This window comes from Python bivittatus, unplaced genomic scaffold (assembly GCF_059951505.1).
Source record: "Python bivittatus isolate LINGU-HERP-01145 unplaced genomic scaffold, Pbiv_v1 ctg000080_np1212, whole genome shotgun sequence".
Lineage (NCBI taxonomy): Eukaryota > Metazoa > Chordata > Lepidosauria > Squamata > Pythonidae > Python > Python bivittatus.
The window spans coordinates 87,107,117-87,315,623 of NW_028277035.1; the positions used below are offsets into that span (position 1 = coordinate 87,107,117).

Consider the following 208,507-nt stretch of genomic DNA (forward strand, 5'->3'; position numbering starts at 1 on the left):
TTTCATTTATTACATAGTTTAATACTTGAAAATTACACTTTATTAGTGTCACCAAAAGAGTTGCAAAAGTCCAAGGATTTGTCAGCACCCAAAGTCTTTGTAATTAGTATCATGCAGAGGCAACCTTCTTTTATGAAACAACTGGGTAAAATGGCATTTTGTTTCTGTAAGTAAAGAGACGAAATACTTTTTCTTTTTACTGGTAATATGATGTTTTTTTCAGGTTACCCCCGTCTCTAAGAGAATTGTTCCTATTCAGGCATCCACAGGGCAGGTCAAAACAGTCAAGATGGTGGCATGACTGCAGTCAAAGCCTCATCTTTTTTATGATGTGTTGTGCACATCAGATGCAGGTTAAAAAAAGGAGCAGGACTTCAATCTTGCGCTCCTGACTTTTTTGACCCCCACCAGATACTCCTCTTATAGTTGTGTTCAGTTCTCTAAGATGGGCATACATGAGATTTCAGGCATTTGTGGGGAAATGATGTAAAAAGGTTGTCTTTTCCCTCTGCTCATTTTTCAAAACATCATACAATGAAGCCATTTCAACCTCACAACATACATGCCCTCCTCTAATCTTAATCTCCCACCCAATTCAACTCTTCTTCTGCCTTCTTTCATCCCATCTTCTCCCTTCACTAAGCCGAATGTTTTAAGTTCAGATGTTGTGCTAAAACACGGGTTGCTTAATTTACTGAATAAGCCACAACTGGCTGGGTTTCCATATCATGACAGCCTTCCCCAACTGTGACACTCTCTTGACATGTGGACGTCACCTCCCAGAATTCTCAGCAGTGGTCATGCTGGCTGGGGAATTATGCGAGTTGAAGTCCACGGATCTGGAAAGCATCTGGGTTGGGGAAGCTGCAGTAAGTTATACACCATTGTTGACAAACCACACTTGGCTGGGTTCATACAATATACTAGGTCAGAACTCAAAAATTCATTAGGGCTCGGTATGTTGTATGAACCGGGCCAGAATATCTCAGCTGCTCTCAACCAATCTTACAAATGAGTTATAAAGTAGCCATTTGTCAAAGTTTTCTCTTTGAAGGACTTTTCCAGCCATAGTCCTCTCTAGATAAGAACCTGAGGAAGGACCAGCAAATGGGATTTCACAGATCCTCCTTACAGTTACTGCCTGCTCAACAGGTGGAGAAGAAATAATCTTCTGGTTCCTTTAAGAGGGGTTTGCCAAGCCTTCAGATGAGTGGGACTGCAACTCCCCTCATTGCTGCCCAGAGTGGCTGGGGCTAATGGGAATTTTAATCCTCTGCTCCTAAGACCTTCAAACTGGAGAAGGCCACTTTAGATCCTCTACACAGCTCACTTGCAATTAAATCATTTGTGTGTCTGGAAGCAAACATGTCTTTCGGGGGGTTCTTAACATTTCTTTTCTTTTAATGTACAAACTCTACAGTGCTTCCTATGCAAGGAAAACTCAGGTCTGTAGAAAACATTCCTTTATTTTGCATCACTTGGTCTCACCTCCAAACTCAATCAGCACTTAAGTTCCTGGGTTGGTTGGTTGGTTTGTTTGTTTTAATGAGAAATGAGCATTCACAAGAATAGCTCTGGGATGCTTTTGGGTTACAGCCATTATATGTGAGAGATGTGAATTATGGAGTCCTTGGGGGGTTCTCTGAGCTTGGCTGTTTTCTTGCAAAAGTTTTGTTACCCGGCTAGGTAACATCTTCAGTGCTAGAATGGGATGGGGTTTGCTCTCCATTTATATACTGTGGGGTTTGCTCTCTGTTTATATATAGTGGCCTGCCCTGCCAGTGTTGGTGGGGGTGGGGGGTTTGTTCTGTTTTATTTTTTTCCCTCTGGTAGTTCCTTGATTAGGGTATTGTTTACTGCTTGTATGTCTGGTGGTAATCTTGGTGTTAATCTCTGCTTATCTGGATGATGATTGCTGGTGAGGAGATGTTCTGGCCTTGTGTGAATTAAAGGTGTGAATCAAATCAGAATTTCCAGCAGCAGCAGCATCAAAGACAGTTCAAGATGAGAGGTTAAATTCCAGTGTGATCCCTGTTCAAGTCTGACTTCTCTAACCAGCTTATACCAGGAAACAGATCAGAATGTCCTTTGCCAGAGTTGAACTCAGAGGAAATGTTTAGCAGCAGGAAAGATTTCCAAGATCAACCAGGTTCCCCAGATTTGGGGTATTTTTCTTTTCAAGCAAACTCAATTGATCCTCTACCCCAGGAATGCCAACTAGAGAAAAATGCCAAATGAGAGATGGGGAGAGCGACTTAGACTTGAGTCAGGCAGAAGGAAGATGGGGCTTTTTTGCACAGGTGTATCACCTGCCCCTCCACTCCAACGTACCTTTCTCCACAAAGCTCCTGAGGGCAACCGAGTCCTGTTTTACAGGCCAGAGATACAGATGGCTTTCCTGTTGCTCCCAGTGATGAGTCTTGACCTACAACCAGCCACAATGTTTAAAGAAGAGCGCCATCTGCTGGCTTGGCTTTTCGTGAGCTATCAAGCAGGCCTACAGATCTGGGAATTGTTGAACAGCTCGCAGGCCAGAGGCTCCCCGTTACACAGAAGTTACCTTAAGGAAGTGTCCTGCTTCACACGGACAAAGGAATGGTATAAACTGACTGTGATTACGTTAATTGAAGTGTAACACATCTGCAGGGCACCAGATTAGAAGTTTCTTTTTTAAACAAGTAACGTCCAAACCAGTCCTTGATTGTCCTGGGTTTCTACAGTGACCCCACTGTTGTAAGCTAGTTTCACATTTTAATGCTACCAGACCACTGCCTTTAAAGGAAAGGAAATGATTGCTCATAAGTAGAGTCTCCTTTGAGTTGTGCTTGACTTCACATCATTCTCTTGGCAACAACAGAGAAGCAGTTTGCTACTATCCCCTTCCAGTTTTTCAACACCGAGCCTCACTGCTGTTGTGGTGATCTCCCTTCCATTCAAGGACTAGCCAGGTCTGAGATCCACCAAGGTGTGGGGGAGCATTTTTATTAGGGAAACCATTGTGAGAGTAAATTTATCTTCCACTGTAGAGTTTTTCAAAGCCCTTTGTTCTGTTAGTTGTTCAGTTAAAGCAATTTCCCACACTTTTAAGTACCACTGATGGGTTGAAAGATTTTAGATTTCCAATATTTTGCAAAAAAGAAAAGAAACCTGGCAGCTAGTAGCATTTGTTAATGCTGTAGTATGCATTGAGACGAGGTTGGCCTAAGATGTTTTGGATCCCAAGGAGGGGATTCTAAAGCCTCACCTCCAGTTAGTTAACACAGAAGTACAATTTACAGCAAACCTTTGGTGAGCTGTTCTAGTAAAGTAATGGCGCTTACAGACCACTTGAAATTTACAATAGTTTGAGAGTAAGGACTACAATGTAGCAGGGGCATCTATGGAGATGGGGGTTGGTCAAAACAAAACAAAACAGAAGTCAAGATGGAGGCTGTGACTGTGCAATTGGATTCCATCTCTTTTTTACGTGCATCACACATGTAATGCATGTAAAAAGAAGTGGGGCTCCCAACATGCAGTTCTGGCTGCCATGTTGACTTTTTTTGACTTCCACTGACATCCCTTGTTGAACTGTTATCATGGAAGACTCCTATATTTTTAAAAAGGCCAATTTGGAAGCATTCTCTGAACGTATCTAGGTTTATACATTACTTTGAGCCACATTGTGGTTTGGTGGAGTTTCAATCACTGTTTTGTAGCCAATTCAATAAACCATGGTTTACTGTCAGGGTTCCCTAACATGCCTGGGAGCACCACTATCCTTATGGACACATCCCTTGGCCTCCTTACTTCTTATTTTAATTCTTTAGAAGTGGGGCACTAGTACAAAGCAGAGCAAAGCACCCACTTCCAAATCAGCCTTTGCATGAATGCCTCCAGACCAAAACAGGCCCAACAAGCTTTCTCAGAAAAGAAAAATAACAGGAGGCTGCAGCCCATTGTTGAGTTTGGAAACGTGCCCAACTCTCTAGAAGAAGGCCAAAGGTAACTAGACCAGATGCGCAGCATACAAGGCTTCCCTGTGCATCGCTCCCATCCTTTCCAGTGGAACATTCAAGGCAGGTCACATTCGTCTTTCTTGTTAGCGTCGTTCCATCATTCAGGCACTTCCGAGTCTTCGTGACCTGAAGGACGTCATTTCTCCAGGATTGTCTCTCAGCAACAGCTTCTTTGCTTGGGCTTGTGTCATCAGTGGTAGTAACTAGCCACCTTGGTCTGCTTTTTAAATCCATGATGCTTTTTCCAAGCCTCAGGGCTTTCTCCAGTGACTCAACCCTTCACGTTATCTGTCCAAAACATTAAGCAGTTGTTATTAGTGGGTAGTGAATTATTTGTTCATAATGCAGCCCAAGGTATTTTCAACAACTTCTCAAGCATCACAGGTCAAAGGCGTTAATTTTTCTTTGTTCAGCATTTCTGATGGTCCAGCTTTCATGACCATATGTTACATCTCAGTGGGATCATCAGCCTTTCTGTAGCCATTGATGTTTTTCCTAACATTTTAATTCAGTTTCTCTTGCTTCCAGTCCAGTAATACTCATGATGTTTTCTGCATATCAGTTAAGCAAATAAGGTGACAGTGGAAAACCATGCTACCCTCTTTTCTCCTTTTCCATAATCCATTTGTTGCTTCCTGGTCATCATGCATATTCTTCACAAGGCTGATCAGATGGCCTCATATGCCGCAGTTTGTCATGGTTGGCAATGTGAAAAGCCTTAGGATAATAATTAAACCAACATGACCTCTGAGAACCCCAGTATGCCCATTGACATCTCCTTTGATGCCCACCAAGCTTCCTGACCCACCTGCCTTTTCCAAAAAGCATTGGAACCAATGGGCAGGTGACAAGCAAAGGCTACAGATCAACATGGAAGTCATCCTGCATTGTCTTTATTTCCAAACAGTCTCAAGTACACAATGGGCCTTATACGCCTGCTTAGAAAATTAAAAAAAATATATGTTGGCTGAAGCCCAGTGCTTTTTTTGAAGAATGCCCGTTTGCCCAGAAAAGGACAAAAGCAAGCAGAGATAATATTTCTATGGGTTAGGGCTATATCCCGCCTTCCTTCCAGGTGTTCAAAGCAACTCATTAAAGCTCCCTCCTTTGATTTTATGGGAGAACCCAAGGGGGGTAGGGATGGCAATGAGCCTTCTGGGAAATCAAGGCTTTGCAACTGGTTATATTCCCTGTGGCAACCTTTTTGGGAGGGATGGCATGTTCTCAATATTCCAAATGTGCCCACTAAGCCCCCAAAGTTGGGGTCTCCTCTAGCTGAATCACTCTGAGACCGGAGACATAGGGATGGCACAATAAGAGCCAGGCAGGAAATTGCCCCATCCTGAAGGACATTTTGATCAACAGGAAGCCACAGGGCCTAGAGGTAAACCTTCCTGCACCCGACAGGCGGTCATAACTTGTTTCAGACAGTGCTGGAACCAGTGAATCGCAAAACCAGTACAACCTGCCCTGCAAGATATTGGCAGGGTCACCCACGGCAAAAACACTGTTTGGCATCACAAGGACAAACATTTTGGAGGAGGAGGTGGCATCCATCAGTTACAAGGAGGATCGTCTTACAGAGCTACCAGTACATCAAATCCCTTTAAAAGAGCATTTTCACTCACATAACTAATATTTAAAGTGGCAGAGGATTACATACGCCAAACAACTTTGCCATCTCCGTAGCTGTTCGGCAATTATCCGTGCCAGCTCATTAGAAACTCCATGTTCTATATCATGGAGTATATATCAGCAGCTAGAAGCTGGAGACAAACAGGAGGAAGACAATTACTGCCAAGCCTTGTGCCACCTACAATTAACAGCTTGGGTGCCTCTGGAAACGGTGCCCTGGGTGATGTGAACTCTGGTTGGGGATTGGCAGTGTAGCACCTACCAGATATTTTGAATTACAGTTCCCACGAACTAACCATTTTTCATGATAGTTGGCTGATAGGAGGTGTAGTTCAAAAAATCAGGAGGACCCCAAGTTGTCTATCCTTCACTCTGGCCAGACTAAGCAAGGCAATTCATAGATTCTAGCCTTTCCATATAGGTGGGTGAAGAATCCCATGTGATGGTGTTATATGACAAAGGAAACAAGTCATTGCTCCCCATATTGGAAGTGGATAAGTGGGTGTGTTTGCACAACACACTAAAACTCTCTTAGCACAAATTCGGTTTAGGATGTGTTCAGGAGTGTCCACAGGTCTGGTCAAAGAAGATGGTGTCCACAACAGTGTGATCAAAACGCTGCCTGTTTTTTATGTGCATCACATAAAACAGGCAGAGCTTTGATTATACCAATGTTTCTCAACCTTAGCAACTTTAAGATGTGTGGACTTCAATTCCCAGAATTCCCCAGCCAGCATGGCTGGCTGGGGAATTCTGGGAGTTGAAGTCCATACATCTTAAAGTTGTTATGGTTGAGCAACACTGGATTACATTGTCACAACCACCTTCTTGACATTTTTGACCATACCTTATGGACATTCCTGGATATGATCTACCACATCTATATGTAAGAGAATGAACCTAAGTACCATGAGAGAAGACATGCCAATCAGATTTGTTGGTTGTCCTCCATGTCGGCCAGTATCCCAACCGACTTTGCACTAGCTGGGTACTGACACTTCCCTCCACATTTTTTTTTTTTTTAATGATTTGGAACTTTCCTCCAACTCTCTGGGGACCTTTAATTCTCATCCTTGGAAAATGAGAAGAAGGAAGTCGCAAAAAGAATAATGCTGGAGCAGCTCCAGTTTGAGGCCACTCATGTTTCCCATCTCTCTTTGTGGAAATTGGAAGAGATGTGAACTCTCCTCTTGTCCTGATCAGGACGACGTGCAGATCAGGACACCCAATGACCAAGGTAAGAAAGCCTATAAAAAACCATGGATAAAGATGACAGTTCAAGTGCTCCCCAAAAATAATGTTTAATCCATTGCCCAATTTGTCATGCTAGAGTTAACCCCATTATGGTGTAACGCAGCATGGCAACTGGCCAGAGAGAGTCATGTCTCTCACGCACGTGTGAAATCACTCTCTCTCTGGAAGAATTTCAAAGACAAATATCACAGCCTGGTTATAACAAGGATGGGAAGAAAAGAGTTTGGTTGAAAATACTTTTCACAGCTTCTCTTTCAAAATGTTGCACATCTTCAGACCTTTTTTTTTTAATTCAAAGGAATAGCGAGTAGAAATAGGGGAGTGAAAATGGGAATCTGCCATATAGAATTGCCTTAAACTAAAATGTACAAATATCCAGTGTAGAATCAACCCTTGTGGATTGCAGGTAACATGATTTTCTGCCCACAGATGCTGCTTCCAAATACCCTGAACCCTAATCTTCAGCTAAATGGAGCACCCAGAAGACAGTCTCGGAAAGCATATAGTGCTGAAATAGCCAGGGCATGCATAACGATGAGATAAGAGAATGCATTTGTGTAGTCTCAAGAATAGAAAGGCATGGGAATCATCTTGCATTTAACCTCAGGAGGCATATAATCTGGTAAAGCTGCATAGGACCAAACATGCTTTGAAAATTATTCAAAAGAGAGAGTATGGAGTGCACTCGCGTGAGAGTCCAAGAGCTCTTTAAAGCAGCTGTGTCTTTTTTTAAGGCTTCCTCTCAAGTCTGAGCAAAAACATAGCTGTTTGAAAGAGCCCTTGGTTTAAAGAGACACTGTACTCACACACCAAACCATCCTTTTCAAAGCATGCATAGCCCTATACTAAAGCAAATATAATTTCTAGGATTTTAGACCATAAAAAGTGTGACATGGGGAAAAAATTCTCCAAAGCACGGAGGACAAGCAGCATTTCCAGAGGCCTTGGGGCTGACATGGAGTACAACACACAACTTACTCTCCACTAAAAAGCAGTTGTGCATAACCTCAAGGCATGCATGTGTAGATGTACCTTGAGAAAACCATTGTCCTGGCACATTTTTAGTAGCATATACGCTGTTTAGCAAAATAAAAATGCTTGCTAGATTTTGCTACCCAAGGTTTTGCTACCCAAGCCTCCTGCAGCTTAACACTCTGAGTAGCTCTGTGTAAGGCTAAGTGGTGGCTAACTTTCATTAAGCAGGTATCCTAAACAAAGCACTGTATTTCTCCTGCCTCTCCCCACTTTTTTTTTTTTTTTTTTTGAGAGGGCAGGAACACATTTTACAGATAAAAGCTTTTGTCTGGAAGCAGTTTGAAGCCCATAACTTCTGTGTACATGCATGACTGAAGACTGAAACGACTTTGACTTGTACACACAATGAATATAGAGTATCTGAGTATATGATCTCTAGTAAAACTGGAATGGAAGAAAATCTCTACTGATCCGATGACTTGAAAAGGATGACATTCCAAGCTAATCGTTTCAAGTGCCAAAGTGTACATTTTACAAACTTCTCCCCAGTTGAAGTGAAGTAATCTTTTACTGCTGCCACAGATAAATGGATAAGGGATGAAGCATTTGGAGAAAGCTAGTTCCCTGGTCTGCAGGGGACAGAGATTCAAATCCTACTTTGAAAATGAACTTCTTGGCTGCCACGTGGAAGTGGTTCTCCAGGTCATGACTCGATGGAGCTGCTCTGCTGAAACTAAGCAGATCCAGATCTGGATGGAAATTTCTGGCAGTTCCTTGAAGTCCTTCTTGACTCTCAAAGACGAACACTAGGATATAAACACTGCAAATTACATGCATTTTGCAAAAGAATGTTGTCCATTTACACTCTTCACAAGACACACGCTGCTTTAAGATGGGGTTAATCCACTCTTCCACTATTGTAGAATGAGATGGAAACCTCCCAAAACAGCCCTTCTCTAGAAATATCCATTGTAGTACTGTTACAAAATAGCTGTGAATGGAGCAAAAATGGTGGAGGGATGTCTCCCCCTCATACCCAATCTGTCCACGAGACTCTGATCCCAAACTGGTCATTGAAGATTTGATTATTGACCCTGTCAAAACAAATAACATCCAACCAACCATCTCAGGGCAGTTTTGGATTATGCTAATCACCTGCCCCTTTTTACCAGATAAATTATTTAGCCAGGAGTAGTGGGAAAGTGGAGAAACCATATCAGGTGATTCCAGGGCCTGGGTAACTAGATGTTTTACAATAAATTACTTGCAGCAGGGAAATCAGATGCTCTGAGGAGCATAGAAGTGTCTGTGGTTAATGCTTTAGAAGAAATGATAGATCTAGCCTATAAGCATTGAAATAATGAGCTGAGCAGGATTTCAGTCACGGCCCAAAAGTTCTCTGGGCTTAAAGACATTTTACAAACCTGTTATTTATTTTATGAATGCAAAATCTATTCCCAGCTGTACATCATGATAACAAACTTGGCAGAAGCCCAGCAACAATATTCTTTGGCTTGAATGTTTATGTCTTTTGACGTCTCCATTCACATTTTCATCCAAGAAATTTAGATTTCATCTCCATGCATTTTCTCAAAACTTTTCACCTCTCAAGATGAAAAAGCACTACTCAGTGGTTCAATCTACACAAATACAAAGCCAGCAAGTTTAACTTGAAAAGGAAACTGACTGTTATCATATTTTCACTGGTGCAGTCTGTGATATCTGGTGGGTTGCCTCACATCCCACATAAGTCTTGGTCCTGTTGACACAGGCCCAAAACAGAGAGGCCTAGATTCGTTTCTTACTGACTGTCTTAAGTTGTTTAGGGATTTCTCTCTCACCTTTTTTTCTGGGGGGCGGGGAGACCAATATTTTTTAAAGGAATTAATTGTGCTGCCTTTCAGAAGATAAAAGATGGTTTTCAGTAGTGATCTCAGGACATTTCTTTAGTGGCATTTGCTAAGCTGTTATTAAGCAGAATGCATTTAACTGCTTGACAGCTGTAAAGTTTAGATATCAAAAGAATGTTTCCTTCAAAGTTTTTCAGTAGCTAAATGCTAAAACTAATTAATTACTTAAAAATGTTGCAACTTCAGTAGACAAGGAGGGATTAGCATTCAGTTGTGGTCAGGAAAAAGCCAAGTTTCCTTCCTGCAACTCAGCTTTCATATAAAATGTAATTTGGATCACAGCCTTGAAGTTTTATCATCTCTTGTTACACAATGCCAGAGAGAACAATCATAGCCCTTACATTTAATTACCTATGAAATACAAGGAACCGACTTAGCCCAACATCAAACATTGCCAGATTCACGTCATTCAATACAGGGGCTGGGCCCTTGCAAGGAGCTCTTCCTCACCTTGCTGCTAGGTGAGCTCAACCCATCTCCAGAAATAGCAATGCGCAGGCTGCGGCGATCGCTCAACACCGACCCCACCGAGACTATAGGAAAGCCACTTGGCTCTTGACCTTGTAAAATTCATGTTGGAGAGCCAATTTGGTGTAAAGCAGTGTTGTCCAAACTTGGCCACTTTAAGATGAGTGGACTTCAACTCCCACAATTCCCCAGCCAGCCATGCTGGCTGGGGAATTCTGGGAGTTAAAGTCCACTCATCTTAAACTGGCCAAGTTTGGACAACACTGGTGTAAAGGCTAAGGTGCTGCATTAGAAACCAGCAGACTGCAAATCAGGCATGAAAGCTGCTTGGGTGGTTTTGGGCCAGTCCTCTCACCCAAAAGGTGGTTATTGTGGGGCATATAGGAAGCAGAAGCACTACGTACACCGCCTTGGCTTGTACAAAAGAAAGGTGGAATGTAAATCTAATAATAAATAAAACGATTGGCCGGCTACTATATTGCATCCCACCTTAAACAGATTTCATACCACAATTAACAAAATTTGATTCAGAAGCAGGTTGGGCAGGGGGAAATCCCATATAAATTCAGTACCCTTTGCAACGGGTATGAAACCATGACAATGAATTGAAGAACCATTTTGCTGGAGTGAAGGCCCCCAGTCTATTTCCAGGTGGACCAAACTAACTAACAAGGTGCCTGCAGAAAGACCAAGACCGAATCATCTCCTGCTCTCAGCGGCAGCCAACGATCTAAGTCGCCTTTTTAATGCTATTCAAGTAGGCAGTGTGCCAACCTTTCTAGTCGGTCGGTCTTCAGACTCCACCAAAAGTCCTCTTTACAATGGAGTCTGCTGACCTCTTCAGTGTGGTACGTTTGTTGCACTTCTTTGAAAGGTTGACATCATTTATGACTGTTCAGACATAAGCTGACTTGAGAGGGCTTTGCTATAAAACAGGGCTAAAGTAAGAAAGTGCATTTGCGTAATTACGGATGTAAAAATGATTGGGAAAAATACATGAACGCTGGTGCAGTGGAGAAGGTGTTGGACTATTAAGTAGGATGACCCTGGATCTAGAAGCTCCTGAGAGATTTTGAGCCACTCTTTCAACCCAGCCTAACAGGGTTGTTCTTGTGAGGAAAAATAGGTGGCGGGACTGCCATCTACACCACCTTGAGTTCCTAAACAAAAAGTGGGATATAAATGTAATCCTTAAAAAATAATAATAAAAAGGACCTTGAAAAGCTCCAAAAACAACATTTGGCGAATGGGCTTCAAACATGGCAACTTCAGTTCAATATACACAGACGTGAAGCCACGCATGCGGACACAAAAAATACAAACATCCTCTGGATATTAATAGGAGTTGAGCTAACAGTGACTCATCAGAAAAATTATTTGCCAATCAGCTGCTGTAAAAAAAAAAAAAGAGGCACAAGTTCATGCTTGGAATTAAGGAACTTAAACTTGAACTACCAAAATAGTACTGTAATACCTAAACCTCAAATATGTATTTTCCTGGGGTGGCACACCTACCCTGCCCACACCCACTCCAAAGCACCTTTCTGGCTTCAGGTATGAAGTGGTGTTGCACCCTGCCCAGAACAAATCTTAGGTGAGAACACACTTGGCAGGACTGTGCACAACACTGCCTCTTCCGAAGGATATTACAGAGCTTGGAAATATCCGGATGATTAAGTTGGAGCAGCTCCCTAACAAGGAAAGACTATAGCAATCCGGGCCCTTGAATAGGAATGAGGGTAGGCAGAGGTACATCATGCCCAGCATAAAGTATGAAGAGTAATTCCCCCCCCATCTCATATTTGCACTTGAGATCAATCACAGAATTGAAATATAACATTTGATGAAGTATACAGTGAGTCAATTGTGGTAATGGCAGCCAGCGTGACTGTTTTAAAAGGGACTGAAAAGGCTCATGGAAGAGCAGGTAAGCAGAGGCTATTAATACCAATGGTGGTTGACAGCTCTTAATCACAAGCTGCATGCCTTAATTCCTGGTTGCCGGGAAGTTACCCAGGATGGGGCTATTGTCCTTCAGGCCAGGCTCGTGAACTTCCCAGACATCTAATTGGCTACCGTGTGATGTGGCAGATTGGACTAGATGGGCCGGTGGCCTAACCCAGTCAGGTTCTCATGTCCTTATACCAGACACAGCATGTGTGTGTGCTAATTCAGTATATTCTTCTTTTATGCCAGCACCATATTGGGAATTTTTTTAAAAGAATACAAAAACAGCAAAGGGCTGTCAGAAAGGTAAGAATTCTGCCTCACTGTTCCTTCCTGCTGCCGGAGAGGCCAGAAAAGATACTTGTATTTTGGTTGGCCATACTTACTATTTCTAAGCCCATACCGAAGGCCGTAAAATGTATTCAGAACATACTCATCCATTTCAATTGCCAGCTGGGCAAAAAGTTCAGCGAAAGAACCAGAAAGGTTTTTCTTTTCCAGATAAAGAAAAGCAGACTGACTTGTCTTTGCATGTTCCTACAAAACTATCTGGTCAATGAATTACAGAAAGATCATCAAAGACTCTGATGAGTTTAGTTCTTGCTCTTCCAAAGTGCCTCCTCTAGAAAGCCTCAAGTTCCATCCGACTTGTTTTCCTTTATACAATTTTCCCCTTGTCATAATCTCTCTCCAATTCTTGCATCCCTCATTATCACAGATGCTTGAAAAAATCTCCTGTGTAAACCCTTTTGTTTGGGCACATACTTCACAACGAATCCGTGGACCAAGAACTTTTCTTGCCCCTGTTGCACATCTAGGTTAAAAGAGATATGGCTCATAAAACTCTGTTGAAAGAGTCCCTGCCTCACATCAAGTTCACCCACCTGGTATGTGTTGGCCTTGAACACCATCAACACAAACCAAGATGATCAATAAGGACTACAGGAGTAGCAGCCCTACATGTGTGTCATGGTGCTTCTATAACTACTTCTACTTCATTGCTCTCCTCTTGCCTTGACATGCTGAACTGCTAGAGCCCACCTTCTGGATCATCCTCCCAAATCCCGGCCCACCTTCCAAAAGAGGCCCCTTTAGAAAGAAGCCCCAGTTACCATGTCTATTATAACCCAACCAGGCCACTCCCTGAAATCAAAGGGAAAGTCCCATCTGCTTCAACAAGTGAACTGCAACACAAAAAAGCGTAACAGTATGAAAATGAAGATTTATTTGCTTTGGGTTTCCAGGAACAACTCTTTAACGGTTGGACTTGGCCACACGTTCCAGCTCATCCTTCTTCTTGATGGCATAGGAGTTGGAGGAACCCTAGGAACAAGGAGTTACAGTTTAAGCAACCACGCATCCCGCCTGAAGTTGTCACTGAAACATCTATTTTAGTCTCTCCTTCTTTCCCACCCTCCAAACAACTCAGATAAATGAGAGATCCTGCAACAGCTAAAAAAGCCAGTCAGATATCACTATACCAGAAACCTTTATTGTACAATTATCTGATTACATGTCAGACTGTCACCACAGCTATGTTAACATTGTTTGATAGCCATTTAAGAGCTACTTAAAAGCTTAAAAACAATGTGGCTATGTTCCCAGGCGTGGGGGTTGGAAGGTTAGGAGGGCCTGTGAGATGGGTGCTACTATACCACTGGCCATATTTTTTTGGTTACTGATTTGTTTTTGTTTTGCTACTGTTCTTAGTTTATTTCTATTGAGTTTTTAATTCCGTTAGCCGCCCAGGTCACTTTACACGATGGGTGGCTATATACATCGATGAAATCAATCAATAAAATAAATAAATTTCACAAGGCCAGAGTTCTATTGACCACCTCTACTTTTTGTTTACTGCTAATGCCTGCAGGCTACTTGCAATGATAGCTATTTTTGCCAAACAATAAACAGACAGGACTAGAATGAAGGCAGGAAAGATTTGTGCTGCACCTTAAAGCTAATGTTTAATCCAACAAAGATCAGCAACTTTAGGGGCATCATCTCATACAACTGACACAGGCAACCACAAAAACATTAGTATCTTTTTAAATAGCTGAAACCTCACTAATAATTTTGGTGTTCTTGTTTGAAATCCCACGAGATTGTTATTCTTGCTTTAAAACTCACAATGCTTGAGGATACTAAAAAGATTCCAGAAAATTATTTCTCTTTAAGGGTCCCTAAATGCCATTTTGCCACCTCTGTATTACTGGAAAAGCTTTCATAGGCCCAAACCCAAGTAAACAAATGTATCTAATGGAATTTATAGGACTGCTGTGGAGGTCCAATTTAGCGCCACTGCACTGGGCTCCTGCTGGTTCTCCAGAGGACTAGTTAATTCGTTGAACTGGCTCAGATGGGCCAATGACAAAACCTCTTAAGACTGATATCTTTGATTCCTAGGTCTGTGGTCCCTTAAACCCAAGAGCCATTTTCTCTACAGCTCAGCTCAGCTCTCCATTCATTTATTCTTACCTTTGCTGCATTTATCAGCTCATCTGCTAGGCACTCAGCTATGGTTTTTATGTTTCGGAAGGCAGCTTCACGTGCCCCAGTGCAAAGCAACCAGATAGCCTACATGAAGACATAGGAGATATGTTCACAAAAGACTCAAGTGGGTCTACATCAACCTACCCCTCTTGACAAAAACTCCTACCTGATTGACACGACGCAGTGGTGACACATCAACAGCCTGCCTCCTCACTGTGCCAGCTCGACCAATACGCGTGGAGTCCTCACGAGGGCCACTGTTGATGATGGCATTCACCAGGACTTGTAGGGGATTCTGGAACAAAGACCAAGCAGGTTTAATCTATGCCCAAGCCAAGTCTGGGAAAGGATTAAAGAGCCAAAGTTACCCAGAAAATAGCTCAAAATACTTAAATACTTTACAGCCAGTTTCCAGAAGCATGTTCCGCACAAATGATTAGCACCTAAACAATCTGCATATCTAAATTTTAATTTTTACATTTAATTTTTTTTTAACTGAAGTAAGATTTTAATAGGTTATGGGTTCATAAAAAATAACCATAGTTCAAAAATGTAATCATGAATGTAACTAAGTTTATTCTACTATACTTGCTAATACTGAAATCTCTCTAAAACTGCAAGGGCAAAGAATTTGAGGTGATAGAGAAGATTTATGCATGTGAGATTCTCCAACTGTATCTTTAGTTGTAATTGTTCTATAGTTGTATACAAAATTCACTATTCAGGGCAGAGGCATTTGGTGGTAGACTATGTCTGAAACACCACGAACCCTGCTTGTTCTGAAAGACCTACTTTCAGGAAAGTACCAGATCACCTTTGGAACAGTTGGATTAGCAACTTCTGGAAGAAAATGAAACATTCTTGCCCCTGGAACAGACAGTTCAGCACATTCCTAGTTTTCTCCTAAATTACTATAATCTCTTCCTCTGTCATCCATGCCACTAATGAAAAATTCTCCCCACTTCACCCAACCAGAGACTTGCCAATGAATTGTGATTCCCTACATTCCTTTTCTGTTTTGCATTGTTCCAAAGAAAGAGAAAATCCATCTTGCCAATATCAGTTCTTCCCATTTTCTACCATGGATACTCTAGCTCTGTTCTCTAATATTATAGTTTCCTCCTTCTTGTATTAAAACAGACACACAAATGGAACGTTTAGTTGCCAGAATAAAACTCAGAAGAACAGCCTGGGTTACTGTGAGTTACAAATGTTATTATTTCACCAATAAAAGAAACAGCATGAATAGCTATTGTTGAATAGGTTGATTCCTGATACTGGAGAGATTTAGTTGCCCCTGGAAATCAAACTTGACTTGAGGGAATAAATATTTACCCTGAAAATAACCAAACAGAAACAACTACACCATCCCACTGTCTTCACTCATTCACCCAGACCCTGCTGCACAAATACAGCCCTCAACCCAGAAAAACTGTGCACCTGTTATAAAATACTTCTATAACAATTACTTTGCAGCAACTGCTCTGAAGAAAGCAAAGGGAATCAAAGTAACTTTCCTACAACACATCCTATTTGGAACACTATATCAAGAGCTGGCTGAGTCTGATGATAATTTGTGAACATCATGGAAATGGAACTGTCATGGCCAAAATAAACCTACAGTTGGTAGCTTTCCTAAAGCCTATTTCTTTAGCCCTGAACAAGTGCAGAAAAATAACCTTATTTCTGATGCTGTTTAATATTCCTGGAGATCAATAATGATGTTTTTTCTAATAAGGTTTTTCCAATCTCCTCTGCAAGGCTTACATAACTCTGATTTTGAAGGCATTTAAACATCCTGCTAACACTGCATGCCATCATGCACTGATTTCCTTCTTAAACACTGAAGGCAAAACAGAGAGTCATCTAGCATGTATATTATAGATATTGCCTTCAATTTCTACTCTGCACAAGCTGATTTTATAAAACGGTTGCCAAATGGGTGGTTTCAATTTTTCTGCAGCAAATATCCAGCAATTGGTAGTCTTGTTGGATGAGGCAGTGGAAGATTTTTGGACAAGTTTTGGATTTCTTCTTTTTCAGAATCTGGTATTCTACTCTTCTGTTAGGGTTATTATAAATGGAATTACCTCTTGAAAAGGTATTTTGAGGAACTTGCCAAAGATATCCTTTATCTCCTCTTGTTTTTACCCCTGGCCTGCTTTATTTGAAAAATGGATGACCTTTTGGATTATCAGTGGCTGAAGTGAAAAACAAACTGCTATGTCACTGATAATTACATATTTTCTACATCAATATTGGAAGTTTTATGTACTTCCTATAATCTCAACTGTTTGTAAAGTAAAGTAAGGTGGAATAGTTGGGGTTTTAACTGTTGCTTGAATTAAGTATCTGCAAGTAGTTATTCCACTTTGTGGACAATACTCAATTTTAAACTTCAACTAACAAATAGATAATTAAAAATCCCACTGACCTGACAGCGAAAGGTAAATGTTACTTCAAAGTTGATATTTTTTTTAAGGTAGCCCTATGCCAATACCTTTAAATTATTTCAGTAAAGTTGAATACTTCTATTAAAGGCTACAAGATAAATTTGGTAGATGCCTCACATTTCTATCAGTATTGGAATATGTTCTGACTTTTAACTCGGTAATACTTGTTATGGCTAATTAAAGAATATTGCTAAGGTTATTATTTCTTTGTAAGAACTCTGGACTATAGATTTGAACTATCCCGCATCAATGGTTATTGTTGTTTATGATCTTAAGAAAAGACTAATCTTTTTCCCATTTACTGGCACTCAAGCAATCTTTTAAAAAGCATTAACAACTCCATTATGTTGGAAGTATAAAATGATCAGGGACACTTACTCATATGATATGGACATGCCCCACAACTAAGCCATTTTAGTTTAATATTCATGTTTATTTAATAAACATGAATATTAAACTAAAATGGCTCAATTGTGGGGGATGTCCACTTTTGATTTTGTGATAAAGATCAATACAGTTTAAAGTTATGAATCTATTTTTGAACAATGTATCAGAACTTTGGCACTTATGACTATATGGCAGCAAATAAACTACTCTTTAATTCTGGAAAGAGTGTGATGTCAGATTTAAAGCCTTGGATCACTGAAGGGCTTGCTTCCTGTTTATGAACTAGCTCTCTATTGATGTAATGGAAAGACTGATCAATATCAATCCATATGGTCAAGATTTAATAATAAAAATGGTGGCCGACATTCTCCTTCCTTGAGCCGACGAACCACTGAAACTGTGCAATGTTTTCATGAACTGCTGAAAACCACTGAAAATAGGCTGTATATTAAAAATGCCCAGCTTCAGTGGTTCATGAAAATATTGTGTGGCTTCAGCGGTTCATTGGCTCGAGAAAGGAGAACGCCATCTGCCATTTTTAGTACTAGGCAGCCCGTTCGTAAGCATGAGTTCCGGCTTACCTACAGACTCGAGTTAAATACAGACTGTTACCTAACTCAGACTTAGGAACGGAATTTGTTCTTAACCCGAGGACTGTCTGTTCTACAGATATTTCTTTCTAGTAGGTATAACTTCATCTCTCCTTCTCCTGGCCCCCTCCAAGTAATCCCTCATTTCCAAGAGCTATCCTGCTCCATGCCTTAGCATATTCTTTTCTCCCCATGCTTACCTCTCCTGTGAGTAGATGGATGATCTCAAAAGCATGCTTAATGATGCGCACTGTCATGAGCTTCTTGCCATTGTTGCGCCCGTGCATCATCATGGAGTTGGTGAGGCGCTCCACAATGGGGCACTGGGCTTTACGGAAGCGCTTAGCAGCATAGCGCCCAGCACTGTGAGGCAAATACTTAGCATATTTCTCCTTCACAGCAATGTAATCCTACAAAAATACAAGTAAAGAGCCATGCATTAGGAGGCAGAAATATCAGGATGAAACTCTCTTCCAGCCTCAAAGCTAGTCAGAAGGCAACATGAGACTGTAGCCCTGGCTTCAAAACTTCACTCTGCAACTTCTCTTCGCATACCTGCAGGGAGATATCACTGATTTGAACATCATCTGTGCTCCACTTTCCAAACAGCTTGATATCAGGAGTCTCTGCCACAGCAGGGGCTGTCTCCCAGTCAGTCATTCTAGAGACAAAATAAAAAGTGATTAGGTCCTGAATGGGCCTAACTCCCTCCTTCGATAGTTTGCTTCCTCCCTCCTAATATTGACTTTCAGGGAAGACAATTTCAACCAAACCTCTACCCATGCTATGCACGGAAAAAAATTAGTCCAATTATCTTTTTGTGAGATAGAGGAAGTATTAAGTTTGTGAAAAAAACTTAACTGCACAGCTCCAGTTTGTAATCAATACTAATGATGTAAACAAGCTAGCACAAAGAAAGTTACAGTGTCCATTTATCCAAATGGCCCATGATTCCTACGTACATGAAAAACATGGTGCACTATATGCTCATTCATTTAACAGAGTTAGGTATCAGGCTACAAGACCCATTATGCCCACAATTCCAGAAGAATAATTGTAGTTGTAAGCTTTATTTACAAATATATGACTATTATGCTCCCTCTTTCCAAGTTCAGGCTTATCAGACAACCCAAATCTTGGTAATGATGTGCATTGTAAAAGAGCACACATTCTACAAAATGTTGATGCTGTCGTTGACCCTGCTTACATAAGTTAGCTGGAGAGACAGGTGGGGATGACTGTAACAGAAGACAGAACTGTGGAGAAAAAGCTGGGGGAAGAACGGGAAATGGCATATAAGGGGACAGAAGGGATGGGTGATAGGAAAAATGCCGCCACACCAATAAGGAAAACGAAGGAAGAGCAATGCAGCAATGCAAGCAACAAGTCAAGCTGAAAATGAAATCTAGGTGGAAAAATGCCAGGAAGTACAACTTCCTTTTGCTCCCAAAAGTCTTTCTTTCTCTCTCGAACGGCTATACTCAGAGCACCTGACTTAAAACAGTTCCTTTCTTCCTCCCGAAAGCTCATTTTAGAAATTAGGAGGCGCCAAGGATCACAAAGAAAGCTTCACTGGTCAAGTGGGGATTTGAAGCCCGGCCTCCCCATTCCTCTCCTACTCTATGCTGGGTCGGGACTACAACTCCCATAATGTCAGTCAGCATGACCACGCTTGAACCATGAAAGTGATGCAAGTCCCAGCATACTGGAAGGGCGCAGGGTTATAGAAGGCTGGCCGGCCCACAAAACCCGTCTCAGAAGATTTTGAGCTTTATTTAGTTAGATATTATACTATTATTGTGTTTATTGTATTATGTTATGCCACCGGGTCCAAGATTTCTCCGCTTTGCCGGATCACGTGCTCTTAAGGGCTCCCCGGCCTCACTTCTCAACCGACCTTGCCCACCCACCCCCGGGCCTTTCTCTCAGAGTCTCTCCTTACTCCCACCCTCGGACCAAGCAGGATGCCGCCGCCGCCGCCACCCTCTTAGCCTCGCCGAGATAAAAGCTCACATGAAGACGCTCCGCTCCCCTCCCCGCGTCCCGCTCGCTGGCTCAGGCAGAAAAGGGCTGCACGCGGGGTTACCCGGAGACTTATCCACGGGCTACCGAATTCCGGCGCATTTGCGCATGCGCCGATCCTCACCCCGTGGCTCCATTCGGGACCGAATAAGTCGTCGCATGATTTGTACGATCCTCGGCGCATGCGGAGTTGGGCTTTTTCAATGCCGAATGGCGACCGACGGGGAGGGGTTTGGGGACGAAAGTGGGCTTGTTGACGTCTTCATTATTATCGAAGCGGTTTGCTTTTTTTTCGCGTTCAGTCTTTTTTCCCCGTAATGAATTTTATTTCTGTATTTGAACTGCTCAGTAGGTCGGGCTACCCGATCTGGGCTGCAAAACTACGGACGCCCACGAGATGGGAGCAAAGAGATGCAGAGAGTGCTAACGCTGGGCTGCCGTCTCGCCCGGATTTTTGCAGCCCGAAGCTGGGGGCCCTGATGCCCCCGTGACTCCTTCTTCTCTAAACATTGGCAAGGGAGAGCTTGCATATTGAAAGTTTGTCTTTTGCGCAGGCGCGTTTGGATCAGCTTCCGTCGCTGTGTGGAGCACAATCTGTATCATTAAAGTGAAGGGAAGCTGCCTTCGCTTTCCCCTGACTGGTTTGTTTGTTCGTTCATTCATTCATTCATTCATTCATTCATTCATTCATTCATTCATTCAATTTGTAGGGCAACTCATCTCACTATAAGCAACTCTTGGTGGTGAACAATCATAAAACAAATTAAAACTAGTTACCACCACGTTACAAAAATTAAAATACAACAACTGAGGAGGATGTTATAATCCATGATTGTTAACACAGCCAGGAGATGGGATCCTTGACACACTTGGGGCCCCAGGCCTGGGCACATAACCAGGTCTTTAGAGCCTTATGAAAGGCCAGCAGGGTCGGGGCCATCCTGATCTCCAGAGGGAGGATGTTCCATAGGGTGGGTGCTATGGCAGAAAAGGCACACTTCCTGGGCCCTGCCAGCTGCCATTCCCTGGCTGACAGGACCTGAAGCATGCCCATTCTGCCAGACTGGATTGGACCGGTAGAAACAACTGGGAGAAGTCAGTTCCTCAGGTAATCCAGTCCCAAGCCATGCAGGGCTTTAAAGGTGGCAACCGGCACCCTGAATTGCACCCAGAAGCATACTGGCAACCAGTACAGCTCACGGAGTAGTGGTGTTACATGTGCTGAGTAACTGACACCATTTACTACCCATGCAGTTGCATTCTGCACCAGTTGAAGTTTCCGAATGCTCTTCAAGGGCAGCCCCACGTAGAGTGCATTGTGGTAATCCAGTGAGGAGGTCACAAGGACATGAGTGACAGCGAGAGGAGTTGGAGGACTTTTCCAGAGAAAAGAACTTGAAGGACACTGAAAAGAAGCTTTTCATAAAAGCTCCCTTTTATGGGAGGGAGAATCTCCCCTCCAAGTGGCACTTATAACATCTGCTCTAGTCCCTTCTTCACAAAAATTAATGCTGCAGGAACTATCTGATACAGGGAGTCCCAAAGTCTTAATCAGTTTTAAGCTTTAAAGGCTTAAAATTGTATACAGGTTGTCCCAAAAGTCTTAGTGCAATCTTAGGCTTTAAAAATGTCCTCTAGTGAGCTCTTTCTCACACAGTTCTCCCAATGAACCCTGGCAACACTAAGTCACTAAGAACAACCATATAATTTCTTTCAGTAACTTAAACTTTCAGTAACTTAAACTCTGCAATGGCAGAGGCATTATGGAAACAATCATAGCTATCTATTGGAAGTTATGTAAAACCCCCACATATAGAGGCATGACATAATTTAGCATCCGTATTTCTCTGCTCTGAGAGTTTTAAGGGAAGGTGCATTGTATATACCATTCTGATAGCTTCTATATCTCCTTCTCTGCAACTGCTGAGTGCCAGAACCTAAATAGCTCCTAAGAGCTAATGCATTGTATATAATCATCTGAAGGGTAAAAGTCCATGAGTTCAATTTCTGGTAGGGGGTTTGAATCCCATAGAATAACATTTAGCTACTTACACTACCTTAATTTCTACATCACATTCTACATTAAGTAGCCACGTTCCCTTCAAGTTCTTGAGACTTCAAATATCATGAAAGTCAGAGACTTAAATTATCCTAAAATAGGAACCTAAAGCTGAGAAGCTTAGGGATCCGACTACTAGGCTAGTGTATTTTGAATTTGCTATTCCATTTTATAATCACAGCCAGTCAAATATTTCCCCTTCCCCAACTAGAAAGAAATGATCTTTGACTACTATAAGGTGTCCCAGCAATTTATTTTAGCACTAATTAATTTGCCATGCTTCCTAGGTACAGACCAACTGGAAAACCTCGTTCGTGCTGATGCGTGGATGCATGCGGCGCTGCCGCAGCCGTTTAATACTACCATCCACATCATAGCCTGTCTGCTTGCTGTGAATACAGTCACGCAAGTACTTCTGGGTGGCTTTTAGATGTTGGATATTACTGTCTGTATCTTCTATGCAGCGATCTAACTGTGCAGTGGACTGGGTAAAAGAAGCAAGAGTAGGGAAGAAAAAGTAAGCAAGTGTTTGCACGCCTGAGAGGACATTTTTACAAATCAGTTTTGTATCCACAGAGTAAACTTGGATCATAATGAAGTGTACAGTTAATTCAGTTTAGCATTTTATGGCACAAACATTGCAAGTCTCACTGACCCAAGCAGAACATTCTAAGCACATCTGCCAAAAGCGGCCTTTAAGCTGCAGTCTTGTATATATTTACATGGAGTAAGTGTTGTTGAAAATCAGACTTCAATCTGAGTATGCATGCATAAGTTCTGTTGTAAAACTCATGTTCTGATCACTGAGAAATTCTGCTGTATATAGGTAGTCCTCGCTTAACAACCACTATAGGGACCAGAAAATTTGTTGTTGAGTAGGGCGGTTGTTAAGCGAGTCGTGCCCAATTTTACAACCTTTTTTGCAGTAGTTATTACTGCAGTAGTTATTACTGCAGTAGTAATCACCACAGCCATTAAGCGAATCATGCAGTTCCCTGTTGACTTTGCTTGGGGGAAGCCGGCTGGGAAGGTCGCAAATGGCAATCATGTGACCCTGGGATGCTGCAACTGTCGTAAGTGTGAGCTGGTTGCCAAGTGCACAGCTTAAAGTTGCCAAGGTTGAGAAACACTGACTTAATGTGTTGGAGCAAGGCTTGGCAACTTCTTTGGCTCTGGCTGTTTTGGGAGGGGCATGGTGGTGACATAGTAATGTTACTAGTGGGGATGGGGTTGACATTTTCAACTCTTTGGGAGAATGTAAGGACTGTTCACTTACAAAAGGAACATAAAGCCTCCCAGAGGCTTAAATCTTATTTTATAGAAGAAGAAATTTTTTTTAAAATGTGTTACTAAAATTGCTGCTGCTGAATTTCAGCAATTCAACCTTGAGGAATTTCTGGGGACTGCAAAAATGGGGCTGAGAGGCTATATATGATTGGCCCACCATGGCCTACAGCACCATTGCCAGTCACAAGAGATGACAATGGGCTAAATGCACCAGGTTGTAGTTTCAGTATAAGACGGTTTTTAGCCTTCTAACTTCTCAAGCACAATTTGACAGAACATTACAGTAATACCTCGGTTCACAAACGCTTCTGTTCATGAACAATTCGGTTCACGAACAGCAGCGTTTGCAAAATTTTGCTTCCATTCGTGAACTCTGCATCGGGTGATGAGCACGACCCGCGGCCATCTTCCCTGCTCTGACACGTGGTCGTGGCTTCCTCTAGGCGAGATCGCAGTTGCAGACAGACACTTGCTGTGAAGCTTTTTGGTGTCACATCAAGCAAGGTTAGTGTTCTCTCTCTTCATACTGTACTGTACTGTACTTTGTTTCATATTTTTGTGGTTAAAAAAAAATACATATGGTTCAGAATGGATTAACCTTATTTACATTGAAGCTTATGGGAAAATTCGATTCGGTTCGCGACCAATTCGGTTCGTGACCAGAATCGTGGAACGAATTAAGTTCGTGAACCAAGATACCACTGTATTTGGTCCCTCTTGGCAGCCAAATAATGTTCTTTCAAATTATACTTACACCAGTAGTCTATACTGTGCCAAGATCCTGATAATCTCATCCTACATAAAGACACTGCTATCCCCTTACCTGATTGAGCTCTGAAGCTTCAGGCAGTTGCGTTCCCACGTGTCTCTGATACACCCTCACCATTGGCCGTGTCAGCTTTTCCCGTGTCTCCAGGTACTTCATATTTTCAGGGCCCTGTAGATATGAATTCGAATCAAAGGTGGATTCTGATGGAGAGGAAAGCAACCCTTTTCCAATCAAACTCCAGCTAATCAGAGTTGGAATGGGCTGAGGGAGAGAATTTCAGCACGGGTAGCTCCCAGTCCTTAATTGCTCACCAGTGTCATTCCACGAGTGACACACATCTCATGTTGGAAACGTTGGCAGCGGTGCAAAGTACTGCGTGTTCCTCCCATGGTTATGTCTAATTTTTCCTGTCAGAGGGAGAGAGAGAGAGAGAATAAAAAAATCTTTGAACTAGGCTGATCAGCCATGCTAAATTTCCAAATGCAATTTGACTTCTTAAGCCCTATATCCTGGGATCAGGAGGATCCTTAGTATGCATCACGCATCTAGATACAAGGTTTGAGAAGAACAGGATAGGATAAAAAGGTCCTTTGTTAAGAGTCTAGATCACTATTTTTCAAACTTGGCAACATGCTGGGTGGGGAATTCTGGGAGTTAAAGTCCATACATCTTACAGCTGCCAAGTTTGAAAAACACTGGTCTAGATCAAAAACAATATTTTGTAGGAATGTATTTGTTACAGCGTATCACCAGAACCAAAATATAAGTCCCCATTAGTATTAATGGAAATCTTCCATTAAAAAAAAATGCATAGGAAAGAGAGATTCTGATGGGTTCAATTCATACAACACTAAACTCTAAATATGAATTAACAAACCACTTTTTCTGCATTCATTTAACATGTTATGCCTGAGCAAATATGGCTTAATATGATCTGGTTCATACATCATGGAAAACAATGGCTGGGTCCCCACAACAACTAAACCACAGATTAAAAAAGTAAAGCCAACATTGTTATGGAAGTGCTTTGCCATTGCCTTCTCCAGGAATGTTTTTTCAACTTCCCAGTCTAGTCTTCCGTCCTGGCAATGCCAGAAGGTCCCTTCTAAGTACTGACTAGGGCCAACTCTGCTTAGCTTCTGGGATCAGCCTGGGTGCTGCCACTTGAGACTGTAAATCACCAACTATCCAATCCTTAGTCTGTTTAACACATTTTGTGAACTGGGCAGTGGGGTAGGCAAAGGTTAATCTGACTGGTTGGATTTCTTTCCACCCATCAGCAAATTATTCTTAAAATTATGCTGGATTCTTTGGCAGCAAGATCCAGAAAATTACAGGGGGGAGCATGTCCTTGATTCTGTTCTAGAGAAAGACAAAAAACTAATGACTTTCTGATCTGTAAGCAACAGAACAGGGTATGACAAAAGCAGTATGTTGTTTTGTGTGTATGTAGCCTGGCTTTACATTGGACCACTTCAATTTTGTAATCATTTAGTTTTATTAAATGTTTATTTGTCTCAGAATTGGCTTTCTTTCTTCTTTTTGAACAGATCAGTGAATTGATTGACTGACTGACTGACTGACTGACTGACTGTCTTCACATATGCTACAGCAAACCTATTAAGGCATTACAACTCCCATTACCTTATAATCGAGAGTCTCCTCTCTCTTGCCTTGCAAGCTATTCTCAATGACGTTGTGCACAGTATTACGGGTGTCCTGTGTCTCATTGATAGTCTTTTGTAACTGATGCATCATATCCTTGGAGAGAACAGTAAGTCGCCGGGCATCTTCTAGAACTCCTGCACACTCTGAAGAATAGCAGTAACGAAAGGGAGAGGAAATATGAGCTCTTCTCATATCTGATTTGTTTGTTGAACATGGCTTATGACACAAGCCAGCTTTCATTTGTTTTCTTTATCAGTGGAACAGGCAATGACAGGCCACTCATGAAATAATCTACTCCTGTTTAATTGAAGTTTCTCCTATGTCACTTCAGTGTTTTTACCTCTGAATCATAAAATTGGACTAAATGTTATGTGCTGGGCTAAGTCTCTGGATTGACCCCTTTACCATTTGCAAGTTCTTAAATCTACCTGCAGTTCTTTCTCAGGCCAAAGAACTCTAGAATCTTGAATATGCCAACAACTGTTGGGCCAACTAGATCAATCCAATTAAGGATGAGTGCATCCTTAATGTAATATTAATTACATTAATGTACATTGTAGTACATATGTGGAAAGTTGCTTTGAGAAGAGAATGTCAATAAAAAAGCAAGTATATGCCTTCTCACTGTATCTCATTTTGATTTTATCTTTAAAAAAATCTTTATCTTTAGCATTGAAGATGTTACCTAGTTGGGTAATGAAACATCTGCAAGAAAACAATCCAGCTCAGAGAACTCCCAGGACTCCACAGACTGTCTTTGCCTCTCACTTTGTCCCTCTTTCTTCTTGTCTTTGTGAATTTGGGGAGATGCAAATACCAATGCAGGTTTAAAAGTGGAGAAGGAGAGACGGCAATGCTGGGGTTTCTTCCTCATAGCATGATCCACTTATGAGAACATATGCTCTAGCCTGCTGTCTGATATGTGAGGGGAGGCACTTATCTGAAAACATACTTTGCTGACTTTGAGGGACGTTCGTCTTTTCACGTCTGAACAGACACCAAGCTCCATAACTGCAGAGCATGACTGGAGAAATAAGATTTACCCCAACTTTCTTTAATGAGTTTTAATGTCAAGAATTAAGGGTTAGAGCATGAGCAAGAACTGAGATAGAAACCCTTCAGCCCTTCTTTATTAATTAGTTCATTAATCTCGCTAATCTCCTTGAAACTTTTGAATTTCTTTTTCTCAGGCTGTAGGCACAATCAGCTCAGCAAACCTTTCCATCTGTTGATTGTTTTTGTCTAGAGATACTGCTCTTTGAGCCTCTGCACAATCTGTCATGGTCCCTTTGCTTGTATGAGATGCTGTAGCAACTACAGCATTTGAGGATTCTGATGACTTCTTATGGAGGTCTTAAGAGGATCTGCCTGAGTTGCCTTCAGAACTCCTGAAAAATTCTAGAAAAAAGCAAGCCAAAAGCCTCTAAATTTCCCCATTTTATGAAGGGATAGGCAGACATGTTTGTCTGCAATGTGTATCCAAACGCCACTGTAGAAGCCTTTTCTTCAATAGATAACAGCTTCAGACTCATCTGTACAGTTTGTTTCTTACAGGTGAAATGCCACTGATAGGTAGGGGAAGATAAGTGATTGCTAATATATGAAATACACTTAATCTTTTTCTTCTTTTTTCATTATTAATTGATAACCAGAATGTCATATCAAACCAGTAAGCATCTCCTTCGGTACATCCCCCAAAAGTTATAGTAACTTTTGCTCTTTCTCTTACCTGGTGTGAATGGTCCCACTGGGTCTGGAATCGGTGTTTCATTTCGCTGCACCCAGGGGGATGAGGGCCGGTCCAGGCCAAGCCAGGAATCCCGCCCAGCCCCTAAGAGAACCATGCGCAGAGGCTGTGGCATCAGGTCGAGCACACGGCCACGTTCACCACACAGGGTATTCAGGGTTTGCCTACAAGTACCTAGTTTCTGCAAAAAATTGGGCACTGATAAGGAAGAAACCAAAGAGGAAACAGCCCCTTTCATTCAGCCTGCTAGGCTTATATCTAAACCATTCCACTTTGCTGCAGCACCAAAAGCTAAGAAGAGAAGCCCTGTCTCTGACTTAGCTGACGCCAGCAATGACTTGGCTTCTCTCCCCAGTAAACTGCCTTCTGCAGTGACAATTTCACTTGTCCAACAGAGACCCAGCTCCTCAGCCCTTACCAAACAGCAAACAGAGCATCTTAAAATTCACACTTTCCACAATTGCTGATCAAGAAGATGATATGATCATATTATTCCAATTGACTCAGTATCATCACATTGGTAATAGTCACTTCCACAGGCTCTTACGTGATAAGCCAGGGATAAGAGAGCCTGCAGTTCCAAAGAAGTTAAATTGCATTTACCTTACAGATACCAGGTACAACTAAGAGTTGTGGTTTAGTAGCAGCCTTGGAAGGCCACAGATTCCACATGCTTGCTGTAAGCCAAGCAAGGAACAGTCACATTGCTTTGGGGTTCTGTACAGCCAGTGTTGTCCAAACTTGGCCACTTTAAGATGAGTGGACTTCAACTCCCAGAATTCCCCAGCCAGTCCGCTCAAAGTGGCCAAGTTTGGACAACACTGTGTACAGCCCTAAGTACTTTGCTGAGTACGACCTTAACTGCACTGTTCCACCAGCTGTGATTCTCAGTTCCATGCAAATCATCAGCAAGTTGATCAGAATTTCATCTCAAGATATGGTTTTCATTCTCTCAGGTACTGAGGATTGCAGATTTTGAAAAAGCAATTTCCGTAGTCTTCCCTTAATACATGCAAATCTAGGACAAATCTAAATCCTTCCTATATTTTCTGCTTTGATTTTTTTCATCTGATAGCCAGTTGGTATCCACTGAGATATGGATGATGGGATCTTGCCATCCCTGTTCATCTGCTTAATTCCTTACCTTAAGATGATCTCCTGACATTGCCATCAGGCCCTCTAGTTTGACTTTCAGTTTCCTAAATTCCTCCTTCTCCCATTTCATGAGTGCATCTACTTTGTCAGGTATCTACGTGCCAGAAAGTAAATATTTATTTGTTTGTTTATCAAATTTATATAGCCGCCCATCTTCCAAATGTGGCTCTGGGTGGCATACAATAAAACCAACAATTTAAGACTGTGTTATAATCATTAAAACAATTAGACATAAATATAAACAAGATAGCGGGAGAATGCATCAGAATCTTTGTGATACAGTTTGTGGGCTCCCTATTATCAAGCGATCCCCAGGTCTGCTGAAAAAAACACATGTAGCCACTGAGCGTAACCCTCCTGAGCAGGAATGGTTATACACTAAAGTGAATTGTGTGTGTGTTGGGATACAGAAATAGAAGATTAGAACAAAAATCTTCTTAAAGTAGTGGAAATGGGCAACCCACTGTGATCACTATTTCAATATTAAGAGGGTCATTATTATTTTCCTTTTCACTATCTCCATATATGTATATTATACTTCTACAATGTTTTATTTATGGAAGTAGATACCTATGATAATGGAGAAAGCTGGAAAGGCATACCAAGTGTTTACAGTTATGAAATGTATGATCAGACAGATTCATATGAAGGCAAGGTTATTCAATTACATAGTAGGTTCAGGACAGATAAAAGAAAGCCCATTTTCATTCAGTAAATATTCACCATTGCCACAGGATCTCATGATAATGATGGCAAATTCAGAAGGGTATAAAAATTAATTAAGGAAATCCATGGAAATTGGTTCTTGTCACAGCAGTAGCTCAGATGATTAAATGGAACATCTGTGTTCAGCATAATGGCCATAACAGATATGGGGAACAGACAGGATAGGAAGCCAATGGCCAATTCATCAGAACAAGTTAGTTCATTATTTAGATGTGCCATGCCAAGAACATAATACTTTTGCACATATGCTCTTTAAAAAATAGCAAAATAATTTTCTTGTACTAATACTGAATACTGGAGTGCTTACCATCCTCCTAGGTAACATCAACTCAGTTCATTTTTCTGAGCCATGAGTAGTTTAATCATGGCTTGCCCAACAAATGGACTGGGTTCATACAATGCATTAGGTCATGACCCCAGTTTACAACTCACAATGGCTGAACTCATACACTGAGCTAAGATAGAGTCAAGCAAGCAATATTATAAGATATTATTGTGATATGTGAACACAGTCCGATGATTCCGATCCCCTTATAAAAGAAGACCAGAGTTTGAAAAACTGGTATATGTAGATGGATTAAGAAAAATAAGTCATGTGTCTCTGGTACTCACTAACATATGATTTCACTCAGCATACAGGCAAGTCAGTGGTGTCGATTAGCAAGGAAGGAAAGGGATTTGAAATGAATGCAGGTCTCACCTTTTCTGATTCTGCCCGGTGCTCCCGGATGGCTTGGCTCTGCTTGTTAGTCATGAGGCCCTGGCGGATTTTATCCAACATGGTGTCAAGTTGCTGCCGCATGCGCAATAGCCCCTTGAACTGTTCATTGATTTCAATTAGAGCCTGGCGCATGCGGCTTACTACCAGGCGTGTCGCCCTGAAGTACTGGGCTACAAATTCATTGGTCTTGGTGTTGCTATAGTCCCGGGAGCAAGGCAAGGCTAACTTGCAAACCCAAGGGGGAGGCTTCATTTTGCTCTTCCATAGGGTCACCCCTGGCCCCTCTGGGGGTTTTTTCATCACCTCTCCAGTAGGCAAGACATCTAACTTGAATTTCCAAGTGTCAAGCTTCAGCTTGTGCTCATATGGTGTTTCTTCAGGCTGGCCAGGGACTTGGGCAGGATACCAAAGTTCAAGGGCCTCCTTGCCACATCGCTTTGTCAGTGTAGAGGCTTCCTGTATTGTTGTACGTGTGTCCTTGTGCCATTTCTCAGCACCAACCTGACCTGTCAGCAGATGAGTAGGAGGTCCCATGGCTGCAGTTGAATTCCTGGGGCTGCCAGGGGAGAGGAGTAAATATTACACTTCAGCAGGAAAAGATTCCACCAAATGTATGAAGTGGACAGATGAGGCATTCAGGTTTGGAGGTCCAAGTTCAGCAGGTCATGGAAGGGAATTGTGATCAGTGGCATAGTGATCTGAAATGGGAGAGAAGGAAAGAAGAATACTTTGGTATGCTGAAACTAACTGATCTTCTCACCTGATAAAATATAGGGTCTTCTAGGGCAAGTCATGAAGCTGTGCCCTCAGCACCAAACTCTTGTTCAGTCTCCAGTATTACTTGGAATCAAAAGTTTAATAATTCTAAAAATTGGGATATCCTCACCTCCATCCATATTTCAGTATTTGCAGATGTTCCCTTGGAACTGATTTGTGGTTGTGGCTTGGATAATGTGGCAATATTGACATTTCAGAGAAGTTACCAATTTTTTGGTATCAGAATCTGAGCTAAATAAAATTATTTGGGAGGGGGCAGTAAGTGAGTGGATGGGATTAGAACGATCAACTTTTCAAATGTAGGAGTTCAGATTTTTAAATGTCACAGTCAGCAAGGGAATGATTCAAATTCTAATCTTGGCAGGGCAGCCAACAGCCGAAGTTCTTCAAATTCTGTGGTTTCCTATCATGTGCTCAATTCTACTCGTTTCATCTTTGTGGCTTCATGATTAGAGCTACAGTGATGCTATTTTTAAGAAATTCTTCATAACTAAGTTGGATGCAAACGTACATAAATTCAGTGGTAAGCTTGCTATAGACATGCATCTTCTGGAAGGATGACCTGAATGTAATATTTTTCTTCTTGACCACTGAGCAAGCAAATAAAGAAAGCAAATTAGAGTTGGGCAGAGTGAGACTCCAATAAATTCCAAACAGTGTGGACAGCAAAGCTTCTCAGTGATTTGCAAGGTGAATGTAATGTTTGTCCTCTTGCTTGAAAAGAACCCAAACTATACCTGCTGGAAGTGAAAGTTTGTGTCCTTATTGGAGAAAGTAAAAGGCTTAGGGAGTAAGTTTCTATACTGCAATATGCCAGGGAAGGTGAGAATTTCTTAGTAGAACAGGTGGCACTCCTTAGCAGGGGGAAAAGAGTGAGTGCCAGAAAACAAGTGAAAAGGAAAACAAGTGAAGCATGTGACCCAGAAGAGTAAGAAGATCAGGAGGTATTCAGGTCCAGTGGAGCTCAGCAACTGAGTTAGACTATTACAATGCGCCCTACACGGGGCTACCCTTGAAGAGTATCCGGAAGCTACAGCTGGTTCAAAATGTGGCCACACGGACAATCTTGGGTGCCCCAAGGATGGCACATATAACACCTTACTGTGGGGGCTGCATTGGATACCAGTTTGCTTCCGGGTCCAATTCAGGGTGTTGGTTATCACCTTTAAAGCCCTCCATGGCATGGGTCCAGATTACCTGAGGGACCGTCTCACCCCTATCACATCAACCCGTCCCACCCAGTCAGGCAGAGAGGGCAAGTTGCAGACCCTGTCAACAAGAGAATGTCAGCTGGCAGGACCCAGGAAGAGAGCCTTCTCTGCTGTTGCCCCCACCCTCTGGAATATTCTCCCCCCAGAGGTGTGGCAGGCCCCCACCCACCCAGCTTTCTGGAAAGGACTAAAGACCTGGCTCTGCCAGCTTGTGTGGGGTGATAAGAGCTCTAATCAATCCTGGGGGTGGCTGGCACTCTGATGACGCTCCCTGAGCTACTCGCCAATTCCATCAATTCTTGGAATGTATCTATTATTTATTTAAGACTGCTTTTATTTAATTGATTTTATCTTCTCTGTAAACCACCCAGAGTCGCTTTTTAATGAGATGGGTGGTGACAAATTTGATAAATAAATAAATAAATCTGATATCAAGCTGTTGCTGTAGATAATTCTCAGTCCCCTAAGCAAATTTCACCAATCCCAGCCTCCCAGAACAGGGTGGAAGATACCTGGGCCCCCACGGGTCAAAAAAAAGAACCATTTTCAGGAAAGAGAGACACATGGTGGCAATAGGTGATTTCCTGCTAAGAGGAACCAAAGCTGCAATATGCAAACTTGGTATGAAGTTGTGGAAAGTATAGTGTGTTACCTTCCTGGTGCCCATATCCAGGATGAGCCAGATAGGCTGCCAAGACTCTTCAAACTCATCAATAAGTATTTCTTCCATACAACTGATGTGGGGATGAATGACACTGTCAAAAGAGACTCTGAATGGATTTCCAGAGACTACAAGGCCCAGGGCAGGAAGATGAAGGAACTGGGAGTGCAAATTAAATTTTTGTCAGTCCTTCTAGTTCTCACACTGTAAGAAGAGAGAATGGGATTTGGTGAGTGTGCCACTGAAAAGAGTTTGAGTTCTTTGATCATGAACTGTATTAACTAGGTCTCATAGGGACCAAGTCCATCTTCAGCAGGCACCTCTCATTAGGAGAGCATTAAACTGGAGCAAAAAGGGGAGTGTGACAAAAACTCAGAACTGAATATTCCCCATTAAGGACTGGGGACAACAACTCAGGAGACAAAGGGAGAAACACAAACGTGGAGAGTGGACTTAGAAATTAGCAAAAAGCAACAACAACAAAGCTAGTAGGTGATACTATTAACAATCTCAGATGTTCCTGCACCATTGGCCAAAATTTGGGAAACAAACAGGGAGAATTTCAAATCACAGGAGGACAAATACAGTGTTGTAGGCTGAAACTTAGGATGGCACACATGATTGGAACCCAGCCCTGGAAGGTGCAAATTATTCCAAAGGAACTGGCCAAACAGAAAGGAAGGGTGTTGTGTTGTACATAAAGGAAGCATACACTTGCACTGAAATTCACAACACTGAGCATGGAATTCTTTGAGAGTGTTTGGGTAAGAATAAAAGGAAAGAAACAAGAGTGTCATGTGAGTTTATTATAAACTGCCTGGGCAAGCAGAAGATATGGATGAAGCCTTGCGTGTCCATGGGAATGAGCGTCAATATCTGCAAATTAGTGGGTCCAATGTTGTTCTAACACTTTTGTATGTGGGTGTGATGTTGCCATACATACAAAAGGGGCAAGGCTTTGATTGCAGTGTCATACCCACCATCTTGCAGAATTTGACCTCCCTCTCTCCATGGATGTTATTGAATGAGACCTTTCTGTGCCAGATGACCAAACTTTAAGCACACAAAATTAGTAATGGGATGCATCCACAACACTGACATCTTCTGGAAATCTAAAGTTAAAGGTAAGAAAATTCCTGTCTTTGTTGACAATTTCATTTTTCAGAAGGTAAAAGAAGGAAGAAGGGATTCTGCTATCTTAAAGGTTTACCAACAGGAATGAACTGGTTGAAAAAGTGAAGGTGTCTGGAACCTTGGGAGAAAATGATTGTGTTATCTTTGAGTTCATGATGTCAAGCTGACTCCTTGTATACTTAATTGCAGAAGAGTAGATTTTGGTGTACTCAGATGGTCAGTCAGATCCAGTAGCTAAAATCCTGAAGGAGAAAAGTGTCCAGGAAGGATGGAAACTTCTGCAAAATGAGATCCTGAATCGAATCACAATGAACAAATGAACAATTCCTCCAAGAAGGAAAAATGGAAGACATTCAAAAAGACCAGTGTAGATACACACAGAGCTTTTTAAAACCCTGAAAAGAAAAAGGGACATATATATAGGAAATCCCCTTCATGGATCACTGCCTTGTCGTGGCGAAGGGGCTTGCGTAACTCAGTGAAGCCATGAGCTATACCGTGCAGGGCCACCCAAGACGGACAGGTCATGACAGAGAGTTCTGACAAAATGTGGTCCACTGGAGAAGGAAATGGCACCCCACTCCAGTATCCTTGCCAAGAAAACCCCATGGACAATGTTAAAAGGCTAAAAGATATGACGCCGGAAGATGAGCCCCTCAGGTCGGAAGGTGTCCAATATGCTACTGGGGAAGAGCGGAGGGCAATTCCAAGTAGCTCCAGAAAGAGTGAAGCGGCTGGGCCAAAGCCGAAAGGACGTTCAGCTGTGGATGTATCTGGAAGCAAAAAGAAGGTCCGATGCTGTAAAGAACAATATTGTATAGGTACCTGGAATGTAAGATCTATGAACCAAGGCAAGCTGGATGTGGTCAAACATGAGATGACAAGATTGAACATCGACATCTTGGGGATCAGCGAACTGAAATGGACGGGAATGGGTGAATTTAATTCGAGTGACCATTATATCTACTACTGTGGGCAAGAAACCCTTAGAAGAAATGGAGTTGCACTCATAGTCAATAAGAGAGTGGGAAAGGCAGTAATGGGGTACAACCTCAAAAACGACAGAATGATCTCAGTGCGTATCCAAGGCAAACCATTCAACATCACAGTCATCCAAGTCTATGCCCCAACCACTGATGCTGAAGAAGCTGAAGTTGACCGCTTCTATGAAGACCTACAACACCTTCTAGAATTAGCACCAAAAAAAGATGTCCTTTTCATCATAGGGGATTGGAATGCTAAAGTAGGAAGTCAAGGAGTAATCGGAATAACAGGCAAGTTTGGCCTTGGAGTACAAAATGAAGCAGGGCAAAGGCTAATAGAGTTCTGTCAAGAGAACAAGCTAGTCATAGCAAACACTCTTTTCCAACAACACAAGAGACGACTCTACACATGGACATCACCAGATGGTCAATACCGAAACCAGATTGATTATATACTTTGCAGCCAAAGATGGAGAAGCTCTATACGGACAGCAAAAACAAGACCAGGAGCTGACTGTGGCTCAGATCGTGAGCTTCTTACTGCAAAATTTAGGCTTAAATTGAAGAATGTAGGGAAAACCACTAGACCACTCAGGTATGACTTAGATCATATTCCTTGTGAGTTCACAGTGAAGGTGATGAATAGATTTAGAGGATTAGATTTGGTAGACAGAGTGCCTGAAGAACTATGGACGGAGGTCCGTAACATTGTACAGGAGGCAGCAACTAAAACCATCCCAAAGAAAAAGAAATGCAAGAAAGCAAAATGGCTTTCTGATGAGGCTTTACAAATAGCTGTGGAAAGAAGGAATGCGAAAAGCAAGGATGAAAGGGAAAGATATAAGCAACTGAATGCAGATTTCCAGAGAATAGCAAGGAGAGATAAGAAGGCCTTCTTAAATGAACAATGCAAAGAAATTGAGGAAAACAATAGAATGGGGAAGACTAGAGATCTCTACAAGAAAATTGGAGATATGAAAGGAACGTTTAGTGCAAAGATGGGCATGATAAAGGACAAAAAAGGCAGGGACCTAACAGAAGCAGAAGAGATTAAGAAGAGGTGGCAAGAATACACAGAAGAACTATACAAGAAAGATCTTAAAGTCCCTGATGTCCACGCTGGTGTGATCACTGACCTTGAGCCAGACATCCTAGAGAGTGAAGTCAAGTGGGCCTTAGGAAGCATTGCTAACAACAAAGCTAGTGGAGATGACAGTATTCCAGCTGAGTTATTTAAAATACTAAAAGATGATGGTGTTAAAGTGCTGCACTCAATATGCCAGCAAGTTTGGAAAACGCAACAGTGGCCACGGGATTGGAAAAGGTCAGTTTATGTTCCAATTCCAAAGAAGGGCAACGCCAAAGAATGCTCAAACTATCGCACAATTGCACTCATTTCACATGCTAGCAAGGTTATGCTCAAAATCCTACAAGCTAGGCTTCAGCAATACATGAACCGAGAACTACCAGATGTACAAGCTGGGTTTCGAAGAGGCAGAGGAACTAGAGATCAAATCGCCAACATTCGCTGGATCATGGAGAAAGCACGAGAGTTCCAGAAAAATATCTACTTCTGCTTCATTGACTATGCAAAAGCCTTTGATTGTGTGGATCACAACAAACTGTGGCAAATTCTTAAAGAGATGGGAGTACCAGACCACCTTACCTGTCTCCTGAGAAATCTGTATGCGGGCCAAGAAGCAACAGTTAGAACCGGTCATGGAACAACCGATTGGTTCAAAATAGGGAAAGGTGTACGACAAGGCTGTATACTGTCACCCTGCTTATTTAACCTATATGCAGAGTACATCATGAGAAATGCCAGGCTGGAAGAATCACAAGCCGGAATCAAGATTGCAGGGAGAATCATCAACAACCTCAGATATGCGGACGATACCACCCTAATGGCAGAAAGTGAAGAAGAACTAAAGAGCCTCTTGATGAGGGTGAAAGAGGAGAGTGCAAAAGCTGGCTTGAAACTCAACATTAAAAAAACTAAGATCATGGCATCTGGACCCATCAATTCCTGGCAAATAGAAGGGGTAGAAATGGAAGCAGTAACAGACTTCATTTATTTGGGCTCCAGGATCACCGCAGACGGAGACTGCAGCCATGAAATTACAAGACGCTTGCTCCTTGGGAGGAAAGCTATGGCAAGCCTAGATAGCATATTAAAAAGCAGAGACGTCACCTTGCCGACAAAGATCCGCATAGTCAAAGCTATGGTTTTTCCAGTAGTAATGTATGGCTGTGAGAGCTGGACCATAAAAAAGGCCGAGCGCCGAAGAATTGATGCCTTTGAACTGTGGTGCTGGAGAAGACTCTTGAGAGTCCCCTGGACTGCTAGGAGGTCAAACCAGTCAATCTTAAAGGAAATCAACCCTGATTGCTCATTGGAAGGATCGATAATGAAGCTCAAGCTCAGATATTTTGGTCACCTAATGCGAAGAGAGATCTCTTTGGAGAAGACCCTGATGCTGGGAAAGATTGAAGGCAAAAGGAGAAGAGGACGGCAGAGGATGAGATGGTTAGATAGCATCACTGAAGCAATGAGCATGAAACTGAGCAAACTCAGGGAGGCAGTGAAGGACAGGAAGGCCTGGCGCAATATGGTTCATGGGGTCACGAAGAGTCGGACACGACTTAACGACTAAACAACAACAACAATATAGGAAATGGGGAAAAAAGACATATAAACCAAAGAAGACAGCCACCGAAAATGTAGGGATTGTGTTAGAAAGGCTAAAGTACAGAATGGGCCGAGGCTTATGAGAAATATCAAACAACAACGTTTTTTTTTCCAGGTATATCAGAAGGATCAACAAGATGGAGGAGACCTACCTTGGCAGTAGTAAATGTGACAGGAAACTGGGTGTTCTAAACAGATCATGGGCTGAACACGAGCCAACGCTGTGATGCAGATGCTTAAAAGGTAAATGTTATTTGGGAATGAATTAAGAAGAGCACAGAATCCAGATTGTGGGTAGTAATTGTCCCACTTTTACTCAGTCAGGTCCCACTTGGAATACAGTGTTGAGTTCTGAGCATCGCGGTTTAAAAGTTATAGTTTTAGAACTAATGAAGAGAAGTCGTTACGACAGCCTTCACCAACTTCTGGGAATGTTGGGTTGATATAGCTTTACTCTGCCAGTTCCGGAAGCTGCAATCCCGAGCACTGTCTGAATGTCAAATTAGGCCTCAGGAGATCTGAGTTCATTGCCTTACTTGGCCTGGAAGTTATTGGATGACCTTAGACCAGTGTTGTCCAAACTTGGCCACTTTAAGATAAGTGGACTTCAACTCCCAGAATTCCCCAGCTGGGGAACTGAAGTCCACTCATCTTAAAGTGGCCAAGTTTGGACAACACTGCCTTAGACTATTCTCGGTGTTGTAATTTAGCTTCCCTACCTTTCAGGGAAGTTGTGAAAATAAAATGAAGAGGACAGGACCTGGAAGCAATGCTTTTCTTATGCTCCCCCCTTTGACCCTTTAGAACAGTATTTCTCAACCTTGGCAACTTTAAGATGTATGGACTTCAACTCCCAGAACCCCCCAGCCAGCATGGCTGGCTAAGGAATTTTGGGAGTTGAAGTCCACGCATCTTAAAGTTGCCAAGGCTTTAGAATATGCTCCCCCCAACAAAGATCTGGATAGCCCCCACTTTGGTCCCCTTTCAGAGAATGGTGAAAACAGCCTTTTCAGACGAGCCTTTGGATACCGTTATCTACCCTTTGTTTCCTATCAGATCAGCAGAGGGCTATTTTAAATTTTACTGATTTTTTTTTACAGCTTCTGTAGTTTTCATGAAATGATTTATAAACTGCCTAGAGATGTGTAATTGTGGTGGTATGGAGTAAATAAACAATATTCCATGATCTGTAACATTTATTTTAGACTTCCTGGGCAAACAAGTATAATTAGTGCTGCAGGAGCTGGTCTTGTACTGGGAAAGCCTCAATGGGAGGGAAAAATGCCATAATCGGGCAGGGTTAATTGACATAGTTCCAAGTCCCTCAAGCTTTCTGTCCCTCCAACATACACAATGCAATAACTGGAAAAATCAGATGCATTAGCCTGTAGTCCCACCACCTCTGGCTGCATTCACACAACTCACTAAACTTGGGTTAACAAAAGACCGTGGCTGTGCTGACAAAACAGGCCATTCCCCAAAGCGCTCAACCCCATGATGGTTTAATGCAATGGCCCGATTTATGCAACACACTAAGACAATGGCTGGGATTCCCACAGCCCGCTGCACGGCCAAAGCAAGGCAGGGGAGCTCCTACCGGGAGGCATCCGATGAAATGGTCCTCCTGCGCCATATTTACCTGCGTGCAAAAAAGCTGAGATCCCTGGGGCCGCATTAAGGGCGAGGCCTCCGCTCCAGCCTTCAGGAGGGTGTGCGAGGCACGTGCTTGGCCTCACAATCACCTTGTGAATACTTCCTCCCAACAGGCTCTCTCTGGCTCAGACCAAGCTGTCTGTCTTGCATCAGAGGTGCTGGTTGCCGTGGCAACAGGCGCTCGCCTCACAATGCCGCCGCCTTCCCCAGTTCTGGCTGGCGTAGCAACGCAGCCGAGGAACCTGTTTGGGAACTGCACCCAGCCTGATCGGGGTTGCGCCGCGTGGAGCTCCCCTTGATTTTTGTTTCCTGCCCTTTAAACTGCGTGGGAAAGGGAAGCAGACTCAAGCCCAAACCAAGGGGACTGCTTTTACGGGCTCCCCAAGGATCTCTCGGCTTTCCCCCAAAGGAAGTTTGCACAACAAGTCCGGGTCACCGGTTAAGACACCCAAGGCAGCCACATAAATGGGTAGATCCACGTAAAGGCCAAGAAGCAGCACAGGAAGGGGGAAAAAGTGGTTGCTAAGGTCCTTAATAATTGGTGGCTTGTCTGGTGTCTTCCTTGGCCACGCTTGCTTGTTTCCCAGGCTCTCCTGAGATCTCACGGAAGTTGGACAGGATGGTCTCCCACACACGATCTGTTAAGTCTGGGGTATCAACCGGGCTCAATCCCTTGGTCTTCACCGGTGGAAGAACCCGGATGGTGATGTCCCCTTGGAGGAGAGAAAATAAAGAAACCTATTGTGGCATGGGTAATAAGAGTCCAGATGCATGCAATGCCTCATCCAGATGACCAGAGTTAAGCTTGCAGGGTCCCAGCTGGTTCGGGGAAGGCATAATCATCCCTAAGTTGCACAAGTTGAGTTGTGTATGAGCAACATAAAACCAGAGCTATGACATCCCATCACTTGACTTTGTAGCTAATGAGTCTAAACCAGTGTTTCTCAACCTCGGCAGCTTGAAGATGTGTGGACTTCAATTCCCAGAATTCTCCAGCCAGCCTTGCTGGCTGGGGAATTCTGGGAGTTGAAGTCCACACATCTTCAAGCTGCCGAGGTTGAGAAACACTGGTCTAAACTTAGTATGCACTAGTTTGCATGAACTATAGACCTTCTCTGCCATTCAGAAGTTCTCCACTCATGCTACATTCAGAGAGATTCTGGCTTTCAAGCCAAAGTGGGCCACCCGTGACCCTGCATGTGCCTCAGCCTATTTGGGGGCCCTTTAGAGCTCCCATGATTATACTGCTAAGATGTGACAACAGACTAACAGCCGCACCACTTCTTTGTTTTTTAAAAGAAATCCTCCAATAAGGAACAAAATAACCCACCCTAAGAGCAGGCTGAACATCTTGGCCCTGTCCTCTCCAGGGAGGTTAAATCAAGTGGACTTCCCAGTCCAAATTTGTTATCTGCCCCTAGGGGCCTGCAGTGCAGTGTCATGAAGGGCTGACCTACAATATTTCAGTCCCTGCCCCTTACACTTCCAGGTCCTCAGGACCTCCACATGAGAGGTGAGATGTTGCTACCTCTATAGGAAGAAGCCCCAGACAAGCATTGACCTAGCTATTCCCGGCGCAAGAGAATACCAGATGTGAATTTGTTAGTCTTCATGTTGAAAAATGGTTCGTAAGAGGACATCACCACAGGAATGATTGGCACCTGCATGGAAAGAAGAACAATCACTGCCCAGAAGGGAGGTATTGCTACCACGGCATTGTGAAAGTGGAGTCATGAAGCCAACCTCTCCACCCGGGTGTCAGCAGGTAACAAGTACATATGGCGGCCATTGCACATAACAAACGAGGAATTTCAATCAAACCATCACAGCCACCATCTTGACTGGTTTGACCATACCCTGTGGACACCCCATCTCCTTAGCAGTTGCTTTTAGGTAGTTCTTTGCAACAACTGCCTAAAGGAAAACGGAAGAGAAATAGCATATGTGGCCACATCCATGTAGTGATATGCTATTGCTGCAATCTCTGATAAGCTTAAAATCAGATCTGAGGAATGGGGAAGGCCTTGCTGAGAGGAAGACCCCCCAGGATCTTTTCACACAAATCAAGGCTTGCTGCTGTTTGGTTCTGTTTGTAAAAGGCATGTAAAAACAACCCTGGTGGGAAAGTTTGTTGTCCCCAAAAGATTCCTCTGTCTTTGCTTCCTTGCAAATGAGGGGTTAACTTAAACATCAGCAGTAGAGTTTAAGAACCACATTTTAAGAAACACTGATCTGTTCCACTGTCCCCATCCCTGCTCATTGCTTTGGTATGGTTCCTCAAACATTTATTATTCTGTCTTCAGTTGGTTTTTGGGTGTGTTCTCTCCCCCCCTTCCATAAAATTCACCCCACTTAAAGTTTATACTCATGCACACTTTTAATAGCAACATATTAAGCTGAAAGGAAGTGATTCAATCTAGCGTTGTGGTGGCATTTTGTGGGAAGAAGACAAAACAGCTCTCCTCAACCCTGAATTTATAGTATTTAATAAGAAAATATTTTTCTAATATGAGATACAAAGGTTTTTGTTTTTTACATTGCTGGCTTTGGGTGGTAGTTCAGTTGCCAATAATAATTATTACTGTATGCAAATAATGATTATGATTATGCATTTCTTAGTTTGCCGCCTTGATGGTCCCGGTTTCTACAACAGAATGACTCACAGAAATAGCACTGCTCTAGGATCTGCATTCCTATCAGAGCTAAATGAAGAAATACGAAGTGTGGAAATGGCAGAACCTTACCTGGGCCTTCACTGCCAGATGGAAAGCCTCTCTTTGCAAGGGCTCCATGGTGGATTCACCAGTTCTGTGGCCTTCAGAGAATGCCCATATTCGCAGCTAAATCAGACAGGAAAGAACATGTTTAATCATGAATACATTAGACCAGTGTTTCTCAACCTTGGCCACTTGAAAATGTGTTGAAGTCCACACATCTTAAAAGTTGCTGAGATTGAGAAACGTTATCCTAAGATGTATGTAGGTTTCATTTAAGAGTATGGCTGAAAAAATCCAGATGACCTCTAAATGGTAGCATTGGAAAACAGAAAACAAATTCTTTGCCGCCATCCAGAAGTTCCCTGAATTTTCTCTGAACATTTGAGAACCCCGTCATGGAATGGAATGTAGGGTCTCAGATCTCTTCTGTCCTCCGCATTTGGAATAAGCATGAAACATAAGTAATAAGGCTGCCTCCAAATTTGTTGCAACACCTGAGTAAAGGATTACACAGTATGTTCCCTTTCACATTGCCACCGTTCCATTTCCTAAATGTTCAGAAACAGTTTCAAGCTGAGTTGTAGTTGTCTGTTACCACTGCACTTGAAACTCAAGGCAGGATGTGCAAAAACTAGGATTCTAACCCTAACCCCAAATCCATCTTCTTAATCGTGCTAAAAAATGGGTGCTTTGTAAAAAAAATCAAAGCCTTTGCAATGAGAGCAGGCTGCAATGCCATCACAGTGCTACTCCTCTGCTAAGTCTTTAAAAAGATAAATAAAATGCTAATGGGCAACAAAGTAGGCTCACCCCTATAGAGAGGGAAGAGAGCCTATGAGTCAAGAGTTCCCAGATGAAAAAATGGCCTGTCCCAAAGCAGAAGTGGAGTAGAAAGGGAAATAAATGACCCTGTGGGATCACATGGGTCTTCAACCAGTCCAGGAACGATCCAAAAGCTATACATAGAGTTACCCAATATGTAGTGTGCCATATCTGGTGGGCATCCTCTTGGGGAAGGGTATCTTTGGGCTGTTAGAAGAACCAATCCTTTTCCCAGGAAAGCCCTAGGCCAATGTTGTCCGAACTTGGCCACTTTAAGATGAGTGGACTTCAACTCCCAGAATTCCCCAGCCAGCATGGCTGGCTGGGGAATTCTGGGAGTTGAAGTCCACTCACCTTAAAGTGGCCAAGTTTGGACAACACTGCCCTAGGCAGTGTTTTCTAATTGTGTTTCAGTTCTTAATGTTGGTGAATTATGACAACAATTGTGTTTTAGTTCTTAATGTTGGTGGATTATGACAACAATTAGCACATTGTTTGTTCTGTGCCTTCAAGTCAGTCTTGACTCCTAGCAGCTACATGAACAAGTCCCTGCAGTTTTCTTCGGAGCATTTTGAGAAGTGGTTTGTTTTTATCTTCTTCCTAGGGCTGAGAGAGAGAAAGAGAGACTGGCCCCAAGTCACTCAGCTGGTTTTGTGCCTAAGGCAGGATTAGAACTCAGTCTCCCAGTTTCTGGCCTGGTGTCTTTAACCTTTACACCCATGTTTCTTAAAGTGTGGTCTGAGGACCCCTGGGGGTCTCCTAAAACCCTCTCAAAGGTCCTCAAAATAAAAATTACAAAAATTGCAGTATGAAAATCCAACCATTGTGAGAAGCAATAGCAGCAGCAAATGAATCAATTTTAATTTTTAATACAGTAAATATCGATAAATATAACCCATACAAACAAAAGGGGGTCCTCCATAATTTTTAAAAATAGGAAGGGGTCCTGAGAGAAAAAAAATTAAGAAACACTGCACTACACCAAACTGGCTATTGCCAGCTCAGTTACTATTGAGTTAATTACTCATCTGCATAAAAATCAGGTCAAGATTGTATATTAAGGCAGGAATACAGAAAGTCCAATGGAGCAGTGGTTTCTTCCCCTACTCACATGGTCCTGGAGCATGGTGTCTCCTGCTGCTGACATTATCTCAACAGCTTCTGCTTCCTTTTTATGATCAATGAAAATGAAACCACACAGCCACAAGAAAACACCAACGGTCAACATGTACAGGACCTCTTTCTGGACGAAGAGGGTACATCGCTCAGGCAAGATTTGAAAAATCCCTGGGGTTTTTCAGAAGAAGGAGAGGGTCAGAAGAAGAAGGTCAAATCCAAGGTTAACTGTAGCTTCTTTCCACCTTCCAGTCCCCCATTGTGGAATGTAGCCATGGCAGGATTTGCACCAGCTGGAGTGAACAGACCTAGATTCACATCCCTGGTGAGGTCAAAGGATTGGTACAAAGCTACATGAACATCCCTGAGCAACTTTTCCCAAGCTGTGTCTGCCAGAAGTGTTGGCCTACAAATGACTGTGCTGGTTGAAGTTGAAAGTTGTTAGCCAAAAAAAAAAAAAAAAAAAGGAGAGGAAAATTATTAAAAATAAATAAATTTTAATTTGTGGACCAACGTATTTTGGACTGAACTATATATGTTTCAGTTTGTATTACGAGAAACAGTGCATTTTGCCTCCTCTTAAAAAAAAAATTGTTTTGGCTATTCCATATTAATGAGGATTGAGGGTTGTAACCAATGGTTGTGGAAGATGACAGGATGAGGAAGGCTGACTTCAGGTTCCTCAACCTTGACAACTTGAAGATGTGTGGACTTCAACTCCACACATCTTAAAGCTGTCAAGGTTGGGAAAAACTGCTTAAGGAAAAGGGGACTTTCCTGCACGTGCTGGCTGTGAGCTTCTGGAAGGAAAGCTATTAGGACAAAGACCTTGCTTCTCTCAGTGCCATGTTGACTATTCTGTGGTTAGGAAGCCCTACGTGGGTTACGGCCTGACTATCTAAGGGATCAGTTCTCCCATTAGGAGGCCGTCTGGTGGTTAGGAACTGCAGCAGAGCAGAAGCCCTTAGAAGGTGTCCTCCTTCCCCTGACAAAGCCCATCTTTCTCCACAGAACAAGTCCTTCAGCTTTGTTGCTTCCAGCTATGGAAAACACACTTTTGGAGGCTGCATTTGGCCTCTACCTTGTGTTTCATAGTTCTACATCAGTTTGTAGCCTCTCCAGCTGCTCACGCTTCCTGATCTAGAAAAGGATCAGGAGAGGATAACCTCCTGCAGTCCTGCCTTCAACTGAAGCATGAAAAACCCAGAGGCTGCAAATCACTGCAGAGAACAGGGCACAAGGAAAGATAGACAAAATACTCATACCCATCATCTAATATTAACTGGAAGAATTTTTGAAGCCATTTTGTTTTCTATCAGGTTGACTAAAAATGGCCAGCTGTACAAGTGAGTAAGCATATTTCAGGCAAATTCAATCATATGCTCTTTCCAAGTGCTTCATATTGTGTGACTAAACATAGTGAATCTCCATATCATGAAGGGTTTTTTTTAAAGATGACTTTTATGTATTCTAGTGTTTGGTCATAAGGACTGTTGTATGCAGTAATCTGCACGTTCATTTTGATTGACTTAACATTCTGAAAACTTTAAAGGAAAAAATGACAAATGTTTCAAATATTTAGTATGCATGGAGTGTATTCATACATTGTCTAAGGGGAAATTCAACTAGACTCATCACTACTGTCTACAATCTTGCTATTGCTACTGTTTTGTTTGTCTGCTTTTAATTTATTTAAGTTGCATACCACCTTTCTACCCTGGCTAGCACTCAGTGTGCTTAACAAAATGTAAACAATAAAAACAAAATATGAAGAGTTAAAAACACAAAGTAAAAAGGATCAATAAAATTAAATGATCCAATGGACACTTTTCGTGTGTGGGACCACCTTTCTTTATGGGACCACCTTTCTTCAAGATAATCTTACATAGGTAGAGATGGAGATGAGTTATTCCTATTTCAAGACACCTTTTCAGGGCCCTTCCAACTCAGTACACTCCAAAAGATCAACAAACTCACCAAGCAAGTCCACAGAGCACTGAAGGTTAGAGATGATGACGTATGGCCCTTTCAGATTTAGGCTTGTAGCTCCCTGCACATTGATCTTAATGCCATAAAGGTGTTTCAAAGGTAGCATGATGAAACGCAGAACGCTGAAACAAAGAATGAGAGCAGATGTACTTTAGAAACATTAAGGAGTTGAGGAAGTTGCTAGTGCTGGTTCAAATAAGAGCTGTCCAAAATTGCACTCTTCCATAAAACATGTGTGGTGCTCTTCAGCCAGTGACAATTGTGTCAGGTTAGCTTAGCATATAAGATAGTTAGGAGGATAAAAGGTGATGGATATCTAACCATCACATTCATATTTGGCCTTTTCTCAGGAACTCAAGGCATGCATGTTGAGATCATCTTCATAACAATCCTGTGAAGGAGTCTAGGCTAAGAGACAAGTGAGATCATCCAGATGACTGTTTTATATTGCACCACCAGAATGTCCTATTTACCCAATTATATCACTATTGTCTGACACTGTTTTGATGTCCTTTCCTCTTACATTTTTATGCTACAGAAAATGTGCTCAATTCCAGGCATCATTCCAACTTTCTTCCTGGTGGGCAGTTCTTCTGTGATGCTCATCTCCAAGGAATCCATTAACTCCAATGTTCAAATGTACTTCTCTCCCTTCAGAGCTTATTTGATCCATTGGCTAGCATCCCAAAAATTGTGTTGTGCTTAGAGTAGAAACATTAATAGAGTGTGATAGAATGTGGTGAGTAGAGGAAGCAAACCACTAGCAAGTTCTATTCTTGTCTTTCTGAGGAGTTTTGTTTTTTCCTCAGCTGCAGGACCGGCACACCTTCAGATGCAATGGGGAAGAGCCTTGTGGAAGGTAAACCAGGGCAATCATGGACTGATCAGCTAATCAGCACATATTCCAGCATTCCTTGTCACAGGAGTGGATGGAACAGAGTGGCATGGATCCCAGAGACATTCAGGACATTAGCAATATTTGAATAATGAGATTAGCTCCATCCCTCTCAACTTTCCGCAAGTCCCTCAAGACCTGGTTATGTGATCAGGCCCGGGGGTCCCAGGGGACGTGGGAGATTTTGCGATGGCTCCCTTATTCACATGATCTCCTCTTGTTTTGTGTGCTCTTATCATTTTCTACTTGCAATTGTTTTTTATGTATTTATTCTTTTTAATTGTTGTACGCCACCCAGAGTCACTTTTATGTGAGATGGGTGGGTATATAAATATGATAAATAAATAAATAAATAATGATAAGCTCAGTGACTGACCCAGAATCCCCTTGAGGGGTGACCAGATTAAAGCTGTCCCTGGTCCCAGGCAAACACCATACTGTATCAGTTTGGGCTTGTTTTTCCCTGGAACTCTGAGCTCCACTAATTGGAGGAGCTGGGTGCAAACTAGCTCCCATGAGTGCTAGTGAATGAGTGCAATTCATTCTATGATCCATATCCCATTATGGATGATGTATGTGGTTTGCTGCATACACCATCAAGTGCTATCTCCTCTCCACATTTTGTTTCTTTGATCAAGCTCAAGTCACCAGCACAACATTCTGGAATTACAAGGAGCAACCAGAGTAACGAAAGCATGGCTGGACACCATCATGTAAACACTGCAGGCTCTGTAAGCTATCACGAAGGTACAGAGGCCAGCACATGTTAGTGCCCCCCTGTATTCAGAGTAGCAATAGTCCCAGAATGTCTATTTTTCATTTTGGATCAAGTATGTAGATGAACTCAGGCACTTCTGGATAAAAAAATCTTTTTTCATGCAAGCGTCCTGCCAAATTACAGAAAGATTCAATCTTCCAACTGCTGTGATCTTTTCATATTTTCAAAAGGGGAAAAACACCTTTTGTAGCAGGAACAATAGACTATAAGGAGGTATTCCTGCAAGAGTAAACAGTGGGCAGTGGGCAGCACCTTGTCTTTTCCTTCCAAGACCTCCTTTCTTTGGTCTCTCTCTTCCTCTTCCTACAGGTAGCTGCCAGGAAGGAGATGGACTGCTATTGGTGGGAGACGGAATTGCTTTCTATCAGGGAGCTTCAGGTTTTAAGCTGAGGGACACCATTTGCCCTAGAACTTCAGGGTTGCTTCTTGCTGATCCAGAGACATCCACGATCTCTGCAATGGTTTTTCTGCTTATCCACCTGATTCAGATTTGTAGTTCTTGTACACAGTACTCACGGATGTCTGTTTTTCTCCTTGTTCTCTTAAGGTGGCATAGTGGTGACGGTATTGAACTAGGACCCTCATTCATGGAAACTCACTGGATTACCTCATTCAATTTCAGTCACTCAATTTCAGCCTAACTTACCCGACAGGATCATTTCTTTGGAGATAAGTGGGACCTACAAGTGCACCATCTTGAGCTTCTGGAGGAAAGGTGGGCTGCAAATCTAACAAGTTAACTAAGCTAAACAAGTAAGCAAATACAGGTAGTCCTCGACTTACGAATATTCATTTAGTGACTGTTCAAAGTTATAACGGCACTGAAAAAAGTGACTTATGAGTAGTCCTTGCACTTAAGACTATCCGTCACAGTGTTCCTGTGGTCATGTGATCAACATTCGGGCACTTCGCAACTGACATGTTTTTATGAAGGTTGCAGTGTCCCAGGGTCACGTGATTGCCATTTGTAACCTTCCCAGCCAGCTTCCGACAAGCAAAATCAATGGGGAACCACATGATTCACTTAATGACCACATGATTCATTTAACGACTGTGTGATTTACTTAATAATCACAATAATTTGCTTAACAACCACCGCAAAAAATGTCATGAAATTGGGTGCGGTCATGTGATGCCTCTCTTAACAACCGCAACCCGTAATAATGAATTTTCTGGTCCCTATTGTGGACATAAGTCAAGGACTACCTGTAAATAACTCTCTACTCTTCTCCCTACAATTCTGCTTTCCTGCTGCCATTTCTCCTGACTCTTCTGTTCCATTTGGGCATTTGGAAAAGGACTTCACTCTCTCTGTTGCTCTGTTTAATACCTGATAGTCACTGAAAGTGTGTGTGTGTGTGTGTGTAATGCCATAGTAATATCTACTTACCTCATATTTGCCACATTCCTTCCACGGAAAGCTATGACAGGAAGCAGAAAAAAGGACCACCCAAGTAACCAGGCTTTTAAAAAGCAAATCCTGAAGTAGTATCTGAAGATGTTGCTATAATGATAAAGGAGCAGCACCGCTAAGAAGAAGAGGAAAAAGTTGACTAGGCCAAGCGACTGAGCCATGCTCTTTCCTGGAGCAGAACACTACAGACACACCAGCATCACGCATAGCTCAGCAGTGCTTTGATGGTGTTTAGGGTGTAGGGTGGCTGGGCGTGGAATTCAGCGTACATTAACAAAAAAAACTTGTTCAAGCAAGTGTATCACAGCAAGGGAGAAGATTAATGGGCTTTAACAAACATGTGAAGCTGGGCGTGGGAGCCAGGAATGTGCAGAGGTGTATACTTGCAACATTACATTTGTGATCGAGATAAATGAAACAGCTCACTTTAAGTTGACTGATGAAGGCCACTGACCTCAAAAAGATCATATATATTTAACAGAAAATACCCCAAGTTGTCACCAGATGAGAAAGAAAATAATTATTCAGGCCTGCTCTTGAACTATCCACAGCAGATGTACCATTAGCAAATGAAGGTTTGGGGTGGGGGAAGAGAAGGAGGTATCACCTGTTAAGGTCTACACAAATGTGTATAAGAAGCTATACACGTGGCTGCATCTGGAATATCATGTGTGTTTGGGTTATTGCATCTCACTGTATGTGTAACCCAATCCCCATATCACAAGTACTGAGGGACAACCTGCTTTTCATAACTCCGCCATTTGATGCTCCAAAGGAAGGGGCATGTTCAGCCCCTTCCTGTTGGTGACTCCACAACTGTGAAATTCCTTGCCTTGTGAGATACGTTCAGCCCTCAATCCAAGACGGTTCCATTTAGATGCATACTTTCTCTGTGTGATCTGTCTGGGGCTATTAACCTTCATGTTCTACTTGTGGGTTTCTCAGAGACATCTAGCTGGCTACAATGGTTAGAGGTGGAACTGAATACAGAGGAGCTAGGAAACCAGAGCCTCACATAAGAGTCTTCTAACATCAAGAGTCCCACCTCCACCAAGATCAAACTTGCTAATTGCATCACATGCCTTCCACCAGTTTTATTGAGATAGTAGTCAACTGGCTTGAGGAATGTATTCACATATATTTGACACCAGGTTTGCTTACATATGGTACCCATGTTCTTTCACATTCCACAATGTGTTTTTTTCTTCATTTACTCCAAACCCAGCAAAGGGTCTTTGTTGGCACCCTGTATGCCATTTTACCAGGGAATAAGGGATTGGGTGTAAGTTTTATATTATAGAACAGTGTTTCTCAACCTTGGCAACTTTAAGATGCGTGGATTTCAACTCCCAGAATTCCCCAGCCAGCAAATTCTGGGAGTTGAAGTCCACGCATCTTAAAGTTGCCAAGGTTGAGAAACACTATTGTAGAAGGAGAACCATGTTAGTCCATGGTAGCCAAAAATCAGAAGGAGACTAGTAATAACTTTTCAGATGAAATAATTTAATGAAAAGGCATAAACTTTCTGGTGTTTTAGTAGTCTCTGTGATTCTTCTGTGCGTTATAAAATATGGCAATCTTAAAATATTTTAGGAAGCTAATTAAAAACAACAGGTAATTGTTCATGGATTTAAGCATTAATGGGATTACATCGAAATTAATGAGAAGTAAAATACAAGCCATCTTATTTTCTTGCTTTTTGATCCTACCAAATTTTAAAGTGAGAAAAGGATGTTCCTGTCCTTTTATTTATTGATGTTAGCATTTTTTTTGCTTCCTGGAAATTACTTCCAAAATTCTTCCTCTTTTGTTTTTGTTTTTAAATCTTCACACTTTAGAAATGCTATAAAAATGTTCAATAATTATAATTATTTCACTAAATACAAAAAAAGACAATTTTACACTTGATACAAAGAGTCCTGACAATTATAATTTAAAAGGCTGCCATCTGTGTGTGTGTGTGTGTGTGTGTGTGTGTGTGTGTGGGTTGTATATGCATGAATGTATAGATAATTAAAATATTGGCTCCTTGAAATTCCCACTTCTGATTATGATGACAAAGAAAACTTGGGAGCCTTTTTCCATGGAAGACAAGGCACATGAGATTGCTTGCTAACTATACGCTAGAGCAGAGTTCCTCAACCTTGGCAACTTTAAGATGGGTGGACTTCAATTCCCAGAATTCCCCAGCCAGCATGGCTGGCTGGGGAATTCTGGGAGTTGAAGTCCACCCTTCTTAAAGTTGCCAAGGTTGAGGAACCCTGCACTAGAGGGAGCTGGGCCTCAATCTCTAGCCTCAGCAGTCGCCAGCCCAAAATTGTCCCATTTTTCTCAGTCTTGCTGAATAAGATGTTGTGTTCTCTGTCCTCCGAGAGCATCTTCGTCTGGTTTCCCTTCTATAAATGCGCCATATTCTGCAGCACCAAAATGAAGATCGGGGAGGACAAAACAAGAAGGCCAGAAGTGAGAGGACTTAAAAGATCAAAGCGGCAAGATACTGGTATGAGATGTGTCTGTCTTAGAAACTTAAAGCAGTTTTGCATCAGTTGAACTGGCAGCACTTCTCACAAAGGATCCGGGTCTTAGTTTGGTGAGAGCGCTTAGAATTCTCCCAAACAGGGAATTGCTGAACTACAGTAACAGGCTTCCCTTACTAGAGTACTCTCCATGCTAGCAGGGGCTGCTGGGAGTTGTAGTTTAGCACCCTCTGGAAGGCAACAGGTTTCCAATCTTTGCTCTTCAGGCTTCCTAAATCTTTGCAAGGGATTGAGGATTTGGCCTGAATGACACACAACAGAATGGAATTTGGAGGAGGTAGACACAAGGATGTCCATGCAGGTCAAAAAAGTCAAGTTGTGGCCACCACTCAAATGAAACCCTGCTCCTTTTTTAGTCGTGTTACAATGCACATAGCAAAGGATGGAGCTTCCATCCTGCAATCACAGCCACCATCGTAACTTTTTTGACCCTTTCTGCAGACACCTTCTTCTGAGTAGAAGAGTGGGCTGGGCTACTTCAGAATGTACTAGAAGATGCTATCAAATTCAGGCTTCCCCCCACAGTGGGGCAGGAGCTCACATGTCCGAGAAAAAAATTCCTTACCCAGTTTTTCCTCAGATCTTTTCCAGTTGCACAGAGTTTGCCATATAGGGGAGCCTCAAAAAATGTGATTCCTTGATACGAATTCTGGAGGGGGACAGTCCATTGCACCATGTCGTGACTTAACTATGTCATTCCTTCTCATCTTGCTAGATGTGTAGGCAAGGTTAGCTAGAAAGAGAGGAATGACCATTAAATCCGTTCGCCCTGGAGTATGGATACTTTAGATGTCACAGAGTTGGCATCGTCAGGCCACTCTAACACCCCCCCAACCCACAAAGGCTTACCAGCATCCTTGCTACTGTAGCTGCCAAGTTCGTCCTCCTCCTCCTCCAGCAAAGCTGGTACCCCTGGAGGTCCTGGTCCTGGTGGGAAGACTGAGAGTTTGACACTGTCTCTCACAACGATGCAGAGGGCAGGAAGACGGAAAGGGCTGAGACCCCTTGTGCTGTGCAGCCCTGGGGCAACCTGCTTCACTTCGATGCACGCCCCCTTCCAGGCCGTTTCTCCTTTCCAACTTCATCCTGCATGGCCAGTGAAACCAGGGCAGGGGAACAGAGAATAAGGAGAACAATCCCCTTCAGTTGATAGGGAAGGAGAAGGAAAAAAGAAAACCAGAGAGAGTTTGGGAGGGCAGCTAAAAGGAAGTGAAGGAGGATCTTAGGCAGGAATGGAGAGCATAGGCTGGAAGGGAAGAAATTAGTTGATGAGAGAAGAAGCCTGGGCTGTGTTTGGGGCAGGAGGCGGGAAGGCTGGATGGGAAAAACCCTGGGATGGGAAGGGGAGGGCCCAAGGCAGCTCCAAAGCAGGGATGGGAAGAGGGGAGGGCGAGGAAGGGAAGGCAGGCAAGGGGGGGAGAGGGCTGGGAGACGAAAAAGAGGCGGAGAAGACAGAGGTGGGCAGAGGAAGGGCAGGCTTGTGGGGGTCGGGGGCAAGCAATGGGGAGGGGGCCGGCCCCACTGTGGCCTTCTCGCCGCCACCATGGGTGCGCCGGTGGCGGTTCAGGTGGGAGCTGCGGCTGAAGCATTTGCTGCAGAGGCTGCACTGGTAGGGCTTCTCCCCAGTATGGGTGCGGTGGTGGATGGTCAGCTCTGAGCGCTGGATGAAGGCCTTGCCACACTCCCCACAAGCGTAGGGCTTCTCCCCCAGGTGGGTGCGCTGGTGAGTCAGTAAGTTGGAACTGACGCTGAAGCACTTGCCGCAGGTGTCGCAGCGGTATGGCTTCTCCCCGGTGTGCATGCGCTGATGGATGGTTAAATCCGACTTCTGGATGAAGCCCTTGCCACAGTCCCCGCAGGAGAAAGGTTTCTCCCCAGTGTGGATGCGCTGGTGCTTCATCAGGGCGGAGCGCTGGGCAAAAGCCTTCCCGCAGCACTCACACTTGTAGGGCTTCTCTACCGCAGGCCCCAGGGGCTGAGCTGGAAGTTTGCTCAGGCTCTTCCCACAGTCCAAGCAGTGGCTGCTGCGTGTGAGGCGCCCTTTGCCACCGTACAGCTGGTATTTCAGGGTCTGCTTGGCCCCACTGCTGAGGAGGAACCCTTTAACATGTTCAGGGCAGTGATGGGCAGCAGCGGCTGCCGCCTGGGCTTGATGAACTCGCTGGTGCCGGTCAAGATGGGAACTCACGGAGAAGCCCCGACCGCACTGAGCACAGGTATATGGGCGTTCCCCCGTGTGCACACGTTGGTGGCGCTCCAGGTCAGAACGCTGGATGAACCGCTTCCCACAGTCACTGCAAGGGAATGGGCGCTCCCCCGTGTGAATGCGCTGGTGCTGCGCCAGGTTGGAGCTGCGGCTGAACCGCTTCCCACAGGCGCTGCACGGGTAAGGGCGCTCCCCTGAATGGATCTTACGGTGCTTAGAGAGACCAGAGCGTTGTCCAAAACATTTCCCACAATCTGGACAGTTGTGAGTAGCTGGGACTAGCAGGGTCGCAGACGGCCGCTCCTGGTGGCCATGCTGGTGGGTGCGCCTGTGCCGGTCAAGGTGGGAGCTGACGGAGAAGCGCTTCCCACAGTCTTGGCAGACGTAAGGCCGCTCCCCTGTGTGCACACGCTGATGACGCTCCAGGTCAGATTTCTGGGTGAAAGCCTTGCCACAGGCTGTGCAGGGAAAGGGGCGTTCGCCTGTGTGCACACGCTGGTGCTGAACCAGGTTGGAACTGCGGTTGAACCGCTTGCCACAAGCCACACATAGATAGGGCTTCTCCCCAGTGTGGATCTTTTGATGTTTAGCCAGGATCGAGTGTTGCCGGAAGCAACGTCCACACTCAGCGCATTGGTGCGGCCTCTCTGGTGTGGGGATACTGTGGCCTCGACCACTACCATTCACGCTTTTCTTCCCACACTCCACACACACCCCAGGCTCTTCCAGATGCCTTTGGCTGTTGGAATTCTTCCCTTCCTGCTGATGCCTGAAAGAGTCTTGAGGAGGCGTTTGGTCCTCTGGGCCCTGTTGGCACTGACTGCTGCTGGCACCCCCCTCACCTGGGCTGGTACATCTCCTTGATGGCGGTGCCCCCTTCTCCAAGCTGTCTTCTGGCTGCACTTCTTCTTCATTCTCCTCAGCAGCTGAAATAGAAACAGAAAGATGAGAGGCAGCAGGACCAACTGAGTCCCAAATGATTATTCCAAAGCGTTCTCACACTGGTGTTCTCCAGGGCTTTGGGACCGGTCCTCCTATCAGCTCCAGTCCAGGGATACAAGAGCACGGCTGCAAAAATTCAGATGACCACTAGGCACAAGCAAAGATAATTTTCTGGGTCTCTTTGCTACAATCTAATGCAGTGTTTCTCAACCTTAGCAACTTAGCAATTCTGGGAGTTGAAGTTCCCATGTTTGAGAAACACTGCTGTAGATTAATAAGGAGCACATCTGATATTTCTTTTTAAAGAAAAAGAAGAGTTTTCAAACTTCACAGACATAAAACTAATTTTGAACATACAAAGTTTAACAAAATCTAAGAAACGAAAGGGCATTTAACAAGATTTCCAATAATGTACTGGAGAGGAGCTTATTTGCAAATCATTTTAATATGCATTATTTGTATACCTCACATAATTCAGTTTTTCTTAATATAGAACATTTTGTATTGTAGCTTGATTCCTTAGATCAATCAGAAAATATACTAGCCACCTCATCTTCTTCAGGATTTCTCTCAAAAATAGAAAAATGCTTGGAACACCATTATTTTTATTCCAAGAATTGCTGCCCTAACTCCCACCATCACACTCCACGTGTCTCATGGACACTGCTGGAAATATCTGTTCCCCTTGGTGTAATTGTTTATTTAGCAATAATCCATCCTCCACAAAATTAAAAGTTCAGAGTGAGGTAGTTCTATCAGTTCATACCTGGAACCATTAAATTGTCCAATTACATAATGGGTCCAAGAAAAGGGCAGGCAGTAGATGTGCTGGGGCCTTAACAAAGGTACGGGAAGTCCTCGACTTACAAACACAATTGGGCCTGGAACATCCATCACTAAGCGATGCAGTCATTAAGTGAGTTGCGCCTGATTTTACTATCTTTTTTTGCCACAATTGTTAAGTGAATCCTGCTTCCCGCATTGACTTTGCTTGTTGGAAACTGGCTGGGAAGGTCACAAATAGTGATCACGTGACCCTGGGATGCTGGAACTGACATAAATACGTGCCAGTTGCCAAGTGCCTGAATTTTGATCATGTGACTGCAGGGGCACTGCAATGGTCGTAAGTGCAAGGACTGGTTGTAAGTCAATTTTTTCAGCGCCATCATAACCTTGAATGGTCATTAAACAAATGGTCCTAAGTTGAAGACTATCTGTACTCAACAATCCAAACAATAGGGACAGCTGCAAGTAGCTTCTTACAAGGATGTGCACTAGGAACAAGCTATATGACTCACTTCATCCTCAGAGATTTGACTTCCAAAATCCCTGGGGAAGGAGCTGAACCCCAAAGAGATTCACATCACGGTAGCAAATCCGACATGCAATGTAACAACTGTGCCTCTCCTTGCAACCTGTGGCTTTCTAAGGGACGTTGGGCAGCAGTTCCAATCAGACAAGAAGTCCAACTGTCAACGGTGATGGGAACTGGAACCCAAGAACATCTGGGGGATAATGGATTGCCCACTCCTTCTCAAAAGCCAAGAACAGGTATAACATAGATGCATTACTTAGGTCCTTAGTATTTAGATAACTTAGATAACTGCATAGCTTCTAAGAACTGGATCTTGGATATTATAATTTCTTGGATCTAAGAACTGACTGTAGGAAATCCCTGATAAATATAGATAGTGACGGAGTAGACCCAGCCAGCACAAACAGAAAAGGCAGTGGCCTTCGCGGGCTTGAAGGCTTTCATCAAAATGATGAAAGTAGTATTGTGCCCTCACTTAAACAAGAGGAGCAGATGTTGCACAGACCTGCTCCTTTCCTCATCTGTCCCCCTTTGACCCTCTCTGTAGATGCTTCCGAAAAGGCATCCCCTGTTATTTTGCACAGTGTCATCCTCTTCATTCTCAGTGTCCTCACAGTTCCTGCAATGAGACCAGCCTACCTTCATCTTTGGGACTCTTGGGCACCTTCTTCCTTGCTTTGCGCTTCCCTTCCTGGCTCTGCTCTTTAACCAGCTCCCGCAGCATCTTCTCCACTTGGCTTCTGCCGGCCGTCTGCAGGATGAGGCCCAGCTGGCGACGGAGGTCAGAATTCAGCCCACTTTCGCTTGAGCTGGCTGCTGTAGACTCTTGCATCTGGGCCTGTTGTGCTTGGCTCTGTTCAGACTCCATGTCTGCACCACAGAAACACAATGGAAACAGAGAGTTCCTATGTAGCCTTGCCAATGATCTAGGTAGGAAAAAAATGCTTTAATGCCTTAATGGCTGCTTCATGTACAAAATCAGCCAGAAAGGTTTTTCACAGCATGGATATTATCTAGCTGTATACTACTAAAGCTCTCGTGTCTGTAACCTTCAACTGGGCAAAATGGTGCATCATAGGGCAACAATTTTTGAACTAAGGTACCTCAAATGGGCTAACTTACAGAATGTGTCCAAAATCTAGGACCCATGACTCCTGTGGGATTGAAATTTGGAAAATTTGTGGCTGCTTCAGCACTGCTGTGCTGCTGCAGTTAGCCCAGGTCACATGATCATCACGGGCGTATCCCCAACCTCTTTCCTGCCTCCCTCTGTCCTCTGTGCCCAATCGGCTGGCAGCAAAGCCTGATGGGCGAGCAGCAATTGGCTGCTTTGGAAATGAGGCAGAAATTTGAAACCTCTTAACAGCAGTGGGCATTGGGAAGGATGAGGGAGTGACTTGGATGCCTGTTGGCGAAGTAGGGCTGGTTGGGGTGCGCTGGTGGTCAATGGGTGAGCCCCCTTCCTCCCTCAAGGGAGGGGGCCCTTGAGAACATGCTGGATGGGGAGCAGGGCTGCAGTTTTCCTCACAGTCGCAGCTCCCTTTGTTCCACTTCCCCCAAGCAAAGTGGCAGGCAGTTCCGTGGGTTAGCCGAGGAGGAGGAGGTGGCTTCACCAGGGCCCTCCTGAGGGTTATGAGGGGAGGGCAAATGGCGCAACCCTATATTATATGTGGAAAAGAAGGAAGGAAGGAGGGAGGGGGAGGGTGGGTGATGTGGTGGACTGCAGCAGAGAGCAAGGCTATCAGGAAGGAGGGGTGCATTCCAGGAGGGGGGAGGAGGCAAGAGGCAACACAGTCCGCAGGGGGAGCGTGAGAAGAGAAGGAGGTTCAGGATAGCCACTCCCTAGAATCTCACAGGGTAAATCCACTAGTTGCTGTAGTATAGGTTTAGTTTGGCAAGATTCTGTCTATAAGGTGTAAGCAAATAAAGGAACTGTATTCAACTGGACTGTTTCTTCCTTGTTCTTGGGCTCAGCTGGAGAGAGGGAGGGAGGGAGGGAGGGAGGGAGGAAGATTTCTGACGCTCCCTGCCAGCTTCCCACAAGCAAAGTCAATGGGGCAGCAAATCATTAGTCGCTCACACTCCCACTGCTTTTTTGCCCTTGGTCATTCTCCTTCTCTGTTTAGGTAAAGAAATGTCTCTGAAACGATGACCCAACGGGTCACAGGTCATCTAGTTAGCATTGTTATTCTGGGCTTATGCTTTGGATATTAAGCTGCCTTATAAAGACACAGCTACAAAGGCTGGCTAAAAAGTTGGCAAACCTTATTCCCAAGTGTCACCCAAATGCAAGACCAGTAGGACATGGGGGGGGCACCCATCCACCTGCCCATCAAACGAGCACAGCCTCTTCCCACCTGACGTTCTCCAGATCTGTCAGACAACTCCAAAAATTCCTGCTATGGGTTGTGGGTGGATGAGAATTTTGGGTCTCAAGTTCAGAAAAGCTGTGCTGGCGTAACTGCTGCTGCGATCCACTAGCCTGGTGTTATTACTTTATTTAAGAGAATAAATAAACTACTATATACTACTTGCGTCTGTACACTGCCTTTCCTTCTACTGTAGATACAGTGTCCATGTGGCTGAGAACAGTAAAAATAAAATATAAAAAAGCAGCAACACCATAAATTACTACAAAGAAAAGCAGATGCAACAAGCTGTAGTATCCTAACAGCAATGCAGGCAGAGGTTTGCAGGTGATAGCTGTCCAGGGCATTCCAAAAAATATGACTGGAAAAGGAGTCCCTTTTCCATGGATAAAATCCAGAAATGGCCTTGACATGGGATAGTAACCTCAGGATCAAATCCAGCCTGCTCCAGCTGTTTCAGGCATGCCCTGGATAAATCCTAGGAGAAAGAGGAATCCAGGTTCCAGGGAGTTTGAGCATTTATTCAGAGACGGGGAGAGTCGTCCTCCGCCCTGCAGACTTACCACACCCCAGCCCTCTTCTTCTGTGGGACTCAGCAAAGGCAGTTATCCGAGGCCAACTGATTGCAATTTCCTCTGCTGCAGATGGGAGAAATGGAGGTTGTAGGTCAGAAGATGGCAAGGCACGCCACTTGTTGCATTGATCTCAAGGAACTCAAAAGGGTCAAACACGGGGGACTCCCTTCATTTTATGCCTACAATAATACATCTGTGATATTGGTTAGAGAGGAAGAGGGACTGGCCAGCGAGCCCCACGATCAAGTGGGAATTTTGAACCTCAGTGTCCCTGATTCTGGTCCAATGCCCTAATGATACCCTGCGTTAGTTCCATAACCATAAAGATACCACTTCAGAGCTATGTCAGTCCATAGGCTTTGCATGCAAGCAATCATGAGTTCAAGTCCTGGCAGCTCTAGTTAAAAGGAGTGGGTAACAAAAGACAGGAAGAACTTCCGAGATGCTCCAAAGTTATTGCAATGCAGAGTAAACAATATTAGGTTTAGATCAGAGGTAGGCAACCTTCAGCCCCAGGCAGAGGTATCCACAAGGGGTGTCATATATCAATCTATCAATTGATAGATCAGTGTTTCTCAACCTTGGCCACTTTAAAAAGAAATATCAGACGTGCTCCTTATTAGCCTAGAGCAGTGTTTCTCAACGTAGAATTCTGGGAGTTGAAGTGCACACATCTTAAAGTTCCCAAGGTTGAGAAACACTGTGATAGATGATGAAGATGAATTTTTAACATATGCTGTGTGAAGAGATAAATATCATCTACCAGATAGAACCCAGTAGCAATACTTACAGCTACAACATTTGTTAACAACATTATTTGGACCAGCAGCATTTTCAGCTTCTGAGAGACCTGAGATATTAGAACAACTTGTTAAATCCTTTAAAACTAAAAAACCTACTATTAGCTTTTATATATATTTGTTATCAATACATCAATTTGACATCCAGATATTAAGAGATGAGTGGAATACAGAATTAGAGGTTTCTATATTACCTAGACAACGAGAGAGTGTCTTAACTTCTATAGCAAGAGTGTCAATGGACCTTAAACTACAACTTATACAATAAAAAATACTATTTAGAATTTATTGGACTCCATTACGTTTGTATAGAAAAGGATGGTCTAAGACAGCATTTTGTTGGAGATGTAAAGGATAATGCTTCTTTAAATATATGTTTTTACAATGCTTACTAAGTTTTAGGAGAAAGTAGTGGACCATAAACATGACTGTGTGACAAAAGCTACAATTTTCAGAGGATAATTTTCTTTTGAATTACATACCTAGTACAGTACATGGAACTTGACAAGTGGACAATGTAAATGGATTCTCTGTGCCCTTACTATGGCCAAAAGACTGATATTGCGGCATTGGGAAGATAACATCTTCAGTGTTAGAATTAGCACTACCTAGTTACCTAGTTACCTAGTTACCTAGCCGGGTAATGAAACATTTGCAAGAAAACAACCAAACTCAGAGAACCGCAAGGACTCCACAGTTCAACCCTGAGCTACACATATTTGCTTCTATTGATATTGGAAAGAAACACACGCCCCCCTTTACTCAGTGGATTGAAGACCTGATCGCACTTGCCACCTATGAGCGGATTGCCTGTAGACGTAGACTTTGTATGGACAAGTATAATGAAATATGGGAGTCATTTATACAAAATACAGTAAAAAGCATGATAGTTATATAATTTTATTAGATAGTTATAGATATATGTATACCTGTATTCTATTTGCATTAGATAAATATATATAGAATTGTTATTGTTTATTGTTGTAACAACATATACTTTATACTTTCTTTTTTTATTGTTTTTCTGTTGCATTTTTTCACTTACTTTTAAGCATTTGTTATATAATTGTTTTTTTTATAATGTATGTATCTGTGTCTTTTGTTCCTTTTTGTTTTTCTCTTTTTTTAAATGATTGTAAAATAAAGGATAAATAAATAAATAAATAAATAAATAAATAAATAAAAACAAGGAGTGTCACATAAGTTGAGATGCAACCACCAGCTTGACTTTTGTGACACCCCTGGCCCCAGCAACATATCTAGCTGTCAGGTTTCCCTTTTGCAGTCCTCAGAGTCTCTTCCAACCATGATTGCTGCCATTTTGGTGGGAAACAGGCATATCATAATTTAACAAAAACCAAGGAAACTCTCCCCCTCATAAACCAACTCTCACCCATTGTTCAGCATGGCCACACTGCATCCCTCAATCAACCCCCCCCCCCCAATGTTAAGCACGGCTTATCAACAGGTAGTCCCCGGGTTAAGAATGCCCGGGTTACAGATGACCCGTAAGAGCGGAGCCTATTGTAGCAAAATTTGAGTTAAATACACAATGGTTTGAGTTCATTACACAATACTTACATACAAACTTGACTTAAGGACAGGCCTTGGGAACAGAACTTGTTCTTAAGCTGGGGATTATCTGTATTTCCTTTAGATAAGGAAAGAGCCTGACCATTTCCAAAATTCATCTCTTGGGGGAAATTGCAACACTGGATTAATATAGCTTTAAGTTTAGGAGAGATGACGTAGCAACATCCTGGTGGATGAGAAAATGCTTACCCAGCGAGATCACATTCTCATAGTTTTCCTGCATGATGTTGATGGCCAGGTGCTTCTGCAAATATCGCCCCACCTGAAATGACAACATCCTGCATGCTGAGCCAGGTGACAGAATGGAGAGAACACAGCTGAAGACTGGGAGCTTCAAGGTTTGGGCTGCAGGGGTCACGGGGGCAGGAATTTGCTCCTGGGTAACAGGGCCTCCAAGTATAAATGGACTTTCTCCTCCAGAGGGGAATAAGGGCAAAAATAAAGCCCTGGGGGACATTACTAGAAAGTTGGCAAACCTAGTCTTATTCTTGCAGATAGCAATCTGTAATTGGGTTCACTATACAGCATGAGACCATATTTTCCTGAATCTTCATTTACTGAATCAATTACGGTGGCTGTGTTTACACAGCACACTGAGGTGCAACTAGACAAAACACATTATGAATGTGTTCACACACCTCCCAACACATGGTTAATTGAACCATGCTTTACTGAACTAATCCTGTTGCCTAGGTTCACACAACACACTGAACCATAAAGCAGCTGGCCACATTTTAGCTTTGTATGTGGGCCCAATCCAGCCTATGGCTTAGTATGTCATGTAAATTCAGCTGTACATGCCATGCAACGTGCTCGGCCTTTCTTCTTTCCTTCCCACCTCCCATGCTCATCACATACTCCCTTGACCTACCAGGGAAAGCAAAAAACCTCCCCATCTAACAGTCTTCCCACCCCTCAGATTTAAACTCACTGATGTCACTTATAACAAATCAGAGCTGTATCAAATTATCCATCTGCACCATACCCTTGTTTTTTGCACTTAGAACAGCCTTTTGCAACCTAGCCAGCCTATAGATGTATTGGGGCTGCAGGTTCTTGAATTCCCAGCCAGTATTCTGGAATTCTGGAATGGCACGGAGGCTGGACATTCTGGAAGACGTAGCTCCAACACGCCTATAAAACTGGGGAAGGTTCACTTAGCACCATGTTTCTCAACCTTGGCAACTTGAAGATTCCCCATGGCTGGCTGGGGAATTCTGGGAGCTGAAGTCCACACATTTTCAAGCTTCCATGGTTGAGAAACACTGACTTAGCATCTCTATTTGGTCTGTACAGAGTTTATGGCAATGTCCTTCACTCTCATGGCTTTAACTTCTGATATTGCCCCTCAAAAAAAGTGTAAAAGCAGCTTTATGCAGGATTTTCTTCATTTTTCTAGCTGTATGCATAAACTTGGTGGAAAAAAAGAAAATACAGCTCCATCTTGCCATTCTATAATAGAGAGAGAGAGAGAGAAAGAGGGAAGGGAAGGGAAGGGAAGGGAAGGGAAGGGAAGGAAAGGAAAGGAAAGGAAAGGAAAGGAAAGGAAAGGAAAGGAAAGGAAAGGAAAGGAAAGGAAAGGAAAGGAAAGGAAAGGAAAGGAAAGGAAAGGAAAGGGGGAAGGCAGGTTAGCTAGCCAGCCAGCCAGCCAGCTGCTGATCAAGGGCTATGCTGGCTGGGCTGTGGGGAGGTGTCTCTGGAAGATACCAGCGAGGGAAAGGCTGATGGGCAGAGGAACTGGTGGAAGAAGGCTTAGCTATAGCAGTAAGTGAACCTCTGCTGTAGGTCCCGAGAAAACTGCCCATGTAGGAGAAACGGAGAAACCCAGGGACTGTGAAGGCCAACCCCTGCATCTTAAGGACCCTGGCAAGGGCTTTTAGGCCAATGAAAGGAAGCATTTCTTCCTGCAGGGTATAATCAACTTACGGAATTCACACCAAGTGGCGACAGCAGTGGCCGCTAATGTAGAATGGAAGATGTGGAGTTATCAATGGCTCACGGTCAGGACCGCCCTGTAGAACTTCCATATCCAGAGGCAAGCTACCTCTGAAATCAGTTGCAGGGGACATCCAGCAGAAAAAACCAGGCTGCTTTGAAGAGCTGCTCGTGCATTTCCAGACAGGGCATGGCTGGCCGCTGGGGGAGGCAAGGATGTGCAGAGGAGTGGCCAGATCTTGCTCGGAGCCCTCCAGGATCCTGCCCTTTCAAATTAAGCTCCACCGCTGAGTTCAATGGGCCTCGCTCTCAAGGAAGTCCGCCGGCTCCCAGCTTCGGCTCCGTCCTCTGGCTGCTCCTTTCGGTTCTCCCCTCCCCCGCCCCCCGGAGAGAAGCGGGCTTTTCTTGCTAATTCTCCAGCCTTCTCCTTCTAATCTCTGGAGTTTCCAGCTGTTCGCGGGTCGATGACCGCAGACCCGGAGTTGCCGCCGCCGCCTCCGGCGCTGGGGTTTGCAGCCGTTTCCAAGCCCCGCGGCCCCGCTTGCGAGGGGGCGCCGGTGGACCCGAGGGGGAGCAGCTCCGGCTGTGCTCTTCTGGGGAGGTGGGGCGCCCTAATCACTAGGGTCTCAGCCGCCACCTCCCGACCCAGGAAGCTCAACCCCGGATACAGCCGGCGAAAAAAGAGGTGGGTGGGAAGACCGCAGCCCCCAAGACTGAAAAGCGGCAAGCCGGAGCCCTCTGCTGGCTCCCTAGATATCTTGGCCACGGGCTTCCGAAAAAAATCCCTGCCACGCGCGTCTGGTTTGCCCGGTGTACCACCCCGGGCAGCAGCATACTCCCGCCCCCCTCCCGCCCCTTTCTGGCAGCCTCTTGCTTTAGGGTCTGGGTGCAAATGCCCCCTGTTTAACCCTGATAGGATGAGGAATGGTGGAGAAGAGGGGGACATGGTGAAGATGATCCAGAACTCGAAGAACAAAGTAGCTTCAAACAACAAAAGGATGTGTGTGCCGTTAGAAGATGACACAAAGGTGCTTTCAGTTGCTCCAGAAGGCAAATCCAGAGACAGCGGGTAAGATTTGGGCCAAAATATCAGGAGAAACACCTCTCAGGGTTGTTGTAGTTGCATTAAAGCCTGTGGTGCTCATACAGAGCAGAGGGCTGGACTAGATGTCCTTGAACACAATAGTCCTTTGAGGATTAATAATACTAGATATAATCTTAGAGATGGAGTCTTAGTACATGCTGAACCAGAGTCAACATAGTGACATGGCTACCAGAAAAGAAGACACAATTGTAGGCACACTTAGGGGAATTAATATTAGTTGTCGTTGATGTAATTTTGTGTTAGCAAGACCCTACTTCAAGTATGATACTGTGATGGTATGTGGGAATGACCTTGGGAGACAGGAGGAAGACCCACAGCCAGGGCAACCGTCTGATAAGAGGTAGCTCAGTCCGCAGAGGGGGGAAAAGCACGGGAACTGTTTCAGAAGGGACCCTCCCTAGTTTTCCAGAGACTAAAAAGAGGGGAAAGGAGAAATATTTTCAGTGTTGCAAGATTCTGTTTATTGTCAGCTTACAAATAAAGATACTGCTAATGCTCCTGGTTGTGCTTCTTGTCTGGTCTACCTCGAAGGGCTAAAAGATACCTTGATCTGGGCTCCCCATCTTAAGAAGGATTCAGAGAAACAGAAGTCTTGAGACTTCTTAGTCTTGAGAAGCAGGAATCTCCGGGGGGGGGGGTGTCAAATAAACTTTAAAAAATTAGAAAATCAAGATGGCAGCTGCAATCAAAGCCCTGCCTTCTCTACAGACATCACAGCCACCATCTTGACATTTTTGACACACAGACCCCTCCAGTGAGAAGATGAATCTAGGGATTGGGGTGACACAGAAGAAGGTCCAACTCTGCTTTCTGTCATTCCCAAATATAAGAAGTAGAATAATGACCTACATTTCAGGAAGAGCAGTTTGATGGTGGAACCCATTGCCTCCTGGGGAAGTGGTTTCCATTTGCTGGACCCACACACAAACAACTGTTGGTTGGGTATGCTTCAATTCACATCCCTTTCTTGAGATGCTAGGAGTTGTAGTTCAGCCATATTTTGAAGGCCACAGGTTCCCCAGTGATTGATTGATTGATCACTGATGATCGATCAATGGATGTCTACATTATCCCATCAGAACAATAATAATTTCAGGGCAGGTAAATATTTGTGTATTTTCTGGTCTGCAACTCTTTGTGCTTCCCTTCCCCAACCAACAGTTTGTCATTCAACCAAGAAGTGAAGCAGGCAATTATCATCAGACGTTTTATGATTCTCCTGGCACTGTATGCAGATTCCCTGAGGAGGATCTTAGCAGGTCATACCCATCCTTGCAGAATGATAACCTTCTTGTGTTTCATATAATTGAGTAACCAATTTGTTAATGGGAAACTACACAAGAACCATTTTGTCTGTGAATGCCTGCATCTGTGTGTGGCACATCACTGGGCAGGATAAAAAGTCAATGTATGACAATGTAAGGGGAATTTAAATGTTTTATCAGAGCTTTATAACTATAATGATAGGACTGGGTTGACATGCTGAACCATAATGTAATTTGCTTGGTTCTAGCTTAGCCTGCTATGTGAACCTTGTCACTGTGGTTTGTAAATCATCATTATTTATTTAAATGTTTAAATAAATCATGATTTATTTAAATTCTCTTAAATGTTGTATGCACCCAGCTTATTGTGGCTTATTCCACAAACCATGACTGAAGAAGCTGGGATTTAGTGCCATGTGCAAACCCAGTCAGGAAGATTTTGTAGCCAGGGCCTTAGCTACAAAATAAGGCAATGTTTATATTTCCAAAGAAACTCTGGGAGGAACAAAACTTGCACTAGGCATAAAAACAAGATTTGTTGATTGAAACATTTTTATTCCCCTAGTCTATTTGATTCACAACACACACAGATTCCTGATCATTTCAGACACGGCTGTATTGAAGAGGCCCCATCTTATGGACAATAAACCACCAACTCCTTGCTAAATAATCATGGAGCAATGGACTCACTGACCACGGCCTGCAGTTGGCACACAATTTCTACACATGAGCTACGTCCTACATAAAGGCGATGGCTCTAATTTCTAGCACCTTTTGAAAGGTTCATCCATCCTGAAAACAGTGGACACCTGTTGAGATCCTGGGAGAGGCAATCAAAATAACTGTGTGAGTTTTCTACTTCCGTTCCCACCACAAATTGCCATTAGATATTGCTATTCCCCACTTCACTGTGCAGGGAGAGGAAAGAAGGGGATTCCCCCACCCTTGAACCTGGTTAATTTAGAATCGATTGAGGAGAACCTTTTGCTTGCTAGCCAACCTCAACGCTTCCTCCTACAATTGCCTTAATACTAAATTAGTACCAGGAATAGATGGGTCATAAAATATATAAATGGATCTTTCAGATCAAAATGGGATTGTGTGATTCACCCAGCAAGATGGAATGGAACAGAACAGCAAACAACCTTTGTTCAAGGTGATCAAGTATACAGAGCTGACTCTTCTTTGGAAACCAGATATATCACATTTAAATTCCCTCTATGCTGGATTGCCCCTTAAAATGAAGAGATGGACAATTTGAACAGGATCCCAGACTTTTGAACTAATCCTTCTAGTGCAGTCTTCCCTAAAGCAGGACCCTGCAAATGACTTGGAATACAGATCCCATCACCCATCAGCCTGCATGATCCAACAAAACTGGAGAATGATAGATTGGGGAAGGCCCTTACAGCTGTTCCTTTAACACCACTATGGTTTGCAGTGATTAGCCAGCATTCTGTGCTCCAGATGTTTTCCTGTGTCTGATCTCAGATCATTAAACCTCTATTAAAGGGTCAGGAGGAACAAATCAGCTTAAACTTTTTCTGACTGATCACAGTTAGGTTTCCTCATTTGGGCATCAGAACATTCCCTTACTTATGGTGCAGTCTCAGCAAATCTAGAAATGGAGTCCGAGGGCTTGACTGGAGTTTCTGTTGCATTCACAGCAAATTTGCACTCTAGAAAACATGATCAACTTGGCATGTCCAGATATTGCGCAGGGCTGTATGGCAGATGAGAAGGGAGGCATGAAGTGGTGGGGAAGGAAAGGGAATGAGGACAGAGATTCCCTAAGAGGGGGAACAAAGTTGGGACATGCATAATCTGTAGGCAAGGGGCATGTGCAAAGAAGGCAGACAAGCATCTCTTTCATGCAGGACTGTATGTGAGAGCAGGCTTTGCCTCTGGTGGTTGGGCTCTCCTGCCTTCTTTGAGCTGAACAGCATCAGATCAAAACTGTTCAGTCCCAATAGACCTTTCCTGCTTTTTTCTCCCTGCTCTTTTGGTTGCTGTTCCCAGACCTGAGGCACTGAGCAGCGAAGCATCAGCCAGGCATCACCAACAGTCCTGATGGAGAACTGGTGTGGTTGCTCCAGTGGGCCTGTGGACTGTGATCATGCAAACTATCCACATCCATTGAAGGGCTGGTCCCTTGATCCTAACACCGTTCCATTCTACGTCTTCTCTATCTAATCGACTCACCCATGATGACCTCCCTTACTGTCCAGTCCAAGGTCCATTGTCAAAGGAATAAATAAGTCCCCACAGGGCATGAGCAGGTTCGATCTCTAACAGATTCATCAAGGGATATTAATCACTGGACTTAGGAAGACTCTGAAGGATGACTGCTAGTGATAGTAAAAAATACTGTGTAAGGTGGGCCCGCGATTTGGTTCATTATAAGGCAGCTTTGTTTAATTTATAACCTTCTCTATTTTGATCCACTTTTCGGAATATTGGCTCAGAAGGAAGCTGGACTCATTCTATCAAGTGGTAAACCTGAAATATACTATTTTGGGCTGCAGAAAGATGAGATCATATTTGAATATGCCCTCATGGGAATGGAGGGAGGAGGCAGGATAGAATCTCTGCACACAGAAGTTAATATAGCAGGGAAGAATCTGACCCATGTTTTTTTACTGGGTCTAAAATTCTGCATGTATATTCTTTGTATTTATGGAGATATATTCAAATATGGAATCCCTTATAGTCCAGTCCAAGAAACCTTCACCGTTTTATGCTGATGGTGTAATTAAATGTCATATAAATCTATCCCTATGAATAGCTGGGGCCGTCATGAAGTAAAGCAAAATCAGCAACTTGTAAAGGTTCATAATTGTAGTTTAGAGTTGGGTTGATCAGCAGTGGCTCTGGGGCCATAGATATAGCAGGATGAGGTAGCAAAATTGGTTGTATAAGTAGGGGGTAGGGTTTTTTTTAATGGAAAACTATCCTATCTTTGCCTGTTGTGATTTTTATTTTCACTAAAAATAAACATCACAACTCTGGTGTTAGGAAATACAATATGTTCCATTCTGAGCATATGTTGTTGTGTATCTAGATCAGTGGCTGGCTGGGGAATTCTGGAAGTTGAAGTCCACTCATCTTAAAGTGGCCAAGTTTGGACAACACTGGTCTAGATTATATTTATACCTAGACTCTGAATGCTCTTTTAACACAACAGCCATCATCAGCAGCTGTATTTTAAAGTATTTAAAGCTTGGTAAGAATTTAACTAGTTTCATTTTGAAATATACAAACCCTCCTGTAAGTAAGGGCAAATTTCAGGATAAATAAATAGCTAGTGCAAATGCAATCCCAAATGGGATCGACTGATGGATGGATGATGTGCCATCAAGTCAGTGTTAACTTTGAGCAACTACAGAGAGTTTCTCCAGAAAAACCCAGATGCACAAACAACATATTATGTAAATTGGGGAAAACTTCAGCTTAATATCATCTTCAATTTTTTAATTATGATTTTCCCCAAATTCTCTTGCCTATTATAGCAAGAGAAGGAAGACAGGTAGAGCTTGGACTGCCTTTTAGTTGTTCTCATAGGGTTTCTGGATTTCAAATGGTTGCAAAATTTGATTGGCTATATTCACCTGTTGAGTTTCATGACAGGCTACTATTAAATTAAAGATTACCAAAAATTCACAACGCAACTAGCCACAGTCAAAAGAAGAGGCATGAGTTGGAGATCTGGAACAAGGAGAGGAAAGGTCACTGTCTGGACCAAATATCCTACCAAACTGTGTTTAGTTTGAGCATTTTATCAGGATTTGTCCACAAGTAGAACATTTCAGTCTATAGTTGGAGGCATGTCTTATATGAATGTGCCCCTATATAAAAGCTTCTTTGGGATAAAAGGTAGCAAACTAGAGACCATATTTCCATCCCAGCTTGTTCCATGTTGTGCTAGGTTTTTACATTTTCTGCAGGGCAGGGGTATCCTCAGGGTATGGTCAAAAAGGTCAAGGTGGCAGCCACAACTATGTAATGAAAGCTTTGCCTGTTTTCTTATGTGCAACACGCAAGACACATAAAAATCAGGTAGAGCTTTGACTGTGCTATTGCAGTTGCCACCTTGACTTTTTACCACACTTGCAGACACTCCAGCTGCAGGGGAACTTAACAAAATGTGACACCCCCCCTCCTATTCTTTGAAATCACACCATCTGTTCTACCACTCCAGGACTGTCATTTCATTCTGCTGCAGGTATCTCCCAGGCCTCAATTGTGACCACGCTGATGAGATGACTTCTGCAAAGATCAAGGGTGGGGCATTTCAAAGAGATCCCTATTGCTCAGGAACTGGGAAGTATGTACTGAGTCCTTGGTTAAGGTTATTGTCTCTTGGCAGTATCCTGCAGTATAACGTCTGCATAATATCATAGCTTAGCTGCAGGGGAAAGTTGTGTAGGTAAAGCTTCTGCTGTGATGCTGCCTGTCCCCTTAAATGACTCCCTATTAGAGCACAAGGAAGGGTGGGCCTGGGCAAATTCTTGGGCATTAATCCCATACTTTTGTCCATTAATCCTCACAAAACTGATTGTGATGCCAATGTCATGTTTATGAGAGATACAGTGGACAGCTGTGGTCCAGTGTTGCAGAGGCTGCTCTTATGAGACAAGATGAGGCACCCACCTTGGATGCAGTGTGTCAGTGACCAGTTTGGAGACCAGAGAAGATTGGGTGCAAGTCATCAGGATATTCTGCACTGGACAATCCTGACCATCTTTTCACTGCAGATGGCTGTGCAGAAAATCTCTGCAAATGAGGGTGGGAGGGAAGGTGCCATCTGGACTTTTCATGGGAGGAGCCAACATATTATACACTAACCTTGACCAAATATGGTATCAGCTGACTTTATATCAGCCTCCCTCAACCTGATGCCCTCCAGATGTGGCTAAATGGCCATGGTGGCCAGGAATTGTAAGAGTTGTAGTCTAACACTTCTCTAGGTACTAGATAGGTTCTTGTGCTTCCTCCCACTTGAATGTTATAGCTTTCAATCACTTCTTCCTTTAGTCAGATCTACTCCCATCTTTGCCACAAACATACTGGATAATCCAAAGACCCCTATATCACCATCTGAATGAGTTGGGCAAATTAATTGTCAACGTTGATTAACTGAGCTCCTGCAAGCTGTGTAGGATTTCCCCATTGTTTCATTCCAAACCCAAAATCTACCCTTGATGAATAATGACCATGGTTTCTTTCTTGACTATGGGATAGATTCCTTGGCCTGCTGCAAGGACCCATTTGCAAGGACCCACAACTCTGTATAGCCAAGTGTCCTTGCAAAGGAATGCAGGATCCACAGATACAGCCCACCTCGGTGAGCCCACCCTTCTCTCATAGGATTTTAGTGCCTTCTGGACACAAGAGAGAGCAGCCACAGAGCAGGGGAAATGATTATCTGTACTGGTACCTGCTGGCAGGATGAATGGTTTTGTCTTTAACGTCTTGATAAAAACCCTGAAACTGTTTCCATCTTGCTACTAATTCTGCCTCGGTTCTAGAGGTTCTAAGTTTCCTTCCTTTATGCCCCAGAAAGAAATATGGAACGCCAAGCCAAAAGACCCATCTGAATAGGATCACTTACATTGGATTTTGGATTGGGCCAACACCTGGGGAATTCTAGCCAGGAGCACTACTAGCCAAAATTGTGGGCTTCTCTCTAACCCCCTCCTCTCCTTAGCACAGTTCAACTTCCTTATACTGTGGGGAAGCTGGTCTCAGTATTGTCTCTTCTGCCCGGTGAGCATGACTTCTGAGATGTCGGTAAAGGTGTGAGGTCCCACGGAAGTGCTGCTCGCATTGGGGGCAGGGATACAGCCTCTCATCCACGTGCACGCACTGGTGTTTGAGCAAAGCGGAGGCATCAGCACACGGCGTGCCACAATTCCCACATGCATGGGCAGGGAGCTGTGTACTGTCTGGGTTGAGGTGGTGAGCGTGTTGGTGGCGCTGGAAATGCAAGGTGCTGTTGAAGCTCTTGCCACAGTCCGGGCAGATGTGGGGCTGTCCCCCAGCATGGGTGCGCTGGTGTCGGTAAAGGTGGGACGTGCGCCCAAAGCGCTTGCCACAGTCCCCACAGGAGTAGGGCCTCTCACCTGTGTGAATGCGTCGATGTCGCTCCCAGTGGGAGCTCCACGTAAAACTGAGCCCGCATTCCCCACAGTGGTACGGCTTATCAGTAGAGATGTGAAGCCGCCGGTGCTGAGCCAGCTGACTGCGGGTGCTGAAGCTCTGCCCGCACTCCCCACAACCAAAGGGCTTATCGGCAGTGCCGTGGAGGCGGCGGTGGCGGGCCAGCTGGGACCGCCCCCCAAAGCTCTGCCCACATTCAGAGCACTGGTGGCTCTGGTCCCCCCCAATCAAGTGCAGGCGCTGGTGCTTCACCAGTGCCAAGCCATCGGCAAAGGCTTTACCACAAAGGGTGCACTTGTAGGGCTTGCGGCCGCGATGGGTACGCTGGTGCTGGTCGAAGTGTAGTGTGGTACTGAAGCTGCGCCCGCAGTAGGTACAGATGTAGGCCCGGGTCACGTTGGCGGCTGCATTGGTGCCATGAGTGCGCTGATGTCGGTAGAGGTGGGAACTGCGGCTAAAGCTCTTGCCACACTCGTTGCAGGGGTAGGGCTTCTCCCCGGTGTGAATGCGCAGGTGCCGGGCAAAATGGGAACTCCAGGAGAAGCTCTTGCCACAGTCACTGCACTGGAAGGGCAGCCGGCCAGTGTGAAGCCGCTGGTGAGTCACCAGTTCTGTGTTGCGGCGGAAACACCGCCCACATTCAGCACACTGGTAGGGCAAGCCCCGGGTGGGCAGGAGGGCGGGGGAGGGAGTTCCTGGTGAGGCGTTGGCACTGGCATGCGCCCGCTGATGTCTGTACAAGTTAGAGCTAACGTTGAAGCTTTTGCCACAGTCTTCACAATGGAAAGGGCGCTCGCCTGTGTGCGTGCGCCGATGCTTGCTGTAGTGTGAGCTGCAGCTGAAGACCTTCCCGCAGTCCTCACACTCGTAGCCCTTCTGCAGGACCAAGATGGGCGGCCCCTCTCCTGCTAGGACCTTGCTGCTGCCAGACGGTTGCACCACCCTCCAGCGCAGGCTCTTGCAGTTCCCTGAAACCATCCTGGCATCCAGCTTTAGCAGCTCAGGTCGGTGCTGCTGCGGAACCTCTTCCTCTTCACTCTCTTCCTCTTCCTCGCTGCCTAATCCCTCACCTGGAAGGAAGGAAACACAAAGGGCCATCACCTTTCCAACATGGTAGTCCATGTGCTGAAGGAATGGCCAAAGCCTGAAGAATAGGACTGGCACTTATTCTCTTAGGTTCCTCCAAATCTCAGCTTTCAGTTGCTACGTTCTCTAAATCATGGTTGCCTATTTCGAGCCGTATTACACCCTAGCCAGCATGCAGCCGTCTTTTTCCCCCTCTCTGGTCTTGCTGTGAGACTTGGGGATTGCAGAAGAATAAAGGGATCAGCAGCAAGGAAATGCATGCATCGTTACTTTTCAATTCTCATTCAGGTTACTGTCCTGTAAACAGACCACAGCGAATGAGGTGCCTCCCTCATCTAATACAGTGTTTCTCAACCTTGGCAACTTTAAGATATGTGGACTTCAACTCCCAGAATTCCCCAGCCAGCAAGGCTGGCTGGAGAATTCTGGGAGTTGAAGTCCACATATCTTAAAGTTGCTAAAGTTGAGAAACACTGATCTAATATAAGGCAGTAACTGAAGAATCTGTCCATTCTTCATCTTCATCTTGGCCTCAGGAATGAGCCAAGTGAAATACTGCAAGAATGGGCAGAACAAGTAATCTGCTGGAGAACCCTACCCTAGGCGAGGTGTTCAATTTGATATTGATTGCAATAGAAACCCCATGGGTCAGCTATCATTTCCACAATCTAGGGTTTTGGTCCAGTCCTCCTCATCCAACATTCTGTCTCCTCTTGTGGTGACCTCCAGTCATGTGAAATTGTAATAGATATCCAGCTAGGAGAAAGGCAGACTGAACTTGAATAGAATTGCTCATCTGACAAACTGGCTGACCTTTTCAAGTTAGGTGTCAGAAGCCCTGTAATATTTTTCCCCCCTAAATTCATCTACCTCTTTTCTATTTAAAAAACACTCCATTATTACTGCCACATTTCAAGGCTTATCTTTCAAATCAAATACATCACCAAATGTCTGGACCTCCAGTTTCTCAAGATACCTGTGTGGTTTAGAGGAGAAGGGGTGGGAGTATGAGTGGGGAGACCCAGGTCCTAGGCCAACCTTCAGCTGCAGAAGCTCCCCGGGTGACTTTGGGCCTGTCACTCTCTCTAAGTCCATGAAGTTATTATTGTGGGGAAAAATAGGATGAGGGAGCGCTATGTAACTGCCTTCAGCTCCTGTACAAAACGTGGGATGTAAATAAAACAAATAAGCAAATGATAATAAAATGATCTTTTTTCAGCAACATACCACATGTATGCACCGTGTGTTTATTTCTGGGTGAGACCTTTTGTATGGGCATTATGTTGGAAAGCTTTGAATAAATGCTTTGCCTCACATCTCATTTTTCTGGTTTTGGCAATCCGGATTTGATTATTTTACCATTTAGCAGCATTTCCTGGCCTTCTTTGTAGCCTTTGGAGGGCCAGAGGGTGCAGAAATTCCCCTTTGCACTCTTGCCTAAATCTACCTCAAGGCCACTGACTTGATCCATGTAAGGTTGGAGCATAAATGGAGTTAAGGTTCATGTTCCCACCAACCCAATAACGTGTGAAGGAAGGCATGTTGAAGAGAGAAGCTGAGATCTGCTACCTGTGTGCACTCCTCTCCTCACCTAAACTGGCTCTTCTTGGGTTCTCCCTACTGCCAGGCTCCAGGATGCTAGACTCCTCTTCCTCTTTCACCAAGAAAATCTCACTGGGTTTGGAACTTGGAGATCCTGCTTGAAGAGGAAAAAACCAAAATTAGCTTTGCTGAGTTGCGTGATTCCATCCTTCTTTTTGATCTGTTCTCCTCTTTAGCTGCAGTTTCCACCATCAATCCAGGGACCAGCTCCTTGTTCATCCAGAGAAAATTTATCATTCCACTTACGTAATGATGGGCTGGGTTTACACAACATGCTCACCCATAAACCTACTCATTACAAGATGGCTTAATACAGTGTTTTTCAACCTTAATCCCACCAAATGTAGCTCCTTAACAGACGGGACCTGCAACTTATCTCTTCTGTCAGACCTAATGAGACAGGCAGATGTCATCAGGAAGAGGCAGTTCCTCAAATATGCCACGTAGGGCTTTAGAGATCAAAACCAGCACCTTCAATTGGACCTGGAAGCAAACCAGCAACCAGCGCAGCTCGCAGAGCAGAGGTATAACATGTGCCATTTTAGGAGCACGCATACTGTAACTCCCTGCGCTGCCTTATTTTTCAGCAGCTGAAGCTTCTGAATACTCTTCAAGGGCAGCCCCCTGTAGAGTGCATTACAGTAGTCCACTTGGGAGGTGACTAGGGCATGAGTGAGCGTAAGCAGACCCTCCCAATCTAACTGGCACACAACACGAAGCTGTGCAAAGGCCCTCCTAGCCACGATTGCCCCTGCTCCTCAAGTAGGAGTCGCAAGTTCAGGAGGACCCCCAGGTTGCACACTGGGTCTGTTTGGGGCTTTGTAACCCAATCCAGTACCAAAAATGGCAAAGTACCAGAATCAGAAGGCCCTAAAACCCAAAAAACACTCAATTTTGCCAGGGTTCATCCAAAGCCTGTTCCCCATCCAGGCCCTCACAGCCCCCAGGAACCGGAATAGGACATCAACAGCATCACTTAATTCACCAGGGGCAGAGATATAGAATTGGGATGAGCTCACCCAGTGGCTTCATATAAATGTTGAGAAGGAAAGGAGAGACTACCAAACGCTGCAGAACTCCACACAGTAGGGACTGAGGGTGGGATCTTTCCTCTCCAATCACCATTGACTGATATCGACCCCAGAAAGAGGAGGAGAACCCACACAATACTGTACCACCCACCCCCAATCCAAGCCGATCCAGAAGGACACCATGGTTGATGGTATTGAAGGCTGTTGAGCTAGGATGGATACAAAACCACCATCCTGCCCCCGCCAGAGATCATCTAAAAGTGTGACCAATGCTGTTTCCGTCCCATACCCAGGCCTGAATCCTGACTGAAAGCGATCCAGATAATCTGCTTTATCCAGGGTCCTCTGAAGCTGTTGCATGACCACCTTCTCCATCACCTTCCCTAAAAAGGGAAGGTTAGATACTAGATGAAAATTGTCCCATGTAGTGGGGTCCAGCGATGATTTCTTGGGCGAACCAAGGCCTCCTTAAGAGGCAAAGGAACAACCCCCTCACCCAAGGAAGAATTCACCACCGCTAGAACCCACCCACACGGCACCCCCAGGCAGCTTTAATGAGCCAGAGGGGCATGGATCTAAAGAGCAGGTGGCTGAGCTCACGGTCATGAGCACTGTGCTACTTCCTCAGGCCCAACAGGTTCAAACCATTCCCAGATAACAGGGCAAGACTGCCCCAGGCATCTCCCTGGGACCTGCAATGAGGCCTAAGGCCAGCTAAGAATAAATTTGAGTGATTTTATCTGATGGATGCTGAGCAAATTCTTCCGCACGGCCCTGTAAGGGGCTCTCCAAACAACCCCCCCCCCGTTACCCAAGAGGGCACGGATCACCTGAAACAAGGCTGCCAGACACTGCGGATGCATTAAGGGTGAAGCATTGTTGCTTCACCGCCCTTACCGCCACAAGGTAAGGGGACAGGAATAACCATGTGCTCTTGAAGAAAAAACAGGTTATACATATAATAAGCAAATAAAATTATATTTACTCAGCGCCACTAGAGTTTCACAGGTCTCCTGGTGAGTTTCCTTGTAAACAGGCTTCTGTTTAGGATCCACAACTAGCCACTGATTCTCCATCATTCAGTCCCAAGCCACCTGCAGACAATTTACTGGCTCCTAAAACAAGAAAAATGTTGTTCACGCCATTGACATGTACATCTCCTCTTCTGGCAATTGCTAATAATCAGGGTTATGCAATAACAACAACAGCAATAACACTCAGCTGGAAGTCAGGACATGCTGTCTTTTTAAGTACAATTTCTAACTTTTCATTTTCATCCAGATTATCAGTTTGGTGCCCAGACTCACTTGGCTTTGTTATAGGTATTTACAGAGTAAGGTAACCCTGGAGCTCCTACCTTGAACTCTGTATATGCTTGAAATAGACTCTACTCTCAGTCCGTTCATAATCATCACTAATGTTGAACTAGATCTCACATTTTACCTAGCCAGAGAGGGACCAGGGTTTTTTGCAGGTTAAATTGCTCACATTCACACAGATGTGGACTCCACTTGGGCAGGGTCTCATGAGGTGAATCTGGCAATGCCTTGGGGGTCCTCTGAGGCCTGAGTTCTGCCTCCTGTAAGCTGGACCCCTGCCCTGATTTCTGTGGCTGGGACAGGTGTGAGATTTGGGATGAGATATCATCAGTATATTAATGATATTCACCTATACCTTGTCACCCCAGACTGAATTAGGGATGCTGTGGAAATCCTGACCTGATTCCTGGAAGCTGTAAGGGTCTGGAAGGACTAAAACAAACTCAGGTTAAATCCCTGCAAGATGAAGTTGCTATTTTTAGTGATAGATCTGGCTCTGTCCTAGCTCACGTTTGAGCTTCTGATGGTGTGACATTCCATGTTGAGGATGAGTTCTGTGATATGGGAGTTTTCTTAGACTTGTAGCAGCCTTTCCAATCTAGTGCTTTCCAGACGTCTTGGACAACAACAACTTTAATTCCCAGCCAGCCTGAAGGAGGGGAATAGCAGTCCAACACAACAAGGGAAGGAGCAGGCTTCCTTGATCAGTCCCTGAGCCATGAGTGGACCTTGTGCTGGTCCAGTCAGCCATCAAGTGACGAGAGCTGCAAACAAATCATTGCAGATGGAAGGTGTCAGGATCTGCGCAAGCTAGAAATCAAAGCATAATTAAAATGTAGAATAGTGATGCATAGTTGACAAGGTTAAATGTCCTTATCAACTCAAGTGATGACATCCACAGTAATTTCATTCATTCTGATAGGCCTTCTTATGTTATGCAAGAGACCTGGGCAATGAGAAATCAAGGTATCTACATGTCTGTGAACAAACCTACCTACATCTTTCCTACACATGAAAACCTGGCTACTGCTCCTCAGTCTTTTAATGAAGGATTATCCTGATTTGAAGAAAGCAGTTTGCTTAGCAACAAAATAGCATACAAGGAAATGCCTGGATAATGAACACCATAGCAAGAAGCCTATTGAGGTTTTACACCTGAGCGTCTTCAGTAGTGATGGAGGCTGTCAGTGGCCGTGTGAAGCAAGCTGGCACATCCCACAGAAGATTTTTTATTCTCTGCCTGATGCAGGGGAGTTAGAAAGTAAGCTCCCCAAATCTCTCTCTCCCTCCTTTGATTCTCATACAGTGGAATTTAAAAAGCAGAGCACCAGACAATCGAATCATAGCTTGTTTATGTGTGCACATGTATAAGTATCTATATGAACCCTATATATTGAATCCCTTATTTCCAAAGGCCTGCTCCAAAAATACCGTGTTTTCTAAAAGTCATTTGCCTCTGAATAATGTTGAAAATGTTAAGCAAGCAATCATGGACAATTACGGAGTTTTTTGTGAACTAGTATGCCTGGAAGAAAAGGAGATAATCCAGCACTTAACAAGAGTTGCTTCCTCCAGAAACAGGTGGCTGGCTTCACATATTCTACATCATGATTTGCTCGATCAACGTTTATTGACAAAACCACAACACACTATGCCGAAACCAAACCAATCGCCTTCGATTAATCATGGTGAGTGAATCAGATCTGCATGTAAAACAATGAAGAGGAACCACATAGCAATCTTGGCTATTGTGGTTTGAAAAAAGGTATTAAAGTCTCTTGATCCAGAAGAGACGATTGGTAGATTTTCATCACCTCATTGTGCTGAGCTTCATTCATAATAACACATGACAGTAATTATCTCCCTCTATAAAAATTGGGCTAAATCCTCAATTGCTTCAGTTCTCCTTCTTAAGTCACTCCGGTGTCTTCCCCATCTCAAAAAGGAGGGTGAGGTAGGTCGTTCCTTATTCCCATTTCATAAAGGAGAGAAACTGAGGCAGAGAGGGAGATCCAAGGCTACCTAGAGGAACTTCTATAAACACCAGGATCCCATCAGCCACATCCTTTCTCACATCTTTCGTGCAATAGCAGACATCTTAGAGCAATAAGACCCAATGCTTGTTCACATCCTTAGGGTGTTTATGCAAAACCTACATTTTCCAAGCGCCTTTACAGAGCCAGGTATGAGGCATGTGTGTCGTAAATTGCTGGGAACTGCACAAAGGAACCTTGGCCCGGCGAACGGAGGGGCTCCCACGCATCTGGCTCTCCAGATCTCCAAAGCGATCTGGGAAACTTTTGAAGGCGACCGAATTCCCCTTGGGCGGGCGGGACCATTGTTCGGTTCGGGGAGAAGGGAGCTGAAGGGGTCTCCCGCCAGAGTTTCCCAGGGTCCTCCCGTCCCGATCCTGGCTTTTCCCACCGCCCCTTTCTTTGAAGCGCTGATCGGCCGCCCCCCCCCCCCGCCCCCCAATCCTCCGCCCCGCGCCCGTTCCCCGGGGGGAGAGAGAATTGTGGAAGGGGGCGGGGAGAGGGCGAAGAGCGAAGGCTGCTCTTTGGGGAGAGCATCGCTTCCCTCGCTTCTCCCCACGGATCTCCCCTCCTCCTCGAGGCGCTCCCCTACCTGCCCTCTTCGGCTCCGGAGCCCCGCGGGCTGCAGGTCCCTCGAGGATCTCGACCCGAGCCCTTCAAACAATGAGGAAGTCTCTCGCCTCCCGGCCCGAGGTCTTCCCTCCGGGCCGTCTTGGCGCAGCTCCCGGCCTTTGGAGGCGCGGAGGGGGTGCGGGGAGCCCCCCGCTTGCAATCCGCGAGGGAGGCAGCCCGAGTCCGTGGGCAGGGAGGAGGCAGCCCCGTCCCACCAGCGCGAGTCCGGCTCTTCTCTGGCTTTCCTTTATGGTCCTCCGCCTCCCCGCCTCCCCGCCTCCCCCTCCTCTCCCCTCAGCATCAAATCCCAACCACCACCATCAGTTTGCTCCAGCCCCTTCCTGTGTCCTCGCAATAGCAAGCCGGTCTGAAACCTCTTGAAATCGTAGGTGTGTGCATGTGTCTGCCTGCGTGGGGGTGGGTGCGCGGGGGGTGGCTGAGAGCCGCCAATAACAATGCACTGAGCGGGGGGAGCCCTCGTTCTTCAGGGAGCCCCCCTCCCGGCAGCCCCAGGTGCTCGAGGGGTGAAGGAGGGCCCCGAGAAAGAACTCGACCGAAGTGATGGAGCTGCGCGGGGAAGCGCGGGAGTCCGGCGGGCGCTCGGCGTGCCAGCCCCGGGGCTCGGCTTCCCTTCGCTACTGAGAGCAGGGGCTCGGCGGCAGAAGGAACGAACCCTGCGGCGCCTCGTGTGTAGAAGTCCAGCCATGCCCCGGCCGGGACAAGCGGGTAAGGCAGCGGACCTGGCTGAGATAGGCAGATGGATGGGAAGAAAGATATTGGACTCCGTAGGGCTCCACCAATTTGGGATGTGAGAAGACGAAGGGCAAACGGGAGGCAGCCGTCTTCCACCTCCCACATCGGTAGCCCTTTCATCCAAACCCAGGGCACTGATAGCAGAATGCAAGGTCAACCCACGAACTGTGATCGTGGTTGAGATCGGAACTCTCCAGATGCCTCTGACCTTCTCCTGGAAGTCTGGCATCTACTGCCGGTATTGATGAGCTGGCTGGCCTGACGGGCGGTACAACCCATCTGGAGGGGTGGCATCAGTTGGGGCAGGCTGGCCTGCTGTCATCTTGAGTCTGACACTAGCCCTGGTCCTGATGAGAAGCAGCTGTCCAAGGTCTGAGGCTTCCTAAACCTGGAGAAGCATTTCCCGGCCCGGCCGTCTGAGCGTCCCTTTGAACAACAACATTAGGGTTTAAACAAAGACCTTCTCCTTGCAAGGCACATGTCCTACCACTCAACACTAGATCTTCCCAATCAAATGGTTACTTGTTTGCTGATTAATGAATTTGGTCATGTGAGCTAGAAAACATGGGGTCTTTATCCAACCTGTTTGGAGGGCACCAGGTTGGGAGAAAGCTGATCTACATTGATGCCTTCTTTTTAGCTCAGTTCTCCCACCAATTAACCTTGTCATCATTTTTTACAAACTGTTACCATTACAAATCTTATTCACTTTTCACATTAGATTTTATTTAACTGGAATTTTCCGAATAAGCCACAGTTCACTGTGTTCACACAATGGTGTCATAAATCATAGTTTATTTAAACTATAATAGTTCAGTCCACACAAACATGCCTTATCAAAACAAAATAATCAGTATTACAACTTAAACAGTATATGTTCCTAAGAGCTATTGCTTCATGTTTCCTGATGTGTCACCAGTTCCCTTTTGAGTCTGGAATCATGACTACTAAGACCTGGTCTTGATCTTGGTTAAAATTATTTTTAATGAGGAATCTCTAGCTCCTCTGGCCCATGCTGAAAAGTCCCTTTTTTCCTGGAAGAAAGGCATAGAACTGAATCCTAAATACTGTGATCTCCCTGCTCAATTTTTGATCCATTTGGAATCAAGGCAGCCAATCTGGAGTTGAAGCCACACATTTTTTTACTCTGATCTGTGGAAAGATCAGAGTGTAATCTCCCAGTATTGTTATGCTGGTCTGCTCAGGATATCTTTCATCCCAGTTAATTATTCTATGAGTATTTTGTTAGTGACACATAAGAGACTTCACTTAAGCCTGATTTAATGCCTTCCATGTTCAGAGAGATCTCCCAGGTACCAATAGAAGAGAATATCCATAGCTCAGGGTTGAACTGTGGAGTCCTTGGGGCTCTCTGAGCTTGGTTGTTTTCTTGCAAATATTTCATTACCTGGCTAGGTAACATCTTCAGTGCTCTGAAGATATTACCTAGCCAGGTAATGAAATATTTGCAAGAAAACAACCAAGCTCAGAGAACCCCAAGGACTCCACAGATCTCCCAGACTTTGGGGTAAGGTGACTGCTGATCCCCTGTAGGCTATGTTTGGTTGTTCTCTTCTGGACATCTATGATCTATTCCTTAATGTTTTATTGTTGCTGCTTTTAAAGTGTTAAGTTGCCCAGAGTCATTTGGAGTTAGGTGGCCTCTAAATTATATAAATAAATAAAATAGATACATAACTCTCCAAGATCCCCTGTGTCCTTGCCCAATGGAGGAACTCAAGTCAATCACATATATTTTACTGCACTGCCCATTTTATCTGGCTCGGTGTACAGGTTTAATAATGCCTTTGTTATCTAACCACCTTGACTGGGTGGGATGAGAAGGTACTCCTTCTATTACCCGATTCATTTGTGAAAAATCTCCATGAAGGTGGCCAACTTCTGCTCTACTATTTTTGCTGTAGGGGATCTACTTTTGTAGTGATCTACTATTGATCTACTTTTGTAGTGGATCACTTTTACTTATACATATATTGTGCATTTTACAGAACTGTGTCACTGAATGTAGTGCATTGTTTGCATTACTGTATATTTTCCAACCTTCCCCACTATCTTTTCTTTTCAAATTGTATGTATATAATAGACAATTGAGAGCCAGTTGGGTGTAGTGGTTAAGGCATCAAACTAGAAACCAGGAGGCTGTGAGTTCTAGTCCTGACTTAGGCACGAAGCCAGCTGGGTGACCTTGGCCAGTCCCTCTCTCTCAGCCCTAGGAAGGAGGAGGCAAGGGCAAACCCCTTCTGAAAAACCTTGCCAAGAAAACTGCAGGGACTAGTCCAGGCAGTCGCCAGGAGTCAAAAACTGACTTGCAGGCACTCCCCCTCTCCCCACTTATTAGGACTCAGTGCAATATGTTAATCTAACTCAAAGTATTAATTTTTTAAAAAATCACACACAGCCTTTCTGTGTACTTGTACTCAAGTACCCCAGTTTCATTTAAAGAAAAACATTTACCTGTTAGTGTTCTTCTCATATTTCAGGGCAGTTAAAGAATTGGATTTTCTACTCTTTGAATTCACTTATCACACTAAGACATTGTTTTGTATCACATTGTTTGGGTTTTTTTTTAAATAGCCTACAATTTACTGGGTTTACACATCACCTAAATTATAAGCATGGTTTCTAAGTCACTCAAGTAGGGTTTGTACAATATACTACATCAAAGTTAAACAAAGCACATTTTTCCTCTGTGTGATTTTTAATTCTTTCTCTTTTTCATATAGTAGAATTCACGGCCATGCAATAAAGCAGGTTGGTCCCAGACAGGGCCAGAAAAAAACAAAGTACTTTATTTCACACAGCACAACATGTGGAACCTTCTGCCTCAAGATGTGCTTATCGTCACTCATCCTTAGTAATAAAAGCAGAAAATGAAGTGGTAGTTCCCTAAATAATTCAATTGCAAAACCCTTGTTTACACTGCTGCAGAATTTAAGAGGTCATTTATTTGCTCTTTCCTAGTGCAGAATATACACTGTTCTTGCAAAACCGTGCTCTGCCAGTTGTACACTAGGGAGATCAAGTTCAAGTTACAAAGGAACGTAATCAAATACTGTTATCTTGGTCTCCAGGTTTTTAGAAAAATGAATCTGGAAAAAGAAGCACATGGAAACAGTTGATCATTGTAACAAAAATACAATGTATTTTAAACAGGAAGGAAGGAAGGAAGGAAGGAAGGAAGGAAGGAAGGAAGGAAGGAAGGAAGGTCCACTTTCCAAGGTGCTAGCTGTGACATCCAGACCTGATTATTATTCTGATTAGGAAAGAAAGATAATGGGGTTTGCCTGTAGGGGGAGGGGTTAAATATGGGTGTGTGAGGATGGGCAGGTGAGCTGTTATTGCAAGACTTAATGAGAAGTGCAAAGAAGTGAATGATTCCACCTTCCTTTCCAGGTGAAGCCCAGTAAGAATTCTGGAGCTGAGGGACAACATGCAGGGAAACTATGACAGTGTAATTTCTCTGGGTAAGTGTCCCTTCTTCCTTCTATAAATTTGTAAGAATTGTATTGAATCGTTGTAATAACACTTATGGACAAAGCCCTTCCCCAGATTTCAGCAAGGCTTAGGTTGGGTCCACCCCAAGTGGATGAGAACAAGGGAACAGACTGGATGTTATCACTTGGGAAGCCACATCTTTTAAATGTTGCTTCCCTGCTTTAAAAGGGGAAGATCTTGCAAATAAAAAGCTAACACATTTGAGCAGAGTTTCTCAACCTTGGCAACTTTAAGATATGTGGACTTCAACTCCCAGAATTCCCCAGCCAGCATGGCTGGCTGGGGAATTCTGGGAATTGAAGTCCACATATCTTAAAGTTGCCAAGGTTGAGAAATACTGCATTAGAGAGAGAAGCTCCAACCTAGCTCTTGCCCTGCTAGGTTTATTTTCTACCCCCCTCATGGCCAATAAAAGATATTTGATTAGAATTTCTCTGAAGTTGTCCCCACCCGCAGCCTGAATAAGTCCAATGACTTCCACTGCCTCTCATGCTTCAGGAAAGGTGTGAGGATGGAGGAGAAAGCTGGTGCAAGACCCTTGTGACAAGTTCTCAGGCTGCAAAATGGGTCTTAATCAGATGCATCCAGGGGTATGTGGGTCAAAAAAAGCCACATTGGCAGCCATGTCTGTGTGAACAAAGTTCTGCCCTTTTTTACGTGTATTGCTTGTGCAACGCATATCACAAAGGGACAGAGCTTCAGTCACATGGTCGTGGCTGCCATCTTGACTTTTTTGACATGCATACATACCCACACACCCTGTGGACACCCCTGGTGTTAACTAAGGAAAAGTAAAGCATTGTGTCTGATTTCTTTTCTAATTCTCTTCTTCCCCAACGCCCCAGCGGAGGAAATAGCAATCAGCTGGCCCAGGATAACAGCTTTTGCTGAGTCTCATAGAAGAGGTTTAACCCCTGGTAAGTCTGCAAGTGGGGTGGAGGAGTATAAGGGACCCCAGATGTTTCAGAGCTTTCATCCTTGTTCCTCTTGGACAGCTGTGCTTAACTTGGCACTTTCCAGCTGTGTGGACTTCATGGCTGGGGAATTCTGGGCGTTGAAGTCCACACCACTTAGAGCAGCTGAGGTTGAGAAACACTGAGCTACAGCATTTGTGCAGGGATGTCATTACATACATTTGTCATTTGACATTCCCCACCTTACCTCCCCTGCAGATGCCCACACCTAGGGGTCTTGCATATTATGAGAAGATGGGGAAATGGACAAATAAATGACTTACCATTCCAAGCAATAGACAAGGAGGAACTTTGTGCAGGTTCTATAGAGAGTTTCCTACACACTTGGAATTTACACAACTTAGGATGGAGGAAAGCAATGGGTTGGTTGCACATTAAACAGGGGTGTCCATAGCATATAGTCAAAAAAATCAAAATGGCAGCCATGATTAAAGCTCTGCAGAGCTTTGATCTCACCATTATCACCACCACCTTGACTTGTTGGACCGCACCCTGCAGACACCCCTATAAAAGAAATCCTGTGCCAGCGTGTCACTTTCAAAACCTGCTTGGATTATAACTGTCATAATTTCCAGCCAAAAGCAGTCAGTTGCCATGCTGGCTGGAGGTGAGAAGAGCTGCACTCCCCAGCATGTCTTGAGGGCACCAGACTAGGGAGGACCAGTGGTGTTGGGGGAGGGGGGAAGGGAGGACAAAGATACAAGCAGCTTTACAGCAGTGCAAATCCCACCCCTTTTACACATCCATCACAGTGTCCCATTCAAGTATGAAAGCATCCGAGCTTGTGGTGGTGAAGCTGCTTTCATCATCTTGTCAAACCAAGAAGCTCCTGTGGACACTCACAGGGAGGACACTCACAGGGAGGAAAAGCTGTGGGGAAGCTTGGGAGTAACAGCATACGTGGGCAATCCAAAATGCCTCTATTCAGGTCTTGACAACTGGGAAAAATTACCAGGTTGTGTTGACTGGTTTTCCCCAACTTGGTGTCCTCAAGGACTACTGCTCCTATGGTCCACAGCCTTTTTGTAGATACTCCCCTGGAGTGCACCAGATTTGGAGAACTGCTGTCACCATTACATAGATCAGTGGTCTCACGCAGGGTTCTTCAAACTGTGTCCTGCAGAACCCTCGGGTTCCATGAGAATTTGATGGGCTTCCTTGAGAGACTGGGGGGGGGGGGGAATGTTCAAATGCAGCCAATTTTATGTCGCTAGAACTTTGCCTCTTGCTGGCTTCTGGGTATTTTTAAAATATACTGTACATACTGTATAAACTTGTGGATAAGCTGAGAATTCTAGGTTCTGAAATACAACCCCAAAATTGGATTCAGCTTATCTGTGGATTGGCTTATCCACAAGTATATACAGTAATACTTTTTTAAAGTACCTAAATATACTGACGGATAAGCCCATCTGTGGATAAGCCGCCCCTCAAATTTTTAACCAAAATACCTTGAAAATTGCACCACCTGCAGATAAGCCAATTGTGAAAATTAAAACATATGAAAGTTTTGAGGGTTGGCTTATCCGCACATGGGCTGATCCACAAGTAGAAACAGTGTATGTTCCCCAGCTTGAAACCCCCTTGGTCTAACGATTATGTTCCACTTCTTGCTGCTTCCCTAGACATGTGAGACAACTAGAGAGTTTTTGAAGCCAAGAGTTCCCCAAGTTCCTTCTAATTCACTGTCTTCCCCTTGAACCTCCAGACCTTCAGGGATATGCCAGGGTGGCCATGTCAATAAGCCCACAAAACTTATTGGCCTCCCCCACTGACCAGCCTATTATGAAGCTGGTAGCCCACATTTCCAGGCTATCTGCAGAGAAAGCGCAAGCAGCATGGAAACCCAGGCTCCAGGTCCCATGCTCCGGGTTCCATCAGCCAAGGAATGTCAGCTGGCAGGGACCAGGAGACGTGCCTTTTCTGCCATGGTGCCTGCCCTCTGGAACATCCTTCCTCCTGAGATTAGGATGGCCCCGACCCTTTTGGCTTTTTGGAAGGCCTTGAAGACCTGGCTTTATGCCTGGGCCTAGGGCCCCAAACATGTGAAGGGCCCCATTTCATGGCTGTGCTGATACCGACTTTTTTTAAAGATCTCTTGGCTGCATTTATATTATATTAAATTTTTTGTAATGTTTTAAATGTGACTTTTTATTGTTGTTAGCCGCCCAGAGTCACTGGTCTGAGATGGGTGGCTATATAAATTGAATAAATAAATAAATAAAATCAGAAAAGGCTTCTTCAGGGGGCCTTGGTGAAGGAGGGGTGTAGCCATCCCTTCTCTGCCAGGCCCCTCTAGAGCACATGAGCTGTTTGGGGCAGGGTGGTAAAAATATCCAGAAGGACAAAAATGTCTAGAAGGACCATGTCTAAAAGGACAATTCTAAACAAAAAATGTCTAGAAGCTCAATTTTTCCTAGAAGGACAAATGTCTAGAAGGACACCCCCCTTTTTTTTACATGCATCGTAATACATATAAAGAAGGAGCAGCTGCATCTTGACTTTTTTGACCCTCCCATGGATGCCACTGTATCTATAGTGACTGTAGAGCAAGGAAGAAACTAAGGGAATTGTGGAGGAAGACCAGAGAGAGCGATCCCTCTTCTCTGAGCCCCAATTCCACGCACCGCATGGCGTTTGTCACCACTCGTGGCTCCCAAACAAGGTGTTATCTGTGAATCTATGACTGGCTTCTCATGACAGCTCGAACCCCAATCTAGCCGCCACAAACCCAGCCTGTGTGGGTGTTTTATGATTCAGCTTATTTCGTAAGCCAAGAAAATAAGGAGAACTGAATAAACCTCTGGCACGTATATCCTGGAAATGCAGCTAATATTGTGCCAGGTGGTCTGCGGCATACACTGACTTTGTGTGTGCAACACACAACAGCCTCCTCAATAGCCAAGCCAGCATGGAAGGGGGGAAAAGTCCAGAATGTTGGTCTGAAGAGAGTAAGGGAAAAAAGGCAATCCAGCTATCACAGTGTCAGGTTGAACTGCAGAAAGCACGTAAGGAGAGACAAGGAAGAAGGAAGGAGGAAAGAAAAAGAAAACACACAGTGGGAGAAGGGAAAGGAAATTGGATATAGGCTTGATGGTTGCTAGGCAATTAGCTGTTCGCTCTTTGCAGTTCCTCTTTAAATGTTTGCAGATGAGGAACCAGATCGAACCGTCACTCTGGGAACAAGTAGGGCAGCATCTCTCTGCCGCCTCAGCTGGAGTGCCCTTCTTTTTGACTGAATGCCGTGCCTAGAACAGGCAGACCAGACCAGGATTACCGGCATTTCCATCAGCAGGCTGAAACAGTTGGGGGCATAGGCAACTGGTAGAAGCCACAATGCCACGTGGGTCATGATGTTATTGCAGAAACAAAGCATGCTATGAAATTTGTGCCGTTGGTGTGATGATGTCATGACGTGCACAACCGCACTTGCCCCCTTCCCTCTCCTGCAGATTTATTTATTTATAAGATTTATATCCTGCTTCAGGCTGAATAACTGTAGAGAGATGCCCATGGACGGAGTCCAGCTCAGCAAGCAAAGAGAGCAAACTCAGTTGGGCACTATGGACCAATTGCTTTAAAACATGTGGATCTCATGACACGATAACGCTGGCATGATAAGGCTAACAGGACTACATTTGCCCCCATCGTACACCTTGTTGTACAAGTTTGGAGGGTTACCTGAAGCTACCTGATTCCATGGAGTTGGAACGGACATCAGTTTGGGTTTACAGCTTGCTTCTTATAACTGACAAGGATAGCTAAGTCTCACAGCATACACAGTATCATGTCAAATTCTCAAATTGGCTGAAGGTCCACCCAGGATGGGAGGAAGATAGTGTGCATTTAGCCCTGTTAAGCTACAACAGGGCTTAGCAAATTGTGTGAACTTAGCAGAAGTGTGGTGGTTTGAATCATTTACAAATCAGAAAAGTGAAATTCGGGGAAGAGAAGTTAGATAAGAACTTCCATGGTGTTCTGGATCTTTCAAAGGAGCTAGATTTAGGGGTTGGGAAGGGTTAGCTGAACATAGGATGGATACTTGTGGGAGCTGTAATCAGGAAGCTACATGTTCAACAACTCACCGCTGAATCCACGTTACCATATGTAATGATGTGTATACAGGTAGTCCTCACTTACCAACCACTCATTCAACGATTGTTCAAAGTTGCGATGGTGCTGAACAAGTGGGATTTACAACCGGTCCTCGAAATTCTGGCCATTGCACCACCCCTGTGGTCATGTGATTGCAATGTGGGCACTTGGCAACTGGCTCGAATTTAACGACGGCTGCAGTGCCCCATGGTCATGTGATCACTATTTGCCACCTTCCCTGCTGACTTCCCACAAGCAGAGTCAATGGGGAAGCCAGCAGGAAAGGTTGCAAGTCACTCGGGTAAGTCTCCCCCACCTGGTAGCAGCCACCCCCAGGCCCGAAATCGCTCACACACCACTGCAGCCACCTGCACTCCCTCTCCCACCTGGCAGCAGCCACTTACCTGCCTGCCAGCCTGCTTGCAAGCCACCTAGGACTTGCAACTTCTTGCTGCCTTCCCCACTGACTTTGGTAGTTGGAGGCTGGCAGGAAGTTGCAAGGGGGTCCTCGCTTAACGACCTGCAATCCTCACTTAACAAAGACAACAGGGACTGCCAGGATTGCCATCGCTAAGCAATGCAGTCACGTGATGTCACGCTTTACGATTGCATTGCTTAGCAAAGGAAATTCCAGTCCCAATTACCGTCATTGAGCGAGGACTATCTGTATCTAAACTGGATGAACTTAATAGCAACTAGCAAGCTGCCGTGGAAAGAGGTGGGACTGAGGAGGTTCCAAAAAGTCTTGGGCTGTGGTGGGTTTTGATGTCAGGTCCATCACTCTATGACAACCTTTTTAATTCCCTTCTCCCAAGTTTCCTTTCCCAGACCCCAGGAATTACTGGATTCTCTCATTGTTCCGGCAGATGATGGGATGGTTAGTGACAATGACAATGGGGACGAGGAGAAGGAAGGAGGGAAGGAGAAGATGGTGCCGCAGCAGGCTGGAGGAAGAGAAGCTAATGGAGGTGACATTGCAATTGAGAAGGTTGAGGCCCAGCAGGATCCACCCCAACAGGAGTCCAAGGAGGTCCTTGAGTCTGAGCAGAAGGCCAATAATGAAGGCCTACGTCAGCCTCTATTAGGTGAGAAGCCTAAGAAAAAGAAACAAGGCAAATTGCTCACTCACCGTGGCTTTAAGAAATTCTCCCCACGTAGCCATCATGGGCTGCTAGGCCATACTAGCCGGTGCCACAATTGTGGCAAGGGCTTTGGCAAGCGTTCCTGGATGCAGAGTGGAGTCGTCATGGAGAAGCCTCACAAGTGCAACGAATGTGGCAAGGGCTTCCGGCTGAACTCAACTCTGGTAACCCACCAGCGGCGCCACACCACCACTAAGCCCTACCATTGCACCACGTGCGGCAAGAGCTTCAGTGTTGGCTCAGCCTTCATCCAGCACCAGCGCACCCACCTGGGCAAGAAAAGCGGCCCCAGCCCGGGACAGCCCTGTGAGTGCAACGTGTGTGGAAAGAGCTTTGGCCTCCCCGCACATCTGATCAAGCACCAGAAGCAACACCTGGAAGAGAAGCCCTACAAATGTGGGGAGTGTGGCAAAGGTTTCAACTGGAACTCCCATCTGGAGCGCCACCAGCGGATCCACACTGGCGAGAAGCCTTACATCTGTGAGGACTGCGGCCGGGCTTTTGCCTGGAGTTCACACCTGGACCGTCACCGGCGTATACACTCGGGCAACTTCCCAGCGTTTACCTCCTGTCAGTGTTGCTTGACGGGGACCAGTGCCTTAGTCAGCCAAGCCAGCCCCAAACCTCACCAGTGCAGTGACTGTGGCAAAGAGTTCAACAAAAGCACAGCGCTGTCTAAGCATCAGTGTGCTCACCATGCTGCTGACAAACCGCACCTTTGCAAAGAGTGCGGCAAAAGCTTTGGGCTAAATGGAGCCTTGCTGCAGCACCAGCGCATGCACCATCCAGAGGACTCCGCCAAGCCCTACACCTGCCAGGACTGTGGCAAGAGTTTTGCCTGGAGTTCCCACTTGGACCGACACCGGCGTATCCATGCTGGAGATAAGCCCTACCACTGCGATGACTGTGGCAAGAGTTTCTCGCAGAGCTCCCATTTGGAACGGCACCAGTACGTGCACCAGAGCGCCGAGCATCCACCTTGTCGCTGTTTGGATTGTGGCTTCCTGGGAACTAGACGGAAGCGTCGTCGAGGGACCTTGCAGGCATGCAAATGCAGTGACTGTGGGAAGCCCTTCTTGTGGCAGCACCCAGCCTGCAGTGAGGGTGGGAGGGGTGGGCAGGAGGCTGTGGGCCATCAAGGCACGCAGACGGGCGAGAAGCCCTATCCTTGCATCGACTGTGGGAAGGGCTTTGCCCAGAACTCAGCGCTGGTTAAGCACCGGCGGATGCACACTGGTGAAAAACCTTATAAATGCACTGAGTGTGGCAAGAACTTCAGTGTGCGCTCTAATCTGCTGAAGCACCAGCGCACCCACCTGGGTGAGAAGCCTTACAAATGCAGCGACTGCGGCAAGGGCTTCATCCAGAAGTCAGACCTCACCAAGCATCGGCGCATGCACACTGGGGAGAAGCCGTACCGCTGCGACACCTGCAGCAAGTGCTTCAGCGTCAGTTCCAACCTCATCAAACATCAGCGCACCCACCTGGGGGAGAAGCCCTACGCTTGTGGGGAGTGTGGCAAGGCCTTCATCCAGCGCTCAGAGCTGACCATCCACCACCGCACCCATACTGGGGAGAAGCCCTACCAGTGCAGCCTCTGCAGCAAATGCTTCAGCCGCAGCTCCCACCTGAACCGCCACCAGCGCACCCATGGTGGCGGCGAGAAGGCCACGGCGGGGCTGGCCCCCTCCCCATTGCTTGCCCCCGACCCCCACAAGCCTGCCCTTCCTCTGCCCGCCTCTGTCTTCTCTGCCTCTTTTTCGTCTCCCAGCCCTCTCCCCCCCTTGCCTGCCTTCCCTTCCTCGCCCTCCCCTCTTCCCATCCCTGCTTTGGAGCTGCCTTGGGCCCTCCCCTTCCCATCCCGGAGCTTCCCACACCCATCCTTTCCCTCTTCTGCTGCGTCTGGTGCCCAGGCTTCTTTGATGAACTAGCCCCTCGCATGTTGCTTTTCCCATCCTTTGAACACTTTCCCGCCAGAGATCCTTCCTGAAGTAGCATGCAGGTGTCATGGTTCCCTTCCTGCTCTCTGTTTCTTGTAGTTCCCTTCCTAATTACTTTTGCATCTTGCTTGTGAGCTTCCAAGAGACATCTGCTTAGCTACTGTGGGAACAAAATATTACACCTTGGTGACCTTGGCCTGATCCAGCCTGTTCTTCACTCCAAGACATTGGCTCAATATTCAACTGTCTTCCTTTCCATGTCTCCCTCCATAGACTCTTTATCTGGAAAGATTATCTCATCTTCTTCTGCGAAATTCTCACTCTTTTGTCTCTTTCTATCTCCAAATCTTCTTGTGCTTTCTGTTATTCACCACACTTGTCATGTTCGTCCTTGTAAATTCCTGAATTACTTTTCCAGGTAATTCATCTTGTCTGGGTACATAATACAGACCACCACAAAGAGATTCTGTTCTCTGGATGTGATATTACAATCCTGCCCATCTTTCATTTTCAAACATTCACAGTTCTTCCTCTCACTGTTGTGGTGGAACCAGTTCCAGTTCTGGCTTCCGTGGCTTCATTTACAGGAAATCCAAGTTTCTTCAGCATCCTCCAGTGTTCTGATGGGCACCAGGAGAGAAAGGAAAACCTCATGGTACATACAGATGTATATTTAAAATCTTTGGACTCTAGGAAAACAGCCTTAAAACCAAGAGAAGTGAATGTGCGGGGAAAACTCCATGAAGTATGACCCTGCTCTTTGAGATGGAGAAGGGGTGAGATGTGAAAGGCAGTTTTCTCAAAAAGGCCATGCTGCTTTCCTCTCATTAGGAGTGTCCACGTGTGTGTGTGTGTGTGTGTGTGTGTGTCAAAAAATCAAGATGGTGCCAATGGCTGTGCAGTCAAAACCCTGCCCCTTTTTTATGGACAATGTGTATTTTTTTTTTTTTAAAGGTGGGGCTTTGATTGTACAACTGGGGAGGCCACCTTGAGTTTTTTGGATTCACACATATGGTAGCTCCCCAGGCAGACATTCCTGCCCAACACGCTAAGCCCAAATACTCTGAGCTGTACGTTTAGTCACACACACACACACACACACCCATATACCTCTTACATATTTCACAAGGTGTAAACAAGCAATTCATTGCGTGGCAGAAAGCAAGTAAGAAGAATCCTGCTAGATCGCCCCAAACAGTTGATCGGTTCTGAATCCTGTTCCCAATGGTGTCTAAACACAGGCCTCTGGGAAGCCACAAGGAGAAGATGAGGCAGGAATCCCCTACTCTGCTCAAGGGTGTGCTACCCCCAAGATTAACTCCCATTGAGCCCCAAGAGTGGCCAACAGCTGCTGATGGACCTGGCCCCTGTTGGCTTCGCTAATCGCATTAGAAGAACCCTCTACATCAAGGATTTGTATGGTAGCAACTTCGCGTTAGGGCAATTTCTGCTGTTTGGAGTGAACGAGGTATGTTCTTTCCAAATTCCATTGTTATAGGAAAAGAGAAAATGGTGTTTCTTTCCATTTCTGGTACTATCTCTGTATTGTTGCCCCCAGTCGTTTTATCTTGTTCAGAAATAGCCCCCATCCCCTTTTTATGGCCAAAGTCTGCTGGAGGGATGATGAGTATATTGTGGACGCAACTTGTAGGAGGCCATCTCATGCATTTGGTAGGAACTGAGATTCCCTTTTTAATCTGTTCTCTCTCTTTTTTTTTTTTTTAGTGAGGGGAAAGTTGGGGGTTTGATTAATTTTTAAATACTGGGTTACCTCTAGTCTAGGCTTTAAGTAGCAGGATTTTCTTGTGGTAGCTGCTTCAAAATAATGGGAAGCCACACCACTAATTTACAGCAATCATCTTTGCAGGTCAAAGGGGGCTCTGGATACTTAAAAAAGAGGGGGGACTTGATATGTCAATCATTGTAAATGTTCTTGGAAGTGAATTACAGGAGGCTTACAGAGAGATGGGAATAGAATTGCTACCTAAGTAAAGCAAAAGAGCTTGGCAATTGCCAGGATTTGAAGGGCACCCTCCACATAGCTATTTAAAACATTCATTTCAAAATGCAGATTTCCCCACAGTCTTGAAAGCAAATGTTAATATCTAGAGATGTTGAAAGATCTCTTTCAAAGGACGCCCTCTCTTGCATCTTAAATAGAGACTTCTGGACATGTAGCCTTCTCAGAATTGGGGCACTCTGTGTGTGTGTGTGTGTTTGTGTGCAAGAGAGTAAATGGTTAAACACTGGCAGGCAAATGCTCATCTTTGGCACAGGTGCAGGGACATGTCTGCACTGTACAGTACTGTACAACGATGAGAAAAAGAATGTGTTCTGTGAACTCATTCAGCTTGCTTAGTTTATATTTCAGTGCGTTGTGGATATTGTTATGGTTGATGGGACCTTGGAGGTCTTCTGGTCCACCTCCTGCCCAGGGCAGGTATCCTCAGACCATCCCAGACACCATGTCCAACCTTTGCTTGAGAACTTCCAGTGATGGAACACCTGATTACAGGAGGCAGGCTGTCCCATCGCTCTCACAGGAAATTCTTCCTTATTGTGAGCTTGGATCTCTCTCTGGGAAGCTTCCATCCATTGGATCTTGTCTTGGTTTTCTGCTCTCTTAAAGAAAGGAGTTTCATTTTTTTATTTACTCCAAAGCAGCCCTGAAGATAAATTTCTTGCTTCCTTGCATCCATCCATCCATCCATCCATCCATCCATCCATCCATCCATCCATCCAAGAAAGAAGCAGTACTAGAAAAACATAACAGTGCAGAGACTATTCTTGATTTTAATATTTTTTTCATTTAAAATAAATTCATGAAAAGTTGGCATACTGCAAAGCCCAGTCTCTTCCATCATCTCTCTCCCTTTCTGCCCCAGAACTTCACAGGCAGTTGCAGAGAATTAAAATGATAAATGGCTGCAGCTGGTGATATTGAAGGATCTTCACTTGCTTGCTGGGACAGGTGGGGAGCTGTGGTAGGGAGAAGGAGGAGATAAGAGTAATGTGGAGGAGTTAAATAGATATTTGGGGACTGGCTGAGTCCAGCATGGCATCCTTCAACTTGCCACTGGCCCCAAAAGTTTTTTTAATCTTATGTTAAACAGGCTGGCCATATTGGAAAATTTAAGTTTGCCACCAGTGAAGCAGCAATCCTGTTTCCCTTTCATGAGGTTCAGGAAGCAATGGCCCCAGGGTCAAATCCAGCCTACAAACGGATGCCAACTCCTTTCCTACTCCAGAGTCAAAGGGATACTGGCAGGGAGGTCTGCAGGGCATGGTCAAAAAAGTCAACATGGCAGCCACAACAGTGGGACCGAAGCCCCACCCATTATAATGGGCAGCACTTCAGTCCCACCCGGTCACCATGACTTTTAACCACGCCTTGTAGACACTGCTGGACACAGGAGGGGATCTCTCTAGCTTTATGGCTCTCAATAAAAATAAAATAAAAAATAGGGGCAGGAAGTATATGCTCTGCCTTGCCTCCTCACCCACATCAATATTTATGTTGGGGGGAAGGCATGATCATGAATCCAGAATCCCAAACACTGACCTGTGTTCAGCCCAGTCGGGCTGCAACTTATTTGTCATCCTCTTCATTTGTATGGGCTTTCTCAGAATTCTTTTAAAGTATGCACAAGTTCTGGTTCTTGCTGTTTCTTTGAGCCCGCGTCACCCCTACCCTGCAAACTGCTGGTTGAGTTAGGCTTCATTCTTCAGTCAGGACAGGAGGACCTGCCATGGACCCCAGGTGGCCTTCGGAAGTTCTATTCCTCACTCAGTCCTTTGTTACCATGTTGTCATCGCTCTGCTGTGCCAGCCACCTCTTTGCCAATGCTGAATCCTTTTGCTTGATCACCGTTTCTCCTACAGTCTTTGTTTCTTAGCTTGGAACCAGGAAATGGTCATGGGGGGGGGGGGGTTGTGGCACCATTTTGATACTCTGATCATGATCAAGCACTTCATAGCCAGAGAGAGACCACAACTTCATGGTGAATGCCTGCTTTGTGCACAGAAAGGACTATGTTCAGTCCCAGACAAGGATCAAGCAGATCTTTGAGACCAATAGAAGAGAATATCTATAGCTCAGGGCTGAACTGTGGAGTCCTTGGGGTTCTCTGAGCTTGGTTGTTTTCTTGCAGATGTTTCATGACCCGGCTAGGTGACATCTTCTCAAGCTCAGAGAACCTCAAGGACTCCACAGCTCTTTGAGATTCCAGAAAGGCTTTGCAGTGCAGAGTTCTGTTCCCAACAAACTGGGTTCAGATCTCACTCTAAATCGTGTATGAGTGGTCTGTTGAATAAACAAACACAGATCCACTGGCAGCACCAAACTAAAGCACATCTTACTATGGTTTAGCACAAGGTATGAATTGTACCACAGTCTGACCTGGAATAAATCACCATGTAGATGCTGTGGACTGCTTTGAAGAATCCCAAGATATAGCCATCACTTGGAGCAAATGCTTTTTTAAAAAATGGGCAAGAAAGGCTCTGTGTAATAGAACTGTACAAAATGGAGGATCTGGGCTCGTGTGCTCTTATCCAAGAGATGGCTTCTGGCAAGGGAAGCCTACTCACATCCCTGCCCTTCATGTCTAATTGTAAAACAACAATTTTTTTAGCTTGACATACTACAAAACCAAGAGCAGGAGCTCCACGCTCTTCTTCTTGGCCTTTATTTGACTCCAAAATAAGGCCGAAGGGTGAGGTGAACAGGAGGGTCCCTCCTTGCTAGGAAAAAGGCCTTTGTCATGAGTGAAGGGTCTCACCCCCACTTTGCTGCTGATGGAGTTTGATTCCTCCAACGCCTGAACAAAATCTGAAGGAGATGCCTGCAAAGGGAAGAGATTGTTCTTCTATTTCTAGGGAGCATCTTGTCTCGGGATTTTACCAAAACACCAAAATCCTTTTATGAAAATATCCCCTTGCAAGTTCATCACAAGACCCCATTTACTATTATATGCTGGGTGTTACCAGAGAATACTATTATATTCTCAGTGTTTTTGTTCAAAGGCCATATTCCTTTAGCAGAAAGATTGAGAAAACTCCATTTTCACCCTGAGTATGCAAGCAGATGAATATACATTCTACAACACTACAATGTGAAGAAATAAATAAGGGAAGATGAGTAAACAATATTATGTCAAAACATGTTTATTATGGAAATGAACTATGTAATAAGATTATTGTAAGGTATTTTCAGGACAATCCAAGCAGCTAAATACCTATAATGCTATCCATTTTGTAAATATTGATGCAGTGGATTTACACTTCAGGCTAAGCCATGGTTTGTTTAATAGTGGTTTATTGAGGAAACTGCAATTGGTTGGACTCACATTTGGGCTAAGCCATAAGCTGTGGTTTACAAGCCACAATAGCTGAACTTACCAAGCATTCTAAACTCAAACAATGGCCTAGCATGATTTGTGAACAAAATCAATATATTATTTCTCCCTGGAGGAAACTGCCTTTCCCAAAGGAATTGTTGGTAAATGTGTTAAATCAGTTAGAACCATTTGATGCTAGACGAATACTTTTGAAAATGCCAGAAATACAGGTGGTCCTTGTTTAATGATCACTAATTCAGTGACCAAACTTAGGATGGTGCTGAAGGAGTGGTAGTTACAACTGGATCTCATACTGACAGCTGTCACAGCATCCCGTGGTCACGTGATTGTGCTTTGTGACCTTTCCTGCTGGCTTCCCACAAGCAAAGTCAGTGGGGAAGCCAGCAGGAAGTCACAAATCACAGTCACATGAGGTCCTTGCTTAACAACCCGGGTGGTCTTCATTTAACAATGGCGACTGGGACTGCAGAACTGCCATCACTAAGCAGCACAGTCATGTGGTTTTTTTGAATTATGACTGCATCACTTAATGATGGAGTTTCCGGTCCCAATTAACAGCATTAAACAAGGACTACCTGTAAACCCATCACAGTGAGCTTGGTAGTGCTGTAGATGTGAATCAGAGGTATTAACCAAGGAAGAACATGCTCCTATTTGGCTTAATGCAGCCCAGTGTAGTCTTGAAAGGTACGAACATCCAGACAGCTTACATGGAGCCTAAAACAGCTTTCAAAGAACTACTAACCCTTAGGGACAATCCAAAAGAGAGAAGCTGGAATTATGGACAAGCTTCTGGCTGGGCTTACATGTTGGAATTAATTTGTCATTTTTAACTATGGCTTGATGAATAAGCCACGGTGTCCTAACTCACACAATACACTGATCTATCAAGCATGATTTACAAGCCATTGTGACTGGGTTCATACATCAGCTAAGCCAAAAGTAAACTACTTTATGGTTAATAGGATATGTAAAGCCAAACTGGGTCTGTTAAAAGTTGCAGTGGGCTGCTGAAGTATTTCATGATTCAGTGTCCGAAGACAGCTTGTTATAGCAAGATTTTTTGGGTTGTTATTTTCCTGTATATGCTTTGCATTTGTAACCCTTTATCTATGGTTATCTGTACTCCTGTATCTGTTGGAATTGTTATTTTATTGCTTGGATGACCTATGTGATTACTTGACTGAAGCACAATGGATTAAAATTCTGTTGTATTGAATGATCTTCTTCCCTTTTTTTCCCCTCCAGATGATCTTGTTCATACTCTTCTTTTTTTCTAGTAGCCAGTTTTCCATGCCCCTTAGCAGAAGCCCTCCTAAATTTCCTGGAGGCTGCCCTTGATCTCCTCCAAAAATATCTGAGTGAGAACAGGACATACTGCTATTGTTTTGACGTGTTTCAGAGCACCACATGTGAAGACATGTACTTGTGAAAACCAGAGGGTTGAGTTTATATATCAATCAAAGCTATGGTTTAGCCATGGTTTATTAACTAAACCACAATTGGAAATTTGCCTATATTGTTAAGCCATAACCACACCCCCAACCTGGTGAATCTCTTTTACAATTTTGGGAGTGAACAGGTCCACTGTTGTGGTAGTTGCCCAGTTAGAGCAGTGCTTCTCAACCTTGGCAACTTTAAGATGTGTGGACTTTAACTCCCAGAATTCCCCAGCCAGCCATGCTGGCTGAGGAATTCTGGAAGTTGAAGTCCACGCATCTTATAGTTGTTAAGGTTGGGAAACACTGAGTTAGAGAATAAATGTCTTATGGTTCTGCAAGTTTCTCTTGAAGTCTGTGGTAATGAAAGTTTGTTTGGTAGTCCATGGTCCTCTTAACAACTGCCTCCAAATCCATTTTTCTAAGGCATGTATCCAGGTAATAGTTTATTAGAATCCTACCTGCCACCCCCTGCAAGTGCACTGTTGCAGGATTCTCTCAACTATCCCTGCCCTTTGCCTTTGTCGCTGAGCCCACTTCCAAATACAATCCTGGACTGTACCCACACCCGTTTTTATTTTCTAAGCAGGTACACCAAGCCCGCTTAGGAAGAGCATGTTGGAAAGTGGCCCTTTTGAAATGTAAAACCTCAAGCCATGCGGGGAGCCCGGCCGAGAGGAGGGGAGATGTTCTCAGGGAAATCAGTGCCTGCCTGTGGCCACATGGAAATCATAGCGATTAACCCTGCTTCACAAACTACCATGCTCCGTTCACAAAGACACTGTAAGCCCAAACTATACAAGCTTCGTTGTGTGAACTGGGCCTGAAATTAATGTTTTTGAGGTGTGAGAAGAGAAACGGGAAATGGTGCCTGCCAACAATCTGAGAATGCTGGTAGTAACTGCACTGCACAACCTAGTACCCCAAAATCACAAAGTCTTCCCAACCTTAGCATAAGATGAATGGCTGCAGCGCTGACACTCATTGTATTGCCTAGCTCTTCCAGGACTTTTTACAATGCCTCTCAACCATCTTCTGGGAGATCACCCTCCATCATTCCTAGGAGAGGAGACCACCTACCAATAGCACAAGATATGAACTGACTGAATGAAAGGACCTCAGTTTCCATGGCATTAACCGTTTTTGTAAAAAAAAGATACCTATTTGGCGTACCAGTGTAACAGTGCAAGGAGGGCCCTCAATTTCACTGCTGAAAATACTGCGGTTTTTGCCATTTCTCTAAACAGATTTGAATTCTGTCCTTTCAGAAGAAAGAGTTCTAAAGAAACGGAGTAGTGAAAAGGCCTATTTCTCTCTAGGACAGGAAGGGCGGACTTTCCGTTTGCTCCTGGCAAATCCAGTACCCAAAAGAAATCTTTTCTCTTGTGCTAACAATGGTCAGGGTGAAGAGAGATCCAAAAATGGCTGGTTCACCCCTTCCTTTTCTCTGAGTGGACTCCCAGAAATCAGAATTGATCCATGGAGAAGAATACTATATCTGCTAGCGCCAGTTCAAGCATTCATGCCATTTATATTAGAAGGTATGAATGTTTGAAATATAAAGGATATGTTGGAGGGACTTCAGCAGACATGTCAAAAATTTATTTTTCGGAGAAGGTTTTGGGTTTCTAGGCCTCCAGCAATTATAGCCTGTCATGATTGAGACATATGGACGCTAATGGGTATGCTCTCAACTTGGGGTTTTGTCCTGGAAAAAATGATAATCCATGCACAGAAGAAATAAAGTTGAGATTCTGGTCATGAACAATTATTTAGCTTTGGTTTTCAGTATCATCTAATTTTTCCTAGGAGTCCCATTAAGATGCTTTCCCCTGAAAACTCGTGAGTCTGGCTGGACTGATGGATTGATCTTAAGAACAAAGAATTCAGGTATTATGAGGAGACAAATCTGTATAGCATTAAACATGATAGATTAATAGCTATACAGATTAATGGCTCTTTCAAGATGCTTCCATGTTCAGTTCAAGATGGTGATGCTAATCTATTCTGGGAAGATGAATCAACAATTACACTCAATTGCTTGCAGCCATTTGTCAAAAAGACTGTGGTCCGGTGAGTTTTCTCGGAAAACAAATATATCATTTACAGAAAAATAAGTGTTGGGACTTTGCCACCCAGAATTCCAAGTCAGCATTTGGGGAATTGCAGTCCTAGTACATCTATATATAGCTGCAAGACATATTTGGAATATGTTGGGCAGATTTAAATGCGATCCAACTCTCATAAGATGTTGGTATTATGGGTAACACACTTCTTTAGGAGTGTTGCCAACCATTTTTCTGTAATTCACAGACAAAAAAAAGCATTAATACTTTAGACCACTGTTTTACTAATCAGTTTTTCAAAACATCTGATGTCTTGCAAAAACATTTGACTGCTCAGTGGCAGTACATACAATTAAAGTATCTCTCGACTGTATAATTTCAGCCTGGTGCATTAGCTACATCTGAAGTGAAGTTATCTGAAATACAATGATTAATATTAGAAAAAAGTTTCAAGGGTCCTAAATCTACTTCATTTTCATTCACTATTTGAAAGTTCTGTTAAGCTAGAAATGGGCTGCAAGTTACTTGGAAAACTAAGTTAGAGCATTGTTTTAACAAATCAATGTTAGGGTAAAGAATGTTTAATTAGTATTACAATATATGACCTTTGGATGAGATTAATTCAACAATATTCTTTTCTGAGTGTACTGGATCCCTCCAAGCATGTATAATTAGGGTTGGGGTTCACCTTCTGTATGTTGGAAGTGCAGTACATTGAGTCTCTGACCCAGATTTTAGGCCTGCTAGGCTGACATGGTTTTGGTTTAATGTTCAGAGTGGTAAATATGGTGCTCGGACAGGAAAAAGGCACCCAAGATGTGTACACATGAATTATACATAAGTATGAAGAACATTGGATCTACAGCGCATGGGCCACAGCTAAGAAGATGGTTCTATTTTGGTGGACCCAACTTAAAATCCTGGATAGAAGGCTTACTTTTTACATATGTACTGGCTTTCTACTGATACTGTGGGAAACTGATCAATGTAGTTATAAAGGGTGTACCAAAACTCATTCCCCATAGACAATTTATTATATAAATTACATTTAATGTTTGAATTGGACCTTTGAACATTCCTTAGTAACATTTTCTCTGAAAAAAAAAGTATTAATAAAACACTGTGATTGGCCTATGAGGCCTGACTTTTGGTACACTCCGTATATTTGTATTAATTTTTTTATTCCTTCCTCTTTTTTGCTTTTTTCCCCCCTTTCTTTTAGTTACATTCTGGTTTATTTTGTTTTTGGTGCTATTTATTATTATACCTGGTTATTGGTTTTTTTTTCTTTTATAGGACTAAAAATATTAAAAAGGTACATTCAGGATACGCATTTTGCACGCAGCACAGGGAAAAGGTCTGCACTTCCTGCTCTGACACTGCATATAGTTGTGTAAACTATAAAACCTTTTGTGTTCTGCCAAGGATGGGAGAGCTTGCCCTCATCCCTCCAGCTTTTTCACGCAGCAAAAACATGTGGGAAAGACTGATGAAATGTGTGCAATTTTCCACTCCCTACACAGGAAGGTCTCCCCCCACCCTTTTCAGCACCACAGCTGGGGGGGTGGACATTGTACCTGGCTATACTTAGCAAAATAAAAACAAAGAAGCCACTTGATAGGGCATAAACTTTACTTTAAATAAAATACACAGCATAAGCCGGTCAGACAAACCTCCACACACACACGCACACACACAAACAGGTACAGAGTTGCTGTATGGCTGCCTCAAACCAGCAAGTTCTCATCACAGCCAAAGTCCAGCAAATTTGAGTGGCAGAAACTGCTCCGCCCACCCCCCCCAAAAAGGCATGGAAAGACAGGGACCGCTGGGAACAGAAGGAAACTTCCAGTCCCCTCTTCTGCCACTTGCTAGTGCAAACGATTAGACTCCTAGAAGAACACAGGGCAGAAAGGGCTGCGCCAAGGGTATTAGGTAGGTGGGGCCTTTCTGGTGGAAGGAGCCTCCTGCCCCACATCTTCTCTCCTGGGAGTGCTGCACGGTACCATTGGGGCACCATCTTCTCCATCGGATTTTGCAATGAGGCAAGACGGCATGTCTCTATTTTAAAGAAGCTGGAAAGAGGTGGATGGCTGCCATTGTGTGTGTGTGTGCGTGTGTGTGTGCGTGTGCGCGTGTGACCTGTTGCTCAGGAGGGACAAATGACATGCCTTGTCAGTTATGTATGGTAGTGAGTCAGAGAAGCCCTGTGGGGCCCCAGAGTTCTTTTTTAAATAAGCCATATTGTCACATACAGCCTTGCGTGGCAACTCCATGAAAGCAGTGTAGGAAGTTCTCTTGAATGCAGTGAGAGGAGCAGGGGAGCATCTCTACATTAGCATCCCTACGGCCCACCTATATTCATCTCCCCCCCCCCCAAGAAATCATTGAAAAGAGCAATGCTGCTTCCCTCCCACACCTTTCTCAGCCCTAGACAGCCTTCCAGCAGCTGAGAAGAACTATGTCACCAGGGATCCAACAAGCCGGGATAAAAGTGGAAAATTGCAGAATTACTTCCAGCATGCAATGCTCCCAGGAAAGAGGGGCATGCTTGGGGAGATGGCAGCCTGATGGATCAGGCATGATGGGACCAGAACGCTAAAGTCTCCAAACAACTGGGACTTGGATGAGCCCCTGGTGCAGGGAGATCAAGAGGGCAGAAAATCTGGGATTGCACCTACACAGAGAGGGGAAAAATCAACACTGCAGATGGGTGAGGCCAAAATCACTATGGAATCCATGCCTCTGCTCATAACTTCTCCTGGTGCCTTAGAACCACCACCTCCCCATTCTTCTGAAGGCCAGGGCTTAAAGGGGCAGCGGAGAGAAGGGGAGGGTCAGAGGCTGATGCTGCGGTGGTGCTTAAAGGGGTGGGGCTGAGCCATACGCCGCTGCTCCCTCTCCTCCAGCTCATCGCTGTTGAGACTGGCAGCATCAGAGAGGCCCAGCAGGTGCTCAACGGAGTCAAACTTCTGCAGGTCTGAGGCGATGGTCTGGAAGCTGAGGACCGAGAGCGTGTCAGCCGAGGCAACGGGCTCCGGAGGTAGTACCATCCCGCCATACAGCAGCGCTGGGCTGGCTTCAGCACCGACTGGGGAAGCGCGACGTCCTACCAGGCGCTGGAGCCGCCGGGCATGGATCTGCTCGCTGATCTGCTCCAGGTTGCGCAGGGCCACGGAATAGCGCATCTTTGCCTGGGCGACCTGCTGCTCAAGGGAGGTGACCCTGCCCTTGTGCTCCTAAAATGCAAGGAATGCAAGGCAAGAAAATCTATGATGAGGGTTAACCCAGCACCCATCAATATGGTATTGCGGTACACTGAGGGCAAGACCTCGGCCTTAGGAATACTATTCTAGAATACAATGTAGGGGAATTGAGGAAGATTAGAGGCAGATATAGACATCCGTAGAAATACACCCTTCGGACACCATTAGTACTTAGTAAATAAGTAATTAAACTTTGGGGTTTAAGATTGCATTAGGTAGAAAAGATGAATGGGAGAGAGTCAAAATCGACATTAAAAAGTGGATGGGAGTTTGCAGCCCTCGGCCCAAAGGTTGTGCATCCAGGCTAAGCACCAACGGCCAGGAATGAGATCCACTATTCCAAAGCCAATTCCTGATTTCCACCTAAATTCCAAATTCTCTCCCATCCCATTTGGAAATCTGAGTCCCAAGGTTGGATGTCAAGTGGATCTGCGCCAACATGACAACAGAGCAACAGCCAATCGCTTTCATACCATGCCAAGGAAGCTACCTGGGCATCTCCATGTAGGCACCAAGAGTTGAATTTGACTTAGGAGGGTTTATTTTTTCCTCCAAGATAATCCAGAATTCTAGCTTGAGCTGGAAGAGTCATGACAGACAACATCCTTGAACCCAAATCTATGCTTAAGAGTTTCACAATTTCATGTTACAGGAAAGGAATATGTATCTCATCAGAGAAAGATGAAGCTACCTCTCCAGCTTAGTCTCAGGATAGATGGGAAACAAATACAGATATTTATATATGCAAAGATGCAAAGATAACAGCATCTGCTCCCCCCGCCTGTTTGGCATAGGCAAGGGACTTAGAGTAGGGTCAAAGGTCGGCCTCACCTCCAGGATTTGGTTGAACTGAGCCTTCAGCTCAAAGTAGGGCTTGCTCTTCAGAATAACTCGTTTCAAGGATTTCTGGAGTGACTGCACCTTTGCCTCGGCCTGCTGGCAGAGCTGGGTGACACGCTGGTGCTCCCGTTCGCTACGCAACCGCTCTTCCTCAGCCTCATTCACCTGAAGGGCACAGGAATCAGAGTTACCAAATCAATACTGCACCAGTCCTATTCTCCTCTTCTCTCCATCTTCATGGTGCCTGTGCCTTCAGACACTAGAGAAGCTACATCTATCGGGTGCTCCAGAACAACGATTCCCTGTCTGGAACCCGCCTGATAGTCCTGACTCTTCGAGAGCCCATCAGGTTGGGAAGGTTCAGCCCAATTCCACCCTAGGAGAAGAACTTCACCTTGGAGGTGGCATGGTTCAGCATCTCCTGCCAGGTGGGATCCAGCCTGTTCTTGTCTGCCATGACTCCCTGCTCAGCCACAAAAACCATTTCCCGGGCTGCGTTGTGCATGCTAACTGCTCGTTCGTACCGCAGGGCAGCCTTTTGGGTCTCCTGCTGGGCCTGCCAGAAAGCAGGAAAAATGGAATCAGCAATATCAATTAAACAACCACAATCCCTCTTAACATTGCCCGTGTACAACTGAGAAAAGGAACCAGTCTCTTTGGTTCCCTACTGTATCTCCTCTTTCCTCTTGAGGGAAATCCACCCATCCCGTTTTTCTCATTTCTGTTAGATTTGATCTAGACCTTGAATCTGAGAAAGCATCTGAGACCTTAAACACACAAGATTCCCGAGGCACTAATTGGGCTGTTCCATTTCAGACTGCAGGCAGGGGATGGCATATTAGTTGGCTCCCCTTTCTGCAGAAAAAACATTCCTAAATACTTAAAACTAGAGGATTGGGGGAAAAGGCCAGATTAGAAACCAGCCTCCCAACACTCCTATCATCTCACAATCTTTTAAAAGCTGAGTTGCTTCAGTACCTTCTGCATATCACGGTAGCAGATCCTTGGCTATTGGAAAGTGGAGCCAGCTTGTATTTTAACTGTGCTTTTCTAGAGTTCTCACAGAAATCAAAATTCAAAAGAAAGCACAAGAATGCACGTCTGCAGTGGGGCGGCTAATAGCCCAGATCCTGTCAAAAAAGTTCTCAACTGGTGGATGAGTTTGACAGGCTTCATATCTAATCGGTGATCCCGTTATTCCTTACACTCACATCAGCCTCTGATTTTACATAGACGATGGAAGAGAGCATGAGGTGATTGGAAAGACTTTAACAGTCTCTGGAAAAGCAGTAGCTCTCTCAACCAAGCACACATGAAAGCAGCTGTATTACCTTTTTAAATAATGCTGATCCGTTTTTTCCTACGTTTTATGGACCCTCTCTTAAAAATTAAATAAGCAGTTTTTCTTTGGTAAGCCACAGTGCAGATCCCCAGAGAATCAAGACACCCATTAAAAAACAAGATGTGATGGAATGGTTTGGTGAAGGCCGCGCTTGGGGAGATAAGCATTTCCTTAGCCCCCAGCAGGAGCGTGGGAAGGTTAAGAAGATGAGACTGGCACCACCCTAAGGAATTCACGGTGTTTTGGCTTGCTGGCTTGGGAAGTTTAGATTCAGTCTGGGGAGATTCTCTCTTTGAGGTGGAAGCTAATAAATGCAACAGAACTGTATTTGTACTGTCTTGTGGAGTTCTTTGGGCTGAACCTGACACCAATCTCTCCAGACTACATCTAAACTTCCCAAGCCAGCCAGCCAAAACACCGTGAATTCCTTAGGGTGGTGCCAGTCTCATCTTCTTAACCTCCCCACGCTCCTGCTGGGGGCTAAGGAAATGCTTATCTCCCTGAGCGCGGCTTTCATCCAGCCATTCCATCACACAAAAACAGCAGATACTGGTGTGAAAGTACAACAGTGATCTACAGATGACTTCAAAAAGGAGGTCTGTGGGACCCCAAGTTATTTGTTCAAGAGGTTCCTAATTCAGAAGAGCAGCTTCTGAATCCAGGTAACGTCTTATGAGTTGAGGTCATAAAATGAGTAGAGGAATGCTAAAGCCGAACCCAAGTTGGAAAGCTTCTGGTTTTAAAACAGCAGGGGATAAATGATACATTCACGAAAGGCACCGGTAGGCGTACCTCCCTGGCCAAGCGTCTGGCTTCGTAATAAGGGCGCGCTTTCTCAATGCAGTTCCCCAGCTGAGAGCCCTGGGTGTTGAGCTTCCTGGCAGATTCGGACAAGATCCTCCGGTACGTGGTACGGGCTTCCTGTTAGGACCAAGGGCACAAACTGTGTCAGCATCTTTAATAACATCCCCCCCACCCCGCCAATTCCTGCCATATTTATTAATCTTAGTCAGGTATTTTTTTTTAGCCTGCCTGTGCCCTTTCTGAGATTCTTTCCCCAAGACTGATTCCAATGCTACGTCCGATGGATGTTCAAGTGGCCTCACACGGAGTGCCCATACCACATGGCCACCTTCTGGACCAGCAACAGAGGCCCTAATGGTACCGACATATATTCCAAATGTTAGGTGCAGATTGGCAGCAGTAGAGAAGGCATAAAGGTGATAGGACTAGGGCAACTCCAAAGCATTGTGTTGAAATGTAAGTCCTATCCATCACTAGCTTGAACAAGAAATACAGTGGGGCAAAAAAGTATTTAGTCAGCCACCAATTGTGCAAGTTCTCCCACTTAAAAAGATGAGAGAGGCCTGTAATTTTCATCATAGGTATACCTCAACTATGAAAGACAAAATGGGGGGAAAAATCCAGAAAATCACATTGTCTGATTTTTAAAGAATGTATTTGCAAATCATGGTGGAAAATAAGTATTTGGTCACCTATAAACAAGCAAGATGTCTGGCTCTCCCAGACCTGTAACTACTTCAAGAGGCTCCTCTGTCCTCCACTTGTTACCTGTAGTAATGCCACCTGTTTGACGTTATCAGTATAAAAGACACCTGTCCACAACCTCAAACAGTCACACTCCAAACTCCACTATGGCCAAGACCAAAGAGCTGTTGAAGGACACCAGAAACAAAATTGTAGACCTGCACCAGGCTGGGAAGACTGAATCTGCAATAGGCAAGCAGCTTGGTGTGAAGAAATCAACTGTGGGAGCAATAATTAGAAAATGGAAGACATACAAGACCACTGATAATCTCCCTTGATCTGGGGCTCCACGCAAGATCTCACCCCGTGGGGTCAAAATGATCACAAGAACGGTGAGCAAAAATCCCAGAACCACACGGGGGGACCTAATGAATGACCTGCAGAGAGCTGGGACCAAAGTAACAAAGACTACCATCAGTAACACACTACGCCGCCAGGGACTCAAATCCTGCAGTGCCAGACGTGTCCCCCTGCTTAAGCCAGTACATGTCTGGGCCCATCTGAAGTTTGCTAGAGAGCATTTGGATGATCCAGAAGAGGATTGGGAGAATGTCATATGGTCAGATGAAACCAAAGTAGAATGTTTTGGTCTAAACTCAACTCGTCGTGTTTGGAGGAGAAAGAATGCTGAGTTGCATCCAAAGAACACCATACCTACTGTGAAGCATGGGGGTGGAAACATCATGCTTTGGGGCTGTTTTTCTGCAAAGGGACCAGGACGACTGATCCGTGTAAAGGAAAGAATGAATGGGGCCATGTATCGTGAGATTTTGAGTGAACACCTCCTTCCATCAGCAAGGTCATTGAAGATGAAACGTGGCTGGGTCTTTCAGCAAGACAATGATCCCAAACACACCGCCCGGGCAACGAAGGAGTGGCTTCGTAAGAAGCATTTCAAGGTCCTGGAGTGGCCTAGCCAGTCTCCAGATCTCAACCCCATGGAAAACCTTTGGAGGGAGCTGAAAGTCCGTGTTGCCCAGCGACAGCCCCAAAACATCACTGCTCTAGAGGAGATCTGCATGGAGGAATGGGCCAAAATACCAGCAACAGTGTGTGAAAACCTTGTGAAGACTTACAGAAAACGTTTGACCTCTGTCATTGCCAACAAAGGATATATAACAAAGTATTGAGATGAACTTTTGATATTGACCAAATACTTATTTTCCACCATGATCTGCAAATAAATTCTTTAAAAATCAGACAATGTGATTTTCTGGATTTTTTCCCCCATTTTGTCTTTCATAGTTGAGGTATACCTATGATGAAAATTACAGGCCTCTCTCATCTTTTTAAGTCGGAGAACTTGCACAATTGGTGGCTGACTAAATACTTTTTTGCCCCACTGTATCTCACGTTCCCACCAATTCTCAGGGAGGTGACCCTTTACGTCACACCAGGCAGTTTGCAAGAGAAGCCACAAAACTGGATCCACAGTTTAAACTAGGCCAAAGTACTAACTGATCTTTCTTATTCGGGGGGAAAACTGTTTTTGGGTTAGCAGAACTAATCATATGACTTCGGAATCCTTTGAAATAGTCCTCCCCAACTCAGTGTCCCCTATATATTGGGACTGTTGCTGGGAATTCTGAGAGTAGCAGACCCAATTTATAGAGGAATTCTAGGATTTGCATTCTGAGCAGTATTCATTTTTTTGATGCAACTATTTTAGCCTTTATTTATTAAAAACGCACAAAAACCTGCGCTGCCCAAAATCTGCAATTTGCCGCTGAATTTCAGCACAGCAGTTCTGGTGGGGTCCTGTAGCTGCAGGGACTGGTGTAAGCTGTGAACCACAATTTGGTTAGCCCTGGAACAGGAGAGGGGTGGGCAACGTTGGGAAGTCTCAGGAGCTGCAATTCAGCCTCCTGAGTGTCCAGGGGGCACTGATAGGGTGGCAACATTGGAAGAGGTAGACATTTTGGGGCTGTTTTTTTTATCCCCCCCCCCAATTTTTAAGCAATGCAAATTGCTCCCATCTCTACCCTTAAGCTTCACATAAGTTGCAGACTCTCCAACTTGCTTCCAACAAGATACAGAGTCCAAATATGGAGTTTTATGGTAACCAGATCTGACTTCCCTTCTCAACCTTACTATTTTTCTGGAGACAGGGGAGTGTCTTAACTGGCTCACCTCCTGGCCTGAAGCCTACTATTCTGTCCCTTCTGTGCTAAGTCCCCTTTGCTGGTAGCCCACTAAGGGAGAAGGTAGGTAAGTCATATCCAAGGCAACCCAGTTTATTAGGAAAAACTGTTGTTCAAGTCTATGCTGGCTTCTGTCCAGCTCATAGGTGACAACCATCTCCAGATGTCCAACCCATGATTAGGGAACAACTACCTGAGGAGGGAAGTTCCAGCTTTCCCAATCAGCTTGTTCAGGATCACCACTTCTGCACTGCAACTAAGTTACACCTTGTTCCTCTTTTCCAGCAAGTCATTTTAAGGGCACTGGTTTCTGACTGCTAATGGCAGTGTGTAGACCATTTGGAAGGAGAGAAATACGCAGATACCTCAGGGCCAAAAACGGTTTCTCATCACAGTCTGGCCAAAGGATGGATAAGCCTTGGGGCTGAGGACTCCTCTCAGCCTTGAGCAATGGTAGGCCACTGTCTTAAAATCAGGCAGGACCAAGACCAAAACTAAATGTAATTGTAATAAATTGCAATTGAAATAAATTTCAATTAAATGCAATCCGTGTATTACTTCCCAAACCTTACAGGTTGTAGCAGCTTGGAAGGGCCTCCGGTGGTTGTCCTCAAGCCTTTGGAGGGCCTGGCTGTGGATCCTAATCAAGCCCTTCCAGATCCTTCACAGGTAGTCGGGTCAGGATGCTAATTCTGGCAGGGGGTATGAGATCTCCAACTGTAATCTTTCTGGCTTGAAGCGAGGGAAAAAGAATCTTCCCCAAAATTGAGCTGTATCTCCATGCACAGCACAACTGCAGAACAATTTCCTCTCCTCCCCCCTCTCCCAGAGATGTTTGTTGCCAGAGATCGATAGCACTTACTACAGTAAAAACACCACACCAAACATCCCTGAGTGCAGACAAATTTGCAGTATTCAGTACCCAGACGCTTGTACTGAAGTTTGTGTGTGCAGACTGAAACCAGAGGTGGGCAACTCACAGCCTCAGGTACCCAGGGCATGCCCTGAGCCCATTTTGCAGTGCTTCCTGAAGCCCCCTCTGCTGAAAATCAGTGACACGGTCCTCTGCTGTTTTGAGACGGAAAGCACAATAAAACTTGTGCAAGCCCTAAAATAGACTTAGCCCATTTAGAAAGCCACTTCAGAAATCCAAAACAGCCTTTTCCCCAAACTAGGAAAAATAGCAACCTATGTATGTCTGGTTTCAGCCCGTTCCACTTCCTTGCTTCGTCCAGGGTGCTTTCCCCTCCCCACAATATTACAGACAATCGCGGGCCCACAGCCAGCCCCTCCCTTGGTGTTCCAAGGAACGTTGAGACTGTTACCTACATCCAACTGCAATTCCACTCGATTGATCTCTTCATTGGCTTGGTTGAGGTGCTCCAGTTCTTCCTGCAGGCAGAAAAGCAGAGAGTGGGGCTTAAGAGAAGCCACTGAACTAAGCCCAGCACACAAGTCTCCTCTCATCTGGCACCTTACAGAGGCATACAGTACCCATAATTCCCAACCAGCATGGCCACCAACTGGGAATTCTAGGAGTTGTAATCCCAGCACATCCACAGGGCTGGAATTCACTTTTCAGAACGGCCTATTTTCTGCTAGACTTCTGAACAGGGAGGGAACATATGCACTCACACATAGGCGCGCAGTGTATTCATTCAAGCGTTCAGGACAGGCAAAAGAAAAATCCTCTATTTCACTCAGAATAAACAACAGAAAGTTACACCGTATTCTTTGCCAGATATTATTCTGTTAAACTAGAAATTAAGGCTTTCAAAAGACAGTTGACTGCCTATTTGGGCGAAGGGGACTGACAAGACCTAGGAATGTAAGGGGGTGAAGGATAATGGATGGGATGAGAGACTCCAAGATTCAAGCCCCTGCATGTTGATGATGGGATGGTACAAATCTCTAAATACATCATATCTGAAACATTTGTACCCTGTCTTCCCACTCATGTGGGTCTCCAAAGAGATTCACAATAAATAATAGAGACATGAATTATCCCTCTTTTTCATTGGAAGATGGTCTCCAAATGAAAATAAGACAGCAGGATGTGAGGCAGCCCTTTTCCATCCTTAGGCTATAGATGTGTGTTTGCCCCTCCTTCCCTCCCTTCCCAGAATGGTGGCAGGTGGCAGGAAAGGCAGGAGGAGAATGCAGGGAAAAACCCAGGCATTTTCATGCTGCTTGTTTAAACAACGGCAGTAAATTGTGAACAATTCCCTGCTCCACAGAAACAGGAAAAAAAAATCCATCCAGGTGAAGAGGAGGAGGATGCAATGAGAAAGAAGTATGGGTCACAGAGAGGCTACCTCTTCTCGCCAAAAGCTTACACCAGATCCTCTCTTCATACCTAACTAAAAAAAAAAAAAAGAATTCCCTAACATGCTCTTCTACAAAATTATGAGGACAAGAAAATGGCTTATTTAAAATTATTTGTTTGGTTAAAAAACCCTACTTCTTCCTGGGGCAATATGAATGGGGCTCCCTTTTCCATAGACCTTGACACTTAGACCTTTTGGGGGGAGACTGGTGGTCCCATCGCCAAAGCTAGCCTACTTCATGGATGCTGAAGTCAAGCTGATGCTGCTAGCTTTTGTTCAGAGAAATATTCCCTCTGACTCCACAAATGGTGGCAACCACCCCAACTTTCTGGGCAACTGGGCCAGAGAAAACAAAATAAAACACCTGCTGGACCAGCCTGTTCCCAATCCTCAGCAGCTGGAAGGCTTACCCCAGCAAGAGAGTCAAGGAGAGGACCACTATATTTCTGCCATTCCACTGTGGCCACAGACAAGGACTGAGCGATCCCTGACTGGCGTGCAGCCCCAGGCAGCCCAAGAAATTCAGTGGCTGAAGGTCAAAGATCAGCAGTCTGATTTCGGATTGTTTTTCAGGGATTCAGGAAGAGATAGGGAGCCCTCCTTCTCCCTTCCCCCAAAAAGGGTGAAAAAAATTGGCCATGTCCCTTCCGATGACAAGAGAGGGATTGTCTCCTGTAGCCCTTCCTGGTTTTATTTTTTATTAATAAGGTAAAACAAACAAAAAAGCAAAAAGAAAAGGGAAAAGAATACATACAGGTAGTCCTTGCTTAACAACCACAACTGGGACTGGCATTTAGGTCACTAAGCAATGCAGTTGTTAAGTGAGTTATCACATGACCAGACCCAATTTTATGATCTTTTAAGCAAATCACACGGTTCCTCAATTATTTTGCTTGCCAGAAGCCAGCTGGGAAGTGGCAATTGGCGATCATGTGACGCCAGGATGCTGCAACCGTCGTAAGTGCAAGCTGGTTGCCAAGCACCTGGATCTTGATCACGTGACCGCGGGGGGCACTGCAATGATGTAACTTCGGGCATCAGTCGTAAGTCATTTTAGCACCGTTGTAACTTTGAACAATTGCTAAATGAACGGTCATTAAGGACTATCTGTATACATATAAAGTAAACATCAGAGCAAAGGCTGAAATGAAATATGATCATAAAAAGATTTTTTAAAGTTTTTTTTAAAAAGGGAAAGGAAGCAAAAAGGCTATAGAAAAAACTTTGTAGGAAAAAGGATTCTAGTAGCCCCCCCCTTTTTTTTCCCCAGCCACTAATTGCTCCTTAAATATTATTATACTGTACTTCGGGCATCTGTGATTACTTATTTCTCTTTGGATCACTTTGGTTGTTTTTTAAACAGTTTCTCTTTTTCTTCAAAAAACATATTCTAAGTGTCTTAGCCTGCTACCTGTGTAGTATGTTGTACAGCAGGGTTCCTCAACCTTGGCGACTTGAAGATGTGTGGACTTCAACTCCCAGAATTCCCTGCTGGCTGGGGAATTCTGGGAGTTGAAGTCCACACATCTTCAAGTCGCCAAGGTTGAGGAACCCTGTTGTACTGTATACAAGGGAATAATACCTGCTTGGATTTGGTTAGATGTCTGCCATGAATATACACAGTCAATTTTCCCATTGCCGCTTATACCCCAGTTTTACTCTCTCGATCCTGTGTTGACAGCAGTGCCAGACTGATTCTTGCCACTGTCAGTATCTTAGTAAACGGCGATGCTTTTAATTTATATTATACCTAATAAAAAAATTTGCGGTTTTCATTCAACTCCTGTAGCCCTTCAGGAAGCAGGAAGACTGAGTCTCAGCTCCTCTCTGGTGTAGACTGAGCCGGTTTGTTAAGGCTACCAAATCTGGGTTACAAACATCCAGACCATCACTAGATGGCAGCAAAGAGCTAACATTTTCTTTATCCCTTTGCTGTCATTTGGTGGCTCCCTAGATTCTTGCAACCAGACCTTATGACCCAAACTTCCAAATCTTCCAGGTATGGCCAGGGAGGAGTGGCCAGGAGAGAAGGAATTTAGCATTCTCTTACCTGAATACGAGGGTCAAGTTCTTCCTCCTCCTCCTCTTCCTCCTCCTCATTTTCTTTCTTCCTGGCATCACCACCACCATCACACATGGCTTCTGGCCCAGGCACCCGCTGCTCCTCGCTGTCTTCAGAGGGTGTTCGCAGCTGCCCCGGAGGCGTCTGCCGCCCATCCCCCATGTTCATGCCCAGCACCAACCGCTGGTCAGAGTCCTCCATGCCAGGCTTCCTGTGCCCCTCTCCTGCCTTTGCTCTCCCTCAGTGGGCAGGCTGCCCAAGTCACCAGAACCCAGGCACCATCTGCAGGCCAGGCCCGCCTGCAGAGAATTGGCATGGGGCTTCCGGGTTCATACAAGACGCCTCTGGCATGCCCAGCAAGGAAGGAACGGGGCGAAAGTTATGGCACCAGTCTGGGAAGCAATGGGCCACCTCTAGTGATGTCAGCTTAGCTGGAACTCTTTGGAAAATTAAAGCGCTGCGACGCAAGAGCCTCCCCACAGAGAAGGGGGCACAGACGTTCCCCGAAGGTGCTCACTCGCAGAGGGGGTGGAGAAAGCTCCCGTCAGGTGTATCCTCCACCCCCCCGCCGTCTGCTGCTTTGTCTTAAGGCCCTCCCTTGAGGTAGGATCCGGCAGCGCGACCGAATGAACTGAGACAGTCAAGCGGGGGGGGGGGGGAGAGAAAAACGGAGAATAAATTAAAATTAAAAACTAGCTATTTAGCAAGAGGCAACCCTTCACCAGTTACAAACTAAAGTTGTGTTCTTCGCAACCAAGGCAACTGATGCCTTTTCTGGTCCTCTGTGGAGCACCGTGCCTTTAAGTTTCGGAGAGGCAACTGTGCTGTCTCTTGCAGTAAAACAACAAGGAGGCTGTGGCACCTTACAGACCAACAGTGTCATTGTGGGATAAACGTTAATGAATGACAGCCTTTTTCATTAGATACACAGCCTTCGTATGGATCACCTGTCTCCTACCGCTGCACACTCATAGTGTACTCATTTTGCAGCTGTTCAATCCGCACCAGATGACATCTTTCCATTCCATTTCCTTCCAAATCAGCGTTTCTCAACCTTGGGAACTTTAAGATGTGTGGACTTCAACTCCCAGAATTCCCCAGCCAGCATGGCTGGCTGGGGAATTCTGGGAGTTGTAGTCCACACATCTTAAAGTTCCCAAGGTTGAGAAACGCTGCTGTAACTGTAATGCCCCCAAACCTACAGTACATGTATAGATATATGCATATATACATAAATACATATGCATCATGCTATTCCCTTTGGGGGTAAGCAACATTATGCACCAGGCCTCCCCCGGCCTCCCCATCCCCCTGCACCATCCCCACATTCCTTGCCCGGGACTCCTGCCTCTTCCCACTTGAGGACCTGTATGTCTTGGGGTTACAACGGCAACCAGGACTGCTGCAATTGCCATTGCTAAGCAATGCAGCCACATGATGTTACACTTTACAACCGCATCACTTTACAACGGCAATCCGGGTCCTAATTGCTGTCATAATCCAAGGACTACCTGAATTTAATTAATTTACAGTGAAAGTCCAAAAGAGACCTTTTGTGGTTTACACTTCTCGCCTCTCTCTTTTTCAGGATCTCAGAAACTCCATCTAACTATGCCTTTCTTGGACTTTCCTGCATTCTTGACTCATTCTCTCTTTCTTCCTACATTTGTTAGTCGATTCAATTCTCGTTCATTCTCCAAACCATCCCAAGATGCTTTTTCTGAATTGATCCCTCACTTTTGTATTCAATGCACATTCATTCTTGATTCCCCTCTCCTTTATCACACATCCCTTAAGGACCCCATCACCCACTGCATTCAACTCACGTTTTTGTTTCTCCTGATATATACACCTTGTGCTTCCATATAACAATGTGGGCAAAAACATGCTTTATACACAGCTATTTTCACTTCTTGTGACAAACATTCATTCCTTGCAACAGCCAATAGGTAGGTACCCACTACTTTTCTACCAGAATTTGCATATTTTAACATTTCTCCATTCATTTTCCAATTTTTAGTAAACATTTTACCAGATTCATCTACTTGCTCTAATTTTTCATAATTTGTAATAGTTTGGTCCATTTTCCCTCTTCACTGCAAATCATTTGGATTCTCAGCCAACAGCACACCACACATATATGTTCACATCCCAAATCTACACACTTCTACCATCACCAAGCATTCTTTACATATTTATCCATAAGTATGTTAAACAAAAAAGGGACATCACATCCTTGACTTACTCCCTGCTCAGAAGTGAAACATTTGCTAAGCATTTCATTTATTCTCGCATATGATTTCCTTCCATCCCATCTCTCTCTTAATTCACTGGTCCCACTCAGCAACCAACCTTCAATTCTATATTCATGCAAAACATTCTATAATTCAAGCCAATTCACTTTATCATATGCTTTCTCTAAATCAATAAACATAACACAAACTTTCTTTCTCATACTCACACATTTCTCAATGACTTGCTGAAAAGCAAAAATCTAATCTGCCACCCATTCGCTGCCACAGTTGCGACACACTTCCCAAATTTTGCTCATTGTCACTGCTTGTCAGAATTGCTATTACAATTCTGCCAGAACTGCCACCAGAATTCTGCCAACCACTTTCTAATCCTCCTGTGGTTTTTGCATTCACTCTTATTATCTTTCCTCTTGTACAGGGGAACAGTAACAGTATTATTCCAATGATCAGGCACTGATGCTGTCTTCACATACGCCTGAACAGGTTGCAGCCCTTCCATTAGCAAACCATGTCCATGTTTTAATATCTCTGCAGCCATATCATTTTTCAACATTTTCCCAGCTTTTATGACTGACTGACAGCGAAAATTTTGGACGCTAATATTTATAACATTTATTTCAATTCTGCTCTTCAACATACCACTATTATTCCCATATAAATCTCCAAAATATTCCTTCCAGCATTCCCTCACTCTAGTTTCATCCCAAACCCCTTTATCATTTTTATTTTTTATTCAATTTGCTCTAGTAGAAGCCCTTTGTTTAGCTCTCTTCACCCACTTCCAAAATAACTTTTTATTTCCAACAAATTCACTCTGAATTTCTCTGCCTCTTTTAATCTCAACTATTCTCTGCTTCTTTGAAAACATTATTTGCAGCTATCTTTTTCTCTCCCTACAAATTATACATATCTTTCTTCTGCATTTTTTTGTAGCAGTCAATCTCTTACATGCATTATTTCTCATCTATAACCTCTTCAACATTCCATTAAATGTCCTTTTTCCATTAGCGTAACTCCAAATACTTCTGTTACATAATTATTTTCACCCTGTTCGAAGCAGCTTCCACATCCTAGTTCCCTACTTCAACATCCCATTTATTCTGCTGGGAGTTTAATATATCTTCTAACACTATTTTCATACATATTTTGTATTTTCTCTTCCTGTAATCATTCTGCTTTTAATATTTTTCTTTCATTTCCTTACTTTCCTTTCCTTCCATGTCCACTTTTCCCTCAAATTCATTCCTGACACTATCTAAAAATGATCTGTCCCACATTCAAAACCTCTCTTGATTCTCATAGCCTTCGCTGATTCTCTCAGCTTTCCATCATAAGCAATCAAATCAATCACGCTTTAGGCTTATCTATTCATTGCCATGTACACATATGAATAGACATGCTTAAACCATGTATTTGACATTTTTCAAAACAGATATTTACCAATTACAATTCTCACTCATCCTTAGTCTCTAAATGATCCAATCATTTTTCTCATTCATCCATTCCTGTCATCTAATTAATAATTCCCGCCATCACGTTTCTTCAGAATGTGGCATAATCTTTCCCAAATTGGGAAAACTGGTTCTTTCTTACCATTTATTGGAGCAAAACATGCAACTATCACCAGTCTATGGATTCTCTACTTTCAGAGACTTGATATCTTGACCGCTGGTGACCTCATGGAGGGGTCCATGTGCTTTTCTTGGCAACAGGAGAGATTTGCCACTGCTTTCTTCTGGGATGATTCTTTCACTTCCAATCTAGCCTACAGCCCTGAGATTCCCCAGAGGTCTCCCATCTGTGTACTAACCAGGACTGATCCTGCTTAGCTTCTGAACCCAGACAAGGTCACCCACACAGATGACACCCATTCATATTGTCTGACCTGCAGTTTAGCCAATTCATTCATAACAACCATATACTTTCCCTCCCCTATATTATTCACCACTTTCATCCAGACAAATTACATTCTTCCTCTTAGTTTCATGGACACACAACACACCTTTTTCTTTCCTTCATTTCCTACTCTTTGCCATTTACTCCACTTACATTCCAAGTCACAATGTTCCTCCATATCCCATGGTCTTCACCAGAGGGCCCAGAAAGACTGAATTCTGACCCCCATCACACTTTGGTCAACCGAGGCTTTCATTTAAGCTTTATAGTAACACAGCGAAGGAGCAGACTCGGTTACCAACCTCAGCTGCACCCATGCTACATGCTGTTTTACTTGCTAATGGTTAAGATAGTACTGCCACAAGCATAACCACAGTTAGTTTCATCCCAAGCAGGCACACGCTTTTCTATGCAAGCTAGGATCTCTAATCCAGACACTACCTTGCAAGCCAACATACTTTTGCCCATAGCCCACCACCTCGGAGATACATGGATGGACTGACACATGCCCAGAGGATGCTGCAAGGCTGTACCTGCCTGCCAATCTAAGATAACATTTTTTTTTTTGGTATTTGATGAAATGGGTTCTAATACAGAAAAGCTTATTAGCCCGCCCTGACCCCATGTCTTCTATATTACGCCGGCTGGGAATTACGGAAATCTGGAGAGGACCAGAGTGGGGACAGCCGGCTTGTGCCAGCCCAAATTCGCTAGGGGTTAAAGGGCCACAACAGCGACTTTTTTTACACCCCTCTGGACGTGGACCCCCAAAGGGGGTCGCCCACGTCTGCCCCATGAGCTTCCCAATGTAAGCAAAGACTTAGATCCGAGGATCGCAGCTGGAAAACTCTCACTTTTCCCCGGTCTGCGCTCTTTTTGCACCGATTTCAGAGGCATCCCCGCTCCTGCGCGGCTTTCCCACCCCAAGTGCCCCAACCAAACGCGCGGGGGGGGGAGGGGGCGGGATGTTCTATTTACCTTCGGCTTCAATTGCACCCGCTCCAACCCCGGCCTAACCGGAAACGGAAACGGCGTCCCAGAAAAGCCACCCTTCCATTTCCCGAATCCCTGGACGTACAGCATGGCGGCTTCCCGCGCTCTGGCCGGCAGGCGTAGGGATTTTACGCCTGAGGCATTTTTCCAGTTTCCGGGAGAAAATGCAGGGATGCGCGGGTTGGAGGAAATGTGCCCCTTTTCCCTTCACAGGGATTTGAAAAGTCGAGGAAGAAACGCCAACCAGCAATCCTCTAAAGAGAATGGATGGTTTGCAAGCGGGAAACGCCATGTCGCGTTACGGAAAAGCGGGCGCCCAAAGATCTCGGCCGTTTTGCCCGCTGGCCGTGGCGTTTTTGGATAAAACTGCTTTTTTTTTTCTTCCTGGAAGGCTACATTCCTTAAAAGTCATGGGCTAGGTTGTCACTGGATCGTCTAAAAGAGCGTTTCTCAACCTTGTCAGCTTGAAGATGTGTGGACTTTAACTCCCAGAATTCCCCAGCCAGCCATGCTGGCTGGGGAATTCTGGGAGTTGAAGTCCACACATCTTAAAGTGCCAAGGCTGAGGAACACTGGTCTAAAAGATTTAGCGGCTGCAGAGCATGCTCATGTGGGCTGGGTGTGTGTTTTGTGCTTTGCTTTTGTGTGAACCCAGCAAGCTGGGTTAGTTTAATTCAATATATTGTGTAAACCCAGAAAAATGGTCTAATTCAGTAACCATGTTAGATATGGTGAACCCAGCCCTAGAGTTTGGAAGCAGGCTAGCATGATTTTATTTATTTTTATTTATTATTTATTATTAAATTTGTATGCTGCCCATCTCCCGCAATGATACCAATTGATCACCTAGGCAATCTGCAGGATTTGATCAGCTAGAATGTTTTTAATTTTTAAAAAATTTCTCTTCATACAGTCTTTGGTCTAAAAATGTACTGTGGATTCTTTGGGATTTTCTGAGCTTGGTTGTTTTCTTGCTACCATGATACCAATTATTCCATTTGCTTGAAGTATCATGATTCACCATGGAATGCACAGATAAAGGAACAGTGATAACAGGAGCAAAAATGCAAAACAATTTCTTTACAATGGTTTCTGAATTTGAAACATCAAAAAGAGAACCATGGAAAAAGCCTGTCTGTAAAGCTTCCTGTTTTGCTAGGAAACACACCTCTTTGGGGCTTGCAGTGGAAGAAATGATGCAATGTCTATAGGGTAAAGCTTAATATTCAGTATGGATTGCTCTCATTCTTGGCTATAGTGTATTTTAGGACAAAGGATTCTACAAGTAGCTTGAGAAAAGGTTTTAAAATGTTTTTGTAAGAAGGCAAGGGCAAACCACTTCCATTCTATCACCTAGGCAATCTGCAGGATTTGATCAACTAGAATGTTTTTAATTTTTAAAAAATTTCTCTTCATACAGTCTTTGGTCTAAAAATGTACTGTGGATTCTTTGGGATTTTCTGAGCTTGGTTGTTTTCTTGCAAGTGTTTCGTTACCTGGCTAGGTAACATCTTCAGTGCACCCCAAGGACTCCACAGTTCAACCCTGAGCCACACATATTTGCTTCTATTGGTAAAAATGTATTGTTTGCAAAGGAAAAAAAAACCTTAGGAAAACAATGCATTATAAAAACGCAAGGTCCAACGATTTAATTATTCAGTCTTGTAATCAACAGAGTGACAAATACTGAACTAGACTGCTGTCATAAACTCTTTTTTTTGATATCTTTTGAAGATGGCACTGACAAAAGGATATGTTTCCTGCCCAAAACAATGTGGTTAGATCCTTCCCTTCCTGTCATTTATTTGTTTAAGCTGTTTATATTCTACCTGTCCTGCACTGAATTCTAGGTGGTTTCAAGATTTTGCTCATGCATTTTTCATTTAAAAACTGTTGAGAAACAATCCTGCAATTTTATCTAGGTTGGTCCTAAAAATCACTTAGATTAACTGTACTATACAGTATATTCATTTTTGGAAAGTCTGTTATAGGAAGCTATGTCATTAGAAAAGTTCCAAAAAAACCTGGAAATAAACTGAGTTTGGTTTTGGAAATTGTAATCTGAGTTCAGAGAAGTGACATCTGCTACTGTTTCTTTTAACCCAGTGTTCAGTGCAACCTAAAATCTGTTCTACATGTAACAACATCTAATCTGATAAAGTATACTTACACAAAACCTTATTTGGGTTTTTCTCTCCCCCATTTCAAATTTATTTTAATTATTATGAAGATAAATTCTACAGAATCTGAAAGCTTACACAATATTTTGTGTTACTTTTGTTTCTACAGAATTGGAATATTTGCATGCTATTTTTGTATCTGCAAACAGTTCACACAGTGAAATACGTTACAGAATAAACAAAAAGCTAATTTGCTTAGTATGGTACAGTTTGCAAAACTCAGCTTTCCTTGACAAAATTGATCTAGTTTTGATTTATCCCAAGGTAAATGCGAGCTTGCAAGTACTGTAGAGGATTGCTGTGAATGTTTAAGTTTTAAAACTTGCTAATCAGGTTTTCCAGCAGCTGATGTTGGCTAAGTAATTTAAGCTGCACCACTCTACACCTGTTCTTGGGAGCAAGCTTCATATAACTTAGCAGGATTTACTTTTAAATAAACATAATTATTTTGATCTAAATGTTTAAAAATAGATCTTCGTGCAGTTTTCTTACAAGTATATGCAAACCCATGAGGTTTTACGTGAGCACATGCATTTTTGCTGTGATAATGTCTAAAGCCTTCAATCCTTGGACAATCGCAGCAGTTGCTTTCTGGCTGGGGAATTCTGGGAGTTGAAGTCCACACATCTTAAAGTTGCTAAGGTTGAGAAACACTGCTCTTGATTTCAGTCTGTTGGCTTATAATGACCATGCATTTAAAAAAGAGTATTGTAGTAAATGCAATATTGGAAATGACAGGTTAATGTTCTACTCTGTGATGAACTAAACTAAGATACACATTTGAGAGGAGAAACAGAGTAGCCATTTATTTATTTATTTGCAAGTGTTTTTAGGCCACTTGGTCAAAAATTAATCTGAGCAGCCTACAAAAGGATTATACAGTAAGGCACATTGATTGGGCAGTTGATTAGAAGATACTAATCGACTTCCCAATAAAAAGAACAGAATCAACAGTGTCCAGATTTATATTAGGCACATCCATTTTCTGCATCTCAGTATCCAAATGCCTCCCTGCATAAAGAAGTTTTCACTAATTTTTGGAATAAGTTGCTGATCTTATTTCTGGGGGAGTCACTTCCATTGGAGGGGAGCTCCAGCACCCTTGAGTCCCTTCCTGCCATATTTCACAGCTCACAGACTCTGAGCATGGTGTCTCTACCAGCATATCTTTGGATGGGCAGATTCTACTTGGAGCAAGTAGTCCCACAGATATCCAGGCCCCAAGCAAACTGCTTTTTGTACTTGTGTCCCAACATTGCTCACCAGTACATAAATCACATGCCTTGTGTTGTGACGCACGTTTCATAATTTGCCCACGTTGGGGATGCCTATGGAATAAGTTACCCTAGGCAATGCTCTCTCTTTAACTATTTTATTTCTTACTCTCCCCATTTATCTGTGCTACACAACCTGAGATACTCATTTCTAATAAACAGAATATTTTCCTAGGAATAATGATTCCTGGCTATTTAATAAAATCAGAATTTGTTTTTATATATTTCCATACTCATCCATTACTATTGATTGGATGAGTATTTCACGTATGTTGAATTACAGTTCCCATCATCTTTGGCAGGGGGGCCACCTGGTCTCTGATCATAATCTTAGTATGTGAGAGCAGGGTGCATGTATGAAATGTGCTGGCAGAATATGATCCAAAGAGGACAAAAAAGCTTTTCAGAACCTCGGACAGCACTTCCTGCCAACTTGCCCTACAGTCCACCCAGATTTTCTTGTCCTTCCTCCAAGCCATCCCCTTTAGTATTAAGGGGTGGAGAACCTCAAAGGAAAAACATGCAGTCATCTCTGTCATTCCCTATCTGGCGTACTGCCTGTGCTTGGGAGGATACATTGTACCTTGCAGAACATTGAGGGTCCTGGTTCTTGGAGAGAATCTAGTTCAAAACATTCTGAGTTTGGGGGTCCTACTTGGGGATCTGATCAAAGGCAATGTCTAGTTTCACATATCACACTCAGCTATGGCTTGCTTGAGTACTGTTTACTGAATCAGCAATAGAGGGTTAGTTCACACACATTCAGCCATAAATCATGGCCTATTAATCATAATAGCTAGTTTCACATGTGTTAAGCCAAAACCAAACATTCCACATTATGGTGGTGTGACATGTGAATCCAATTCCTTAAGGGCCAATTCCTATGCACCTTAATTTTGCTCCACCTCTCCATATCAGAGAGCCAGTTTGGTGTAGTGGTTAAGGCGCCAGGCTAGAAACTGGGGGACTGTGAGGTCTAGTCTCACCATAGTACCAACTGGATGACCTTGGCCCAGTCCCTCTCTCTCAGCCCTAGGAAGAAGGAGGCAGGGGTAAACCACTTCCAAAAATTTTGCCAAGAAAACTGAAGGGACTAGTCCAGACAGTCTCCAGGAGTCAACACTGGCTTGAAGACACAACACACAAACATCCTTCATATCAGAGTCATGCCTACTGCCTGTTTGAGGGGATGATGATACGGTATCTGACTTCTTGCTTTCCAACAGACTCTGCAGAATTAGGGTTGAAGTCAGCAGTGGCACAGTTGGTAATTTAATGAGTTTGTTGGAGAAGATCTTTCATTTCTTAACCACTAATAGAAGAACTGTTGGCAGTCCAGCCATATGATGGATAAGCATTTGGGAGGTTTCCCATATGGGCTGTACCAAATGTTCCTTCCAAATCCAAGAGCTAGAGGCTTCTTGTACATTTTGCAACATCAGTGGGAAGAAATATACACTTATAGGAACGTATACAGTATATTTCAGAGCTCTGGTAGCTATTCCATTTGGTCTTTTCTCCTGTTTCCTAGCACAATTGTTTTGTTTACATAGATTTTTTAGATCTTGCTTTATTTGAACTGTATTCCCAAGTTTTGTTTTGTTTTTTAATTTTCATTTGTTATAAAAAAAATTATTTTTAAGCCCATGCATGCTTAGTCAGAATATGGAGATCAGGAAAATCAAGTCAAGCTATCAAATGCTACATCTGTGTGTTTCACAGGTATAAACATTTTTGATTACTTGACAACCAAGCACACGGGACACATTTTTCAAAATTCTGTCATTTTCTTGAACTCTTACAATCTCTTGGCAAATGAAGGAAAGTTTAAAAACTGATTTTTTAAAAAACACACCCAAATTAATCTGTACGCTTTGACTGTGACTCAACAAATGGATAAATATGAACAGACTAATCAAATTCTTCTAAAATAAAGCATGCAAGATATATGCACCTAACTGTATTCAATGTCTGACTGAAATAAACATAGTTTAGGCTTTTGCAGTGTTACTGCATGGTTGGCTGATCAATTCATTGTTCAGCTATTATTTGCCTTTACCAGAAATATGACAGATCCAATATATGCTGCTTTTCCAGCATAGATATCTCACATGCTGAGTATCTCTAGTTCATTTCAAAGACTCTGCAAAGAAAATGGTCACATAAATAATATTAGTCTCCATCTTGAAAATGTGGCTGAGCAGATCCCGTGATCTTCTTAACATTTATTATAACCACCAGTCTCCAGTGGGGTTTTTTCCCCCATTCATACTCATATGCCATTTCAATTGGCTTTGCTTTGGTTGGAATAAAAAAATTAAGTGTGCTTAGCTTTGGTTATCATCCTCAGCAGAAGCAACTTAATGTCAAGCAGACGTTCAAGTTCCTTTGCAAAAAATGACATCCTATTCTAGTGAGAATAGCCAGTTTTCCAACTAGCCCTAGCACCTCTGCCTTTAACAGCACTTGGATGTGCAAAGATTAAGCCGTGATCTTGTTTAGTTCCATGACCTGAAAATCTTCCCCTGTTGATTTCTGCATATCAAACGTCTGTTAAAGGTAAAAGCACAGGATGTTCTATTAAAACACACTAAACTAGAACTCAGAGAGTGTAGCTCTCAGTCTCTCTTCCTCTCTTTTTGTGTGTGCTTTTGAGTCAGTGTTGACTCCTGGCAAGTGCCCGGACAAGTCCCTGCAGTCTTCTTGGCATGATTTTCAGCTGTGGCTTGCCCTTGCTTCCTCCTTCTTCCTGGGGCTGAGAGGGAGGGACTGGCCCAAGGTCACCCAGCTGGCTTCGGGCCTCAGGTGGGATTAGAGCTCATGGTCTTCTGTTTTTTAGCCTGGTGCCTTCACCGTGACACTTAACTGGCTCTCACCATATCTCTCTAGGTGAGAAAAAATACAGAGTTTGGCTCCTTACTTATTAATGCTTCCATAGGTCTGAGGCTGTCTGTGTATATAAAGGTGAAACTTCCTTCTGCATGAGGATAAATGGTAGGGGGGAAATCAATTTCCTTAATGGACTTTTAGCTGAGTTCCAGGAGAGAAGCTGAAAACAGTAATGCAAATACTTCCAAACCACTCTAAAAAAACAAGCAGTGCATTATCCTCCACTGAGTGGTTTTACATAAGTTTTCTTCAGCCTTGTCTTGCTGGCTGTGTTGGCTCAGAATTATAGGAGTTGTAATCCACGATCAGGAGGAGGGACAAGGTTGGAGAAGGCTGGTTTATACAAAATCAGCTCATTGCCTCTGCAACTGGTTGGGGCCATTTTGTGCCTAAGACAACTTGCTGCAGCTCTAGCAAAAGACGTGCCTTTTCCTTCTTCTTTGCAGCTCTACTTCACCTTCTTTGCCATGCCAACTATGAAGACATACCTATATTAGCACTTCTGAGACTAGTTAGGGAGCCAAACAAATCCTAAGAACCTGTCCTCAATCTTCTTCAGAATTTCTTCAGGCCACTTCATATTCAACTGTGTGGGAAAAGGAGTATCTCCTGAGGGTATTTGCATGAGTTTGGTGTGGAAGGTACAGAGCTATTGGAAGATTTGCAGGGAAGCTCACAAACTCTGAGTGTTTACATGACACATTTATTTATAGTTAACTGTGCTTCATTAAATTAACCCTGAGGAAGGACAACACACTGAGCCATTAACTCAGTAACTATTAACTCATGTGGGCTGGGTTTATACAACATGCTAGGTGAATGGCTAGTCTGAGATTCAAGATGTTTTGTCAGTACAATTATCACACATTGGTAGGTAATTTGAACTTCATCTGTGCTGGCAAACTAGAATTTCTTCTTAGTAGAACAGAGAGCCTGGGTGGCATAATGGTGAAGGGGCTGAAATAGGGCCAAGGAGGCCCAGATTCTAGACCACCCTTAACCACAGAAATTAACTGGGTGACTTTGGACAAGTTACTCTCTCTCAGCCCAACCTCCCTCACAGGAAAAATATGTATGTTGCATTGAGCTCCTGAATGAAAGATAGGATATAAATCAAATAGATCCATAGATACAATTCAAACCTTCCTATGCAATTTTTAATTATTCCTTAGGCCTGAAGGTCACTTCAGTCATACCCAACTCTAAGCAATTACTTAAACAGTAGTAAGATGCTGGTCAAGTTTACTTGGAATTAGGTCTTTGTGAATTCAATGGGAATGAATTTAGAATTACCGCCAAATAAGTGAGGTTAGAGATGATGCAGGACTAGCCTGTTCCAGTGTATAACAACTTTATCCTGCATTTTTCAAATTCTAGTTTTGCTATAGGCACCCTAACCTACTTCATAGATCACACCAAGCCAGGAATGGGTAATCTTTGGGTGGCTAAGGAATGTACTTATATAATATGGGGGCAGGGGGGAAGGGCCATAGATTAGGTGAAACCCAAATATATATTTGGATTTGATTATTAATTGATCATGTGCCATCAGATTGGTGGCAACTCTTACGAACCACATAGATGGATTGTTCCAGGATGATCTGTCCCTCATCTTGTCCTTCCAACAATCACTCATGGGTGTTATAATGGAGTCCACCCACCTTGCTACTGCCCCACTTCTCTTTCTTTCCACCTTTCTCAGCATTATGGATTTTTCAAGGGAACTGCATATATGTCCAAAATACGATAATTTGAGCCTGGTCATTTGTGTTTTGAGTGACAACTCTGGATTGATTCAATCCATCTGTTTGTTTTCTTGGCTATTCACATTATGCTCAGGAGTCTTCTCTAGCACCAGTGTTCAAAAGTGCCTATCCTGCTTCTTCAAAGTCCAATTTCGTGACACAGCAAAAGCCATTGCCTGCATGATTCTGATCTTTGTAGGTACAGACCTGTCATGGCATCTGACTATCTTTTCCAAGGCCTTCATTGCTAGCCTTCCAAGATTTTTTTTCCCTTGTGGGCGCGAATCTGATGAATTATTAAGGATTCACATTGGAGGGAAAATGTACAAGAGTTCAGTCCATGAGAAAAGTTTGGCCCCTTATTAGGTATGGGACAATCCATATGGCTGAGAAACCATGTATTTGTCATGAGTATAATAATGCTTCTCTTTGAACTCCCACCTGGTTGAGCTGAAGCTTCACTTCAGTGCTATACATGGGAAGAACTACTGTGGGATGTCTGCCTTTGGCATCAAGAAATTCACCCAGATGAAAAATCAAACACCTGTCTGGACTTGAGAAAAAGCTTCCACGAAAGCTACGTACAGGCAAGAGACCTCATGAGGGCCAGGAAGGTAGGGAAAACTTCAGCCAGACTTCATTAAGCACCAGAAAATCCAGGCATGGAAAGAAATGCCAAGCAGAGCTCTACAAAAATAGAGCTCTGTGTTTGAACTGGAAGGTTAATCAAATCATCATTTTCCCGTGCTGCTGTTTGTCATTTTTCACCCACTGGGGCCTATGCCTCATTATCTCCCATTAGAGAAATCTCCAAAGAAATCAAAGATCATGCAGCTGCCACCCAATCTCAAGAAAAGACACAGTTGTTAAGAAGTTGTAGACATCCCTTCCCAGCCCCACCCCAATATTCTGAAGTCCCTTTTGGCCTTGTAATCCCAAGCACTGCACAGCCCTATCAAGAGAATCAGCAACTTTTTGGAGCTACTAAATAGTTACTAGCCTTACTATCTGTGGCCCCTGCATTGACTGCCTGTTCTGGCTGATCTGCTCCTTCCAGCATGTTCTTCCCCTGCTGGTTGTGAAGCACCAGCAATTAAATAATATAAAATGCTTCTTTCCCAGTAGAGGAACTGGCACCTCTTAGCAAGCCCCGCTGTGTTCACTCCTAGGCAATCTTCAGTTTACTTCTTCCCTACTTGCCAGGTTAAACTGCATCCCCCATTCTAACCATCCTCCCACTACCATGCACTGTCTAAAGCAGTATCTCTCAACCTTGACAACTTGAAGATGTGTGGACTTCAATTCCCAGAATTCCCTAGCCAGCCATGCTGGCTAGGAAATTCTGGGAGTTGAAGTCCACACATCTTAAAGTTCCTAAGGGTGAGAAACACTGGTCTAAAATCTCCAGAGAGGCCCAAGACTTTTTTCTTTTTTCTGAAACAGATTATCCAGGCCATCTCCTTTGGAATCATATTTCTGTGACATTTCTTTAAGAGTTTTCCCCCTAATTAACAGAGTTCCTAGAAAAGTTTTTTCAATGAAACCCTTACCACCATTGGGACCCCACCCATGGGAGGAGACCCTATATAGCTGACCTCCCCCAAGGGAGGGCCTCTTTCTGAAGAGCCTAGGTGGAAGCTTTAAGCAAGAAGCAGCTGTGCTGGGTTAAAGCAGCCGAGGTGCGTAAAGTGTTGCATGACAGTTATGTGAAACTGGGAATCAGGGAGATGGGTGGTGGCTTTTTTTAAGCTGTGGTTTCTTTGGAAGCTGAACCTTAGAAATTGCTTTGACTGTTTTCCTCTGTTGCTCGGTTTAATTATCCCAAGGGTTCCTGAGGCAGTGGGGTTTGCTTGCTATGGCCCTGTGTCTTCCTCTTCTTCATGAAGGCCTTCTTTCCTTTCACTTTCTCTTTTAAGGAGTGTTTTCCATGGTCTGTGTCCTTGGAATGGGTTGGCTCTACAGTTTGTATCTTCTGTTAGCCAACAGACAGAGAGGGTCTGCAGTCTAAGATCTGGGGACTGCCACCCTATGGGGAAATGTTACTTTAAGAGGGCTTTGTGCTTTCAACACAAAGCAGGTGCAGTTTCATCATTCCTCATCTGCGTACTGGGGATGCCTCTGTCTGCAGGTTGTACACAGAGCTGTGTAGCTGCCAAAGGCACAGGTGCCTTGCCAGGTATAGATAATGTCAGTTTTAGATGTAGGTGATCTAGAATTGTTTGACTTGAAATTAGAGTAGGAAATAAATCCAGTGAAAGAAAGAAGGCAGCTGGTCCTAGTTCCCTAATATATGTGAAGGGTCTTCGGTTCTCTAGCAAAGAGTATTTTCACATTATGCAATTACCTATGTGCTTAGAATGCCGTGTACAATTCTGGGCTCTGTGTCTTAAAGAGGGTATTACGGAGCTGGAAAGAAGGCAAACCACAGCAATCAAAATGAAGACAGGACTAGGCTCCTCTGTGAGAGAAGACAGCAGCAATTGGGCTTTGAAGGTTGGAGTAAATGTAGGGAACAGACTTTCTTTGGACGGCCATAGACATTGGATGATTCAGTCAACATACAGAGTTATGTAAAGTACTGTATGGTGTGGAAAATTTGGATACAGAGAATTCCTCTCACTCAGAATGTTAGAACTTGGGATCACTCACTGAAGCTAAAAGCACAAGACTGAAAATGGTAGATGGTTGAACTGTGGAATTTGTAGCCTTCAGATATGATAGCTGTTAATTATAAAGGGGGAGAGAAGAAAGTAATGGAAGATCATGTTATCTGTGACCAGTAGATTTTATGGCTGTTTATTCTCTCTAGATTCACAGATAGCAAACCTTAAATACTAGCTGTTAGGGGGCAACAGCAGAAAGCTATGTTGTCATCCATGATCTCTGAATGCATCTACTTGGCTGGTACGTGACACAAAAGAGTGATCTAGATGGGCCACTAGTTTGATCCAGTAGGATTCTTTCCACAGTTTAAAAAAATAGCAATTCATCTTGGTTCCTTAGCTACAAGTAAGCTAAATAACATTTTTGATTAGAATTGGCTTTTGCAGAGTTTTTTTAGTGCAACCTGTAGACCATCCAGAATGTTTTTTCTCTACATGCTTATCTTCAGTGCAACTTGAAGTCAGTTTATAGAAAAGTGTGCCTATACTAGCCATCGATAAGTGAAGATTTCATATTTATTAGTGAATAAAATAAATTTTGCATTTTCATAAAATCACAGAATTGTAGATTTGGAAGGGACCACAAGGATCTTCTCTAGATCAATCTCAGCAATATGTGGGAAAGCCAATTAAATCATCCCTGAGAGATGGCTGTCCAGTTTCTTCTTCAAAGCCTACAGAGATGCAGAACCCACAACCTCCGTAGGTAGACTGTTCCACTCTTGTACAGATCTTTCCACAGAAAGTTTTCCTTATATTTAAATTAAATCTAGGTGCAACTTATAGCCCTTATTTATAGCCCCTGTTTTTGTGGCCATGGAAAATAGTTCTTGACCATCTTTCCTATAGCTTCCTTTTATGCACATGAACAAGGCTATCAGATCTCCCCTCAGTGTTTTTTTCAGACTGAACACCCTAAATTCTTTCAACATCTCTTCAAGGCCCTGCACCATCTTCATTTACCTCCTCTGAGCACTATCTAACCTGTCAGTATTTTGCAAATGTGCCCAGAAATGTATACAATAGTCAGGGGTGGTCTCACCAGTGCCATGTACAGAGGAACAATGACTTTACATGTCCTCGATCCAAGTTATTTTTAACAGCATTCCTAAAAAACTAAAGACACTGGCTCCAGATAGCGTCCTGTGCTGTATGCTGATGTCTGAACTGCTAATCCATTTTGCCTCTTACTCATTTTCAGCCCAACATGGAGGCCACGAGTGATGAAGTAAGAGAACAAGGGAAGTGTGATGCTGGGACTAAAGCTGGTATCCTTCCCATCGTTCAGCCAGCTCCCAGAAACTACCAGTGCCTGGAATGTGGGAAAAACTTTCGGCGGAGCCCAAGCTTGTTAACTCACCAGAGAATCCACACAGGCGAGAGACCTTACCAATGCCCCAAGTGCGGGAGGGCCTTCGCTCAACAGTCGAGTCTCACCATTCATCTGAGGATCCACACAGGGGAGACTCCCTATCCCTGTCCTCACTGTGGAAGGTGTTTCCGCCAGAGCTCAAACCTCCTTAAACACAAGCAGCTCCACGCAGGGGTAAGGCCTCACTTGTGCTCAGATTGTGGTAAGTGCTTTGCTCAGCGTTCCAACCTGCTCATCCACCAACGGATTCATACGGGAGAGATGCCCTACCTCTGTTCTGAATGTGGACAAACTTTCCGGCAGCACCGCAGTCTTCTTATCCACCAGAGGTTTCACAAGGGGAATGCCTCAAATGGCTATAATTGCCCTGAGTGTGGGAAAAGCTTCACCCAGAGCTCAGACTTGGTGAAGCACCTGAGAGTCCACACAGGGGAGATGCCCTACACTTGCCTCTACTGTGGGAAGAACTTTCGCTACGTCTCAAATCTCAACAGGCACAAACGAACTCACACGGGGGAAAAACCCCATGCTTGCCGCCAGTGTGGGGAATGCTTCAGCCATTTGTCCAGCCGAAATATGCACGAGAGAATTCACACGGGCGAGAGGCCATTTGGCTGTGCTGAGTGTGGGAAGATGTTCGTTTCCAGTTCTAAGCTTGCTCAGCATCTGAGGTCCCATGCCAAGCAGGTATCCTACATCTGCAGTAAGTGTGGGAAAAGCTTTTGTCACCATCCAAGTCTCCTTAGACACCAGCAACTTCACAAAGCTTGGAGATCTCACTTGAGAAGAAAGGGAGGCAAAGGGACAAGCAGGCTTTCCTAGGCTGAGCTCCATTTGCCATCTGTTCTATCAGGTAACTTTGAACTCTATCTTAACCTGGGGATTTTTTTTTCTGCCTTGAGAAATGCAACTCAAGGAGTATGATAAGGAATTTTAAAGAGAATTCCCAACACACACTATAGTCCCCAGGATTCTGTGGAGATTCCTAAAGTAAAACTGGTATCAAAGCTATATCTTATAATGTTGATATAAGTGGCAATTGAGATGATAAGAATGGTAACCATTAGACATAGGGTCTATCTTCACTACTGGTGAGGAAACTACAAAGACCAAGGCTGCTTGTATCAATGGTGTCCGACCCTTGTTGCTAGTTATTTTCTCTAGCTAACCAAACGTTTTTCCTGCATGGATTTGCCGATTAATACTTTGTGGATGCCGAAGAAGAGTGACATATGTGTATTTCTTGTCCTTCCTCCTAAGAAATACCTCTTAGGGGTCAGTGTGGCTTGGTGTAGAAATTCACTAGTAGTGATGTCACCAAAAAGGGGGAAATAGGAAGTGCTCTGATGTTTTCACACCAACATATTTTAAATGGAAAAGGGTGGGGGGTTTTGCAGAACCCAGAATAGTTAGATAAGAGCCTTTAAATTATGGACAGGGGAAAAGACAAAGTCTGATGTGACCAAGGATACAGTTGGGACTGCAGTGATTGGTCTCTGCTGTGTAATAACATAAATAGTATGCTGGTTTAAGCTGAAGGCCCATCTAGCCAGTTTTTTATTTCCAAAATACCAGCTCGATGCCTCTGGGATGTCTACAGACAGATGCATCCTTTTACTCGTGTTTTCCAAGAACAAGTATATGTACGTGCCTATGATACTGAAGGCAATATACATGGAGCTGCTAATAGCCTTATTCTCTAGAAATTTGCCTAATTGCCTTCTAAAGTGTCCTAAGTTGGCAATTACCCTGTTACAACAGAATGGGGCTGCCTGGGGATTTGCAGCTGAAAGAAACTTGCCCTAATTGCGGTGTCTTTCCTTGCCCTGTATTCCTGCAAAGTCTAACTCCGTAGAGAGGCAAAATATCTTGGAGGTCTTCTTTTGAATCATTATTAAACCAGCTTGACTACTTATGCTTGCTTAGGATGCTCACTTAAGCGTTAGGTCTGGATAGTCTCATGTAGTGTATTATTTAGGCATAAGTATAGTATTCATCAAGTCCTGTTTAAAAAAAAAACAAAAACATACAGGTAGTCATTTAATGACCACCATTGGGGCCAGAATCTTGATCATTGAGCAAAGTGGTCATTAAGCGAGATGCCCACATGACTGTTTCACTCAACAACCACTCCCGGTTGCAGTCATTAAGCAATCTCCTGGGTTGTTAAGTGGACAGAACGAAAGAGAATGGTGATCACATGATCCTGGGGTGCTTGGCAACCAGTCGTAAATGTGAGCCAGTTGCCAGGCACCTGAAACGTGGCATGACCATGGGGGTGGAGGTGGCGCAACATTTTACGATGGCTGGAAGTGCTTTATGTGCCATAAAGCACCCTTTCTGAGGCTGTCATAACTTTGAACCATCATTAAATGAACGGTCGTTAAGCGAGGACTACCTGTACCTGAGTGAGCCCATGGTCATTGGAGCAATTACTGAATACACTAATCAGGCTGTCCTTGAAATGTCTGCATCTAAAATGATGGAGTGGGCAGGTTAGAACAAAAAATATACTGTGTAATATCCAGTTGCTGCTTTTATCATGCTCACCCAAATGAGTTTCTTGAATAAACATAAATGGGATTTCTGAGATTTTCTAAATTAAAAGAATCTAAGAAAAGGGTCAAGTGACAAAGCCCAATGTAGCATACAGATGGGCACCACCACCATGTATCTTTCTGTCATAGGGAGATCGGGCAGTGCTGTACAGTTCTGAAACTCTTTCTTTTTCAGCAGAGGAGCCAAACACAAATCCGAGGAAATGCCTTGTGAAGACGTGCTGGATTCTGCAGGTTTTGGAGTCTGTTCCTCCCAACCACCATCACTCTTGATAACTCTGTAAAATGAATATATACCTCCAGGCAGGAATTTGGTGAGGAGAACATCTGGAGGGCTATTATGAATGGAATCTGATTTAGAGCGATCCTCCAGTTCAGAAGCAATTTCTCAAGATTGGTTCTTGCCTGCAATGATGAGAAAGAAGGAGGGCTTCCAAAGGAAAAACAAATCTTGGCTTGCATTGATCTGCTGAAATTCTCCTTTAATACTCTCTTTAGCCCTGGGCAATGTTGTTTAACCCTTTAAATACTGTGATGACTTGGAATGATCTGATCAATTGGGATGTGTTTAGATGAAAGTTGCTACCATATCCTAGCAATGTCATTCATGACTTGAGAAAAATCTGTTTTCCGTAACTGTATGAATAAATTGTGGCTGGACTGCCATATAGATATTTACAGCAATCTTTTTGCCATACTAGCTATTCTTATTTCCAGTATAAGATCTACAAAATGTATGGGGAAGACACATGTTCAGAAACATTCTGTCTATGTTATGTATAAAACTAAAATACATAGTGGAGAGCGGATCCTTGAATGTTCAGAAATGCTTGTTTGCTGTTCACATGGCAAAAAGCACTAAGGAGATCCAAACTGTAGTCATAATATAATTATTAAGGAAATGCTGAAGTTGTGTATGCAGATGGCTAAAGCTATTCTCAAAAGGGCTGGGGGAGAAATGTATTGCAACTCAGTGAAAGGAAGTTCTGGTTCTCTTAAGAACTTCCATAAAAAGTAGAACAATATGTTTGCCAAACATCTTTAATTGGTATGTTAGGATTATACTTTGCCTTATTTAAAAGGGGATCAATTGTTTTTTTCTTTCCTCTGTACATTTTCCTGCTGCAATAAATAGAGTAATTGAAAGAACACTTGTTTGTTATTAAAGCTACAGCAGGGGGCATGTCTGTCAAACCCAGAAAAAAAAATCTATTTGTAGCTAAGTAACATGGACCCAAATAGCACTGTGTAATACAAACCATGTTGATGATGATCAAAGAACCCACATTATGACTTAGCACAGTATAAAAACCCAAGTAATGGAGTCAGTTTTAGCATTTCCAGAATTTTTGTATCCATTTCCCCAAGAAAGGCTATTTCCACTCTATATGGCAAGAGCAGAAAATACATCTTGACTTACGGAGAAGTATCCACCAGCATAGATGGTGGAAGAGGAAAGTAGATCTAGAAGTGAACAAGAGTGAGAGGGAGGAGTCCCAAATGCCAGTAGAAAAGCTGCTTTTATTTGGCTCAACATGTTTTGAGATTTTTTATCCTTTTTCAAGGGTGCTTCTGGAATGTCCACAAACTACGATTGGTGTGCTCTGTGTAATATTTTCCGTTGGGCCAAATTAAAAACTCTCTTACTGGCACTTGTGGTTCTTTTATTTCCTTTATTGGCAACAAGTGTGGGAAACTTTAGTAAGCAGAGTCTCCAGACTGCTAGGATGGCTGAAAGAACTCACATTATAGGAAGACAGCTGTGGTAGTCTGGCAAAAATGTGGCAAAAAATCAGGAGCCTGTAGCACCTTTTCCAACCAACAACTTTAAGGCAGAAGCTTTTGGGAGCTGCACATCACTTCATCAGATGTGAATCATGAAAGCTTATGCTTTTTAATAACATTTGTTAGAAAAGGTGCTACCAGACTCCTGAAAGATGTAACATTTTTGCAGTAAGGAAGGAACCAGGCCTACGGTTACCAGATGTCTGGCAAAATGAGGACATGTCCTTTTTGTCTTCATGTCCTTTGCCCATCAGGCATAACCTTAAAATCAAATATTGTCTGGCTTTTTATGTGTCTTTTTTCTTTTTTTACTGTTTTCACAACAGTAGTCATTCAAACTTTTGTGTATTGTGACCTTGTAAATTGCTTCTTTCCCTCATCTGTCGACAGACTCAACAGTTTGGATTTATGTTATTTTATTTCCTGATTCTAGCAACTGGCTTCAATCCAACCCCTTCAAATTTAGGATCGCTGTAGTCTGTAGATCACATGGCTTGTCATACATTTTTATGGTGAAATTTGAAAAGCACTTGGTTGATCCTATATTTTCACGAGCATATGTTCTTGAAAATAAAGATTTGTTAAAAAAATACTGCAGTCTTTCTACTGCTGGAAAAAGTAATTTCATATATATGGGCCTATTTTGCTGTAATTTTTGTTGTGGGTGCCAAGAAAGTTAAACAGTGTGTCCTCTTTCCCCCATTTGTCCTCCTTTCCAATTGTCCATGTCCTCCTTTGCCTGTTCAGATATCTGGTAAGCCTAACCAGGCCACATCTGCAGACAGAGAATTTACAGAGGACAGGGCAGTGACTAATTTAGGACACAAAATATTTGGTTGGAGCCAAACAATGCATGGAAATCAATCAGGCAGATCAGAAGTTCTGAGTTAGGGACCTGCAATAGGTGTTATATCTATTCCACTTAGGAAGGAATGCCTTCTGTGGTGCTCCTGTTGGAACAGAAGTCTTGTGGTGGTTGAAGATGCCAGGGTTTTTAAAGGTCCCCAATTTCCTGAGCATGGCTGTGTCCTGTATTTGAGAAACACCTAGAGTTGCTCAGGCTACAGGCTTCATGATAAGGCCCAAGCTGTGAAGCTCTATTTTCCTCAGCGCATATCTTCTTTTGAGCTCCCAATTTTGGAATGGCAGCAAACGAGGCTTTCCCTCAGGAATCTGAGAAGACGGGCTTTGAAGATTTGTTTCCACGCAGGGAGCAGGGCTGTGGTTCCTTTTCCTCAATTTCATTAATCCTTCTGTTCCCTGCTGACTGCTGAGAAAATGATAATACCTGTGATGACTATAACAATCTGAAAAGTAAATCCAAGCAGGAGAGAGAAAAATTTTTAGAAATGGAAAAATCCAAGTAAAGAGAAAAGAAATCCTAAGGGAAAGGGAACAAAGAATGTTGTGGCCCCTTGATGACACCATCAAAGTATGAAATCACAAAATTCATGGAGTAGTCCTCTTGACAGTAAGAGACCCATAATACCATTCATGCAAAACTCCAAAACTACCCAAAATGATATGACTCAATGACTCTTTATAAGTTTCTATGAATCACATACATTTCATGTTTTCAGATCTTGAGAACTTTTAGAGCATCAGCATTAACTTATAAAATTTTTTTAGTTGCTTTTTGGGCAGTATCTAAATTTGAAATACAAATAAATAAAATAAAAGTAGAAACTCAGACTATGCTTACCAGTCACTTTATTGCTGATTTTGCTTCCTACTCAGTTTCCAAATTTCAGAAATTCCTGCATTTGCTCTACTGGTTAGTTAAAACTTGAGGAACTTGGCTTTACGTTTAGATTTTAAGTATTTCCCACAGGACAAGGTGCTTAGAAAGTTAAAGTGAGAACAAAGGAGTAGGTAAAATAACATACAGTATATAGCCTGGCTGTTATCTTGGTTAGATGAGAGTTCACGAGGTGCTTGGCTGAAAACCTGTTCTCCTTCTCCAACTCAGATCATGGGCACAGTGCATTTTCATGTTCAGGGAGTAACTGTAAGGCAGCTCTGATAATCCCAAATCTGAGAATGAATTGCCACGTGAGCACTCTGTGGATGTCATTTCCAGTTCCATTATTCAAAATAAGTTTGCTAATGTGTTCCGCTACAGTGGCAATGGATACACCATTGGAAGATCCGAAGGCCCAGACTGGGGACAGATTGTCCATAGAAAATCGTAGTAGTTCCTAAGAGGTGACACCAGCTTGATGGCACATAATCAACCTATCAATCGTTTCAGTCTCCACTGACAAATTATGATTAAAAACTGATTCCAAACGTTTATGGAGTCCTGCCTGTAATAGCGTTAGCTTCCAGAAATCCCATTAATGGCAAAAACAAGAGTGCTGTGGTACTTTGAAGACTAGCAAATTACTTCTTGCACAACACTGTTGTGGCTTCACATGTGCCTACTTTTTCCAAAAATTGCCTTGCAGTTATGGGGGACTCTTAACTCACATAATTGCTGTGTTGGGTTAAGATTGTCCCCCACACCTGAACGGGCATCAAAAGATTGGGGAAAACTGGTTCGTGTTGTAATGCATTTGTTAGTCTTAAGGGGCCACAAAATGCTGTTCATCTTTCAGAAACAATCTTGTTTAGCCCTGCAAAGGTATCTCGGATCTGAGAAATGAGCAGTGTAATTCTTGCTTTGTGTGTAGTAGGCATGGACTCCTCCCACATTGTGAATTTCAACTGTGGGAGAGGAGGGAAAGCCCGCTGCATAATATGGATCTCCCAGCAGTTATTTCCCATGTTTTATTTGCAGATTAATGTTCCTGTTCTAGGCACTTCCACTTAGATTTCTGGAATGGGTTCTATATTTTCTTTGGAGACAAACTGGAAACTTGAGTTCATTTAGAAAATAGCTGCCCCACTGTTAATAGCTTGGTTTTGGCTCTCAATATTTGATTTTGAATGCGGCTCCCAACTTTCATCACTTAGAGGAGAATCACTGACAGATTTTGAATCTTAATCACTGGCTTGTGTTTATGAGTTATTGAATATAGGAAGTGGAAAGAAATCACTTCTCTCCACAATGAATCTGCTCAGAGATGTTCTGATAACTATCAGCAGTGTAAAGATTTAGGTTGAATGTTTGCTTATCCTCATGAAGTCCAGTCTCCTGCAGGATCCACCACAGCATCTCTGGCAGATAGATCTCCAGCCTATCTGAAGATCTCTAGCAAAGGAGAACTCACCATGACATGTGACAATGAGTTACACTGGCTAACAGCTGATGCACTCAAGACTTCCTCCTGATGTCTAGCCTGAAGCTCCTTCCCTGTAGTTTTAACTCAATGACTCTGATCCTACCCTCTGGGGCAATAAAAAAAAAAAAAGCTCTCTCTTCTCTGTGACAACCCTTCAGATATTTGAAGACTCTCCATGTCTCTCCATAGTCATAATTTCTGCAGCTAAACATAACGAGATACTTTAGAGTTCCACATAGCCAGACTATCCATCATCTTGGTAAACCTCTTCTGAACTTCTAAACCCATTTACCACTCTCTGTACTGTAGTACCCAGAACTAGACATGATACACAAAATGGAGTCTGGCCAGGGCAGAGTATAAAGCAGAATGACTTCCTGTGATCTGGACTCTGTGCTCCTGTTAATGCATCCCAGGAAAACATTTGCCTGTTTAACAGCTGTATTGCAGATTCATGTTTAACTTGTGGTCAACAAGGACACTTGGATTCCTTACACGTGGACTACTGCCAAACCAGCTGTCTCCCATCCTATACTTGGGCCTTACATTTCTCCTGTCCAGTTGCAGAACTTCACATTTCTCCCTGCTAAATTCCAAAGTATCCATTTCAGCCCATTGCCCATGTCTAGCTCTTTTTGAATCTTCTTTCATCTAAAGAATTAGCTAGTCCTCCCAATTGTATATCATCTACACACTTTATGTCTCCCCAACTCCCTCATTCACATTGATAAAAATGTTGAAGAGCACAGGATAGAGCTGTGTGGCCCTCCAAGTTGATAGGGATCCATTAATGCGCACACTTGGGATGTGGTCATTCAACCCACCATGAATCCATCTATCAATGAAGCAACAGTCTTCTATGGGAAGAGGGTCTTAAGGAATGCCACTGTAAGCCAGTTTAATCTGTATGGGGACAGCTTTTTCCCCCTTTTCTGTTTAGCTTGTAGTTTCCAGGTAAAAGACTAGCACTAGAAATAAATTTCAAACAAACTTTATTGGCTACCATAAGAAACTGGAATACAGTAAATTTAAATTGAAAAATCCAAGTCTATAGAAATACAGACAGAAGAACAGTAAACATGAGATATAAACAAACTTGATCAATAAAACAAATTAAAAAGAAAGTTTAAGAAAAACCTTATGTAGACAGACGTTTTTCCCCACCCCTCCCAACGCTACTTCCCTTCAGTTCAGCTGGCCAAATTACAAAAAATTCTGATTAAGCTAACATCAGATCCTTCTATAGAACAGTATATATTCAGAGGGAAAACCCTTACTCTTTGTGATGCTGACAAGGTTTTATTGTCACAGCTAGCAGCAAGCCTATCTTTTATATTTAAATCAGCAAAAGTTGGGTTCATACATAGTGCTAAACCAGAGTTTAAACTAGGGTTTGTCTCATAGGCCGCAGTAGCCTAGTTTGCATGTAATACAAAGCCCGAGCAAAACTAACCGTATTATGATTCAGTGCAAGAGTGAAGAAACTTGACCTTTTCAGGTGTTGCTGAAGTCCAATCCCAGCATTATTTATCACTGGCCCTGCTGGTTGGGACTGACTGTGGAAACCAGCATCAACTGGAGGACCTCAGGTTCTCCATGTTTAGGTAAATGCAATGTGTGAATCTGGCCAATGTATACGTGTGTGTAATATATTAGCAAAAATCAGTTCTGCACCATTCCTACATACAAATCAATAAAAATAAAATAAATAAATAAATGAACAGCGTTTGTCCATCCTTTTTAAAGCTCCGCGTGGTTCTCGTGTTGCACTTCTGCATTTAGCTTTTGCCAACTGAGTCTAATCTTTCTTTTTAAAAAAAAACATGGGAATGCAAGCAGCCTTACGTTAAGAAAGAGATGGGTTGCTGCTGGCAATTCAAACCTCTGGCGGCAATGCAGCTTTGTTGTCTTCAATGGCTGATTACTTGCAAGAAAGTGAAATGCAAGTTTTTCTGATTCCGTTCTACTTCAACTGTCATGGAAATCACCCTGGTTGAGGACAATACTCTGTTTTTGTATATCTGGATCATTTCAGTTATGTTTCACAAAGAAAAGTTTAAATATTCCATTATGAACGCTGATTTGTATATTTTATGTATTTATTTTTCGAATTTATATATGCCGCCCATCTCACTATACAAGTGACTCTAGGCAGCAATTGAATAATGAACATCACTGCAGTATAATAATACATGGCTTTTTTCTAGTACTGCCCAGAAAAAAAAAATACACACAGAATTGGAACATATGTAGTATCAGTCTGCAGTCTTAGCTGAGGTGGAATAAGGTGTTGGGAAAACTTTCTGGATTTTAAAAACTGCACCCACTCTTTTAGTCTAGTTTTCCCCAACTTGCATGGCTCCCTGTGCACGCTGCCCAACTCCCAGGTTCCCCCAGCTGGAAGGAATATTGCTGAGAATTCTGGAAGTTGCGCATCTCGCAGACACCCCGGTGGGGGAGGCTGCGGTTCTGTATTACTTATCCTAGTTCTTGCTGCATAGAGCTTGGATGCTGGAATATGGACTGCAGAGGCCCTATTTTACTCCCAAGGCGAAGCCTGGGAGGACACTAGCTTACAAGTATCAGTACAAAATTCAGACAGAAAAGGTTTCAGCTGCATTGTTTGAATATCTACGCAGAGAGAGCAGCTAAGCCTGAGCGTGCAGGACAATGCTCCTGGCAGGACGTGGAAATGCGTCCTTTATTTCTCCTTCCTGTTATTTAGCTTCTGACCACTTCAGTGACAAGAACCGTGCATTCTTAGTAGCAGAGTTCCTAGTTGTTTCCCACTTTCTAATCTCTAAAGAGGCCAGGCTACCAAAGCCAACTAAAAGGTTAAAAAATCATCATCATCATCATCATCATCATCATCATCATCATCATCATCATCATCATCATCTTTGCTTTAGGTCAACAGGTAACTTCATATTTTTTACTACTTGGTAAAATTATCCTTTTCCAGTTTTTAGTCGTTTCCAGTTGGGGGTAGGAGCGGGGACAGGCTTCAATGTAGTCTCTAAATCTATTTTCTGACTTTTTCCATTGAATTAGATGCAATAAACTGTGCAGATGGTCATCTAAATCCAAGATTGCTCCTTAAAGCTACGTGAAAGATGTGTAATCCAGCAAGAGGGAAACCTTTTATCACTTGTACATTTCTCACAGAATATGGCCAAACTACAACACAGAATATCCTCCACTATAGTGGTTAGAATCGGCTTTTTCTATTAGCCCAACAAGGCTTGCGTATTTTCAAATACATTGTTTCTCCAAGCTGATGTGGACCAATGCATCGTTGGTAGCCTAGTACTTTGGGGAGCGGCAGCTGAAAATGTTAGGATTGAGCTGGTGCCATTCTACTGCCATGTGCCATAGTACAGTGTTCCCCAACAAGGTACTCTTGAGATGCACTGAGCTACCTCTGTCAGAATCCCGTCACAATCGTCTTTATTGGCAGGAAATTCTGGGAGATGCAATTCAAGAAATATAAAAAACGTCTTGCGCAATCTTGACTTAGTACCAGCTTGCTCAGGTTATGCCAAGGCTTACACGTTGGCACAGCACTTCTCTCTCTACCTCCAATCCTCACCTCTGTCCTTGGTCTGAGTAGTGGTGTTTTTGTTACGTATAATCAAAATGAATCCACAAAAATGAATAGCTCGGAAAACAGATTTACTGGCAACTGGGAACTTGCAGAACAGGGAAGAGTCCTGACTGGCTGGGTTTTCATTTAACCAGCAAAGCAGATGGTTTGGTGTTGTTTTGATAAGTTGTGTGAACCCATCCACTGTTTTATTGTGATTTGTGAACCATAGTTTAAGACTGCACAAAGTGTAAACCCAGTGTGCTAGGGCTTATGCAACACATTAAATAAAATTGCAGCTTAGGGTGATGGGTGAACCTAGGCACCATAGATAAGGGCGTTGTTCAGAGCCTCCTTCTCTGACTTTTTAAAAAACCTCTAGGAATGGATAAAGCCTTCCATTTATCAGCTGGCTTACTGATCTGCATGCAACTTCTCATACCCCATGGCTGTGGGGTGAGACCTACAGCTGGAACAACCAACAGTTTTCACAATCAATTTGTTATCTGCTATCAAGTTATAAGTATAGTCTCAAGCACATTTACTCACAATCAAGTCCCGATATGACTGCACCCAAAGTTGACTAAATCCGCTACTGGCACCCCATCTTCCCCTTCAGGTAGAACTGTGAGCAAAGATTGGAGACTTCAGGCAAAAGAAAAGGATTAACGCATAACAAGAATACAGTAAACAAGAGATCAGTGGTGAATCACCAGAGAAGAGCATAAACGTTTCTATCACACAGAAACAACCACATCAAGACTCTTGCGTCATACCTGGATTATATTTTGGATAGCTGGATTGAAATTTCTCAACTTCTATTTAAATGCTCCTTGAAATAAGAACGAATGGAGATGTTCCTTCACTGCACGATGACAGAAAGATCCACCAGGATTCTTCCACTCGGCATGTAAGGGAACATGCCCAGCTGAAACGCCTGTGGGGGTTCCCAGTGAGAAATGAGAGGGAGACATAACCAAGGATGCCCTTACATCCTATGGGCATCTCTGTACAACCATCTCTGAGTGGTTGATCTGTACAAAAGGGTCATGGCTTATAAATTAAGTTAAATAATGTTATTAAGGACTTAAAGCTTTATTCTATCCAACTAAAGTATTTTTATTATAGCGATAGCGTTTTTATTAAACACGCGCGCACACAAATGTAGGAGAAATTGTTAGAAGATAATAAACAGCAGAATGTTGTTTCTGTGAAGCAGAAGCTTGTGCTTAAAATAAAAAAAAAAATCTGTGAGTATATTTATATTCAGTTGCTTTAAAAGTCATGGCTTCCCACTGAGGAACAGAGCAAATAAACCCTGGGGTGTATGGATCTTTTAGAAACAACCATGATAAATAAAAGATGATTACTTTGCATTATTTTAAACAGAACACTTGCCTACAATAAACACTAATTTCGGTTATATTTTTCTTGCTCCGTTTGTCATTTCAAGGCAACCTTTATATAGCAGTGCCATTTTTTTTGTTTCAGCTTGCATCAATAAATATATTTCTGAAGGGGTTCCAACATTTCATCCATTTTTGTATACTTCCCCTCCCACCTTTACTCTATACATTTTTAATCAAGAATTCTCAACAAACTATATTTCCAAGAATTTCTTTGGGGAAGCAAAGCCAGCCAATGTCAAAATGGCTTTTAATTTAAATATGGCTGGCGAGACCATGCTGTGGGTGCAGACACTTCATTCTTCCTTGGATCAACCCACTCCTTCTTCAATATGCACACTGGAAAAAACAACTCATGGATAGTATCTAGTTTCATCAAGCAAAGGATCCCTTTAAGCTTTCTGTGAAGGCTAATTAAAATGGATAAGGAACTCCAGATTCTCTACACTACTTTGTTACTGGAAAGTAGAAGTTTCCCATCCAGATTGCTTGCCTCTCAGCTCCTGCACTCCATCTTTATTTCACTCACATGGGCAGCCTGAGGAACATCACCACGGGCAAGCTGAGTCGAAGTTCCCAGACCGGTCAGAGCCTGGGGCTCACTGCTTTGCTTAAGGGATGGGGCCAGCTTCTCCTCCTTGGCCCAGGGATGCTCAGGAGCTGGGGACAAGGTAGCTGCTCCCGGCCGGGATGACTCAGTTTCAGAAAGAGCAGTTCCCAGGCTCCCATCCTTCACGTGGACTCTCTGATGGGACACAAGACGTGAGCTCCGGGCAAAGCATTTCCCACAATCGGAGCAGGTGTAAGGTTTCTCTCCAGTGTGAATCCTCTGGTGAGTGACCAGGTCAGCATTGATCCGAAAGCTCTTCCCACAGATGTGACATTCATAAGGTTTCTCCCCTGTGTGGATTCTCTGGTGCTTAATAAGGTCTGAGCTGTAACTAAAGCTTTTCCCACAGATGCCACAGGGATAAGGTCTTTCCCCAGTGTGGACTCTCTGGTGGCAGATCAGGTGGGAGCTCCGCTTAAAGCCTTTCCCACAATCAGGGCATTCATAAGGTTTCTCTCCAGTATGGTTCCTCTGATGGGTGACCAAGTCATAATTGACCCGGAAGCTCTTTCCACAAATGGAGCACTCGTACGGTTTCTCACCAGTGTGGACCCTTTGGTGCCGAATTAGATGCGAGCAGTCTCGGAAACGCTTCCCGCAGATCCCACAGGGGTAGGGCCTTTCGCCAGTGTGGACTCTTTGATGGGAAATGAGGTGTGAGCTCCGGGTAAAGCTTTTCCCACAGTCAGAGCATATGTAAGGTTTCTCTCCAGTGTGGCTCCTCTGATGGTTGACCAGGTCATAGTTGGACCGGAAGCTCTTCTCGCAGATAATGCACTCATAGGGCTTCTCCCCTGTATGGACTCTCCGATGAGACATCAGCTGAGAACTCTGGGAGAAACCTTTCCCACACTCTAGACAGATGTAAGGCTTCTCCCCAGTGTGGACCTTTTGATGGGCCACCAGGTCTGAACTGAAAAGGAAGTTCCTCCCGCACTCAAGGCAAGAAAATGGCTTCTCGTCAGTGTGACTCTGCATGTGCTCAACCAAGTCAGCTTCCTGGCTGCAACCTTTTCCACACACAGGGCATGGGTGCAGCTTCTCCTCTTTGTGGACCCTCTGATGCTCCACAAGGCAGGAGCTCCCATTAAAACATTCCCCACAAACAGGGCAAATATACTGTGTCTGCGACGGATAAACCCTCCCACCCTCAGAAACGTCCCCATTGATGGGAAGAGAGTCACTGTCCAAGTCACGCTTCAAGCTTCTCAGTTCCATCTCTGAACTAGCCTCATTGGTTTCACCTCCTTCTGATTCAAGGTCTGGAGACACATGACTCTGGCAACTTTCAGAAAGCATCTGATGTGGTTCTGCTGGCTTAGGGCCACCCTGTTTGGAAGTACCCTCCTCTTCCTCATTCACCATCTTTTCAATGACTGGACAGAAAAAGAATCCAGATAATAATTAGCAATATTAGTAAGAATCTGCATGGCACTCACCTGTACTGCTGATCCAAAGAACAACCCTATCTACAATGGTAGAGAAAGGTTATTATTTTGCTAATGGCACTGGGGCGAAGGGAGACAGTAGTTTGCCAAAAGGCATTTGAAGAGTACAAGAAGAAATTCAAGCCAGGGACTTCTTGACCTCCACTTGGCCTCTTGGAAGTTGCACTATACCAGAAACTGGTTAGAGTACTGGGAAAAAATTATTGATATTTGTACAGAGGACCCAGGCGGCTTCAGTAACATCACTAACCAGCCAGCTGCTGGAAAAACATTAGAGTTGCGTGGCACCTTAAAGGTTACCATGCTTTACTAAGCTTCATGTCAAACAGAGAAGGAAAAAATATGGAGGAGGAGTAAGTGGCAAAGTGCAACCTGTGACCATTTTAGGTGAAGTCTGATTATCTTCAAGTAGAGGCAGACACCTTCTCAGCAAATGGGGCTGATTTTTCATAGACCTGGTTTAGCAGCAAAGAATAAACAGGAGATATAGGTATATTCCTATGGTGGGAACTTCTTGTGGCCAGGGGGAGAAGGAGGAAGGGTGATCGGAGCGTTATGGATGAGCAATAGCTTGAATTCCATTGTTTCCTGCCAAAATACAGGAAGAACTTCACGTATATCACTGTAAACCTCCATGACCCAAAACAGATATAAAGTCTGTCCATCTCTGGCTGTAGTACAATAACAGGTTGGGATAAGGGGGCAGAGAACTCAGAATTCTTTGGCAAGGGAGAAGTTAGGAAAAGCCACCATGGTTAAAAAGTCCAGAGGATTAAGACTGGTAGTTGGTGTTTATGGCCTTATTAACCCTTTCCAGTTCTTATCGTTCTGTAGTGCCCCGATATTCTTGGTGGCATATACGTGAGCTTTGCAACATGAATTGTTTATGAGATGCCTTTGTACTTCTTAAGTTTGCTTTTAGTCATATTTTTCGCTAGTTTATATTCAATTTGTATTACTAGCTGCACAGAATTATTTGCTTAAGCTGGGCAGCCGTATACATTTTCTGAATAAGTAAATAAAGAAGTAAATCTGCAGCAGAAAGCTTCCTCTTGTCTTAATTATAAAAACAACATGCCAGAGTTGTGTAAATTGTATCTAAAAGCTTAACAGGGCTCCTACTTAACTGGAACAGAAGTCATTATTTAAAGCTGGTTCCCAATCTTTGTTGAGTTTTCATTAGCTTTAGTTCAGATCACTGGTGATGTTATGTTTTAAGTATTGCTAAACAAGAAGACACAAATAATCTTGTATCCTACTTCAGTTTTCTAACCAGGTTCAGGACCTCTGAGCTGAGTATTTGCCCTGACTATCTCAGAGTTCAACCGAGTCAGATACTCACTTAAAATACTTTAAGCACCCTTGGTATCAGATTTTCCCCCCATTCATGCTCCATTTATTTCAGAAACATTGCTTGTCTCTGCCGTGTTTCCGTCAGCCAGCACAATCTTTACAGAGTTGGCATTTTTCCTCTCCAACCATGCAGACCAGGGACATTTTTTTTAAAATAAAGATTTAACTTTAATTACAGGAGTGTGTCAACATCCTTCTCATGCTACCCAAGAGCTAATGGAGCTCCTCCTTAAGCCCTTATTCAAACTTGATATTTCATGTTGGCGTTAAGTGGCCTTAAGAAACCCACTATCTTTGGCATAACGTAACTGTTTATTCAAGTTGCCCAATTTTGTGGATTTGTGCGACATGCTGAACTATAACATAACCACACAGTTTGGGTTGGGCTTGCCCAAACACTAGGCCAGCATTTCTTAAAGCGTGGTCCAAAGACCACTGGGGATCCCCAAAGAAATCAAAATTATTTGTCAACCTATGGTGAAAAACAATATAATATTAAAATCCCATCAAACAATCATGAGAAGTGGTAGTGGCAGTGAATGTGTCAATTTCAATGTTTAATATGGTTAATATTGATAAATGTAAACCATACACACAAAACTCATTTGGGGTCCTCCATAATTTTTAAAAGTGGGAAGGGGTCCTGAAAGAAAAAAGTTTAAGAAACACTGCGCTAGGCTAAAAGTGTCGGGCTACATTGTGGCAAACAGGAGTTTTTCAGGCTCATTCCTGAAACTTAATAGATTGCAAAAAAGAGGAAAAAAAAGTTTTACATTGGGGTTACTGTATCTGGAAGATCACTGGAAAGCTGCAAAATGATAGGATTCTTCCCCCCCCCCCCCAATAATGGAGAAGATACAAGAAGTGACCTTTAGCTGCAGTGGGTAGCTCAGGGTTGAAATTTTGAGGTCTTGGTGTTTGTTGAGCTTGGTGTTCTTCTTGCAAATGTTTCATTACCCAACTAGGAAAAATTTGACACAAGGGGGCGGGGTTTCCTACCTTTTTATGCATAGTAGCTTGTCCTACCTGCCTTGATTAGGGTTGTTGTATGCCTGTTTCTGACTGGGGTACATGATTGGGGTACTGTTTCTGACTGGGGTACCTGGGCTGTCTTGTTTCATCTAAAGCAGTGTTTTTCAAACTTGGCCACTTTAAGATGCGTGGACTTCAACTCCCAGAATTCCCCAGCCAGCACAGCTGGCTGGGGAATTCTGGGAGTTGAAGTCCACTCATCATAAAGTGGCCAAGTTTGAAAAACACGGATCTAAAATGATTAAAACGATTCCTGCCCATTGTGCTGGTTCTCACTTCTCTAGATGCTGATGGCTGCAATAACTCCAGACTGTCGGCTTCCTTCTTGGATCTCTGCTTGCTTCTTAAATCGTTCGTGGGCCAGATTACAATGTTACCTCGGTGGGCAATGAAAGGGCTGCAAGAAGTAAGCCACGCTCGGCCAACGCCGAGAGCCCAGCAGGATTCTTTATATCTCTTCGCTACCCTAGCGTGGTTCTCCGGATTTTTACAGCCCGGGTCGCGCAGGCAGGCCCTACCTTGCGGGGCTGCTGCTAAGCCCGAAGGTGCCAAAGTTATCCTTCCTGCCACTGGTCAAGATAAACGCTTTAGGCTGACCTGGCGGGCAGGGGGGAAAGCACCGATCCGGAAGACCGACCGCGGGAACGCCTTTGCGCCGCGCTGCCTATTTCAATCCTGCGGGCAGCGCTCGGCCCGCAAGAAAACAATAGGGGCCTAGAGCCGCAGAGGGCGAAGGCGGCGGCGCAAGGGATCCCGCAGCCGTCAGCCCCGCTTCCCCTCCGCGGCTCCCGGGAGGGGACCCAGCGGGAAAGAGGCGCACGGCCGCGCCGCGCCGCAGCCCGGCGGTCGCGCGCGAGGCCCAGCCCAGCTTCCCACGTCCCGGTTACTCACCAGGAACGGGCCAGACCCGCTGCAGCAGGACGGATCGCCGGCGGGGAGCGGCGCCCGGCGGAGGGGAAGGCGCGGAGCGGGCGCCAGAGCAGAGCGGGCGCTGCAGCGGCAAGACGGGGCCGGCGGCGGCGGCGGCTCGGGGGCTCCTGCCTGGCCGCCGAGGCTGGACTTCCTAAGGCAAGGCTGCGCTCCCGGCCGCCGCCAGCCAATCCCCGCCTCGGCTGGGCGCTGAGTCAGGGGCAGGAAGCTGCGCCACGGAAAGACTTCGCCGCGCAAGAGGCGGCCTCCGCCGGGCTAGCGGATCTGCCGGAGACCTCTGGCGGCCCTGCGGAGAAGAGCGGCGGGGCGGGCGCTCCCCGCGCCCCCGACCCCCGCTCGCCCCCCTCCCCCCTCCCTCCCACGGGCGAGCGCAGGCGAGGCTTCTTCGGCCGCGGCCGCCTGGTTTGATTTGCGGGATGGGACCGAGAGCAAGCTGGGGTGACCCGGCTTGGATGGTTAGCCCGCCGGGGGTCGCCAGCTTCCCCGTCGAGTTGAAATGGTACTTTGCCGCTAGAGCCCTGTTCTCAACCTTGGCAGCTTGGAGATGTGTGGACTTCAACTCCCAGAATTCTGGGAATTGAAGTCCACACATCTCCAAGCTGCCAAGGTTGAGGAACCCTGCTCTACAGTAGAGTATAATAGGGAACCTGATTGTATTTCTTTTAAAAGGTAAATTATGCCCATTCTGAGGGGTTCTGGGAATAGCCCTGCACTGGGTTCAAGGCATGCTGTCACATTTTTAAAAACTTTTTAAACTATCCTGCCGTTCTTATTTTTACATAACTCAAGGCAGCAAGCGTACCTAATCCTCCTTCCTCCTCCTATTTTCCCCACAACAGCAACCCTGTGAGGTGAGTTGGGCTAAGAGAGAGGGACTGGCCCAAAGTCACCCAGCCGGCTTTCGTGCCTAAGGCGGGATGTGGCAAGCACCAAAGCGTCTAGGGGACATGGGATCAGGGAGGTTGATTTAAGCTGTTCCCTCTCCCTCCCCCCAGGAATGTTTAAATACATCACATGGGAGAATATCGCCTGATGCCTAAAAGGTATTAAAGTCCAACCTCCAAAGCGCCATCCCAGGAAATTCACACCTGCTGGCATCTGCCAAAACCTGTCCACAGAAAGCACAAAACAGAGACTTAGGGATCCTCAAAAGTTAAGCGCTTTCTTGCAGTAAGCCTTTCTTAGGAGACCATGTACGGTTCATTTAATGTACCTCAAAGCTTTTTGGAGGTTTTGATTACCATAGCAGATGAAAAACAGCTACCTTTTGAATATCATCACAGAAGGGCTAATGGAACTGCGGTTTGGATTTGTAAGAAAATCGGAGTAAAAATAAATATGTAAGCAGATGGCAGTCTTTCACTTATTCGCAGGGGAGTATGCTCCCTTCAACTCAGTTGAGCAGATGCACTTGCTAGACCAGTGTTTCTCAACCTCAGCAACTTTAAGACGTATGGACTTCAATTCCCAGAATTCCCCAGCCAGCATGGCTGGCTGGGGAATTCTGGGAGTTGAAGTCCATACGTCTTAAAGTTGCTGAGGTTGAGAAACATTGTGCTAGACTGTGCTTTAAATCATGAAACAGAAAGAATGAAAGAATCAAACCCTTTCCTCTTTCTCCATCCATCTCTTACCTGACCTTTGAAAAGGGTCAGTGCAAACACACAGCAGCGGTCTGTTTAGACATAGCATTCTGAGTAAACAGTAAGAGTTCAGAATAAGAAAGCTTGCAGTCGGGCATTTAGCCAACTATAATCCTGTGTATGGGTAGATTACATTGCAAGTCACCTACAAGTAAATGCAGATAGGGTTGCAGGTTTACAACTTAATCCGGTGCCTCCTTTATCTGCACCAAGATATCTAGCCAGCGGCCTTCAAGAATCACAACAGATGATCTTGACAAAGGGCAAGCAGAGTTGCGCTGATTAGTATTTGAATAAGAAGCCAGTAGGACATGCCAAAGTGGTAAACTAGATGGGGAAGTCCCCCGCCCCCCCCCCCCAAAAAAAAACCAGAGAGGGAAATGTTTTCCATATTGTGGAATCCTTGGTGCCCTCTGAACTTGGTTGTTGGCTTGCAGACATTACATTACCCAACTAGGTAACATCATCAGTGCAGTGATAATGAAACACCTGCAAGCCGACGACTAAGCTTAGAGGGCACCAAGGAACTCCACAATAAGGAAACCATTTCCCTCTCTGAGGAAAGAACTCTGCAGTTCAACCCTAAACTCGGTGTTGATAGGGAGTGGTGGGAGTTGAAGTCCATACGTCTTAAAGTTGCTGAGGTTGAGAAACATTGTGCTAGACTGTGCTTTAAATCATGAAACAGAAAGAATGAAAGGATCAAACCCTTTCCTCTTTCTCCATCCATCTCTTACCTGACCTTTGTGGGTTGCCTCAGGGTTCGGTGCTTTCACCGCTCCTATTTAACATCTACACGAAACCGTTGGGTGAGATCATCCGGCACCATGGGATGAGGTATCATCAGTATGCTGAGGATACCCAATTATACATCTCCATCCCAGGGGTCTTAAGTGATGCTGTGACTGCCCTCTCACGGTGCCTGGAGGCTGTGGGGGCCTGGATGGGGGACAACAGGCTTCAGCTGAACCCTGGTAAGATGGAGTGGCTGTGGATACGGGGAGCCTCAAGATCTAGGAGCTTGTCATCTTTGGTTCTTGACGGGGTTGCACTACCCCAGACAGACCCGGTGCGTAATCTGGGGGTCCTCCTGGACTCACGACTCCTGCTCGAAGAACAGGTGGCAGTCGTGGCTAGGAGGGCCTTTGCACGACTTCATGTTGTGCGGCAGTTACGCCCCTTCCTGGATCAGGGGGCCCTCCGCACGGTCACCCATGCCCTGGTCACCTCCGGGTTGGACTACTGCAACGCGCTCTACATGGGGCTACCCTTGAAGAGTGTCTGGAAGCTACAGCTGGTGCAGAATGCGGCGGCGCAGACAGTTCTCAATGTCCCTAGGAGGGCACATATAACACTGGTGTTGCGTGAGCTGTATTGGTTGCCAGTTTGTTTCCGGGTCCAATTCAAGGTGTTGGTCATCACCTTTAAAGCCCTTCATGGCACGGGACCAGGTTATCTGAGGAACCGTCTCGCCCCGGTTGTTTCAGCCCGCCCCACTCGGTCCAGCAGAAGGGGCAGGTTGCAGACCCCACCGGTCAAGGAATTCCAGTTGGTGGGGTCTAGGCAGAGGGCCTTTTCTGCTGTGGCTCCTGTCCTATGGAACATCTTGCCTCCCGAGGTCTGGTGTGCCCCCTCCCTCATGGCCTTCAGAAAAAGGGTTAAATCCTGGCTCTGCCAGAAGGCCTGGGGGCTGGATGGGGGCTCGCATCTGTGGAGATGGCTGATGGGGTGATGGGTTTTGGCTCCCCCCCAGCATCTTGAAGGTTTTAGGGCTAAAATATACAGGGGGGTTTTAGGACATTTTTAACGTATGTTTGTATTTTAATTATTTATGGATTTTGGTCATTGTTGGAGGGATTGGTGTGTTTGCTTGTTTTGTTACTGTGAGCCGCCCAGAGTCACCCGTTGGGGAAGATGGGCAGCATACAAATTTAATCATAAATAAATAAATAAAACTATGGATATTCTCTTCTGTTGGTTTCCATATTGTTGCTAAGTAATAGAAAGGCTTAATTTGAGGCACTTTCCTGTTTCCACAGGCTTCCCATCTATCTTCCCATCCTGGATATACCTGCCTATTTTCTCCAACTTGGAATATACTGGTCTCTGGCAGATTTGGATCATTTCTACATTTCCCTCTTTCACAATGATTTAAGCCAGGAATATATTTGTAATGCATATATTACAAGAGAAAGGAAAATGAGGGTACTATGGCTTTATTTATGAACAGGAGATTTAAGTGTTTCCATTGATTCCCAAGGAATCCAGGACACTAAAGTTCTGAGAAATGTTTAGAGAATGGTATTGAAGATGCAGATTTTTTTTCCCAGGTAGAGGAAATTCTGATATGCAGTTCAACTAGTATAGCGTCCACATCGTTGTTGCATTTCCATGCCGGTGAAAAACTTATCACAACTGTCAGAAGTTCTGGAAGTCAAGGGGAAAAAATGCAACCTTATATGCAGAAGTTAGATTTCTATGAAATGGTTAATGGAGTCAGGTTTGTCTGTTCCCAGACTCACAATACCTTGTGTATGAGTGAATGCTTAAAAGGATCAGCACAATAAAAATTATTATTATTCAGTTTGTACCTCCAGATATACATTAGGAAGCCTATTGATCTGCATTGCTGTCCTTCATGCACAAATGGGAGCATTCAGAACCACGTTAACATAGCACTGCAAGGCACTATGATTTAGTCATTTAAATAGTAACCCTGTTCCTTGCTGACATTTTACCATTTGGGTCAAAATCAGCAATTCATGCCAAACTGATGCCTGACATCGTCAAGAAATGTTGGGGTTGCAATTCCCAGAGTGGCTACCCAGCATGCTACAGGGAATTTGCAGTCCCACAGCTGCAAATACTGGGGTTACATGATAGACCAAAAACATGAATGCTGTTACACACATCAAAGCAGCAAGAGGTGTTTGAGCCACATTCATACCCATGTATTGGGGGCAGGATATCCATTCAAAAAATGCCTCCATCATTGATGTGGCAATCATTTTCAGGAAGAAGCAACATCTGCCAACCTGTAATTAAACGAGTAAAAACATGAATGGTAGGTAGACTTAAAAGTACCATTCACCTCCTTGGCCTAAAGTTGTTCTCTAGTTCTCTGTCTGGTGGTCAGTCACTCTGTATTTGGTTTAGGAAATACAGTACAGCATCACTGTGGCATGTGGACTAAATGTGATTTCAGACTGTAGCAGAATATAACTAGTCCAATGTTGCTTTCCTTTGATTATGTGCCATAAAATAGTTTTCAACTCCTAGCAACCACATATATTTTCTCCATGACAATCTATCCCTAACCCATTCTTTCAAGTCTCCCAAGGGTGCCTCCATGGCCACTGTAACTGAGTCCATCCACCTGGCTGCTGGTTGTCCTCTCCTTCCACCTTTCCCAGCATTAGAGCCTTCTCCAGAGAGCTAGGTCTTCACATCATATGTCCAAAGTAGGATAATTGGAGCCTGGTCATTTGTGTCGCGAGTGAGAACTCTGGGTTGATTTGTTCGATGAATCATTTGTTTTCTTGGCTGTCCACGGTACTCAGGAGTCTTCTCTGACACGAAAGTTCAAAGATCTCAATACTCTTCCTATCCTGCTTCTTCAAAGTCCAACTTTTGCTTTATGGAAAGTGACACTCTATGGAATACCATGGCTTTTTTATTTTTTATTCCTTTGATAGCAGCCATATATGAGGTTACTCATGTGACACAGAATGGATTGAGCCTGGAGTTATTACAGTGACAAATTTAGAGCATATTAATCAGAAAACTCTCTCCATTTCCACACGCCTGGATCGTACTGGGCTCTACTGCAAGACACACAGCTGCTGGTTTCTCTGCAATGCAACCTCAATGCATCTAGAGGGGATCAGCCATTGTACATTGTACTTTTCTATGTCACCTCAACCATAGAAGTCTCATGTTCAAGCTCTACAACCCTTGCAATAAGCAGACAGAAGGCAACATGCAAATGGCTAAAGACCATTTAGGTATTGTAACAGAATACCCTTTGTTTTTAAGAAGCAAGACGTTATATAGATACTTAAATAACTACTCCATTGTAATCATTCTCTTTTTCAATGAAGCTTAAGGTTTCTCCATAGTTTTGCAATACTATATTCCATCCAGCAATTCCCTTCTTTTCATCAGAACTTGGAAGGTTGAGGGTTTACAGACAGTTTCACCCATCAAGTGTTAAAAATGTTTACTTCTGAATCCTTAAGCAGAAACTGCAAAGTCACATTCCAGCAGCTGTGTTTAAAATGTACACTGTTACATTAGCATGTTTCACAATAGATCTCCCTTTTCCAAACTGGTCCTCATCAGATACCCTGGGATTTCTACACTCAAAAATTCCCAGACAGCAAGCTGGAAAAAGCTGCTCTACATGAGTGCATTCTTCCCATATTCTACATACTGTCTCTACATATATACAGTACTGTATACATGTATGAATGAGAAGCATGAATTGAAGGAACTCGAGGGAATGTTTAAGGAGTCCTATCAGATGGACATTTTATGTAATTTTAGCTTGTAAAGCCATTGTTGGTATCACAATCTGCAGTTGAGATAGCCCAAGGAAGTGCACCAATTTGTCCTCCAAATTCATCAATGCATGTAAATTTGATTCAGTAGAGGAATTTGCAGAACTTTACATGTGTGGCTTATGTATATATGAGGGATTTAAAAAGCAGGTTACCAGCACTTTTGGAAACACTCTACTCCTTGAAAGCAGCCTCCTCTTAAGAGGAATATGCAAACAAACCTACAAGATCTATTATACAGCTCTTCCAGTTCACAATGCAGTGTGTCCAGACCATAAGTCTTGTCAATTAACTCCTATACTGTTACTTCTACACAAATATTCTCTCTTCTCTAAAGTTAACTCTCCTTAAGTAAATGGCCATATTGGAAACTGTTTCTTAACTGTTACGTATATTTTTCATCCTCTCTTCCATGCAGGTCTTGAACTGCTCTTCACCCCCTACTTCCTTACTTGCAGATTATCGATCCTACCCAGAATTCATTGAGATATAAAGAAGTTCATCCCTTCCCCAGAGCAAAGGCAAGGTAGCCCCATTTATCACAAAGCCTCTGAAGTCACTTCAATTGCTCAATCGGTGGTTTACAGAAACTCTGACAAGACTGGGGCTGTTTAGATCAGTTTTTTCAGATCCTCCACCTTAAAAATTGCTGATGAGGACTGGGAAAGCAAAATCCAAAACATGTCCATCAATCACTTTTTAGAAAATGTAGTTTAGTACTTGTACAATATATTATTCTTGACTATCTGCAACCTCCCTGTTGCAATCTGATATGGGAGCCTCAGTTCCTGATGATCAACAGAACTTTTTTTTAATGAAAATGATTACTTGTCCCACCAATTAAACAATGCCACCTGCCTGGACCCCAAGAGTGCATCTTCTCTGTAGCAGCACCTGCCCTCTGGAATGAGGTACCCCCCCCAATTCAAATGGCTCCCACCCTACTAGTATTTCTAAGGGCCTTAAAGACCTGGCTCTTTGGAGGAGGACTGACACTCCTTTCTTCCCTTCTGTTCCCTCTGGGTTTATTTTCTTGCCATTGTTATTCTTTTGTCCTGAGCTGTTTTTTGGTATTGTTCTTTGTTTTTAAATGTTTTAACAATTGTAAACCACCCAGTGTCGCTGGAAGTTGGGCGGCATATACATTTAATAAATTATTATGGTTAGTCACATGGTCAGCCAGATGTTTAGACTGCATTTGGCATTTTTGTCCACCTGTTGAGTCCTTCCCGAGGACCTGGGATAGGCAGATGTTATTGTTTAATAATGTTAAAAGTATCAACACAGGATGTAAGCTGTTCCAAGTAAAGCTGCCTTTTGCAATTGACTGGTGATTTTTTTATTATTATTATTAATTCACATTACACATGACAATATTGGGGAATGGGGCAGAAAGGTCAATGCAAAAAACATTCCTTAAGCACCCATAATACGGTATTCAACTCTGATAGCTATGGAACAGCTGGCAAGGAATAGGGGATCTTGGCTTGCAGATTAGGTCCCACCCACTCTCATCTCAGGCCACTCCCACAGCTGGAATGCCAGCTGTAGATGGAGGTAATGCAGACCTCAACAGGAAAGCTTGCCCAGACACATCTAGCCTGAATTTTGAGGAAACAGACAGGCGGTCAACTAATTAGTTGACTCACTTCCTAGGTAACTGTTTCCACAGAAGTAGCCATCTTAATCTTTAGCAGGAAAAGCAGTGAATGCCCTTGTGATGTCTCAAATACTGACAGCAGGTTTCTCCCGCCACGTACACTTTCACAGATTGCCATCCACTTCATCCAGTGCAGGAATATTCCTGGGAAAGGAATAGATGTGCCCTGTTCTCTGCCTCTGATGAAGTGAACTGCAGTCCATGGTCCATTTGTTGGTCTTCAAGGTGCCCTGAGACCCTTGGTTGTCTCGAGTTTGATCTACACATGCAGGAAGACGAGGCAAGGTCCTAGAAGAGGCCATACCACTTCAGAACGCAGGGGCTGAATCAAATCTGAATCAGGCTGTTTTTGTACTGTAAACTAGCCCATCAAGGAGAAAACATACCCTTCTCAGCAATCTGGGTGGTTCATTTTTGTTTCACTTTGAGAGGAATGTTCAAATAGCATTTTGTCATCTCCAGTGATACATTGCAGAATTCCCATCGCTGCAGTCAACTTCCTCATTTGAGTGCAGTAAAAGCATGGAACAAGTTTCCACAAATACACACCCCAACTATTCAGGAAAAGTAAAATGTGCATAAAATGCAGATTCGATTTTGCACTTCAGTACGTTCTTAATGAGTGACTACTGCACCACTCCCTATGGTGAACTTTTCTGTGATAACCGGGCAGTCATTTTTGAAAGACAGAAAGCTGAATTAGCACACCAATTTGATCCAACTTAGCAACCCTGAAAGCCTTAAAACATTACCATAAAACACATGTTGAACAACTTGGAACAACAGTGCAGTTTTATTACTTTTAAAAGATTACCTTCTTACAGGTACCTGGTAATGTGTTTTAAGTGTATTTTTTTTTAGAAAAAAAATTATACTTGTACATCAAACACTGCATTCCTTTGGAAACAGGATGGAAGGAAAACTAACATAGGTACACTAAAAAAAAACAGTAATAATAAATCTAGATGTACATTGCTGGCAGCTGTTTCCACAACGTTAAAGTTGTGGGGAGACACACATAAGGGGATGAGAACATGTTCTAACTATGCAAGAAGAAAGGCAGTAAGAAAAGCAATATATGTGTCCTAACAGGAACAAAGAACTGGAGAACTGGTTTTCACCAGGACACTAAATCAGCCATGCCGCTCTGCCTCACGGTTTCATTTCATCCGCTTCCTGGGAGAGACATCTCCATTGCTGGTGGCAGACTGCTGGGAGGAAAATGGAAGGCTGGAAGGGGAGGGGCATGGCATCTCTTGGCCATTGGAGGAAGTACCACTTGTGTGAATCATGCTAGGGCCTGGGAAATCGTAATACTGTGATGGATATGGAGGACTGTACGACGTTCTACCCCGTATGTCTTTCATCACCTCCAAGATGCCCTGTAAGACGCTGGTTTGGCTACTTAGCTGCTCCTTCAGAGTTTGATCACTTGATTCCAGAGCGCTTACAAGCCTTCCGATGTCCTCAGCGCTCTGCTCCATCTCGTCCTTCCGGGCCGCGAGATCCTCCTTGTAAGCACGCTCAAAAGAAGCGACTTCTTTATGTGTAAGGTCGGACAATGTCCGGACAAGTTCGCTGGTAGCCTGGGAGGTGACTTCCATCAGCTCTTTCAAAGTATCCCCCCTTCTCTTTCTCTGCCGGCAACGAAGATTTCGCATCCTCTCTGCAGCTGTCAGGGGCCGAGGGCGCAGATTTGGCGCTGTGGGAATAAACATCAGAAAGGGCATTTAATGAAGAAAAGATATGGCATTTTGGAGACAGCCATCAGCGTCAGTTGGTACGCTTATAAAAGAATATCCTTTGCCCTAAAGAAATCCAGCTTTTATACCAAGGCAGCCCTGTTTATGTGAAAGGAAGAGCCAGAAATTGGAACCCAAAAGTATTATTGAAATTATGCAGTTGTATACCAACGTTTGCTTAATGCAATCATATTCTGTTTTCTGTAGGAGGAAGAGTTAGGCAGAGAACGCACACCCTGCTCCCCTGAATGATGAAGTTCTACTCAGACTTTGTTAGGAATTCTGACAGTTATCTGATGATATTTCAAACACGTCCTTAAGTCACCTGCCCTTGCGTCCAAACTAACTGAAAAGAAGGTGCTTAGAAATCCATGGATGGCTGAAACAACACATTATACAAAACCCGATTATAGACACACGGCAAATCCAAGCAAAACTCACCAGAAACTGAGTCATTGGATGGCAAAGGATCGGTGGGAGTGCCAGGACCAACACTACCATCCATGGATATATCAGAATTTGCTGCTGGAGACGCCACTTGGTTTTCCAGGTTGGCTTCGTTCTGCTGAGATCCTGCTGATTCCGGCAACAACAAACAGTCCCCGTCTGGCTCTTCAAAAGTCCCTTTGTCGCCCTTGCCTACTGAGGATGGCTCATAGGGGGCATCCTGCGCTTCTCTGTGCTCGCGACGTCGGCGGTCCACAGGAGGCCTCGGGTTGCTCCCTGAAAGCCGTGGAACGACCAGATTTTGCTTGATGCAAAGAAATCGATTAAGTTCTTCGTAATAAGGCCACACGCGGCGTCCGTGGCCAGCGTTGCTGTTCCCATCCACTATCTCTTTGAAGCCCCGTCGAAGGACCTTTGCACGTTCGCGGCATTGCTCCCAATCCCTGTTGTACCCCCGGGCTCGCATTTCATCCGCTATCCACTGGAACTGTGCAACTGTGCGATAGTTTGATGCCAGGGCACTCTGCACCGCGTCATCACCCCACACCTGGATGAAGGCCCGGGTCTCCTCGTCAGTCCAAACAGGCTGGCGCCTTGATTTAGTGGCAGAGGAAGAGCCCTGCGAGGAAGCCGTCAGTGTGCCGTGATTCGGCATGGGCACGGTCTCTGGAAGGGTATCAGACAACATGGTGTGCTCCAGAGATGACACGGTGCTATTGGCAGCAGGGAATTTTACAATGGTAGCAGGAAACGTTTCAATTGATTTGGGCATAGTAAAAGGAGTGCTAGTGGGGAGGGTGTAACAAAGAAGCTCCTAATGATAGAGTGCGGATAGAGAGAGACAGGACACTCTGTACAATGCACTCTATGATTATGCTGGCAATTCCCCCACTGAGACACTGCATCTCACACAAACATTACGAGAGACACACATCTCGCATCTTTGTTCCCACAAGTTGGCCTGCAAAGAAATCACGTGTCACCGCAAGAACATGACACGGGGGTCTGCATGTGAAAAAACAAGAGGCGACAATAGTGCAATACACGTGTCTAGCGTAATGTGTGAAGCAGTTTTAAAGTTCCATCCCTCCTTAACCTTCACTAGCCTAGCCCCTGACCAAAAATATACTTTAAAAAATACATCAACGTTGCATAATATATTCCAATCACAAGATTTCAGAGCAGGTTTATAGACACGGCTGATTTAGTTTCATGGATTGACATGCAAAACAACAATTACTCACCTGTGTAGCTGCCATCTGTTGAAATGTAGGCCGCTCAAGGAGAAAAGAGAAACAGACAAAATTAGAGGCAGTCATTTCTAGATGCCTTAATTGCAAGAGGAGTGTACTGATGGAAAAATAAAGCTGAATTTCTGTACCTTCTAACCATGAGGATTGGAAACTTGGCTTAAAAAAAATGAAAAACAGATTCTGAAGCTAGAGTGAAACCACTTTGCATGCGAACCCCCATATAATCTGGCAGGGAAATATTATGTAATTTTCATTCCCCTTTTAAGTCATCTATGTGCCATAAATGATTGACATAAACATATACTAGTTTAAAAAAATAACTTTTATGGGCCTATCTGCCTAGTTGCCCAAGCACAATCTCTCTAAACCCATTTTCCTCTGTCCTCCTCCTTAGCTGCTGCTACCACCACTGCGTTTAGCCCCTTGTCAAGACTGCACAAAAATGGCCCAGGGCTTAAATGAAGCTAAAAACACTGCAGGAAAATATCTGGTAACAAAAGGAGAAATGTCCCTCACTACAGCCAGTAGTCCTTGTGTTTTAGTCTGAACTTCCTCAAGAAGACAGATCTTCAGCTTCCCCCCTTGGAGCAAAACTAAAAAGCATCCAGCTGGAACTTCAGCCAGAACATTACGATGAATCTCACTTGCCCAGAAAGGGAAAAAAAATGGAGGCTCATGTTTGTTCCCAATCAGCATTCAGCGATAAGAAAGCCATAGGGCTGAAAAGAATAAAAGGGATCAAAATGGTTTCCAGCCACAATCATCACAGAGCGCTCAGGCCCTGCCTTAAAAAAAATATATCCTCCTCAGTGTGGTTCTCTAATTGCTGCTCTCTCTGAAATGGATGCCGGAGGAGCCGTTACCACTTGACTACTTATAAAGATTTATTCTTTCAGTGAGTTACTTTTAAAATGGTGGTAATAAAGAACATAATCCTTTTTTCTTCCCTCAGCTTTATTATTTCCTTTGCTGGGAAAATATTCAACTTCAGGCCTGGGAGAGAAGGAAAGAATGCAACATAATTTGAGCCTACTGAGGCAAATGAAAGGAAACAAAATGGCGCATCAGAGCAGGGGTGGGCAAGCCGAGGCCCTGGAGCCTCATATGATCTTTGAGCCAGTTTTACCTGTCTCTCTCCCCACCCCCTGCCATCACACTACCTGCAAGCGCCAAAAATTGTTTTGGAGATTCCCACTATTTTGAGGCAAGAAAGAGAGAAACTGTAGTGTGAGCTCTTAAACACAGTCCTGGATGCAGTCCAAACCTAGAGAAATGGAAGTGCCTTGCCCTTCTCACCTGCATGCCACACTCCACCCATTTTGCATCAGCCTTTGGCTCCCCAAAACCTGGGTGACTCCTAAGAGCCCAAAAGGCTGCTCATCTCTGTATCAGAGGAGCTAACGGATGCAGGCAGGGCAAAAAACTGGCTGGGAAGTAGAAGATGGGAACCACAGTAGTCAAGGAGCAGAGGCCCGACCCAGAGGAATTTTCCTGGCCTTTTCATCTTTAAAAGAAGCTGTTTTATTTCCTCCATATTGTTGGGACTCCCCTTTAGAACTGCCTAAAGCCTATGCGTTCCCACCAGATATTATACTGAAGCAGCGTAATGGCTTTGTGTAGATGCTGTTGCTCTCGAAACTACTTCAACAGGTCGGGCAGGTTTTGACAAACTGAATCAAAGTTACAGCATTCTGTGGTGCTCCTTTCAGGTTTTCCAAATGCAGTTTGTAACTCTATAGAAATTTTGATTCAGTTGAGTTTCTCGAGCCAGCCTCTTACCCAGATGTCTAAATTCAGTACTTCATTTTACAGAAGATCATTCAGAGTCCCAGACAGGACAGACAAAGACTCAGAAATCCACAACTATGGCCATCTTGGCTTGCCCTGAAACAGTCTTCTCATTCTCTACTCCAGCCAACTTGTAGCCAAGGCAAACCAAGGCTTATTCATACCTGCATGATCAAAAATGGGGTCGGAGCCAGAAGTTCACAGAAAAGATAGATAATCAAGGGTGCTTGAGATGGACTATGGCTCCAGAACTCTCTCTAACTTTCACAGTCTTTTAAATTGAATAACTGATGGGATATTCAGTGCAATTACCATTAGGCAACTGCTGGATTAATACAGGCCTTAAAAGCACACAGCCAAGTAGCCCGCACAGCTCTCAACGTCAAGCAAGCATAATCTCTATTGCAACTAGAAAGGACACCAATATTACCTGAATGCTGGTACAACATGGACTGCAGGGATTGATATATATTGGCAAGCAATTGCCCAAATGTCTAGAAATATTAATGGTGGTGGCATCTTGGATTTTTTTGTTCTTAATTACAGCTCTGTGTGAAATTCTCAACAAAATGATCGTTTCTCAAATCAGGACTACTTTTCCAGGCTAGGACAACAGTGTTAGTACAGCAAGAAATTGAGCCCTGAGAAGTATACAGTACAATTGCCTAGATTAACGTAAATATGGTCTAATTTAAGACACCCATTGGACTGTTACAGATTATCCAAACACTATAATTCACACTATTCTGGAGCTGTACTAATGCTGTGCAGATGCAGAGGCTGGCAGGAATCTTTAAGAACTCTGAACAGATTGCACAACAATCTGTTGCTACGGCTTTTTCCCCCTAGAGAAAGAGTCCTGTCTCCCCCCACCTGAGATACCTTACATGTGTCAAGACTGTCTAAATTCTTCATTGTTCTTAAACTGGATTGCCCAGAACTGTACACAATATTTAAAATGGAATCCAACCAACCCAATAGTGGAACTTTTACTTCTGTCTAGCCCTTTGAGGCTGGCATACTCAGGAAACAAGAACCACTTTGTTCTCTGGAAAGAGCTTTACTGCTAATAAAGTAAAGTAGCAGAATCTTGAAAGCCTACTCAAGTATTTCTCCAGGTCAACTTATACTTAGCGTAATTAAGTCAGAGTTACTTGAAGTCTGGTCCTGTTTCTTTCCCCATGTTCTCAACCCCTGCTGGACAATCCTTCCCAAATTCCTGCATACTTCTATTGAAGCAGACTAAAACTATCTTTGCTTATTTTGCAGCCACATCCTACTGCTGGCTCATATTCAGTTTATAATTAACTATTATTCCATGACTTATTCACAATCACAATTGTCACAGAATTTGTTTTTCCATCCCAGAGATATTTTCCATGCCCCCATTTTTTTTGTTACATTACTGAATGAAGAGAGTGAGAATACTTTCTTTTTTAACTTAAAGAGCCCAAAGGGCCCAGAAAATAAATAAGAAAGAAGACCCAATCATAGCACACTGAATGCTACACGCAACTATGCTCCCTGGAGGGACAATCTGGTCATATCGAGGAGGTTCACAATCACTGCTGTAACAATTTCTAAACAGATCTCAGCACCCAATATTAAGATAACACAATGACAGAGAAGAGATTCTTACCCAGAGAAGCCACATCTTCACCATTTTCCTCCATGATCTCACTTGCTACTAAGGCCTCAAGACGAATTCAGCCCCTGCAAAAGAGAAAGCCAGTTAACCCCCAATGCCCTAGCCACCAATGCTGCCATGAAGCCTAGCAGAAAAATTAATCAAGCTTCAACATGAAGAGGAACTCACACCCTTTGATTCAAATGCAAACGCAGATAACACTGTGCTACCTTAATGATGCCTTCAAAACCACAGAGCTCACTTGGGGATACGCCCCATGAACACAGTGCATGACTGGGCTGCAACTGACACTGTGTCATGATCGTCAGCAGAGGGGTTGTCTGTTAATTCTTTAGCCACAAACAAAGTAAGCATCAATGACTGCTAAACTGGTGTCCCAACTGGCACTTATAAGACCCTGGGCTCTTTCTGTGGCTAGCAAAACATAGGAATAATATGTGAAAATGTTTAGTACTACATCCTTACAAGCACCCAAAACTCACTAAACATGCAGATGCTCCAACAGAAGTGAACAGGTGTAGCTCAGGGTTCTGTGGAGTCCTTGGGGGGTTCTCTGAGCTTGGTTGTTTTCTTGCAAACATTTTGTTACCCGGCTAGGTAACATCTTCAGTGCTAGAATGGAATGGGGTTTGCTCTCTGTTTATATATTGTTGCATGCCCTGCCAGTGTTGGTGGGGGTTTTGTTTTGTTTTTTTCCCTCTGGTAGTTCCTTGCAGATCCTGCCATCCTGCATGGTAGTTCCATGTAGATGCTCAGCAGAATTATATAATAGTTACAAAACAAAATGCAGGATATATTAAATGCACCTCAAGTGAAGCATTAAGAGCCCTGTAACTAAGTAATAAAAATAAGAGGCCAATGACCAATTCCTGTAACTCTCCTAAGCAGATGGCAGCACCAAGCTGTTCTTTAAATTTCTCAGAAAGCTAAGGAGGGTCAAATCTTCCCAGACTTAGATGGGAGAAAATACAGGACTGGATACTATGCTGGGAAATTAAAAAAAAAAAAAATTCCTGGGAAAAGGCAATGGCAACATATTTCCCTAGTGTTGCCAAGAAAACTAAATAAACATGTCTGTGCAGTCACCAAGAACAGAGCTTGATTTAGAGGAGTTTTTAATCTCTCAATTTAGCACAACATGGAAAGAGCCAAAGCAAACCTGGCTTGTCTATTCTAATTAGGCAAAAGGTGTCTCCGGTAATTACCGTATATCAGTATATGGATTTAGGCACAAGACTATCTTAAGATTGCAGTGCCAATGTACAATTATTACTATTCATCTGCCAATAATGCAGAACACCATCTCTCTCATTTCCGATGTGATATCCTGCCCATCAGGCAAAAGACTGTGAATATCTAAGTTTATTGCCTGTTTTTCCCCCAATTCTTTTATTGCTGCTGCTTTGAATTCATGTGATATTCACTCAAACTGGACCTACTTCTGAGCTTTCTTTCCCATTCTTGCTCATCTCTACCAGAATTTTCACATTCTCTGCTTTTCCATAAAAGCCAATTCTAAACTTAACTTCTATTACAGAAAGGAGTTTGGAAACAACCTGAACTTGGATCAAAAATATACTTTTGAACTCAACTTACTGTTCAAGACACTTCTTTCACCTATACTGTTGGGGACGTAACAGTGTTTTTTTCTTTCTAAATGCCCAAACATTTCCCCCTTCCTATTCTTATCCCTGCCACCAACTCCCTAAGCAGGCCACCTTTGGTCAGCTTCAGTCCCCTCAATCTGTAATGTAAGCAAAATAAAATATGTATCAACCAGCTCATTACTGCAAGGATGCTTCCACTGTTGCTTTCTAAATGCATGCTGATAATATTGCTCTTCTTTGTACTTTCTGCATTGCTCTCTGCTTGACCTCAGCAGTTTACCACTCTGCTCTCCGGCCCTGCCTTGACCAAGCCGTTTCTACTCCAGGCCAGCTTATGGCGGCTCTTCCCAGCCTGGCTCCCTCCTGGGACCCACACAGCCCAGCTAACCCGGGCCCCCGTAGGCGCTGCCTGCGCAATCTGGGAACTGTAGTCCAACCCATCAAGAGAGCAGAGGGCTGGGGAAAGCTGGCCTTCCCAGACGCCACACGGCTCTCGTCCGTGGATCGCGGGGAGCAGGCGCAGCGCTGCTTCTGAACGCGGACGTGTTCGTCTGTCGAGCCACCGCCGGGGGAAACACGATGCCAAGGCAGGCGATGATCGCCGCGGTTATTATGACTCATCGCCCGTCCCCGGCGGCCCACCTCCCCCGCGCTGGAGAGGAAGAGACGGCGAGGAGCCTCCAGAAGCCGGAAGTGGTGGTTGCGGCACAAAAGCGGCGAGCCCACCCGGGGGAGACCCAGCCAGCCAGCCGGCCGGCCGGCCCCCCTTTCTCCCTCCGGGGAGGACCCCCTTCCCAGCGGCTCTCCTGGGTGAAGCCACCCTCCGCTTCCCCCGCTTTGTGGGTCGCCAGCCGGGCATTCCATCTCCTCCTGCTTGCGCTGCTCCCTCAGCCTCGCCGGGCCACCGAGCCCGAGGCCCCCGGGGGCCCCGCCGGCCCGCCCCGACTCCCGCCCCGCGCCTGACCTCTCACCCACCCCCTGCCCTGCCCTGCCCTGCGGCTCCGGGGGGGCGGCGTCCCTGTCTCTCGGGACCCCAGAGAAGACCAACCCTCGCCCGCGATCTCCTCCGTCTAATCAGGGACCGAAGCTTGGCGAGTCGGAGCGGGGTCCGGCCCCGGGCAGTCCCCTCCTCGGGCGGCCGCAGGGAGAAGTGGCGCCGAGGCCTCTCGGGCGGCGAGCAACCCCAATATGGTGGCCGACCAGCTGCGGAGACCGGATGTAGTCGGGGATGGAGGCTTCGGAACAAAGGAAGCGAGAAGAGGCGAGAGAGCGGAGAGGGAGGGGGACCGCCGCTTTTCAAGGCGCAGAGCCCCCTGGTGGTCGCGGCCCAGAAGGCACCCCGCCGCGCGAACCCGCGTCTCCGGGGGAGAAGAAGGCGTGCGCGTGCATAGACGTGTAGCCCGTGGCTGACCTTGCCTGGGCTGGGAAGCTGAGGAGGTTCCGAGTGGCTTAATACGAAAATTGGGAGATCATCAGGAAATGCCAGGGTTAGAGTCCAGGCCAGGGTTTCTCAAACTTGGCAACTTTAAGATGTGTGGACTTCAACTCCCAGAATTCCCCAGCCAGTTAGGCCAACCATGTGGGAAAATGTTCACTGATGCACTCGTTCGTTCAGTGTGCTCCCAGACAGGAAAGATTCCTGGCGGCTTACAGCCACAAAAGCATTAAAAACACAAAAAGCAGGTTAAAAAAGACAAGAAAAGTTAAAATGGATGTAGCCACCATATAACCATGAAATAGTGCACACCAGCATAAGATAACCTCAGCTTTCAAAGGTCCTGCAGAATAATTCTGTTCTGATTGCCCTTGAAATGAAGTCAGAGTCATGGCTGGTCTGACCTCTAGGGAGGAGGCTGTTATGCACCATGAGTCCCTCCGATCTCATGTGGCTTGGGAACCTGCCACATGAGTTGATTCCACCTAGATCCTGAGAAGATTCTGCAGAAAAACTTTCCATGAACGTAGTCTCAGGCTGAAACATAACACTCAAGTCTATAACAGGTATTGAAAGATAAACAAAATGAAAGTTAGCCCAGCATGGAAAACAGAAATCAAACACTTAAGCACAAGTTCCTTGCACCATATGTTCCCTTTTCTACAATTCTGAAGTGAGGCATCCTCTGTTCCATTGTTCTTGGACTTTGCTACTCTTTGGAAGGCTCCAAATGTTTGTCAGCAACTATTAGGGAGATGGAAACCCTATTTCAGTTCAGCCTCTTTCCATAGATTTCTCCATTAGTTTTTTTTAAAAAACAAACAAGTTTTTTGTATATCCAGGAGACAGGTGCTGAAGTTTCTGACATTTGTATGTGAAAGAGCCACTGTTCCTTCATAGGGAAGTGGTTTATAAGTCTGAAGCTTGCAAGCTGCAGTCCAAGTTACACTCACACTGCAAAACAAGAAGAGTTTTAAAGGTCCAGCCATCCCAAAACAGGGCAGTAGCAACCTACTCCCATGCTGTGGACAAGAAAATAGGTTTTGTTGTTCAGTCATTGATATGGCCATAAGGTCTACTGATGAGTCACTGAACTCAGAGAAAACCCTTCCTTCCTTCCTTCCTTCCTTCCTGGAAGGTGAAGGTTTCACATCCCTGAATAAAAGCAATCTATTAATTATACCCTTAAGAACAAGCAAATTCATTATGATCCATCTGAATTTTACTCGGTTTTAATTACATTGATTTTAATCACATCAAATGGTAGAAGTGCAAGGTTTATGAAACATTTTGTTGTAGGCATTTCCCGCTATTGTACAAATCTTACCAATGTGATTTATTCAATAAATCATAGCTAAAGACAGCATGGGTGAACTTAATGTGTAAAGTCGGCCCCTGTGATGTGCAGAAGAAAACAACAAGGGCATTACAGGATTGCGTCTCCCCACATGTGCTGGCCAAGTGAGCACTATTTATTTATTTATTAAATTTGTATGCTGCCCAACTCTCAATGACTGGGTGGCTCACACATAAAAACATTTTTTAAAAGAAAAAGAAACAAACATAAAAAATAAAGAATAAAAAATAGGAAAGATGACAGAAACCGAATTGAAACGGAAAAAAGAAACAGACCCACACAGTCCTCACTCACCCTTGCTAAAGAACTCCTCACTTCTCTGAGGGAAGAACCGTAACCCTAACTTTTGAAACACCAGCAGGGTGGGGGCCATTCGGATCTCATGGGAACCTCATTCCAGAGGGCAGGTGCTGCCACAGAGAAGACACACTTCTGGGGTCCCGATAGATGGCATTGTTTAATTGAAGGAACCCGGAGCATAACAACTCTACTAGAACAAATCAGCTGGGCAGATGTTTTGGGAAACAGGCCGAGTAACCAGGCCCTATGCCATGTAGGACTTTATAGGTAAGCACCAGCACCTTGAATTGCATCTGGAAGTAAACTGGCAACCAGTGTCTATAATTTATAGATAGATGGCATTGTTTAACTGAAGGAACCCACAGTGCCCCAACCCTACCAGTTCAGATCAGCTGGGCAGATACTGTCGATACTCTGGAGGTTAGAGGTTCCTTGGAGGACCTCTTCAGGTTACCTGGCCAACAGGTGATGCCCCACTTTGGATCCCTCCCCAGACAGAAGCATAAATCATTTTCAGATTCAGACAAGAAACAAAACATTTTTGCCTTTGATACTTTAATTCCTTTTTGTTTATTTGGACAGATGAAGCTGCAATTCAAAATGCTGGGGATCTCACCAAAATTAGCATGACTTACTTCTGAGTAAAGCATGCGTATGATTGTGCTGTTATTTATGTTAAAATATAACATAATATTTTACCAATAATTTATTTGAAAGGGGTGTACAACTAAAAATTAGTTTATTTGGATACTAAATTGTTGGGAGTCAGGTGGCATATAAATTTAATAATAATAATAATAATAATAATAATAATAATAATAATAATAATAATAATAAATGTTAAGTATGGGGTGCCCAGGGAGGGGTAGCACCTCTGGTGGAGGGGCCTGCCGTGCCCTTTTTAGGCTGCCTGTTCACCTTTGGTCCCCACCTGGCACTCAGCTCTCACTCATGGCTCCAGCATGCACAGCGGCCACACCCCGGTAAACCATCTCGGCAGACAGGCCAAACCAGGTGAGGGTAGCCGACGGGTCTTCACTGGGTGGAGGAGACCAATCAATGGTCCAATGGTCAAGAAGGCAGGCCCAGCAGGCCTTGTGGAGCGCTAAGAGCACAACAGGACACTTAGACATCCTGGTCACCCACTGCAGCAGGAAAAGTCTCCAGCCATAACAGTTCTCCATGCCAGTGGACTAAGGTCTGTTATGCCGAGAGAGTGGGACTGCCCTGTGCAGAGGCTGCTCCGCTTAAAACTCCATCACGCACAAGTTTCTGTTGGGTGATTCATCTTCATCGTCATCTACAACCCATCTGCAATTCATCTCAGTCCAAACCTAATTCGTTGAACCCTGTGGCAATGGGGGAGTGGCGAAAAAACAGGGAGAGGGGACCACTAGCAGTTGTAGTCACAAACCTGCAGGTGGGCAGCCTTTGGACCAAGGGTCGTTTGTCTCAGCACCGGGGCAGCCGAGACATCTGGCAGCATCCAGGGTGACTGGGCAGCCCTTTTTAGGATAGCACTGCCCACCCTCGCATGAGGGAGGGGGTTGGAAAAGGAACCCAAACATTGCCTGCCCACAACATCTGGCCAGCTAACCGCAGCTGGCAGATCATCTCCTTAGCAGTCATAGTATGTCAAATCAAAGAAAACTCATTTTCGGAGCCTGGAATGTCTGCACCTTGCTGGATAGAGACAGGGTGTCAGGGCCTGAAAGATGAACAGCACTCATAGCAGCCGAACTGTTATAGCGCTGGCATCGCTGCACTCAGTGAGACCAGGCTGGCAGAAGAGGGTTCGTTACAGGGAGCAGCAAGTGGATACACGTTCTTTTGGAAAGGGAAACCACAGACTGACAACAGGACTCATAGAGTAGGTTTTGCAATCAGAACTGCTCCACTGAAAAACATCTCTACCCACTGGAACAAATAAACGGATTATGAAGTTCTGCTTTCCTCTCAGCAAGTCCCGGTACATTGCCATTGTCAGCGTCTATTCACCAACTCTCATGGGTCCACACAAAGACAAGGAAGATTACTACAAGGACCTGGACCAGATTATTCAAACAATGCACACCAGTGACAAACTCGTCATACTGGGTGACTTCAAACTAGGGTGGGGACAGACAGCGACAACAGGGACGGAGTCCGTGGGAGCCACGGGGTGGGAAAACTAAACAGTAATGGCCTGCTGTTTCTGAGCAAGTGTGCTGGGCAAAACCTGTGCATTGCTAACACGATGTTCAGACTTGCAAACAAGTACAAAACAACCTGGATGCATCCCAGCTCCAAACACTGGCACGTACTTGACTATGTCATAGTACATCAGCACGATCTTAAAGATGTCACCATTACCTGGGCCATGCGAGGTGCTGAGTGCTGGACAGATTACAGGCTGGTCCGGTCGGTTCTCAAACTGCACACGGCCTCCTTACATCATAAGCAACCAAGGGCTGTCAGAAAGTCATTTAACGGTGGCAGACTGCAAGACCCAAGCCAAGTTTAACATTTTCAAGATGTACTTAATGAAAAACTCTCTGGCAATTTGCCACTTGTAGGAACCTGTTCTGAAAAGTGGATGCAGTTTAAAGATGTCATCATGCAGACTGCAACAACTGTACTTGGAGAGAAAACCCGGGCACACCAAGACTGGTTTGATGAAAACCACGAAACCATTTCAACAGCCCTCCAGGCCAAGAACAAGGCCTATGCAGACTGGCAAAATGATCCATCATCTGTCTCAAAGAAAGACAAGTTTAAACATCTGCAGTCCAAAGTACAGGCAGAACTACGAGAAATGCAGGACAAGTGGTGGCAGAGAAAGGCTGAGCAGGTGGAATGCTATGCAGACATGCATGCCACCAGAGAATCCTTCAGCACCATAAAGTCAGTTTATGGTCCTTCTAAGTCAGGATGCTCCCCCTTATGGGTTGAGCCTGATCAAAGACCAGGAAGGACTGAAAAACTGCTGGGCTGAACACTTTTCCAACCTACTCAATAGGCCATCCACAGTTTATCCTGATGTCTTACAGCAGATTCCTCAGCTGCCAGTCTTGGATGCCCTAGATCTGCCTCCCTCTACTGATGAGATCAAGAAAGCAATCTCGCAGATGAACTCAAATAAAGCAGGACAGGATGGCATTTCTGAGATCTACAAAGCACTAGACCCAAATGCCTCATAGGCATTCCAAGACATCTTGGAAGACATCTGGTTCATAGAAGAGATGTCTGGCGACTTCCGTGATACCCTCATCGTGGCTGTCTATAAAAATAAGGGAAGCAAATCAGACTGTGGAAACTACAGGGGTATCTCACTGCTGTCCATTACAGGCAAGATTTTTGCCCGCATTCTCCTGAACAGACTTGCACTGTCTTGGAAAGGAACCTCCCAAAGGCATCGTGTGGCTTTCGTCCAGAATGGAGTACAGCAGACATGATATTTGCCATGAGGCAAGTCCAGAAAAAGTGCATCGAGCTTTTACTTTTACTCTTTAGTCTGTTTTTATTGACCTGACAAAGGCATTTGACACTGTAAAGAGGGAAGCTCTCTGGACCATCCTGAGGCATTATGGATGCCTGAGGAAATTTGTGAAGTTGATTCAGCTACTCCATGATGGAACGACAGGACAGGTCCTTTACAACGGTGATATGTCAGCTGCATTTGCCATTTCCAATGGGGTGAAGCAGGGTTATGTGCTAGTCCCTGTCCTGTTCAATCTGTTATTTACTTGCATGTTGTCATGTGCTGTCCAGGGTCTAAAGGAGGGAGTGTACATCAGGTACCAACCGGATGGCTCTCTCTTTGACCTTCTCTGCTTGAATGTGCAGACAAAGTGCCTCCATACAGTCATCCAAGAAACCCTCTTTTCTGATGACTGTGTGCTCCTGGCACAGAAAGACAGTGATCTACAGTTGATGCTGAACAAATTCTCAGATGCTGGTATGCTCTTCAGCCTGACAATCTGCCTGAACAAGACTGAAGTTGTTTACCAGCATGTACCAAATATCAACCTTGCAACAAAATGCATTTGGTGGCAAGACCATGTCTCCAACCTGGAGGTCTTTGATCGTGTGAAGTCCACCAGCATTGAGTCTCTGACTATCAGAGCCCAGATGCGGTGGGTGGGACACGTCATCAGAATGGACGACCACTGTATGCCTCGCCAGTTGCTCTATGTGTATTGGAGACTGGGAAGAGACCTTGAAGTTGTCCACACAAGTGCTAGAAAGACGCTGTGAAGGAAACCCTATGCCACTGTGACATCTAGCCAAGGGAATTAGAAGCTGTGGCTGCTGACAGAACCTGCTGGTGAAGTCTGTACTATGAAGCCTGCACCAATTTTGAAGGAGGTGCTTCCAAAAACTGACAGAAAACCATGAGCGGTCTCACAGAATAATACCCACAGTTATTACAACAATGGATTTCCAGTGCCCCCATTGTGCTAGACCCTGTGCTTCCAGACTAGGACTGCAGAGCCACCTCCGCATCCACAGATCAACTACACAACGGTGTGTCTCCTTTGAATCTGAAGGAATATATATATATATAGATACAGTAATACCTTGGTTCATGAACGCTTCTGTTCATGAACAATTCGGTTCATGAACAGTACTGTTCGCAAAATTTTGCTTCTGTTCGCGAACTCCGTATCGGGTGACAAACAGGATCCGCGGCCATTTTCCCTGCTGTGACACATGGTCGTGGCTTCCTGTAGGGAGGGGGACTCTCCCTCCAAACAATAACCGCCTCCCCACCTGCCTTCCTGTCCTCCATGCCAGAAGTCACCTCGAGCAAGGTTAGCGTTCTCTCTCTTCATACTGTACTGTACTGTACTTCGTTTCATATTTTTGTGGTTTAAAAAAAAATACATATGGTTCAGAACGGATTAACCGTATTTACATTGAACCTTATGGGAAAATTTGATTCGGTTGGCAACCAAAATCGGTTGGCGACCACATTCGTAGGGGTCAGAACGGATTAACCGTATTTACATTGAATCTTATGGGAAAATTTGATTCGGTTCACGACCAATTTGGTTCGCAACCAGAGTCGTGGAACGAATTAAGTTTGTGAACTGAGGTACCACTGTGTGTGTGTGTGTATATGTGTGTGTGTGTGTGTGTGTGTATATATAAAATAAATGTTAAATAAATAACACCCAGAGTCATTGAGAGTCAGGCGGCATACAAATATTACTAGAGCCCACTTCCTTGGCTCTGTGAAGTGTTGCCTCCATCTGGTAAGAGACATGGTTGAAAGCGTGCAGAAAACAAGAGACAAAGCGTGCAGAAAGCAGAGACATCGACTCACTGATCCACCTGACACGGAACTACAGCGAGGACATTGGGATGTCATTCGGACTGGAGAAGTGTGGCAGGATGATAGTAAAGAGAGGGAAGGTACTTAAGACCAATGGAGTGGAACTACCAGTGGGCCACATAGCAGACATAGAGACCAGCTATAAATACCTTGGTGTCCCACAGTCACACGGGAACCATGAGGAGGAGGCAAGGAAGACAGCAACATCCAAGTACCACCAAAGGATAAGACAGGTCCTGAAGAGCCAGCTCAATGGGAAGAACACGATCCATGCCATCAACATGTATGCCCTGCCAGTCATCAGATACCCTGCCGGTATAGTGAGCTGGCCAAAGGACGACATGGAGGCTGCCGATGTGAAGACCCGGAAGCTCCTCACAATGTACGGAGGTTTCCACCCCAAGTCCAACGCCCAGAGACTGTACACCAGCCGCAAAGAGGGCGGGCGGGGTCTGGTGAGTGTCAAAGCCACTGTCCTGGATGAAACCCGGAGTATCCAGGAGTACATCAGTAAGATGGCACCCAAAGATGAGCTGCTGAGAGAATGCCTCAGGCAGCAGCAGACATGGGAGGAAGTTCAAGCGGAGGAAATACCATGGCAAGACAAGCCCCTGCATGGGATGTACCATCGACAGATAGCTGAGGTGGCTGACATTGGGAAATCCTATCAGTGGCTGGAAAGGAGTGGACTAAAAGGCAGCACTGAGGCACTGATCATAGCAGCACAAGAACAGGCACTAAGCACCAGATCCATAGAAGCAGGGGTCTACCACACTAGACAGGACCCAAGGTGCAGATTGTGCAAAGAGGCCGCAGAGACAGTCCAACACATAGTGGCAGGGTGTAAGATGCAGGCAGGGACAGCATACACTGAACGGCACAACCAAGTAGCTGGCATTGCTCCTCACAATGTACGGAGGTTTCCACCCCAAGTCCAACGCCCAGAGACTGTACACCAGCCGCAAAGAGGGCGGGCGGGGTCTGGTGAGTGTCAAAGCCACTGTCCTGGATGAAACCCGGAGTTTCATTGTGTACAGGAACATCTGCACAGCGTATGGGCTAGACCCCCCCAAGTCCAGATGGGAGATTCCACAGAAGGTCATGGAGAATAACAGGGCTAAGATCCTGTGGGACTTCCAGATCCAGATGGACAGGCAGTTACTGACCAATCAACCAGACATTGTGGTAGTAGACAAAGACCAGAAGACAGCAATAGTGATAGATGTAGCAGTGCCAAGTGACAGCAACATCAGGAAGAAGGAGCATGAGAAGCTGGAGAAGTACCAGGGCCTGAAGGAGGAAATAGAGAGGATGTGGAAAGTCAAGGCCAAAGTGGTCCCAGTGGTGGTAGGAGCACTCGGGGCCATGACTCCTAAGCTGGGAGAATGGCTCCAACAGATCCCAGGAACAACATCACAGCTCCCTGTGCAGAAGAGTGCAGTGCTAGGAACAGCTAAGATACTGCGCAGAACCCTCAAACTCCCAGGTCTCTGGTAGAGGACCCGAGATTGAGGAAGACACGTACCACCCATAGGGGTGAGAGGGGAATTTTTATAATAAATATTAAATAAATAACACCCAGAGTCATTGAGAGTCAGGCAGCATACAAATATTACTAGAGTCCACTTCCTCGGCTCTGTGAAATGTTGCCTCCATCTGGCAAGAGACATGGTTGAAAGTGTGCAGAAAATAGGTCTGTGGTCAGCATGTGGACCCTTTGGCCAGCTGCTGGCCGATAGCCAGCTCCAATGCCTCCCTTGTGCCACTCTGAAAAAGGAGGTCCTGATTTCAGAGCTGTGAAATGCCCCAGCGATGACAATATCTAGAGCATCATATGCAATGAATCAGTGGCTTCTGTTTCCTTGTTGCCAGATACCTTGAGCATGAGGTAGGGTTGATGAGCAGATGACCCTTTGCCAGGGGCCCTTAAACCTGCTGCCATTCCTGGAAGTGGGGTGAAAGAGCAGTGAATTGGTAGGTAACTAAAACATAAATAAGAGACTTCTTCACACATTGCATTTTTTTCAGGCATTCACATGCCCGTTTGTGTTATCTAAAATGTTAATTTATAACATTGGAAAACTTGTGCTTCTAGCAAGGGGAAAATCAGCAGAACTAACCAACCAACCACATTTTGGTTTAGTGTGTTGGGTGAAGGCAGCCTCCAAGTTCATACATGATCCTGCAACATCATGTGGTTTGTTTGCATCATGTGTGAACTGGATTAATAAATCATGGTTTGTTTTCAGCCAGTAAACATTTTATTGATGGAAACTGGGTAAGTGTGATGTGTGTCTGGGATGCATGGCTGTTTGTGACTTCCTGGCTTGTTCCCCGTTTATCTTTGAGCCCCCTTAAACAGCTACGCTTTTTGCAGGAATGCAAGGCCAGTTGCTTAAAACGGGAAGAGGAAACAAACCAGGAAATGATCAAGCCATTATTCTTCCTTGCCTGATGCTGGTTTGTTCCTAGCTTATTCAACAATTCTTGGCACAGAGGAATGTGTGAATGCTTACAGGTGTGAGATCGTTTCTATATAAGCTGAGTACAGAAAAGAAAACAAACAGATGAAAGATGAGATCAGTCAGAGAAATTTCACTTCTCCCTTCACACACACTGACAAAACTGTTGCCTGCACAGGTTTGCATGATCCCATTTTTGGCCTCTTTTTTTTCTTTTCCTATTTCCACCTGAAATTACCATCCCTGCTCTGTTCATTAAACAATTTAATGCTTTTCAGCTTGAAGGCTGGGCTGGCCTTTAAATGAGAGATGGAGGCAGAGCCACAACTGAAGAAGTCTTGGAGAATGCTGTCTATGCAGCCAACTGTGAGCTAGTCAGCAAACAGTGGCTTCAGGTAATGTTCAACCAAAACAGTAAGTTTGTTGATCAGCAGGTAACAAGGAACATTGTCTACTACCTTGGGTGAAATCAAAATGTCAGCACTCTTCACACTATCCACTAAGCCTTTAATCCAACTAGAAAATAAAATAAAATAAAAGTGGGAGGATTCTTTCTGACAAATCCATGGAGACTTCTAATAACCACTGTGGGTTGTTTTTTTTAAATTCTGTCAGACAAGCAGCTTTATTGTTAATCTTCTTAATACTGGTGTGGCCTGTCTCTAATTCTTCCTCCTCCCCCACTGTTTAATCCAGTGTTTCTCAACCTTGGCCACTTTAAGAGGGGTGGACTTCAACTCCCAGAATTCTGGAAGTTGAAGTCCACCTCTCTTAAAATAATCAAGGCAGAGAAACACTGGTCTAGTCAGATATTAATCATAGGCTCATCAAGTTGCAAAGGGCCTCAGAAATCATCTCATCCAACCTTCCATTCAGTGCAACACTTGATAAAATAACTTGGACATCCTCTGTTTGAAGACCTGCAGTGAAGGAGAATATGCCACTTCGTGAGTCAATCTATTCCACTAATAGACACTTCTTCCTATCAGAAGATTCCCCCTAATATCTAACTTGAGCCTACTTCCCTGAAGTTTCAATTCACTGGTTGTGGTCCAGCCCTCTGGTCAACAAGGAACCAGTCTATTCCCTCCTCTAAGTGACAATGCTGTAGATATCTGGTATCATGTCTCCCACCAATCTTGTCTGTAAGATAAACATACCAAGTTTCTTTAATTATTCCTCATTTCCATTGTCCTTACTACCTTAGTACTTTCCTCTGAACTCCCTCCAGTTTCTTGATGTGGTTTTTAGACTGTGGTACCCAGGACTAGTCCTAATATTCCAGGTGGGGCCTGATCAACTAGAGCAAGGTGGAATAATTACTTCTTGTGATCTGGACTCCTTGTTAATATGTCCCCAAATAACATTAGCCTTTTTAGCAGCTACATCACACTATTGGCTCATATTCAACTTCTAGAATACCCTTTTCAAAAGCACTTTTGCCAAGTCAGATCTTCCCCATCCAGTACTGGTGTCTTTCGTTTTTCCTTCCAGAAGGAGAACTTTACATTTTTCCCTGTTAGATTTCATCCTATTCATGTGGGCTCACTATTCAAGTCTGTCTAGGTCTTCCTGATTTTTCTCTTTGTTTTCTAAAGAGATAGCCACTCCTCCTAGTGTTATGACATCTGCACATTTAATAGTCATCCCCTCAACCTTTTCCACCAGGTCATTAGTAAAAATGTTGAACAACATGGGGCCCAAGACAGACCTCTTTTGCGCTCCACTCAGTTCCCATCTCCAGCTTGATATGGAGCAATTTATGCATACTTTCTGAGTACAGTCATTCAGCCAATTATGAATTGATCTCACAGTTATCTCATGTAGCCTGTATGAATGGATATTTTGAGAGATTTAGCTGAAGGCTTTGCTGAGGTCAAGGTACACTATGTCCGTAGCATTCCTCTGACCAATTAAGCTGATAACTGTCAAAGAAGGAGATAAGGTCTTCCTGGCCTGACTTGTTTCTGACAGACCCACACTGGCTCTTGTTAACTGTTGCATTCCTGTTCAAGTACTCAAACACGCTGTTCAATCATCTGCTCTAGGACCTTGCCCAGTAGAAATGTCAACTCACATATTTGTACTTTCCCAGATCATCCTCATTCCTTTTTTGAAGACAAAGACAACATTTGCTGTCCTTCTGGGACCTCACCAATTCTCATTTGCTGCTTCCCCCCTTTTTTAATTGTGATAGTATAGATCTTGATACTTACATTATTTCAATGCAATGATATTTATATAATTTACTTACATTCTTAACATTATATTGTTTAGATACTTAGAGCAGTGTTTCATAAACTTTTTTCTCTCAGGACCCCTTCCCACTTTTAAAAATTATGGAGGGCCCCCAAAGAGCTTTTGTTTGCATGGGTTATAATTATTGATATTTACCGTATTAAAAATTAAAGTTGACGTATTTGCTGCTGCTACCTCTTCTCTTGTTTGATGGGATTTTAATATTGTATTATTTTTCAACATAGGCTGGCAAATATTTTTGATTTCGCAGACCCCTAAGAGGGTCTTGGGGGACCCCCAGAGGTCCTAAGACCACACTTTAAGAATCACTGCCTTAGAGTGTTGGATATAAAAAAGAGGGGGGGGGGAATGGATATTCTATCATTATGAGTTACAGTTTAAGATACCACAAATATGGCTGCTTGATTGCAGGAGTTGTCTTGCATGAACAATGACCAGACTTATATGTGAGATTATGCTGTAAAACTTACTTAGTGGATGGATCTTAAGTCTTCAAAACCCTCTGGAAGGTAGAGAGGGTTACTGAATAGGACCTTTTCTGCAAGAATGTGTCTAGCCACTACCAGCCCTTTTAGTAGCAACTTACATAGCAAATGTTTTGGAGACACTCTGTCTACTCAACTGTTAACCTCCTAAGCCAGTGTTTCTCAACTTTGGCAATTTGAAGATATGTGGACTTCAACTCCCAGAATTCAACTCCTAACCCCCAACCAGCCGCTTCGGACGCCTGCGCAGATCGCAGAACGCCGGGCGAGTCAAGCCCGGGACGCGAGGGCACGGAGTCAGCCGGCCAGCAGAGGGCGCCGCTCTCTCATGGCCCGCGAAAGGAGGCGCCGCCTTTCCTCCGCTCGGTGGGTGTGGAGCTGGCGCTGGTCAAGCCGACCCCGCCGCCCCGTCTGTCAAGCACCGACCATTTTAGGTCACTCCTTCCTCGGTGCCGCGGAGACGCAGCGCCGCCTGGTTGCCCCGGGCCGGAGGCTCCTCGGCGTCCCCGTCTGGGTCCATGATAGCGGCTGGAAGGAGGAGACGCTGAGGTACCTCGGGACTGAGAGCGGCGGGCAGGCAGGGAGCCCGATGGGGAACTAGACCTGCCGGCTGGTCTGGGGCTGCTCGTGGCCGCGAGCCGGTTTTTCGCGAATGCAGGCCGGGGGGCAATGCCGTGGGAGGTCGGGGGAGGGAAGGGGGTGCGAGTTACGGTAGCTTATTTTGTGCATTGGTTAGATTTAAACCTGGCCTTTCCCCCGCAAGGTGCGTCTTCTCTTTCTCCTTTTGCACACCACAGCCCAGTGAGGTGGGTCGGTTGGCCGAAAGAGGGTGGCTGGCACAAAGTGGACTTGGCCCTGGGTCTCTCTGGGTCTGGGCCAGCACTTCAGTTGCTCCGCACTCCCTGGCTACCCCATGTGGGCCTGCCCCCTCTAAGTCACTGCTGGCTGTCACCGGGGGCGGGGTGGGTGGGTAGCAGGGGTGCTTTGTGTACTTCTGGATTCTTTGTTTTGTCTGTCTTGTGTTGTTACTTGTTTTTAAAGGTTTTTAATCATTTGTAAGCTGCCCGGGGTCGCTGGGAGTTGGGTGACATTTATTTAGCTATCTATCTATCTATCTATCTATCTATCTATCTATCTATCTATCTATCTATCTATCTATCTATCTATCAAATTTAGATACTGCCCATCTCACAAAAAAGTGATTCTGGGCGGTTCGCAATAAAACAACAATAAATATTAATTAAAATACAATAAAACAATATAAAATACAGTAAAATAGAATAACACCAAACACATACACGGATAACATCTTCCAAGATGTTGATGATCAGTCAGATGTTAACATATGGGAGCATCTTCAAGGTGCTAGCCACCCACAGGGTTGGTTGCCCCTTTTTTCACCCCATGCCAGTTGTCAGAGCCAGGTCTAGACTGCTTTCCAGAAGGACAAGAGAGTTGGGGCCTGCCTCACCTCTGGGGGAAGAGTATTCCGTAGGGCGGAGGCCACGGCAGAGAAGGCTCTCTTTCTGGACCCTGCCAGTTGACATTCTTTCATCAATGGGGTCCGCAGCGTACCCTCTCTGCCTGACCGGATGGGATGGGTGGATATAATGGGGGTGAGACGGTCCCTTAGGTAACCTGGTTAATTAAATGTATTCTAGAAGCCCAGATCCTTTTAACATGTAGTACCACCAAGTCAGGTTTCCCCCATCCTGTTCTCTTCTAGAGTGTTAGCCATGCTTCCTAGTGTTGTGTCATCTGCAAATTTAATTATCATCCCCAGAACCCCTTCTTCTAGGTCATTAATAAAAAGGTTGAATAGCACAGGGCCCTCTGACAGTCTGCTTGATACCCCTCTCCAGCCCGATGTGCCCTCTGGGTGCAGTCATTCAACCAATTAATGAAGTTATCAGTTATATTATCTAGCCCATATTTGACAGTTTTATTAATGAGGATATAGTGAAGGAGTTCACTGATTGCTTTGCTGAGGTCAAGGTACATTGTGTCCATGGCATTCCTCTGATCTATTAAGCTAATAACTCTGGCAGAAAAGGAGATAAGATTAGTTTGGCAAACCATGCTGGCTCTTGTTAATTGTTGCATTCCTATCCAAGTACTCAAATGTGCTGTTTAATCATCTGCTTGAGGACCTTGCCCAATATAGACATCAGACTTACAGATCTGTAATTTTCCAGATTCTCTTCCTTCCTTTTTTTGAAGACAGAGACATTTGCTATCCTCCAGTTTCCTGGAATACCAGTTTTTCAGGAGTTCTCAAGAATGCCAGCAATTCTGCTAATTTCTGTATTCTTGGGAGTCATTCACTTGGCCTTGGAGGGCTGAAGTCATTAAATTAGCTCAGTATTCTTTTACTCTCCCCTTGTCTATCTTGAACTGCAACTCCTTCTTTCTATTAGTGGCACAACAGGGGCTAGTTAGGGCTTTGTTTTCCTTCTAAGAGAAGTGAGGTGTAAAATATGAATTAAGAGATTCTACCTTCCTTCTTACCATCACCTGTTGTCAGTTTACTCCTTTCTCCTGGCAACAGGCTTACAGCCTCTTGGCCTTTCTCACAAGCTTCAGCGCATTCTGAGCTTTAGCTGTATTGATGTACTCCCTACAATATCTGCTGACTGCCTTGTATCCTTTGGTTATATGTCCCTCCTTCCATTTCCTATAAATGTCCCTTTTTGTTTTGAGCATTTTAAAAAATACCTGTACTGATCTCTTTAGATGTCTCCTGCTGGCTGTGATCCTTGGTGGTATATTTGTTTTTGTGCTTTGGCCGCTTTCTCCCTTTTGCTCTAGGTTAATGCCCTCCTGATGAGATTAGTGAGGTATCTGTTGGACACATTCTTCCCATTCTTCGTGAAATGTAGCCCATCTCAGGAATCCATCATGTGGATAGCACAGTCTATGCTTGAGGAACCCAGACTTGTCTTGGTGGCACCTTCTCTAGTTCCGGTTCTCCTCCTTATGTTATACTCCTGAACTGGAAGGATTGTCAAAAACACTACTCTGTGCTCCCAGTTCCTTCATCTTCCTGACCTGGGCCTTGTAGCCTCTGGAGATCTGTTCAGAGTCCCTTCTGTCAGGGTTACTCTTCCCCATATGAATCGTTGGGAAGAGGTAGTGATTGATGAGATTGAAGAGGCTTGGCATCCTGTCTGCCACATCCTGGACAATGTGTTACCTCCTGCAGGGTCTATCAAGTCTGCACTGCAGCCTTGCTCCCTCTCAGCAGGGGATTAGCCACCACTAGAATACACTTTTTCTTCCCCAAAGGCTTTTTTCAGTCCACTGGGGCCCAAGCGTCTTCTGCCCTATTCATAAAGTTGGGCTTGATAAGGCTTGCTCCTGAACTGTGGATTGTCTTCAATTGCTAAACTTCCTGAATACCTTATTTTTTTTTGCTTTTCTGGGTCACAAAGCAAATAAACCAGCTTTCCTTATTTGTAAATGAAACTTAAGCATGTTGGCTTATACATACACGTGCAGTCTGCATTCCTTGGAGTGAGTTTCTCTTTAAAAAAACCCCTCCTTCAGCATCTGGGTTTGATTGTTGGAATTGTAGTATTATTATAGAGCTGATAGGGGATTTATGAGATGTGATATAATAAATGGTCTCTTCTCTAATTTCCAGGCAGATAGAAGAGTTTCAGTCTCTGCTTCCCTGGAAACCGCCTGTTCTTCTGTCTAGCAAGATGGAACTTCCTCTGGTAGGTAGTTTTCTATAGGTCAGCTTGTTTGGTTTTGTTCTGGAGAGCAAAAATTCCTAAGAGGGGAACACAGTGGCTGCCCCCCTTTGTCCTTTTTGCCTGTGTGAGCAGAACTGGGCTCCATGGGCACTTTGGCTAAGAACATAGATGTGTGTATGGTACACACATCTGAATTAACCCCAGGTATTAAATCTCATGATCCCCCTCCAACGAAAACTTGGCTTTGTCGCTTTGAGAGTGAGTAGAAAATAATATATTGCCTTATCACTTTAATAGAACAATAAATCCTGTGGTTCAGAGTATGATAATATGAAGGCTACGTCATTGTTTATTCAGCTACATGTACACTTCACTGGAGGCTACATAGCCATCCGTTGGGGATGATTTTAATGTGACTCCTGTACTGAGAAGGGATTGGCTATGTTACTGGTACAAGGAGGTAAAAGAGCTCAATCATAATAAAGATTATGGTCAGAGGCTGACTATGGAACAGATCACAAACTGCTCATGTGCAAGTTCCAATTCAAGTTAAGTGGAAAAACAAAGCCAACTAGTTTCAACATATGACCCAGAGCATATATCCATCATTTTCAAGGAGAACATCAGGAATCGCTTTGAAGTCCTGAATCTCCTTGATAGGGAACAGGAAGAACTGTGGAATGATTGGAATGGAATGAAAATAAATCGTTAAGGATGAATGTGAAAAGAGACAGTCAAAGATCAAGAAAAAGAAGAAAACAAACTGGATGTCAGAACAAGCAGTGAAAATTGCCAAGAAGAGAAGAAAAGCCAAAGCCAAGAAAGACAAAGATCTCAGGAAGGAACTTAATGACGAATTTTGGAGAGCTGTTAGAAGAGATACATTACAACGTCAAAGATGGAAACAGATATGGGAAAACAAGGAGAGCTTTCCAAAAGATCTCTGAATTTAGAAGATTCCATCTTTGAATTGGCATGCTAAGAGCTCCTGATAAGTGAGGTTTTGGCTTTCTTAGGAGCATATCTACGTGTGCACAATTATTGGGCAGCTATTAGTGTGCAGATAATAATTGATTCAAAGAAGATTAAACAAAGAAGCAATTTACTGAAATTCTGTAAAGTAAGGGTGTCAACATCCAAGATACCTTAGAAGATATTCCATTTTCCAAACCTCTAGTACTAGAAGACAAAGTGAAATCAGCACTACAGTAATAACATTACATAGGTTTTTTAAAAATGAAAAATAGTAATAATAAGAAAAAGAGAGAGAAGAAAGTAACAAAAGGCAAACAAAGTAATGTTTAGGATCATCCAGTACAGAATAGAGCCCTACATGGAAAGGGAAATACCAGATGTTGAAGTTGGCTTTAGAAAAGGCTAAAGAACAAAATACAGTACGTTATTGCTGATATATGCTGGATAATAGAGAAAGCCAAAAAATACAAAAATAAGTCAATATGTGCTTCATTAACTATAAAAAGGCCTTTGATTGTGTCAGTCTTGTCAAGCTGTGGAATGTCCTTAGGAAAATGGGAATCCCACAACATCTCATTGTCCTCATGAGAAATGTATACACAGTTTCTGGAAGCAAAGTCCAGAGAGAACATAGCTCCAGGATAACAAAGGAGTAAAACAAAGCTGTATACATCCTCTCCTCATTTATTCAACCTACACTGCGTGCACAATTATTAGGCAAGTTGTATTTTTGAGGATAAATTTCATTATTGAACAACTACAGTGTTCTCGGTCAGTCCAAAATGTTAATAAACCTCAAACCTGAATATTTAAGAAAGTAAAAGTGAGGTTTTGGCTTTCTTAGGAGCATATCTATGTGTGCACAATTATTGGGCAACTATTAGTGCGCAGAATTATTATACAACTAAATAGAAAACTAAAATTCCCCCATCTCACTTGTTCATTTTCATCTGTTAAAGTGAGAATAATCAACAAACAACTCAAAATTTACAAATAAAGATTTCTGACATTTCAAACAAAAAATCGGTGACCAATATAGCCACCCTTCTTTGCAATAATAGTCATAAGTCTTCCATTCATGGAGTCTGTCAGTTTCTTGATCTGTTGACAATCAACTTTTTGTGCAGCAGCAACCACAGCCTCTCAGACACTGTTCAGAGAGGTGTACTGTTTTCCTTCACCGTAAATCTCCTGTTTGAGAAGGGCCCACAAGTTCTCAATAGGGTTTAGGTCAGGTGAGGAAGGGGGCCATGTCATTATTCTTTCATCTTTGAGGCCTTTCCTGGCTAGTGGAGTACTTCGATGCATGCGATGGAGCATTGTCCTGCATAAACATCATGGTCTTCTTGAAAGATGCAGACTTTTTCCTGTACCAGTGCTTGAAGAAAGTGTCTTCTAAAAACTGGCAGTAGGTTTGGGAGTTGATTTTGAGTCCATCTTCAACCCGAAAAGGTCCAACTAGTTCATCATGTTAGTAAAGTCATGGAAAAAATATTCAAATGCCGTGATGTCTCTGTACCTACAAAGATCAGAATTGTGCACACAATGTTTTTTCCTGTGACATTCTAGGGAAGCAAAAATTTGACTTTGAAAAAGCAAGATAGAAAGAGTATTGATGCCTTTTAACTTTGGTGCTGGAGAGGACTCCTGAAAATACCATGGATAGCCAAGAAAACGAATAAATAGATCAAGAACAAATCAATCCAGAATTCTCACTTGACGTACAAATGATCAAGCTCAAATTATCATATTTTGGACACATTTTGCAAAGACCCAGCTCCTCTGACAAGTTAATAATGCTTGGAAGGGTGGAAGGAAAGAGAAGAAAAAGATGACCAAAAGCAAGGTGGATGGACTCAGTTACAGAGGTGATGAATGCACAGTTGGAAGACCTGAAGGGCCAGGTTGGGGACAGTTCATCTTGGAGAAGATATATCTATGTGGCCACTAATAGTTGACACAGCTCGGTTCAACTGAGACGAGGGTTGAACTCAATGGCTTAAGTGGCCCCTTCCCCCTCTCTAACTCTGTGATTCTATGATTCTTTTTCTATCCACTTGTTTCTGCAGTTCTTCTATGTAGCTTGCTTCATCCAATTGCAAAGCAGAATCTTAAATCCCGCTTCTGTCAGGATGAGAGCAAGACAAACGACCATTTTGTCTGAACTATATAAGCTCTGGTTCTTGCCCCCATTTACAGTTTCCATAATTTTGCAAACCTCAGTGGCGAACTGTGATTGTGTTAAGGGTAGGGTTAGGAGCTCTTCTGTTTCGAAGTAAAGATGTCACTTCTTTGTGATGCAGGTGGCATTTGAAGAAGTTGCTGTGTATTTCACAGAGCAGGAGTGGGCCTTGCTGAGTGTCAGTGAAAGAGCCCTCTACAGGGATGTCATGCAGGAGAATTACGAACACGTGATGTCACTGGGTGAGCATGAGGGCCTCTGTTGTTTTCCGTGTTATTAAGCCCCTGGGTTTTTAGATGTACGCAGACTCTATTTTAGAGAGGCATAGCCAGTTGCTGCCTCATGTTAAAAAATGGAAAACAATACCATATCACTCTGGATATGCAGTCTAAATCAAATCAGTGCTATACATGTGACATAGTTTAATTTATTTTAAAGGCATAGACCAAAGGAGAACTATATATTAATTTGGCTATATAGCCCTTCCCATCCCTGTCCTAAAACTCTGGACAAATACGGAACAACTTCCTAAAGCCAACCAAAATGAGTCCCGTGGTTGACAGACTATGATAAATATCTTTATAATCATGTTGCCTTGTGGAAAGAAGGAAAGTTTTCCTTCATCAGTGTTTAAATCAGGGAGAATGTACAGAATATGCCCAACGCTGTTATCAGTATAAGGGCTCATATGTGCTTATTTTGGATTAAACCCAGCATAAATAATATTAATATTCATTTATTTCTAGGGGCAGGTCTTATGAGGTAGATCCCAGTTGTTCCCATTTCCCAGGGAGAGAAATGTGAGTTCCTCACTAAGGGGAGATAAAAGTAGACATATCAGGGATATGAACACTGCCATCTTTATGTTTCAGAAAATCCAAGGGTTTCTGGTTTTTTTTCTTGATGATCTTTATGTAGCCTGGATACACAGGTACATTGCACATGCAGTGCAGCACACATGCTTGCAATCCCTGTTGACTTGTATGTATGTATCCCCATTTGCAGTCATTCTGACATAAATGTGACACCCAATATTTGCTCAGGAAAGGGGTGTGCAACCTGGCAACCATGGATTTTGTGAATGAAACTTTCTCTCATTGTCTGGATAGCCCATGCCATTTTTGTTGCGTCTTGGCCATTCGAGCATGCGTTTAGGAAGTTGCTCATGTTATATATATACACAGCATTCAGTATTAATAGCCTTCTGAGTTTCAGACCTGTTCTGAATATCTGTGCCTGACAGCTGGAGGTAGGGTTTAGATCAGTGTTTCCCAACCTTGGCGACTTTAAGATGTATGGACTTCAACTCCCAGAATTCCCCAGCTGTGCTGGCTGGAGAATTCTGGGAGCTGAAGTCCACACATCTTAAAATCGCCAAGGTTGAAAAACACTGATTTAGATCAAGTCATGAGACAGGCTTAGACTTGCCTTCCTCAGCTGATGCTCTTCAGATCGCCAGTCCTACAATATCTAGGCCTCATGCCCTTCAGAAGCTCCAGCCCCAGCACCCCCCGAGGACACTGGGTTGGGGAAGGCTGCCATAAGTTAATCTTCTTCTGTAATTTCCAGGCATCCTTCTTGCTCTGACAGAAAGCAAAATCACATCTTGTCTTCTTTTGGCACCACCCTGTTCTAGCACCATGGCTTTTCGCCAGGTAAGCACATTATACGCATGAGGCTGTTCTGTGGGAGAGCAAAAATCCAAACACAAAATGTAGAGGAAAACGTGTCTTCATGATACGCTTTATTCACGTGAAAGAAGTTGAAATCTGCTCTTCGTCTACCAAACCATTGTTAACAAGACTCAGCAGTCAGGAAAGGACACACGCTAGGATCTTCTCCTTCCTTTGTGCTAATTGCTGTTTTTAAAAAATTGGCAATTTGGGCTGATGTCAGACCCTTTTTAAGTAAGTACCGTTAACCTTTTTACTCATTCTGCCTGCTTGAACTATGTCTTGGGGCTGCTTGCTGTCCCACCTTTCTGGGAAGTTAGGGGAGCCAAAGCTAGAAGGTGCTGCTTCTCCACAGCAGCACAGGCGCTACAGAATGGGCTGTCCACTGAGATTGGGTTGGCTTTCTCCCCGGTAGCCTCAAGTGACTAAAGACGGAGCTTTTTCGAGGAGCCTTTCAGTAAGATCACCTGTGCCTCTTGTTGTTCTTATTATTGTTCTCCCCAGCTTTGATTTTGTGTTTACAGGTTGGTTTGTACATTATTTAACTTCTGTTGTTATTTTTATTGTGACACTGTGGTTGCCAAGATTGTAGCGGGATAAAAATCAGACAAACAAATAAATAAATTATAGTTATCCACACGTGCTCTAAGATCTTAGGTTATTCAGCTGAAATCATTGCCTTGATTCTGGGCGCTGTTGAGTTTTTGGGGGAAGGAGAGGAAAAAAGAATTAAAGGGAAGAAGATATGGCAGCCAAACTATATGATTCAATAGTATTAATAGCAGTTATGATTCATCTTCAGTTCTTTGTCTGTTCAGAGCTTCTTCATTTATCTAGTAATAATCTTATATTAGAAGTGCACAACCTGAGACTAGAGGACCATAAGCGCCCCCCGCAAGCTAACCTGTAATTTTTAATATGATAGAAGAAAATGTTAAAAACGTGATTGGGAATCGGTCTTATCTATATTAAATTTAAATCATATGTAAACGAAATGCAGTCGCATAGAATTTTAGTCCTGGCTGCACCACGCTGGTTTTTGGAGTATGGCTGAAAATCATTCAAGGGGGAAGCAGCCCAGAAGAAGTTGGATCCTACCCTGCGGTCAGTCATTATAAGCAGGCAGAAAGATGCTGCTATTATCACCCTACCCAGATCCTTTGTTTGGAGGAGTCCTGCTTCAGTTCTCGACCCCACTCAAGATTTTCATGTATTTCCAGGCTGGGTAGTGGGTGGCTCTGGGGTTGCTGGTGGGGTCTATCAGGAATGAAAGATGTTGACTGTTTCCAATGTAGGTCTCATTTGAGGAGGTAGCCATGCATTTCACGGAGCAAGAGTGGGCTTTGCTGAATGTGAACGAAAGAGCCCTCTACAGGAATGTCATGCAGGAAAACTATAAACATATTGTGTCACTGGGTAAGTGTTATGCCTCCCCTATTCAAACTTTTTAGATTCTGTGTTAAAAAGGTTTACATAAACCAACCAATCAGGCAGTGACAAACGTGAACAAGATTATGAAGGACAAGGCCATTTCAGTGATAAGAGAGATCAGAACACTGAAAACGTTGGTCTTTCTAGTGGTAATATGTGGCTGGGAAAGTTGGACTCAGGGAAAGAATGAGAGAAAGAAGATAAATGTCTTTGAATTATGGATTTGGAGGGGATTACTAAAAGCACCATGGGCCGAAGAAGCCATTGAGTAGCCCTCAACCAAAGAAAGGCCAGCTGATCCTTTGAGGCAAAGATCAGCAAGCAGAAACTCACCTATTTTGACATGAGGTGAGGGATTATAGGATTGATAGGATTATTAAGCTTAACAAGGGTGAAGAGAGAAGAGGAAAACAGTGAATAAAGTGGATGATCAGGATCAAGAAGGATATTCAGGATCAGGAATATTGTCAAAGGCAGGTTAAGATGCCAAACATTTGCTTTTAGAATCACTTGGAGTCAAGCCTGGTTTGATGGCACCTAATTAACTTTATGAAAGGAAATGGCATCATATCAATTTGTATGTTCTTCCTGGCCTTTTATAGGTCAACTGCATACTGTATTCTTGCCCCTCAGCAGTTCCTAATAGAGTATGCTGTTTGCCCTCCTTGTAAGGTCAGCTAAAATTGGTGTGCCCTGATTAATGTCCCTACTTCCTTTATATACATTATACTCTGTTTCCAGGACGTGCACAGAGAATTCATGGTGGTCTCCCATTCAGGGGATGATTGGTCTCAGACCTGCTTCATTTCAGCAGTATGGCTACCGTGCATGCCTTCAGAGTGTGTTCATTGGGATATTTGCTGACAGGCGAGAAAGAAAAAAAAATCCTTTCATTAGGCGGTTAACGTCCACTGACCTCAAAAAGAGTACAACAGCTTTGTATTATATTGCATCGCAGAAGTAGACAGGCTGTTTCCCCCTCCCCCCCCCGAGCAGGTTTCCCAATGGCTCAGCCTGGCATGGCCACCCGCACAGAGCAAGGTGACGGGCTGTGGAGGATGGACTTTCAGGAATATTGGAAGAACCAGTCCTTGACAAAATTAATTCCAGGTGAGGCATGGCTAAAATAATCTGAAGCGACGATTCCATTTTTTCCCCATATGTTTTGTCCTTATGCATATAATAAGTTACTTCCAGAGAAAAGAAAAGAAGAGATGCATATAGGAAAATACTTCTGTAGTTTAAAAAATGCTTTAAAAAGTTTCATTCATTAGAGGAGCTATCTGTGTATGTATGAAAGGGAACAGTAGCATCTCTTTTGTGTTAAATATTACATATCTTTCTGCTAAATATGTATCTTTCCTCTGTAGTTACCTCTCAGTGGGAATGAAATTTGGATGCCCAGGTGATGTTCATAATCAGAAGTAGCTTAGTCTGATTTGCACTGATGCACCAACTGTACCTCTTCTTAGAGAAGGAGAACTTAGTCATGGTGACATGCCAGTTGTAGTTATTTGTAACATGGTGATTACTACTAAAACTCTATGTAAGGCTGTCTTTGAAGATAGTTCATTACGATCTGGGCTGGCTGGCTGAGGAATTCTGTGAGGTGAAGTCCACATGTCTTAAAAGTCGCTGAGGTTGAGAAACACTGGGTTGTACTGATGTACTCGAATTGTGTAGACGCACTTACTGACACCAAAGAGACTTGGGGATCAAAGATCACTTTCAGATGAAGGACCTGCTCTATTAAAGGCAGTGCAGCCTCATCTAGAACTGCTGATCCCAATCCTGGTCAGGCTTCCTACTGATCAGAAGTGCCTCCATCTTGTCTGCTTTTAATTTCAGCTTCTTCACCATCAAATTTAGGCAACAGCTGAGGTAATTTGGAGTAAGAGGGCAGAGAACAGAAGAACATGGTATCTAGTGGCACCTCAGTTAAAAGTTCTAGATAACTCTGGCAGTTGTTTCATTAAACAACATGGAGGAAAGAGAGTACTTTATAGGATACCACAAGGTGTCATGCTGAGTAATAATACCCTGCGCAAACTTTTGAATTCCTCATGAACTTTATTTTTATTATTAAATTTATTTATTATTAAATTTGTGTGCCCTGTTATTTATAAATAACAGGGAGTGGAAAAGAGCAAGAAAGTGTAAACATTAGGCCAGATGATTAGTGATGAAGTTTAAAGTTCAAGATTAGTCTCCAAATGGAGATTGTAGTCGGAATACATTTATTAGTAATAGGTTTCAGGGACAAAGAAAGTAGTTGCTTCTTTCTGGCAGGAAACAGGAATAAAGAAATATTTAAGTCAGCAAAGTTGGAAGGAAATATTGGCTGTTTGATTAGATAAAAAGTCAATTAAATCGAATTATGGAGGAGGATGGATCTTTAAATGGTATAGCCCTCTTCAAATTGTAGGAAGCCCTCTTCCTTTGATGGCAGACTCCATCCTGGTTGACTACTTGCAGCATTTTCCAAGACACATAAAAAGTAATAGCTATTTTGATTCAAGAAAAAGCTCCCCATCCATCATTGGGAAGTACCCTGATTAAGACCAATTAAAATAGCATAGCAGAATTTGCAAGCTTCCAAGCTTTCCTCCGTATACCACTTTCTTCTGTGATGCATTTGGGGCTATGCCTGGGCTGTAAAAGTCCTCCTTCCTTGCTTTATGTGACATTTTGCTTTTGTCTGACAGTCTCTTGTAGTACCATGACAACTTCGTTTCTTGGTAGGTATTTGGTTTGCAAGTGTGCTGAATGTTTGCTCTCTCAAAATGGGAAGATGGGGTTTTGATCCATAAAGCTGGCCTTGGTCCTCTGCTTTCCTGTTGTGCTTGGTACACGGCCTAAAGTCCAAAAACTTTCTTTGCAGGTGATTTTTCTCAGCCAGGAAGCCCCAGAACTACAACACCGTTCAGGAGATTGCTGGGTAATTCACAAGTGAAGGACTCCCTGAACTCTGATATTCGTTACAACAGACTCGGGAGAGAAATCCAAGAGGAGAAGCGGATGGTGGCAGGCAGCTTTGGTGAAACTGTTCCCTTAAGAAAAAGCATCCAGGCTGCAGAATGTCCTCCAGCTGATGCAGGAGAAAGAAAGGATTCTTGTCCCAAATGTGGGAAAACCTTCTGTCACAAATCGGCACTCACTGCTCATCTGAGAATCCACACTGGAGAAAAGCCATATCATTGCCAGGAGTGTGGGAAAAGCTTCAATCAGAGCTCGGCCCTCACTCAACATCAGAGGATCCACACTGGAGAGAAGCCCTATGCCTGTGTCAGTTGTGGTAAAAGATTCAGTCAAAGTTCTGCTCTTACCCAGCACCAGAGGATCCATACTGGGGAGAGGGCGTACACCTGCCTCGACTGCGGGAAGAGCTTTATTTACCAGTCCGCTCTGATTCGGCATCGCCGAATCCACACAGGAGAGAAATGCTATACGTGTCCTGATTGTGGGAAAGGTTTCAACCAAAGCTCCAACCTCATTACACACCGGAAAATTCATAAGGGTGAGGAAGGACGGTGAACAGCCTCCTTGAGAGCATCGTTCCTGTATTTTTCTATTGCAGTGAATTTCTCCCCAGCCAGGTTCCCTTCAGATAAATGGGGAATGCAACTCCCATCATCCAAAGACTGCTTCAGTCTGGCTGGGAATTCTGGGGGTTACAGTCCCAACTCTTTGGTGGCTGCTATGTTGGGAAAGGCTGAGTGAGCTAATACCCAAAGAAAATGTTATTGAAGATTCCTATCTCATACTCTTGGCCAACATGTTACATACAACATACAACAACAACAACACTCATAATTTTTTAAACTTATATGCTGCCTGACTCGCAATGACGCTGGGTGGCTATTGTTGTTATTATTGCTCTTTGTTCTTCTTGTCTGATTAAGTGATTCTCAGCCTTCCCTCTGGTATTGAAGACGGTGGCTAATTCTAATTAAGTCAAAGAATTTGTAGAATGCCATTTACCCATTAATTTTCTCCTTACTACAGAAGCCATCAAATGATATAGTACTAGCAACTGACATTTAATATATTTGACTTTCAAGTATTCAGAGCATTAGGCAAAAACAATCTTAATTTTTTTTAGTTACCTTTTTATTTATTTATAAGATTTATATAGAGACCAAGTTGTGTAACGATGACTCTAAGCAATATACATCAAGTAAAAAACCAAACAGAAAACAGAGATTGTGAATAAGAAGCCATACAAAGTCAAAAGAAATGAAATCCATAACCAACACATCAGACAACAGAGATAAAACAGACTTTTCTTGGGGGTATGAAAGGTTTTCAGGAGTCTTACATCAGTAGTGAAGCCTAAGGGCAGCGTAGCCACCCAAAACTTTAGATCTAGTTGCCAGAACTTTCCCAGTTGTAACTTTAAATATGTCAGAAAATAATTCAGTATCTTTAGGGGACAATACAAAACAAAAGCACACAAGCTCTTTCAAGCTCATATTAGATTCCTGGAATTTCTTTTTTCAAAAGCCAATGTTCTATCCCTTGGTTTTAGTCAACCGAACATGCATCCTGCCTCCAGGAAGATGGGCTCATCCAATGTTCTCCCAACACCTGGAGGGAAAATCAAGTTTTTAAACCTTTCCAGAAGGTTAACAGGATCGAGGCCATCTGAATCGTGGGAGGGGGGAGGCTCATTCCAAAGGGCAGGGGCCACAACAGAAAAGGCATGCCTCCTGAGTCCCATCAGATGACGTTGCTTCATGGAGGATGCTCATCCTGTGACAGCGCAAGAGCTGAGCAGGTTAAGAGTCAGGCAGTCCTGCAGATAACCTGGCTGTGTGCCACATAGGGCTTTGTAGTGATAGCCAGCACCCTGAATCACACCTGGAAGCTGATTGGTAACCAGTGCAGCTCTCAAAGAAGTAATGCCACATGGGAGGACTGTGGTGCGCCCATAATGCCAGATTCTGGACCTAGGGCAGCTCCATTTAGGGCACATTCCATTAGTCCAATAACGCTTGTTAAGTAAGTATTATTTTCAGCTAACATTGAAATCCCTAAACCTATATATAGTAATAGCTGGGTTCAAGCATCACATTAAATCATGTTCACTGAACAAGACACAGTGGTCCAGTTCATACATAAAGCCATTATAGATGGCTTCAGATATTGTGTTAGGCCCCAAACAAACTATATTGTGGCTTAAGTGTAGCTTTTGCCAAACTAGATAGTCACCAGATCCGAGCACTTCTCCGAATTCCCAGCCAGGACAGCAGTGGTTGAGCATTTGAGGGAGAGGGTTTGCTTAGCATTAGATATGAAGGGGTTCATTTTGTGGTGAGGTTAAAAAAAAAGATTTCCTACCCAAATCTCTCCTCCGCTCCCAAAAGGAGTGTTCTGGGAGGTTTTCTTACATGAATCATTTCTGCTTTGTGGAATTAGATATATCTGAATATTGGAAGGACGTAATCTGCCCCAGTGTGGTCTGCTCTGACTGACAGCAAACTCTCCAGGGTCTCATGCAGTTGTGCTTCCCACCATTTTTTTGAGATGCCCAGGACTGAACCCAGGGCCTGCATGCAAAATGTGTCCTCTGTCACTGAGAGGTGATCCCCATAGTGAGCTGCTATTGCTATATTTGCAGTTTCTATCTGGCCTTTTACATTCCTGTTTTTTGTCTCTATCCTGAAGGTAATGGAACAGCCTATGGGAATGAAAAAAAGAATCCTCAGCTGGAAAATCGTGTGCAATTAGAACCACGTAGCAATGCTTGTAGGACATTCCAGCAAGCTTGTCCTCAGAGTTCTCATCTGGAAAAATGCCTTTTGGACTGGAGAAGTTCTGAGAGAAGCCCTTCAGATCAGGCCCAGGCTCTATCTGTACCTAGCACGGGAAGTTTGATATCTCAGAAGGACACTGTAAGAAAAATAGGTATTCCTAGGGTTAAAAGGCCACTTGTCTGTCATGTCTGTGGAAAGAACTTCAGATATAGCTCCCACCTGGTCAACCACCAGCGGATCCACACAGGAGAGAAACCCTATCACTGCACAGACTGTGGGAAAAATTTCATTCAAAACTCAGCCCTCAAGAGGCATCAGAGGAGTCACCGAGGTGACAGGCCCTATCGGTGTTCAGACTGTGGGAAAAGCTTTAGTCGGAATGCACATTTGGCGAAACACCAAGGGATTCACACTGGGTTAAAACCTTATGAGTGCCTGGATTGTGGGAAGAAATTCAGTGTGAAGATGAATCTTGTGATTCACCAGCGAACTCACACAGGAGAGAAGCCGTACATGTGCTTGGAATGTGGGAAGAGCTTTAGCCAAAGGGCTCATTTCATTATCCACCGGAGAATTCACACAGGAGAGAAGCCTTACGAATGTCCAGACTGTGGGAGAGCCTTCCGTGTGAGCTCACACTTGGTTACACATCAAAGGATCCATATGGCAAAGACTTCTTTCATATGTCCTGACTGTGGGAAAAGTTTTAACGGTAGCAAACAGTTCGTTCAACATAAGAGGTGTCACACCACTGGAGATAATTGTCCCCTGCCAAATTCAGGGGTAACCATTAAGAGCGAACCTTGAATCTCCTTATTGGTAGTGAATTCCTGGTTCAATCACCCTGATGTTGAAAAGGGCATTTCTATATGAGGGAAGCAAAGGAGGGGAAATGTCTCCCGGCTATCTCTTTGAATGGCCAATTATGAGCCTATTTCTGGGCTTAGAGCTGGAATCAAGACAGTTCGGAGAGGAGATTTTTCTCAGCTTTGAAACTGTTGTGGCAAAGTTGAGTGCCACAGACAATACAGTGCTGGTTTTGGCATGGAAAGACCTGATTTCAGCCCTTGGATTTCATTACACAATCAATCTTATTCAGAGAATTGAGAATAGATGAAATGGAGAAAAAAGCTTGTATCTACTGTCCTTGAATCTTTTAGACCAAGGATGGAGTACTACAAATAAGATGCTGTACTATTCCCAGAAGAGAACCATCCGGTGGAATCATCAGGCATCTCCATCATGTCTGAACAGCATCCACAGTAGCAGGGAAAGGACAGATGGCACGAGGAACAGTTTGGCTTCTTGAGAGGACAGTTCTAATGGTTGCCCTGACTGCAAGCATGGGAGAACAGAAGGCAGTGTCCTCACGGCATCCACAAAGTGGGCCTTTGCATTGAACTGAAGGAGGGTAGCGGTGAATTTGTGAAATCGTTCCAAGGCTGGCCCAAGATATTTTGTTGCCTGAAGTGAAGAACAAGATGTTGGGCCCTCATTCCATTCACACCACCCCAACTAGTTTGAGAGCTGGGTTTTATTTCAACTTTGGCAACTGGACATCGTTTGTGCTAGGCCAGAGAGTGGCAAACCAGCTTAGGGGGCAGAGGAGAATGTGGGGAGGAGGGCTGCTTGCTGTCTGTCTCCTGAGACAGTCCCGCCCCCTCCCCAGCTTCGGAGGTGCACAGCCAGAGGCTGCAGGGCTGCATTTGGCTCCCCAAAACCCAGCATGTGCCCTCCACCTCCAAAAGCGGCCAGCAGGTTGCAACGTTTAGTGCAACAGAAAGGGGAAAGAATTACATGTAACTAATTTAATGTAATTTTAATTACATATAAACTGCATTCAATCATATTTAACTATTGTCCTTGCCCGACTGTTGTCTTTTGGGTGTGGACTCTGATCTGCAACCAAGAAGCCAAGCACGACCATTGGCCTGAGAAAGGTTGCATCTCTCCACTGTACCTAATAGTAGTGCTGATCCTACTTTAATGTAATTAAGACATTAAATCAAGTTATTTCTCTCTCATGAATTGGATTCAGACGTTCTGTTACTGCGGGGGGGGGGGTAATGGAAAAAAGCCAAATTCTGTCTCTTTCATTAGTTTGTATTTTGTCTTTGCTGTCTGCCAGCAAAAAAAAAAAAAAAAAAAGTAGCACTAAACTTGTGGTAAAATGGAGATAATTTGGTGCTAATTAATTAATTTGGTAATTTAATCTGATTGGAGTCTCTATTCCCTAATCCAGAATGTTATTTTTGAATTATTATTGTATTTTAATGTGTTGTGGGGTTGTTGTTTTTTTTGCCATTCAGAAAACTGATGGGAGAATAGAATTTTGTAAATACAGTTTTGTGAAAAAGCATCTGATCCTTTTCAGATTTTTTTCAATTTTTGCATCTCTTTCACAGTGCATGTTGTCAGAGCTTCATGTCAGTCCTGTGGATATATAAAGGGAATCTAAGCAGACAAATAACCTCAATGTTTGGTGCTTATTTCAATGATTTCATAGCCATCTATCATGCAATGTACAAGTTTGAAAGAAGAATCACCCCCCTCCCCCAGTTCAGCCACTGAAGTTAAAGGGCCAGTTGTGGGAGTACTTCCTTCAGAACCAATTTGGGCCATCCCTGCTCTATATGACACTCACCAACTTTGGATCTCCTCCTCCTGGTAAAGTTCTCACCTCAAAGATCCTACAGGCATAACATGCCCTGCTAAAAAGAAAACCTGAGGGCCTCTGTAAAAAAAGTCTTTGATGGCTATAGTCTAGAAAAGCTTATAAAACCATTTCCAAATCTTCACTAGTCCACAAGCAGAGAGATGATGAAATGAAGACTGAGACAATGGTCAATCTAATCAAGAATAGCTCTCCTGCCAACATCACTCCAAGAGCAGGAGGTCACAAAAGCAAAAAGGACAATATCCAGTGATCTGCAGGCCTCTCTCACCTTGATTAAATGATTCCATTATTAAAAATAACTCTATTCATGGGAAAATTGAAAGGCAAAGCCATTATTTGTTAAGAACAATATTGATGCTTCTCTCAGCTTTGCCAAAAAGCACGTGTGTGACCCTCTAGAATAGTGTTTCTCAACCTTGGCAACTTTAAGATGTGTGGACTTCAACTCCCAGAATTCCCCAGCCAGCTGGCTGGGAAATTCTGGGAGTTGAAGTCCACACATCTTAAAGTTGCCAAGGTTGAGAAACACTGCTGTAGACTTTTGGAGGAATGTTTCATGGATAGATGAATAAAAAGTGGAACTGCTTAGGCCTCATGGGTGTCTTCACCTCTGGCAGAAACCAAACATTTCATTTGGTAATAAGCCTCACATCAACTGTCAACCATTGAGATGGTAGTCTCAAGGTCTGAGGGTGCTGTGCCCCCTCAAGACCAGGATGAGATGCCATCATTGCTGGAAGCGTTAATTCTGCTTTATACTAGAAAATACAGGCGGTCTGGCTGCTTGCCGATCAGCTGACATGCCCATGGCCCATCATGGGCCATGCAGCAAGATGGTGACCCCAAACTTACAATCATGTCTACAAGGTGAAGAACAAACTCAGTGATTTGGAATAGACAACTCAGAGTCTAAACCTAAACTCCTTAGGAAAGTTGTGTGAGAGCTGAAATGAGCAGTTTCCTTAAAATATTGTTGAGTTGAAGCAGTTAGTCATGGAGGAGCGAACAAAATTTGCAGACTTGCTATACAGCATTGTGACAAAAGGATCATCAATTGTAAAAGGCATTTGATGGATTATTGCAGCTAAAGGTGGTGCAACATTTCCTGAAAGTTAAGAGGGTGATTACTTTTTGCCCCAACACATCACATTGGATGGATTTGTTATGAAATAAAGGAAAAAAGCACCAAACTCTGGTGTTTATTCATTCATACCCCCTTTATGTATCACTAGGACTCACAGGAAGCCCTGATAACTTGCAGTGGCAAAAATACAGAAACATTCAGAAAAAAACCGAAAGGGGGTGAATACTTCTTTGCTGAACTGCGTATAGAGCAGCATAGCAGTTTTGTGAATATATAATACAATTCGGATGAAAAAAATTGCTTCAAGAACATGTTTTTTTAAGCTAGAAAAAAGCAATCTTAAAAAAATTTAAAATTTTAAAAGGAAATGGCAAGGAAATGATTAAGAAATGGCCTACTAAAGGTAATAATTTTTTGCATTAGTGAGTCAGTTCCAGCAGGGTAGGCTCACTAATGCAAAAAACTAAGGAAGCCTTAGTTTCAGTTCAGAGTGAAGTTCCAGAACATTTATTTCTTATTTATTTAGGTCTATTTTATATTGTATTTTTAACTGATTTTGGCTTCTCTGTAAACTGCCCAGAGTCGTCTTTTTTTAACGAGATGGGAGGTGACAAATTTGATAAATACAAACATATTCTAAAACATTCCCCAAAATAGATGACTTGTTTGTGGTTGCGGAAGATGAGATATGCAAAATCAAGGAAACCTCCATGTTTCGGAAATGGATGCAAACTCCCCTGGCTGCATTTGGTTTAACCAAGTCTTCCCAGCCTGGAACATCCAGCTTCCCTGCTTTTTAAGACTCACCTGGATTTCGTTTCATGCCAGAGCTGCACCGTGGTTACAGACCTTGGCTGCAAGTTGGAGATCAACCACAAGATGCCACTCCTCCCTTTGAAAAACAGTTCAGGACAGCCAGTTCCTTCCAGAAGTGGCTTTCGTACTTTGAAACCTAATATGGACTACATTCTTAAAAGTCCCTACAATAATAAAGATAATGGCTTTGGCTGCGAGGGTGTTTTGCTTTGTTGTTATGGCTGAGATGAACACTGGTCTCTGCACTTGTCCTGTCAAGCAGGCTGTTTGTGTCTTTTAATTTGGATTGTCCCAATGGCAAAACGGCCCAGGTTCAGTTATTGTTTGCAGCTTCTGTTAAAATAGTTTTTTAAAAAATTAATGTTTAGATTAATATAGCCAGCACAATTATGCTTTCTCCCTCCTATGTCTTTTGGTAAAACGATCTAGGAAGGAGCCCTTTCCTGTCCGAAAAATGAGTAGAAATAGTTCTAAACCCCCCCAAACTGCTGTTTTCCAGATGCAGTGAGACTGCTGGTAATGATATTGGTACACTTTAATTTTTCTCTCCGAAATCTAACACGTGGGACGTAACTGCCCATGGCTAGAATTGCTCTCTGTTCCTTCGGCACTCCTCCCAATACTTTGCCATCCGTGCCTGCTGATCCCTGGGCATGCAGCCACCTTTTCCACCTGGATGCCTTCCAGATGGGTTGGGATGCACCTGAGAAGGGAGGACAGCTGCAACTCTACCAGGCTTACCGAAAACAGTAGCTTCTGCTCTTGAGCAAAGAGGGGTAAGAAATCTAAGCATCCAGAAAGTCAATGCAATCAACCCAGGGCCGGAGTTGGTTCACTGCCTGAGCACAATCTAATTGGCAATCATTCCTTAACAAGGCTCCTGACCACCATAAAGCCTCCCTTGCATTAAACTCAACTCCTAACTTGCCACTGCTTCTCCAGCAGTCTCCCTTCCAAAAATTAACCTTTCTGACTCTGCTGAGCTTCTTCTGAGATCAGTCAAGGTTGGTCATGTGTTGCCACCTGCACTCATATAGCACTACTTTTCCAGGAAAACTTTTACACATACTCCCTCACAGAGGCTCACACAGTTCATTTAACGATAGTATATTGAACAAGTCACCATTGTCTCGGTTCACACACCACCCTAAGCCAAAAGTAAACAAATGTGAAGGCTTAGCACAATGCATGAACCTCATTAGTTTCTTTGCCATGATACTGTGAAGCAAAGTTGTTCCTCTTAAGTGTCCATCAACAGCAGTAGAGTTAGCTTTCTTCTTTGTGTGTCAGTAAAAAATTAACAGCAAATCACCAGCAATGTTACATTTGCAACCAAATCTTTCCCATCCACACAAGATGGATTGCACAACTACAAAATCAGGCATCTGACACAGAAACCAGGATCCCGAGAATGATACCAGGTTTCTAATCCTTAAGGCTGTATAGAAAATTCAGTGGCCATGAGCTAACGTTAATTAAAGAAAGCTAGGTCTTCTTAGGGATTAGTTGGGAGTGATTCATTTTATCTTCCACACCTTCATCCTCCTTGACGGATGATATAAAAACTGTTAAGGCTCACACATTAGCCTACACTTTTGGCAGCCAAGTAAAATACCATCTTTATTTACCATATCCTGCTTTCTGTTTATTCAATACTCAAGTGGCTTACAGCATAGGAGCTACAGCAGAACTGAATCAGAACCATTTTTAAGTTCTAACAGTATTTTGACCCATTTGCCTGATACACGATTGCCTGGCATTTCTTGATGACTAACCTGAACAGCTGGAATTCCCCAGATGTGTAACTTTCAAAAAAAGCCCCTCTCCCTGCTGCTATCATATTTTTCCACATTTCTCTTATGCTCGGCTGCCACCATATGTTGAAAAATTAGGGCTTTACAATAGCAAGTAAGCAAGAAAAGGTATGCAAATATACTTGCTTTGTGTATCATTATTTTGGGGAGAAAGAAACACATGTGAGTTTCCTTGTTGTAGAATCTGAACTTAAAACGTTTTCCTCATCCTATCTGACCCTCAAAGAGAAAATATTTTTAAAAATCAGTTTTTTTAATAATTACATTCTTTTATACTAGACATGGAATACGTTCTTTGCTATTTTATGTCTACTTCCATCTTGGCCATCCTTATTGCAAACATTTGGATGTTCTAGCAACATTTCCAGAATAAGCCATATATTTATCTTCCTCAAGCATTTTTTAGTAGCTAATCAGAATGTCATCCACTACATTTCCTACTCAGAACATTTAAAGGAGGTCTCTCTTTCATGGATTTTCCGATGCTTTGTAAGATTTGAACTTACACTAAAATTTCTACCACACTCAGGGCACGCATAGGGTTTCTCTCCTGAGTGTACTCTGTGATGAGTGATTAGATGTGAATTGTTACGGAAAGTCTTCCCACACTCAAGACAGGCATAAGGTTTCTCTCCTGTGTGAAGTCTCTGATGACCGACCAGGACTGAACTATAAGAAAAGCTCTTCCCGCATTCGGGGCATTTATATGGTTTTTCTCCTGTGTGGATCCTCTGATGTGTTACAAGGTGGGAGTTTGTATTAAATTTCTTGCCACAAGCGTTGCACTGATAGGGTTTTTCTCCAGTGTGAATTCTCTGGTGTATAATGAGGTCTGCACTCCGGCAGAAGTTTTTGCCACACTCCAGGCACAGATAGGGCTTCTCGGTCATATGGATTCTCTGATGACTCAGAAGGCCGGACTTCACGCTAAACGTTTCAGGGCAGTCAGAGCACTTGTAGGGTTTTTCCCCAGTGTGAGTCCGCTGGTGCATGACGAGGGTTGAGCGTCTTCCAAAGCTCTTCCAGCAGTCTTGGCACTTAAAGGGTTTCTCGCCGGTGTGGGTCCTCTGATGAGTCACCAGGGTGGAACTCCGACTGAAGCTATTCCCACAGTCGAAGCATTTGTAGGGTCGTTCTCCTGTGTGGGTCCTCTGGTGCATAATAAGGTTTGAGCTGCGGCTGAAGGTTTTCCCACAGTCGGAACATTTGAAAGGGGGTTCCTGCGAGTGAGTTCTCTGGTGCCTGTTGAAATTTAAGATCTGATTGAAGCTCCGCCCACAGTGAGGACAATAGTAGGGCTTTTCTCTGGTGTGGCTCTTCTGATGGGCAATGAGGTGGGTGCTCTGGACAAAGCCTTTCCCACACTTGGTGCAGGTGAAGGGCCTGTCTCCCGAATGGAGTTTCTGGTGTCTGACAAGATCTGAGCGGCGGCAAAAATTCTTTCCACAGTTGGAACAGTTATGCTTCTTCTTGACTGTGAGTTCCCCAGGTGTCTTCTGCTCTTCTTTGAAGTCCTTCAAGTGGGGCTCATGCTGCTGTTCCTTCTCCTCTTCTTCCTGTTTAAAGGTCTTCTTGGTCTCCTGGGTCAACATTTTGTCAACAGCTGAAGAGAAAAAATGAGAGCGGGTGGGTAGAAAGAAAACAGATGCAAGACGTCATTCTGTGCTAGGAACCACAGTGTGATCTGTTCAATCCCACATTTCCTGATTTCAAAGACTTGTAAGCATGTTTATGCTCTTGTTGCTCTGAAGATTTGTCCTTATCAACTCTGACACATACGTTGTTTTGGTGATATGGGAGGAGGTCAAAGTAGCAAATGACAATCATTCTCTAATTCAAAATACAGTGGTACCTCGGGTCACGAACTTAATTCGTTCCGCGACTCTGGTCACGACCCGAATTGGTCGCGACCCGAATCAAATTTTCCCATAAGGTTCAATGTAAATACAGTTAATCCATTCTGACCCCTCCGAATTTGGTCGTGACCCGATTTTGCTCGCATCCCGAATCAAATTTCCCCATAAGGTTCAATGTAATTACGGTTAATCCATTCTGAACCACATGTATATTTTTTTTAAAACCGCAAAAATGACACAAAATACAGTACGAAGAGACAGAACGCTAACCTTGCTCGAAGCAACTTCTGGCGTGGAGGACAGGAAGGCAGGTGGGGAGGCGGTTATTGCTTGGAGGGAGAGTCCCCCTCCCTACAGGAAGCCATGACCATGTGTGTCAGCAGGGAAAATGGCCGCGGATCCTGTTCGTCACCTGATGCGGTGTTCGCGAACAGAAGCAAAATATTGCGAACGGTGCTGTTCATGAACCGAACTGTTCGTGAACAGAAGCATTCGTGAACCGAGGTACCACTGTACACGAAAGATCAAGAAGGATTTCAGCTATTGGAAATACAAGGGGGCAGAGCTCTGTAAGAGAAGAGTGGACCCACAGGAACTGGTTTATAGATTGGGGATACATAGGTATCAGCTATGAGAGGTATGCTTCTATTCAACCTATAGGTGGTGCTTTAATTTCTATTAAATAGTTGAGTTTAGCTACACCTTGGCGAGATTACTGTAATGGACTCTGTGTTGGGCCACCCATGAAACTGCATGGAAACTTTTATTAAAATCTTGAGTGGGATAAAGCACTGGCCCCATGTAATTATTTTACTGTAACAGTTTTAATGGCTGCCAGTTTATTTGCGAGCAGCATCAAGCTACAGAAAGACAGGCGCTTCCCACGTGAACCTGCCTGTCTCTAAGATCACCTGTTGTGTCCTTCTAGTATTGAAAGGGCTTCCTCTACGACAGCAACCTATCTGCAGAATTCACTGTCTCAAGACATTCCATCGTTTCCTTCTCTGCTTGCATCCCACCAGCAACCTAAGATGTTTTATTTAAATAAATAGGCCTTTGCTGTCACTGTGTTGCCTGTTGGTCAATTTAATTTACTGCCTGTTGGTTTTGACTATTTATGGTGTTTTTGATGCTCCTTTTGTTGTCATGACACACTACTGCTCTTTTTATTTCAACCTGCAAGTTACAGCAGTGATTTGTTTTTGAAAGGACAAACGTGCAGCAGGCTTTCATCCACAGCTGGTATCACCTCTGGCATAATGCTATAGAACTAGAGTCACTATTGCACTAATGTGGCTTAACTGATGGCTGGACTGAGCGTATCTCCAGGTTTGAAAGATACACACGGAACAGCTAACATTATCTTGCTAACGATACTAGTCTAATTGAGACATATCTAGGCTGAGGACAGGGCCTGGATCCCCAGTGAAATGATGCAGGAATTCTACATCCCATTCTTCCAAATAAGTAATAGGGGTCAGTCATTACGGGCTTCTTTAATTTAGCATCGGGCCTTTATATGAAACTCTGGCCTCTCTGAGCCATTGCAGAAGCCAAACCACACACACCACTTTGACTTTTTTGAAAAGTGGAATGTATGTATATATGTATTGATTTAAAATATTTGTAAACAGTGGGCAGTGTATTACTCAATTGGAGCTGTTTTCACATAAGCTGAGCTCATGCATCAGACTAAACCAAAAGAATCATAGGGTCGGAAGGGATCTTGGAGATCTTGTGCTCCAACCCTCTGCCCATTTAGTCCCCAAGCCTCTCACCATCTTCATCACCCTTTTTTGCACTGTTTCCAGTTTCTCAATCTCTTTGTGATTGTGGCGACCAGAGCTGGACACGGTATTCCAGTCTAACCAATGTAGCATAGAGCAGAACTAACACTTCCCTTGATCTCAGCGCTACAACTCCGTTGATGCAGTCCAAGACTGCATTGGCTCTTTTGGCAGCCGCATCACCCTGCTGGCTCGTCCCTAATCTGTGGTCTACCAGGATGCCCAGATCCTTCTCTTAAGTACTACTGCCAAGCCAGATACCACTTACCTTGTACTCACAAATCTGGTTTTTCCTACCTAACTGCAGAACTCTGCATTTCTTCTCATTTAAACTGCCTTTTGTTGGATAGGGCCTACTGTTCATTTTTATCAAGGTCCTGTTGAACTCTGAGCCTGACTTCTGAGGTATTAATGGTCCTTCCCAGCTTTGCAGCCCTTCTGTCCCCTTGTCTAAGTCATTTATGAAATGTGGAAGGGCTCCAGGCCCAGAACAGAAGCCTGAGGGATCCCACTGGATACCTCCCTCCATTTACTTCTTTGTGGCATAGCACGCCGTGGGAATCCAACCACTGCAATTTCTAAATCATGATTTATAGCTTTTGGGCCCAGGCAATTTTGGTTTATGCAGTACACCATGGTCAAACAAATCACGGCTTAGGGAGATCAACTCCTGGAGGGGCAGAGCGACTAGATGATCTCCAAAATCTCTCCCCACCTTTACCTTCCATGATTCTCGGAGATATGCAACCCCAGAATGTTGACTGCCAGGTCAGATTGGGAAGAAAGCGGTACGCCTTTCTATTTATAATCCTCCAGCGGCCTGGCTTTCTCCCCATCTTCTGATAGGACCCCATTTTCTGCCCGGTTGATTCCTTACCTCTTAAAGAGCGCCTTACGCGCCTCGACCGCAGCCCGCAGTCCGTCTACACCACGGCGCAGGAGGAATTTAATGGCTGCCGCGGCCCGAAGCCAGTTCTCACTCCGGTCGGGGAGAGGCGACGCCGCGGGACTCCGAGGAGCCGGCCTGCTCGGCTGGCGGGTGGGGCTGCAGCGGTAGCCGCGTAGCTCTCCCCCGAGGCTTCCGGGCCCCGTTCCCAGATTCCTGCCCGAAAAGCTCAGCTCAGCCGCCGACCCCCTGGGAAGACAGCGAAGGAAGGGGCGCCGGGGCTCCCTCCGCCTCCCTCTCGCTATAACCCGAGCCCTCTGCTGGCCGCTGCCTGTCTGCACCATTTGCCGCTCACGGCTGAGCTTCCAGATCCGGGGGGCGAGTCCGTGTCGCGGGTCGGAGGACAGGCCGGATGAAGGGTTGGACGGACGCGGAGACGCCTGCCCTAATGCGGCACTGAGCGTGGGAAGCGCAGCTCGACCCTTGTGGGGTCTGGAGAGACAAAGTTTCAGACGTCCAACCCGATTCCCTTCACCTAAAATTGCAGTGTTTTTGATGTCTGGTTTGATTTTTTTTTTTTTTTGTAATTCAGACTTTTTTGAGTTGTTTTAGGCTTCTCAATCTTACCTACAGACTTTTGATCTCCTAGTGGTCTCTCATCCAAGTACTAATCAAGAGCAGCCAAAATTGGCCAGACACTAATTAGGCAGCTTCAGGTGGTAAGGGCTACAATCTTCAAAGTTTCCATGGGATCAGGTGTAGTTTTGGGCCTATACACAACATGTACCTATCCCCAAAAGATAGTTAAATTAGAGATTTCTTTTTTTCCAATTTCTTTCTTTTTACATGGTTTTATTTTTAAATCCTAACTTTCTAGCAAAAGATCTTCAAGGCAGTTTGTAATTTGGTTAAAAACAACAGAGCATCATTTCATCCGCATTAATTAAAGAGTCATCAATAAAGAACGACGCAAGGGACCTGCCAGATCAGACTAAGACCAAAGCACATCAAATGGTTGGTTCTCGTCCTAGCCAACAAAGGGCTTCTGTGAAGCTCAGTGTGCTTTTTCACACTCCTCCTCTCCCCTGAAGCTGACATTCAAACAGCCCTTTCTTCCACAAACTTATCTAATTCCCACCTAAAGCTGTCTGAATGAGGGGCTGCATCTCCACACGACTTCACTGTTTTGTGAGAAGTATTTCTTTTTGCCTGCAGAGGTTAAATGGCTTCAGTTGTACAGGGAAAAAGAAAAGATGCTCTGTTTGCTTTCACCAATCCATGCATAACAGGGGAGGCATTCACATTTCTCTGTACTTAGTTCTTTTTTTCTTCTTTTCCTCCAGACTGAAAAGCTGCCAAACTCCTCATAGCTTTGGCTGCCCTTTTCTGCCCTAAGGAGCCCCTTCAAGATTCAGCAAGACAACTGACTCACAACTGGAATTGTGTTAAGGATCTGTATAATTTATTCATTTATATATCAAATTTGTCATGGCCCATCTCGTTGAAATGACTCTGGGCGGTTTACGGAACAATTAAAATCAATTAAAATTACAACATACAATAATCTTAAATAAATAGAAAATAAACAGATCCAAGGATAGATGTTAAAATTGGCAGTCACTCGGGGAGCGTCATCAAGGCGCCAGCCACCCACAGGATTGGGTAAGACTGTTGTCACCCACTCAAGCTGGCAGGAAAGCCGGGAGGGCAGAGGCCTGCCGCGTCATCCATATTCCATGGATTTCCATGTTCTCCTCCTGGGCCCCACCAGCCGACAGTCCCTCGCTGATGGGGTCCGCAACATGCCCTCTCTGCCTGACTGGGTGGGACGGGTTGACGTGTTAACACGTAATTGTGTTAAGGATCTGTAGAACGGCATAAAGCAGTTTCATTTTTCAGTCCCATTCCTACGGATGTTTTGTCTTTTGCACACCGCATCAACACTGCAGCCACCATATCGGCCACAACCACCAAGTCCCTTTCCTGCCTGGTCAGGGCCAGCCCAGATAAGCCGATCGCTGCGTAAGTGAAGTTTGGGATGTGGGGCCAAGGCATCTTGCTCTCTATCCTTAATCCCCGCAAACTGCAGTTGCCACGTTTATGCTGATTCTCCAGGTTAGGTAAGCTTCGTCTGAACCCCTTGGCGATCCCTCTGGCTTACACTCAGTTACAGAAATGGGCGCTGCCAGCAAACGCTGCAAGTTTTTAGCTACCCTAAGAGTCTCTGATTTTATCCGCGAACTTTTCAGTCCTAAAGACAACGCTCTTTGGGGAATCGTGCTGGTGCCAGGGTCCCCGCTGGCACGGTACCTTCCAAGC

The 208,507-nt window shown here is 44.0% G+C and overlaps 12 protein-coding genes across 19 annotated transcripts; 3 read left to right on the forward strand and 9 right to left on the reverse strand.

Moving 5' to 3' along the window:
- Positions 1-13,389: 13,389 nt before the first annotated feature.
- RPS5 (ribosomal protein S5) lies at positions 13,390-20,275 on the reverse strand. Its single transcript, XM_007427761.3, has 6 exons — positions 20,121-20,275; positions 18,663-18,768; positions 18,308-18,517; positions 14,844-14,972; positions 14,663-14,761; positions 13,390-13,510 (listed from the first exon to the last, which is right to left on the reverse strand). Exons 2-6 carry the CDS (start codon positions 18,765-18,767, stop codon positions 13,442-13,444), a joined length of 612 nt encoding a protein of 203 aa, XP_007427823.1. The 5' UTR covers position 18,768; positions 20,121-20,275; the 3' UTR covers positions 13,390-13,441.
- Positions 20,276-22,431: 2,156 nt separating this feature from the next.
- TEKTL1 (tektin like 1) lies at positions 22,432-35,094 on the reverse strand. Of its 2 annotated transcripts, XM_088134532.1 has the most exons (8): positions 32,902-35,094; positions 30,241-30,959; positions 28,804-28,908; positions 27,642-27,840; positions 25,889-26,055; positions 24,556-24,651; positions 24,299-24,412; positions 22,432-22,672 (listed from the first exon to the last, which is right to left on the reverse strand). In XM_088134532.1, the coding sequence occupies exons 2-8, from the start codon at positions 30,793-30,795 to the stop codon at positions 22,472-22,474; spliced, it is 1,437 nt and encodes a 478-aa protein (XP_087990658.1). In that variant the 5' UTR covers positions 30,796-30,959; positions 32,902-35,094; the 3' UTR covers positions 22,432-22,471. The 2 variants fall into 2 exon arrangements, with proteins under 2 accessions (XP_087990658.1, XP_025022147.2); XM_025166379.2 differs by lacking the exon at positions 32,902-35,094 and having other exon boundaries at positions 30,241-32,322.
- A 3,609-nt stretch (positions 35,095-38,703) lies between these two features.
- LOC103059196 (1-acyl-sn-glycerol-3-phosphate acyltransferase alpha-like) lies at positions 38,704-50,425 on the reverse strand. The gene is made up of 6 exons (XM_007434610.3): positions 49,077-50,425; positions 46,002-46,135; positions 44,020-44,195; positions 42,114-42,209; positions 40,958-41,030; positions 38,704-40,082 (listed from the first exon to the last, which is right to left on the reverse strand). The coding sequence occupies exons 1-6, from the start codon at positions 49,259-49,261 to the stop codon at positions 39,901-39,903; spliced, it is 846 nt and encodes a 281-aa protein (XP_007434672.1). The 5' UTR covers positions 49,262-50,425; the 3' UTR covers positions 38,704-39,900.
- Positions 50,426-51,320: 895 nt separating this feature from the next.
- LOC112541413 (uncharacterized) lies at positions 51,321-64,014 on the reverse strand. Of its 2 annotated transcripts, XM_088134550.1 has the most exons (8): positions 63,364-64,014; positions 61,627-61,699; positions 59,835-59,894; positions 59,033-59,107; positions 56,740-56,970; positions 52,487-54,769; positions 52,203-52,370; positions 51,321-51,514 (listed from the first exon to the last, which is right to left on the reverse strand). In XM_088134550.1, exons 2-6 carry the CDS (start codon positions 61,658-61,660, stop codon positions 52,899-52,901), a joined length of 2,271 nt encoding a protein of 756 aa, XP_087990676.1. In that variant the 5' UTR covers positions 61,661-61,699; positions 63,364-64,014; the 3' UTR covers positions 51,321-51,514; positions 52,203-52,370; positions 52,487-52,898. The 2 variants fall into 2 exon arrangements, with proteins under 2 accessions (XP_087990676.1, XP_087990677.1); XM_088134551.1 differs by lacking the exon at positions 59,835-59,894 and having other exon boundaries at positions 51,322-51,514.
- A 2,293-nt stretch (positions 64,015-66,307) lies between these two features.
- LOC148216772 (uncharacterized) lies at positions 66,308-79,839 on the reverse strand. Its single transcript, XM_088134561.1, has 4 exons — positions 79,565-79,839; positions 76,606-76,735; positions 74,579-74,686; positions 66,308-72,971 (listed from the first exon to the last, which is right to left on the reverse strand). The coding sequence occupies exons 2-4, from the start codon at positions 76,697-76,699 to the stop codon at positions 71,446-71,448; spliced, it is 1,728 nt and encodes a 575-aa protein (XP_087990687.1). The 5' UTR covers positions 76,700-76,735; positions 79,565-79,839; the 3' UTR covers positions 66,308-71,445.
- A 180-nt stretch (positions 79,840-80,019) lies between these two features.
- Positions 80,020-98,540, forward strand: LOC112541412 (uncharacterized). Its single transcript, XM_025170793.2, has 4 exons — positions 80,020-80,310; positions 83,752-83,822; positions 84,699-84,770; positions 89,738-98,540. Exons 2-4 carry the CDS (start codon positions 83,789-83,791, stop codon positions 91,993-91,995), a joined length of 2,364 nt encoding a protein of 787 aa, XP_025026561.2. The 5' UTR covers positions 80,020-80,310; positions 83,752-83,788; the 3' UTR covers positions 91,996-98,540.
- Positions 98,541-102,486: 3,946 nt separating this feature from the next.
- On the reverse strand, positions 102,487-119,640 carry SH3BP5L (SH3 binding domain protein 5 like). 2 transcript variants are annotated; one of them, XM_088134587.1, is made up of 7 exons: positions 119,525-119,640; positions 114,384-115,026; positions 111,336-111,398; positions 107,110-107,238; positions 105,370-105,531; positions 104,967-105,140; positions 102,487-104,108 (listed from the first exon to the last, which is right to left on the reverse strand). In XM_088134587.1, exons 2-7 carry the CDS (start codon positions 114,594-114,596, stop codon positions 103,707-103,709), a joined length of 1,143 nt encoding a protein of 380 aa, XP_087990713.1. In that variant the 5' UTR covers positions 114,597-115,026; positions 119,525-119,640; the 3' UTR covers positions 102,487-103,706. The 2 variants fall into 2 exon arrangements, with proteins under 2 accessions (XP_087990713.1, XP_087990715.1); XM_088134589.1 differs by lacking the exon at positions 119,525-119,640 and adding an exon at positions 119,401-119,422.
- Positions 119,641-131,497: 11,857 nt separating this feature from the next.
- Positions 131,498-132,484, forward strand: LOC103060391 (uncharacterized). The gene has a single exon (XM_025170798.1). It carries the CDS (start codon positions 131,498-131,500, stop codon positions 132,482-132,484), a length of 987 nt encoding a protein of 328 aa, XP_025026566.1.
- Positions 132,485-140,226: 7,742 nt separating this feature from the next.
- LOC148216773 (uncharacterized) lies at positions 140,227-149,855 on the reverse strand. Its single transcript, XM_088134567.1, has 3 exons — positions 149,553-149,855; positions 144,748-146,204; positions 140,227-143,437 (listed from the first exon to the last, which is right to left on the reverse strand). The coding sequence occupies exons 2-3, from the start codon at positions 146,191-146,193 to the stop codon at positions 143,405-143,407; spliced, it is 1,479 nt and encodes a 492-aa protein (XP_087990693.1). The 5' UTR covers positions 146,194-146,204; positions 149,553-149,855; the 3' UTR covers positions 140,227-143,404.
- Positions 149,856-154,901: 5,046 nt separating this feature from the next.
- On the reverse strand, positions 154,902-167,171 carry LOC103059678 (uncharacterized). 2 transcript variants are annotated; one of them, XM_007434612.4, is made up of 5 exons: positions 166,987-167,171; positions 164,323-164,396; positions 160,887-160,919; positions 159,637-160,308; positions 154,902-159,155 (listed from the first exon to the last, which is right to left on the reverse strand). In XM_007434612.4, the coding sequence occupies exons 2-5, from the start codon at positions 164,354-164,356 to the stop codon at positions 158,614-158,616; spliced, it is 1,281 nt and encodes a 426-aa protein (XP_007434674.1). In that variant the 5' UTR covers positions 164,357-164,396; positions 166,987-167,171; the 3' UTR covers positions 154,902-158,613. The 2 variants fall into 2 exon arrangements, with proteins under 2 accessions (XP_007434674.1, XP_087990705.1); XM_088134579.1 differs by lacking the exon at positions 166,987-167,171 and adding an exon at positions 164,814-166,850.
- A 12,760-nt stretch (positions 167,172-179,931) lies between these two features.
- Positions 179,932-197,289, forward strand: LOC103059437 (uncharacterized). 4 transcript variants are annotated; one of them, XM_007434611.4, is made up of 8 exons: positions 179,932-180,102; positions 183,197-183,272; positions 186,530-186,650; positions 187,978-188,063; positions 189,377-189,497; positions 190,509-190,622; positions 192,394-193,029; positions 195,180-197,289. In XM_007434611.4, exons 2-8 carry the CDS (start codon positions 183,258-183,260, stop codon positions 196,073-196,075), a joined length of 1,989 nt encoding a protein of 662 aa, XP_007434673.1. In that variant the 5' UTR covers positions 179,932-180,102; positions 183,197-183,257; the 3' UTR covers positions 196,076-197,289. The 4 variants fall into 4 exon arrangements, with proteins under 4 accessions (XP_007434673.1, XP_087990686.1, XP_087990684.1 ...); XM_088134560.1 differs by lacking the exon at positions 186,530-186,650 and having other exon boundaries at positions 187,978-188,315; XM_088134558.1 differs by lacking the exon at positions 186,530-186,650.
- A 2,393-nt stretch (positions 197,290-199,682) lies between these two features.
- Positions 199,683-206,546, reverse strand: LOC103060164 (uncharacterized). Its single transcript, XM_007434614.4, has 2 exons — positions 206,180-206,546; positions 199,683-203,262 (listed from the first exon to the last, which is right to left on the reverse strand). The coding sequence occupies exon 2, from the start codon at positions 203,249-203,251 to the stop codon at positions 202,097-202,099; it is 1,155 nt and encodes a 384-aa protein (XP_007434676.1). The 5' UTR covers positions 203,252-203,262; positions 206,180-206,546; the 3' UTR covers positions 199,683-202,096.
- Between the last annotated feature and the right edge of the window lie 1,961 nt (positions 206,547-208,507).

Bases quoted from the DNA above. Each gene is read 5' to 3' on its own strand.
- LOC112541413 (XM_088134550.1), bottom strand. From the start codon at position 61,660: ATGCAGGAAAACTATGAGAATGTGATCTCGCTGG. The intron at 56,971-59,032 runs GTAAGTCTGCAG...TCTGTGGTGCAG, and splicing joins AAGAAGAGGGCTGGGGTGTG to ACATGGAGTCTGAACAGAGC. The intron at 54,770-56,739 runs GTAGGCTGGTCT...TTTCTATTTCAG, and splicing joins CAAGAGTCCCAAAGATGAAG to CTGCTGAGGAGAATGAAGAA.
- LOC103059678 (XM_007434612.4), bottom strand. From the start codon at position 164,356: ATGGAGGAAAATGGTGAAGATGTGGCTTCTCTGG. The intron at 160,309-160,886 runs GTGAGTAATTGT...ATACCCTTCCAG, and splicing joins AACAGATGGCAGCTACACAG to AGACCGTGCCCATGCCGAAT. The intron at 159,156-159,636 runs GTGAGTTTTGCT...TTATTCCCACAG, and splicing joins ATCCAATGACTCAGTTTCTG to CGCCAAATCTGCGCCCTCGG.
- LOC148216772 (XM_088134561.1), bottom strand. From the start codon at position 76,699: ATGATGGAGAATCAGTGGCTAGTTGTGGATCCTAAACAGAAGCCTGTT. The intron at 74,687-76,605 runs GTAAATATAATT...TTCCTCTTCAAG, and splicing joins TGAAACTCTAGTGGCGCTGA to CAGGATCTCCAAGTTCCAAA. The intron at 72,972-74,578 runs GTGAGGAGAGGA...CCTTCCTTCCAG, and splicing joins CCCAAGAAGAGCCAGTTTAG to GTGAGGGATTAGGCAGCGAG.
- SH3BP5L (XM_088134587.1), bottom strand. From the start codon at position 114,596: ATGGAGGACTCTGACCAGCGGTTGGTGCTGGGCATGAACATGGGGGAT. The intron at 111,399-114,383 runs GTAAGAGAATGC...TTCTGCCTGCAG, and splicing joins AACTTGACCCTCGTATTCAG to GAAGAACTGGAGCACCTCAA. The intron at 105,532-107,109 runs GTACGCCTACCG...GCTTTCTGGCAG, and splicing joins CCAGACGCTTGGCCAGGGAG to GCCCAGCAGGAGACCCAAAA.
- TEKTL1 (XM_088134532.1), bottom strand. From the start codon at position 30,795: ATGGGACCTCCTACTCATCTGCTGACAGGTCAGGTTGGTGCTGAGAAA. The intron at 28,909-30,240 runs GTGAGACCTGCA...TCTGGCACGTAG, and splicing joins ACCGGGCAGAATCAGAAAAG to ATACCTGACAAAGTAGATGC. The intron at 24,413-24,555 runs GTGAGCAATTAA...TCATATCTACAG, and splicing joins TCACTCGTGGAATGACACTG to GGCCCTGAAAATATGAAGTA.
- LOC103059437 (XM_007434611.4), top strand. The intron at 190,623-192,393 runs GTGAGGCATGGC...CTTTCTTTGCAG, and splicing joins CTTGACAAAATTAATTCCAG to GTGATTTTTCTCAGCCAGGA. The intron at 193,030-195,179 runs GTGAGGAAGGAC...TCTATCCTGAAG, and splicing joins ACACCGGAAAATTCATAAGG to GTAATGGAACAGCCTATGGG.
- LOC148216773 (XM_088134567.1), bottom strand. From the start codon at position 146,193: ATGGTGAATGAGGAAGAGGAGGGTACTTCCAAACAGGGTGGCCCTAAG. The intron at 143,438-144,747 runs GTGAGTGAAATA...CTTTGCTCACAG, and splicing joins ATGTTCCTCAGGCTGCCCAT to TTCTACCTGAAGGGGAAGAT.
- LOC103060164 (XM_007434614.4), bottom strand. From the start codon at position 203,251: ATGTTGACCCAGGAGACCAAGAAGACCTTTAAACAGGAAGAAGAGGAG.
- LOC103060391 (XM_025170798.1), top strand. From the start codon at position 131,498: ATGGAGGCCACGAGTGATGAAGTAAGAGAACAAGGGAAGTGTGATGCT.
- RPS5 (XM_007427761.3), bottom strand. From the start codon at position 18,767: ATGACTGACTGGGAGACAGCCCCTGCTGTGGCAGAGACTCCTGATATC. The intron at 18,518-18,662 runs GTATGCGAAGAG...GTATTTTTGTAG, and splicing joins TCAGTGATATCTCCCTGCAG to GATTACATTGCTGTGAAGGA. The intron at 13,511-14,662 runs GTAAGAATAAAT...CCTTGTTCCTAG, and splicing joins AGCTGATAAATGCAGCAAAG to GGTTCCTCCAACTCCTATGC.
- LOC112541412 (XM_025170793.2), top strand. From the start codon at position 83,789: ATGCAGGGAAACTATGACAGTGTAATTTCTCTGG. The intron at 83,823-84,698 runs GTAAGTGTCCCT...CCAACGCCCCAG, and splicing joins TGACAGTGTAATTTCTCTGG to CGGAGGAAATAGCAATCAGC. The intron at 84,771-89,737 runs GTAAGTCTGCAA...CCTTCTCCCAAG, and splicing joins TAGAAGAGGTTTAACCCCTG to TTTCCTTTCCCAGACCCCAG.
- LOC103059196 (XM_007434610.3), bottom strand. From the start codon at position 49,261: ATGGCTCAGTCGCTTGGCCTAGTCAACTTTTTCCTCTTCTTCTTAGCG. The intron at 44,196-46,001 runs GTGAGTTTGTTG...GAAAAACCCCAG, and splicing joins GTGCTCTGTGGACTTGCTTG to GGATTTTTCAAATCTTGCCT. The intron at 40,083-40,957 runs GTATTCTCTTGC...CTCTCCTCCAAG, and splicing joins GACTAACAAATTCACATCTG to GGGACATCACCATCCGGGTT.